The sequence below is a fragment of the Microtus pennsylvanicus genome, chromosome 13 (genome assembly GCF_037038515.1).
Source record: "Microtus pennsylvanicus isolate mMicPen1 chromosome 13, mMicPen1.hap1, whole genome shotgun sequence".
Classification (NCBI taxonomy): Eukaryota; Metazoa; Chordata; class Mammalia; order Rodentia; family Cricetidae; genus Microtus; species Microtus pennsylvanicus.
The window spans coordinates 20,220,971-20,509,328 of NC_134591.1; the positions used below are offsets into that span (position 1 = coordinate 20,220,971).

The 288,358-nt window shown below is 42.5% G+C and overlaps 1 protein-coding gene and 1 long non-coding RNA gene across 9 annotated transcripts; one reads left to right on the plus strand and one right to left on the minus strand.

The window, feature by feature from the left end:
• Positions 1-21,086: 21,086 nt before the first annotated feature.
• Nfib (nuclear factor I B) lies at positions 21,087-243,053 on the minus strand. Of its 7 annotated transcripts, none has more exons than XM_075946294.1 (12): positions 241,930-243,053; positions 235,553-236,084; positions 121,845-121,898; positions 97,824-97,892; positions 92,644-92,764; positions 89,522-89,640; positions 70,015-70,149; positions 66,265-66,449; positions 62,116-62,254; positions 58,994-59,076; positions 45,425-45,513; positions 21,087-27,591 (listed from the first exon to the last, which is right to left on the minus strand). In XM_075946294.1, exons 1-12 carry the CDS (start codon positions 241,957-241,959, stop codon positions 27,462-27,464), a joined length of 1,686 nt encoding a protein of 561 aa, XP_075802409.1. In that variant the 5' UTR covers positions 241,960-243,053; the 3' UTR covers positions 21,087-27,461. The 7 variants fall into 7 exon arrangements, with proteins under 7 accessions (XP_075802409.1, XP_075802407.1, XP_075802410.1 ...); XM_075946292.1 differs by having other exon boundaries at positions 62,089-62,254; XM_075946295.1 differs by lacking the exon at positions 241,930-243,053 and adding an exon at positions 236,449-236,559 and having other exon boundaries at positions 62,089-62,254.
• Positions 243,054-245,186: 2,133 nt separating this feature from the next.
• On the plus strand, positions 245,187-284,307 carry LOC142833968 (uncharacterized). Of its 2 annotated transcripts, XR_012907478.1 has the most exons (3): positions 245,187-245,440; positions 277,950-278,104; positions 283,315-284,307. It is a non-coding gene; the product is annotated as an uncharacterized LOC142833968 (long non-coding RNA). The 2 variants fall into 2 exon arrangements; XR_012907477.1 differs by lacking the exon at positions 277,950-278,104.
• The last annotated feature ends 4,051 nt before the right edge of the window (positions 284,308-288,358 follow it).

Below are 288,358 nucleotides of genomic sequence, written 5' to 3' on the forward strand. Positions count from 1 at the left end.
GCAGCAGGCGAGGGGTACAGACAGAGAGAGATGCCTCCAGTTTCATGTACCACCTTGCTTGGTTCTTGGCAGGGGCTCAGTGTGAGATTCTGGTCCAGGAGAATGGAAGGGTGGGTGGTATGACAGGGAGGGGATGGGCGAGGGCTGGCTGGTAGCAGCCTGGCAGTGTGCGTCAGGATTCATGCATTGCCTAGGTTGGCATCTGATATAAAAATAATTCATGGAGGGAAGGGAATGGGGGTGCAATACACAGGCCATATGTTTGAAACCCCTGCCCATAACGGCTGGCTGTGGTTACCAGCGTCTGGTGCCACTAACTAGATTAAATTATGGTACCCTACGGAGGCTCAGGAATCAGAAAGATCTCAACTTCCAGCGTTTGATAAAGCGTGGAACAATAGAAAGAACTTTTTACAGAAGGCTTCTTTTTTAATTTTATAAAAACAACTACATTTGGATCTGCACATTTTGCCAAAACCTGCTAAATTCTGGTCTAGGGTTTTAGTTGTTTGTTTTTTAAACAATCTTGGCTCCTGGAGCCACTTGTATTAAAATCCCACAGGGATCACCTTCTCCATGTTTTTCCACCTTTGAGTTCTAATAAGGAAGTTTATTTTTGAGTTGTCTAACCCAGTATCTTGATGAAATGCTTGGAAATAGGTCTGACGGACTTGCTATTGTGCCAAATCAAACTGGAACTTTCGGAGGTGATTCCGCTGCTGAGAATCTAATCGGGAAGCCCAATACCTGAGCAAGAGCTCATGGCTCTGCCTCTGATTTCATTTACATGGGATAAAAGGGAAATTATACCTAATACATTGTACTGCCCAATGATGCCCCCAGGCGTTGGCTAGTTTCTTCCTTCTGAGAGTATCAGAGAAGCAACAAGAGTACATAATGTAACAAGATATACTCAACAAATATAGGGTAACAAACAAACACGGGTGCCTGGGAAGGTCTACCTCCCACTACCAAATTTAGGAAGAAAAGAACATGTGGAAATGACTGAGTGTGTCTGCCTCAGATGGATAAAGGTAGGCTGCTTCCTGACGTCCTTAAGAAAGATGAGCCGAGCTCGGGAGACAGAGGCAGGCGGATCTCTGGGAGTTCGAGGCCAGCCTGGTCGACAAGAGCTAGTTCCAGGACAGGAACCAAAAGCTACGGAGAAACCCTTCTCGAAAATCCAAAAAAAAAAAAAAAGAAAGAAAGATGACTCAAAGCAAACCCCCAGCTTTCAAAAGGCAACACCTCGAGAGTAAGGTAGGCAGCTGACGTTCAATAAGAACATTCCAGGTTCAAGGCTGGGCACTGGGCGTGGTACTCCAAGCTCTGGGTTTCCATTCCAAGTTTCAAGCTATGACTACCATGCTTTCAAGCCATGAATAGTCACTTAGTGGGCTCTGCAGAGACCATGTCCTGGGAGATAAAAGGATATAACAAGATTGGATGTGCCTGATTTGAGAGGGTTGGGAGGAGGTCTCATTGAAGCATAAAGCCCATTTTATTTTAATTTTGAGCATTTTTATTTAAATGAGCAGTGTGGGTGTGTCTTAGCACAACTCGCCCTGGAGGCTAGAACCAATATCAAGGTCAGAGTATGGAGGGGTGTTGGTGAGGACTGGCCTCTAATAATGTCCTCAGGGAGCCCAGAGAGAAAACTGTGGCCTCTCTTTATAAGGGCACTAAATTACCTTTCTGGATCTAATCATTGTGATCTCGTCTAAGGTTTTCACTTCCCAAAGTCCCCACCTCCTAACAGGAACACACTGGAGCCCAGACTTCATCATCCCCATCTTGTAAAGACACGCTTCAGTCCATAGTGGCGCTGCCTAGACTGTTCGGCTGGGGTAGGGTTAGGGTTAAGGCAGAACTATGGGAAAGACATGTTAGATTGGACTCTTGGTGACTCCTAAAGGTTTCCCAACTGTGTCATGGCACAGGCCACAGAGAAGGACTCGAACATCTTACAAGTGAATTTGGTCAGTCTTTTGTCCTGCTCATTTTTGTGTGACATACTAACCAAGCTGGAAAAATTACAGAGTTTAGATGCAGGGTATAAAAAGCAAACTCGGATAGAGTTGAGAGGAAGGCAATTGGCGAAGTTGTGGAGCACTGCACTTCAGAGCCGGGGTGCTGCATCTATCTCCTTCAGAATATGTGTGTGTTTGTGTGTTTGTGTGTGTATGTGCATGTGTGTGTGTCTATGTGTGTGTGCATGCACGTGTGTGCGTGCATGTGTGTGTGTGCGTGCCTGTGCATGTGTGTGTGTGTATGCGTGCATGTGCATGTGTGTGTGTATGCGTGCCTGTGCATGTGTGTCTGTGTATGTATGCATGTGTGTGTGTGCATGCATGCGTGTGTGTGTGTGTGTGTGTGTGTGTGTGTGTGTGTATCTGTTTAGGCCAGAGTTTGGTGCTGGATGTTTTCTTTAACACTGCTCCACCTGAAACTCAGTGATTGGCCTGGTCAGTTGGCCAACGAACACCAGAGTCCACTTGTCTCTGTTGCCTAAACTCTGGGATTTCAGATGCTAAAGGCTGCCCCAGGCTTTTATGTGAATGCTACGGATCCAAATTCAGATCCTCAGTTTATCAAATGTCTCCTTAGCCCGACTCTTTGATTTGCCTTTCTTTAAAACAGAATGGTACCAAGCACCATGGTAGATATTTAACAAAGATTTGCCTGACTCTAATGGGACACAATCGGAAATTTAAATGGCCAGACAGCCCCAGCTGAGAGTATTAGGAATGCCTCTCTTAGTCATTTGGAGGACCCTGTGGATACCCTCCTACCTGACTAAGGCATTCTCTAAATTCTTCTGTAACTCCCTGGCCTCATCTTTAGGGGACAGGGCCAGACTGGGTGATCTCAGGTTGTGATACTATAGGAACCTCTGATGGCCAGAATGCATAACCCTTTCTATCTCAGTAGGCAACGGGGCAGCCAGCCTTGCTCGTCAGCTGTTGTTCTTCCTCAGGGACCTGCCACAGCATCCAGCAGATCTTGGTGCACAAGCCCCACATTGACATTCAGGCAAACTATGGAAGAAACTCCCTTATACAGAGGAAAATAATTTGGTCCTTTCTATGGTTATTTTCCTGTTACTGATAGATTTATAAGAATAATTTCAATTTTCCCTTCTTGGATGTCATGGGGCATCTTTTAACAAATACAAGCTGCAGCTCCTGAACCAGCCAGGCTGCTCGGAAAGTGCCTGCTCAGATGTGCTCGTTAGAGTCAGGGTTTGTGTGTGTGTCTGCACTCTCTGTCACGTGAGTTCAGGCATGCCAAGGAAGGCAGCTGGATGGATGCCCTGCAGAGGGCAACACAAAGGGCTCTGCCAAACTCTGCTCCTTCCATTCACCTAAACCCTGGCCTTGAAAAGTTGCTCTTTATGGGATGCAATGAGGTGTGAGTTCAAGCTCCATCCTCACGTGCGTCTTGTCATTTTCTGTGCCACGATTGCCAGTTGTGCCAGACGCCATCGACTGGACTGGTGGGGCTGACATGGTTCCCAGGGGAAAGCTGCCATCCAAAGGTCCTTACAAACTCATATGAGGCATGGGCTTCCTCTAGACAGTGTTTGCTTTTTGTTTGTTTGTTTTTGTTTTGTTTGTGTGTTTGTTTTGGTTGCGATGGAAACTGATGAACCCTGGTACTGGTGTGGTACCATCGCCAGCACAGTTTATCTCAGTTGCCGTTGATTAAGGGAGACATAAGGCGTTTCCCTTTCTTCTTACATGCTGAGACTCGTGACCCAAACTTACTGACTGCAAACTTACTCTGCGTGCTCCAAAAGAGGGGGGAGCCAAGAAGAGGGAAAGGGGCATTCTGTGATTTTTTTTTTCTGGTGCTCAAAGAATCAAATGCAGCCAATTTAACTTCATCAAATCACTGACAACCAGGGCTGATACAGAAGATGGAAAATATGCAAGGCCAGAGAGGAGCCAAAATCCTACAGTTTCTATCAGGATTAAAGCCAGATGTTTCACTGACTGTACACATTTGATAAAAAACCCACAACGATAACGGCTTCCTTCTCCCCGGCATCTGTGGAGGCTAGGTTCCATTCATCAGTGCATGGCCCACATAGCTGTCCTCCAGGCCAACGGAGTAACATTTAATTCAGTCCCGGGCTTCTCTCGGAAGCAACTGCGCTCCCTTTGTGTGTGAGCTCTATGTTGTTGTGGCTTGAACAGATCTGTTTACACTATACTTGCTATGGCAACATTTATCTGATATGGACAAAAGGCATTTTGATTCCTGAATTAATAACACTTGACTCAAGCCTATGACTCATGAAAAGGTATTCAAAGTGTTTAAATGAAAGCAATGTTTTCTCTGAAGCCAATTAATAAAGAAGCAGACCTTTGCTGCAGTCATCTAAATGTGCTCATGGAAGGATTGCCATGCTCTGGAAGCCAGGAGGCTTTCCCTGCTGTGAGTGACTGAGGACAGACAGAAAGGAATGTATGTCCTGTGGGCATGGGCTTCCAACCATCGTCCAGGTAGGTGACATGTTGTAAGTGAGACATGCAGAGGTGGCCCTCGTTCAGTCTGACAAGTCTGACCCCAGCTGTGAAGTGCGAGAGGGGTCCCTGAACACAGAAATAGATGTTTGAGCTCCTCCTCCTCCAGCCTTCAAGAGCTCAGGGCTGGCATTGGCCCAGGTCTACCTGTCCCTGAGCTGCTGCCTCACCAGGGCTGTGACTTGATTTGACTCTAAGATCTTTTCTGGAGAACAGATGGAGCCCCAGAGCCCCAGGTAAATGGTTTCCTCTCCTTCCCCCGACAGATCGCAAACAGAGTTTCCCTTTCTTTCTTCCATTGAAAAATTGCCAAAATCCACTCCATACTGTACAACTAACCTCCAAACAGGCATTGGAGAATGATGTTAATTTAAACTTCTGCCTTATTAAGTAACAAAACCCAGAAATAATGTGATCAAAGCCAAAAGACACAAACTTCTGCCATCTTTCTTGAGATAAAAGAAGTAGAACACCCATTAAATGAAGGAGACTCGGACACTTAATAAAAATGGCTAATTGGGTGTTGGAGTAACTTCGCATTTTGCCTTGAGAGCGGCAGGGCACTAAAGGCTAGCCTGCCTGCCCTTTCCTCTCGCTCCTTCCTGCTGTGGTTTAGGCCATCACATCATTGCTTTGTTTGTTCCCTTCTTCATGTGCCAGCAACCGTTATTCTCGGGGAGTGGAGAAAGAGATTGTTGGCCAGGTCCAGGCACTACAAGCCTATAGCAGTGATGGAGGACAGAACAAGAGTAAGTGAAGTTCTTAGACAAAATAGTTAGCAAAGAGTGAACATCACAAGGAGATGGGATGCTTCCTGACTGTCGTTCTCAGCACAGTCCTGAAATGCCTGTGATGTCTCCCTTGGAAGGGACTTCTTCTTTGAGGGTGCTATTATGGTCTTTTTTTTTTTATGTCTTAGTTCAGCATCTCTCTCTCTCTCTTTCTCTTTTTCCCTTTCTTTCCCTCTCTCTCACTCTCTCTCCTTTATTGTTCTTTATGACTTTGAATCTGCAAATGCTTTTTGGAAAACACCTTTTAAATACCAGTATACCAAAACAAAAAAGCCACAGTGTTCATCCACACAAAGCCCACAATCTAGTAAAAGCAAGGCAAATATGCACCTAACTACTCCCCTCAGGATAAAGCAATGACTTCCAAGCTGCGTGAACAAGTCATTTGAGCCATGACTTGAAAAAGCAGGTGCTGTGAACTCACCCCAGCTCTGTCAGCTGGGGTAGGAGGGTGAGTTCAAATGACGTTTAAGCATCTCCTCAAATTGGTTGCACTGAAGAACAAAAACTGGGGACTATTGGTAATGAGATGGGGACATTGGATTTCAACGGCAGGCCCAAGACTCCCAGAGCAGGACCAAGCTTTACCGGGTTTGGGATTTTGAGCTTTTCATATGGCACCCAGCCCCTGGTCTAGGTTCCTGTGTGATGGAGGGAATAATACATTCTCTAATGAGCTCTGGGCACTTTAAATGAAATAGAACGTGACAGAGCAACCCTTGGGTTGCTTTGTAGATAATTGATGCGCTGAAATAGTTGCCATCAGCCTCCCTCTCCAAAGACTGCAGTGATAAAACCTACTAAGCAATATGTGCTCCACTGACTTCCCTTCGGCCTCTTTTTCTTTGAGTGAGAAAATGTTTAAGGAAAAACTTGACTACGTTTTCCATTTCTTCAAAAAAAAATCTATATTTAATGATTGGATTCTGCTTTGTTTTCATTTGTTGTATATTGGTGTTTTGTTTTGTTGTTGGTTTTTAGACATTTGTATGATGAGAGAAAAACTCATTGCTAGAGGCTCACCATGCACACGCTGGCAAGCAGGACATCCTACACAAGAGCTAAATAAAAGTCCTGGGATCGAGCCCAACACTTTCAGCTTCCACCTCTGAAACTTTGTACCCAGAAAAGGCAAGTCCCTTGTCCAACATCACAGAAACAACTAGAGGCAGAGGTAAAGCAAAATTCTAGTGAAATGGGATTCTTAACTCTTCCCTCTGAAGGTCTAACCAGGTCATGTGCCCCAAGAATCATGAAGGCTATGGGAAATGAGTCAAAAGTGAAGTCAGCTTTTATCTCTTTTATACCAATTCCTAGTATAATTTTACATATAAAAATAAGTGGAAACCCTGAGGAGACAGCCCTCCACACTCATTGCACTTGGAACTCCTACCTTTTCCACCGTTCATAGTGACCATCGTTGGAAAACAACAACGCAACGATTTTTGTCTTTCTATTGGAGCCTAGACTTTGCCATTGTCGTTTTCATCCAATTACCCTCCTCCACCATGGCATGCTGTCAGTGAACAGCAGAAATAATTGAATATGGTGACATCACTTTGATTTGTGACTATGAGGCTATAGGGGACAGTGAAGCCAAAGAAAGGCCAACGCAAGCTTTTTCAGATGCAGTTATAGATCTGAGTCTAAGTATTGAATATTAATGATCAGAAATAGTTTAAACCTGCTTGCAATTAGGAAGCTAACTGTGTTTATAGACTGCATCTCATATGTATCTCTAGCTAACCTATGACTTTCTAAGTAGACTGGGAGTGCTGGGATCAAAGAGTGTGACCCCACACCCAGCATATTAACTACCATTTATACTTCCCCCATACAACTGCTGTAATGGTAACCACAACATGTAATTAGGATAAAAGACAGACGCCTCTGGGTTGCTACTTTTCCAGCTAGTGCCATTTTACGAATAGCAATTTTATCTAAGAATACAATGGTCCCATTTAGATATGCATTCATCTTTCTTGAAGATCAGAGATAGATGCTATGTGACAGTGTGATGATTAAAGGGCTATGAGCAGAAACTACAGAGAAAGACCCCTAAGACAAGAGTGGGCACACCTATTGTCCGAATGTTGATATGGTTACAGTGTATGTCATCTTGAGAGCATTGGGATAAGTTACCTTCTGTGGATGGCGAAGGACGAAACTTAAGCCTCAGAAGTTTTGATCTTAACATTAAGAATCTTCCATACCACCCTGGGAGCTTCTCTCCAAATGTACTTTCGAAAATGGACAAGCAACCTAATGCATCCTTGTGTTTGTTCTTGAGGTGACTGCTTGGTTTGTTTTTCAATAGCTGTTACCAGCAACCAAGCAAAATTCATAGCTTAGACTCTGGGCAAGGCAAAGGACTATAAATGAAGCTAAGCTTAAAAGCATTTCCTATGTAACAGGAAACATTATCTGCCAGAAATCTGCCCAAGAAAGCTCACTCAGGAGAGATTTCCTGACTTTTTAATGTTTTTCCAGCCCCGAACGTTTGGAAAGTGCACATGAACAGTAAAGCACACGGGCAGTTATCCAAAGAGAATCATTTCGATTTGCCCCACACTGTACGAGAAGCAGCGCTGAGTATGTGTTGTCACTGATTCTGTATTCCCAAGTCCACTCAATCAGAGAAAGTTCAAATTCAAACCATTTCCAAGAAGGAATTATCGTATATGAAAAGTCCATTGAAGGCTCCCAGCTAACTATGAGATCAGTTAGGGGCCCGCCGTACAATTGTCACATTAACTGACATCCATACCTGCCACCTCTTTGCTTAGCTTTTGTATCTGTTCCCTTAGGTAGTCTAGACTGAAAGGCATAAAACCACTTGGCCTCCATTGGGACTTGCCAAAGCCATGAGGAAACATAGGAAGTGTGTGCTGAACGCATGTGTCAGTTACAGAAAGCAGCAAACTTGAACACTGCATGGTTTTTGAAACTCTGAAGTTGGACGATGAACAGGGTGGGGAAAAACATTGAGAGCATTTCCCCGAGGGCTCTAAACCGTGGCATCAGGAAGCTGGGGCTAGGAAATCTGCTCAATGAGGTACTGGCAACTAGAGGAGATCAGGTGGATCACAGCAATCCCTAATCAGAGGCACAAGCAGAAAGGCCGGCAAGCCTACATGCTAACCTAAGTTCCAGAGGCATTTAGATAGCCTCAGTGCCTACCTCCACTAGGAAGAAACGTGTCCAGCCTGTACTGATGGTGATGGACAGGCAGATGATAACTTAGCTGGAAATATTTCTACGTTTCCCTTGTAGGCTGTACTCTTCACTAAGATACAGATGCACAATACGTTCTGGTGGTTAAACCAAGGAGAGCAAGTGTCATTCAAAGCTTCTCACGGACAGTGTCCAAACCCGAGGCGCTTCCTATCAAAGACATATCAGAACTCCTTTGCCCTTTGAGAGGAGGACTTCCCTCAAAACCTGCAGCCAGGGGCTTTTATTGGAGAGCCATAACTAAGAAAGGGACCCTGTGATGAGAAGTGAGCTCTAACCTCATAGGCAATGTGTAATTTGTTTGAGTTCATGGCAGTAGCTCACGGCACCCCTGTTTCTACTTTTATGAACCTATGAAGAATTTAAAGACAGCTTGGAAAACAGTGGGCCTGGGGAATCACAGAGGAGACAGAAGGGAAAGAAATGGTGTTCATACTGATAGTCAAGCTTTGACGATAACTCTGCCAAGCAGCTCCTGCACTTACCTAAATTATCAGTTTCACTGCTGAACAAAGTCGATACTTCAGTGTATAATCTCCCCAGAGCACAAGGCCACGTGCATCCTTCACAGCCACACACCTCTTCCTGCCACTACGAGGAAGGCCCTTGCTTTCTTCCACACATGGTGAAATATTGCATGTTCTTAAGAGTCAGTTTGAATCCTAGCTCCTACTAGAGGCTTCCCTCACGCCAGATGTCCTTCCATCCTCTCTGCATCGTCTGAATTTAGTTGCCCTAACAGGACTTTTGCGTCGTTGTTTTACTTAGTTCCTTGCTTTATGCTGTGGTGTTAAACTGTAGTGTTGTTTAATCATTTTCTTAAGTGTGCCCGAGACAAATCACCCATGAACACACACAAAAGAAATAAAATTTTAAAATTCTAATGAAAGATTTCTAAAATTCAGAAGGAAATTCTACATGTAGAAGAAATAAAAAAGAAAATACCAAACAAACTTGCATTCTATTTCATACTGGCTTTCCCTTCAATTTTCTCCTCTAAATATATAAATTTCTCTAAAGTTTTAGGTCTGTGGTTCATAAGAAATCTTCATTTCTTCATTTGCTATTTAAAGCATTAACATGACGTAAAGGCTATCAGATACTAATAAATTTAGTATGTCCAACTTGGGACGCTGTGAGAAGAAATTTCGAGTAAATTTTCAAGTTCCCAGTCCATTTTCACACCTCTCACCATCAGTGTGCAGTACACGGTTATGACGTGCTGCTGAGAACCCCTGGTGTGTGAATCCACGGATGGATGCAGCGTTGAAGGCAAGGTCTGTGTCTGGAAATGGGCACTGCACCCTGGAACTACCCAGTGAGGTCCTGGAGCACAGGAAACAACATATCCTATTGAGCTTCAGTTTAAGGTGTCCTAAGATTTACCTGTGGGGGTAAGGCTTCCTAGAGCCTTTCTTTTATAGGTTTACCACTTATGAATAGACAGTAAAATACCGACAGATGATGAGACGGTATCTCATCATCAGGTATCAGATACCTGATAAAATAAATACTCTAGCCACAGGAGAATGTGCGGATAGAAGTATCAGTGACTCATGCAGTAAAACTTAGTGAGTGATAGTGTAGGAATCAGTCTTTAATCTGCAGTGTTGAAACTATTTTCCTTATAAAATACCATCCTGTTTTTAAAAGAAAAAGAATGCCCTAAGACCATACAGCTAACATTTAATTGCCAATAGCATCTCTGACCCATGTCTCAAAGACGAGGGCCCTAGGCTCCTTATGAGTCAGCAGCATTGGCTCCCTGTGAATGATGCTCATGACTCTCTTGCTAAGGAGTTATTGAATCCCCTGGAGGCCCCATTCTCCAGACCTCACAAGTTTCTTTGTTGGCTTCATTTTGGAAATGACCTGGGATCCCCACAATGTGGCTTTGTGTGTGACACACGCTGGTCACAAGTACCCTTGCTCACATAAGATGTGGATCTAATTAAAACCCAACTAGATACTAATGTGAAAGTGGGCATGAAATATTCAAATATGACTTAGGCAAATTATCATTAATGAATTTCTGGATTATTTTCTCATGTTGTTCCAGAAAGAAACCCAAATAGTGATTCTTCCTTCTTTTTTTTCTTCCTAAACTGGAAAGCTAGGCATATAGTGCTTAAGTGATATACCATATATTGCTTGGGTAATATTCCAATATGCTATTAGACTCAATTTTATAATAAATAAATAAAAGGTTTTAGAGTGACACAGATTCCATTAAGCTCTCAAAACCATTGGAAATCCGTGTGGTGCTCCCTAAACTCAAGTTGAGGAGCAGGGAAAAGAAGGCCCACAGGCTCAGGCATCAAATGGCAGGATTCTCAACTCTTGACTGCAGGACAGCTTCTCCCAACCACTGCTATGCTCACCAGGCCACCCACACCCCCAGATGATTCTAGTGTGCAGCCCTGGCTGGGAATCACTGAGTAGAAAGAAAATGGCGGCCTGTGGAGAATGGGGCCTCCGGGGGATTCAATAACTCCTCAACAAGAGAGTCATGAGCATCATTCACAGGGAGCCAATGCTGCTGACTCATAAGGAGACAGTCACTGAGCCTCTGACATTCTTCACGGAAGACATGCCTTGGGTCCTGGTGACCAAGACCCCTTGATCCTGAGTAAAGACAGGGAGGTAGCTCACTACCTTTGCTCCTTTCTTCCTCACTCTTTCCTCAGAAGCAGCCAATTATTTTAGGCCTCCTTAACCACCGTGCCCATCTTGGAATTCTTGGGTGTGGCTAGTACAAGCCTATGAAAACACTCAGCAATTTGTATCACCTGGCTGGATGCTTTGCATATATCCTGTTCAGGGCCTGCATTATCTCTTCTCTGTAGAAGGAGACATTGAAATAATAAGTGAGTAGCTTGTCCAAAACATGTAAGTCTAAAAACTAATCTTTCTGATCTTTGACTATGTCCCTCTGTGCCATACTGCTAACCACTAATTCTTAAATCCTACAGGATTGTCTTCCCTTATCTTGAAATTAAGTCAAGTCAACATCTGGAGAAAATGCCCTGGGAGTGTGATGAGGATGGAGCAGTAGGGATAGTGACACATTGCTCATGCATTATTTTCGTGTGTACAGGTTCCTTGAGTTCCACTGACTGGGGACAAGGAACCAAGCATAGAGATGAGTGAACTGTGAGAAAACAAAGGTCCAGTGTGCCAATCCCTGAGGAAGCTCATAGCAGGGGAAGAGCTGAGCAGCTGTCCAAGGGGTCAGCTAAGGCCCAGGTAAATAGATAGGTTTAAACAGAGCTTGGATTTTCTCTCCTCCAGACCTGCTCTTGGCTGTGCTCTTTGTCAAACTCCTCTAACTCTCACAAGATCACGAAAGTCCAGACAGAAAAGGCAGTGAACTGACCTCTGGTTTCATTTCACGGCTTCCACTTCAAGAACCTGGAAGTTGGTGAGGACAATGGAAGGAAGAACAGGAAGGAGAGGGTATGTGCTGAAAACAAAGGTATAATAATTATAACAATAATAAACAGACGTGGAAGATAAACAGAAGCTGGATTTTGCTCTGTGCTGACCAGGATTTCACTCATTGTGCCCATAATCGGACCATAAGCTCGTGCCCCGTGGCAGCCTACCCCAGATACATTGCTCAAGTTAAGTCAAGAAGTGGTAAGCCTGCCTCTTTGTCTGGGCATGCTGCATTCCTGAGGTTGGGTTTAAGTCCTTCTTTGCTTTCTTCTTCTCTTAGCCAAACAAGTGGAAGCTGTTCTCCTTCCAAGATGATACCTCTCAGGAGACCAAATCTTCACATAGACTCTCAGGCCTTGCCTTGGGTACAATCAAATGCCAACTGCAGGGGGTAAATGGTCAGGTGACTTTCCCATAATATTCACTTAGCTCTGTGTCAGGTAAAAAGAGTTCTATGGAAGCCAGCACAAACAGGGCCAGTCACATGTTCCCAAGGGATGCTATTCAGGACCAGTATGATGTCTGTATTGATCCTCCACTTGGTAACTGTACACAGCCATGCTGGTGAGCCAAGCTCTGGGGATGGTTTTGGAATCAACTGGAGGTTGTGACAAGCCTGATGCCTCAGTATCAGACACCTGAAAGGGGGGCACAAACCTTCTTGTCCCCTGTTGGGTCAAGAGACAGAAATACAACCATAGGTAAAACAAAGAGATGAGCTGGAGAAGCAAAGGCCAGAATGTGCTGCTACCCAGGCAGGGGTTGGAGATTTTTAAGAAATAAATATGTATTTTTGTGCACTTTGAAATTTCACACAACAGATTCTTTGTGGACAGGAAGTGCAACTTTGGCTCATAGGCCTAGCCATAACTTCAGTAACAGAGAGGTTGAGAGGCAAGATGTGTGTCAGAAACACAATAGTGAGCACACTTTCTGGTCGGTTATGTCTCAGGAGCAGTAATCCAACAGAGAACAAAGTACCACCTCATTTTAGCCCTCACATCAAGAATTTAAAGGAGGTTCCATTGTCCCCACTTGCCATATGAAGCTTCTGCAGCCTAAAGGGTTTCAGGACTCCTGCACAAAGCCTGGCATTTTACTAGTCATTAGTCATTTTTTGCCTCCGTTTCTGTAGGGAGTTTCTGTCAGAATCTCTCAACCAGAAAGGGCATCAGAAGAAGTCACATCCTGTGACCAGAAAGGAGATTCACGGGTGAGTGGGGTGAACTCTCTGTCCCCTGGGCAGACAGTGGCACTGACACTAGCTGCTGCCAGTAAGCTTCTTTGAGAAAATAAAATTGGTCTTCTGTGCTCCGTTTGAAAATAAAGTGAGTTATCTTACTGTCTTCCACAAGATGGATCCATGAAGAAAAAACAAAAAACAAAAAACAAAAAAAGGAAAGAATTGAAAGCTTGTGTGGTACCTGGTTTCAGAAGGTTCATCAATATTTCCCATAGACCCTTTCCTATTTGATTTTGATTTGTGTGTGTGTGTGTGTGTGTGTGTGTGTGTGTGTATTTTCGTATCTCTGGCCACCGTCTGCACAATTTTGATGGAAAAGATTGTGCTTATCAAGGATATCTACCCCTGTGAAATCTGGCATTTAAAAAAATTCCTCATTGAGAGATCACAGGAATATTCTTTTTAAATCACACAATATATTTTACTAGCTTTATTTTGTCCAGTAAGCAAAACAAAACAAAAATATTAAGATGAACCAAGTAAGCTTCTAAGATTCTTTTTCATAGTTTGCAATTCTTCAGGTGTTATCTTCTTTAAAAAGAAATACATTTAATTTTCCACATTCAATACTCTAAAGAGTTCTCCGTTTGTGGGAGATGTAGAAAAGAGATGCATCTGCCTTAGCATAAGTGCTTCTGAACCAAGGTCCTGGCTGAATTCACAACCCAGTTTCAGAAGCACTGCAAATAGCTTTCTGACCTGCCCTAATGAAGTCTGTCAGCCTAAGGAGGCCATTTTGACGAGAATCCACCTGGCTATGCATCACCACTGACTTCCGAACCTGCCCTCAGCAATATGCGTTGGCTTTGGCATGCACAGGGCCAGGTACCACCACAATGAAGTCCATTGTTCCCTATCAGGCACCTGCACACAGGCTCAAACAATGAGCCCATACCAAGCACCCCGCCTTTCTCCTTGGGGCACTCACTGAGAATGGAAACTTGTTGAGGCCTGGAAGCCCACTTTCATCATAATGAGACTGCTTGGCCAATACTTAACCACCAACATCTCCACGTGAAGCTACTCCCAAATCTTGGGTACCTACAAAGCCACACCAGGCAGAGTTAGTGTTGGCTGTCTGATTCCTTTGCTGTGGAGTACTGCAAGATGCCAAAATTCTGCCCCAAGACCTCTGGATTCTTTAGTATTCCTAAGGGCATAAAATACTCCTGTACCATCCTCAGAACCATAAAATCACTGTAATGACACCTAATAACCTCCCTGGACCAGGTCTTAGTGGGTTGGCAAGGACAGAGCTATGCAGGTCATCTCTGCCAAGGTCTCAGCACTAGTAGGACAGCCCAACTGATTCCATCTCTGTTTTATTTAAATACTTCTTTTTATTTTTGAAAATATCGTAAATATCCCCTTCTCTTTGCTTCCTTCAAATCCTACTTGTTCTCTTTCAAATCCATGGCCTCTCTTTTTCATTGTTTATTATTACAGCATCCTTGTATATGTATGATATATATTTCCAAATATAACCTCCCAGTCTGTATTACATTATTTGTGTGTGTTTTCAGGGCTGTCCATTTGGAATCAGACAACTAATTGGTAAGCTTTGCCCTGGGAAAGACGAATTCTCCCACTATCAGTATTCCTTAGTTGTCTGTAGTTTTCTATGTAGGGCTGAGACCTCTTTTGCCTGTTCACTTTGGCGTGTCCTTTTATTGATGTATCCACTGGGGCTGGGCTCCACAACTCTGCATTTTGATTGGTTGTGGTTTTCTGTGATGGTCTCTAACTGTCTTAAAGAGGAGTTTCCTTGATGAGCGGTGAAGACTACACTTACCTGTGGGTATAAGGACAAATGTTTAGAACAGTAGTTCCCAACCTGTGGGTTACAACTCCTTTGGCGATCCAAAGACCCTTTCACAGGGATCACCTAAGACCATTGGAAACCCAGATATTCACATTACGATTAGTAACGGCAGCAAAATTACAGGTATGAAGTATCAATGAAAATAATTTTATGGCTGGGGATCACCATAATTTGAGGAGCTGTGCTATATTAAAAAGTTGCAGCATTAGGAAGGTTGAGAACCACTGATTTAGAATGTAGTTGTGGATTATGCTGGTTTAGTAAAGCAATAGTTATAAGTTTTCCAAGATTCAAGACTTCACTAGACCTAGATAATTTCCAGTACCAGGCATGGATTACTTCTTGTTGAGCAGGCCTTGAGTCCAGTTAGAGAGCTGTTGGTTGCCACCAAGGTATGCGTGCTACTGTACACCCTTAGGGCTATCATGCCATGCTGGTAATTCTGGTTAAGAAGTGTCACAGATGGGTAGGGCTGTTGGTTGCTTACCTCCTTCAGAAGCTTTCATGCTACCAGAAGAATCTTCTGAAGAATGTCTGAAGTGCATGGGGTCTTCAACAATAGGGACTTCCCTTCCACCTCTTAAGGAAAACTCAGGGCAATAGCAATAGTTGTAATGTTCTGGGACTCTCTTTTGTACAAGTTGACCAACAACTCAAAAGAGATTCTCATACCTGGTGTTGGAGTGTCTATGAAGTGGGTTTTGGCTCTTGGAAGGAGCATTCTCAGCCTAGATGACAATTCTATTTAAAATTCCATTTAAACTATATATGTAAGTACAAGACTTACAAGTTTTTTAGGTAATTAATAATTTAATTGCTTATGACTTTTCTGGACATCCTTACTGTTATTTTGCCTTCCTCTGTAGTTATTTCCCTCTCCAACCCTAATTAGAGCCTTCCCTTTATTTCCCCACTCTGTTTTCCACAGTTCATTGTTCAAGGCTGGGGTTGCTTCTGTATCTCATTTCATAGCAGTGATGAATCTTACAAAGCCTGCAGAAGATACTGTGTGTACTAGGGTTAGCTCCGGTCCTCCTTCAACTGTATATCCACTTCCATAGCTGCTAATAAGACCATCTCACTGGTATTTGAAACAGTTCCTACCACCAGCATTTTTTTTTTTTTTTGGTAACACCGTCTGCTTTTCGGTAATCTCACTGCCTTTAAAAAGATGTGTATCGGCCTGGAGGGATGGCTCAGCCGTTAAAGGCTAGGCTCACAACCAAAAAGATGTGTATTTGGGTGCTTGTATTATGTGCACCACATTTATGCCTGTTGCTTGAGGAGACCAGGAGATGGTAACGGACCCCTGACACTGGGGTTATAGACGATTGTGAGTCACCACGTGTGGGGGTGCTAAGGACCAATCTTGGGTCCTTGGTGAGGGCACATGTGCTCTTAACCGCTGAGATGTATCTTCATCTCCAACTTCAATAATCTTAAGAGAATGTGAGGTTGGTAGCTTGGTGGTGATGTCTCATATGTGCTGTGAATTTGGCTAACTTCTCCACACCAACTTCTTTTATGCTAGGTAGGGACTGTGCCTGAGGGAATGGTGTTGCAGAAGCAATGCCAGTAGAGAAAAGGCAAGGAAGCTACAGAGACCCACGTGATCTTCAACAGCATCAGGCCCATGCTCAAAGCTAGGACACAACTGAAGCAGAACAGAGTCAATTTCAGACAACTCCAGGAACGTGTGTAGGACCTTGCCAGACCCAGTAGGTTTCTGTTCTCACAAAGTCAGGGCCATTCCTGTATATTCTGGTACAAGATTTATGCCAAGCTTCAAAATAAATCTGTGATTTTTTTTATTGCCCAAAGACTTCTTAGGTAAGTTTTACGTAGCTGTATCTGGTGAGTTCCTAAAGTGTATTTTTTCTGACTCTGGAGAAACAACATCTAAAATGTAAAATTAAAAAGTTTATAATAAAATATTATCTTAATTCTTCTTTATGTTTGACTATTTACTACTTTTGAATATTTACAATTATTATCTTATTTTCTAAGCTAATATGATTCTTGCTTTCTCCAGGCTATTTAATACCAAAAGTGTGTAAGTTCATTAAAGGTCGTCAATCACATTCTAGTTTGTTTCTGTGGCTTCCCCCAAATAATGACAGTTAAGGAGTTCATTATTTCTCTTTCAGTCCTTGACTTCTTAACAAGTCGAGGCAAGTATCTTTGTTTACAAAGAAGATAGGATGTCCTTCTCTGTGTCTTCCCTCTATGATCTGACCAGGTAGCTGGTAGATGATAAAATAGTCCGTCATGGTTTCACGAACAAAAATTCACAGCTAATGGGATGGCTGAGCACACACCCATATAATAATCCAATTTCTGCCCTTTCTTAACACTTCAGGTTACATGAAATCCTTCCTGAATCAGGAACTGTAGGGCCCAGGTCTACCCTTGTTCCTGGGGTGCATCTTGAGGACAGTTTCTGGTCAGCTAACTAAAGCATTCTGTTTGTTCCTGTGCTCCCCCTGCCCCGCCTGGTGATTAGCTGTAGGGCATTGACTCCATCATTGGTATAGTAATTTCCCACCTGCCTGGGCGGAAATCCTTGTGCAGCAGCTAGGTATATAAAGATTTCCCCAAGGTTGAATAAATGGCATTCGGCTGATCTCCTTTCGAATGACCCAGGTCTCTTTGTGTGTTCTTTCAATCTCCAGGCCCTTGCCCGACTGGCATATGGTATAGTGGTGCACGAACTGTACCGAGGGTGTAACACCAAATCGGGTGTTACAAGGAACCACACTCCTTCTGGTATAGAATTATCAATTCTACTTGAAAATATATTTATATATTTACATATACCATGTGTACTGGGTGATTTGCTTGTATTATGTGTACCATGTGCATACCTTGTGGGTCAAAAAGGGTGTTTGATCTCTTGGGATGGAGATACATGCAATGGCCAGCATGCATTCTTGTAGGTTCTAAGAATCCAATACAAGTTCCTGGGGAGTGCAACAAATACTCTTAACTGCTGAACTATCACCCCAGCCCCAGTTCTTACTCTTGAGTCCAGCGGCGTCCTCTGCTTAGTAAGCCATTAGAGGAGGATTTGAAAATGTTGAATAATTTAAATCTTAAAAACACTAGGCTGTTGATGTTTGCTATTATTACAAAACACACCAGGAATTAGTTTAAATGATTATTGGGCTGATTTTATTTTTAATTTTAACTAGGTTCTTATCATAATAAGATTCAATTATTGTAATTTCTTTTATATCCTTCTCTGGACAAGTAACATAAAAAAGCACATTAGTTTTATACTAACAGAACTTGGCAAAAATGTAAGAATAATTGAGAGAAGCCCCCATGGTAGTTCAAGGTAGGTTTGACACAGGATTCTGGTCTCTTTCTGAGAAGAGTCCTTGTCTTCCGCACCTGTGGAGCGAAGGGGTGCTGGCACAGGTGGTGGGGCCCGATGGTACGCTTGGCTATTAATGATACATGCTCCACGCATTTTCCCAAAGGGCTACACTGTCGTGGTCGCTGTTTTCATGAAGCGTCGAGCCTCCTAAAAACTGTATTCATGAACCAGATATCGCTTTCAGCTGCTACCGTTTACAAGACTGTCCTTTCCAGGGCATTTTCAGCTCATGCTTCTTGTTTGTGGACTTTGCTTACCCAAGTATGCTCCCTGCCCTTGCCATGGGTGATTGTGATCATTTGCATTGCTGACCTTTACTATGAGAGAAAATGAGTGACAGAGAATTTGGACACAAATTGACCCACAGAAGAGCCATCTTTCTTTAAAAAGATATTAAGTAATTGCATCTAGGAAAAGGTAACTTTCTCATTTCCACTATCCTTTTAAGACATGATTCCGCCTCCTCTTAATTCTGATTCTATCAGAATCCAGCAGTACAGACTGCGTAAGAACATTTTGTATACGTGGAGGCATGGGCCGTTTTGGAACAAGAGGCAACGTAAGCCTGAGATGTGGCAATCCTAGGTGGAATGGGTAATTCGCGCAATCTAAGGGTAAGATAACATGACGGCCCTTGGGACCCGGTGAACTGGGCGAGAAAGGACAAAAGAGAAATGGGGAGTCCGCTTAAGGACATGGCCTAAAACCAGAGGCCATTTTACTTCTTTTAGCTGGTGTTGTATCACATAAGAAATTCTGTAGATAACTCTGTTCTATAAAGCTGGCAAGCCTGCAGCTCTGTCTCCACCAGTCTTTCCCAGCGAATTCCAGATGTCATAACTGTGTCTAGTCCCCACCTTGGAGGAAAGAGTGGAGTGTCCCATAGGAAAAGCACACACGGCACCTGCCAGCTTCTCAGAGGAAGGAGCTAGTCACTACACCCTAGCCTTAGGCTTCATCCCTCAGCTACATCTGTTCCTGACCTGGGACTTTTTCTTACATAAACTTTTATTCTTTGTGAGTTCTGTTTCCTTTCATGAATACCACTTAGAGAAGTAACACACTTAAGAAATCAATGCTCTTATCCCAGAGACAGCAAAATATTGGCATCACCTGAAGAGAACATAGAGAAGGTATGATAAGATCAGCTGCAGATATGGATTGGACTGAAGGCACGGTCTTGAAGGAGTCTGCTGGCCTGTCTGTCAGGAGGGACTTGCTGCCTGCCATACTATTAAAGCTAGCCATGAAAGAAAGTAATGACCCCCAACTAGAGGGAATCCAATCATTTTTCCAGTCACGATAAGACAAAAACTGCCAATTAAAGCAGTTTATGTCTTTTGTCATCACTCCAAAAATAAGATCAATTAACCCATGCATTCTTGACTAATGTGTGTATATAATATTGCATTATAACACCTACCAGGTACTATGCAAAGGACATGCAAAATAGCATTTATTGCTTCAGCCTCCTAAAAGTACAGGTGTTCTCATCCATAAGGAACTTGATGGATAAGGGAACTGAAGGAAAGAACAGTTATTAAACCGTACACTGCTCATCTGTTTTTTAGGATTTGAGATGAGACACATGAAGTCCAAAGAGTGTAGCCCAGCTGTTTTTGCCACCTTCTCTGTGACAGCAATCTCTTCTACCTCTAAATCTTGATTGGTGCCAAGAGAGACAAGCACTTTTACAGAGGCGAAATGTCTCTCTATAGGTAATTTGTTTAAAGTGTCAGTGGTGATATTCTCAAAATTTGCATTTTTTAAAAACAAAATCCAATTAGCCTTTTGTGCATAGTCCGTCCAAGACGCCACATTTCTGTCAGCAAAGTCAAGATTCCCACGGAACCCTACACATAGTGTGAACACACCATACAGAACTGGTCTGGATGCAGTAGGAAGCGATCAGGACCTCAGCTGCGTCTCAGCAAGTCTTCACTTAGGATGTTCAAATTCCAGGCATTTTCTCTCTCTTTTTAAAGAAGCTTTCATTACTTTTTATTTTATTTATGCACATCACTCAAAAAGATCACGGAACCGTTTAAGCCCATTCCTTTTCAATGAGCTATTATTGACCTCCAGCTGACTCCACTCTTGAAGACTGCATTCGGTGAAGATGGGTTTCAACTCAGTCCTCGGGTCCCACTCCGAAAAAGAGCATCAGCCCTACTGACGTTCTGCTCACTCTTTGAAACCTAAGATGTTGCCCCTTCTCAGATATTTGCAGAACAAAATTCTACAGTTTTCATATAACCGCTAAACCCACAGCCATAGGGAGGGGCTAGGGTTTCCCTTCCCTTTTCAGATCATGTGTGTCCTTGTGGTTTTATGTCCATGAGACCACAGTCTGGTCTCTGTGGTACTCACTTTCTTCAAATCACAGCTCGAAGGCTGTTCTCGGGCTGAAACTCTGTACCTGCGCTATTATTTTTATTGTCGTTGTGAAAAGATCTTGGGGGGGGGACTATACAGATAAATGGTTCAGTATTGAACTGAAATATTAACCCTCCCAGCTGCTGGGAAATTAAACCGGTGTCACCCAATGCCCGAATTTTAAGGTCAGTATCAATTTCCAAGATCCTACTCACCCAAGAGTGAGGCGGAAAGAGCATCAAGACATTGAGAAAAATAAAACACGAGGCCAGAGTCTGTAGCATAGCTCACTTTATTGTTTAAACAGTTTTTGCATAGGAAATATATCCGCTTCCAGTAATTGACTGCAGTATGAGCAGCTGCTAGCAGTATAGGCTGGATATAACAGTAACAATCACATTAAGTCAAGCTTGATTTACACCAGTTTAAAACTTGTGGCAATTGAGTTCATTTGCGACCCACAAAAAGTACACAAAGAACGTTATCCTCCAACTGGGCACAATAAAACCTTCACTAACATTCTGGCCCACTCCGAGGCCCATCCCAGAGGCCTGAACTCCAGAAATTAAGTAACTGTCATATAATACATCCCACTGCGAAAGGTTTGTTACATGGAGATTGTGCATGTGCCTTCCTTTTTTTTTTCAAAAATCTAATTAAAACACAAGGTTCTGTATTTATGGCCCGCGAGGACACAATGCCAAAAGTTTTAAAGTGGATCAACCCTGGTGTGTAGCTAGCAAGCAATAACTGACTACTGTCGCCTACAGTTGTACTAAATGTATCTAAAGAAACACACAGTCCTACGAAAGTTGTTCTCAGAGAAACATCGGTGGGGGGGCACCTCTTCCCAGGATACTCAAAGCTCTCTGTGATAGAAGCACAAATTAACAGCCTGATGAAGACACGCTCTAATGCAGCTCCGAGAAGCCTGTGCCTGGAAAACAGTTGCCCCTCACATTCCACAATGTTGTAGAGATTTTTTTTTTCCCAAGAAAATGTCATTTGAAACATATTTACAACTGAACTCAACAGAGACTGTGAAATTGAACAGGCACTGCTCACTTGTTTGAGTTTTTGGTAAACATTTTGCTGGTTTTTTTGTTTTTTGTTTTTTTTTTTGTTTTTTTGTTTCTTTCTCATTTTGCATCAACTTTTATCAGTCCATGCAACTTCAATGCCCTCGATGAAGAATGCATAATAAGCCATACTTCTTTTTTTTTCTTTAAAAAAAAAGACTTCCTTCTGCATAAAGAGATATATTTGCCACATCAGTCCCTGTAGCACAGTTTTCAAAACCATTCTGTCAAAAATACAGTAATACAAGACTGGCTTCAGTGTCACTAGCTTCTACTGCTTCTCATGTATTTAGGCCACCTTTTGTTACTGGTACTGTATCATGCAATAAACGTTATCAAAGGCTTAATCTAGGGTCCCCGTAGGCTAGTGCCACTGAAGCGCTTTTCACAATCTCAACGTACATTTGAATTGCAACACACAGATATTTCTAAAGAGTATTAACTACTGAACCCTTTTATCTTTAAAAAAAAAAAACTACTTACAACCATTGAAGAAAAATTGCAACAAAAAATGTAAAAATTGACCGTCTCCAACTTGTCCCCTTTACTATTAACAATGCGACCAACAGATCTGTGGCACCACACAGTACAAAGAGTTGTCATGGCAATGAGTTTGGCTGATGCAAAGGTCATTGTGCAGGGTCAAAGGGCAAAATCAGTGGTCCATGTTATTCCCCCAGTGCAGGGATCCACTCCACCCACACAATTTTAAGGAATTAGAAAAAAAACAGGGCAACTACCAGAAAGTGCAAAATATGAAGAAGGCGGCTTCCAGCTCCTTCAGCATGTAAAAACATTCAATTTTGAGTTTTTACTATTGAACTTGAAGAGCCTGCACATTTAAAAAAAAATTTTTTTTTTTAAATATATTAACTCCAATTCTTAAAAGTCCAGGAAGCACGCAGCTGGTTAATGTTAACCAAAGACCTTGGCAGGAGCATGTAAACTATACTGAGTGTCATGCGTGGGGCCTATCTGCCGGCAAGACTGTCGGCGTGTTGCATGGAGAGTGAATACTGTCTGCTGATTGGGTAACTTTCTGCAGCCTTCATTGTTTCACACAGTCACAGAATCTGCATCTAGGTAGAGAGCATGCCCTGCTTTGCGGCTGAGATGTTCCCGCGCAATCTCTTCCGTTGAGTCCTTATGAAGCTACAAGTGACAAATCCAAGATTCTGCTCCCTGAGGACACATTATGTGAGACATAGCACTAGGTTTTTTTTTTTTTGTTTTGTTTTGTTTTTTTTTTTTTGTTTCTGCCTATCCTGAATGCTCTGTGAAACTTAACCTTAAATACCATCATGGAATAATCACACAAAAAAAAGTTTGCTAAAGGCCTTATATACTAACGAAGGAGCGCGGTGCTTCCGACATTCTGAAATGCTCTGAAAACCAACTTTTCCAATACTAAATACAACAAAATAACCTTCATAAAATATAACTTTTCTCCATTTACACTTTTTTTTAAAAGGATTAGTGTCCTATGCTTTTCAAGCACAGGAATCTGTGAAACATCTCCTAACATGGACAGATTTTTTTTTAATACATAACTTAAGAGCCTGGAGAGTTTTAACTCAAGTCCAGTCTCTAAACAAGGAATATTCTTGCTTACTTTAAAAATGGAAACAACACACAGTTCCATTATAATTGTTAAAAAGTTAGCTTTACAAACATGGGAATTTTAATTTAAAAAAAAAATTCTTAACAAAACTATACAGTGTACAAATTACTGTCTACAAGGTAGGCGGTTCGTTACGAAGACCTCGCTCTTCTCGCCGCTCACAGCGTCACAGATTCAGTCACGTCCTTGTTAGTGGAGTTGCCCACCCGAACATTACCCGATAACTATATTGCTATAATTAAGGTTTTGCCATGTCTTTATGTACAGTCTCCTTCACTGCCTCTCAGGTTTTTTTTCCTTAGGCAAGCCTTGACTGCTCACGTCACTCTGGGGAAATACACTTCAGAGGCACTGTGAGTGGTGGGCTGCAAAGCGAAGGACAAAGGCTGGAGACATCACCCCCTACAGATGCCTTTGGGTGACCTTCACCATCCTGAAGCTCTGCAGTCTGGGTAAAGAAGGGGCGTGCAAGACCTGCAAAAATGGGGCCCTTCGTCAGAATATACTTCCTGGTTTTTTTCTAAAAAAAAAAAATAGGAGGCTAAAAGTGGACTTGAGATTATCTATAGTAGTGCTTTTTAATAAGTTTATCTCAAAAGGAAAAAGAAGAAAAATTATTTAGGAAAAGAAGGAACACTTGCTCTAGGCCTCTGTACCCAAGAGGCAGGCAGGGATGCCACAGTGTGCCATGTCGTTTAGCAAGAATTGTTCAATCACTGGCCACGGGAAGAGGAGTCTGCCTGGAAAGAATACTGTGTCCTGTAAGGTTGCGTTTTCCACCAAATAGGTCAGAAACACATAAAGAGCTTGGCTGGGAAGATTTGCTATCTGCAGAGCAAGTATCACAGAGGCAGTGGGGCTTCCTTGGCCCACTGTGCTATCCAGCATTTCGACATCAAACTGAATGGACTAGTCAGAGACAGTGCTCAGGCCTATGAGCACCGTTCTACAGTACTCGCTAGTAAATGATCTGCTATGCGTACAGTTGACAGTTTATTTTATTAGGCCTTGGCATGGGGGCTGGGGGCAGGAGAGCCTCATGACAATCTACTGTGTATGTCACTAATTCTGAAAGATCTTCTTGGAGTAATGAATACACTCAATAGGACCAGGTTGGGGAAGACAAAATACAATTGGCCTTCATTCATCTCCAGCCCTCAGGGGAAACTAACTCAAATATATATATATTTGAAGTACCATCCCTTAAAAAGAAGCCCCTCCCATTGTTATCAAACGGGTTTAATTCATCCACAGGAAAATTAGTTGCTTAAAAGTCTATATTTCTCTCTGCTCCAGTTTTCAGTTTACAAGGGCAGGTAAAAGAAAAGGATTTACTTATTTTTGTTCTTTAAAAACTGAACTTTGATTTTAATCTATCAGTCCAAATACATTCAATAAGAGTCACCCTCTCTCTAGCCAACCTTCCGGATGTCAGAGAACAAACTCCCAAGTGCACTGCCATCCACTCGAAGTCCTAAGTCACAGGAACATCAATCATCTCCTACCATTGATAAAATGACACAAGGCCGGGAAGGATGGGGGAGCCCTCCCTCCAGATGGGCGAGTGTGTTTGGTAGAAGAAATCTTATTCCCGTGTTAAACTCAGAAGTGTGAAACAGCCAACATCTGCTACGTGGGCACTTCAAGAAACGTCTCTGCCAAATATGAGACAGGCTCACTTTCCACTGTGGATTCGGAACTTTCAGGAAAACTATCCACCACAACTAAAACAAGACAGGGCAGTTCGAAGTCTGCCCCTAGGAGGCTTCACTGTGCTTGCTTTTTCTTCCCATTTTCTTAGCTTGAAAACCAGAAATGAGTTCAGCTTGCACCCCAGGTGGGAACGTGGGGGGGAGGGGGGAACCTGTGTAAGCTGAAGTTTGTCACAGTAGGCAGAACAGTCGCTTTGCAGCCCAGGCCCATCTCAGGGTGCCCTGCTTCACAGCCACACTGTAAAGTGTTAAAAATCCTCCCACCCACCCTCCGGAATATATATATATATATATGTATATTAAAAAAAATCCCCTGTCCATCTCTCAGTACACAAAAGGACCTCATCACACTGCAAAAATAGCAGTACCCACTTTGGTCAATTAAAACAAACAAACAAATAAACAAACAAACAAACAAAAAAAGCGTACATTATTTCTTCTCAAATCTGTGTACTTACCTATAATAACCAATACAGCTAAAAGCACTACCTACATAGGCAAAACTTGGTATTGCATAATTCGTATAAATTTGAAACCCCTCCCCCAAATATTAATTGGAAGATGAAAAACATGAAAGGTTAATAGAAAAAACACCAAAATACTGAAAATATTGCTGGTCGATTACAACTTTGAAGCGGCAACTATACACAGCCATGATATGCTTTTATAAACGTGAGATAAAGGTGTAACTGTCTAAAAAATCCATGATGTCACACATTGTTCTTCGTCTGGAGTACAAAATATTTCATCATAAAAATGGTAAAGATTTAAAACGATAATAAATGCAGCAAAACAAGTGTAGTGATGTCACTTTTGTGGTTTTTTTTGTCTTTTGTTTTTTTTTTTTTAAATTTCAAGGCAAGGCACGTAATGTGGACATTATATCTTCGTGCAAATTAGGATTACTGGAAAGAGTACTTTTAATTAAAATTTCAAGAGACATAGAGGCAACATGTGTCTGCCCATGCACACTATGGATCTGTCAATACGAGAGATGGGTTGAACAAGGCTAATGTCTGAAAGCACCATGCACGTTGCCAGCACCCCGATGGCACTTCTCTGAAGAGCGTGTTTCCCTCCCCTATGCCCTGGCGTTTGTTCCCAGCCTGGACGCTGGGAGCTTTACCCTGGTGACATGGATTTACCTGCCTCTTTGTCTCTACGATGCAGATTTTATAGAACCGTTTGTACACCCTATGGGTTCTTGATGCAACCAGTAATTTTAAATAAATAATTCGACCTCTGAGGAGGCTGCAGCTAAGCCAACCTAAGTGCTGTGTTTTCATTCATTTTTTTTTTCCATTCAAGCACATGATTTGTCTTGATTTAATGCCTTTTTTAAAAATGCCCTCAAAAACTGAGGGGAAAATAAATTCGCTCAAAATTATTTTAAATTCTTTTTAATCCCCTCAATTTAGAGTCCAAGGGCTGAAGGACTTATAATCACAATTCCCCTTTAGATATAAATTTATAAATTGCACTTGCCTCTGTTAAGTGTTTCTTTTGTGGGGAAAATATTATATTAATTTTTACTGTTGCATGCAGAGGTAACACTTTACCCACACAGAGGCATTTCTTCCATAGAGCCTTTGAGTTCAAACCGTTTTTTTTTCCTATTTTTCATTTTTTTTTAATCCTTTTTTAAGATTTCAAACTGGGTTACACACTGGAAAAGGCTGGGTTAAGGGCCAAAATTTAATAAATCTGTACGGATAACTAAAGGCTACAGAGATTTTATATATATATATATATATATAGTTTTTTTTTAACTTTTAGAAATCAGAGTGCTTATAAAATGGCTGGCTCATGGCTCTGTCCCCAGCACCTCTGATGCCGCCTCCTAGCCTTGGTGGGATAACCAGGAATAGTGACTCCATGCGTAAACAACAAGAATACTAACCAAGAAAACTAGCTTATCATGCAAATATTAAGGCATCTAGAAAGTCAGTTAAAATATATTGTCATAGAGACAGAACATCTATTTCCCAGCGGACTTCATGAACAAAGGCTACGTTGCGGGGGGGCTGCAGTTTAGCATCGTGGGATATCATCGACCCTTCGTGTCGTTAGAGTGTCAACCTTAAGGGAACTAGTGATTGTAAGTGCTGTCATGCTTCCTCATATCTTCTTCCTCAGCTTCGCTCCTTCCTCCCTTTCTTCCAGTCTTCTTCTTTTCCTTTGCTTTGAGTGTTTTTTCCCCTAATTTTCTTAGACTATTGTTGTGTTTCCTTCCCTTTTCAGTTGCTTGTCTCCGCTTGAAGGAAAGGTTCTCCAATTATGTTCAAACCATAATTTTGGACATTTGCCGGTAAGATGGGTGTCCTATTTGACACTTGGAAAGGAACCAAGCTAGCCCAGGTACCAGGACTGTTGAGAGGAGAAGGGTAGGAGGGAGGGAAGAAAAAAAAGAGAAACACAATGTTAAAATCGCCAGCCATATTAGAAGTATCAATTCTAAATGCATCAAATTACAACTATTGTATTTTAATTTTTTAAATTAAAATTGTAATAAAGCTTAAAATTTAAGAGCATGCATTAACTATGCTAAATTACACATTTTGTACATATATACATTACAGGCAATAACTTCTATTTTATACACATCATACAAATATATAATCTCTACGATCTCTTGCTTTCATGAAAAGACCTAAGACGCAGAAAAACATGAAATAGGATACATTCACAACTGCTGAACTCTATCTGATTAAGGATATTCTTTTTCATATATCCAACCCACTTCAATGTAATAAGTGGAGAATGATTTTTATTGTTCAAACGAAGAAAAAGAAAAGCAGAAATTCCTGGTGATACCAGACTATTGTAGTTTGCTAGACATATTAATTGTGTTTAACCTTTAATTCATAAGACACTCTGGGTAAGATGTTTTTATCTGCCTACTAGGTTACATAAATTTAAAAATAGAATGAAATACATATCCTTTTCTCTTATGAGAAAATAATACATTTTCAGACAGGTCCCACATATATTATGCAATTTAAAACACCTAATTAGCATACATAACTGAAAAGTTTCAGACAACCAAGCGATGTCTATCCTGAATGCACAGTTCGTTGCCTTCTATGCAGAAGCCCATGTGGAGGGTTCAGCACAGGGGGCTACTGGGTTCTCTGGCGTTTTTCTGCTCCCCTCTATAATTTCTTTTAGATAGAACCAAAGCTTTCTTTTCCATTCATTTTTCCTCACATTGGTTGGCAACAGAGGCCTGAGCATTCCCTGACGTCACCACCAGGAATGGCGGCACATTTGGGATAGCACATTTGAGGACCAAAAGAGAAGGGGAGTGGCCTGTGCCAGCCTTCCTGTCTCTTACCAGTCAGCTGTGCAACAGCCTATGCTGGCCTTGGGATTTACAAACAAGTTTGAAAAAAATTTCTCTAGTTGCTCCTGGCATAATTTCTCATAAAGGTTTCATATGGAGAAAAGGAATGCCAGACAGCATTCCCACAAAGCACCCGACCCCGGACATTCTGGGGTATACCTAACCTACTGCATTATTTGTATTGATACTCAACTTGGAGGTAGCGCCAGCCACACAGCAGCTGCCATTGCTGGACCAATGAAAGATCACACAGACAATTCTGCCCCCAGTTTAGCGATGTCTGGCATGGCCTACTCTTCACGTTTTAAATTTTCTTTAGTATCCTCTACTGTTAGAACCAATAGAGGAGATGGGGTTTACTACTGTAGTTAACGATCTAGACATGCCTATCCATTTGACTCACAAAGGCATAAAAAATGACAGTTAACAAAAATAAACCATTTAAAATTAAAAAGACAGATACATCACCTTTTTTTTTTTTTACTCTGAAGACACCTCAGTATAAAACATGCCTTATTTCTACCTGTCTAGGAATATATTGCCCCACAATGTGTCAAAAGAAAAGAAACCAGTGACCTTTTTCTCAAGGGCTTTAAGATTAAGTAACCAGGTCAACAGCAGCAAATCTTGACTTCTACGTTGCTCATCATTTAGTACGGTGCTTCGCATATGACAGGTGTGTTACAAAATTTGAGACAAATAAATCAATGGCCTGAACTCATACCCAACTAATTTTAAGAGATGCTGACCTTGATTACCTGTATTTATAAGCACACTGTCATCTGAATACCTCTGAATTTAAAACCAAGATGCTCCGTACCAAGTTTATGCAGAAAAAAAAATAACACACCAACCTACATATCTTCCTGAGATGATGAATTACCCCAACTCTAAAGACTACATATTTTTACTGAAATCTTTTCTGAGAGACCTGACTGTTTTTCACATATTTTCTCTCTTCCTACACACATCTTCAGAATTATTTCTGTAGTCTGTAGCATTGACTGGAACAATGTTACATAATGTGCCAAGAAACTTATTTGCACCTCAACTGTGCCTCACTGCACTCTGCACAGAGTTCTGTTACGGTACTTATTACATCACCGCAGAACCAGCTGCTCTCCGCAGTTATCTTACTGACGGAAAGGTGAACACCACGGGGGAAGAAATGGCCCAGTCTTATCTCTCTTTATAGAGTCTGTCCTTAAATGAGACTGTTTCTTAACAATAAGGCAAATGACAAAATAGTCATCTATAATTTTTAACCTAAAGTAAGCAGCGTGGGCCAAAAGCAAATGTCTAGCTCAACAGATAATCCTTGGCAATAAAATACAGCATCAACAACAAGGCACCTTGTGAAATCAACAAGAATCCCCGAATAGATGAGCTCCACAGAGTCATCTAGAGATTGTATGTTTTGGAGAGTGTCGTATGGACAATAAAATACAGCATCAACAACAAGGCACCCTGTGAAATCAACAAGAATCCCCGAATAGATGAGCTCCACAGAGTCATCTAGAGACTGTATGCTTTGGAGAGTGTCATATGGACATATACAACATCAACAACAAGGCACCTTGTGAAATCAACAAGAATCCCCGAATAGATGAGCTCCACAGAGTCATCTAGAGATTGTATGCTTTGGAGAGAGTGTTTTACGGACTGAAAAATAAGTGTGGCACCTATACCAAATACCTGGAGAAAAGATAAGAATCCAGAATAAATGGCTGTTCATCACAGACTGAGGATTCATGCTGTATAATGTGCAACAAATTTTATTTAAATGCTTAGCTAATCTTTTTTAATCTCCTGGCCAACATGACGGCCATACCAACACTGCAGAGTGTAGTATATTTGTTGATACTGCTTATGAATCTTTAGGGGAAAGTAAATCTCAAACAGGAACACTATGTAGACCCCCATATATTGGTTTTACAAGCCTCTTATCACCAATCCATAGATCCAGTTCAAAACCATAAGGACATTCTTTAGAGATCTAACAGCAGTCCCCGTAGGGGGAACAATCCTGATAAAAAAACTCAATGCCTATAGAATAAGGTTAAATGTTAAACCAAACTAGTTCATTTAATTAAAAAAAATCACCTAAATTTTCATAGTTCTTCACTGAGAATGCATAAGCACCATCACACTGTGGCTCCCATGTGGGCGCCAATATCCATACCCACACATTTACATAGGCAGATTGGGTACATATAAAATAAGTCTTAGTTTTCATTCCTGGGGGAGTTAAAATTATATGAATTACTTTATGTTCAATTAAAAAATCTATACGTTGACTATTAAGAGTTTCACTATATAGCTGAAAGGATTTCCAAAACATTCAAAGCCAACCATGTGTAGCTTCAAGCTTGCACTCCCTTCGTTATCAATAGGTTTTGCAATGGTAAATCACTTTTAGATAAACTAAAGATGAATCCGACTGAAACCTGATAACATATATTCAGAAAACATTTGCTGCCCATAACCTCTGGAAACAAAAGCAGTAAGAAAAGGATACAAGTATGAAGAATACGAGTCAAAGAGTTCAAAAGATTTCAGCAGCGTCATGAAACAAAACACAATTCATCTTGATGGCAGGCATGATGAGATAGATCATACACAAAAGACATGCCAGCGAAACTAAAATTTGAGAAACAAGTATCTCGGATATCTTGGAAAATATATTCATCTTACTGTGACCATCTGTGTAAACTGACTCTCACCAACAGGGAAAGCATAGGCCAATTCCTTTGACTTTGGAGATAGTCAGGGAGTTATGGTCCTGATTCATTTTACACTGGAGTCTCTTGTCTTTGTTGAAGAAACTCAACGAATCATTTAACGAACTATTTCAGGGTAATGGGGAAGACTTGGCAATTGAATTAGAAATGACCCGGAGTTCCGAATAACTCAATTTGTAGATTTAGCACAAAAGGAGACATTTCTAGATAGCCACACTGGTGAACAGAAGGTGCCATGTCTGAAGATTTAGTTCTTGAAATGGTCACTATTATCTCCTCTCATGAGTGAAGGAATGAAGACCAATCTCTCCCACATAGTCCTCAGACATAAACAATTCTGTCTGTATCCCATGGCCATTTCACTATGATAATTTGCCTTCCTATAAAGTGACATGTTGGTCCAACCTTGGCAAGAACTTTTAGAACAGAATTTTCTTAAGGCAAATTTATTTGCTTTAGGAGACAATGAATTTGCCATTCGGTACACAAACTATGTCATAACCTCATCAATGTTGACAAAGGGACTTGTGCACTGAGTGAGCAACAACCTCAAGTTGTCTAGGCCTGTCTTCTCAGGAAGCAAAAATAGCTCCCAGGTAACATTATAGTGAAAGCTAAGGGGAAATGTGGCTTGAAACTCTCAAAAAAACTTGAGAAAAGCAAGAGTTTGGTAGATGGTACCTTTAAAACTTATAGTTCTTAAATCTGGATAAACTATAGCTGTTCCACTAAAGGAGTAAACAGATTCTTTATCTCTCAATGAAAGAGAAAAAATTGCAGTGGATGCCAAAGCAACATCTCATGGTCATTAAAAAAAATTTCATCATGTGACTGTGCCTTAAAGGCCGAAGTGATTGGTTCTTTGGCTTTTAACACAGTAACCAACCAGAACTACAGGGTGTCAAATAAACATGCATCCAAAGTAAAAAGCTTCACCTGTTAGTCTTAGATCACTAAAATAGCAAGAGCTGTTTGAGGAATGCCTCGATCCATGTACTACTAATCGATACTCATTCCATTCTTAGGCATCCAAAGTGCGCTAGGTCATATCACGTCAGCGTTCTAATTATACTAATACTTTCCAGGGGGAGTCATAAGATTGGCCATTTAGGTTTACATACTACATTCACTTCAAAGATTGTAGATACTCTTTTAAAAAACTTGAGAACTTGAGAAATGCTAAGCAATAGAGCACAAAGATTAGGCAGATTTATACAAAGTCCAACAAATACCAGTGGCCATTTTGTTAATAGTGATAAAACACACAATGGTACAGGAAGCATGAAGAACATATAAAATGACAATTTAGAAAAATTTACCTCCAATTTCTTTTCACCAATGTCAGGTGTCACTTATTATTCTTTAAGCTAAACAATAATCTTATTAACAAATTACTAACATGCTGGTTTTAGTGTTTCTTCCAAAACAAACATCAAAGTACTTCCTCTACTAAAGTGAAAGCATGGCTGAAAACATTAGACTGTCTACATATACTATGTTGTCTAGATAGATACACCACACTGCGTAGATATACCATATTGTCTAGATACACCACACACATACATGTACACACATGTAGATACACCATACTGTCTAGATACACCACACTGTGTAGCTATACCTACTGTCTAGTTACACCATACTGTGTAGATATAACATACTGTCTAGATATACCACACACATGCATCTACACACATGTGTAGATACACCATACTGTGTAGATATACCACACTGTCTACATATACCATACTGTCTAGATACACCATACACATGCATCTACACACATGTATCTAAACACCATACTGTCTAGATACACCACACTATATAGATATACATACTGTCTAGATACACCACACTGTATAAATATACATACTGTCTAGATACACCACACTGTGTAGATATATCGTACTGTCTAGATACACCACACTGTATAAATATACATACTGTCTAGATACACCACACTGTCTAGATATATCGTACTGTCTAGATACACCACACTATATAGATACACATACTGACTAGATGCACCACACTGTGTAGATGGACCACACTGTCTAGATATATCGTACTGTTTAGATACACCACACTATATAGATATACATACTGTCTAGATACACCACACTGTGTAGATATACATACTGTCTAGATACACCACACTGTGTAGATATATCGTACTGTCTAGATACACCACACTATATAGATACACATACTGTCTAGATGCACCACACTGTGTAGAGATATCGTACTGTCTAGATACACCACACTATATAGATATACATACTGTCTAGATACACCACACTATATAGATATACATACTGTCTAGATACACCACACTATATAGATATACATATTGTCTAGATACACCACACTATATAGATATACATACTGTCTAGATACACCACACTATATAGATATACATACTGTCTAGATACACCACACTATATAGATATACATATTGTCTAGATACACCACACTGTGTAGATATACATACTGTCTAGATACACCACACTATATAGATATACATACTGTCTAGATACACCACACTATATAGATATACATACTGTCTAGATACACCACACTATATAGATATACATACTGTCTAGATACACCACACTATATAGATATACATACTGTCTAGATACACCACACTATATAGATATACATACTGTCTAGATACACCACACTATATAGATATACATATTGTCTAGATACACCACACTATATAGATATACATACTGTCTAGATACACCACACTATATAGATATACATATTGTCTAGATACACCACACTATATAGATATACATACTGTCTAGATACACCACACTATATAGATATACATACTGTCTAGATACACCACACTATATAGATATACATACTGTCTAGATACACCACACTATATAGATATACATACTGTCTAGATACACCACACTATATAGATATACATACTGTCTAGATACACCACACTATATAGATATACATACTGTCTAGATACACCACACTGTGTAGATATACATACTGTCTAGATACACCACACTGTGTAGATATACATACTGTCTAGATACACCACACTATATAGATATACATACTGTCTAGATACACCACACTATATAGATATACATACTGTCTAGATACACCACACTATATAGATATACATATTGTCTAGATACACCACACTGTGTAGATATACATACTGTCTAGATACACCACACTGTGTAGATATACATACTGTCTAGATACACCACACTATATAGATATACATACTGTCTAGATACACCACACTATATAGATATACATACTGTCTAGATACACCACACTGTGTAGATATACATACTGTCTAGATACACCACACTGTGTAGATATATCGTACTGTCTAGATACACCACACTATATAGATATACATACTGTCTAGATACACCACACTATATAGATATACATATTGTCTAGATACACCACACTATATAGATATACATATTGTCTAGATACACCACACTATATAGATATACATACTGTCTAGATACACCACACTATATAGATATACATACTGTCTAGATACACCACACTATATAGATATACATACTGTCTAGATACACCACACTATATAGATATACATACTGTCTAGATACACCACACTATATAGATATACATACTGTCTAGATACACCACACTATATAGATATACATACTGTCTAGATACACCACACTATATAGATATACATACTGTCTAGATACACCACACTGTGTAGATATACATACTGTCTAGATACACCACACTGTATAAATATACATACTGTCTAGATACACCACACTGTGTAGATATATCGTACTGTCTAGATACACCACACTGTATAAATATACATACTGTCTAGATACACCACACTGTCTAGATATATCGTACTGTCTAGATACACCACACTATATAGATACACATACTGACTAGATGCACCACACTGTGTAGATGGACCACACTGTCTAGATATATCGTACTGTTTAGATACACCACACTATATAGATATACATACTGTCTAGATACACCACACTGTGTAGATATACATACTGTCTAGATACACCACACTGTGTAGATATATCGTACTGTCTAGATACACCACACTATAGAGATACACATACTGTCTAGATGCACCACACTGTGTAGAGATATCGTACTGTCTAGATACACCACACTATATAGATATACATACTGTCTAGATACACCACACTATATAGATATACATACTGTCTAGATACACCACACTATATAGATATACATACTGTCTAGATACACCACACTATATAGATATACATACTGTCTAGATACACCACACTATATAGATATACATACTGTCTAGATACACCACACTATATAGATATACATACTGTCTAGATACACCACACTATATAGATATACATACTGTCTAGATACACCACACTATATAGATATACATATTGTCTAGATACACCACACTGTGTAGATATACATACTGTCTAGATACACCACACTATATAGATATACATACTGTCTAGATACACCACACTATATAGATATACATACTGTCTAGATACACCACACTATATAGATATACATATTGTCTAGATACACCACACTGTGTAGATATACATACTGTCTAGATACACCACACTATATAGATATACATACTGTCTAGATACACCACACTATATAGATATACATACTGTCTAGATACACCACACTATATAGATATACATACTGTCTAGATACACCACACTATATAGATATACATACTGTCTAGATACACCACACTATATAGATATACATACTGTCTAGATACACCACACTATATAGATATACATATTGTCTAGATACACCACACTATATAGATATACATACTGTCTAGATACACCACACTATATAGATATACATATTGTCTAGATACACCACACTATATAGATATACATACTGTCTAGATACACCACACTATATAGATATACATACTGTCTAGATACACCACACTATATAGATATACATACTGTCTAGATACACCACACTATATAGATATACATACTGTCTAGATACACCACACTATATAGATATACATACTGTCTAGATACACCACACTATATAGATATACATACTGTCTAGATACACCACACTGTGTAGATATACATACTGTCTAGATACACCACACTGTGTAGATATACATACTGTCTAGATACACCACACTATATAGATATACATACTGTCTAGATACACCACACTATATAGATATACATACTGTCTAGATACACCACACTATATAGATATACATATTGTCTAGATACACCACACTGTGTAGATATACATACTGTCTAGATACACCACACTGTGTAGATATACATACTGTCTAGATACACCACACTATATAGATATACATACTGTCTAGATACACCACACTATATAGATATACATACTGTCTAGATACACCACACTATATAGATATACATACTGTCTAGATACACCACACTATATAGATATACATACTGTCTAGATACACCACACTATATAGATATACATACTGTCTAGATACACCACACTATATAGATATACATACTGTCTAGATACACCACACTATATAGATATACATACTGTCTAGATACACCACACTGTGTAGATATACATACTGTCTAGATACACCACACTGTGTAGATATACATACTGTCTAGATACACCACACTATATAGATATACATACTGTCTAGATACACCACACTATATAGATATACATATTGTCTAGATACACCACACTGTGTAGATATACCATACTGTCTAGATATACCATGTTGCATCTCAACTAGCTACTTGCTTCCCTAAATCTCAAAGACTATGAATCTCACTGTCTTATGAAAAACAGTTCACTCACATTACTAGCAGGAATAAAGGAACAGGCTTCAAGCTGAATGTATTAATATCTTAGAAGGAAGAACGTGGCATCTAATCAATAGCACTTAGATGGCAGAGGTAATTTGCCAGACACTGGTCTACGTGACTGACCTACCTTAACGTTGTTGGTCCTAACAGCTAACAATCAGGCTTAATTTATGGATGGAGGAGACGGAAGCCTTAACTGTACCCAACTGTGCAGAGTCATAGGACTGCAGAAACGTGGATCCTAACCACAGTCCTGGAGGCCCAGAGTACCACATTCTCAGTTTACCTCAGCGCTCCATGGAAAACATGACCATATGTTGTCGCTATATTTCTACCGCATGTGAATCACAGAAGATACGCAATGGCTTACGGCCGAGGCACAGATGCACTAGAACACCTGAACAAGAATAATCATTCCTGAGCCCAACTTCCTCATGAGTGACTGGAACTTATTCATCCAACGCTAGTTGCTTCTCAGCCCCGTTTTAAACGAGGCCAGACGGAAAGGGAAATATACGATGTGCTCTATACAGGTCCCGGGTCTCTTTGATTTATTTTCCCCATGTTTCATGATCATTATCGCCATATGAACGATTTTATTTGCATGCACGATGATTTCTAATGATTATCACTATTTGCAATAGTCTGCATCAGAAAGCTCCCTGGCTAGCCCTTACCTGCTCAGCAAAGGCCCCCTGTGGGCTCTCTGGGAAACACCAACTATCACAAACTGCAGGTGGCTCCTGGAATGATTCTAATGGCAAGCAATAGCACTTCATGGTAATGAAAGAGAAATGTATTTATTTCTTAACTAAGTAGGTAAATAGCCGTCTTTATTGTTAATCCTTGGGGAGCCACACTCTTGAAAATCACATCAACCGGTAGGCTGTCAAACCTCGCTGGTTTGTATTCAATTGTTTCCATGACTTTGCTTGTGGGGTATGCCAGAGTGAGGGTTCACTCTAGCAAGCACAAGTGAGAGCATTTTCCACGTTAGAACGCGGCACAAGCCAGTGAAGGACTTAATCTAATGAGGAACGCAGGCAATAGTGACTTCACATGGGAGTACTGCAGCTGCAGAGGGAACAGGGTCATCATGACACTTAGCTCTTCTCTCATAAGAGCGACTAAAAAAAAAATCCGAAAAAGCCCTTCAACAAGGGAACCGATATACTTAAAAGTCAAAAAACCTTACTTGCTGATATTTAAATGTAAACAGGTTTTAAAAGAAAATTCTCCCCCTCAATCGGTCAAATTAGACAAATTTCAAAAAGCACCTTGATTCGATCTTGCTCATATTTTAGATCTAAACAAATGTGTGATCGAAAATTAGGAAGACGATTAATTTCAGATTTACTACAGGACACATACGCATACATATGTCAACTGATGAAGCTGTGGGAGGTTTTTGCCAATTAAAAATATATGGAATCGTAGGCTAACTGTGGTCATTTTCCTCCAGCCGCTAGACCCTGCGCAGGGAAGCCCACGTGTTGCTTTCCGGCCTTTCTCTAGTCTGTATTCCTCTCCACCCCCGGGCTCCTTTCAGTGCTATTGTTACAAGGGTTGCGGCTCCCCTCATTTGCATAAGTGATTCTTCGACTGCAGACACTTCCCTACAAAACTGGCCCTCCAGAATAGCGCCTTTCACAGCGCGGACCACCAAAGGCAGACTACATGAAAGAGAAGTGTGAGTTTTGTACAAAAGCCAGGAGCTTCTCTCACAAAGGATTTTTATTTAAAAGCAAGATCCAGTATTACTTATACGGTTTTGCCTCTAAAGGAGAGGACCTGCTTCTGCGAGTATAGGAAGAGCCGGATGAAACAGAGTTCAGAGTTGAACGTGGGATGCTCGCTCCTTCACCGTGCTCACATGTGCAGAGAACGGAAGCAAAGTGAAGCACGGAGAGAAACTCACTTTCCAGTTTCTGCCATGTGACCCGTGCATTGTTAGTCACTGTGTGGAAATGCAATGGGCTCTGCCTTTTCTACTAGAACTTTGCATTTCCCATAAAATAGATTTCGTTCCAGGCTCTGTTGTGTAAATATGACCCAAGTCACAACACACCTCGTCCTAGCTCTGAGACCACAGCAGTAAAGAAACGGTGTGTGGGCCCACGGAGCCGACTTCCTCAGCTGAGAACTTACGTGTTTACCCCGTGCTTTGCATAAACCATCTTCAAACAGGGTCAGCGTTAAGCACACTTCCTTTGGCTGCAAAGGGTTAATCAGTAAGGTTTGCATTTGAGAGTGTTCTGAATCCTGCTCCTCCCTCTCCGGCTCTGCTGCCAAAAACCATCTGACAGGAAACGGAAGATTAAGTTTGTCCTACCTAGGCGAACAAAGAGTGCTCTGAACAGGGCCACCGCTTTACTGCAGAGGGGGAACTTTTCTAATCCCGCTGGAATCTGCAGTGCAGCTCGGAAAACACCATGGCGAAGGTTGTTCTCTCTCCTTTAACATCTTGTCCCTGGATCATCTCGTTTTGGTCACACTGTCCATCCAGAAAGGTTAACCGAAACCTCCAGACATAATCATGTGGAAAATGGACATTATTGATTCCTATGGCCCATTGTTCCCCCATCCTAAGTCCCTGAAGTTCAAGTTCAATCTGGAATTACATCATGTCTGGTTTCTCCTGGTTACCAGACGGCTTGAGACGTGACCACAGCTACAGAAAAAACAAACAGCCTTCTTCACGCTTCGGCTCCCCTATCGATTCAAACGTAAACTTTTTTTCTTTCTCTCAAGTATGCTTCAAGTATGGAGCATGGTTAATTTAGAGATTAAGTTCCAAATTAGATTATCTAATGGCATCTTAATGGATTGCTGACCCATTTCCTGTGGGATGGCAGCATGCAAGTCTGGCTGGAATACAATTAATTTCTTAGGAAGTGTTCTCAAGAGTTTGTCTAGATAAAAAGGAAATGTCCAGTTCGACAAATCTTTCTTTATAAATGGACAAAACTAGGTGAAAACTACAGGTCCCGACACAGCTCTCAAAAGCCGCATCAGGGACATCATGTGTTTATAGAAAACCATGTCAGATCAGTCTTTTTTAAAAAAATGCTAACGACTTTAGCTTTGATTTCCTAACAGGTGCAAGCAATATTAATGAGCACGAAAAGTCTCTGCTTTCAAGAGACTGATAAATGCAAAGAAGAGTGACGGCTAGCTGTCCTGTTACCAGACACTGGTCATGCGTAACCTTTGTGATTCTTTGCCTGGAACCTCTAGGCTTCTCCTGTGCATCTCTCTGATCAGCGTTTCTATTAGAGTCCCAGAGTGGTGCTAGGGACCCAGGATGCTGCAAACAATTTTAACAGTCCGAACACACTCTAGAGCTGACAGCTGAAAGGGAGATTCAGAGATGGGAATCCAGCTCCCCCCCAGGAACCGCAGGAACAACCCAGCTGCCAGACTGCAGTTCTGTGTGGAGATAAAAAGCCCTGAGCAGGAATCGCTAACCTGGGGGATGTGCAAAAATTGCCCAAGAAGGATATTAAAATAAAAGTTAACTGAATTCTACATGAGGACAAAAGTGCACACATGCCTTTATCACATGCATGCTACATAGCTGTATATATAAACACACATGGGAATACATACAGTGTGCAACCTATTAAAATTGTTAAGTTTTGATCTTGTAGCCTTTTGATAGAGAGGATATATCTTATAAAGGAGACTGTATGGATAGTGGAGAGGAATTGGGAAACGGCTTTCACAGTAACTACTGAGAATGAAATACTCACTATTGCCCCTTCATTTTGCCCTCTTTCTCCTGACCAGCCAGACCCAAATAACCTTTACTGGCTGCTAAACTTCTCTTGGGAAATCAAGCAACTCTCTGGAATTGCAGTAATAAACGACAATTTCTTACAAAAACATGTGTAAAGTAATGACAGGCTGAAGTAGTCAACTCACAGAAAGGAACCGGGAACACTTCTGCCTCGGAAAATCGCTGATCAACATCTCTGGTGCCCTTCCATTATGGCATACCCAGAAACAAGAAAAAGCCTTCCAATTATTTCAGTAAAATCTTCATTTATTCATTATTTCAGGGGCTGAGCAAATGGTTTGTGTAAACATATCCTTCAGTAACACGCGCATGTTTATTTTAGCCATCTGAAGGCTTCTTCTATGTTTATATACGCCATCAGACACACACAACCACTCTCTTGTGGCTTCGCGTCTTCTCAAAGGGGTGAAGGGGGAGAAAGGAGAACGAAACAATAAATCCAGTTTCTCTCTGCAGAAAGCACCCATCCAATGTTTTAAAATAACTCATGTTTATATTACTCCTAGATTGCCCTTCAACTTTCTTTTTTGTTCAATTACGCTGCTCTTTCATATCGGGAAGAGCAAGCAAGAGTCTGGCTCGGGTCTTAAGAAAGCAAGGTAGTTAGCAAGTAACTGTTGTACGTGTTTAATACCCACACAACTCACTTGTGCAAAAAACAACAGAATGTAAACAACAGAACGTATGCATGGAGGAGGACAAAGAGCAAGCACAGAAGTACCCAGCTTGAGCCGTTCCTCTCCTAACATCCTCCTAGAAGGAGACTCTACCCTTGTTTGAAGAGGAAACAAGGCCTTCAGTATTTTATTATGCATCAACTCCAGCAACCAACCATTTACTTAGGCAGGAATTTCATTTTCTCTAGATGTGAGTAAGGACCTAGCTTATCAGTTTCCACACATGCGACACACGTGCACACGCACGCACACACACATGCACACACCCTTCACAAAATGCTAAGGTCAAAGCAAAGAAACCTCTTCAGGACTGGAACCTGGAAGATCTGTGAAACCCTGCCTCACGGCTTTGGCGCTTGATGGAGTTTCTGAGCTAGGGTGTGATGTGGCAAGTAGAACTCCTGCGTGAGTAGGATGAACACATCTGCCTCCCTGCCATTTCCAGACCCCCAGACAAGGTGTTTTTGACATGGAAGCATCTCTAGAGGGCAACTGGTTCAAGCAGGAAGGAAAGCTAGTGAGGACAAATCAGGTGGCAACATACACGATCCTAACAAAATAAAGCAAACCCAAAAACTTGCTTTGCTGTGCCCTTTTATATACAGGCTTCATGGATTGCCTTTGGGTATAAACTCATTTGTGCACGTGCGCTTGCACACACACGAATCAAAGCAAAAGGCTATCAACTTGAAAGTGGGGGAGTGTGGGAGAGTCTGGAGGGTGGGTAGGTGGGAGGGGTTAGAGGGTGGATACCTGGGAGGGGCTAGAAGGAGGGTTGCTGGGAGGGGCTTGAGGGTGGGTAGCTGGGAGGGGCTGGAAGGAGGGTTGCTGGGAGAGGCTGGAGGGTGGGTAGCTGGGAGGGGCTGGAGGGTGGGTAGCTGGGAGGGGCTGGAGAGAGAAAAGAAAGGGGGAAAAGTGATCTAGTTCTATTTCAGCTAAAAACATATTAAATAACAATAACCACAAAAAGAAAAACACCAAGCAATAGCCACGACAGGAGTGGTTTTTTGGTTTTTTGTCTACTACATTAAACCTCAGCCATTCGAGTCTGTGGCTGAACAAATCTATCTTTCCCTAATATTGTCAAGCTACTGAGCAGAAAAAGCTATGGCTTTCGCTGTCCTCGTCCCTCTTAAAGTGACAGTGACACAGGCAGGATCTGTCTTTTCAATATTCTATCTAAAAATAAAATCCATGAAGTTTTTAAAACATAGGCTACCTTGCCTCCAACTCAGGGGCTTGTCTGCCCAGCCTCCCCAGTGCTAGGGCTAAAGCCTTGCTCCACCATGTCCCACAGTTGTGCCCATTTTTGAAAATGGCAGCAAAGTCAAGAAAGCTACTGTCTCACCTGAGCATGCTTATTCTGAATTGTGATGCGCAGATTCAAAGAAGTGGGAGTGTGACTGTCCCAGCACATAGGGTGGCACTCTTACCCCGACTCAGCGAATCTGTGCAGAACGCATAGATACACCTCAAACACCAACGACGTACCCTCTTGAGTCATGGCAAGAAGAGCAGATGCAACCCTAGGCATACTTCAAAACTTGGCCATCACATAGCTATCCACCAATCCAAAGAAAGATTAGTATCCTCTGAGAAGGGGAAAAATGAAATCAACAAATTCAGGTGGTCTCCCCAGCCCAGATTCACTATGATGTGAAAGCTGCCTGTCCCGTCAGTTTGCTTGCTGTGAAAGCGAGCTTCAGGATGAACAATGCTGACAGTCACTGTGGTCATTCTTCCCATAGGTGTGTTACGTGTCCTTTTGGGACAAACCAAGTTCTTATTCCAGAACTATTCAAGCCTAGTACAAAATGCAAGCTGCCAAAAATTTACATCTTTTTGGTTTTAGTGTGCTTCAGAGATATTATCCTCTTCTAGAGTAAGTAAACGCCCATCAGTAGTCTACTGATTAAGAAGTCCTGACAGCCAGAGACACATTTAGAAACATAAGACTCTTTCATCTAATCGGCTACCCTTGTGAACGTAGGCCATTCCGCTGATAGGCAAAGCATGGAGTATAGGATTGTTACTTAATAAACTAATGCAAACATTGTGTTATCAAGTCTAATTAAATTAACTTTAAATAGCTTACTAATTCAGACTCTTAAGCCACTTTCATTCAATTTAATTAAGCACGATTAATCATTGAGACTAGTTAAATAAGCTACTTCCACCAAGTTGATCTTCCATTTGTAAGTATATATTATATAGTTTTTTTTCTACTAATATAAACTTCTTGGGGAAGAACATCCCAATAGATTTCTTTTTAGAGATGATTATTCCCACCAATATTTAAACATGGGAAAAGTCATATTGTGATCACTTAATTGTTAAATTAATTAAATGTCACGGAATTTTTAAAAACTGAATGCAAGGTTGGGGATGGCTGAGCAGTTATTGCTCTTGTTCAGGAGGAAGGTTCAATTCAAAGCACCCACCTGGTGGTGGCTCACAACCATCTTTGACTCCAGTTGCAGAAGGTCAGATGGCTTCTTCCGATCCCACGGGCACCATATATGCACAGGGTGCACACATACACATGCAGGCAATTCACTCACATATAAAATGAATTAATCTAATTTGTTTGTTTGTTTGTTTTTATTCTTCGAGACAAGGTTTCCTTGTGTAGTCCTGGCTGTCCTGAAACTAGCTATGTAGACCAGGCTGGGCTTGAACTCACAGAGATCCACCTGCTTCTTTCTTTCTATTGCTGGGATTAAAGACATGTGCCACCACTGCCTGACTGAACAAATCTATTTTTTTTTAACTCAGAAAACAAAATCTAGGTAGTTTTTATGTGAGGAAATGGAGATGTTTGACTCCTTGAGCCCACAGCAGGTCCCATCATCCACTATGAAATCAAACACCCTTCTCATAACTAACAACTCAACACCTGACTTCACACAGAAACTGCAAGGGAATGCTTACAATCAGTACAACGGTAAAAACTATGTTGGCTCTATTTTCAGGAAGCGCAAGGGATTTCATTACTCTCTTTTGTTCATCTTTATGTTTTAATATATATTACACCATAAATTATTTATTGGACACAAACTGCTTTGAAAAGATAACAGCTACTTTATAATATTTTTCCAAAACCAAAACATAAGATAATATCAAAACTATTTTCAAATAATTTTCTTAGCCAACCTAATAAAGTCAATTACATCAGTCTGCAAACAGAAATTAAAACTACTTAAACAAAATTTCTTCCTTAACTACAGATTCGAATAATCTTCCCACCCCAAAATGGGCTTGCTCTGTGAACAACAGTGGAACAGACTGGCTTGAAACCTTTCTTTCCGTCTTTCCCGCTGAGAGAGGAATAAACACTCAACAGCTTAGAGTCAGCAGAGAGGAAAGAGCTGAGATGAGAAAACGCATATAATGTAAAGAACCAATGTTTTATCCTCAGGTAGCAGAAAATCTTGCCTGAAGCTATGATTTCATTTCTAGGCCCTTATATCTAAATGTCATAGCACACTCCTGCCATTCCCACCAAAAAAATGTTATAAACTGTCCCAAACATTTGACAGTGTTGAGAAATCCCAATGATCAGTTAACATATGCCACAGTCCCAGGTTAATCTGATGATGCATCCAGACAGGAATTAAAGGGGGGGGTGGGATAGGGGAATAGGGATGGTACAGCCAAACAACTAGACTTTTAACATATTTTCTGTACAACTAGTTAAAAACAAACACTTTAGGTTATGTAAGTTTTAGGTGTAAGTGTAGGGTTGGAAATAATTAAAATGTTACCTTTGCCAAGTAATTCCCAATGTATCCTCACTGGTACTGGGGTATAAATGCCTGCCGTTTTGATTCATGGTCCAGTCACAAATCCTCAGCTGTCAATTGAAACCTAGCAGTCAGATATGGATCGAGCAGTACTACAGTTTTTAGTATTTAAATGAACACATGCAAACTAGTACTGAACATGGTATTACTCTTACTTTCCCAAGAGGCAACTTAAAGAAAACAAACAGACAAACAAAATTAAAAACAAAACAAAATGAAAAAAAAAACAAGAAGAAAAAAAATCATACTATATAAAGCAAAATTTCCAGACTTTTCCTTAGAAAAAAAAAGTTATTGCAATATGCTTCTCTATTAATTAAAGCATACAGAGAAACAAGTGCTTAGAACATAACAATTAGCCAGTATTAGAGTATAAATTGAGCTGAAATAAAAGAAAACGTTAATAATGTTCAATAGAGAGATTATTTTAGAAAGGAAATAAAAATGCGGTTCTTTTTTTCTATGCGACATACCAAATCATCTATGCAGAGTAGAATAATCAATATCTGTAAAGCATGCAGATTGCAAAACAGAAGACATGCAGTTTAGAGGAGAAAGGCCCCGCCCTGCATTGGCCCTAACAGGTAGAGAAGCTGGGAGGCTTCCAGTTTCTCATGTTCCGAATTACATTTTACCTAAAGTGGCACTGTTGAGGAAGAGTAAAAAATGAGCTTGAGGTCTATGTAAAATTCAGAGGCGTTGCCCTGTAAATGTTTTCCCGCATGTGAAGAAGGTGGAGAAGGCACTGAACAGGGCCTGAGACCAATTCTCCCTGGATCTGAGCAGCGGCTCTGCTCTCCTGAGCTCTTCCCAGGAACTCTAGCTGGCCCTGTTTGGTTAACAGCTGCCCTACAGTGCTGGCAGATTTATTGAAAAGATATATTGCTTATTTTTATGCTTAAGAAAGTAAACTTATCTGTCATGGCAGGGGCAGGGTTGGGGAATACTCTAGAAAATCGTGGTTTTTAAGCTTTAGAGAGCCGGGCGGTAAATTCACTGCGTCCTGCATTCAGAGGGAGCTGCCTTGCTGAACACACCTGGATTGCCTCTTCTGGGAGAGTTTCTAGATGGTGGCTACAGCCAAAAAGCCTTTACACTTAGGACAAATCGCTTTAACTCTGTCCCCAAAACATAGGGCTTTACAAAAAAAAAAAAAGGCTATTAACTCTCAGACTCCAGTTTCTTCACAGTCAAAAAGCTACCATGAGGTTTCAGAATAACAGCTTTTATCTGAAAATGTAATCTAAAATTTGGAAGGTGCATTTAAAGTTCTTGGATATTTAAAGTAGAACTCGTTTTTACAAAGAACTGGAAAACGTCCCCTCAGGTAGACAGAGAGAAAGATGCAGAGATGGCTGAACGGCTGGAGTCTGCTCAGTTTGATGTTATAAAGGACTCATAAATCAGAAAGTAAACAGAAACAAAGTAGGTATTCTGAAAACAGCCATAATATTCATACAAAGGAGAAAATATATACCTATTCACTTATAAACAGATGACATATTTCTGCTATTTCAAAGAAGAAAATATGTTTAGTCTATAGTGTATGAGAAACAACGTTGTAAGATCTCACTATGTAGCTCAGACTGTCCTTGGACACTTTGTCCTCAGTCTCCAGCAGGACTTGGGCTTTTTTCCTCCTTCCTTCCTTCCTTCCTTCCTTCCTTCCTTCCTTCCTTCCTTCCTTCCTTCCTTCCTTCCTTCCTACCTTCCTTCCTTCCACGTGTGTGTGTGTGTATGCGTGCATGTGTGTGCGTGCATGTGTGTGTGTGCGCGCGCGCGCGCCCGTGTGTGAGTTCTCTGAGGGGCCCTTCTAAACAGAAATTCAGTGTGCTAGGCTACACTGATAATCACCAGAAATAAGTGGGGCACATTTCAAAATTTGAGCCTTGAAAAAAAGAGCCTGACCATTTGTGGTCACTTCAGGAGCCACCCCCCCCCCCATCCACTTTCACCTGGGGATGACACTTTTGAGTCAGGTTAGCAGGGAGCGAGATGTACGTTCCACACACCACAGCCAGTTCTGCTAATGAGTAGCCCCAGGTTAATGCCTAGGGGACCCTCTGCTTTCTCTGAAAGCTGATAATCCTGCACAAAACTGTAAGACCCCAGGACCGCTCATGGGCTATCTCAGGCAAAGCTGAGACCCTACTATCTTCCTGGGAGTTTCTTGTGCAAATTTGGCCAGTTACATGCTGGTGACGTTTTTTCTTTAACCAACCCTAAAAATTTCAAGTGCACAATCTTTGGCTTCATCCTGCACACTTAAAATCAATGTAAGTTCTAACTTTTCTTTCGTACATATACTTTCAAAGAGGTTAAACCAAACTAACTATTTATTTCCACTTATCATTAATATATGTGCTTATGCGTACATGTACACACCTATGACTTTAAAAAATATTGTTCTCCAAAACAGAAAAAATGTTTAAATATATACAAAATCATCAAAAATTGCATTTAAGAATAATTTAATGTCAAAGAAGTTGGCAAGATACCAGTTGAATTAATATTGAATTATTGGATTAATTTTCAACAATTAACTAAAAATTATAAGATATGATTTTAACTTGTTTGCCTATATTATGGGCCAGCACTGCCTATACTTCCAAAGCATCTAAGGAGACAAGTATTTATGCCAGCTTGTCTATTATCACACACTTGAGCCATGTTACTTAAGCAAGAGCACTTCTCTGTCTATTATTTATTATTATTATTATTTTCTTAACTATAGTTGAACTAATAAACTACCCAATAAAGTAAAAATTTAAAAAGTGGGGCTGGAGAGATGGCTCAGAGGTTAAGAGTATTGGCTGCTCTTCCAGAGGTCTTGAGTTCAATTCCCAGCAACCACATGGTGGCTCACAACCATCTGTAAGGAGATCTGGTGCCCTGCTCTGGCGTGCGGGCATACATCGAGGCAGAATGTTGTATACAAAATAAATAAATAAATGAATAAATATTGAAAAAAAATTTGAAAAGTGTAAGTAAGGGAAACAAATAAATGACTAAAACAAAAATCAGCTATTATTCACCAAAGATTCCTGTGGCAGGAATGTCTAAGAAAATCAGCTCCTAAGCATCTTATTTAACCAAGACATTCTTGGACCAAGCAAATTCAGGGCAGATCCTTAATACTGGAAGACTCAAACTGAGTGTATTTAAGCTTCTGTAGAAGAACATGTGAAATGTTTTAGTATTATAATTCAAGATGCTAAACACAATTTCACTTTAAGTAATAAAGATTTTTAAATTTGAGGTACTGACAGTTTAGCCATTGCTCTGAGAAAGGGTGAGTGATAAAAAAAATTCAACTGTCGGTCAGGTGGTGGTGGCGCACGCCTTTAATCCCTGTACTGAGGAGGCAGAGGCAGGCGGATCTCTGTGAGTTCCAGACTAGCTTGGATTACAGAGCAAGTTCTAGGACAGGCTCTAAAGCTACACAGAGAAACCCTGTCTTGAAAAACAAAAAAATTCAAGTTATTTCTAGTCAAATTTTAAAGTTGGATTTTAACTGGTACACAAACATCTCTATTACATTTTCGTAAGTTCAAACCTTCTATAAGTGTGAGTTTTCCAAGTATCTTACTTTTCAAAATAAGAGGTGACCTCCTGTCCCATAACAGTCAAGCTTCAAAGACCATATGCAAATGAGTTTAGAAACCCAGCCACTTGGTGCAGTGTGCCCTTGTAGGGGAGGGGCCAGGCGACCTCATAAAGGGGAGCTGATTTCCAGCTTTCTTAGACTCTAAAAGTCAGACTTAATCATATGCATATCTGTACCAAATACATAGACACATGGAGATTTAGTAATTTATATGTACCTATCAAATGAAAGAAGACTGTTTATAAAACCAAGGTATTAAACACATTGTGCCCAATCCAAGAAGAAACAAGAAAGAAATCGGATCGACCCGCGAAGCAATGACTATAAGGGTCAAATAAAACACTTGTAAACTACGAACACAGTAGTAAAGGCGGGACCTGCACATGCTCTCAGACTGCAGTTTGGAGGGGAAGTTCCTGACGGCACAGTTCAAATGAGATTGTGTCAAAACAGCCGGGCAGGGAACTCTCTGGTTTCTTTCAAACGTCTGCTCAAGGAGGCTGGGGCAGAGCTCAGTTAGAGTACTTGCCCAGTGTCCAAAAGCCCTGAGATTGGTCCCCGGTCCTAATGCCACATAAAATCAAGAGTGCTGGTATGTGCTGGTACTTCTAGCACCTGGAAGGTGGAGGCAGGAGGATCAGAAGTTCTAGGTCATCTGCTATTACATAGGGAATGAGTCTAAAGCCCGGGGGGATTCCCAATTACTTATGTAATTAAAATGAATATGCAGAAAGACCAAAGTGAAAATACCTGAGATACTGCACATAAATTAGGCTGCTGCTGATAGGCATAAAGAATCAATGTGGCCTTAAAGTCAAGTTTGTACACTCAGATGAAGGCCCTTCATTGTCATACAGGGGACTTTAGCTATCAAACGTATAAAATTTGGGGAAGAAATAAAAGTAAGCAAAACACTCACTTTGCCAGATCCAGCAAACAGGCAGTGGACTGACTAACAGCCTGCCGTGATGACAACAGCGCTCAATTGAACCAATAACCCACTAGGGTTAACTGAATAACCAACACGAGCAAATTTACCTCTTCATTTTAGGTTTACAAGACCCTTAAGGGAGTATCTTGAATTGTATGTTTTATGTTCTCTTGAGTTTCCCCATTTCTCCTGATAGCTCAGGGACACAGTCTGGGGGAGGCGGACAATGGAGGCACATCAAAAGAATCCTCACACGAGGGTTCGTGCTTTCTATTTACTGCTCGGGTGGGTAAAATTTCTGCTATTAACTACTTGCTTATGGAGCAACTGAAATGAACTTTCACTAAGTTCCTTTCTAAGCAGTAGAACTTTCATGAACAGGGAAAATGATAAAAATCAAACTGTCAAGAAGATAAACCAAAGCCGTTCTGATACCTTAAAGTCACTCTGTCCCTTTCTGAAATCATGCTCCTTGATACTTAACTAAATAAAGTTAAATGGGTATGAACAGCCCCTAAAATTAATCAAAATCACTGACCAAAAGTCATACATTAAGAATTGGAAACTAAGGGTCATTTTCTTTCGATGACAACTATTTATGCCTATAGAATGTAAGGTGTCTAGAATTGCTGGTGACAATGTGACCCTTTCCCCTCTTAAGACTTGCCCAAAGTTAGAGACACCTGCTCCCATCACAAGGCAAAGGTCAAACTCCTCACTCCTAAATCTTGGTTCTCACCATTACTGCACCATGTCTGTCACTGTCCCCTCCACCATGTCTGTCACTGCCCCCTCCACCATGTCTGTCACTGCCCCCTCCACCTGCCCCCTCCACCATGCCTGTCACTGCCCCCTCCACCATGTCTGTCACTGCCCCCTCCACCATGTCTGTCACTGTCCCCTCCACCATGCCTGTCACTGCCCCCTCCACCATGTCTGTCACTGTCCCCTCCACCATGTCTGTCACTGTCCCCTCCACCATGTCTGTCACTGTCCCCTCCACCTGTCCCCTCCACCATGTCTGTCACTGCCCCCTCCACCTGCCCCCTCCACCATGCCTGTCACTGCCCCCTCCACCATGTCTGTCACTGTCCCCTCCACCATGCCTGTCATTGCCCCCTCCACCATGTCTGTCACTGTCCCCTCCACCATGCCTGTCATTGCCCCCTCCACCATGTCTGTCACTGTCCCCTCCACCATGCCTGTCATTGCCCCCTCCACCATGTCTGTCACTGTCCCCTCCACCATGTCTGTCACTGTCCCCTCCACCTGTCCCCTCCACCATGTCTGTCACTGTCCCCTCCACCATGTCTGTCACTGTCCCCTCCACCATGTCTGTCACTGTCCCCTCCACCTGTCCCCTCCACCATGTCTGTCACTGCCCCCTCCACCTGTCCCCTCCACCATGTCTGTCACTGTCCCCTCCACCTGTCCCCTCCACCATGTCTGTCACTGCCCCCTCCACCATGTCTGTCACTGCCCCCTCCACCATGTCTGTCACTGTCCCCTCCACCTGTCCCCTCCACCTGTCCCCTCCACCATGTCTGTCACTGTCCCCTCCACCATGTCTGTCACTGTCCCCTCCACCTGTCCCCTCCACCATGTCTGTCACTGTCCCCTCCACCATGTCTGTCACTGTCCCCTCCACCTGCCCCCTCCACCATGCCTGTCACTGTCCCCTCCACCTGCCCCCTCCACCATGCCTGTCACTGTCCCCTCCACCTGTCCCCTCCACCATGTCTGTCACTGTCCCCTCCACCTGTCCCCTCCACCATGTCTGTCACTGTCCCCTCCACCATGCCTGTCATTGCCCCCTCCACCATGTCTGTCACTGTCCCCTCCACCATGTCTGTCACTGTCCCCTCCACCATGTCTGTCACTGCCCCCTCCACCATGTCTGTCACTGCCCCCTCCACCATGTCTGTCACTGCCCCCTCCACCATGTCTGTCACTGTCCCCTCCACCATGTCTGTCACTGTCCCCTCCACCTGTCCCCTCCACCATGTCTGTCACTGCCCCCTCCACCATGTCTGTCACTGTCCCCTCCACCATGTCTGTCACTGTCCCCTCCACCATGTCTGTCACTGCCCCCTCCACCATGTCTGTCACTGTCCCCTCCACCATGTCTGTCACTGTCCCCTCCACCTGTCCCCTCCACCATGTCTGTCACTGCCCCCTCCACCATGTCTGTCACTGTCCCCTCCACCTGTCCCCTCCACCATGTCTGTCACTGCCCCCTCCACCATGTCTGTCACTGCCCCCTCCACCTGTCCCCTCCACCTGTCCCCTCCACCTGTCCCCTCCACCTGTCCCCTCCACCTGTCCCCTCCACCTGTCCCCTCCACCTGTCCCCTCCACCTGTCCCCTCCACCATGTCTGTCACTGTCCCCTCCACCATGTCTGTCACTGTCCCCTCCACCATGCCTGTCATTGCCCCCTCCACCATGTCTGTCACTGTCCCCTCCACCATGTCTGTCACTGTCCCCTCCACCTGTCCCCTCCACCATGCCTGTCATTGCCCCCTCCACCATGTCTGTCACTGTCCCCTCCACCATGTCTGTCACTGCCCCCTCCACCATGTCTGTCACTGCCCCCTCCACCATGCCTGTCATTGCCCCCTCCACCATGTCTGTCACTGTCCCCTCCACCATGTCTGTCACTGCCCCCTCCACCTGTCCCCTCCACCTGCCCCCTCCACCATGTCTGTCACTGCCCCCTCCACCTGTCCCCTCCACCATGTCTGTCACTGTCCCCTCCACCATGTCTGTCACTGTCCCCTCCACCATGCCTGTCATTGCCCCCTCCACCATGTCTGTCACTGTCCCCTCCACCATGTCTGTCACTGCCCCCTCCACCTGCCCCCTCCACCTGTCCCCTCCACCATGTCTGTCACTGCCCCCTCCACCATGTCTGTCACTGTCCCCTCCACCATGTCTGTCACTGTCCCCTCCACCATGCCTGTCATTGCCCCCTCCACCATGTCTGTCACTGCCCCCTCCACCATGTCTGTCACTGCCCCCTCCACCATGTCTGTCACTGCCCCCTCCACCATGTCTGTCACTGCCCCCTCCACCATGTCTGTCACTGTCCCCTCCACCATGTCTGTCACTGTCCCCTCCACCATGTCTGTCACTGCCCCCTCCACCATGTCTGTCACTGCCCCCTCCACCATGTCTGTCACTGCCCCCTCCACCATGTCTGTCACTGCCCCCTCCACCATGTCTGTCACTGTCCCCTCCACCATGCCTGTCACTGCCCCCTCCACCTGCCCCCTCCACCATGTCTGTCACTGTCCCCTCCACCATGTCTGTCACTGCCCCCTCCACCTGCCCCCTCCACCATGTCTGTCCCTGCCCCCTCCACCATGTCTGTCCCTGCCCCCTCCACCATGTCTGTCACTGTTCCTCCTCCACCTGTCCCCTCCACCATGTCTGTCACTGCCCCCTCCACCATGTCTGTCCCTGCCCCCTCCACCATGTCTGTCACTGTCCCCTCCACCTGCCCCCTCCACCATGTCTGTCCCTGCCCCCTCCACCATGTCTGTCACTGTCCCCTCCACCATGTCTGTCACTGTCCCCTCCACCATGTCTGTCACTGTCCCCTCCACCATGTCTGTCACTGCCCCCTCCACCTGCCCCCTCCACCATGTCTGTCACTGCCCCCTCCACCATGTCTGTCACTGTTCCTCCTCCACCTGTCCCCTCCACCATGTCTGTCCCTGCCCCCTCCACCATGTCTGTCACTGTTCCTCCTCCACCTGTCCCCTCCACCATGTCTGTCACTGTCCCCTCCACCATGTCTGTCCCTGCCCCCTCCACCATGTCTGTCACTGTCCCCTCCACCATGCCTGTCACTGTTCCTCCATCATGTCTGTCACTGCCCCCTCCACCATGTCTGTCACTGTCCCCTCCACCATGTCTGTCACTGCCCCCTCCACCATGTCTGTCACTGTCCCCTCCACCATGTCTGTCACTGCCCCCTCCACCATGTCTGTCACTGTCCCCTCCACCATGTCTGTCACTGCCCCCTCCACCATGTCTGTCACTGTCCCCTCCACCATGTCTGTCACTGCCCCCTCCACCATGTCTGTCACTGTTCCTCCATCATTACTGTCATTGTCTTTTGCCTATACTGAGTTCCACATGCAGCTCAAAAGTGTGTAAATATCATCTTAAGAATTTTTCCCTCTGAAAGCTCTTGTTTCAGGAAAGAAGACAATTTCCCCTTGTGTTTTTATTGATTGGAATTTAAGGGTGAATTAAATAATTTTATTTTGACATTAATTCGAGTACCCTAGCACCCTGTCTTTGATAACCAGGAAGAGCAAATAAAGGAATTAATAATAAAAGACAGACAGATGATGGAAAGATTTTTTGTTTCAATTTCAAAACTAGCCTCAAAGCTAAACATTGGCATAGCCATTAGTTTGACTAAAACTTCCTTTAAATGTGTTTCCTTTTCAGCAGGCATATGTGAAAAGTGACCTCTTACCATTTGCATATCTACCCAGAAGTCACGTGATAGGCTTTTGCGTCATGCTGTCAATTATGATAACAGTCACAATAAGAATGGCCTGAGTGTTGATAGCTTGCTTCCTGGCTCTACGGAGAAGCTTGCTGATAGTCTACTTGTGTCCTTTTTCAATTGCTTGCTTCTAATGATTGGCTTTTCAATAGTTTTTATGTTCCAAGTTTTGGCTTTGTCATTTGCCAGGACAAATATATATATATATATATGAGGATTTCACTTCATATCTTAGTTTAAAAAATCCTACAGAGGCAATTTCTTTAAGAGCTATTTTGTGTAACAGAAATCATTAATGTAATGAAAAGTATTTTCAAATTCTACCCAGAAAAGTGTTGAAAATATTTCAGCATAACCAGTCGATAATTGAACTTGAAATAACTGTGTTGTACAGTCACACAGGAGCTGTAACTGCGGAAGTTCAAGCGCCATTAAGTCCCACGCAGGGACAAGGCACTCAGCCAAGGGAGCTTGTCACAGAGAGCACCCGGTCAGGACATGGCTCTGAGACATCAAGTGAGAACAAACCTTACTTCTTACAAATAGGAGCTTACTTGACTTTCTGCCTCATTTAAGGAAAGCAAAGCAACTTCCTCTTCATCCTACCTACAATCTCCAGTCTGTATCCAGGGTCAGGGTGGAATTGAATGGCTGGTTGGAATGGTAGGTCTCTTATGGCTGGCTACACAGGAGGTTTCTTAGTTATAAACTAATTTTACAATACATTTTGTGATATTGATGTATATTACTAAAGGTTTCTGCTGTGAAAGCAATGTTTCACCAAACTGTAATTGATGATAAATAAGCTACATTATTTTTAATTACTTCCTATGAGAGCAAGTAAGTCCTCAAAATGGTAAACTTTTGAACCTTAGCATATAAAGAACTGGTGTTAATTTAACTGAGTTTTCTTTTAATACCCATTTACATTAACATTGTTAGACTGAATTATAAAACAGTTTCTACTCTTTCTTAGTAAAAGCTAACATTCTCCCAGATAGCTCTTTCTTTCAGGTTGATAAAGTTTGGGAGATGGGAGCTGCTTCAGTGTCAACAGAAAGGAAGATGGACAGGGCGCATGCAAGGTAGGAAGCAGGGAAAGGATTTCATTGCTCAGGACTTCTTCACAGGGAAGTCAGAGAAGATGTCCTCAGCATTCTGAAAGTAATCCAGATGAGGACAAAGCATTGGGCAGGAGAGAGCAGAGCCCCAGTTGCTAGAGCGGGATCCCAGAATTCTTCAAGCCACCGCACCATTTTCCAACAGAAGGATTAACAACAGAATGAAGAGCCTGTCGAAGTTGTGGTGTGAAGATTTCTCCTATGCCAATGAGTCCTCAGACAGACCAGTGCCAGGCTCTGAACTATGCCCAAAACTATGACAGGAGATATAAAGGCAGGTCCTGATCACTTCTTTGAACTGAGTATTATGCTTCACAGGGAGGACTAGCTTTATGACAAGTCAGCAACTACTCTATGTGAACATTTTTGAAATATTTGCCATAATTAAGTGACTTTAGTTTTTAAGCTTAAATGCAATTATCACATTTATGTTTAGGTGAAATTCCAACATCAGAACAAATACAACTACGAATATTTCCAGACGGTAGGAAACTGGCATTAGTCAGGAGTGATCGCTATAAAATAGGGGCTCGCAACGTGTGACCGCTAATAACTGTATGGAACAAGCCACTAAGCATCAAAGCATGCACTTCACTGTTCAAATCTGCCAGTCTGGATGTCCTTAATATTTTACATTTCCATATGGGAATGTTAGTGTGAGGAACAGCTGTGGTGAAAGTCTTTCTGTGATGTCATTTTGTAGGGAGGTTATTAGAAGACAGTCAAAAATATCCAATAATCTTAAATTTATTGTTAACTTTAATTTATGTAAGCTATATTAAAATTCTTTTCTAAGGGAAAATAGCATGCAACAATGCACATCAATATTTTTCATAAGCTGAAAGGATAAATCTTTCTAAAGCAGCCCACATGAACTGAAGAATGTACCTGGTGACAATATTTATTTTGAAGGGGTCATGTCTAGGAAAGGTTATGGGGAATGTTTAAAAAGCTCCTTCAGACTAAAGCCACTGCCTTTCCAATTCTGAAATTTCTCTTAGCTAATATAAAATGATTGATCACTTTTATTTCATGTACCCCTCGATTTTCCTCTGCATTCATCACTGAGTGCTTTAAACCAAATGCATTTAGGAGCTGCCCTTAGAAGAGCGGTCTCTTTTAAATCTTCGTAAAGTAATGAGAGAACACAGTAAATCAATCCCATTTCTGCTGGAGGAAGAATAACCTTTCCTGAAGTCATTTAAACTATTTTGCTCCCTCCATTCCTGTATAGTTGAATATGCAGCTTTGTCTCTGCTGCTCTTAATTTGAAAGGTAAAGATAATAGATTTTAACTGGTGCTTCAGTTAAGTGATATGCGCACATCATATGATATACATTTATGGTGTTTTCTTCATGCCTCAACATCATAGTTCATTATGAATTTGGCAAACTGAGTTTCTTTAAGTGAAAATCTTATTACGTAAGCGATAAATTGTCTATCTGCTCTGTATTTAAAATGTTTAACTGTGCAGTATATGGCTTTTTGCTTTCAAGGATTAATACATGCCATATATTCATAAAGAGCAACCATGTTTGAACTCAGAAAATATGTTCACATTGTAAATGATCTTTACTCAAAACTTAAAAAACAAACGTCAGACTTTACAAGAAAGTGTCATAAACATTCCGCAGAGTAAAAGATGCCCAGATTTCTGCCCACAGTTGAGGTCCACATTTTCATTGTGCTGAGCTTTCTTGATGCATCTTTAGATAATGTGAAGAGAGAGGTAAGTTTGGTATGAATGCACCTTTGTGATTACAGGAGACCCTGACAATAATCTTAATTGATACAAACTAAAGCTGCCCTGGGCTAGGACAAAGAGGACAATTGTTTCTCAATGGAAGGGATTGGTTATAATATTCCAAATGTGCTCGGGGTAAAGGTTGAATAACGGAGGCATGTTTTTTGAATTAAAAATTAACTGGAAATTAGAGAGGTGTCATAAAGAATAATGACAAAAATATTTCTGAAAAAATGTATAATTTTTTTTAAAAAACAAGTTTCCAAAACTTATAAATCCTGCATATGTTTTAAAAACATAAAGAGCACATACATTTGTTAAGTAGAACCATAGCAGTGGTAACACATTCATATTATAGTAATTTTCGAGGTGAAAAAAAAGCAACATTCCAGAGAATTATTCCACTAATTATTATTTGGTATTTCCCTAACTATACACAGATGTCTTCAGTCAGTTCTCTTGTATTCTGCGTTGTTATTTTAACCTTGCAAAATGTCAAGTATCTTGAATGAGCTATCATCTTTATGGTTTGCTCTGAACGCCGCATGTGGTGACCTTTACTGTACACAGACTATCACCTTGGCCTGCAACAGGGAAGGCCTGGGAAACAGAGAGGCCACTCTAGAACTGAGGATGCGGGCACAAGTAACTTCGCACGCTTAATGCATATATAAACCTCATCTAAACACAGAGACAACTTGGTGTTTATTCCCGGCTCTGTCTTCTGTACTGGGGCCTACTTTTGTTATGTAATGTTTTACATACTGTGCACTTCGAACTGCTCTGGAGCCAAACTGAAGAACAGCAAACATACGCCTCGTAAAATACACTTCAAGGCTGGAGTGCGTAGACGTATTCCTGTGACCCTATAACTAGAATCATGGGATTTCTCTGTTGGTACGGTTCATGCTTTCGACTGTGGCTAATTTGTTCATAAGCTACCATTAATCCTGGCTGTAGTTTTTCACAGTTTGTGTAAACACTTCATTTGCATTAAATTTACAGCATTAATGGGATGTGAAATTTAAAATCCTACTTGAAACATAAATGATGTAAGAAGGCAGAATCACCCCCCCCCCCAAAAAAAGAAAAGTGTTTCATTGCATCTGAAATCAGTGAAGCAATTGAAATGTATTAGGGTAGGAGTAATGTTTCGCCTGTGAGCTCAGCTACAATACGTACTCCTCCTGGACTAAAATATAAAGGAGGGGGGAAACATCTGGAGAAAACAAAACTGGTCCAAACAGATTACGTACTGACTCTAGCTGGCTTTTCCATGTCAGCGCCTGAAAGCCACACTGGCTAGGAAGTCCTCAGTATACAGGGAGACGGAACAATACTGTCTAGCTGGAACCCAGTGTCTGCGGGTGCTGTCACTACGGTGCTATGAAGACGGGAGAGGCGGTGAGCCAGTTTCAGAAACGTCAGACAGGTGAGAAGCGAAGGATAAATGAGGAAAAAAATTTGGAAAACAAAATGATCAATTTTTGGTCTCAGAAGCCCTGTGAGCCCCATCCTGAATCCAGATCTGAGAGGCAACACGGAGAAAAGCGCCGAAGCAAAGCGTGGCTACCCCATTCCACCTGGGTGAAACGTGCCCACCTGTTGCTGATGCAGGAAGGATGGGTCTCTTGGGTTTAGTCCCACATATCGATTGGCTTGAGGTGTGCCTGAGGCTGTGTAGGCTGATTAAGGAAGAACAAAAACAAAGATAAAAATCGTGAACTGTCAGAACGAACACCCTGTCCATGTATAAGAAACCCAGAGAAGTGGGGGGCACTACCAAGAAGGTGTTTCTCTTTCTCTTCTCTTTTGTCTGAGCGAATCGCAAACAACAGAAAAGAAATTGATTCAAAATCACTGATTCAAATCAACTATCCCCCCCTTAAAGAAAAAAAATCTATGCAGTGAACCACAAGCTACGCTAGGTGTGGGCATCCTTACTGTGTGCCACGGTGTGGTACTGTCTAGATGTCGAGGCTCGGCTACGCTGAAGTCTTTTATCGTAGACACCTTTGACCTGCGTCTAGGGGGATAATCAGTGATGGCTGCCTGGGATCCTAACAGTGACAGTGGATGAAGGGACAGCTGTTGATGACAGGGTTAAGCAGATGCGCTTGATGAGTATGAGATGAAAAAAAAAATGTTTGACTTAACTGTGTAACCGAAAAAAAAAAAACACCTAAAAAATCCACTAATACTTTTCTAAAAGAGGAGCCCGGTTGGATTACATCACATGGAATGACTTAGTTCCATCTTTTATCTAATATGGGGAATGTCCTCCAGCTTGGCAGAAACATTTTTGACCAAACAAATAAACAAAGAAACAAAAACAACAAACAAAACAAAAACCTTCGTTTTCTGTTAGTGTAAAAGCAACTATCTATTGCTTGTGATTGGCCATAGAGGAACTGATGGTACCTATGACATATTTGGTCACCAGGTAGAGTAGATGCAGGTGTCTGCTCTTTACTTTTTGTACAAGTGCTTTTCTGGTGGGGTGAACTTCCCGCAGAAAGATTCTCGTTTTTAAATCTACCTTTTGCAAGGAGCAAAAGAATTAAGCCTATGTCTCCATCTCCGGCTGAACAGAAAAGCTGAGTGTGTACCATATGTTTCACTACAAGGTCTGAAAGGATGAAACCCAGGATAATTAATTAGGAATTCAGACACCGAGTTTAAATAGGCTAGCTTTTATAAACCAATATATTAATTTTTCATGTACACTTTTTCAATGCTTCATTTGAACTTGGAGACTTTTAGGTCAAGTTTTTAAAACACTAAGGATGCTCACAGGTCATCCTGCTAAACAAGGCAAGGATGCCATTAGCAGCCAGGATTCCCCACTCCTCACCAGGCCTTGAGAACTCAATACACAGGCTGGGAAGTGAGAGAGGAGCCTTACTCTCACAGTGTGAACACCATGTCTGGGCTGTTTGTTTGTTTGTTTGTTTTCCAGTCATTAAAGAGAGGCCTCCTTGGTCTCTGTTAACTTTACTGATGTATAAAATCAACATCTAGTTTCATATTATCAGTCGTGTTATTCAGTATTTCTATGTAGAAGTAGGGAAAGGCCAATGAAGCCATGTTTATATAAGCTAGATATTCCTTTAGAATATTTTAGAAATTTTATTAGTCAAATCGTGTCTCTTTTTGAACAACCTCAGCCCGAGTATACAAGCAATTCATTATAAAAGAGACTAAAGGGACACCTGTGACAGGGCTCTGGTTATCTGCACTGGATCTTCCCCTGAATTTGATGTACGGATATCAGCATAAAAGTAGGCGCCAGAAGTTTCTGGAACTTTGGTTTTGAGCATTTATCCTGAAGGTGTTTTTTGACTGCCTTTGAAGAACATATTTTATGTGTTTTTATTTAAACTGTGTCTTAGCTCAAAGGGGCTGTGATGCTCACTGTAAAAGCATGCATATAGCGTCTCAGTGACTGTACTATGCACAGAAACCATCCAGAAGAGGAGTCTCACCCATTTTTGCCCTTAGGAAAGGCTCCTAGGGTTGGACTCTTTACCAGTGAGCGGATTACCAAGCATCACTGAACAGTCGTGTACATCCTAAGCCTCTCTGGACTTACTGCTTTGTCGGGCTCATGAAGTCTGATAAAGTAAGTGCTGAACAGTCACTGTGCACCTAAGGGATTGCCCATTTTTTTTCCTGGATAGTTTCTTTATATGTTTTTAGAAATTATTAAAAAAAAAGAATGTCTTTCCAATGGTTGAGAGAGAAGAGAGAGAGTGAGAGCCAATGATGTCTCTGATGGTGTAATTCCACGAGGGAATTTCCAGAGCACAAAGGTTTTCTTTGCTCTCTGCAAGAAAAACAATGAGAATCTGAGAAACACATCATGGTGATGGAACACGCCAGTGCCTCCCGGATGAAACCTCATCAGTTGCCCATCTGTGCACATCAGTGCCCTTTAAGAAGCTGGTAGTTTGGGTGAAGCCAACTGAAAATGAATTCCTCATCTAATTCTGAATGTTCTATGCTAACTTGGAGGAACCATTTGACTTACGGATGTGTGCTACAAAAGGATGCTACCATTTGCAATGCGGTGGCCATGCTAACACGCCCAGCATCTGATTGTCAGGTGCTAGCAAAAACAACTGAAAGATTTAAAGAAAAAGCTGTAGATAATGAACGTGTAGGGACCTTACACATACCTAACCCTATGCTTCACAGTGTCCTTGCCTGCTCAGTGCAATGTGTGACTGCTTCTCACAATGGCATAACCTACAATGAGGTAAACATGTAATTATCTTGCAGAGGAACTGATTCTATTCACTTGGGGGAGGGGTTTGATTTCTAGAAATGCTCCAATAAGTGATAATTATCTAATCTCTCTTCTGGTGATGGAAAACCTTTGTATACTGTGTTGTGTTATCAGTGTAACTTCAATGTCTACCTTGAACAAGCAGGCATGGGTGATCACTTTTGTTGTGGTCTGTTTGCTCAAAAAAAAAGAAAAGCATGCTTCTCCCTTATCAAATATGATGCCCTAACGGAAATTTGATAAGAGAGAGCATGTGACAGCTAGGCCACGTCCATGCCTGCTAGCTCCACTTAAATGAGAAATCTCCATCTGCTCAGGTAGCCGGAAAAGTCCCCGTGTTCTCCACCTTGGATCATAGATCCAATGGTGCCTTCGATGGACATTTCTCATTTCCTACGGAAATACTTACTGGTTGCTGTAGGTGAAGCTGCCTCACCTTCAGTGGATGTAGTGATGGGTTTAGTATCTGTCATGGTCAGGGTCACAGGCCGCACTGCACTGGGATGGGGAGAGGGTGCCAAGACAGGAGGGAAATGGCCAGGCACTTTCCCTACTACTTGACCACTGCTGTTAGGCTACAAAACAAAAACAGAATGCCGGGTGAAGCGATCCAAAAGGCAGTCGTCCTGTCCAACAGCTCCATGCGGTGCACGCATGTGGATTCTGCACAGGGTGGAGATTTGCCATGCAGTCCCTCTCAAGTCTGAGCTGAAGGCCAATCAATGGTTAGTAGTAAGAAGCAGCAGCAACGGTACTTGACCATTAGTGCACTTTGGACAGAGGATTTCCTCTTTACAATACCCCTAAAAGACCAGCTGGCCTGACCCTCTCATTAGTAGGCCAGAAAACCCACACTGAGTGAGACTGATGCCTAGCTCAAACTACAATGGAATTCCTTCCTGAATTCTCTACAATAAGAACCCAGCAATCCTATGCTCTGCAGCTCATGCTCAGTTTATCTCTCAGTACAATATTTTCCTTCTAAACAATGGTGTCACTGATAGAGCGATACAAAAAGTCAAGGATGGGAAACAAACTCAACTCTATATAGTTTCCTTCGTTTACAGTCAATAGTCCATTCTTCTGCATATAAAACTCTAGCTTTTGCTCGTACACAGGTATTGCAGACACACATACCAGGCAATTTAGACTCTAGGATATCCAGTTCACTTTCAAGAATTTGCTACCACAAGCAGATAGAATGAGTTGTAAAGCATCTAAGATTTCCGGTACACACAGATTTATAAACTGCAGAAGTCAGACATTATGCTTAGGAATAAAACATCCCCACAGGAAGGGACAAGGATGAACCAAAGAGGATGCAAGGACCAGCCAATGCATGCTGCTGTTTGTGAGATTTAATGAAGAAAACTCCCTGGCCAGTTTCAGGAAAGATACTATTACTTGAGTTTTGACCACTCAATAGAAAAAATAGTTACTGTGGAAGGAGCAAACCCCTAAAAGGTGCATTGTCTGAAGAAAGCCTGGACTACATTATCCCAGGTAGAGAAGTCTATTTTTGGTTATACTCATAGAACTATTACTCACTTCATGATCTTTCTAAGAATTTTCTGGAAAGTATTCTCCACAAATATATGGTCTTTATAATCCCAGCTTCCCCAAAGCAAAGAGATCAGTGAAACAATATGTATCTAAATCCATATATATAGATTATAACTGGATATTTCTTTAGGGAAAGATAGCTAACAGTACTTAAATATTTTGACTCAGAGGCATGAACTGAGCCTTTGGGTAGGTAACAGAGGGACTAGTTCCTCTATTCTTTTTTTTTAAATTGACTTTGAACATCCTGACTATTCATCATGAATAACTTTAATTATTTAACTATATATAAGGAAAATAAACTGGAATTTTCCTTGATGAAAGCCTATTGGAAAATTGTATCTTTAAACCAATTTGTTTCAAAATATTCCACTGAATAGCATGACTGTCTCCCTATAACTGGAGCAGTAGTAATGGGAGCAATCTCCAAACTGCTGTGGGGAGGAGAAGGCACCGTAGTTGCTTAAGAATCCAGATTAGCATGACGCTGGATGAAGCCCAGAAGCAGTAGTCAGTCCCCCCATCTTTAGCTCTGGAAGGCACAAAGCAACTGATCTACCCTGAAATGCAAATGAGCTTTGAGTTTGGAATTAAACATCAAAGCAGATACAACAGTTCCTAGAAAAAAAAATTTCTGCCATTCATTATAAAGACACATTTTTCTTTCTAGGTCAGTGGTAGTTTGTTCCTTAAAATAGACATTATCAGCTTCTGGCTATGGGAACATTATAAATGACTGCTTTGTATATGTCCTTGGAAGAAGGAAGTTCTCATTTTCGCGCTCATGGTACAGTCAATGGCAAAAGTGCTTCTGCATAATGTTCACCAAGACAGTTCATATCTACCTGGCGCAGGAGTCAGATGGCAGGAATCTCAAGTAAACACTGCCACAGAAGATAAGCTTTGCAGTGTACAGTCCGTCCACAGGAATTGAATGGCTACGAACGGACAGTATTCTCCCATTCAAAAGGAGGGAAGGGGACAAAAGAGAGCACCCAATTCCATGCAGACATTTCTAAAACCTGGGCCAAATGAAGGTTTCACTTCAAGTTTTCTACCAGTTAAATGAGTGCAGCTAGTTTCTCAAATCTCTACCTTTCCAGCTGCTGCGGGATAGAGAAAAGAAAGGATGAACGGCACTGGCAATAGACTACCTTGTTTACTATGTCTTCCCAGTACATACAATTCTGAAATTTTCTTTTTGCTTTTGGCTTTCAACTGAGATGGAAGAAGGATGCTCCTTTAGAAGCTGGACATTTACTTTGAAAACATGCAGGAAAAACTGTGACCAAAAGCGGCAGATTATCACCTAATATGCACTTTTAACATATAAAGAAATCGAAATATATGTAAAACAAGCACTGAATAATTAAAGAAATGCGTAACACTAAGGCCTGATTTTAATTTGCATAATTTCCCCCTTAACAGTGCCTAATTAAGACATCAGTTTAAAAAAAATCCAATGGAACTCTAAGATTTTCCACACTGAATTAACGTTAAGGACTTTTAATGGATGTCTTAATTAGACTTTGTTATTCATGGAAATTCTACACAAATTGAAATCAGACCTTGTGTGCACGGTTCCCAGATGAGTCTAGCAAAATACTCTATGGAACAGAGTTTTGAATTGATACTCAGAGAGCAAATTTCATTTCTGAACTGGTACCCTAAGATCTCGCTCCTTACTCAATTGTCTTTAGATTCATCATCATCACACCACATGGGCATTTTTTTCTGTAGCACAAATAGATGTTTAACTCTCAATTGTTAATATTTAGTTTCGTATATTAGTTAGTGAAACTAAAAGCAAAGGTAACTTTTTAAGCCACACAAGAGGTACAGTATATTATGTTGAAAACCAAACATCCAGAAGGGACCATCGTGTTTCATTTAACAATGTAACACAAAAGTGCTCACAAAAAAACTTTACAATTGATATGCATATACTTATGTACTCTGATTTTAGCACAACTTAACAGCGGTTTCATAAAACATCGTATAAATCCCCCAAAGTTGTTAGAAGTGGACAGGGGTTTTTGAGATAAAACAGCAAAGCCTGATACTAGTACCTTAAGATCAAAATTACCTTAGAGACCTGATTGCTGTAACTACTGATAAACTCATTCCTGGCACAAAGACTGTTTAGCTGGCTGTGCAAAATTCTCCTGTGAGAAACCCCTGTGTAGTGACCACTCACCCGGAGAAACCATGATCCAGAGTGAGGATGCACAAGAGTTGCTGCACTTATACAACGAATCCCTGAAGGGATGCTGAGAGATAGAGAGATAGAGAGATAGAGAGATAGAGAGATAGAGAGATAGATAGATAGATAGATAGATAGATAGATAGATAGATAGACGATAGTTAGATAGATGGTAGATAGATAGATGATAGATAGATAGATAGATAGATAGATAGATAGATAGACAGATAGGCAGATAGATAGACAGATAAATAGGCAGATGATAGATAAAAACAGACAGACAGAGACAGAAAGAGCTGGAAATGCCATTCATTATTAAATGTAAGTCATGTCTCTGCAAAGAGTCAGGAGTCATCAAAGGCGGCTGAAAATGTTTACATTACCAAAGCTGATTTTAATGCCGAGTAACTGGCCTATAAATACAGCTGTAAGTTCTTTTGTGGCTGTTTATTTTAGCGCATACCTTGCTCCTGCCTGCAATAAGCACTTTGTCCCTATGTCAAACCAGGTATTTCAGAGGTGTGAACTCCAGCTTAGCGTGTTTTTGGCATTGAACATTCTGCATAAACTTTCTTTCAATCCAAAAACATAAAATCCAAAACATCTTCACAAATTTATCCCTCTGGGGCAACACATTTCCTACCTGTCATTCAGCCACCTTTAAATAAGAAAAAAGTATTGAGTCACCAAGAGACTTTCTGGAGACAGACTGCAAGGCTCGATGTTCCAGGCATACTCTGACTAACCCTGGTGCCTGAGAACGAGGCCCATCCCACTCCCCTTGGGCACTATGTTTATTTTGTTTCCTCTTATTTTTACCTGGCTGGTTTGAGGACTGGATGGGTCATAAGAAGGGACATAGTTCTTCAGAGTATCCTGAGGATTCAGGTGGGGAGGGTATCTGATGGTGGGATGAGAAAAGTAGCTTGACGGGGCTGGAGGAAGGATAGCTTGCGTTGGAAACGGCAACGGCGAGGGTGGAGGTGGAGTTCGAGTTGAGATGACTGCAGAACACACAAGAGAAAAACACAGAGGTCGCTGGTCAGCAGTCTGCCTTCCGGCTTCATTCCCTTCCAGTGCTAGAAAACAGATCCGTTCATTCCCTTGCTCCCACAATTAAACCACGTTTCAGTGTGCTTTCCCAATGCTAGTACCACGAAGGACATATAGGCACAAAGCCACCCTACATAACCAACACATCTTTCTTTCCAGACCCAAGAACAATTAAAAGAAAAAGAAAATTCTCCTGTATGGTAAAACTAGACAAAGTATTTCTTTCAGCAAATTCCTTTCCATTCAAGATATAGTCTTTGATTACAAGTGTTTGTCTCCCTAAATTCAGACAAAGCTATCGCATTAATTAAAGACACACCAATTTTTCTACTATAACTCATAATAGAAATGCAACTCAATTTCAAATAAATCATCTCCTTATACAACCTAGCTGACAGTTGTTTAAAATGAAAGCTAACAGTTAACAGACCAGAATGTCAGGTCATGAATAATGGTCTGCTCACTGTGTAAATACTCTGGTGTATTAGCACATGGGCTGGACTCCTCCTCCTAATGAAGATGGTTCCTATCCAAACCAGAAGATCTTCATCCTATAGCTATTTTTAATCTGATTCCAGCTGTTACTATATTGAAGTTCAAAGGTATTGTTGAGGTACAATCTAAAAAAACCACAAAACTCTTAAATTGTTATATAGGTAAACATATGAATTTGCCCATGTATTTTACAATCGTATGTTCTACTGTCAGAAGGAAATACTATATGTGCTTTAGATCATAGTCAGTGGTGATTTCCACAATAGTATGATCATAATGTTTAGTTCTGAAAAATAAAACTTAAAGATGGAGAAAAATATTTTAGCCATTATCTCTATAAAGCTCCTGGAAATAATTATATAATTATTAATTAAGACAACAAATTTATAAAAGTAAAGCCTAAATCTCTATTGCTTTGAAATTTTGATCCAAGTCATAAGAAAATAAAAACAGTGTTCCATGGTTTGGGAAACAATGTGCGAGCTAAGTTCTCTTCGTGACTACAAGTGAAGATTGTCTAGAATGATCATCTTCAGCTTTATAATTATGACAAAAAGAAAGAGGGAGAAGGAGAGAGTTTTAAGACACATTGCTATTTTCCTCAAAGAAAACACCCAGGATATGAAAATTTAGGAGTGCATACTGCAGAACCACAAATTTAGATCAACAAGACTAGGAGACTGGTTTTCGGAACCTGCAGAGGCATGGCAACAGAATCCGTGGTTTAAACCTTTTCCCTTCTCCACATGTTGTGGGGAACAACTGTACATTTCTTACAACAGAAGTCCTGCACGAATTTCTTTAAGATGTACATTCACTTGAAGCATAACTTAAAGAAGTACAAATGTTTACTGAAAATCAGGCATTTTTTTAACTTAGTGTCAAAGGTTTGTTTTTGTGTTTTGTTTTGTTTTTGACCCTAAGGCCAGGACATCAACAACACTAGGTAAGTGCTTTCTACCAATGAACTACACCCAGAGTCATAAGTGATTAAATGATCTTAATCTGCTCATTTAACTATGGATTTTGTTCCCACATGCACATAAACCCCTGTGAGAAACACAGGTGCTCCATCTTGACCACTGGGCTTAAGAACTCATTGGTCTCAGCAGTTTAGAAAAAAAAAATCTTTTTTTTTAACAGAAGTGGAACAATTCAAGTTTGAATTCAAATCTATGGGTAGCTCAGGAACTGGAGTGGGATTGAAAAAAGCAGATTAGATTTTTTATTTCAAAATAAAAAGTTTACCTTGTAAACAAAAGTCATTTTAATCCCTTGAAAAGGACAGAAAAGCAAATTACACAACAGAAATGTTTTCCTTCATTTTGAGAGAAAACATAGATTTGCATATTTTTGCTTGCATTATTGAAAATTCTTCCTAATTGTCTTTCTCCCTCTAGTCTGACTCCTTCCAGCACTACCTTTATCGTTTTGTACCAAAGACTTTTTAAAAATACCCTTGCAATTTTGTGTCTTTCCTGCTGAAATACCTGCAATTGATTTCACATTGTCTCTATAATAGCATCCCAGCAATTTCACAGATTTGTGTGGGTCCTCCTGTGTGTCAGGCCCCTTTCCTGGATCACTGGCCTTACTAGAATTTGTGGGTCCTAGGCCACCTGTCATTTCCTTGCCACAGTGACCATACTATATTGGGACCTATTGTTGCCTCTTCCTGGAACATGCATCTTGCTGGCTTGTTGTTCCTTCTTGTGGATAGCCCACTCTTTAAATTTAGCAAAACATATCTCTTTCAGGCATCGACATCTCCACCAAGAACCTGGTCCTATTGAGATTATATACTTGGGCAGGGATTGGTCCACTAATCCCTACTATGTCATAAGTGCTTTAAGAGCAAAACCTTTGCCTTGACCAAGGTTCTTACCAAGGTGGGTACCTATTAAATATACTAAATGTATATGTGACTGGTATTTTGGGTATTTAAGTATTTGACAGAAAACCAAAATGTAAAGTTTATATAGCGGCTTCATGTTTCATTATCTATATGATATATAAAAGTACCATTTAATTATTTAAACCATTATAAGCATGAATTCTTAATCAGGTGTCATATGCAGAAGCCATGACCTAGAAATTAATCATGGCCAAATATGCAACATCTATGAAGTGGTTACTGATTTTTTTCCCATTTGGCTCAGAAGATCAAACAATTTATATGAAAATTCTTCTACCACTATAATTTTATATTCCTCTTAGTTTCATAATTTCACTAATTATAACTAAGATTATGCATTTTTAAAGAAAGCAACAATAAACCTCATGTTACAACTTATGAGTGAAGGTTTAAAAACTAGATACAGCAGGATAAGGGTCATCTAACTACAAATGAGAAGCAAAAAAATATTATAAATATAGTAATATGTAAAACTATCAAGCCACTAGCCTCTAGGAGGCTTAAAAGTAACAGATACCCAGCATACAGTACTGAGTACTAATTTATATAGTTCTTCAACTTTCAAAGTTATACTATTGTTTCACTAAAATATCAATATGAAATGTTGAATAATCCTTCTTAACTAAACTATCAGATATATCATGTGCCCCAGACAGAAATATTTGTGCATATAGAACATCTGGCATGTATAATCTTATTAATTTTATTCGTAAGTAAGTACTTATTTATGGGCAAAGTCTATATTCTCGGTTCCTATGAAAAGAACCCCTAAACTCATCAATATACTTAGAACTCCATCTTTCTCTAGCAGAATATACATAACTTGGGCCAATCTCAGGCTAAAGTTAGGGTAAATATATATCCCATTTTTAAAAGTTCTTGTGATTAAAACTTTAAATTTCCAAATTAAAATATTTATTAAATTATACAATATTAAATATCTTCTCATAAACTGATAAGAAAAAAACATTTTGTCCATTAGCAACCTTCCCTTTGGGTCCTCCTGTGTTTATATAGAGGATATAGTCACCCTAGCAACGGTGGTAAACTTCCCCTCCACCCTTAAGTGTTTGCTGTGTGGAGGAGAGGAACTTGAAACTCCTCACCACTGTGCGCGACTCCAGGTATTCCGGGATGGTGGTGCTGGGGGAAAGTGCTCAACCTTGGGGAAGAATCCTGTGGAGATGTAGAGCTAAACAGTGGCTTCTCGGGCTTCTTCATTGTCGTTGGAGAAGACATATCTGCAAAGGAAAAGGGACACATTCAAGCAGCCGGGCCTTCTTACGCAATGAGGCTGGTGTCAACATAACAGATCTCATTTCCCAATGCTCTAGGATTCTTTTCCTCTCACCCATTTAGAAAAATCTATACACAAGGTCAAAGGCCCAGCTGTGCTCGAGCTGTAAGATATCTTTCAGAAGCATTCCAGCTGAAGCTACCCAAAGCACCATTAAAGAAGCCCAGAAGATGGGAAAATCCACACGCTGGAGACTTGAAGGTCCTCTGTAACCCAGAGCTCACTGACTTCTTTCATTTCTGCGATTTAGGGCTGTTTTGACCTGATATCTAGACTGTGATAACAACGAGGGCATTTCTGGGTGCTAGTATGTGAGAAACAATCCCTGACTTAACATCTTATATGGAAAACTTATGCCATTGTACAGTCAATATATATATTCCCTAACCTGTTCATTCTACAAACAATTATCAGATTCCTCTATTTCCCATATAAATATGGATATTAAGTAACATAAAAAGCAATTCCTGACTTAGGGACATTCACTGTTAGCCAAGAAGAAAATGCCATGGAAAGAGTTGTCACCAGTGGGGAGGACGTGTGTGGGGTGAGAGCGGAGACACTGTGGCATTTGCTGCTATAGTCCCGGCCTCTGTGTACAGAGTACTGCTCTCCTGACTGTGCTGAGGAAGGCAGCCCCCATCTAGTTCCATGTTCAAAATGTGCACGGGGATAAAAGAGCTATAAGAAAGCATTTGAAAGTGGTGGGACAGGGTAAAATACTTAACTACTTCAAGCGATGTGTGAAGAAAGGAGACGCGCAGTTGGGAGAACACACATGAGCAAGGTCTAGATCTGAGGTACCTGTGTCTGAATGTTATAGAGGGGCACATGCGGCCATAGACAGTTTAGACAGAGCATGCCCTCCAGAAATTAAACAGAGGAGGACTATCTACAAGGGACTCACTATGGAGACCCACTTAAAAAGACCCCCAATTCATGATTAATACTCATTTCACAAGTCTGTTTTAGAGGACTCCTTGATTCCAGAAATGACACCAGTTTCTGGATTTACCCTCTGCTTCTATAAAGTGAAACACCTACTGAAGGAAAATAAAGAAGAAGAGAGGGTATTGTGGATATTACTTTTGTATTTCTAGGTGTCTTACTTCATTCACAATACCTGCCAATAAATGAACATGAGAAGAGGCATTGAAAGTATACGAGATAGACTGCACTGAAAAGCGTTTAGGGGAATTAAGGAATGGAAAATAAGAGATTGGGATGAACATGACAGAATGTTAGAGGAGGGAAGCTGAAAGGAATAAATAACAGTAATTTTCAAAACAACAGAAGAAATACTGTACGCCAACTCGTAAAAGAAGTATCCATGGCCGGGTGGTGGTGGCACACGCATTTAATCCCAGCGCTAGGGAGGCAGAGGCAGGCAGATCTCTGTGAGTTCAAGGCCAGCCTGGTCTACAAGAGCTAGTTCCAGGACAGGAACCAAAAGCTACGGAGAAACCCTGTCTCGAAAATCAAAAAAAAAAAAAAAAAGAAGAAGAAGAAGAAGAAGAAGAATCATCATCCATGGCTTTACCCATCCATGCCATACTTAACACTGCTAAAATACAGACAGCGGCGAGAGGCCGAGGTAAAGTGGGCAGACCAATGCAACAGGTAAGTGAACCAATTAGTGCAGGAGAATTAATGGCTGTTATGAAAGTCATTATCTTGGGTCACACAACGTGTCTGAACAGACTACCCAGCAGGCACCTCTGATTGGTGAGGAAGATGACACAGGATTTAACATCTCAGGTAATGCTCATTTTTACGAAGGCTTATAAATTTATATTAAAATCTCTAACAATAACATAACCTATGAAATTTGTATTTTATCATTAACAATTTTAAATGTGTGCACAGTAGACAAATAACAATAGATTTCTTCTACCCAGCAGCCAACTTCAGCCATTATCCACTCAGAATCTTCCACATACTTCCATGCCCTGTGCTACTTTGGAAGCGAATTTATTGTCATACAATTTCATCTCCAATTTTTCTGTATACATATTTAGAAGGACTCTACCATTTAAAATAAAACCACTAAAACTTTAGCATGACACTAAAAAAATAAGACCTGCATTTTTATTTTCAATGTTCTGATATTTAAAAAAGGCCTCCCAGTATTATTAATGTGAGAGACTAGTCGCCAGGTATTTTTTACCATTTGAAAAATTACCTGAGTTTTGGTAAAGGCATCTAATAAAATTGAGTATTTGTTTTGAGCAAACTGACACTTAAGGAATAGACGTGCTACTGTAGGCAGTAGACAGCAGAAGCCACACTTCTGACAAATGGGTAGCAGCTACTGCTCTATTAGAATCCAGTTTTTTATATAGTTTTCAAAAAGAGAAAAAGAAAAGAAAATTTTTCATGAAGCCACAACAATTAAAGCTACCACAAAGGGGTGAGGAGTAGAATTTAAATGCAAGGTTTAAAAAATTAGGAAAAGGAAAGTCATTTCAACTTAAGTTAACCTTCAAAATATCAACGACAATGCCAGGCTTCATCCAAGAACTATCTCGCATTAAAAGGAATGATTTTGTATTGGGTTTTCCCTACTAGAAGCTGAACTTAGACATACAAATTGTTAGAAGAGAAGGCGCCTCCACATCACTCCTTATGATAGATAATAATGTTTCCGTTTCAATGTGTTTTAAACGACTTAAAAAGATTGCCTTTTTAAGGTATATGAGCATTTTGCCTGTATGTATGAATGTCCCACATGTATTCCAGGGGACTTTGCAGGTCAGGAGAGAAACCAGATCCCAAAACTGGAGTTATGGATGGTAGCAAGCGCCATGGGAGTGCTGGGAACTAAGTCTGGGGCCTCTACAAGAGCAGAGAGTTCACCTAACAGCAGAATCATTGCTGCTGTCCCCATTTCAAATTTGCAATGACTGGTGATTTTAAAGAGACAGTTACTTATTATTGACTCTTACATTTCCTTCTGTCTCCATGCAAAGTGAAAAACAACCAAACAAACAACCTGAGGCATGTAACTCAGTCTTCCAGACCTTCTGAGAATGGGCGGTGAAGGACCACACACACGGCATGGAAAGAGTGGTTCCCAGTGCACTCAGAAGTAGAGAAGAGTTATTCTGTCTGAAGCACTTCCAAAAACCACCCTAAAAAAAAGAGCCCTAAAACTACCACAACCATCAGAATGCTCACAAAACACAGCCAAACTCACAGGAGTCTCTTTTCAGAAAGGAAGAAGTCAAATGTCATTTGTATAAAAGTTTAAGCTTATGAATGATTTTATCATTTTTGACTTATGTAATTTAAAGTTTTCTCTTAATCAGAATAATACCCTTCGCTTTTGGGAGTAGTTACCAGATGTCTACTTGGGGGTGTGGAGGTGCTCTTTCAGACATCTGTCTAATAAAGCAGTATTAGAATGTAGCTTTATTTCTTTCTCTTCCCATTAAGTGAAATGAATTCTGGATCCATTAATCAATAGGGAAATACTGCTATGTGTAGGGAAAGGGCACTGTGCTAAGCACTCAGAGACACAGAAGTGAATTCCTCTCAGAGGAAAGCACAGCTCTACAGACTAAGGAAAAACAGAAAGGCAATTATGTGGGGATCTCAGGGCTGAGTTTCTAGACATTGCATTTTAACCACGAATCAAACTTGTATTGTTTTGATTTTAATTTTATTTTGAAAGTCTGTAGTCTAATAGACTTCCAACATAAGAATGACATCATTTCTATTTTTAATGCATGTATATACTATACAGAAAGTGGTTGGGGACTGAAAATATGAAAGAGAAGGCTTTTGGTGGCCCACGTGTCAAGAAAAACAGATGCTGTGCTTTGTGCAACCCGCTGCTCCTCAAGAAGGAAGAATAATACATAAAAAGATTAAATTGAAAATTAGTTGAACAAAGCTGGGCAATGTATAAATATATAATAAGTTGAATGATAATACATCCATAATAAAGGGTAAGTTGAATAATACATAAGATAAGGCCACTGAAGAGAAAGAAAGCAGTAAGACAAGAAGTAGCTGGTACTTCTTCTAAAAGAGGGCAGGAACACCTCACAACTGGTAAGAAAGAGGAAAAAGCCAGGAAGTCCTTAGCGTTAGTACAAGATGTAAGTTCTATTTATATAGAAGTCATTTATAATTGAAATTACTTCACATTGGAAACTGTCCCAAAATTTGACTGTCTTTCTATCTTTTTCCAGTTTATATATTTTTTCATTTATTTAATTGATTTGTATAGAGACGGTCTTATTATATAGTCCAGAAGGGTCTCAAACTCAGAATCCTTCTGGCTCAGCCTCCCAAGAGCTGGGATTCCACACGTGCACAGTATGTTTGCCACCAGACCTTTGCACGTGTCCCTATCTGAATCAAGAATTTTAACAGTGTACTTGAGGGGTCCAAGGAATGTGTTTCCATCCTTCTGCCTCCTTGAGTGATGTTTTCTCCCTTATTCAATTAGGTTTCCCTGTTCTCTTCTTCTAACACCACACTTTGCCTGGCTGAACATACTTAGGCAGACCATGATTCCACCTGGGAAACTTTGGAGATCTACGGCCAGCAACATGGCTCAGCAGGCACAGGCACCTGTATCAAGCTTGGTGATCTGAGCCTGATCCCCAGAAATCACATGGCTGGTGAGAATTGGCCCCTGAGGTTTTCCTCTGCCGACCACATCACATGAAGGCCAAGGTTTGCACACGTACACACAAGCATGTGTATACACCCACAACACAATAAAAAAGTGAATAAATGTAAGAAATATTGAGGTCTATATGTCATTAGCAATCTTATGCTAAAACCTTATATTACTTGATGACTTAATCATTTTTCATCTGTTCATATATATATATATATATATATATATATATATATATATATATATATATATATATGAGATGTAGAGGATGGAAATAACTTAGAAATGAAATAAATATACAAAAAATATAGGATTCAAAGAAAGCAGGAAAGAATAAAGCAGGTCCATGCCTAGGTAGTGTATTTTCAAACCTCTTACATGTGAAATGAGCTGTGTGAGACGAGGTGTTCACTGGTAGCCCAGTGAGCACAATTAACCCACGATGGCTGGTCTCAAATGCACGTTCCATGAGCCGCAAAAAGAATATATTATTGTGTGAGAAAAAGAATCTATTTTCAATAAAAGGAAAAATAAGCCTCATAATGGAAAATGATTCAGCAGCAACAACAAAAGGGTAGTTGAATGGAAACCAAAGAGAGACGGCCAACCAACCACCGAGCACCCAATAAGTAGGAGGGGATTTGGCTGCACACCAAATTCAAGGTGCTCAGCAAGACCCACTGGCCCTGGGGCTGGTGAGGTTCACAATCCAGCGAAAGGGGCAGATGTAAGACACAAAAATTCATTAAATAATCATAACCATGGTAATACTAGATTGTACCAAGGATTCTTCTTCATGACAAAAGACTAGGGAGGCCAAGCCTTCAAAAAGGAAGGTTGGTGTTGAAGGCACTACTCCTTGCTGTCCATACCGGTACAGATTCATAATTGGACAATTAGCTAGGGCTTTAGAACTAATTATATAGTGAATTATAAAATAAAGTATCTCCCAAGAACAACAACAATAACAAAAGGTTAAGTAAGTTACTGATAAGAGTTCACGTGGACTTAAGCCTATCTTTAAACAAACATTTTTCAAACCAAGTTATAGTAACTTTTACTAGCTAGCCTGAGTTTTTGGCACTGGAGCAGGTATACATCCTAAGCCCTGATGTGTCATTCATTCCACAGCATCACTTTAAAGAGATAAAAAGCCTACACAAATAAGGAGTTAGACCAACTCATCTCCCAACAAGGTAATTTCGGCTACAAAAGGCAAGAGCCGCAGCGAAGTACAGCGTATGTACTCTGCTGGGCGGCAGCTTGCACAAATGGTGCTCCAGATGTATATCTGTTCAAGGCAGCCCAAGGCAACAATTTTGATCGATTCTAATGTGATAAAATGCTGCAGGGAAAGTGTGCAGAAATGTGTTTACGTCAGCCCTTAATTAAACTGTTGTTCACGTCCAAAGGACCTTAGCAAACACTGGTGAGACGTTGAGTTTTGGCAATCTCTTCATAAAAGCAAAGGCCCCCTTCCTCGGTCTATAGCAGCCTGTCATCTAAGTTGCTCCCGGGATAAATGTCACATGGCACTCCAATCACTTAGCCACCTGTTAGCAGAACTTTACCAAAGTCAACTAGTGATCTGGGGCAAGCTTGAACAGCCACCTTTAGCACCTGCCTGCCGGGGACACCTGCTCTCCTTCCACGTAGGCTGGCTTCTCCAGTGTGTCCAACTACACTAAGGATACCAACCCGATTTCTGTAGCCAACCTAGAAAACAAACCATTTTATTTGCTAAGAAATTTCCACTCTTTTCCTATAACACATTGGATCTGTAACTGTTTCAAATTAATTATGAAAAAGTCCACAAGACACCCTAAATTTCTGGGAGCTGCTATTTTTAGCCTACCGTGACACTAAATTATAACATAGTAATGCTTGTGCCAGTTCTATGGCTTAGGAAAACATATTTCTATGTAATTAACAAAGAAGTAATTGCATGGAAATATTTTTAAAGGTTGATTATTTTATATATTCCTCAGCTGTCTTCCTTCCTTACTTGGCAGACTCATAAGCAAGTCTAAATGAACTTTACGCACAAGCCCACACTGGCTATCGTCTCATTTGCTAGTACTGAATGCTAATGTATATTTTGTTTCTCTACTTAAAAAGCTATAGTCATGGTTTTAACTATCTTCTTAGTTTTTACATTATTAAGCTGTTGGACATTTTAAGGTATCTCCCTCTGACCCCGATACACACACACACACACACACACACACACACACACACACACACATTTTTTCCCCCCAGAAATCAAGGTACAATACAGAAAGAGCTGGGAAACTTCTGTGAACTTTGACCCTCTCGTATGATGCAGACCAGAGAAACACATCTTATATGTGGGAATATTTAACTCAAAGACAGTGCGCTGACTGGAGTTTGACAAGATTATATTACAGCCACATCTTACTAAGTTGTTAGTCCCTCTGAGTTCTCTACTTTCCTTTTTATTTTTGACTTTTGCAGGTTTTAGACTTTTATACATTAAAATCTTTCTATAGGTTTACACAAACTGGGGTGGGCACTCGTCAGAGACCAAACTCATTTCTCGATGAAGGCAAAGGTGGTCAACACATCCATTCTTCACTGAACTGCCAAGTCCCGTACAGCAGTACAAGTGAAGGACGATCTATACACTAAGAAGGAGAACGCCTGCTTCCCGTTAAAACACCGCGTGGAAGCCGAAAGACAATATAAAAGAGACGAACTATGTGCATAAAATAATAATGTTATTTAGAATAGATGAGATAATAAACCAGAGCCTTCCAAATCAAGTGTGTGGGGTGCTCTCTGGAGCTGGAGTCTGGTATTTTTACTTCAGGCCACAAATCCACAGGCAACTTTGAGACAAGGAAATGGCTTGGGCTCTGTGCCCAGAGGAAAGGTGAAGGCAGAGAGAATGGTTTGCCAACTAAATGCTGAGAGACCACAGTTTCTCCTCTTGTGATTTTGCCTTGGGGAAGATAAAGTTGAGGAGAGAACGGTTTACCTGTTATTTACAATGCTATAAATGTTTTGTAAAAATCTTGTAGTCAGCAAAGCTACGTTGAAATGGCCTGATTATTATTTCAGATTCCAGGCCAGAGCTCAGATGTGTTTACTTCAATTGGTTTCCCTGCGCAGACTGACAGATCTTTTCTGTCATAAGATTTAACTATTGATCAAACACTGTTGGCAGGAAGCTTGCCCTGGAGGGTGAAGAAAGGAGAGGGGAAGAAGAGAGAGAAGCAAATGTAGGAGGGAAGTAAGGGAGAGGGAAAGGGTCCAGGAAGGAGCACACTAAGGGCTACGTCTTCACTTAAAAGCTCTGCTAAATCTCATGGCTTTTCCAATGTCTCCTCCACTGCTTTCAGAGCAAAATGGAGGCAGCCAAGTTCACAGGAAGAAAAGTTGTGCTGTAACCCCTGACAGATTAGACGACATACAAATGACAATAAGAGAGGCGCTGGGGCGGAGTCAAGACTCTAGAGAAACTGGTTCCTAAATACATTTTATAGGGCATACTGCAAATTTTCTCACAGGGCTGTGTGCTGCATCTTCTGCCATGGAGGGGAAGATAAGCTAGTTATGCACTGTAGTATAAATAGAAGCTGATCAAGACCTTGCTCAACTCTCTGCCAATGTTTGCCAAGGGCTGAGAAATCGGCATAAAACTAAATCCAGTGTTTTACAGTAAAATGTGCACTTTACAATAATGTGTGTCTATTCTTTCTGAGCTTCTACTGGGTGACTTGCTAGGAGGCTACAGTTTGTTAACGTCCAAAGAGTGAAACAGAGAGAAATGAGCCCAGAAGAGTTAAGAGGATAGACACGCAGTGGTGTTCATTCTTATTCACTGAGACTGAGAACTCAAACATCACCTACAAATTTATCAGCAAGCAGGAACTCAAAAATTTCGTATCAACCAGGTTTAGTGGTGCACACTGCTAATTCTATCACTTCGGAGGCAGAGTTAGAAGGAAGAGGAGTTCAAATTTGTCCTAGAGACTCCGCCTCCCCACCAAAAAAAAAAAACAAAAAAAAGAAAGAAGAGCAACAAAAAAATTTTTTTTGGTATACCCAAAGAGCAGTATGGTCACAGATATCTTAAAGTGGAAATTGAATGACGGGATAAGCTGCCAATATACTACAAATGAAAAATAAAACAAAACGTATAAAATCATATCTCACATAGGCCCAACAGTGCAAAATGACAACTCAAACTGAAACATGTAGAAAATGCAGTTAAAACTGCCTAGAAATTTGACTCGCATAGGTCAGTCAAATATTAATAAGAGCCAATCCAGGTTTTACCTCTGTATAACAATTAGAGGCAACTATTTTTCTTATTTGAATTTTATAGTTTGCCTTCTCAAGTTTCCTATGAAAGACTATTATTTCTTTCACCAAAAGTATTAGAAATATTTTATATAAATATGCTATAAAAAAACTTCTAGAAAAATATTTTATCCAAATATTAGAGATATGTTTGAAGTTCCAAAGACTGTTACTAATTCCCAATACTGAGTTGACAACTATGGATCTTGTAGCATGTCACTACAAGCCTGCACGATACCACGGCTCCATAAAGTAGGTGTAGGATCTGTGTGTCCGACGTCACAATATGAAAAGGAAAAGTGTCTTTTACAGAGCTCCAAGATGGAGTGGTAAGTAGGACACCAGGAACGAAGTTAAAGACAAGCACCGTCTCTGACAACACCGTAAAGAGAACACGAGAACAGGATTCCAAGGACTTCACAGCTGTGGGGTGGATGTGGGTAACGACTTCCTACACACTCAAGTTCACAAAGTGCTCTGGATGCCATGACGAGACACACGGATCTCATCCCGCTGCAGTAGTCTGATGAGGATGCCACAGGGTTCGAAGACTCTGCCGTACACAGAAAGCATCCCTTTATCTACGCACAAGCATCCTTCTACCTCCCATCCAGAATTAGCCAGAAAAATGGCAGGCTGCATCGAGAGGGTAAGATGTCAACTGGAGTTTGATTTTTCAATCTTTTTTATTTTTAATGAAATCAGTTTTTCTTAAGAGGAAAAGCATGGTAACGTTTGTGCTAAAGAAAAGAATTCCTGCTTTAAGTATGAGCCATTCAATCCTAATCACACTTGAGTAGAGTGCTGACTGTATTTTTCAGCAACTTGAACCGTTTGTGATGGTCGAAGACTCTTGAATATTTTAACCCAAGCCCAGTGGCCTAGCATGTTACTACAAGCCTGCACGATACCTCAGCTCCATAAAGTAGGTGTTTAGGCTTACTTACACCTATATTTAATGCAATGCTAAAGCTGAAATTGCTTTGAAATTCAAAAAATACCTTCCTGTGACATCTTAAAAACAAGTTTCTGAATAATAAAGAACAGTGCTACAAGGACAAATATTGGATAAATTAAATTTCTTTTTTTAAAAACACTTCAAGCTGCTTTGTCCGTTGGCAATTTCATCTTAACAGGCATTAAAGGATCCTGAGTGATGTCAGCAAAGATAATTTGAAAGGGAAAAATGCCAAACAAGTACACAGGACACGGAGCACATTCTCTTCCCCTTTTAAGCAACAGCATAGGTAAATAAATGGCTGCGACTCAGCAATCTCTGGGGAGAAGCTATGGGGTCTTGTTAGTGTTAAGCATCCGAGAGCCATGGACTATAAAATAAAATCAATACTGTAACCTTAACTGTAAAAGTCAGAAAGATACTGGAAGTGTTCTAATTTAACAAGATTATAGATGACTTTTTGGAGGTGGACATTTGGGAAATAGCCACGCATTTAGAAACACTTAGGCTGCAAGACCCGCCAGGATGCTGTAGCTATGGACACTGTTGTCTTCCACAATGGTAAGATAGGGCAGTTTAAGGGATGTGCTACTTTAGTAGATTTACAGGAAACCCTCCAAGTCTTAGAAATGACCTGGACCTTACTTCAAATAAAATCTGAGAGAGTAAACTAATTGCTTGGAAACAATTATGATTTGATACAAGTAGAAAAAAATTATAAAAATTTGAAAGTCATTTGTTTGGTACTCACTGAAAATATGATCACTGCACATAAATTCTGTTTCTTATAGTGGAAAAGTAGTCAAAGCTAGCATAAATTCTAGTGTTTAATCTATACTTTTTCCTCCAATAAATGCAAATGAAGAAAAAATGTCTGTCAATGAAATTACTCGAATGATATATTTATTATCCTAATGGTTTTAGAAATCACGTGAAATTGATCAGTAACAAAACCTCTATTTAGTAATGGACCAATTACATTTTCAAGATAATGTCAATGAAACAGAATATTGTCACAGAGTAATGGCCTCCTATTGCTAGGTCCCCAGTCACTTAGAGAAAATAAATGTTGCCGTCTGGCTGAGTTATTTGTTTTCAAAGTAGGAGACACTGATCCCATAACAAGGTTCTGTATAATAACTCAATCTCTATCAATCATTGGTTGCAGCAGAATGGAACAGGACAGGACATGTATTTGTGAGATTTGGACATTCCTGAAGTATAAGGCAAAACATTCAGTGCCTCCAAGCACATAAACAATCCAATTATTATGTTATTCAATGGGAGCATTAAAAGTAAACACTTAAAAGCTAACTTAAGAAATGGAAGACCTGTGGATTTTTCAAAAAGACCTACATTCATGGGAAGTTTAAAAACTCAAAGACAGGTCAAGTGTCCTTTCTGTGAGATGCTTGGGGCCAGAAGTTTGGGATTTCAGAGTGTGGGATATTGGCACATACAGAATGGAGCACCTTGGAATGCAATGCAAGTCTAAACACGAATTCACTTATGCATGTACACCTTATACACATACCCTGAAGGCAGCTTTATACAATATTTTGAGTGTGGGTATGTGTTTAGACTGCAATCCAAAACATAAAGTCAGGTGTGGAATTTTCCACTATGACATCATGAAGTATTTCTAGAAGTGTTTCAGATTTTTGACTATGAGACTACCTAACCTGCCAAACTCTGACTAAAACTGACATAAAATCTGAAGCACTAGACACAAAGAAAACTTCGTATCTAAGCTTTTGTTTTGTTTTGTTATTTGTTTTTTACATATGGGAAATCTCCAACCATCACCACTACGGCTAATAATCAATGTGTAAAGCCATAGGGTGGGATTTTTATACAAACCTACAGAAGCCAGAGGACAGTTGAGAGGAGTTGGTTCTGCCCTTTTACTATATGGGACCTGGGAATTGAAAGCAGGCCTTCCAGCTTGGTGGCAAGTGGCTTCACCTGATGGCCCATCTTGCTGGAGCAGAGATGGGATTCTCAGAAGGGACTTGAAGCTGTTGTAAACTCGGCATCTGACAGGTATTAAGTCCTCAATAATTGACTGCCCCGGATGAAAACAAAATCTTGGCTTTCTCATTTATATACAGTTTAAACTCACACAATTTCTTTACTGATAGAAGGAAGGAAGAGGCTGTCTGGTAAAGGATACGTGGAGATTTGAAAGTGTAAGACACAGTGACAATGTTGGAATTTTTACTCCAAAACAGAACCTTCGATATTATGGGATCTTAACTTCAGAGCACACTTTAGATTATTACTCCGGAGCTGTGTTTGTTAAACTGAAATTGGCACCACATGTTTTAAAAAGCTCTAAGAAATTCTTAGAAGTACATATAACCGAATGGCATGATTCACTTAAAATATTTTTTAATTGCTGGAAGATAGAAAATGCAAGACTGGCAGAGTAGTAACAGTTTACATAGGGTAATGGTCCATGCAGATGAAGTTCATAGTTCTCTTTATGTATTTTTCACAGCAGGAAAACTTTCGAGACTTGTACCCAGTCACCTGCTTTTCACCAGCTATTCTCCACATTTATTCATGGAAACGGCTCAGACTTGTAACATGTGTAGCCAAAAATATTTAATCCTAGTATTAAAGTTGGTTAATATACATGTATTTTACACACATGATTTATATACATGTATTTACATATTTTACAGAACAAAATTATGTTTTGAGAATCTTACAGAACCCTGAAAATGTATCAATTTATTTCTGTTCTCTGCTTTTTGTTCTTTAATGCCTAACAGGATTTAAGATGAAGTTCTCCAGGAAAACCATTTGCCTGGGAGACTTGTGAGGGAAACTGGCCAGATTCCCTTCTCTCTGAAAAAGGCCTGGGAGCTGGAGGGAAAGCTGCCCAGTCTGTTTCTTCTGAATGATGTCTGGCGGTTCCAGCGCTCTGTGATATGTGGAGAAAAATCACGCTCTCGCTGTGCGGGCCATCAAGACTCTAGTAACTCTGGCTTTCCAAACTTCTCCAGAAGACATTTTTGGAGAACCATAAATCAACGTGTAAAGGGATTTAAAGCAGAAGGTTTGATTATGCCGCAGTACACTGCAAGCAACGCATCCCAGGCCTCGGGATCTTCAAGGTTCCTACTTTTCAATTTTAATCTGTTTCATGGAGTTATCTAACAGAAAGTTGTTGTTACTCAGAACTAATTACGTATTAGGTTTTTCTGCAGAATTGGTGTTTTTAAATCATTAAGTTTCTGCAGCACGAAACCTGGGCTCAACTTTTCCGTATTAACCAGTCCGGGCCCTTGCAAAGCGCACACGGCTTGCCCCACCCACCTTGCCGATCTCCATTCAAACACATGAAAAGGGCCCGGACAGATATCTGTTAATTAGCGGGCAACAAGAGGAATTCTAACGAGAGCCTTCAGGAATAATTTACTGTTCTCCTTGCTGGTTTGAAGATGGTCATGTGATTTTTTTTTCAACCTCAGCAGTGTAGCTGAAGGGACTAATCCACACATAGCGGGGTCTCTGAGATTAGTTTTCCCGATATCATGGTGGGGGTGAGGGGAGCGCTCAGCTCCAGACTTTGACTTATAATACTTTGTGTAAGAAGCTGAAAGAGGAAGATTTAAAACTGGGCTTATACGTTAAATGCAAACCAGTTCCCATACACGTTTATCCCACCAAAGGGTTTTTACCTCTGCTTTTACTTTCTCAAGTTAAGGGGAAGAAAAAAAAAGCAGTTGAAGATTTGCCATTTGATTCCTGTGATGCCAACTCTAAGAACAGAATTGGTGGTCAATGGGTCCCCAAAGGCAGCTGGAAAATTTCGCCTGCCAGGTCACTCCCTGCCTTCTCGAGGACTGCTTTTAACGTTAATGACTCTCAGAGAACAGCTACCCAGCCAAGCATGAAAAGCTGTGGCTTCCCTCAGCTCCCACAGCTCACAGGAACCTTGAGATTCCAGCCTTCATCAAACAGGAGTTTGGGCTCTGGCGCTCTCCCAGTTTGGGACTTAATGCTCCCTCTAGCTCCTCCCATCCGGGAGGAGGAAGGCCTCTGAATTCACACACAGAATAAGCACGCTAATCTAATCTAGTCAGCAGCTCCTCCTGGACAGTCTCATCACACAGCAGTATATTAAATATTCTACATATTCATTCACCAAAGAAGAAAGTTTAAATTGAGTTAAAACAGAACTTTGCACACTTAGTTGACCGCTCATATCTGGCGCATCTGTGAACATTCCTTGAACTCACGGTAAGCAGTACTGCTCTTGAATCTGCTTCTCTCGCACGCTGCCTCAGTCCACGGACCTACCCCTACTTACTTCCTGAGTCAGCTCAAGATTGAACACAGGCATCTTAGTCTCTACCTCCCTCTCTTCCTGCAGGCCCTTCCCCGGAGTTCATTTGTTGAAAGCAAACACTAGCTCCTTGGAGAACTTTGGAAAGTACAAACTGTAGGTTAGAGCACTGGCAACTTCACTGAGTAGAATTAACAAAGTTAATGGCTGGAACTTAGAGCTATACCCAAACTTCAGACAGACTTGCTGGAGAGGCTTATTTACGCATCAGAACTTCAGTGACATTGTGTTTATGTGTGTGGTGCTGGGAATGGACCCAGGGCCTGGCGCATGCTCAGCCAGCACTTACCTACCACTGAGCTACACTGTCTGCTGTTAAATATTCTTTTTAAAAAATTAGTAATTGTATTTTCTAGAACTTGTTGTAATCAGAATATGATGCCTGTATAGTTTTAAAAGTTCAGTTTGAATTTTTAACTAACTTTAATTATGTATCAGTATATAAATCGTCTCAATTTTTCTAAGATTCCACCATACTGATTTTGTGTAAAGAGTTATAGCTCATGGTATTTCAAAAGTAAGCTAGCATCAAAGCATGAAGGCAATCATTTGTAACCTGCTTTACCTATTTATTTTTGGTAAAACCTTTTTTCATAAATAATTATTTCTCTCCAGCAGGTCCAAGGCTAGCAAGTTTCTCAATCTTATTTGTCTGCCTAATTCCTATAAAAATTATTGTCATATGATAAAATTGATAAATATTAAATGTGTCAAATTATCTCAGTCTTAAATACATAGAAATTAATAAACTTTTACTACATGAGAAATCCTTTATGTTGATATTTTATCTAAGATTACAAGTTGCCTTACTGTTGATCAGACTGAGAAGCCATTAAATTTCCCATTCAGAAATTTTCAACAACGTGTAAGCTATCAATCAGTCTATTAAACTACTGGACATTAGAATACAACTAGGTTTAGTCTCATGAAATTAACCTGAAATAGAGAAAAAAAAACCATGACATGCATGAATTTTCATCTTGCATTGCAAGTTATAAAGCACTGTTCCAGTCCTTTCAAGAGAAGTCAGCAGGGAATCAAGTTTCTCAATATACTCAAGAAGATACAATTAAATATAGACAAGTTCTCCAGAGACCTTGTAGTGGATAAATGTTGGAATCAGACATATGTCCAAGCTGCATGTTTTATGAACTTAATCATTAAGATCTTAATGAAGAAAAAGTCAACCAAAAGAGATACTTAGGGCTGAGGCTGCAGCTCAGGGGTAGAGGGTTTGCACGGTAGCATTAGTGCTTGGGCTGTATCCTCAGCATGACCCCCCCAAAAAAGAAAGAAAATGAAGCAGTTAGACGTTTCATACATCGGGGTTTACAGGGGAGACTAAGGAAAGGGAATATTCTAGCCAGACCTCAGGAAAGGAACGCAGTCGCTGCTCTGGTTCCTCATGCCCGCTATTAGTTTCTTCTTCATTCGAATCATAAATGACAAATTTAACTCCTATCAACATGTTACACACTCCTCTCTCGAACATTTAAATACTATTTAGTTTAAATATAGTTTTGTCTACCTTTGCAAAGTTAAAAACTATAATTTCAAAATTGGAAAATATGTTTTGAAAAGAAAAAGCAATATACAACTATGTCTTTAATATGCAAAAATAAAAATGTTTTTACATAAAGTATTAAAAACTACATAGGTCTACATTAGCACATGAAAGCTAGATTTGGAATGAATGTTTTGTATAAATTCTTTTTTTTTTCTTTCGAGACAAGGTTTCTCTGTAGCTTTGTAGCCTGTTCTGGAACTAGCTCTTGTAGACCAGGTTGGCCTCGAACTCACACAGATCCACCTGCCTCTGCCTCCCAAGTGTTGGGATTAAAGGCATGTGCTACCCCCGCCCGGCAAATGTTTTGTATGAATTCTTTTAAAAATAAAAAAGAAATAATAACTTGGTCACATTGCATCCCTTATTTCTGCCTTGGAATAGAAAATATTATAACACAGTGTCCATAATCCTATTACTTTCTAGTCTTATATTTCAAAATTCAGCTTTGAAAGGGGGCCAAAAAGATGTTAATAGACAGCTAATAATCATAGATTAAGGCAGATACCCAGGGAATAATAATATTAGCATTTCTGTCTATTAAAAACAGCAGCCCGTGACGATCAACCAGTGAGTGCTGTTGAGTACCACAGTGTGTGAGAAGTGACTGGGAGATGCTAGCCTGATGCTGCCTGGCAAGCAATGCTCACTCAGCAGTGCCCTAGACAGTGCCTTCAGAGCAGACCAAGATGCCTAGAGACTATGAAGATGGCCAAGGACAATCGTGGGGCATTTGATTTTGAAAATGTAAGAAATGGATTTCCCTCTAAGAACAAAAGCACCACGCTGGGCTCAGCACGTTTGTGAAGGTTTGTGAAGATAGTCCTCTCCTTGGGTTTCTCACTGTGGTTGAAGCCTTCTTTCCACAATGGCTTATTGTGCACATTCAAAACCCCCAGTCCTCAAATTCCAAGTGGCAGGTGCTTTTAAGCACATGAGAAGGAACATTCCTCACTGCTCTTACTACAGTCTGCTCTTCCAGCCTCCTCTGATAGTGTTAGTCATCTTGACAATAGAAAATCATCAAGACAATGCAATGATTTTACAAAGAGGAAGAATGACAGTTTCCCTTCTACTTTTCAAAAATGTTTTACAATACGTCGTGAGATTAGCTCTGCTGAATAGCGGAAGGGAAATCAGTTCTCACGGAGTGACATTCTACAATAAAGAACACCTACACTTCGGCAACACTCTCATCCACAGGTGCTCAGTGCTGTCATTACTACCGTTCCGATCTGTCCCAGAATCGCTTCTGACAAAGAAAATACGGCTCTGTTTAGAGTAAAGTGGCAACGTCAGTCAAACAAGGACTGAAGCATGAAGGGCTGTGCTTTTTTTTTTTAATTTCCACTTCGGTAGCTCTGTTATTTCTTGCCTTTGCTAGTGAGTCTGGATGCCAACTGATCAGTGTCTCATTTACCTGATCAATGTTTACTATGGCCCTACTATGCAGCAGTGTTGCCTTTGGTGCTAATGCAAGTTGACTTCAGCTGGGCGGTGGTGGCGGCACATTATTAATCCCACCACCTGGGAGGCAGAGTTAGGTGGATCTCTTGAGTTTGAGGCTAGCCTGGTCTACAAGAGCTAGTTCGGGGACAATTAGGACTGTTACACAGAGAAATCTGTCTCGAAGGAAATCAAACAAACAAACAAAAAAAAACCCAAAAAACAAAAACCATGGTATAGATACATCTAAACAATATATAAATACAGAATTCTATATTATGAATACAATGAAAGAGTAATACTGGCTACCAATACACAAAAGCAGGAAAATGAATTTAGATTGACACTTCTCAGTGGATGATGAGCTATTAAGGATATTAAGAAATTTGCCAGAAGAAAGCTAGGAAAGACCACTTCAGAAGGCATGGCTTGTAAAAAAGTTCTTGGGCATCGCATTCCAAAATCCAAACGAAGCCATAGGCCCAGATGCCAGTAGGCATGAAAAGCAGTGTGTAAGCCTCTGGTCAAGTGTGGAACTGACGATTTTCTCCCGACAGCACAGGCAAGTTACCGATGGAGATGAAGCAGAAGGTGAAAACACTGCTTCCTGATAAACCGTGTCTACCGCCTGAAGACTGGATGCGCGGAGAGTTTCAAAACCCAAACTCTCTACTGATTTTCCAACCCTTCTGTAAAAAAGAACCTCTCACGCCTCCCACTTTCCCAAAAGTGGTATTAAGTTCACAGCACAAATAACCATTCTGACACGGCTTCCCCACTTCAGTGCCTGGTCCTGCACCTTTACAGTTAAATGCATAAGAGAAGGGCTGGGGAGATGCATTAGCATTTAAGAGTACTTGTAGCCACATAGCAGCTCAAACAATCTACAACTCCTGTTCCAGGGGATCTGATGCCCTCTCTGGTCTCCACAGACACCAGGTATCCATGGCACACACACATGCATACAAGTTAAGCACTCATACACATAACAAAGATAAATAAATCTTTTAACAGGAAATCTTTTAAAAGAAATCAGCATGTGAAAGGCAATCCAATTCTTAATCCAGTTCCCCAGGAAGGCTTCCTCCTTCTAGAAATCCTGTGTCACTCAAGATGAAATTCTGACGAGCAAGAAGGAAGCCCTGGCAAGGAAGTGACATTGGCTACAAATGCTACGTTCCAGGGTTAGCTGTCTGACTTCTCTGCAAGCCTACAGACACATGCCTGAGTCCTAGGCTGCACACCATTAGTGAAGAACACATCCCGTCTATATTTTTAAACACACAGAATTTGATATAAAAGAAACTTACAAATACTATAAAAACTTATTTGCACAGCACAAACAAACCAAAGTTGTAACTAGCTGATTTGTCTGTTCTCTCCCCTTTAATATCTCCTTATTGTGCACAAAGGCATAAATATGCGTTATGTAAAAAAAAAAAAACAACACAGGAAAACCTATATATTTCAAGAATAAAGATCAAGTCAGATCACTGAAAGCTAAATCAGATTTATATAAAGTTATTCTCCTCGACTGTCCTAGCCATGGGCCATAGGTCTCCGTAGGCAGCAACTACATTAACGTAGACACAGTCCCCACTCTCATCTGTTAGCTGCGCTGTACCTACTTCCAGAAGGAACGACAGCTTCCTTTAAGCGAGAATTCCCAGTATCTCACACTGCCGGCTGCCTGGTTTGCTCCTCCCTCCATGCTCACAGAGAGATCAATGGGAGCTCATTGAGTCTGAACTTGCTGCTCTGCTGAGATTCTACCATATAGTGTAGATGGGCCCAAGTGAGTTGCATACAGAGTCACGGCCTATGAAAGACCATTTCATCCAAAAATAAGATATAATAAAAAGGGATTTTTGTAACTTTGGTAACATTTGACCACTTTCATAAAATTATCTTAAAAATAATTTTAGTGAAATTATTTCAAGCATAGTCCATACTGACACTTCAGGAAATAGTGACTAAGTAAAATAGGCTATATTACATAGACTGATGCCCTCGAAGGCATCTTCTTACCCACCTTGGTCTCTTTCATGCCATGTTCGACTTCCAGCAGCTGGTGAATTTGGAGAGGGGTAAAAGTCTCCTGTAGGACTTGGCTCCATATTTTCATCTATGGATATAGTTTTGGGTCTTTTGCTGTTAAAATAGAATGATAATTGCATTAATAATATTCCTGAAAAGATGAGTAGCATTCACATGCACACACACACACACACACACACACACACACACACACACACACAAATGGCTTCCAGTGGGGCGGTGGTGACGCACGCCTTTAATCCCAACACCCGGGAGGCAGAGGCAGGTGGATCTCTGTGAGTTTGAGGTCAGCCTGGTCTATAGAACTAGCTCCAGGACAGGCTCCAAAGCTACTGAGAAACCCTGCCTCAAGAAAAAAAAAAAAACAAATAGAAAAAAAAAACTTCCATAAATCCTAGTTGAAGTGATAGTTTGAAAGAATGGTGAGCATTCAAGTCATCCACAGGAATAGTGAACATTTCAGTTCACTATATATATATACACAATACACACACACACACACACACTACCTATTCTTATATTTACCATCGATCCCTATTCCTACCTAATAAAAAATGTTTGGTATGATTACATTTTCAGGTTTCTTTCCGAGAAACTTCAGTTATTTCAAGTGAACTCTCAAAGTGTCTTTTCCGCTAACACTGAAACTCTTTCAAGGTGCACTGAGTCATCTTATGTTTCTGATATTAATACTGCTGACAGCATTAGCCACAGACAAGGCAATGCTTTACTGTTAACTGGGGAATGAGGCAACGGAAGTGGGCAGTGAAACAGGTCCAGAAATCCCTCATTTTGATCAAGTCATTTATTAGATCCAATAGCAGGTTCCTCAACCTTTCTAAATTCAGCTAATCGCCTGTAAGGTGGAAATAATAAAACCCAGTTTAAAAGGTTTGGCTGAGAAGATGAAATGAGTTAATAACCATAAAGCTCTCAGCTAAATGGCTTGCAGTTTGAAGATACTCATTAAGTATTAATTATTAGTGTTGACCTTGTAATTAATAGCATGAAGACCATTTCTAGAACTTTACTAGTTGTGAGTATTCCATGTTTTTCTACCTTTTTTTTTAGAGAAATTAGCCTACTAGTTCTTTATTCATGAGATCAACCTGAAAAATGATTATTGCCCAATCAAATGGTGTGTGTTTAGGAAATACTTTGAGTGGAAAAACACGACCTACTTATTACACAGAAAAGTGGGTACCTACAGCGAAGATTAAAAGCTGTTTTATGACATGAATGATCCTTTTGGGTCCTCTGCTTTGGTACGCTCCAACCAGTACCCCAGCAAACATCTCATTACTGACTCTGGAATGAAGACTCTGTCTTTTACTTAAAGAAGTCTCACTTAAACCTATGTTCTTAAGCAACAACCACAAAATATCACCTGAATTAATTTTATGCGCTATTAATAAATGTAATGTCACCAAGGTTTGTGACTGTAGATTATCTCAAAAAATTGCATGCAAACCTTAAGTCCCCAATTTTAATAAACAGGGGAACAAATCTGGAGAAATGCGGTGAATTTGCCCAGGACAAGTGAACAGAAGGGGCCGCACCAGGAGGAGGTCTCCCAGCCAGGGGGCTCCATGCCTAAACCCTGAAGCCTGAGCGCATCTCGTTTATTTGTAGTTAGAGCGTGGTTAATTGTGGCCTGACCATCCCCGGAGGACTGACATGATTGAACATGACAACTTCTCCCCATGCTAACGCTTAGCAGAAATGATACCATTGCTTTCGTCTCTACCCAAAACTATCCAAATGGAGAGCTTATGCATATTTTTTAAGTTCTCCCATTAAAGTAATTCCTTCCACTATGAGTCAGAAGCAGTCTAAAAAAAAAATGGAGGAAAATTTATTTCTACAAGGAGCAACATAGAAATGTCTTTAAGCTCTGCTTATATTGAAGGACAAAGGTCGGCCAGGATGAAAGACCTGTGCTGACAACATATGGATCCAAAGGAGGAAATTTAAAAATCATAATTCACATTCTAAATTTAGAAAAATTAAAGCACTTTAAAGAGATAATGTCAGTGATAATAAACCCAATTATCTTGATATACAATCTAATTATATAAAAATACAGTTGGGTCGTGAATGTTATAAAATCGACCTTACTTTATAAACACAAATATGGATATTCTCACAACTATCCAAAGACAATTAGCTTCCATTACTGAAAAGAATCTAGAAAAATATTTTCCCAGATTGTCTTTTATTCTTAAAAATTAGCATAATGCATGCTTGTTTTTGGAATCCGTGTACATTATGCTCGCCTGTGGCTGTATTGAATGCTCTGGAAATGAGACAGGTCTTCATACATGAAGGACACAGCTTAAAAGGAAACACCCCACATCTGTAATGGCTATCTTGAATGACGGTTACAAGGGTAAGAGAGGAAGAAAACACTGGCTAAGCCAGTCTCAGAGCAGCTGAGGCTTTCCCGGGTACCAGAAGAGCTAGCTGATTTAGTCAGAAAATCTCAATCAAATGCACGTTGCAGTTTCAAATCAGCTTTATCTTTATGGCTAGGGGAATGAGACTGTTTTCATCTTCCATTATCTCAAGTGCAGATGTGGCATCACAGTGAAGTTACCAGGATGCACTGGCTAAGGGCGAGGCCTCGCGGCAGCAGTATCATCTACATGTTATTTTTTTTCCATTTACTTATGTGTACGCCTGGTGTCCGTGGAAGTCAGCAAATGGTGTATTCCCTGGAACTGGAGTTTCCACAGGGCTGCGAGACACCATATGGGTTCTGGGAGTGGAACCCAGGTCCTCTGTAAGGGCAACCAGTGCTCTTGGCTGGTCTTTCTAACTCCCAGTATCACTTTTAAAGTTGCCAAGATTAGGATGCAGAATTATATTTCATATCAAAAGACAAACTCTCTTTAATATCTTTTCATGGTTCATCTCCAACCCCTCCCTCAGAGACTTTTAAGGTGCTCTGAACAGCAATTACATTCAATATGCATATTAAAACAATATGACTAACAAAACAAATGAACAAAGTCTGTGGATCGTCAGTAGGCAGGTGTCTCCCCTTTCCCGCCTGACTGTCTACATAAAGTGTGAGAGCACACGCAGCACCATTACCTGCTCGGTGGAGAAGACAGCGACCTCTGCAGGTTCACACCAGAATTCATGTCATGATAGTATGGCTGGCTGGGGATTTCTCCGATTGGGAAGTTGACTCCAGTTCCCTGGGTTATGGGTGCTGAGGAATAAATTTTTTTAAAAGAAATGTTGTAAGTGTTTATTCATGATTATCTCCGTTCAGATATAAAATCACTAATTTTTTTTTTCATGGCTCTGGGCAAGAGCTCTCCTTATCTGCAGATGCGCTATTCCTTGTATGCGGCAGGTAAAACCCAAAATCCTCTAGTCAAGTTTGGCTATTCTGCACATTCACACTAGATCCCTGGCTACCACTCCCCCTCCTCACACTACCCAATCTTCTTTATTTGCTCCCCCATATTAGAAATCACTACATCATCTGTCATTCCCCAGCTTATAGACATAGGCAGAGCAGAACAAATGATTCTTATCACCTAAAACCAAATGATATGCTTGGTACTGAACTAAATCATCATTACATATGCATATATACATATATATTTCATAAATAAAGATTCAAGATATCCTATATTAGTTCTAACAACAGCATTAGAATGAAATAAAAACCATGATGGTTACAAGTTCTGGTGGCATACACCTGTAATCCCAGCACTAGGGAGGCTAAGGCAGAAGAATAGAGAAGTCAAGGTGAAGCTGGACTATGAAGCAAGTCTGAGGCCAGTCTGATAATGCAGTGAGACCCTGTCTCAAACAAAACCATAATATGTATAATTTGATTTAAGCAAATCTAGAGTTAGGGCAGGAATGAATAAAACTTATGAATACGAAATAAAACTCTAAGTGTTTTGCAATCCACCTTTAGGAAGGTTTTATAAATGACTTCACCCACAGGCTGGAGTCTAAAAATAATAAGACTTTCCGTCCAAACCCTCTGCCACTTACACAAAATGTGCCTCAGTTTGCACACAATAAGATAGCAACTTAGCAAGAAGGTTATTTGGAGACAAAAGAAGTCGTGGTAGCCGGGCGCACGCCTTTAATCCCAGCACTTGGGAGGCAGAGACAGGTTCAGTAACATACAGGGCAGTACATAGAGCAAACAAAACACTCGGGCAAACATAAAAATACCCCAGCAGTGTAGATAGCAGGAAATCTGCCCCAGGGCGTAGCATAATGATCACAATCTGTAGGTTTTGCAGGAAGAAAGGAAGCAGTGACTTGAATGGTCAAAAACAAAAACAACTATGAAAAAGCCATCTGTAGTGGGCTTTGGAGAAGGAACAAGACAACAGAGGAAGATTTGCCCAAACTGCCACGGCTGTGAGTAGAGTCAAGAATAGAGACGACATACAAAGTGAAGAACCAGCTGAACCCTCAAGCCTTCAGTAGCTCCATTCAGTGTGCACTGGGGACTTGGCGATAGATTCCTCAAGCCCTTGAAATCCACTCGGACACACAATCCACTAGGCCACAGCCTCTCCTATCTGCCCGCAGCTGAATGTGGGCTTACAGAGGGTGGTTAATTTTCAAGACTGTCTCCTCACCCAGAGCTTTTCATAACATTAAAGTGCATGTCTATCCATTTGATTGGATTTTAATACCTGTCAGGCCAAGACTAACTTCAAATGTTCTTAGGAAAGTATGATTAAAAGGCGTGTGCTTCACCACAGAGAACTAACCACGGACTGTAGAGAGATCTCTCTACTGAAATACAGCAAATCTATACCCGCCAGAAGAGTCTCAGCTCCAGACTGCCACAGCCCCTGTCTTCTTCTGCTAAGTGGTTCATTGTTTCAGTTAAATTAGTCCATAGTCCATATATTTAAACCCTCTTTATACAGAAAATATTTTTATGCTGAGCGTAATTGTTATGTAAATTATTTAGACAGCTACAATACTGATGTTTGGCTGTGGCCCGAAATACACCAGAAGTTTAAAAAGGTGGAATTTGTTATGACCCAATAACCACATGCTTTAGAATTTATACATAGATCCTTGGTCTGTGTGGCCTGAGAAGCACATATGTGTTTGAAGTGGATAGTTGATTGTCGCTGAGAACATGAACAATCTGCCTGCCTCCGACAATAGAGACGTCTCAACTTCAGACTGTTCAGACTGGGATTACTCCCTCCTGGGGAGATGCGGGTGTGACCTGTGTCACTAGACTTGTGGTTGCTCTCCTGCCTGATCCAGTAATCCGTCAGAAGAGACAAGCTACCTGAAGTCTCCAGTGTGACTCTGTGTGGATCACTCTCCACTAAACACCTCAGAAACCTGGGTTATTTTACAATGTTTGGCTAAAATGACTAGACTTTTACATGCCTTGACTTTTCGAAACATTTTTGTGAAGGTATTAAGATTGTACAGTACTTGGGCAACTTTCTTCCTATTGCATATAGATAGCAGTGTGTATGGCCAGAAGCATGCTGGGGATAGTGTGCAGGAAATGGATCAGGCATGATGATGCATGTCTTTGACCCCAGCATTCAGGAGGCAGAGGCAGGTGGCTCTTTATAAACTCAAGGACAGCCTGGTCTACAGAGCAAGTCCAGGCTAGACAGGGATAGGTGGTGGGGCCCAGACTAAACACTCAAAAGCTTAGTGTGTGTTCTGAGAGTAAATGGGAGGTTACTGAAAAGAAAGTCGACTAATAGTAAATATGACCAAAACCTTCAAACAGCGCACAACTTCCTGAGCGACCACAAGAGCATCGGAGAAGAGCAAGTCTGCCAGGATCTCCCTGAAACTAAGTCTCTGGAAGAGCCCACCGCAGATGCAAACATGTCTCTTAGCACTTCTTCCAGACAGAGCTCCAAGAAAGCCTGTCTGCAAAAGCACACTGGAAGTGCTGATGCCCTCCGAGAAGCCAAGCACCGAAGAACCTTGGCTACTGAAGGTTCTTAGACGCCAGAAGCTGTCCTTAACCAACTGGAGGAAATATAATTCAACAGAGTCATCACTATCCTGAAACTGAATGGCTTCATTAGCTAAAGTCAACATGTACATCAGTAGGTCACATGACCGTAAATGCTAGAGGCTGGAACCAGGGGCAGGCCATGAATCAAGAAGCCAGAACCTGTGACACACGACAGACAGCTTGTGCAGAAAGCTTGACTTAACAAACCCCTATTTCATAAACAATGAGGTTCAACTGTGTAAACAAGGTTGGAGCACGAATATATTAAATCGCTTAGGAGAATAGGGCTTGCAAGCATCTCAGAGACATCTATTTACATATGGAGGAGAAAGTAAATGTTTGCTGAATAAATTAACTAAGGAATGAATATGGATAATTAATGTACTAATTACAAATCAGTAATGTTTGTTATGACACATAACTTAAAAACCTCTAAGAAGTGACAGTATGAATTAAGAATGAATGAAACATGTCCAAATTTACCTTGTTTCTGAAATGTTATGAGAAGGCACTTTTAATTTACATTTTATGTTTGAAATGTCAATTTTTCAAGATATCATTTTGGGCCCTTGAAGTTCCCAAAGTGGGTCTCCTTTGACAGTACTCGGCACGGTGGTATTTACAATGGGGTACTATGTGAATCTTCTCTGAAGGATGGCTCTACTGGCCTTCTCATGAGGAGGTACAAAATCCATGACGGAGCTTTTAAAACGGTGCAAGTCGAGAAAATAGTTTCCTATGCCTCGTAGCTTCATGACTCAGCCTCACCGAGGAACAACTTCAAATACCCTGTTCCTTGGGGGCAAAAGTTTCTTGAAAATCACATGTGGCCCCGGATGACAGACTAGACCATCAGGAGCCTCGTGCACAGCACGTACCCACACCAGTGCTGTGGGAATATACAGCCATACAGCCATCCCTGATGCTGCCCCCAACTTAATGAACCCATGACACCTTTATCCACTCTGAATTCTGGCAGGAGAGACAAGGTACATGAGGTCTTGAGTGTTCCTGTGTCACTCTCTGATAAACAAATTTTTTTTGTTTTGTTTATGTTCTGGAACGTTCAGAAATCTGGGAAACCATGGTTCCAAAGACAGTCATTTGGAAGCTTGGAGAGACAGTTCCCAGACAGGGCTCTGCAGCTCCTTGCTTAGTCTAACCCTTTAGGCTCACTATCTCTGTCTTCACAGTTGGCTATGCCCCTCAGTCAGAAGCTCTGGAGTTACACAAATGAAAAGACAGTGTTGGTGTTGTTTGTTTGAGTTTTGCTTGTCTTGAGACAAGGCCTTGCTATACAGCCCTGGCTGGCCTGGAATTAGCTATGTAGCCCAGTTGGCCTCAAACTTGTTGCAATCCTCCTGCCTCTGCCTCTGGAGTGCCAGGATTACAGATGTGTGCCCATGAGGACTGGCGATGAACACAGACAAGGACTGGAGTGCCACCTGACCATCGAAGTGACAGCAGTTCCAGACTACAACACCGTCTATCAAGACACGAAGTAGAAGCACGGCCCTCAAAGTGATGTGAACAATCCAACAAATCTGAGATGGGGTCGGGAAGAAAGCAGCCCCTACCTTGCACACCACAGTGCAGTAATAATGGCACCTTGGATGGATTTACTCACACCAGCAACAGAACAAGAGCTGGTTAATCAGAGCTTCCCCCTGGCTTAAGGGGCCCGCCAGGTGAGTTTATCCTAGGAAAACCCAATCCGGCCGGCCGAGCACAGTACCTCAGGTGAGGTGGCTGGGGTAGACAATTGGACATTGTTTGGGACAACAATGCTTTCTATCTATATCCGAGTACAATCTGCAAAGTTAATTTCTGCATCCCTTCACACAGGGCATGCGAACGTGTGTATCCTGCATGTCTCCAACCCCCACCACAGCATTATAACTGAAAAAGCACTTATCTACAGGAAACCGATGTGGGCTATCATAACAACACCGAGTACATTTAATTAATCACGCTTCCTTTGATATAAATGCCCATCTATGGTCACGGAGAGAACTGAACTGAATGAATACCAATATGATGACCAATAAGAACAGCCTAAACATTAGTGTTATACCACGGAAAGCTTTGCTGAATTGAATGAAAATATTTTACAAAATTAAAATGCTCACTTGTTTCATTAGAAAATTTAAGATTACTTTAAATCTTGAATTTTAAACTCAAATACTTCAATGTAGTTACTTTTTGCATTATATTTAAGATTTATAAGACACAAGATTTTAATCATTCTGTGTACTGTGCAGTAAGAAAACAGTTTACTTACTTCTGGATACTCTCACAAGCTCTGATACATTGAAGACTCCAGATTTTACAAAACTGTCCTCGAGGTATCCTGAAAACAAACATCAAAGGAAGACATCAGCAGAAGCAGGGAGCAAAAGCGCCAGTTAAATTCTAGAATTCATTCACTTTCAGACAAGAACAAATACCAGGGACGCCTATTCTAAAGACAAGTATGAGCAGAACCCGAATATAAACTGACTCTGCTTTTCAAAGGTAAGAAGTATAAAAAGGCATAAATAGCCTGTGGAATTCCCCATCAACTTTCCAAGTTTGGAACTGGTGGGATCATATTTGCCACGGCGGTCACATGGGGTTAGGAAGGTTGGGATGCACTCTGACTACATCTCATTCTGCAGGATGAGTGCACCTGGAAGGCCACAGTCTACCATCTCCAAAAAGGGGAGAGTAGAAAGAGAAACGAAAACTACAACCACAATTAGCACCTTGTTGGAAATGCTTCAAAGACCTCTCAAAACCACCATTCTCTCACAAATCCTTCTGGGGTCACAGAAAAGTGAGCCATTGCTACCAGAGTTGCCAGCCTTGTTCCGGTGTCTCTCAGTAGAAAAGCAAAACCTAGGACACAGTAAATCCATCTATGCACCAACCTCCATCTGTTTTCTTTGTCCATTTTTAGTGTCTTCCTTACTTTTCCTACTACTGGATCCTCTACCCATGTTTTCTTTCAAGAACTAGATGTCTGTTCATCAGATGGCAGTGAATTCAGGCCTTCGGGGTCCACATACAAGCGCAGGGCCCACAGTGGTCAAGGTCCCCAGTTCAGGACCCTGAGGAAACCCTAGCCTGTTTGGTTTCATCTCGCAGTGTTCAGAAGTTTTAAAATTCTTATTTCTATCAAGACTGCAATCATGGAAAACAAAAAAGTCTGAAATGCCCACAGAGGAAATGCCCCAGAGTCTCAGAATCTGTGATGAGATAGGACTTAAAACACAACTTCATAGCTGACCAAGGGTCAGATTCAGGCCCGAGAGATGATGCGGAACCATCAAGTCAGAGATGTGGGAGGCAAATGCCAGCCACAGTACGCTCGTTATGGGATGTTGGCTATGTAAGTGTATCTTATTTTGTTTCAGGGCCCTTGTCTGTAAATGAGAGATACAAAATTCATAGAGTTACTATCTACCTCACAGGGTTATTATCCATTCAAGGCAAGGTAAAACGTTAAACTCAGGGTAGGAGCATACAAAGTAGAGAAAACCAATAATCCCAGCACATGGGACGCAGAAACAGAACAGAAATGGATACCCTGTGAGCTGTGACATAGGGAGACCCTGCCCCACAACAATGCTCAACGCTAGCTGCATGTGACCACTACATTAACATCCAGCATAGCCAAACCCTGAGCTCCCGTGGAACTGTGCACAGCCTTGAATCATATAAGTTGCAAAACTTTTCTTAGAAAATTTAGCACCTAAGAGTGTCTAAAAGTAAAATTGCTGCACAGGCACCAGTGGTGTGAGAAGCCACGCGTGGGGGAGCATGGCTTCACGCTCAACGTGTTCACCCTTTAGAAAGAACAGAGAAGAAGTACAAGGTCTCATTTGATGATGAAGCCCAAATCTCAAATTTAGTCAGAACTCTGGAAATACATTCATACATACACGCATGTGTACACACACACACACACACACACACACACACACACACACACACACACATTTCTATGAGAATAATAAAATGTCTCTAGCTGATTCAATTCTATTGTAGGAAACTGTCTGAGCAATGAGTTCTTCACCAGGCTGAATTCGTTTCAGAGATTATTGAGAAGTGACTGTGCAACCAGTACTCTCAAAGGCGTTAAAAGTAATAAATGCAAAAAACCATGACAATTGATTCTATTTTCCTAGATGGAAACAAAGGTGCTTTAATGTTCTAGGATCCTGAAGGTTTCGCTGTTTTGTTGGCTTTAAAGAGCAGCTTATTAAACTTTATTTTATGGACAGCAAACGTATTTAATATGTCAAGCAGACACTCATCCGTTATTTAGCATCTCTGGAGCCCGTACACTGTTTTACTCTGCAGGTCCTGGCTGCAAGTCCCTCTCTCTGTCCATGCTGCCTTCAACACTCAAGGTCCCACTGAATGGCCACACGTTCTGAGAAACCGCCCCCCACCCCACCCCGTTTCCTCTGACTCTCTGACCAAGCTAACCCCTATCCTCTGTGCTCACATCACTCCTACTTAGTCCCTATTTTACATTTCACACATTCAGATTTTCCAAGATACTCATTTTCAAGTATTAAATTCTTCATTGGATTATCAGCCCCTTTATTTAGGGGAGTAACTAGGTATTGTTTTACTCGATATCTCCTTCAGCAACTGAATCATTGCCTAGAGAGAGAGGAACACAGTACACTATTTTAAAATTCAGCTTTTAAAACCAAGGTCATAAATTAACAGCTTAGTAAACTTATAACAAGATAGCTACAGCTGGCATAAAATCGATGGATAATTGCACTGGCTACATCACTCCCTTGAACATGTTTGGGTCCCAAAACATCTATAAATGTGGCCCAATACATTTACAGATGACATGTTACAATGTCATAAGTTTGGACTCTGGGTACAATATGAAAAGTAACAATTCGGATCAGATTATTAGTCCTGGTTCTGTTGTATTTTAATGTGTAATTTTGAGCATATAGTACAAATTAATAGCCAAAAGTTCAAATAGGAACATAAAAATGCTTGCAAAATAAATTTATGTGAGAAGGCTACTTAGCTGGCTCAGTAGGTAGTGTCACTTGTCCCCAAGCCTGGCAACCTGAGTCTCATCCCCAGGTCCGACACAGTGGAAGCAGAGAACTAAGTTGTCCTCTAACCTTGATGGGTACGTGTGTGTGCATGTATACACACACACACAAATAATTTAAAATTGATGAATGAATAAGAGAATACGAGTTTTACAGTATATTTACAAGAATTATATCACATGTAATACACAATGTCTCAAAATATAAGTATCATCTTAAGTTGATTCCATGAGTAGTTAAGGCTTCTTAGTCACATGGATTAGGACAGGTGGCATGGGGACACTCTGAGCCTAATCACAAGGGAGGGATGAACTACCTCAATTCTAATTTATACAGGAAAATGGGCATTCAAACACAAAATGATGATGATTCCGTAGTGATACGTGATAAGAAATTGAAATCTATAAGGAAAAATGAAAGATTTGTTTTTTACCAAAACTATGAAAAATAATGGAACTATATCAGAACCCAGTTGATAAAATGTAACCCACAGCACCCACTGGGCTCTGCTCACAGAGAGATCTCTATGGGTACGTTCATAGAGAGAAACAAGTGAAGGGAACATGTCCAAACAGCAATAATAATGCCTACTGACAATAATCCAAATGGCTGGTGGTGGGTGGGAAGCAGGTGATGGGTAGCTGAGTTTTGTAGTGGCACTTTTTGTGTCTTTGCACATAGCATAACCTTTGCAACGGACAGGAGTCACCTAAGACAGGCACAGAAAAGAATGAATGACCTAGCTCTTGGACCACTAATAGTACTTGCTCAAGTAGGCAGAGGACCAATACTTGGGCAAATAGTTGGGAAGGATCTTTCTCACAGTGGGTCCAGAATCTTGCAATAATACAGTCGGAAATTCAGCAAAACACCATGGAACTGCTGAGGCCATAAAGCCCATTGTAGCCTTCTGGTTATGCAGACTTACAGAGGCACACTTTCCCATGCTACACGGTCCACTGTAAATCTCAACAGCTAATGCAAAGGCTAAATATCTTGAAGTAATTTGGAGAGATTCAGAGTAAACTCATTTCATGTACCAAAGGAAATGTGCCCGTCTTTGAGGCAGAGCAGCTGCTTAATGGTTATAGAGCAATATTACACAGCAGCATAAGCCAGGAGACAAGGAAAACTCCACATTTGTGTAATGCTGTGTTTACATACATCTATGCTCTTTAAGAAGAAAAAATTGGGTGGGAAATAAAGAGCTCCACAAGCAGAAAAGTCTCAAAGGCAATATCAAATTATATTATTTTACTTCTTTTTTATTTTCCTCTAACAAAGCAACAGTAAATCACTACTCAGAAGTTAATACAGTGTTTAACCTCCTTTACAAACAATAACAGAAGGGACACAATGGCATATCTGTTAATATCTCAAATTATAATCAGCACCATTTAAATGTTAAGCAACATTTACATAGAAAATCCAAGGGAAGAATGATAACACTCATTTTTATGGTCTACTGTGTTCTATTCTTGAAATAAAAAAAAAGCCCCAGGGAAAGCAGTTATTAAATTCATGAGAGCTGGCTTCAAGTATCTGAAGGACTGTTAACGTAGATGGGAGATCAGACTTCTGAGTAAATCCAGGAGCTGTTTCTTGGCTCCATAAACAATCAGATCCTCCCATCCAATGAGAAAAGTCCTAAAAAGCAATGAGACTGCAGTGTCAATACTAACCAGCAGATGCCCAATGACTATACTAAAAACCTTTAAAACCACACTGTAGCAAGAGCCATGACTTAGTATTGCCAACATTTAAGGGATGAGGGACTTTCTCTCTCCAGAGATGGAAAGCTTCCTGCTATTTCTGAACACCACTACTGGACACGAGGATTCTCACTTTGGGTTAAAAACAAAAGCAAACAAACAAAAACTTTAAAAAAAGGCCCTCAGATTCCACTTTCTTCTGTGTTTATTCTCCTGTGTTACTTGCTTTGTACTGTTCTTTCAGAGAAGGAATGATGGCACAAGACACCTACCAGCTACACCTGCCAGCTACACCTAGTCAGCTATATCTACCAGCTACACCCACCTGCTACACCTAGCCTGCTACACCTACCAGCTACACCTAGCCAGTTACACCTACCAGCTACACCTAGCCTGCTACACCTACCAGCTACACCTAGCCTGCTACACCTACCTGCTACACCTAGCCAGTTACACCTACCAGCTACACCTAGCCTGCTACACCTACCAGCTACACCTAGCCTGCTACACCTACCTGCTACACCTAGCCAGTTACACCTACCAGCTACACCTAGCCTGCTACACCTACCAGCTACACCTAGCCAGTTACACCTACCAGCTACACCTAGCCTGCTACACCTACCAGCTACACCTAGCCTGCTACACCTACCTGCTACACCTAGCCAGTTACACCTACCAGCTACACCTAGCCTGCTACACCTACCAGCTACACCTAGCCAGTTACACCTACCAGCTACACCTAGTCAGCTATATCTACCAGCTACACCTAGCCAGCTACACCTAGCCAGCTACACCTAGTCAGCTACATCTACCAGCTACACCTAGTCAGCTACACCTACCAGCTACACCTAGCCAGCTACACCTAGTCAGCTACACCTACCAGCTACACCTAGCCAGCTACATCTACCAGCTACACCTAGCCTGCTACACCTAGCCAGCTACACCTAGCCAGCTACACTAGCCAGTTATACCTAGTCAGCTACACCTACCAGCTACACCTAGCCAGCTACACTAGCCAGTTATACCTAGTCAGCTACACCTACCAGCTACACCTAGCCAGCTACACTAGCCAGTTATACCTAGTCAGCTACACTTACCAGCTACACCTAGTCAGCTACATCTACCAGCTACACCTAGCCAGCTACACTAGCCAGTTATACCTAGTCAGCTACATCTACCAGCTACACCTACCAGCTACACCTAGCCAGCTACACTAGCCAGTTATACCTAGTCAGCTACATCTACCAGCTACACCTAGCCAGCTACACTTACCAGCTACGCCTAGTCAGCTACATCTACCAGCTACACCTAGCCTGCTACACCTAGCCAGCTACACCTAGCCAGCTACACTTACCAGCTACGCCTCACCTTTGATTCCAATAGTTTGCTTCTGTCACCAGAAAGAGATGACTAAACTCTCTATTTTGTGTGCCAAGGGGATATGGGAAATTATCCCACACTAGCTCTTAGTCAGTCTCACGACATCACAGACCACAACTAAGCCATTGCTACTTTTCTAGTAGGGACGTTATGTACACAGCTCCATTTCAGCCTCCCGGTGTGGATCAGATCCATGGTTGAAGCCAGAAAATGGATAATAAGCCTCTGCATGGAAACTAAGTCTCAGTCTATAGCCATGAAAAGATTCTAACATCTAGAATAGTCTCTGATAACAATGTTTAAGTGACCAATAGTGTCAGGAAACGCAGACAGAGCTGGATATGTATTTTTATATATTTTTAGCATTTCCTTCCAGTTCTTAAAACTTTTTCCTGCATGTCTAATACATATAATTATGTGGCTTTATAAAGTTAAAACAAATTTATTTAAACAAATCCATATGCTGATATTTTCCATTCGATGTCCCGTCTTGCCCTGTTTCAGAGGCATGGTTCCTATGACTGCACTGCATACTTGATATGACTATTTGGCTGTTCTCTTACTGTTTGGCATTTTAGGTTATTTCCCATTTTTAACAGACACTATAAACAGCCCTGTCATTAAGATCTTCATACACAAATCTCTGTCAGCAATTCTCATGATTTCCTTCGGCTGGAGTTCTCAGAAGCAGGATTACTAGGTCAAAGAACATGCTCGCTCCCAGAGCTCTTGGTCAAAACCGTCCAGCTGCTGGCTATGAAGGCTTCTCCCACTTAGATTCCCCAGGCTGAGCTGCATTGCTACCACTCCGCAGCTGGTCAGGCACAATAGGAATGGCTTGACTAACTGTGGCAGTTGATCGGGGCAAGACGTCACAGCAGGAATACTGTAATTTCCATTTACCTCATTAAAATAAAATTGGATTTTTCTCCAGATATATATATTATCATCTCTTTGTCAAGAACTTTGAAAAATAGAGCTTTTGAGGAAAAGGAACATAAACACTGAGAGAACGTAAAAGAGAGGTGTGCTAGCAGAAAAACTTAACACTGAACATTACTTCTAGGCTCTCACATTTAAGGGCAGTTTATGAATATTTTTCTCATTTGGAAAAAAATATTCTTTATTTTCCCAACTTTCAATTTTTTCACTGATGATAATGGCTTTTGGCTATTATGGAATCTTTGTAAGAGAGACATTTCTCCCTTATGCCATTCGCTGGAGCTTTATGGTACTGGCGTCAAGATCCATGTTCATCATGGAAGACAGTTCTTTCACTGACTGATAAACCAGTTCCCTCTGAGTTTTCTGCGCATGTTTGGAAAAGCACTGTAGCAGCTTCGTTCCTGGGGAACTCCCATGCCAGAGTGATGGGGACGCATCACAAAATGGAGCAGAAGACAGGACAAAAGCATAGCTTCATAGACTTTCTTAAAAGTTTCGGGGAAACTTGCTGATAAAATTGTCTAGCCTATCTCTGTTTCTCAGACAAGAGTGCATGGTTCATGAGTATTGACTTGCTTTCTATTTCTGAGATGATTTTTATGCTCAAACTATATATAATATAGTCTTATCTTTATCTTCTCAACTAATTTGAATTTCCCACAGCTAATGCTGGAAACGGTGATTATTAAATGGAACTATAAGTCACTAGAGAGATGCCTCATTGCATTTAAATTCAATCTCAGCTCAGAGCCAAGATTTATATCCTAGCAGTCTGATATTTAATTTTGGGGGGGGGGGGGTACTGGAGAATCAAACCAAGGGCTGTGTGCATTCAACAAAAGTCATGTCCCTACCCTGTTAATACTAATTTAGAATTGAGTTTATCCTTTATTATCAATTCCAAGTACCCAGTAGTGATTGAATCAGGGAGTCAGTCAGAAGTTAAATACACAATTTGAGACTCAGTACAGGAAAATCTTCACCGTTTGAAACAGGTGTTTGATAATCACTAATATGCAACCTGATTTGTGTGCATCCCACTGCATGTGTACCCTTTCTCTGGTCTATACATGTGGAAGAGATGTCTCCCTCTAAAGCCCTAGAACCTAGCTCAGCAGGTTCTTATATGAAATGCCACAGTAGGTTTCCCATACTCCACATTCCTCTTTTCTGAACAGAAAAAACTCAGGAGATGGCTCAGTGTGCACTTCCCATACAAGCCTGAACCCCAGAACCCATAGGAAGGAAGGAAGGGAGGGAGGGAGGGAGGGAGGGAGGGAGGGAGGGAGGGAGGGAGGGAAAGAGGGAGGGAGGGAGGGAGGGACCGATTCCCAAAAGTCGTTCTCTGACCTCCACGTCCATACTATGTATTACAGATACATATACACACAATAATAGCAATAAATATTTAAATTATAAAATGAACAGAAAAAAGAAGAGAAATATGACCGAGGTATTAAAAATAAAGAAATGGTATGTGAATACTTATAATATAAGTATTATATATAAGCAAAACAGAAGGCATAAAATATATTAATAAATATAAGTAATTCAAAAACTCCATATGAACACAATACTTGAAGAGTTACATAAAGCAACTACTAAAATACAGAAACTGGAGAAAAGTATAATCAGCAGAGGCATCAGAAACCATGAGAATTTTAGTACAGCTCTTCCATAAATTAGCATATCTATTAATCAGACTATATCATGCAAATATATGCAAATTTTCTGTATTGCAAGACCCATGGAGCTTTAAAACAAATTGATCGTGTCCTCAACTCCAGAGGTAACTTTAGCAATCCTTATTCTTTGGGTCATATTGTTTCATCTTTGAGAAATAAAAATGATAATGAAGAGATGGGTAAATGTTCTAAAATGCCTTGGAATTAGCAAATAAACAACAGACTACAGAGAAAACCAACAGAGAAACCGCAAACTATGGAGGAAGCGACAAAGAGAAAAAATGAACAGAAACAATTCTCTATCATCAAACCATCAAATCAGTCTAAGGAAAGAAACTGTAATGGAATTAAGTAGCATTTCTGTATGTTCTTATTGAACTCGTGGGAAAAGATACAAAGACAAGGGTGAAGACAATTCCACCCGTGCCCCAGAACCACGTTCAGAGTGAGCTCTGACTCTCAGCAGGACGGATCCTCCACCATCCACACGCTGGCCGTACTGACCATCAGGCTGCTAGTCATAAAGAGCAGATAATTTTAAAATAATGAAATTAAAAATAAAAGCTGAAATGTACAGACATGAATAAAAGAGAGAGAGGCAGGATGAGATGGCTCAGTGGAGAAGAGGACTTGTTTGTTCTACCCAATTTTATTCCCAGTGCCCACATGGTACCTCAAGGCTGTCCGTCACTCCAGTTCCTGGGAATCCAAGGCCTTCCTTGGGTAACAGCCATGCACGTGATATGTAGACATACATGATGGCAAAATACCCATACACATAAGATAAATTTTTTTAAGAAAAGAGAGAAATGATTAACAAATGATAGATAAATAAGAATTTCTTGAAAAGAACAGAAAACCTTTTTGCAAGCCTGGCTAAGAAACAGCAAGAAAACACCCAGATCAGGCAGGAGACAGAACCATGGAAGCCAAATGCAGTGGAAGAAGTGGCAGAGGACGGCGCATAAAACTGACCACAGCTTTGAAAACTCCAAAGAGCAATTACTTGGGAAAATAAAAGTAACCAAAATTGCAAAGATCTGGAAACCCTGAAATAGACCAATTATCCCAGGGCAGAGTTTCCCAAAATTTGCTCAACACTGTAATCACCTGGGGATCTTAAAACCAGTGAATGTTTGGATCCCAACCTCAATTATTCTGACTTAATTCCTTTGGGCTGAGACCCGGACAGGAGAGGGTGTTAAATTCCCCACAAGAAATCCAAATGTGTAGCAGTTCGGGAACTGCTATGTTAGCAATGAGCCAAACAGCAGCGGAAAGTAAAGCACGCGTGCATATGGGGGCTGACACCACTGCAGGATGCAGGCTCCACCCTGGCCTAGGAATTAGAATCTGCGGGCGACTCACATGAACTTCCGAACAGAACAGACAGGTGACTGAACAACCACCTTAAATAATAACAGGTCCAGAAGGGTGCACAGCTGGACGGAGCTTTCATGTCCTCTACACTATCCCAGGCCTCAGGAAATGCTGACCAATGCCCCGAAGAAAATTAAAGTCTCATGATTCTTTTAGGTTCCTAGATGTTTCACCCCTTTCAATAACCCTAAACAAATAACCAATAAGGAAGCTCCAGCCAACACAAGTGCAACCCCTTGAACTCTATGTAAAGCATCCTCAACTAGCTATAGTGGCACTATCCACAGGGCAAGGACAACACTGCCATTATGACTGAGTACAGTCCATTATCAGAAAGCTCATCCCCGTGGTAAGGGATAAACACTCCCGTGACCACAACAAGATCCTGACACTTCACTTCACAGCAGAAAGCTGGGTGACTGAATCTCCAATCTAAGCAAAAACAATGATCAAAGCAAACAATAAAGACTAGCAAAATCCACCAGCAAAGTACTCTAAAGAGAGACAGCAAGTCTGCCATTCCCTGTTTCTGAAACTTCCCCCTAGCCTCCTCCTATTTTAGTTCTTAAAATTGCAATCTGGAGATAAGCCAACTGTAAAAAGACAAAGACTATAAGACTTCACATATATGAGTTGCATGGAGGAGCTAGACTGAAAAACAAAACAGAGCAGTTGAGGGGGGCTGGGGAGGGACCAGTGGGGAGCTGTTTAAAGGACTGAGGTTAGATCTGCAAAAACAAAGTTCTTGAGAATGCTTACATTATGATGTGAAAACATTTTTCACTACTAAATTGGATACTTGAAAATAATTAGGATGGCATACTTTATGTTCTGTATATTTTTGCCATAACTTTAAATACATAACTTGGAATATATAACCACAATATGATTATGTTCGGAAGTAATCTTCACAATAGTATTTATGCTAGTAACACTGTTTACAACAATTACCGAATATGACTCTCCTTGCAATCAACCCCATGTCTAATCTTTATATTTGAATATATAGGAATTCACAATTTTTGAGTTGTCTCTGCTGCTTCCCTGATCTCACTCTCTTCTTCCAAAATTTTGAGTTATTGTTAGTTAGAATGGGTTTTCAGAGGGAAAAAAAATCACAAAGAAAATAAGAGATAACATTTTTTGATGCGACAATTAAAGAAGAATTCATATCTGTTGCCTCTGAATGCAAAACTTCAGGGGAAAAGTTTTCTCTCATAATTTTAAATATCTCCTAACATCTTCTAGCATTACATGTTAGAAAACAGAAATATGCAGATAACTTCTTATTCATCTATGATGATCAAAAGACTCTCTGCTTCAGCTTTGAAATATAAATATTTCCACTGAATATATTTAGTTGCTGTTCTCTTTCAATGACTGTGCACTGGTTATAGTTAGCTTTTTTGATCCACATATTTAGATCATTTTAGCTGATACCAATTTTCTTCATTTATCCTCAATCCTATTTTGCTCCTAAATGCTCTGATTTTTCTACAAAGGTGACAAATTCGCATGGGGCTTTCTCATCTTCTATCATCAATTACTTAAACTTTTCCCCCCTCTGCTTTTAAGAGCAAGTAACTTGAGTTTGCCCTCTGGGTCAAGGATTATTTCCACAGGCTGGGGTCTTACTTCTCTATTATAGATTATAATAGTGTGAAAACAACTTCTTTTACTATTTTTTTCCATCTTACATGGTTCCATGTTTATTCAAACTGTATTTTTGGTTCATTTATCATGCAAATCCTTCCTTCTGAATAAACGGTTTTTTTCTTTTCTCCTAGTTCCTCATATTCAAAGGGATACTTTTATAGATGGTACTAATACATCCTTTCTTTGGTTTTTTTTTCACCAGGGACTTATTAGTGTGGTTGCTTTCATTTAACCGTATCCAGACTTTGGGTTTGGACTTGGTGAAGTATGTGGCTTTCTGTTGGCTGCATAAGTGAAGTCTGTAATCTAGGCTGAACATTAGGCTGTAGAATGGTCAGAATCAGATATGAAGTTGAGTCTGCTCGCTCAGTGACTCCAAAGATTATTACTCAACTTTGTAAAATAGTAACAATAATGACAATGAAGTTGCAATTGAGTGTTCATTATACAACAGGCTTTGTGCCAAGGACTTCAGACTTTTCTGCGGCCCAAACAGCAGCTTTGCTCATCTGTTGCTGTAATTGTGGCCGCTGATGTTGTTGTTGATGATGATGATGATAAAGACTTTAAATACTTAAATTTCTTAGCTGCCCAAAAGCACTAAACTGAATGATTTAAGATGAAGATTAGGTAAGAAAATGTGCTAAGTTGGGAAATAATTATTGAGAGAGGTAGTAATATATTAGTAGCAGTAGTCATCAAAGTTGCCAAAAACAGCTCATGAGACTGTGTCATAAGGAGCTGCATTTGCTCTCTCCCTTCCCACCACCTAGCGAGTTTAAAGTCTGCCAGGTGACTACAGATAGGAACCTTTGGGATGGAGGACTACTGGAGGGCAGATGGGACTGAGTTTAAGAAGGACTCTGTCCTGGGAGATCATCTAGTTAGTCTGGAGCAGAGGTATTTGAATGACGCACTCAGGAAAGGGGACAAGAGAACTGGAGGTCTTTCATGTCTTCCATTTCCCAGCCATGCTGGTGTTCAGAATTCCATAGTTTTAAACAATAAAGAACAACCTCTGTCCCTGGCAGATGACAGGGACACAGGTCTCACAGACGCAGTACTGGGAGCTCTCTACTGAAGCCTGCGTGTCTCAGTTACACGATGATGAGATATGGGCTTCTGTGAGATCCTTTGCCCTCTGTTCAACACAGCTAGACACATTTCCAACAAGTTATGAGTCTGCATGGAAGTTGTCATAAGAAGTTGCAAAAAGCTGAATCAGAAGTTAAGCCTGAAATGTGGGCTTTCCATCCAATAATTAATGATATATATATATATTTGCTGGATACCTCAAGGATCTGTCTTTAAATTTTATCACTGTCACTCAAAACCGTATCTGGCTTTTCAGATGTTTTTAAGTATTTATTATTTATAGTTTGACAAACTGCTTCTAAAATGTATAAGAATATAAAAATGATTAAAAAATAACCTCGCAAAACATATTGTAAAAACTTACTTTAAAGTTAAAACAGTCAAGATACTTTGGTATCAGCAAATGAGAGACATGGAATGGCCCATAAGCAAACGTGCACTTATATAAATACAGATAGATGATAAGGGTGGTTGGACAATACAGTAGAAAGCAAAAGACCTTTGCAGCAAATGTGCATAATCAACTAGCTACCTATATGAAAAGCAGGTGAACATCAACCTGGAATTCCCATGCTATACAGTACACCCACATGTAATAAAACTCTGCTCAACAATAAAAAGGGATGTATGCTGCCACGTGAGTCAATACCAAAGTGACTGTGCTGGATGGCAGAAGCCCTGTGAGAACACCCACACAGGGGCTGAAGAGACGGCTCAGCTACTGCGAGCACTGGGGCAGAGACCTGGAGTCCATCCCTAGCACTCACACAGTGGCTCACAGTCACGTGCAACCCCAGTCACACTTCATCTCGTGCCACAAGGAGCCAGGTTTTCATGACGTGCTACTGTCTGCAAAACATGAAAATCACCCCAAGAGAATCAGAAACACTCAGAGGAACCTGGAGAGTTTCTGAAGACACTAAACTACAGAAGTCATTTGCTTGTTTGCTTAGCTCTCTCTCTCCAATGTTATCTCCCCAGGATAATCTTTCTTTTGTGATCACAGAAAACCTGGCGAGATTGTGGTACATTCTCTATGGGTTGGCAAATAAAAGCACAAAAGAGTGATCAACACTCAACAATTCATCTGCCTGGGAGTAAAGACTCTCTGAGCCTAGGTTCTGACACAGTGATTTATTAGTCCCACACTTCCCCATCCGCTCCCTCCTGCACAGTCCTGACTCGGGTGCAGTTCACCTGCAGAGCAAAGGATTGCCACAAACACTCCACAGAAATACCTGCGTTTCCTGACTGAGGTCAGGCACTAAGTATGGAGATCATATTATGTGTTCCAGAATAGACTGCTTAATGTATGTGGCCTGTGCCTCTGCTTCACAAGTCTTGAGCACTGCTAAGTACTGTCTCTGGCCAGGATTAGATACCTTAGGAAGGAGAGGCTCAATAATCATAAGGTATTGGGAATTCACTAAGAAAAACAGATTTGTCAGGAGAGTGCACTACTAAGCACTCTTACTGTGAAACTGAAGAGCGGAGAGTCTGAAGAAATTCTATCAAGGAGGTTGTGGGGGGGCAGACATGCTAGATACTAACCATGGTGCAAGAACATGAATGAGGGACCTGGAAATTCGGAAGAGCTGTTTCAACAATGGCCAAGGATTTAGTCTGAACCTAGACTACAACCTTGGCAGCAGAAGGAGGAAATGAAATAATGCATTTTACAAATTACAGAGGAACATGGGCCTGCAACATAACCATTAGAGGGTTAAGACCCAAGGCGAAACTATCAGCTACTGAGGTCGGGAAGTTATTAGAATGACTTAGATGAACTAATTAAAGTGAAAATAGTTGTTAATAAACATACATTACAATTTCAGCACCAATTATCTTCTTTTGAAAAGACTTTGCCTTCTTTCTTTGAATTGAAAGTAATGAATGCCTCCAGTGTCTAGAGCCTCTGCATTCAATCATCCATCCATCCATCCATCCATCCATCCATCCACCCATCCACCCATCCCTTGGCCTTCCTCGCTATATACTTAGTCTTGAACACTCATAGTTACTTTCCACTCTCCATGTGAAAAGTACTGTGTGTGAGTGAGTGTGTGTGTGTGAGTGTGAGTGTGTGTGTGTGTGTGAGTGTGAGTGTGTGAGTGTGTGAGTGTGTGTGTGAGTGTGTGTGTGAGTGTGTGTGTGAGTGAGTATGTGTGAGTGTGTGTGTGTGAGTGTGTGTGAGTGTGTGTGTGTGAGTGTGTGTGTGTATGAGTGTGTGTGTGTGTGTGTGTGGTGGCAGAGGGGTTCTTCTAGATATCACCCAGCACGGCTGAGACTAAAACAGCAGAATGCTGATCCCATTATTTATTTAGGAAAATACTGCTCTGGCTAGAGAGTAGTTCAATTCAGAAGATGACAACAGTTCAAAATCCATTGTATTACAAACAATCTGCAAAATAACCAGAGGAAGCAGCAATTTACAAAATATCATGACTTCAGGTGTGTGTGTGTGTGTGTGTGTGTGTGTGTGTGTGTGTGTGTGTGTGTGTGAATCTGCCTGCACATGTTCGTGCAGGTGCACACTCATGAGTCTGAGCACAGGCATAGAGGTCAGAGGTCAGCCTATGGTGCCTGCCTCTATTGCTCTACATCAAGCATCTGGAGACAGGTCTTTCATGGAACTTGGCTTGCTGGCCAGGGAGCTCTGAGGATGCCCCTGTCTCCACTCCTCCAGGACCAGGGTTATAGATCAAGCAAACACCACCACTCTCTGTTTTTACATAAGTGCTAGAGATCCAATCTTATGTCTTTGTGCTCACACCGTAGGCACTGAACCCAATGACCCACTTCCTCGGCCCTGCATTTGATTTTATTAATGATCAAAAGGTCAAGCCTAAAGGTCAGGTGGGTTTGCTGTCTTCTCACTCCTGAATACTACAGAAGACATGGAAATGCCCCCCTGGGGGGAAGTGTAACATGAAACAGTCAATGTACAGAGAGTATGGGAGAATAGCTTTAGTGGAACTAATAATCAAAAGCATTTCAACAAGAAAATAAGAGTCAAGCCCTATTTCTAGTTTATTAAATAAGCATGAGAAAGGACATGGGCTCTGGAAATTCGCTTATATAAAACACCCCCCCCCCAATTCTTAACAACTTTGAAAATCAAAACCTGCTAAATTATGCAAGGTTCATTGGCATTGTTAGATAAAAGGTAGCAAGAATCAAATTGCCACACACACAAGCCCTTGTTTTAAATTATTTCATTCGCAGGAAAAAAAGAAGACTCTGGTAGACCTGCCTGGTCTCTTAAAATGCACTTTTTAAGTCTACCAGAGAGCAAAAAATGAAGGCTTGAGTAGCGGTGGATACTGTGCGATACTGCCTTGGGCTCAAGCCGCATCATTACGGGGCCCCTCCCTCTTTCCATACCAGGGTGCCACAGTGCCCTGTGCAGGCCGTGAGCGCAGAAAACTGCACTCTACAGATGGCACTGAGTGCAGCCAGCCTAGGGAGCCAGCCCACTCTGGACTAGAGAACTGTCCTCACATTTCAGCTCTGAGGAGGAAAATGATTCGCATTATTAATCCAGAGCTGCGTCCTGCAAAAGCAGTGTTTGGGAATAAATGGATAGGGGAGGGAGACTTAAACTGGGAGGAGATTTTAGACAGGCAGTCTCTGTGAAAGGAATACAAAACACTTGGCAAAAGGAACAATCACTAAAATAGTGCCCAGAGGGGTAGGTCCAGGCAAAACCTAACCACAGAGTACTTAGGACTTTTGCGTGGGAATTCTGACTGTCTGTGGAGAACCAACACATTCAACAATGAGAGAAAATATGTTACAGCAACATCTCTTAAAATTGAACACACTATAATCTATTTCTGTTAAGCCTTCTGGGAAGTTTTTTGGAACTAGGTGTAGTGTAAGCTAAGTGCCTGCGTCGGTATGGTACAGTTTTTATTTGGAGTCATGTTACATGGTTACATAGTTTCAGACGCTACAAAACCTTAAAACAGTTAAAATTCAAACAAAAAACTTGAAGAACTAAGACTAGTCTTTGAACCAACCTGCCTTTGTAAAAAGACAATATTATTGTGCCCAAGTGACAAGCCTCTGACCCTCTGGAACCATGTGCCCCCAATTGAATGCTTTTATAAGTTGCCTTGGTCAGGGTGCAAGTAACTAAGACAGAACTCAAACTAGGGTGACAGACTTAAGAGCTCGGTGCTCCAAAGGAGAGCATATAGGTAAGAGAGGGGTCCCTAAGAAAGTCACAACCCAGAGTGACTGGGTGATTCTAATAAAGCTAAAATACTTACATGGAAAGCAAAGTAAATTTGATAGAAAAGAACATAAATTAATTTTGAAAGTGTTACATTTAAATTAGCCATGAACATCTGGGGAAGCAAGTCCAACATGTCATTGGAAACAAGGGCCTGAGGCATGAGAAGAGGAATCTGCTCTAATGGTATACTACCTTTGGCCAAATGAAAAATGAACACAGTCTAGAAACTCATAGGAGGTACTGAAAATCTGGAGGACCAAGACAAGGGAAAAAAGAAATCACTATAAGAACTTAGGGAAACACCAATTCCTGGACTTCTAACAGGTATTAGTTTCAAAAAAAAAGGGGCAAGTTTTAAACGGAATACACTCAAATCAACAATACTCCAGAATGTGGGCCACCGTGGTGGCTCACACCCGAAATCCTAGCACTTGGTGACTGATACAGGAAGACAGCTACCACTTGGAAGCAGTCTGGACTCCAGGGTTGAAACCTGTCTTACGGAAAACAAGACAGAGCATAGGGAAACTGGAACACGATGGAAAGGAGTCACTTGGGCCTGGCTCCTATAAAGTCATGCGTTCAAGAGACTCACTCCATGAGCCCACTTACAGAGCTGATGGCCTTTCAGTCCAGTTAGAAAAAAGAAGAGAAGAGCCTTTGGTAGGGAAAGCTTGTCTAAAGGATAAAAAAGAAGTTTCTGGTAAGAATCTATGGAGAAAAGAGAGATGAGAAAGGCTGGGAAGAATATAAACAGACAAATTTTAATGAGAATGGAAAATTGGTGGCTTCGGAAGGTAGGGACATTATGGGGAGACAACTGGGAAAAAAAACATTTGTACAGATCTATGCGAAGCTTAGGAGATAATGTCTCGGTAGGGGAAAGGTTGCCCAATCCCCTAACAGAGACTGACTTATTCTTCTGACAGTATTAAGAGCTACAGTTGGTATGACTGTCTTTATACACCAAGAGACACGCAACAGACTCACTATCTAAAAACTCTAGTCCTATTCCACTATGAAGCTGAAAACATCAGTTTCTTTTGCCTCCATTTTAAAACCTATCCTAGGCGACTCTCTTATTCCACTTCCCTTCTTTTGTCCTGTATCTTTTGTCTGCTTTCTAGATCCAAAAAAGTACAATACAAAAAAAAAAAAAAAATTCGACCCCCACATCAAACAGTTCTTTTTATGGGAAGGTTTCCCGACCAATCAAGCTGGAGAAAAAAATATATAATAAAAACAAAACAAAATTAAACTAAAAACTAAACTCATTTTTATGAAACACCTGCAAGTATCCATGTGTTCCACCTTTTCCTTGCAAACTGTGTGGAGACAGCCGAGTTTGTGAGAAGCTGGCTGACCTGCTCAGTCTCCTCGTGACCTCATGATGATTGCCAAAGACAGACCTCGATTCAGGAGGGAAATGTCACCCCCTTACCTGATGCTCCTCCCAGTTTTCACACACCCCGCACATCAGAATCAGTATTCCACAACTCTGAACTGAAACACTTCAGTTGAAGCCCTAAGAAAAATTTAATTCCTGGCATAAATAAAATATTGTATATTCGGGTAGTCAAAACTTGGAAGGGGTGCGGATTAAGTACAGTTCATATTTTACAATATCTAGCCTAGCGTCGTGTACAAAGTAGACGCTCAATAAGTAACTGCCAGGTGAAAATTTTACTTATGGTCTGCTCAGAAATGCCTTAATTTGTTAATGATACTCAGTGTGGTATGATGGATATTTCCAAACTCCCAAAGGGAAACACCTGCTTCTGCTCCTCATTTTGAGCTCAATCAAATCTAGAACTTCATTACCCAGAATGTACTATTCACTCCTGAACTTGCTAGCCAGTGGTGGTTGACATTATTTGTGCCTGATGAAGCTGGCCATCGAGGTGGGAGAAGAAACAAGGAAAGCTCCTTCTCTAGGGATCTCATGGGATAGCCCTAAATTACCTTTCTTTTAGCCAATTAGCTATTTCAAGCGATCAGGCCAGCTTCATAGTAAAGGCCTGGCTTGGTGCCAGCTGCTAGGCAGACCAACTTTGATGAGGAGGTTACACATAAGAATCTGGAATTCAGTTTGTAAAACTTAGAATGTGAGGGCTAGGCACCCTTCCTTCTGGCTTTTGCAGAACAATTTGCGAGGAAATGCTTCCCTCATCTGCTCCCCCTTTCGTCTCAATCCTGGCCCGACTTTGAGCATTTAAAGACGTCATTGAGCAATGTCTCCACACGAGTAAGATGAGAAAGGGGAATGTTTCTGAAGCTAATTTACCAAGAAAAAGAAACCCTTTGATTTTTGACTGACACACATCTAATTCTTAAATTACTTAGAAGCTTTACCAACTTGTCAGGTTTTAACTACTGTGAACTGTTCATTCTGGGACATTCCTATGGACGTAGTCTGCTGAGAAAGCTTTCTGATAGTTCGCTGTGTTCTCTATACCGCAGCTTACTCATCGGTATTATCAAGAAATATATCTTCAACCTATTAAAAAATATTGACTGACAAAAATAAGAGAAGATATAAAAAGGAGTGGGTATGGGCTTTTAAAGAGTAGGTTATAATTTTAAATACCAAAGGAAGTTTCCTTTTTCTTGGACTGTGAGAACCTGAAAACATTTGTCTGTTCATGAAAATAGAAAAGAAAAATACTGTTATGTATACTCTCGAATCTAAAATTTAAAAACATAAAGTGGAAGGTTAGGCAAACATGGGCCCCAGTGATGCCAGCAGGTACCAAATACCATTACAGATGCTGGGCCATCTTCTCAGTCAGTACTAACTGATTTTTATTAGTTTTGTGGCACCCCTGTGTTGGCTTCCATTGTGGGATCTACCAAATATGTTTGGGGAATGAGCAACTAGAAATTTGTATGACCTAAGCAACTTCTTAATGGAAGACAGACTGTCTTCCATTAATCTCTGTCTGTAGGTGACAGAGATTCTTCACACAATTTAATTATTTACTCAAGTCTGTCCTTACTACAGAGAAGGGACTCAAGGTGGCTGACTTAAGGTCACACAATACACAGCTCCAAGGTTCATATAATGCCAAACCACATGCAAATGTCAACACACACACACCTAAGTACACACTCCTGAAAAAAGAAAGTTGGAAATTAAACTGTATACCCATTCATTCTAAACAAGAAAATTCTGGCTAATGAAATTTGAAGTACTTCAAAAAATTACATCAGAAAATTTACAGGACTTTCTCTGGGATCCAACATTTCTTAACTGCTCTACCAGCCAAGAGAACTTCCCACAAAACTACAGCCTTCCTAAACTCTAAACTGGTGGGTCATCTTGGAGCTGACCAATTTCAACTTCCAGATTGCTGTTTTCTCTTGATAGCCTTCCATTCCAGCAGTAAGCAACTGATTCAGCTCAAGAAATCTAAAGGGGGGGGGGGCTGGAGAGATGGCTCAGTGGTTAAGAGCATTGCCTGCTCTTCCAAAGGTCCTGAGTTCAATTCCCAGCAACCACATGGTGGCTCACAACCATCTGTAATGGGGTTTGGTGCCCTCTTCTGGCCTGCAGGCATACATACAGATAAACTATTGTATACATAACAAATACATAAATATTAGAAAAAAAAAGAAATCTAAAGGGTCACAGCCCAAGGAATATAGATACGAAATAACAGCAAATCCAGGCTAAACCCAAGACTACTATCCAAGGATGCATTTCCTACAAGTAGTGGTGGTGTTTGGAAACACAATCGGATCTCAACCCAAGTCCCTCAGCCCGTTACTACTAACCCACCAGAGCCACTTATATGACTAGGAAAAGACATCTGAACTACTTAGAAAACTACTGAGGATAAATTTAGTGAGGATAAATACGCAATCTCAGACTCGGTCACAAGCATTAAGACAATGAAATGGCCGGGTGTTTTCAATGAGCGCCACTACACAGTGCTGTCAGGTACCTTGTGATTGCATAGCACCTTGGCTGTGAAAAAAAATCATGCAACTAATCATTACAGCTTAAAAAAAAAATCAGAACAAAACCTTAAGTTACAAGCAGGTGGAGGAACTTCCATAAAGTCTATTTGAAGGCTTTTATAAATTACCAGTACCAAGAAATTATTTCCTTTGTAAACGACAAATATTAAATATCTTTTCTCCCAAAATGTGTTTTTGTTTGCTTGTGCTGAAACATTAATCCCAAGTGAAAGCATGAGCTCCAAAATAAAGACCCATTTATCTGTCAAGGTCCACAGTCCAGTGTTTAAGAGCATCCAGGTAACAAGAGGGAGGCGGGAGAGTGGAGAGCAAAGTATGAGACGTGTGAAAATGAAATAATAAAATCAATTAGTTGCATATTAACTTTTTAAAAATTAAATAGCTAGAAATACTATATATCATTTAAAGAGATATTCACAATCAGTCAGACCCAGGAGGGGCGGGGCAGTGTGGAGACAGATGCACCGGTGTGCTGGGTGGGAGACCACCTTCGGGTCAACGGTCAGGAACAGACTCCCTGAGCTACCCTGCTCCTGAAGGCTGGGATTTTTGCCACCTCTTCCCAAGCAGTTGGGAAGCACACACTGTAGCACACAGGGCAATCCCCGTGCGTTCTACCTCTCTTGGCAAAATCCCTTAACACTGAAAGGTGTGCGGGCATGGAGGCCGCCTTTTGGAGTAGCTGAGCTTCTCATGGAAGCCAGCAGGAGCTTGCTTGTGACGCTAGTCTGGAATGTTCCCATAAACAAACTGTGGTTCCTAAGATACTCAGTCAGGATGAAGAAAGCATCCTAGAATAAGTCTCCTGAACTCCCAATACCTGGGTTGCTGAATCTGTTTATCCCAACTGACTGTAAGACAAGAACAGGTTTCTTATACTTAAAATTGAAAAGTATTATCTACTTCCAAAAGCCTGGCTTATTTCAAAATATTGTAGAATGTAATTTTGCTTTTATCAAAAATTTTTAACACTTTAAGAGAGGCTGTCTCAAAATAAAACAAAAATCCCTTAATAAGCTCTACAATAATGTCCAAAGCATGATGTTAAGTGATGGCTGTTCCTGAGTGGTCAATGAAAATGCAACTTTAATTGAAGCGAATTAACTCTAGCGTCTTAATTTTCTGACATATATCAAGAAAACACGTCCCCCAAAGAATCTTGAAAGTTGGGGAAACTGATGTGCCCTAGCTGATTTCTGTTTGCTTTCTTTATAAAAACAGAAAAAGTAAGAGATTCTACACGGTATGGACAAGTTTAACTAGCCTTCCAGGCAAATACTGAAAACCCAACCTGGCCATTGCATGAGCAGAAGAAGGTCATCTGCCCAGCTCTGCCCAGCTCTGCCCAGCTCTGCCAAGCTCTCCCAGCACCAGCAGACAGCATCCCCTGAGCCTCTGCACTTGCTCAGAAATGCGCTTCACAGGGGCTACTTCAGCCATTCCTCTAGAGCTGCCCTTCAGAGGCAAACAACAGCACACAGCACAGACAGCCTTTGGTTTAGTCTGGCTCTTAAGATTTACTGACCCTTTTCTCCTCAAGGTGTTTTCCTACCTTTTATTTATTTATTGGTAAAATGTATAGAGGCTTTTAAAAGCTTATTTTTAATTTAAATACTTTATGCTTTGCTCTCAGTTTGCTGCATTAGCGAATTCATCAAGGAAAATCAATTCAGCATAAATTTAAGATAAGAATTGTATTAGTACTCTTCATCATTGGTGTATATAATACATATTGAATTAATACCTTCCCCTTTGGAGTATATAATATGTATTGAATTGGGGTTTTCATCACAGATTATATAATATTTTGCCAAATAATAAATTTTTAGCAGACTATTCTACACAGAATAGCTTAATATGTATGTAGAAAAATATACATGTTTCCAAAACAAAATTAAATAATTTTTTTGTATTTTGATTGTCACATTCCTCTAATAATTTAGGAACAAATTAATCTATTTTTCTGATTTGTAATTTCTTAAAGTACAGCAACTTCTTATTAGCCAGGCACTAAAACTTTAGAGTAATTGGAAATAGGAGAAACTGAGCTGGGCAGTGGTGGTGCAGGCATTTAATCCCAGCACTCCAGAGGCAGAGGCAGGAGGATCTCTGTGAGTTCGAGGCCAACCTGGTCTACAAGAGCTAGTTCTAGGACAGGCTCCAAAGTTATAGAGAAACCCTGTCTTGAAAAAAAAAATAAATGGGGGGGGAGAGAGAGAAAGAAAGAGAGAGGAAAAGAAAAAGAAAAAGGAAAGGAAATAAAGAAACTAGGAGAAATCTCAGATTCTGATGTTTTGTACTATGGGGTCTGTTCCGGTGAAATGGCAGGTGAGCGTTTGGGAGAGACAGAGGGCAAGTGTAACTCTTTGGGGTTGATTGTGTTTTGCTTTTATTTTTGCTAAGAATATTTTTAGATCACCCGTTTTACAAAAATCACAGATACAATTAAAATTCTTATGATGATGAAAATTTTCAATTCTTTATTATATTAATTTCATACTCTTTTCTCATGAGAAGGAAAAATACTGCTCTAAATCAAAAGCAAAATGCCGTCTGTTCAAAATGGGAATAATAAAACCCCAAGGACAGCCAAAAGGCATGCGCCCATTCTCAGGTCTGGCTCAATCCATTTCCATCTAAAAGTAAAGAAGGCCAGACACAGCTTACACTGAAGACGGCAAAAACCAGTCCTGCCAAACGCCTTTATAGAAACGCAACCTCTCGACAGCGCCTTTCCTAAACCAGAGCGCTCTGCCTGTAAGAGGACAGAAATTGTTACCAGGTTTTGCTTTGTTTTGGTTTGGGATCTTGTTTTGCTTTTTGTTTGGTTGTTTGTTTTGTTTTGGCCACTAAAGAAACTATTAAAAAAAGTTTTAGCTTTTCAAATGCCTAAAAGACTACCACTAAACGTGTCAGAATCAGCTTTTCAAGATACCAGAAAAGTGAAACCCTCCGCCTGTGCTCAGGTGAACACTGCCGCCCCGATGGGAAGCAGTTCCCGGTACAGAGGCCGACATGCAATCACATCTTGTCCCAATCCCACTGCCTGCCAGAAGAAAACAGGCAGCTGACCAATTATGGGTGTTGATCTATACAGGGCCCCTTTGTTCTCCAACAATGTCAGGGTGCACACGTCCGGGGACACATATTTACCTGGAGGATTCTTGGCAGGATCATTGTGGCTTGGACTTCCTGATTGTCCAGAATCTGTAAAGAAATCACAGAATATGTTTTCTTTTTAATTTGTTTTGAAAGAATTTCACAATACTGAGAAGGACTTTTTTAAAAAAAAAAAAATTAAGGTACAACAATGAAGTGAAGTGTTTAAATAAAGCATACTTTCCCAAGCTTTTCCTAACAACATTTTATTCATCAAGCTAGATAGAAGCCTATACACATTTCTTCGTCAAAGGGAACAATTACTCATCTATAATGGGCTGGGGTGGAGAAAGGCTTTCCTGAAATGAGAGGTCTGGCTGCAAAGCCACTGAAACCATCTGAAGGTTAGGCAAATATCAAGGCCGGATAGTAGGAATCTGAAATAAAGCAGACACTGTCCCTTAAAAGACACAATCTAAATATAATTAAGAACACTGTTAAAAACCTGAAAAATCTGCTTTGCTTCAGAGAGTAAAAATACACAAAACAAGAGGCTTCTCTTCCAAGGCTTTCTCACGACCGTTCACGTCTCCTCTCCAGTAATCCCCCCAACCTACTGGATCCCAGCCCAGTTCTGTCTGCATCCCATAATAGCAATCGATTTGCAAACACCAGGAAAAGCATAAATTACTAGGTGGAAAACCGACATGGCTTTGTGGAGAGCAAATTGTTGGATCAATTTAATCTCCATCTGCGAGATACAGACAGATTCCTAGATAAGGAGGAAGTGGCCGCCACACTCATTCGGATCACGCAGTCCACGCCATTCCTCACCAACCCCACAGAATGGGCTCAGAGGACTGGCACCGTCCGCCAGGATGCCTGTCCCCACCAATCCACACTGCTGTATTTGGCTCGCTCCTCTGCCTCCCTGGACAATCCACATTTATCTGCGTCATCTGCCCTGGGTTCTTACACACTTACTGGTGGGAGTTGCTTTGAAATCTTTTCACTGGTTCCAGTGCTGGGGTTTTGTCTCCACAGCCCACTGCACCGGGAAGAAAGGGGCATATAGCCTGTCTACCTCTTTGTCTTCCCGGGGCTGTTCATGTAGTAAACATGCTAGGCGGGCAGGGTATGCCAGAGGGATGGATGGCTCAAATTCAGCAGCCTTCTCTGCTTGCCTACAAAAAGGCAATTTCGGGCACAATAGTGAATTTTACCGAAACATGGTATGGGCAATGTCACCACTGCCATAAACCCACGAATCTCTTCCTCAAAACCTTGCCCTTACCCTCAAGGCAGCAAAGGGACTGAATTAAGCATTAAATCGGGCTGCTTTTCTTTTTATCAAGGTTATTTGGTTCTGTCAGGTCAGTGATTAAAATACTGCAATTGTTCTTCAATTCTTGAGCATAGGGGCACGCTGTTAGTGTATTCCTGTAGGAAACCCGGTTGTTTATTTCTGCCCTTTGCCTCCTGCTAGCTGGGTCAGGGTTAACGGTGAAGAATGTAATCCCTCCATTTCCTTGACTTTTTTTCTTTACTCTAGAGTATATTTCACGAAATCCTAGCAAACTTATATTTGTGGTTCCCACGGTGTCCTTCACCTTGCTCCTGATTTCCCAAAATGGAGGGAAAGAAACTGGAAAATGACCTGACTGTATTAGAGAGTGTCCTCTGCAGCGAGAGGCCAGGACTCCTCTCCAGAACCCAGCTCTGGAGCTGAGGCAAGGCTGGCTGACCCATAACTTAACAGAAGGATCTTTTTCTTTGTTCCTTTAAAGAGAATGCAGTCCCCACCACTTTTGAAGCCTAGAGTGTAACAGCTGCAGTACAATGTTAAATGGCTTCATTCTGTTACAGCCTCCACTACCTCTGCTCTGGGTTCCACTTAGGTGGCCTTACCCTTACTTTTCAAGGACATCCAGCCTGTTGAGATTCCTATTTACCGGGTCAGGGTCATGGACCAGACCCTCCACAGTTTTTCTCTTTCCTCCCTGGAGCTACTACTTCGCACGTCCACAACTCTAGGATAAGCGCATCTAGAACCAGCAATTCAGAAGGCTGCAAGGATCATGAGCAGGTAAACGGCACAGCAGCCCCACTCCAGGAGCTGTGGGCTTTAAACCTGAGCCTTCGGTAAGGCTGCAGTGACTGCAAGATGGCCCCCATGTCCTCCCTCACCTCTGCTGCTACACCTGTGCCGCATCTCTCCTGAGAAGCAGCTAGCCATAGAGCAGCCCTTACTTTCACCGTGTCCCACAACCCACTGGGGCAGCCTTTCTTGCCCTGCTCCTTCGGTCTTATCTGTGTTAAAGGTTACACTCTCTTCTACTTTCCAACAACTGCAGACCAACGTCTTCAGAACAGAAACAAACAAAACAAAAGAACAACAACAAAAACTATTCACTAAAAACAAACATGCATTCACTAAGAACACTGTAGGAGTTTTGGAGAAAGCTAAATAACCTTGCCACAGGCTTGCTGTCTACAACGACCTGGTGTTTACTGGCCCCACCCCCCAGTAACAGGTTATCCTTCATACTGCAAAACCTCTACCTTCTCGTGAAGCAAAAGAGCAAATACTGTGCTCCCAAAACACGGACGAGGGCTGCCGAGAGGGCAGGTGACACATTGACTTCTCATGCTATGAATTCTAACACTGCAATCTACTCAGATGTCACCTTAGATCAGTCACTTAATTCCAAGTGCTGGAGAAGGAAATAACCAGGGAGCCATAGTTGGCAGAGAACCCAAGAATGAACTGTTATTGTGGCTGACTTCAGAGAAGGAATTTTTCAGACCACATCTAAAAGCCCCGCAAATCACCACCCAGGTCAAATTACTCAGACTCGAAGGTTTCATTAACCACTTCCATCACTCTGTTCAAATCTCTTCCCTGCGATGTGTGTGTAGGGAGGGCGGCAGTATACTGAATACTGGCTCTGTCCCCTCTAATGTGGTCTTGTTCAAAAATCGGTTAGCTTTTAGAATCTTGCACCTTTGTCATGAAAATGCAATAATACAATCTACCTTGGAATCTCTGCAAGGAGATCAAGCATTGAGTCCTGGATCAAGTACATCCTACACCATCAATTCACAAGAGATATTATTAACAACATAAACACATTAAAACGCTTACGATTTTTAATGGACTAACTCTCAGGAAGGAAGAGAGAAAAGGAAGAAGCTAAATTGTGTCCATAATGGTGCGAGTACCTAGGAATATCTATGCTGGGTCTGTGAACCCGACCCCAGAGTCTATTATGTCATAATGTCATGTCAATGCCTTAGTCCCAGGCCCCTGCAGCAGGAGGTGACGCAGCCCTGCCCTAAGCTCTCCAGAGATCCCATGCTCAAAATGGAGAGACAAGCAGCTGATGCAATCACCTTCCTGGTGATTTAAGGGGCGAGGCTGGCAGGAATAGGTTTAGGAGCCGCCCAGCACACTGTTTGGAGTCCAGGAAAGGCGAAAGTGGGCAGACCTAGGGGGTACCTGCCTTCTCCCCACCTTTTGTTCACCAGTTCTTCACTTGGATCTCTATTGTTCACATTTCTTCTTCTTTGGGTTTAACTCCACATAATTGAGTTGTATTACTTTTCAAAGGCAAAACTGGCTTTGTATTGCTTCCTTCTAAAGATCTCTAGGATTCTTCAAGATGGACCTCACACTGCAGCTGCAAGAACTCTTCCGCCTCAGCCTCCCTGGTGACTGGGGTGACTGGGGTCACAAGCGTGAACATCCCACCACACTCTCTACTCACAAGTATGGATTTAAACATCTAAGTCAGTCTTTGGGAAGAAGAAAACCGAGTGATGAAATCTCTAAATTGTGATTTTTTTTCCCATGGCCACTACTATCCCCTGGGTTAAGGACAGGCACTCCTGCATGGCCTCCACAGCCGTGACCCAGTGTCTTTACTCCTCTTCGGGAGGCAGCCCATCTAGTCCTGCTCTTCCCACCTGACTTCACCCTAGAACACTGCTCTTCAGGGCCTATGCAAATGACTGTCTGTGTGCTCCTGTTCAGACACCCTCATTTCTTACTGTGTGATGTTGGAATCACACACAGCCAAGTGACCCTGCAGCAGATTAAATGTTTCTGGGAACCTGACCTGACCTTCCCCAACTTCCCCTCACTGCCATTTTTCAGCACATCCCAAGTCACTTTTAGAATTCAGAAAAGTCGAGACAAAAGCATGTTTTTGATACCTATTGGAATACACTGTTACTCTCAGCTGAGTCTTCCTCACTGAGGAGTGTGCTAAAGAGAGGTGGTTCTGAGTCAAATTACCGTCCATCCTCCCCACTAAATAACAAAACTGCTTTTGAAAAAGATAATCTGGTCAAAGTTCAATAAAAGTTTGTATAGATGGTGATAGTAAAGAATATCCTGTGAAATGGTTGTCACCAAGCAGTACCTTGCTGACATGACTGACTGCTACACTCTGAGGTAAGTTAGTGGGAAGATCAGAACTGAGTTGCTAAGGATCATAATGATTAAATGGCAATCAGTAAGGATCCTGGCGCCTTCCTATCAGAAGCTCACAGGGTTTGGCACACAGTCACACTTTATATACTTTTATTCAGTTTATAATGATCTACAAATATTCATCCATTTATTCATTTATTTACTGTTGTGCACATGACCTCAAATTACATGATACACATGTGGAGGTCAGAGGATGTCTTTTCTAGAGTCAGGTTTTCTCCTTCCACTTCTTATACGAGTTCCAGAGATTGAACTCAGCTCACCAGGTATTTTTATCCAATGAGCCATCTTGCTGACCCTAAATACTAAACTTGTTTTTTTTTCTTTTTTATTTAAATACTATATATCATTTTTTTTTCCTTGAAGCTCAGAAGTGACCCAGAGTGCTAGGAATGCACAAATTAAAAGCTTGGAGATGGAGGAACGGGAAAAGGCAGATGGGGACCATCAGGTCACAGTTACAGAAGGAATGGCAGGGCTCCTGGAGGGATGGGGACAGACCACTTAAAAAGCAGAAGGAAGAGCTGTGCACGTTCCCACCATAAATAAATGCAAACCAGGAAAGGGGCATGTCAAAACTGATTCAAATGTTAACAAAATGCATACATGTGGAAACATAGTCATGATACACCCCCCCAAATATGCAAAACTTTTACATTTGTATATATTTGTTTCAACATTAATTTCAACTAAAACGGTAATACATCAAGAAGAAACCACCTCCATACCCTAGCCTACACCTCTGGTGGAAGCCTCCTTATTTCACCAGAGGCAAGGCCAACATCCTGAACCTCAGACTGGTGACTAGCCCAGTGATTATCAGAGGCTTCTTCGAGCAACTGGTGGAAGCAGTTGCAGAGAACCACTCAGCCAAGTGAAATGAGGGAGGAAGGGCTGTAGCCAGAGGGGTCAAGGACAACACAAGAAAACCACAGAATCAACTAACCTGGGCTCATAGCTGAGTCTGAATGAACAAGCGGGGAGCCTTCATGGGACTGATTAGGCCCTCTGCATATATGCGTTAGTTGTGTAGCTTGGTCCTCTTGTGGGACTCCTAACAGTGGGAACAGGGCCTATTTCTGATTCTTTTGTCGGGTTTTGAGACCCTGTTTCTCATACTGGGCTGCCTTGACCGGCTTTAGTACAAGAGGAGGTACTTATTCTTACTGCAACTTGATATGCATGTTTTGATAATATCCATGGGAGGCCTGCCCTTTTCTGAAGAGCAGAAAAGTTGAGCAGAGTGGATGGGTGGGGAGAGCAGAGGAGAGGTTAGGGGAGGAACTAGGAAGGGAAGGAGGGGAAACTGTAGTCAGGACATAAAAGAATTTTTTTTAAAAAAATGTGATTTTTCTTATGGCAGGGGACCACAGTCACATCATAAAAGTCATCAGATGGAGGTGACCCTTGAAATAGTATAAGAAAAGGCCTGATCTGCCAGTGTACATACAGGACGTATTTTATTCTGCTTGCAAATGATCTGCACAAAACTCAAAACTGATTATGCTAAAACCTTTGCAGTCCACATAGCCACAAAAGAACTCCAAAGGCTTTAATAAACACCAAGGCACCTTGACTTGACCTCTGCCAACATCTGGCTGTGTACTTTCGCTCACGTCCACCTACATTTGATGTGTGAGCCTTGGCCTATGAGGGCCCCCTTTGCTCATTCTGACATCTGCATGATCAGTCAATGTCTGGTCTATTCATTACCATATATCTCAATGTTTGGACAAACACCCCAAATGCTTCGTTAAATCCAATGCACAGAGAACAGCTGACGCACGAAGGACAGGGGGGCACAGCATGCCACGCCATGCAGACAGAGGATCACCCGAGCAAGAGGGAGGGGGAACAGAGGAGCCGTTCCCACAACTCAGGTCCAGGCTAAGGCAGGGCTTTCCCACTTCTCGGTCGGACATTTGGTGATAGGAGCAGAGAGGGGGCTCACATGAACGCTTTCAACGGCAACTAATTATTGGTCCACACCAACAAAGGGAAGATCAGTTTAGTCAGTGTAGTTGGGGTCAGGAAGCAAGAAGCGGGTGAAGGGATGCCCAGACCTGCAGCCTCTAAAGGCCTTCTATTCCAAGCAATCTCCTAGGACCTCATTTTATTCTCAGACTTAAAAGCATCAGAAAATGAACTGTCCTTGGGTGTGGTGTCATGTGTTTGTAAATCCCCTAAACTCAATGGAGATAAGACACACAACCTCTCTGCACCACGGAACAAGTTCAAGGCTATCCTGGGATGTAAAGCCAGACCCACGGATACACATACCACCAAACACTCATACACATAAAATACAAATAAATAAATATGTTTTAAAAATTAAAAAGAATTAGAAAGAAGAAGCCAGGGACTGAATTTGAGAACGACAACTTCAATTTATGGTCCTTTTGGCACAAAGAAGGGACTGAGTGGGGTAAATTATAGTCACTCTTCCGGCTCTAAAATTATATGATTCTATAACAATATAGCTTTTATATTGAGGGATATCAGAAGAGCAAATGAAACCCAAACTTTAACCTATCAACCTACAGATAGCCTCCTGCTAGAACTAAAATTAGTCATCGCTTGATAAAGGTCCCTTTGTCAGAGTCCTTTGCCTTAGGCAGGTGAAAAAGAGAGAACCCAGTTCATTGTCAACTAAAAAGTAGCAGGGACTTCTTAGGGGCTGAGAACAGTTCCCTTCTCCTTAGAGTACCCTACATTATCAATACACCAACATCGCACGCTTTCACAAACTAAACATACAGCATGACAAAAGGCGGCATTAGAGGAAAAACACTGAAGATGTGAAAAGAGAAGACACATCAAGAAAGGATTGTAAACACACTTACAGACAAGGCCGTAAGGAGCTAACACCATGCCTGCTTTTCAGGAAGAGTCCTCAGAAGACGCCCCAGCCCATCTTGCCCCACACCCCAGCTCTGAGATGACCCCAGAAGATGCACACCCAGGCTGACAGTAAGCTGGTTTCACATAACTGCATTTTCCACTACATAGCATGCGGCAGGAATCTTCCGCCCTTCAGGACGCTATTCAGTTTTAATGGGGGGGGGCTGTTTTGTTAATAGAGGTGGTATAATACTCTAGCTTTATGATATTTTCCCTCCTGTTAGATGTTTATTAAAATAATGCAAAGATACATGGACAAACTGGGTGCTTTCCCGCTTTTAAAAAGGTCACGAATACAGAGTTGGGGTGGAATCTTTCTCCTCCTCCCCTTTCAGGTCTTCCTTTAGGCTTCAGTCTCTACCTCCTTCCCCACAACGACCCCCACTCCAACCCCAGCTCTTCCCAAAGACACATTCTATTTGCCTTTCCATTAATTCTGTGATTCAACTTTCTTATACAGAGCTACTTTTTTGCTTACAAGGGAGATTAGGCTCAAAGCCTGACATCCCAAGGATTAGAAGGATTTGTTTGAGCCCTAGACTGAAATTTGTCCACATGGAATTAGCCAAAATCTCAGAGTGCCGAAACTTAAGGCAGAAACATGACAGGGACATTGGAGAACAAAACAGGCATGGTCACCACGGAGGCCAGACACACGGACAGGGCTGTTGCACAGCGTGGCTAGCACAAGACTCCAAGGTGAAGGCCAGGGCATTTGAACCCAACCCTACACTGTGATCAAGTCCAGTGTTGTCTGCTGGTGCAGAGAGAGACTTGAGTAAGCCAAGGATCGATCACCTGGGCTTCTGCCTTCCAGGCCTTAAATGTACAGAACGCAAAGACGCCATTCGGGTCACTGTCAAGATTGCTAACTTTCTACAGTGTGTTTTCAATTAAGTAAATAAAATGTGGGAATTAAATCAAGATTGCATAATATGTTTTTGATTTGTAATCTCATTTAAATTAATTAACTGACTCAATCCTTGTTTAGTTTTTAAACTGGCCTAGTTATGGAAAGAGTCCCCGGGAGCAAATCCAGTTTTCTATCTCTAAAAACAAGGCCGAGCAATCTGGCCTACTTAAGAACCGAATTGAACGCACCAGCGTAATGTAAACACAGAGGCAAGAGTGTGAGTGTGGAGAAGGAGGAGTCCTATGGTACGATGTTGACTGAAAAAATAGTTCTCACACTGGAGAGAAATAAACTAAAGCATTATTTATTCAAAACATTTCTTTCTCAATTTTATGAAGATTGCATGTTTGTTGGAAGCAAAACATTTCCAGCTGGATTTTAAGTTTCTGAAGAGAGCTGTACAATTTCTAATCTCCCATAAACACTGCCTGTATCTCACAATATTCCATGAACACGCCACCGTGTACTTCAAGGAACAAGTCCAGTGTAGCTGGCCACAGAAAACCAATCAAGTCCTTTCCAGAGACCTGGCCAGATCCAGGAGGATGAGATGGCTCTACTGGCTCCCAGCTGGGGGATAGCTTGGATTTCAGTGACAGCACATAATACATTCTGCCCCACTCAGTAGCCGAGACGCAGGCATTCTGGGAAAGGCATGTGGAGTGACCTGGAAATGAAAGGTGAAATGTCCCGAGACTCAAAATCATGGAGGAGAATTTAAAACTAAATGCTGAATTTCAGCAGAAAACAAATCAGTGTTTATGTCCTTGGTCTGAAATTCTGTTAAGAAGAAAGTATGGAAAAATAAATGCTACTTTCCCCGGAGTCCCCGTCAGCATTTGTTCCCTGCCTGCAGAGGCTCCCATGTCTGTTTTGGCATGCCCCCAGTTTTTCCTGCATTATTTTAAATCTTATACGTCACACTCTGCCTGCAATTGTCTCCCGTGCGCTACGCCATTTCATGTGTTTTCCCCAGACTTACTATCGTTTATCCAGGTTAAAATCAAACCAACACAGACTTTCCAATGTTTCACCTGTTATCCGTGTTCCCACAGCAGGACAAGCTCCTTCACACTGACCTTCCTCGGCCATTTATACTCTGACCCTAAGCCAACGACTGCAAGCCAGAATCGGCTTTCTCCTCGCCCACTAACTAGGCTAACTAACACCAAAACTGGATTAAAAGCCAGCGATGATCCATGTCCGTAATCCCAGTAACTGGGAGGCTGGTTTAAGAGTTGAGAGGTCAGTTTGGATTACTTAGGTCAACCTAAAAAACAATAGGAGACCTCACCTCAGGAACAACAAGACCACACCAGGAGGGAGAAGTGCCCTGCTGTCTTTAATCCCAGCACTAGGGAGGTGGTGGCAGGCAGATCTCCATAAATTCAAGGCCAATCTGGTCTACTGGAGCTAGTTCCAGGACAGGCTCCAAAGCGACAGAAACAAAAAGAGGAAACCAAAGGAAACAACACAGGTTAAGGAAGACATCAGGACTTAAGTCTGAACTGCTCCTAAAGGGTTTAGAAAGGTGGCGAAGGAGGGGTGGAAGACACTTCATAACACTGACAAAAAGAAAGGCTACAAAGTTCTTAAACATGTACATTTTTTAACTACTATCTATCAAACCATACCTGATAAGCCTTCCCAGCTTCCCTCTGGAGTCCTGTCAATCAGAGTAATGAAGGACTGGGTCAGTGTCCGTGTATCCCACTACATTTTAGACCCATGGGATCGAGACCCACCTGAGTTTTGTTTGCAGCTCAGCACAGCTGTTGGCACACAATAGATGCTCAATCATATCCGCTGAACGAATAGCTACAGTTCTCTGGGAAGCAAGACCTAAACATTTTTGAATACTAATTAGAGTCAAGTCAGTAATAACCATAAATTTAGGCTGTTTTGTTACCTACATATATTTTCCTTTTTAAGTGTCTGCAACTTCTCTACAAATACAATATAGCAGTTAGTTCAGTCAATGATTCCAAAGTCCTATTTGACCTTTCTCAGTGCTTATTATAGGCAAGTTCTCTAAAACATTTTTTACTTGGATAAAAATGTCTTCTTGTGGTAAGCCTTGTGGTAAGCCTTGTGATAATCAGAACGGGCTGACCCAGCCATCAATCCCAGTACAGAGGCAGAGGCAGGCAGATCTCTGAGCAGGAAGCCAGCCAGGATTATACAGGGAAACCCTGCCTCTCAAAACAAGGCTTTGCCAAGTCATTAAAATGTTTATGTTTAAAACATTATATGAGCTTATAGAAAAGATGATGGGCTTACATATCATATCATATATTAGGAATGTGTGATTAATTACCTCTCTTTGTTTATTATTAATCATAGAACTTGGAATCATTGATCAGATGAGATACACACACACACACCTGAAGGCGCCAACGCTGACTTGAACAATGGAGTACGGTAAGGAAGAACAGACTTCCACAAAAGGTAAAGGAGGTTCTGTCCATCCATCAACGCTTTCCGTTTCTGACACACCTTTATCATAACAGAGGAAATAACCAGCAATGTCACATGACCAGGAACCCGCTGATTGTGGCAGATAATGGCTTCAGTGTTCCAACAGTTCCTTGATAAGTGGTTCAAAGAACTTCTGTCCCTGTTTTCGGGGCAGAACCTAATTTACCAGGAAAACAAGTTGGGTAACGTGTCATTGGAACTAACGCTTTTGAAAAGTAAAAAACACAGGAGAGGAGAAAATAACCTCCTCTTGTAAATCAAGGCTGCGCAAGGTAAGCCACTAAATTATATTGATAAAATAATACGCAAAAAGCTAACCTAAGCTTTTCTTCATTTTTAAGGGGATATCAATATTATTCTAGTGAAAGGAATGTTTGAAAGACCTGTAAAACATTTACAATCTAAAGTTACAGTGTAAGCTTATAATCTACAACCTTCATAAAACATGAACATTTATTATGAGATAATATTTCAAATGATCATTTTAAGAAACGGTTTCAAATACAGATAATTCTGAGAATGTTAAGTTGCCTTTTTGTAAACCCACTGTGGAATCTACATATGGTTTCTTGGGAGATGAGAAAAAAATATGAGGAAAGGAAGGTCCACAGCCACAGCCCTTTTAAAGAAATAGACCAAAAGAATTTATATTAATGTGAGAAACTGTAGAAATGCCCAGAATCCCTCCATTTGATCTTTAATTGAGATTCAAATTGTTGCCTCATAATTCAGCTCTATATAAGCTAAATCCAAAAATATGAAAAGAAAACAAGTATCTGCAAAACTTCCATCCATACGTCATAACCCTAAAGATAGCAGACTTTTGTACATCAGTGACATCCTGATGTGACAGGTTTAACCCGGGTAACTTCCAGCTCCTTAGGGCAGACCCACCGTCCTTGGAACACAACCGTGGTCAGTGTTCTTATTTCTCTAAACCAATCGCTTATCATGCTGCCACTTCAAAACGGACACACTTCCAATCAAAAAGAAAAAAGTGCATAACCTGCAGAAAAATCCTAAAAGAACCCAGAAAACCACGTTGTTATTCGAGTTCTAGATAGCGTAGACTACAAGGGAAGAACACAGAGGGTCCTTGCAGATTCTTGGTCCCTCCTCCTAAAGATCTTTCTTTCAGCTCTGACAACAAAAAAATTGCAGCCCATCACAGGTTGATTCTTGTTTCAAAGAGATCTAGGTTCTGGTCCTAGTTAGAGCAAACCAAATTCTTTCTGAAAACAGTCTTAAAATTTACATATTAATCAACAAGATCACCCGTGAAGAATTCTTTCAGAGTGGAGAATTCTTTCAGAGGACCTTTCAGTCCTGTGTCAGGTAGAATAAAAACACGGAGATTCAATTCCAACAAAGCATATAGGTGTGCAAGCTTCCTGCTTTCCTCAGATTGTTTTTCTTCTAGAGCACGCCCCTCCCCCAGCACACCCCAAAGAGAATCGCCAAGGGAAGGCGACTGGTCTTCAGAAGCCTCCGTCCCTCCGATTCTGAGTACTGCCTTGCCCAGATCTCTTACTTGACTTTAGATGGGTCCACCAGCTGGGAGCAGTGGCAGGACCAAAGCAAATGGGAAACCTTCACGTTTCCGGTATGTTTCTCTGTGTGCCCCCATAAAAAGAGGTTTGCTTTCCTTTTGCTGATTCGGGCTACCACTGGGCAGGTTCCTTCCTCTGTGCACCTATTCCTCCACACGGAATGGAGCTTGATCGATTTTTATATAATGTATGCAGTTCTAATTCCATGACCTTATATTTCTCTCAGTCACTGAGACTTTCACCATAACTAAATTTTATTTTTAAAGCCTATCCGGGTTAGTTTTTTGTCAACTTGACAAAAGGTATAACCTTTGAAAAGTTAAAAAAAAAAAAAAAAAAAAAGTCCCAACCAGGCTGGCCAGTGGTCAAGTCTGTGGTGCATTTTTTTGATTCTTGGGGGATGTGGGTAAGCCCAGTCCATTGAGCATGGTATCACCCTTGGGCTGATTGGTCCTGGATGCTGTAAAGAAAGCAGGCTGACCGAGCAAGCCATGCTGAGAAAGCCAGTAGACAGCACCCCCTGCATTGTCTGTGTATCAGTTCCTGCCTCTAGGTTCCTACCTGCTTAGGTTCCTGCCCTGACTTCCGGCAGTGATGGACTGTGCTACCTTAGAGTGTATGGTGAAATAAACCCTTTTCTCCCCAAGTTGCTTTTGGTCATGGTGTTTCATCACAAGAGAGACCCTACTAAGACAATGTCTCCTTTGGTCACTATCAGCCAAGTCTGTGACAATCACCACTGAACAGCATGAAGAGATTTTATTCACTGAAAACTCATGTTTAGTAGGAGCTGGCAAGATGGCTCAACAATTAAGAGCATTTGTTGCTCTTCCACAAGTTCCTGTCTCAGTACCCACATCAGGTGGTTCACAAACACTGTACACAACTCCAACTCCAGGGAATCCAATATCCTCTTCTGAACTCTACCAGTACTCCCTTGTGCTCCTCCCCTCACCAGAACCACACATACAGGTATACATAAGCAAAAAGGAAAAGAAATCTTTTCTTTAAAAAAAATGTGCTTATTGGGCTGGAGAGATGACTCAGTGGTTAAGAGCACCAGCTGCTCTTTCAGAGGACCGGAGTTCAATTCCCAGCAACCATATGGTGGCTCACAACCATCTGTAATGAGATCTAGTGCCCTCTTCTGGCATATGGGCATACAGGCAGGCAGAATGTTGTATACGTAATAAAAAATAAATCTTTAAAAAATATGCTTATTAAATCATTTTTAACTTGATTCTGAGATTACTTTAATCAATCTGAGCACTGTATGACAAAATTTATAAATTTAACTAAAAAAATATGCATTGAAAAAAAGAAAATGAAAGTAGTCTACGTTTAGCTGGGTGGCTTCACCCCAATCCCTTGCATCCATATAACAGGGAGTTTGAAATGTTGGGCAAGAAAACTCCATTCAAAGCCCCCTCCCCTGGGAGTGGCCGCAGTCCAGACTCCACCTCCAAGAAAGCCTGCCAAATGGTGGCCCCTCTCCAGAAAAGGTCAAGACCACTCCCACAAACTATTTAAACTGCCCCCCCCCCCAAGAAAATGAACACGTGGTCTCCTCTTTCCCTCTCTGTGTTTTCCTGGGGACACCCGGGAGTGCTGGCAGCCATTAAACATGGGCATCTTTTAATTCGGTCTGATTTGGTCTGATTGGGATTATTTGTGTCAGTGGAGAGGTTGGTCATTTAAGAAAAAAACTACTTAACAGTTGAAATAGAAACAAAATGGCCATGAAGGATATTTAGCAACAACATCTACTTTTTCTGTTTCTCATTGTCCTGTTTACCAAGTGAGAAAGTTGTAGATTTGCAGAGAAACTAGAAAACAAACAAACAAAAAGAACCCGACCTCAACAATACAGACACAGATATATTGAAAAGCACAAAGAACCACAGGGATGGCCCCAGACTTTCTCCGGTAAAAAGGTCTGGACACGGACAGCCCAGCAATGTGAAGGGAAAAAGCGGGTCTAAAATTTAACCTTCTTTTAGATTACATACTTAGTAGCTGAAACCTACACCTTCATTGTAAGTTACAATTTTGAAAGAGAGCAGAAAGAAACAGTAAGTCACCCCAATTCTTCCTGTGGATTCTCTAAGCTGGTGCTGTGGAGGGCCTGAGTCAGAAGGTGTAGCCCACTTAAGCCAGACAAAAGAGGGGCAGTGAATTACTGGCATTATACTAAGGAGATAAGTGAAATTCTGAGAAATGCAATTGGCCCCAAAATGTGTGCATATGGACTGACTGGGCAAAGAGGCCCTAACCTCCAAATTCATACAACTTATCTGAGGATTTTGCTAGAGGCCAAAATTCTATATCTGTTTTACATACACCATAGCAGACAGAACAAAATGGGACTGAAATATGACAGGCAAAGGTTTGCTCGTTCTCAGTGAAAGAAAACCCAGTATTGCCAGTTTCAAAAGTGAGGGGAACTTGATTGGAGGAGGGGGAGGGAAATGGGAGGAGGGGGCAGGGAAGAGACAGAAATCTTTAATAAATAAATAAATGGGGAAAAAACAAATTATAAAAAAAAGAAGAAAAAAGTGGCAATACTGGGTTTTCTTTCACTGAGAAAGAATTTACAGTTATCTATGCCAAACCAAGAAAACCAGAATATATGAAGCTCTCAAATGACAACAAAACTTGAGGCTATAACAAAAGATAAAAGCATCTATGTCTTAAGAAAATGTTTTCCAAAATTTCCTTTGCAAAGGCAGGCTAACAAGATAGTAACAAAATTCCTTGTTAAAATGATCTGATTTTTAAAAACGGAATAACTGGCTGGCATAATCATTCACCTGGCATGCAATAGCACTTATTCCCCTGGCCCAGGGCAAAGGCAGCAGCACTGCTGAAGGATGGGTATTTCCCCTCTGCTATTTCACAAGATGCTTGCATGGACTGCACTTCTTACTTTCTGTTTACCTGGATTAGTGTTTGGCTGAACGTTCATTAAGGCTAAGACACAACAAGAGGTGCAGAGGTGATGAGATAGTCTCAAGGCCATTATTCCTCCCTGGAGACTTCCGGGAAGGTATCTAAGTGCAATTTGTTTAGGATAAAGTGAAAAAAAAAAATAGAAACTCACCCGAGAATTTTGAAAATACAAATAAATGATTCAAAAAACTCATGTGTATATTTTACCTAAGTTCACATTTTTCCCACTAGAAGTCAAAAACAAACACATGTGGATTCTGAGTTTCAAAATGTGGAAGAGGTTTCTTTTGCTGGGGACCAATATCAAACATAAGCCTCCATGAACTCTGGATACTTGAGCCAAGAACTCTACTCCAAATATGTTATCTTTAACCATAATAAAACAAACAAGAGCATTAAGATGCGGTACTTAATTGTGTCTGCTCCCCAGGGAAGGCAGCCACCAAGGCTGCTTGAAATCAAATTGGGAGATTAAAAGTAATTTTATTCCCAATTTTCCTTGTTCCACTAAAAAGGAAAAAATAACAATGTATCCGTCCCAAGTTCATTGTACTCATTAACGATAGATTCCTCAGTAAAACCACAAAGAAGGACAAACAAACAAACAAACAAACAACAAACAAGCAACCCTCCCAACCCTGACTATTTAGGTTGAGTATTTGGTTTGCAGTTTAAGCAAACCTTTGATATTTGATCTCTGACTTCCTAATCTGCTCAGAATGTGCTGTCAATCTCAGGGAGAGGTTTTCATATTTAGAATTACAAATGTAAAATTTCATTAATGGGGAAAACAACTGGTAGCTTGGGTCCAGTCAATGAAGAAGTGTGAAAGACCCATTCCATGGGTGGTGAACCAGCTAAGCAACAGAGCTCTTTCTTGGTTGATACCAAGGAGGTGATGAAGCTGGCAACAGGGCCTTCACAGCTCTCCAGGCACTTTTCACCTACACCATCTGCAATTCAAGAGGGCCCCTTGTGCTTGGCTCCACCCATTACAAAGAACGTGTCTGGAGAACTTGCAGAGGGAGGAGACCTCACCTCCATTCCTGCTTGCCCTGGTGATTTTTTGACTTCAGGGATGTCACCTACCCACTCTGACTTCCTCCTCTACTTCAAAGGGGCTATCACAGAACTTTTAAAATATGTACTTATTTCATCCCACTAGGGTATTAGAGCAATGAACTTGATAGGACCTTTCTTCCCAGTGCACTTTGATCTCTATAGGGAAAGCTGCTACAAAAATAAAGGCATTGTTGTTATTATTCCAATTGAGTTATTTGGAAAGGATCATCTTGATGGAGCCCTCAGATATAGAGCAGAAAATTCTACTAAGTCCTCTAGGGGACAATTGCCTCCTGGCAATTATACCCATAACCGCATTTCCTTATTACTGTTATAAAAGCCTATAGTTCAAGGAGAGGCAAAAAGGGAGTTTAAGAAAAATGACGCTGTCTTCACTGGAAGATGCTGAGCTTGCAAATTTGAGACCCAAGGCTTTAGGTGAACTCCGAAGAACATGTGTTCTAAATTAGTAGCGTTTGTTAGCCATGTCAGAAAGCCGGGCGTCCCTGAGGCTGCAAGTTTTCAGCAGAATGTAGAAGTCAAAAACGGAGGGGGGAGATTACAACAGTAACCTGGGCCCAGCTCTACAAGACGACAATACCATGACAAGAGTGGCCCTGAGCGGTGACTTTCTCTCATTCTTTCTGCAAAGCCTGCACAGTACAGAGAGCACACAAGAAAGTATGGCTTGCGTTTAGGAGAAAAACACACGTCCAATTTTTTTATGAAAATCAGAAAAACAATATCAAGACCATGCTGAACTTTCCCCGAGTCTTCAGGCCAAATGTGACACTCCCCTCTGTCAGTCAGGACTCCATGGTCCTCAAATGGAAGGTTTTCTAGGTGAGGAACACAATGTCTTTGCGTATAAAGGAAATAGAAGAGGTGCTGGGTAGCTCAGCGGTGGAGCCCTGGCCCAGCATGCAGTAAGTCCGGAGAACAACCTTCAGTACTTAAAAGAAATTAGAGACATAGAACTTCCAACGCAGAATGGGCACGACAATGCAGACACAGGCTCTGGCTGGTTCCATGTGCCACACAAAACACACACAGAAGAAGAAGCATAGAGTTTAAGAAGAAAAATTATTGAAAGGGGATTTCTTATTATTACTGTTCTAGAACGTTAATCTTCTAAAAAGTGTTATCCCCTGACAGTGATACAAGCTAATCATAGGGTGATCCAAAGAGATCAACTAAAAAGGACATGCCAGACCATTTGCTGTGCAGGGACAAGAAATGTTGTCTAAGTTTGTAACCAACGGCCTCTTCAGCCCACACATTTAGCGAGTATGAGGGTCACTTAAGAGGTTTATTAACAGCCCTGGTTCCTGAACCTCAGTCCCAATGGTTGTGACTTCCACAGCAATGTCAGGGCCAAGAAAGTGCGCTTCCATCCTTCGGGCTCCCAGTTACTCACCCGCTATCCTCAGGCCATGTACAGGTTGCTAATTCTTATTCACAGATGCCAAAGAGGAAAGCAGGCAAGTTCACAACTATCAAGTCCTTTAAAAAAAAATGTAAGCCTTTAGCCAAAACCTATCTCTACGCTTTTCTCTTCCTGCCATGCAATGCATCAGGCTTTGGCCAAAGATCACAAGTAAGCTGGGAATCCTCAAAAGCAGCTGCATTCAGATCCTCCCTGAACCCTTCTGAACTCTATCACACGCCACAGGGCTGTGACCAGAACTGGAGTAGAAGCACCCTCCCGGACTGGCTCAGGGATGCGTCAGGTTCAGATCCAAGAGATCTGAGGTGACCCTAGGTTCCACGCTCGGCATTCAGTTGTACAGTTTTCTCTCACTGGAGCACAGAAGGATTAAAAGAAAACACAAATATTGGCATAGGTGACTTGAGGTTACTTGACCTTTCTGAAGGAAGGAAGATTTTTGGCAACCATAACCTGGCAGCTGTCTGGAAGGCAAGGCCAGGACACAAAGAGGAAGACAGGAAGCGGGGAGCTGGCCATGTGTCCTTGGCAGGCAGCAAGGCAGCAGGGTGAACCACCTCATCCCTGCCAAACCAGAAACAGCGGGGAAAGCCCAGCTAATTGGCAAGTCGCAGCCGGCTACAGTGTCCATCCTCCACTGGCAATGACTGATGAAGTTAAATGGAATGCCAGACCCTAATCTACTTAAACAGGATCCTCCTCTACTCTCTCAGAAACTTAATTTGCTCCTATGTGTGTCTCCCTGGGAAGTGGTAAGGCGTATCTTAAGACAGCAAGGGCTGAAAAGAGTTTAAAGGAAAAATGTTCTGGAGTCTGGACATGCGTGCATGTGTGTGTGTGTGTGTGTGTGTGTGTGTGTGTGTGTGTGTGTGTGTGTGCGTGTGTACTTGATTTTAACTAGCAAACCTTCCACTTGCTCATTTCCACTCAAAGAGAACTGAAGTCGACATTGTATATTGAACAAGATCTCCAGTCCATCTGGAGGACTCGGGCATTTAAAAACAAATGACGAAAACCCTCTAAGACACCCAAGGAGGTGGCAGAGCCACACCCATTTGCAGTCAGCTACTGTTTTCACTCCGGCATTAGTTGGCTCAACCGGAAGGGATGATGCAGCAGCATCTCACAGCTTCTGATCTTTTTTTCGCTGTTCAAGTGGGGACTCACAGAAGGGAGGGGCAGAGGAAGCTGTGCAAATAAACTGAGCCTCGATTCTGCTGCCAACAGGGTGAATCTAGGGACCTGGGCACTGAAGCATAGTTCTCTCCCTGGGGTGCACTCAATGGTGGTGCACATTTCGTTTCATTTTTTTAAATAAAATTATTAACGTCTTCCCCAAAACTCACATTAAAATTTCAGCATGTCTACTGCTTCTTTAAACACAGTAGTAGCCAATACTAAAATTAAACTGAAAAGAAACTGTAAACACCTTCTTCAGAACTGGAGAAAGAAATACACTACAGAGGAACACACATCCACTGTTTTCTACCAGAAATTTCTTAAAGTCATAGAACTTCTGTCCTTTTAGAATTTCCTCCCTCAAAAGGAAAATGATAATGTAGAAAAAAATAAGCAAGGACCTAGTATACTTGAGTCTGTTGTGAAGTAAATGTTCTGAGAAGCAAAACAAAAGGGAAAGCTCAGTACCACCAGGTCTCCACCTAACAGGGATCGCAGTCAACATCCGGCCACCATCAGAGTCCACCACTGCCTGACGTCATTGCTGTCATCCCCATCATTGCTGTTATTCCCAGACTCAAGTTATCCAGAACCTTTCAAAGGCTCCTTCTTCTTGCCTTTGGGGACCCCTTCCTTTGTCTGTGCAAGCCTCCTTTTGTGGGAGTTCCTTCTGATGTTGATGGCTAGCTCTCTCTCTACTGTGGGTCCCCCCTCGGTACTGCTCTGTCCACTGGCCTACCTCCAGGTTCCCTCCTGCATCCCCAGGGAAAACTCCACCATCTCCACGTTGATAAGTCCTACTGACGTCTAGGATTCCCAACCCTTTGCTCTCACTTGAATGACAAAGTCCTCCTTGGTGTGGTTCCTGCAGACCTTCTGCCCACTCTCTGCATGTCAGTGATGAGAAAAGACTCCTGCTGGAAACCCCTCACCTCAAAGCCGCCCCCCCCCGCCCCCGCCCCCGCCCCCGCTCCCGCCCCCGCCCCCGTGTCAGCTTTCAGGTGTTGGCCCAGACCTTACCTTTTAAGGCCCCTCCCTCTTGTCTCGCTAATTGCAGGTCTCCATGCTCTTTACCCATGTGGCATTCATTACTGAAATGTCCCTACTCTGACGTCAGACAAACTCCAATTTCATCTTTAAAGTGCTTGATTTCTTTCGTCTGGTATACTCTTCCTGGCCCTCTCTACATCGACCTAATGAGACCACCCTGCAGGGCCCACAGCACTCCGCTCCTATCTCTAAGACAAGGCTTTAACGCGGCAACACAGCTGGCTGTTCGTGTCCTTTTTCCTTCCATAACCGTGACTGCTGTGTCCTAAGGTACCTCGCACGATCTGGGGCACCTATTTACACTGTAGAAAGAGTGTTATATTAAATATCCTATCCATGGAGAAATGGTAAGAAAATCATCTGTTCCCTCAAGGAAGAAAATGAGCTACCGTTTTATCCAAACAATCAACACCCAACAATAGGATTCTGGAGCTGGTGAAAAGCTCAGGGGCAGGCCATGGGGCTAGCATGCATGAGGCCCTTGTTCAGTCTCCAACAACAAACAGAAAGCATGGAGTACCTGTAGCATTTGCCCAGCTGTGTCTTTTTAGAGGGCTGAAAGTGAACAGTGTTCCTTCCATTTATCATTCTCTTCCAGAGTTATTAAAAGACACCTTGTACGGAACACTTCAACCTGTACTATATTGATGCTCATTCACTTGGTTCTGATTAATACTTACAAGTAAGGTCATCTGTGGTGGTGTACTCCAGGGGCAGAGCAGGCAGGCTCCTGTAGGTATGAGGCCAGCCTGGTCTACATAGTTAGTCAAACCAGTTACATGGTGAGACGCAATATATCTTGAAAGTCATCTCAAAAAAAAAAAAATCATGTGGTCATATCCTAGTCAAGAACCTGGAGAAAGACTAAATGAAGGACTCTAAAGAAATCCTAAGAGGAAACACCATAAAAACTGGTTTTCCATTAAGGAAAAAAACCACATAAAAAATTCGTAACTAGGGCTGAAAAAATGCTCAGTGGTTAAGAGCACTTCCTGCTCTTGCAGAGGACCCAGGTTTGGTTCCCAGCACCAACATGGAGACTTACAACCATCCATAAGCCCAGTACCAGGGGACCTATTGTAATCCTCTAACCGCTATAGGTACCAGGCATACCTGTGGTTCAGATACATGCATATATACAAAGATACATATGTACATACAGGCAAAACATTGGAAGACATAAAATTAATCTTTAAAAAACAGAAAAAAGAAAATCATAACCAGGACAAAGTTTCCAGTAGGAATAAAGGCATAAAGGAAATCATAAATTTAAAATCTGCTTTTAAGAAAATATATCCATATCTATGGCATATATATATATATATATATATATATATATATATATATGAATATGAGGACTGTATAAGCAAATCACTGCAAAGAGACCTCGTGGATCATGATGTCATATTCCTTAAGTGGGGGGACTTTTTACAATGTCAGTTAATTCCAAATTTAACTTTTAAAACCCCATGACCTCTACCATTTTTTTAGGTTAGCTAAAAAAGATCTATTGACTGGCTTTGTGAGCAGAACAGTTGAATGCTACTCTGGATAGAAAATTATTTCTTTCAGTCTATAAGAATAATTATCATGGCGATCACACAATTATTATAATTATATCTGTAAGAACTGTTATTGGGAATTTATCTCTGAAGCCGTCTCACGCATTGCAGGGGACATTTATCTTTTATAACAATCACCAACACAAATGCAGCCCCATAAGTGATTTTACCTCTTTCTATTAATATCCTCTTGCATGCTTTGAGAGCCAAAGGAGACGGCCCCCACAAGTCTCCCCCAAAGCAATTCTGAGTCAAGCCAGGACTGCCGCATTTTTGAGACAGAAAGTTATGCTTCCCCTTCATGGCAACCTAACACCCACAGTGTGCTTTCCTAAATGGATGGAGCCCCCCGAAAAGCCCCTCAAATCTGTGTTTCATAAACTGTACTCTAAGAGAAGTAGCAATAAAGTTTATTACAGAGCTAAAGTATCTGCATAAACCCGGTTAATTGAAAAGTGGGTGGAGAAGGCTGCCAAATTAAATGTTTACATTAGCACAGCTGTATTGTAAAAACATTCTGCCCCCTGTGCTTTGTAATTATAAGATATTTCTGGACTGTGTATCTCTACAAAGTTTATCTCCACTGCCAAGAGTGTCTTGGCACGGAGCGGCTGCAGCTCTTGGCAGCCAGGGCTTTGCGCGGGCAGATCTAAAATGGCTGCCAAGCGGCCTCCTGAAATGTCGCCGGCCTGCACTGGGCCAGGGCAAAGGCCACTGTGGCTGGGCAGGGCTGGAGGCTGTCACAGAGGCCAGAGGCCATTTCCCACACGGATAAGAGATGGTACCACAACTTACTGTTTTGTTTTGTTCCCTAAAGCTGCTTCAGAAACCACAGAGCATTATTTGAAGGCTACAAGTTAGACACACAAAGACAGGGGTCTGGTTCCAAATTCCATGGCAGTCACAGGTGAGCCCTCAACGCTTTCCGCTAATTAAAGAAGCTCATTTAAATCTGTGTGAAAAGGTAAAATTTAATCCTCCTGACCACACTTCAGTTTACTGTGGAAGAGCATGCATGGGCCAGTTGCCATTTGCGGTGGTGAAATGTGCTCACACTCGGAGCCCCAGCACAGTGAGCGTGTACAGAAAGAACATGCAAGATCAATCTGCTTCTCTCAGCCTTTTAAAGGCTATGGTTCTCGTATATCATCCAAATAACGTTATAAAGCAACCTTTTTATGCTTTTCTCTGGCAAACACCTCGATTTGAGGAATTAATTGTCCATAGCACAAAACCCACCTAATTGAGACAAGTGAAATAAAATCCATGGTTCTTACATCTCTGCAAGATGCAGAAGCTGAGGAAAGGGGCAGTGAGGAAGGGGGAAGGGAGGGTGAAGGGCAAGAAGGAAAGGAATGAGGAAGTGAAGGGAGGAGGAGGTGGAGGGGACTGCGTGAAACTAAGATACCTTGAATTCTTCACAGTAGGAATATTAAAAAAAAAAAAAACCCAAAGGGACAAAGGAACTAGTCCAGCAAGATGCATACTGTCTTTTCTTTGTCTTATTTCTCTCTCTCTCTCTCTCTCTCTCTCTCTCTCTCTCTCTCTCTCTCTCTCTCTCTCTCTCTCTCTCTCTCTCCTCTCTCCTCTCTCTCCTCTCTCTCTCTTAAAACTGAAACCCAGCTAAAATGTTGTGTCCCCCAAATGCCAAATGTTGTCCAATAAAGGCTACTGGGTTTTTCTTCTAAGGCCTTTAAGGCGGTCCACAAGTTTAAGCTCAGGCTGATAGACACATTAGGACCAATGCACTATCCTGTAATCACTATTGGTAGTGATCACTAAGCTTCAGTTGAATCCAGCATTCTTGCCTGTGCTCAGAGAATTCAGAGGTAAGACATGAACTCCAAAAACCTAACAGACAGGTGACACTCATTACATTTACTGTGCTTGCTCACATAAATGTCCGGTCGTTCAACCTTTAATTACATGCCCACACACTCAGCACAGCCACACTAATAATTTTTGCTTTTTTTAAAAATCCCCATTACAATGGAAGAAGGCCTAACATCTCTGTAATGCTTATTGAGTGTGTGCACACGTCTATACAGCTGTGCTCATCTGGGCATGCGTGTGTGGCAACCACTGTCTTTCTCCACTGCTCTCCAGCTCAATCTCTCACCAAACTAGGAGATTGCCTCTACAGTTATACTGGCTATCCTACAAGCCCCTAGGTCCTCCTTTTCTCTACCTCCCAGAGCTGGGATGACAGGTGCCAGCCATGGCCAGCTTTTATGTGGGTGCTAAGAATCCAAACCAAGGTCATAAAGCTTGAGCAATAAGCAAGTTTCCCACTGAGCCATCCTGAATCCGTTCCAAGGGTGGATTACGCATACTATCCGCTTGCTGTATTCATCTAAAAACACAGAAGCATGGCCACTTTCCCCGGACATTTCTTAAGATTTGTTTATTTTATGTATATGCATGTTTTGTTTATATGTATGTCTGTGGAGCACACGCTACCTGGTGCCCTATGGAAGTCAGAAGAGGCCTGATAGATCCCCTGGACTTGGAGTTACAGACAGGTATGAGCTGGCATGTTGGTGCTGGGACTCGAACCTTGGTGCTCTAAGCAGAGTAGCCTGTGTCCTTAATCACTGAGCCCTCTCTCCAGTCCTTCAGTGGGAATGTCTGCAGCAGGACAATTTCTCACCACTATTATGACTCTACATATAATTTTACATGAGTTGTCAGAACGGTACCTATCAGAGCCATGTAAGGATGGGTCACGGTGAACAGTGAGCCAGAGTCCGTATGTTCAAAAGACTTCTCTAGCTTCCCTGGGGACTGACTAACTCTCTGAAAACTCGAGCCGCTTTGATTTACTTTTCTGAAGTTTTATGGTCTGATTCTACTAACTTGTCATTTTCCTCCTTGAGAGTTTCCAGATTCCAAAACAATAATCTATACAAGGATCATTCAGCCAATGGTGATTGATCACCTTCTGCATGCGGGGCTCTGTTCTGGAAGAAAGACCTAGGCAAGCAAGACCCTGGTTTACAGAATGGCTTGAATTTGCTTGTGTAAAGCCCTGATGAATATTCCCCACATTCCGACCTGAAATACTCATTTCTCCTCCTTTGTGTCAGTGTGTTTGTTGAGAGGGAGTCAAGCTGGGAGTCGCCGACCAGTCCTTTACATAATCCACCACTGCATAGATTTCATTCTAGCAGGAATGAAAAAAGTGGGCTCTGATCACTGTCATTTTAAAACAAGAAATGTGGACCAACTGTGTCCAGCTAATACATAAAAAAGCAAGAAATTAAACCTGAGACAATCCTGACTCTAGAGTCCAATTTCAATGATTGTCTTTCCAAGTCTGAGTGGCACTATTAGATCAAAAAATAAATAAATAAGCTGTATGTAGAGGTGTCACCCCTCAAGCTCCAGGGGCTCTTGGTCAATTCTCCTCACTTTTGACATATAACTTTCCAATATTCCAGACAGAGACCTTCCTTGAGTGGAGGCTGCTGACTGTGGCAAGCTGATAATGTGGTTTTGTAATGTGCTCAAACAGAGACCAGAAAACCCGTTGCCCATGGCATGCCACAAATTGAAGCCTTGCTGGCACGCTGTAGTGACAGGCCAAGGGCCAGTGAGTACAAACAGCTCCACAGTGATACCATCCTCATCAGTCACCACCCTGATTACACCCACAAACCTCCCAATCTCCCACCACAGTCCTGAAACTTCCAGAGGATCAAGTGCTCCCCTGCTAAGCCCCCTCTCCCTCCCAGGAACACTCTGATGTCTTCCACTTCCATTTCTTACATGACTGTTAATATAGTCTTTGGTGCCTTACCAAGGCTACCAGGCTGATGGCTTTCCTCCAACTGTAGAGAACAGCCAGTCCCTACTGTACCCCCCCCAGAGACAGAACTCCACCACCATCTTCAACACTTCCTCATAGACAGACCAAGTTCTCAGACAAGCGGTTCCTTGCTGCGGTGGACGTCCTCAGTTATAAGGCAGAACACAGCACTGGGAAAAGCACGCAGCAACTGCCTCGGTTTGAAAAGATGGCACGCAACAGAACAATGATGGAAATAGAAGTGGGAAAAGTCTACTCCCAAGGAGTTCGATCGCCCCAAAGTCACGTGAATCACTTTATACCTCAGAACTGGGAGAAGGAAATAAGATCAGATTTGTAAAAGCCGGTATGGCTTAAGTTCTGGTTTACTATGTGTGGAGTCTAATATTCATTCTCTAGATATTTTTTCTTCCAGAAGGTCTGTCTATTTTTCTTTCTTTTCTTTCTTTCTTTCTTTTTTCTTCCTTCCTTCCTTCCTTCCATTCTTTCTCTTTCTCTTTCTCTTTCTTTCTTTCTTCCTTCCTTTCTTTTTTACACAAAGCCCTTCAAGAGTGTTGTTAATGGAAGAGCATAAAATTCCTTGAAAAGTTTTCCCTCACCTTTAGGAACTTGGGGTTATTTTCCATAGATCATTCAGCAATATTTAGAAGGTACAAAGGCCTCTTATCTGTGGGGCCTGGGTAGACAAACTGTATACTCCACAAAATGCTTCACCTGGTCTCAAGGAGCTAGATCATTAAGTTCATCTAGACTCACTGACTAAATTGATCTATTTTTAAAAGCTTACAGTGTGATGTGATTTTTATAGACTTATTCCTTCCTTGTAAGATTCTAGACTAAAGGAGAAAGGAGAGAAGATCACAGGTTGGAAGAAGAAGAAAAAGAAATTGTGAAAGAATGAAAAGGCCATGCTGTTTTATTCTTAGCAGAGCAGAAGAAGGAGGGGAATATTCGTCAGTGCTGACTATTGGACATACTCAACCACGACCTACAGCAAAACTATGCTACCTCTGTCACGTGACTCACCAGCACAAATAAACTCAGCTCTTACATATGTCAAATCATATAAATAAGAAAATACAGTAAATAGCCAGGTTTTTTAAAATGAAGATTTCTTTCAAAAATACACTTTTCCACCTACTTCTAGTTATCATTATTCATCTCAAACACTGAACTAATATTTAAGTGAAGTCTTTCGTGGCGCTACTGCTGACGTCATAGAAGCAAGACGACCACAACTGGTCAGCAGTATGGCGAGGAATGCCGACGAAGACTGCACGTTCACTAGAGAGCAACTGTGGGAGAATGCAGCTTTAATTGTGCATCCATATTTTTATTCATGAAGATGAATAACCAACCAAATCCCACACTATGGTGTCCTGGCCTCATAACACATTAATAAAGTTCCTTAAAGGTTTTGGCAGGGGGCCAGCACAGCCCCTTAACTCTTTGCAAGCTGTAAAAGGAAGGGGAGCCATTTCGGTCTGTTCTGTGGTTATGAATGAAACAGTGGGCGGCCTGCATGGAAACGTCACTTTGGATATGGTGGTAGTCATGGACGCCTTGCCGATCAGTTGTGGAGAGCTGGGGAGAAGTGAATGCCTCCCACCACAGCCAGGCTGCAAAGCTAACCACTGTGAGCAGGGGAAAGAGCAGAGGCCTCCAAGCTCAGATCTGTGGATCTTGCTAATAGGCTGTCACACTGCATCTGGGTAAACGTAGCCACTGTGAAACCCAAAATTATAGAATACATCTTATGCCACTAAGCTGGTCTCTGTTCATGCTTTTCATTTTTTTTTTTTTTGTCATAAAACCTTGCTGGTTGGGCATATACTTCATGAAGCCTGGACTGTAGAAATAGAAAAAAAAAAAAACAAAATTCTCCCTTTCCTGTGCTTTGTTTAACATGCTTGAGTTAAGTCATATAAATACCTACCACAATTGGTAGCCACATGTTTGTCTACCTCTGCCTAACAATGTGGATGGAAGTGCTACATTCTCCCCAAAGCTGTACAATACCATCTGTCCTCACTTCCACACCACCACAAACATTCTCCTTTGGGAAAGGCACACACTACCTCGCTTCCTTTCCAGAGCGAAAACCAGAAAACTCCAATGAAACTAAACTTATAGAGAGGCATTCAAGTCACCCAGTAAAGCCCTGAATACCTAGGGGCCATCTAAGCTATGGGGTCAGCGCAAATACATGGTGTATTTCAGACACCTTGATGGTTCAGATCTTTCATGTATATTAATAAATAATAAAAGTTGTTTGTTTGTTTTTAAAAAGTGTTACAAATAAAAATTGGAAAGTTTTAAAATATTTTAATGATATTTTTGTTTGCTTGTTTTTTGGGGTTTTTTTATTGATTTTATTGAACTATACATTTTTCTCTGCTCCCCTCCCTGCCTCTCCCCTCCCCTTCAACCCTTTCCCATAGTCCCCATGCTCCCAATTTACTCAGGAGATCTTGTCTTTTTCTACTACCCATATACATTAGATCCATGTATGTCTCTCTTAGGGTCCTCATTATTGTCTAGGTTCTCTGGGCTTGTGAGTTGTAGGCTAGTTTTCTTTGCTTTGTGTCTAAACGCCACTTATGAGTGAGTACATATGATATTTGTCTTTCTGGGTCTGGGTTACCTCACTTAATATGTTTTCTAGATCCATCCATTTGCCTACAAATGTTAGTATGTCATTATTTTTTCTGCTGTGTAGTACTCCATTAATAACTAAGATTAAAATTCTGAGTTAGAGACACTGAAAACCTAGACTGCTTCATTGTTTATGCCATTTTGGTTGTACAAAAATATCTAAAATGTATGCACACACACACATGCATGTGCATGTACACAACATATCCACACTCACATACTCTGTAATCTCCAGCCAAACACAAATAGCATCATTAGTTACCTCTGGGTGTTAAAGCCACAAATTCACTACAATGATCGACCAATTCATGTGAGGCCAAAAATGAACATTTCAAGGAGAAGAGAGAATAATAATAACAGAAAGCATAGTTCATTCTTTACTTTTGTTTAAAGTCTTATACTAGGAAAAAAACAGGAAGAATATTTTTAACCTTCACACGTAAGTGTTCTTGGCTGGGTCCTGAAGTGTCCTTCCTTCTTATTTCAGGTTTCGTTGAGTCCATCCAGAAGTGTTATTATTTTAGCTGTGTCTCTTGTATACTGTATGTTTTCTGTGAATTTGTTGCCTTTGACTAGGTAAAAATGTAGGAAATCTGGCAAGAGCTGAAATTCTCATCTATAGGAACCAATCATTTTGTTTCTATTTGGACTAAAAGCCAGAAATGGTATTCAATAATTGTCCTCTAATAATTTAGAATGTGTTAATTTTAACATCTATACATGTTATAACCATACGCATACATTTATTATGCACATATATTACTCTATACCAGTATTATAGCTGTATGTATATATATACTCTGCCATGTTAGAAACTGTAACTTGGAAACGGCATGGTATAAAATTGCTATTTGTTCTATTTAAAAACAAGATTACTGACAATGAGATGGTTTAGCAGATAAAGACATGGCTCAGTTCAGGAAAACCCATGTGGGAAAAGAGAGAACTGACCCCAACAAGGGGTCCTCTGACCTTCACACTTGCCCATGCACGGATTACAAGACTGGTCCTAGACCAACAAACCCAGCAACTTGGATAGAATAGTTTTTAGTGCTTAGAGGTAGTGTATGTGTGTTAATAGTAACATTAAACTGCAGTGTGCTTTTTAAACCTAAAAGTAGAATTTCATTAGAAAAAAACTGCATCCACAGAACAACCTGAACTCAGATATGGGTGAAATCTGAGGAGTCTCTTAAAATAAATACACGTTCTTGCCTATATCAACAGTTTGAATCAAACAGAAAGAGATAGGATATGACAGTTGTGTAGACTGGTTCTATACTACCTAAAAACCAAAGTAATACTATAATTTTAGTGACTTAAAAATGGCAGGCACAGCTATGAAAAGCAGTGAAAATGGGGGGAGGGGATTGTGACTACCCTATTGTCCACTTTAAAACAAAGGAAAAAGGCACTGTTCCCAATGCAAACCACGAGACAAAGGTCTACCTTTAGAACACAGAATACAGACTCAGGTAAATCAAGACCCAGAAGCTGGTGCTGAGAGTCACAACCGGAAGTTTATGGATTCCTAAGAGAGATGGGGCATGGAGGTCCTGGGCAGCTTCCCCACCATCCTGACAACTGCAGCTGACAGGTGCCGGTCAATCAGTTCGTTTCCCAACGAGACTAGGGAAGAACTCGTGGGCAGTTACTAAAGCTGAGGATGAGGAGGCACAGATAAGACACTAACTGGGAGGAAAAACTTCAGAAGGTGCTTTGGCATCAAGAAAGAACTAAAGCATTTAAGTGATCATTCCCCTACTCAAAATATCCACAGTGAAATGTGTCACTGGGTTTAATGGTAACTTCAGTTTAACTGGCAAGTAATGCATAGGGCTTTAGTGTTAATGCAAATAAAGCACCAACTGTTGAAGAGTAAGGACCACCACAAGAGGTTGGTAGGCATGCCTTAACAATGAATCACTCTAACACAAAACAAGTCCAAATTAACAATGTCTCTGAGACCTGGGCCTGCAGCTATGAGGACTATCCATAGCCTGCCTGAATGAGGAAACTAAAAGGCCAGTGTTAATAACCAATATACTTCTCTCTATGCAAAAAAAATCAAAACTACTGTAATTCGCTTCAACACTTGATGAGTTCTATAACCCACCGGTGACTTAGTATCGCTTAGAAACTGTTCATATTCTCTGTTCCTGGTCTGGAAAGGTGTATGCATGATCGTATACTCACTGAATTCTTACACTGCATCATCACTCAATGGATAAAACAAAAATGTAAACCCCAATGCACTACCTTATAAGAGGTTTACTACTAAAATGACTTGATAAGTTCAAAAGGCAACTAACAATAGTCAACCCAAAATACAAAATTAGGCACTTCAAACTTTTCAAAGAAATTCAATGCATTTCCAACTGAGCAGGAATGTGAATGATTTAGGTGAACCACATCAAATATTTTGTAACTCTTCTGAAAAAAATTGTTTAAAAAATTGGTACTTTATAACACTTACACTTACAAAAGCTTTTCCTATGAGTCCCCTTATCCCAGTAACCTTGGGAGGGAGGTATCATTGTCCCCATTTCATAGATAAGACATTGAGGCACAAAGAGGTGCAATGTTTCACCCAAGGTCATGGTCTGGTAGGCTCATGCCTAGAGAATAATTAGCTCAAGTTACATAAAGGCAACTTCCTTCTTCCCCATTCCAGCCCCAGAGACATAAACACAAAAGCACAGCAGGGAAATGAGACACAGCTGAAAATTCCACCAGCCACCTCCGTGCTGTTCACCTCAGCCCACTCGCACTTCTGTGATTGTTGCTGAAGGGACACAGAACACTTCGTCATGTCTTTTTAAAACATCACAACAGATCTCTCGCTACCTGGAAAGTCTCCATCAAAGAGAAACATAGTGAGAAGTCTGTCGTGTAAGCAGAGTCTCAAGAAATGACTTGCTTCCCAAGGCCGCCTTCCTTGGTTAAATACGGGATTCACAATAGTTCTGTGGCCCATCTATCCTGCACATCGGGGATTCTTCAGCTTTAACATGCCTAAGAATCACTTTCAGAACTTATTCTAACAGTTCCCGGCCCATCTGCAGGGGCTGAATAAGTCAGAACAGAACCCTTGTCTCTGCATGTCACAGGAGCTCACGGGACGCCAATGCTACCAGTCCAAAGACCATATTGGAGAGCACAAAGACATGGTGATGGGGAACACTTCAGAGAGAGTACATGTGACTGTAATACTTGCCAGGGGCAAGGCTTCTAAAGCTTAATAGGAGATCCCAAGTATTTAGTGTACAGCACATGGGCATCCGGGACTCTAACCAGATAACCAGATTCATCTCAGGATTCCACTTGGGATCGTCATGGGCAGGAAGCCTTCATTCAGCTGAATCTTACATCCCTCACCTCACCCCACCCCAACTGTGCTCTCTGGTCAGAAGGCATGGTTCCCTTTGTCCTGACATTTCTAGGAGTTGTAACTGTTTTTACTTACCTCCGTTCTCAGAAACCTGGAAGTGGTCAGTGAATGCATCTCCACCCCGCCCCCTCGACCCCGCCCATCCCCTTGCTCTTATTCTTTCACACTCAGCTTCCACCATCACCTCGTGTCTTCTCTCATGTCCTTTAACAGCCCAGTGCCAGGCAGAGTGCGCATCCGCTCCTCTTCTCCCTCTGTACCACGCCTCATGCTACCTCCTTCAAGGGGACCACGACCATCACCATCCCTCACTCATCACCAGTCCCTTTACACAGAAAAGAGGTGGAACACCCAACGAGAGCTCTTGCTGAGCTGCACACCCTCCTCCGTCAAGTCTCACTTTCCTGCTGTCTGGCCTGTGCCCTTCTCTGAAGGTTCTGTGCCCACTCGTAGCACTCTGGCTTCAGGACCAGGCCCTGCGCAATCGCACACAAACCCTACTCAGAAGGGGTCAAAGTGCAGTTTAATGAGCTGTCACGTCTGGAATGCCTCCACTTTTGAACTAGAGGCCCGGTGTGCTTTGTCGGCATGCTGAAGGCACGCTGTGGAGCTGGAAACCGTGTGAGTTCTCAGAAGGCTCTAGAGCTGCTCAGCCCTCTCACCTCTTCTACCTGCACTGGCCAGGCTCCCAGCACCCTCCTGCACCTGGTCCCCAAAACCCAGACTGAGCTTTCCTCTAAGAACTGGCCAACTTTCTTCTCTCAGATGGAAATATGTATGTATGTGTATATATGTAAACATGTATGTATTTCCCTTCCTCTCTATATTGGTATTTTCCTACCTGTACTTTCTTTTCTATGTTGACTACCAGGAAACTCTTGCTTATACAGTACTAATTCTCTAGCAATGAACATTTCTGAGTTTTCTACAACTATATAAATCTGTGGTCTGCTGGGTTCCAATATTCTAGTTCTCCTATTTCTTTGACCCCAATTCTCTTTTCCATTTGAAACTTACCCTTGTGATACCGACTATGAAAGTCCTACTCTATGTGGCTTATTCTACAGTGCAGCACACACAGGGATGACGAGAAAACTACAAATAATCACCCAATACAATCAACTGAAACAAACCCCACCCACATAAAACATGTACATATGTAGCCGTGTGTCTGCAAGTACGCTTCTTAAGATCATGTGGACACAAGGGCTCAGTCGAATGCTTTCCTAGCATGGGCAAGGACCTGGGTTCAGTTTCCAGCACAAGAATGGAGAAAGATAAAAATGGATTAAGTGTAAGAAGAAAAGGGACACACAAGAAGGAAGAATGGGAGGGACATTTATTTCCCACGTATAGCTGTATGCAGCAATTACGTTAGGTAAATGCATCCCTTTTCACTTCTGCAGGTATGGAGTTGGGTAGAGGAATCTTATGCCAAGATCATTAACAAGGCACTAAGCAGAGCAGGCAGAAAGAGAAATGGCTAGAGCAGGTTTCATTTACTTTCCAGACACCACCTTGCACCGCAGTGTACAGCAGACTGGGCAGTACATTTGTAACATCAGCAAAAGGGGAGTGGGATGAGAGCACGTAACAGGAATGAGGAGACTGAAAAAGATAATCTCCCTTGCCCATGTACTGCTTTCAATAAAACACAGAGAGCAGTAACCTCGGTCATCGCAGGCGTGAGCTGACTAGACGAACATCTGCGTGGACTAGCTGAAGGTCATTTTAAGAATGCATGACTGATTAAGGTTAACTAAATAAATAAGGAAGGGTGTGTCTACCAATGGTGAAATAGTCGCTAAACAAATGTGTGAAACATTTGATTGTCCCCTTCTGGCGGTACAGCTCACCGTAACAATGCACGAGAACCTGGGCCAGATCCTCAGCACAAGGTGGGGGAAAGAATCATAAGGGAAAATAAACTGGCTACTTAATTAATGTCCATTCTCAAGAAGCCAAAGATGTATCATTTATTAACAGTGAGGGTTTTTATTCTGGCCAGTGTATGAGAATGAGACTACATGCCGGTGTCGGTTATGATTTCTCGTGTGCTGCTCCATTTGTATTTTAAAAAGACAAGAATAATTCTCAGTATCGAAGCATAATTTTTTAACGTTTTTCTTCTTATTTTCTAATTCTGTGTACGTATGGTCCATGCACGTGAGGCCCAGAGGCCAAAGGCATCGCATTCCTTGGAGCTGCAGTTAAAGGTGGTTGTGAGCCGCGTGACACGGATGTGAGTGTTGGAAACCAAACTTGGGTCTCTGAAAATACAATACAAGCTTTTAACCATCGAGACATCACTCCAATCCTTTCCAAATGTGCGATTTTTTTCTCTGTAGTCCTAGAACTCTGTAGACCAAAAAAGTATAGTTTAAACTGGCCTTGAAGTAGAAAAGTTTAATTTAAAAAAGAATTCTCATCTGATTTGTCCATCCTCTTGTTTTATAACATAGATCAATGACCTGATACCTCAGAGTTTCTTCTCGAAGGCCTCTGTCCTGGATCTGCGGTGTTTCATGCAGTTCCCAACACAGTTAGCACACCGCACGTGGTAGCTGTTTAGCAACTATTGGTATCACCTTCCCTTAGTAATGGCAATAAAGCTGGTACATTTCAAATTGTAACAAATGCTGTAGAGTTCAAATTTAGTTAAAAGATGTTAGGCTTGGCACTGAGATTTCTGTCTTGTACAAGGCATCAAAACCTGCCTCAGACAATGATATGGTGGTCAACAACTTTTCTTTTTCCGCTTAACTAAGCTTAAATGAGTGGCAAAATGCCTAAACAACCTCAAATTAATAATCATTTGCAAAACATAAAAATCGACAAGCAAGGGATGCTTCTCAGATGGGGCAAATCCATGCGGACCTGCAGGCACATGTACACTCCTTGCTGAGCTGCTGAGCTGCTCCAGAGTCCTGGTGAGGATGGAGTGGACAGCAGAATCAATAGGAAAGTCTTCAGGGTTTGTATGCCTGTGTGCTAGTGAGTGTGGGGGAAGCACTGGAGACGGGATGAGCCCCATAAAAACTGAACCTCAAAAGGGGCGTGCTGTCCCCCATCACTACAGTTTAGGGCCCATTTGGACCTAAGCAGCAGCCTAAAAAACAGCAGAATTATGCTGCCTGCCTTCATATATAGTGTCAGAATATTTACTGAAATAAAATAGAATGTGTGTGAGTTCCATAACATTAGAATCCTTCAGTATCTTTAAGTGAAAGCCTTATTGTCTGCATTAAATTGGCTGTTTTGTTCAATCTCATATTGATACTCAAAGAAATATTAGTATTAATCACAGAGCATTCAGGCAACAAATTTCTCTTAGGTTTTATATTTTATATATGACTATATTTAAATCACACTGTTTCCTACTTAAAGCACACAGAATCTAAATTAGATTACTGTGAAAATTATTTCTGGCGTGGACATGAACAATCAAAATATAAGATTCATAAATTATTTAATAATGCTGCAAACTCTAAGTTTATATTATTCTAAAAGAGTCATCAAATTTTGATCTGAAAGGTCACTTGCTGATTATCTGATTTAAGACAGGATTTCACTGTATCAATATTTATTATGTACTCATTTATCCTGTTTCATTCTCTGAAAGATTGGAGGACACTTACTAAAACATACACATCACTGAGATAAAGAGAAACATGAGTTCATCTGAGTGAAGAGAAAAGTTAAGGTAAGCAAGTATGTATGAGTATTAAGCCTTTATATCCTGGTACATTATCAGAGAGCTGTTCTAATGCTGTAGGCTCCCTTTCTTCCATGTTTGCTGAGAGTTTGTACCTCACCAAGATCTAAGGATATTTCAGAAAGAGGCAAGGATGTCTCTACCCAGCAAGGCAGTAAGAATAATGAGGTGTGAACATCTGGGCAGGCCTGGAAAGGGCAGACATATTCCCAAAGGAAAAGGGCATTTTTCCAAGAAATGGGGCAGACCTCATCACAGTACACTGCAGGCCAGATACGAAATAGAAATGATAACATTTTATAAAAGTTGGATTGCTTTATGTCTAGGATCCTTTCAAGAATGTGACTTTGAATAACCTCAAAGCCAGTCTGTCTTCAGAGCTCTGCCCAAACTCTTCCAGCAGCAGCTGATGAAACCCAGATGCCACCAACCACATTGTGTCCAAACCAACATGGCTTAACTGCAGCATGTGAAGCCTTTCCAGACATCAGTGTGGGACTCGAGCTCCCGGGAAGACAATGAGGAGCTCTTAGGCCATGCTTAGCTGAGGTCCTAGCCACCTGGTATCCTGATGACCATGGATGCATGAGGCCAATCTACATATAGTTCTCTTCACTGCTGATATGTGGTCCTGATATTTGGTCTACTGGTGGCTTTGCCGAGACACCAAAGAGGTTACTACTACTGCCCAGGTTTAGGCTGTCTCAGGCATCAGGAATGTGCTGTCTCTTTTCCCCAAGAACTCAATATGACAACGAGCCACCTTGCCTCTAACCACTGCCACCGTCAGGTAGTGGGATTTCGGTCCTGGAGGCACTGTGCAATGTCTTTGGGAAGAAGCACAACTTGCCCTCTGGGGACATAAGCCACGCCTCTCAGTTTCTCCAAGCAGCTTCAATTCAACACCACTGACCTCACTGTCCCACCCCAAAGACACTTCTCAAGTGCTCTTCATGAAGAAATGGCTACCATAGACATTTCTCGAGTTGGAAGAGACTTTGATGGCATTAGCCCCTTTCTTGTCCCAAATCTTAAATCCTATAAAGTGTGACACAATTTTTGACTGTTTCCTTCTTCCTTGCCTAAAGGTTTGTGTTGTTTTGATTCTGTATACTTAAGACTACCAACATTTCCAACAAAACCAACAAACCTAAGATCTAGCTAAGTAACAATATCTTGATAATAAATGGGACTTATTATGCAGGCATGTAGCTAAAACCAGCATTGTTCTACAGTCTTCAGAAGAGTATTATTAGCCATTCATCTTGTGATAACACATTTAAAATTTGGACTTGAAAAGATTCTCCCAAATAAGATATAATTTAGGATAAGAAGTCAGTGGTGCAAGCCTAAAGATCAAGTTTACTACTTCAGTTTATAGACTCCTCTACGCAAAATTACAAACAACTTAACACTTGGCGCCATAGCACTGACTCAGGCCAGGATCTTGCTCATCCGGTTATTTCTACTTTATATGTACTTTACAAAGGAGGTATCTTCCCTAGAGGTTATTTTATTTATTTTACTAACAAGGAAGTAAAGCTAGAGGAGAAACTAACTGCCAACCAACCAGAGAAGAAGTCAGGGGAAAACTTTGAGTATATGTGACACTATAGTTTATAAATTCAAGAAATAAAGGGATAGGAATATAGCCTAGTAGTGGCAGTGTGTGTGCTTGCCTGGCATACACAAGGCCTTACTTAATGGGAAGGAGAGAAAGGGATGGAGAGATAGATGGAGAGAGAGAGAGAGAGAGAGAGAGAGAGAGAGAGGGAGGGAGGGAGGGAGGGAGGGAGGGAGGGAGGGAAGGAAGGAAGGAAGGAAGGAAGGAAGGAAGGAAGGAAGGAAGGAAGGAAGGAAGGAAGGAGTTAGAAAGCAGGAATTCAGAATATGCAATTTAGCAAGTTCTTCTTTACACGGTGCAAGGAAAGCTGTGGCTCATAATATAAAGCTGTCACAAGTCCTCCCAAAAGCTCGATCCATTTCATCAAAACCCACATCATGACTCTGAAGGCAGTAGAAGCCTTTCCTGTGAGAGGAAGAACTGTACCAAAGACTCTTCTCCATTCTCAAGCTAAGGAGAGCATCTAAACCAGCAGGCCTGTGTCCCCTGCAAGTATCAGTCTGGTCCCTCTATGCTCTCTGTATTGAACAGTCAAGGCATTGTTTCTGAGCTATATCTGGAGAACACATTGCCTCCTTTGCAGGTGAAATCAAGGCAAAGTCAGGGAATGTGATCCCGAATTCTCCTCAGCAAGAATCACTGTGGTAGTGTGAATGTAGTAGTCCCTTTACGCTCACAGGGAGTGGCACTATTAGGAGGTATTGCCTTGTTGGAGTAGGTATGGCCTTGCTGGAGGAAGTGTGGCACCGTATAGGCAAGCTTTGAGGTCTCATATATGCCCAAGCCACACCCAAGATCTCAGTTCACTTCCTGTTGCCTGTGAATCAAGATGTAAGACTCTCGGCTGCTTCTCCAGCACCATGTCTGCCTGCCTGCTGCCTTGCCCAGCCATGATGATAATGGACTAAACCTCTGAACTGTTAGCCACCCCAACTAAATAGTTTCCTTTATAAGAATTGCTGTCGTCACAGTATCTCTTCACAGAAATAGAGGCCCTAAGACAATCACTAAAACACTCCAAAGTTTATCTTACTATTAATTCTGAATAATGAATGGCGATGCAGATCTGCTAAGAAGTAAGTCACAAAGAGAGCAGTGGTTTTTGTTTTTTAATGAGTTCATACACCAGAAATAAGACAAAACATCTCTACGGTGCTGTCTTAAAATCCTTGGTGGCTCCCTGGCTTAGAGAGATGCTTTGATTGTCATCTATACCACTATTTCACCAGATAAAAGTTATAGATAGCATCTTTCAAATATCACTAAGCAAGGTCTCTACTACTTCCATAAGGAATCAGAGCTCAAGGGAAACTAAGAGTTTTGCATGGGAACCAAGCTTTTTCCGTTATCTCTCAGAATGATGATGGCTTCATAATCTAGCTAACAGTGGACCCCCGCCAGCAGCTCCATATCATACCCTGTACCTCGAACCCTCTACCTCCCCGACAGTACCACTTCCAGTGCCGCCTCCTCTTCTCTCTGTCCTCCCCCAGCTCTTTACTATTCCCTAAAATGTTCTCATCACTCTTCCAATGAACCTCCTTCCTGAACTCCTCGTCTGTAAAGATGAGCACATGCAAGCGAGTTTCTACTACTTAAGGGTTCCACTCTTCACGTGGTGAAACAGTTCACGCACCATAATCCCATCCCCCTGCCTAGTGAACCAGCTATTACTCTGTCTGCCTGCCCATCTCCTCCTTACCTTCAAGACTGTGAGCTCCTCTAGGACCTCAACCTGAAGAGAGTTGCTAAACGGTGGATTTCCAGATCAAACCAAAAGTTGACCCAGCAGGAGTTCCTGCCCTTCGGATCCCAGCTTCTGCTGGATAGTTCTCATTTCATCTAAAGCCCAATCCTCCTTTACCATGGGGGACTGTCCTGTATCTCAACATGAGAAGATTCTCACGGTTTGAAAACATGAGCTTCCTAAATCCCAGATTTGGAATCTTTGCCTTGCTACAGTTACTAATGTGCAGTACTGATCACATGGAAGGTGCTAACACATTCTCACACCCAGAGTCCACAACAGTTCTAGAAAGTGGGTGGGATTACATCAGACTACCAATATTCATCTAGTTTGATATATAAGCCTGTTACTATGTGTTTATATGGACATAATATAGCCTCATTTTGCAGTTGAGGTTAACAAGACAAAATGCCTTGCCCAAAGTCATCTACCTCGAATATATGAGCCTCCAAAGGCTATACTGCTTCCCAAACATCTCTGCCTCCCCAGCTCTGCAGAGCTGCTCTGGACTTGGGTTTCACTCTTTCCATCACTTCTATTAACAGCCTCGTAGGGCTTAGGAACAGCCTCCTTCCAAGGCATTTCCTGGTAAATCCTAAGACGAGCTGATCCCTGCCGCTAGAATTCATGAGCTAATTGAACAGGCTGCCCTCTGGTACACCTCTAATGTCCCCCAATCACTCGATACCAAGCACTTTTCTCTTCTAAGTGCACCCTTAGTGAAGACACTCAGCGAGTCTGTCACTTTCCCTCTGTGAGCTTCTAATTTCCCACTTATGAAATGAGCAGATTAGAAAGGTCCAGCGAACCTCCGATTTCTTTTTAGTAGAAATGATATCAATGAAGCAACGAACTTGCTTTTAAAAATGAAGTTGAAGCGCAGATAGATAAAGGCTCCACTGTTTATGAGAAGAAGGCAGAAGAGTCTACCTACTTAGATGCCTAATAATCACCTCTCCCTCCAGAACCCACAGAGAAATCACCCCGAACTTTGCAGGACATAACTGCTCTCACATGCTTCTGTGGGTCCCTGCAGCACACTGATTCTCTCTGGTATTTGGATGGTGCAAATATTTGGTTCTTTATCATCTTTGTACAGACCCTATCTCTCCAAAATACTTTCTATGTTCCACTCTCTAAGACACTGCTTGGAGCCTGAAATTCCCTTGTTCAGACACCCACAGAACCCCCACTACTTACTATGTAAGGCAGATCTCTGAGGTGATCACTTAAACTTCCCACTCTGATCTACAATACACGATCCCCAGATGATGAACACCATAGATTTTACTGATTGAATTAGACGGCATGCTTGAGGATAAAAGCGACCTAATACTAGTGGGTCTGACCTAATCAAATGAGCTCCTTAAGTGGAGACTCTTCTGCTGCTTGTCTAAGAAGACAGGTCAGAAAGCTTCAAAGGAAGAGAAGGGCCCTCGCTGGCTAAAGGATGGGAAGGAATTCAGGCAGCCTGTAAGTACTGAGCACAGTCACCAACAGGTAGCAAAGAAACCATATACCCACAAGGGGTAAATATACGCAGTCAACATTACCAAGAAGCTTTCAAACAATCTACTCCCACCCTTACCTGAGCCTCCGGAAGACACCTCACCCCAGGTCAAAAGCTGATTTTAATCTCGGAATACATAGGGCAGAAAACACAGTTACATGGCACAGGCTAGCTTGTGAACAGGGCTACTTTAAACCAGTAAATTTGTTGGCATTTGATGATACAGCCTGAAGCATTTAGACCTACAGAATGATATCACTGCATCGTCAGACATTCCTGTCCCCAAAGGTCCTTTCCCCCATTCCAGTCTCAACCCTTCTAATGCTTCCTCCAGCAACTCAAGTGCCATACGAACTGGTGCCCTGTGCTGTGGCCTGGGACAGCCTCCACCAGACCTGCCTTCCCCGTACGTGGAGTTGAGAAACTTTTTCTGTGGACCAGCTCAAATCCCACTTTCCCCTCCCTGTCTTTATAAGTCACAGTGTCCCAATCATCCTTCCTGCTGTGTCTTCACAATGCCACCTACAACTCTAAGCATTAAATTACAAGTCTAAGAGACGCTCAGAGAGCAAAGACAACACGAGGAAAGTCTTACTCCACCCTGAGGAAAGCCAGGCTGCATTCTGAAGCAGAATGAGTGGAGACCACCTTCTGCCCGTGTTCACCAAGTGGGTCCTAAGACTCCAGTTCTGACGAGCAGTACTAATTAACTCCTCTGCTGTACCACTTAGCTGAGCCGCACCTGTTTGCTACGACTTCAGCAAGTATACTTCTCATCCATATTTCCCGTAAACAGAACTTTACCTGAACACAGCTTAAAATTATGAATCCCGATTTTAATATTTTTATAGTTTATACATACGTGACAACCACTAATTAATGAATGACCATGTGACTTCCTTTATTTCATAACTTCTTTCTTTATTGTATAATTCAATAGTTCCGTTTCATCAAAAGGTAAAATTCTGACACATCACGTTCAAAGAATGGAGGAAAAAAGGAGAAGGAAGAGATCTTCATCAGTCCTAGCTCTGTTCCTTTAACTCTACCAAATCTGCATCTCCCAGGAAATGCAGGTGAGCCTGTCTGGTAGACACAATGCTAAGAATGCACCAGGAACCTTTGAAGTCCTTTGTGACCCTGCATCTTCTCGGCCTCATCAAGGCACTCTGAGTGCCAGAGACAGGTGACCTATTTTGTCACCCTGGCAAAGAGGTCTATACTTACCACCTCTCACCTACAAATCATCTAAAACAATATTGAAAGAATTAACTAAGAGAAATAGAAAAAAAAATCTTCCTCAATATATTCCTTCTAATCTCATTCGTTATTATATTTCCTGGAACAAGTAATCGCTCTTAAAAGTATTTCTACACAGAAAGCTTTCCACAAAGAGGCATCAATAAAGCAGAAAATAACTGGTGGACTACTCAGGAAAACAGACTGTCCTCTGTTGAAGATCCCTGCTCATGGCCACCACTCTCAATTTTTGGTCCTTATTTCATAGCTGCCCGGAAAAGCTTTATTTCCCTAATAATAGATCACTGTGATTTACAACAGATAGCTAAAAAACAAAGAGGGCATCTGAATTGAAATTGCCAAAAAGAAAGGATATACATGATCACAGTTTACTACTCGGTCTTGTCTGTCTCTTCCACAATTTTGACTTTACCATTGTCAGGTTCTTCTTACTAGAAGTAAAACGGACAGACAACATTTTGGAGAATGCTAAGTGCTTGTTCAATTGTATAAAGTTTGTTTGGAAAGCATTTTTATCTTTTTTATACGAACACTTTCAATCTTAATTTTTATAGGAACTTACAAACTTATCTCTTAGCAAATTTCAGTATTACTACCTATGGCTCTTCAGCTACTCAGACATTATCAGGGCCATTTGTCTTACAGAATTATAATTCTACAGTAGTCGTGCATGTGTGTGCACGTACACGTGTGTGCATGTGCGTGTGCATGTGCGTGAGTGTGTGTGTGTGTGTATGTTAGCTGAGATTAAACCCAGGGACTCACACATTTGGCAAGTATTCTACCACTAACCCACATCTCCAGTCCATTGAGTATCTATCTAGCTCTTCCTAAGTACCCCAACCCCTCATAACAAAATTCTATCCCATTATCTAAACGTTTAACATTTTTAAATTACATATATAAATGAGAATTGGAAACATTTGTTTAAAGGTGAAAAACAACTTTGTTTTAGAATACATTTGATTTGTGTATCTGGAGCTCTTTTATCTAAAAAAAAAAATGCCCTTAAGTAGACAGATAAATAATTAATGAAGTAAACAAGCCATTTGTAAGGGTCCAGTGATTGACAATAGGATCACCTTACACCCACTGCGTGCTCTCCCCAAAAGAACCGCGCACCTTATGAGATGTTTGAAAGCAACAGTTGAACATGGGAAGAAACAAAGTGAAGGATGGTAGCTGGTGCATCTATGGGTTCGTGGGTTTAGATTTATAAGGAAATCTCATTTTATGGAAACGACATGAAAAGGCCTTCACTGCCTGTAAGAGTACAGACTGAAATGAAAATAACAGAAGGTTACCAAGGGTGCTGGGTTGGCCTGTGACTTAAAAGCAGACCTAGCTCTGCCAGAGATTCATTTTGGGCTTTGCTAGAATTCTACATACAAAGAACAAACAAACAAAAGAAAACAAACTTTCAGAAATGCCAAGCAGAGTCTTTAGGGGGTGTAGGTCAATATGCTTTACTATTGATGGTTTGTTTTGTTTGTTTGTCGATTGCCTGGTTGATTGGTTGGTTTTTGAGACAGGGTCTTCCTATGCTGCCCTGGCTGGTCTGAAGCTCTTCGATAGTCAAGACTGACTTGGAACTCACAGAGGTAAACTTACCTCTGACTTCTGAGTGACAGGATTAAAGCTGTGCAACCCCATGGACAGGATTACTTTTTTCTTTTACACTAACCATATACAATATTTGGTCATTCTCCTGAAATACAGGTTTTTCCAGTGGAATGGCTTAAAGTTCAATAAAATCATTAAAATATGATTTAGAAAACTAGTAAAAAAGATTACATTACTTGAGACTTAAATTGGCTATCATTGTTTATTATACTATTAATAAAATAATTAATTGAAGAATCACATTCTATACATTTTAAGGAGCCTATTCCTTTTCTACAATCATTTAATGATAATTTGACTTTGTAAAACAAGTTTAAAATATTAATTCATTAAGAAATGAAACATATTTCTTTTTTGAAACATATTTCTTTTAATAAGCTAATAAAGGATATTTGCAGAACAATTTTGGCTCATATCTATTAAACAGAGTCACTGTCAAGAAAATCAATGAACATATAAGCCTATCAGTCCTTACAACTCATGTTAGATGACCTTCATTTCTAGGAGCAAATATTTAGAATGAATCAGGTAATTGCTAATCACATTTTTAGATGAATACTAGATGAATATATCCAAAAATTAGAAATGAATAGTTGAGTTATTCAAATAATTCTAACTTTATCAGAAGTTAAAAATTATAACTAATTTTTTTGTTCAGATTTAAAATAGTTTTGTCACAGAATCAAGTCAGGGTTAGGAGGGTGAAATCTTTCCCAAATGTGCAAGGAATTCTTACCACTTTAAAAACTATGTACTAGGAAGAAAAACAGAGCTGACATGGATGGAATTTTATAAACTGAGCATTTTCCCAGAACCTAAATATATGACTAATGAATGAAAATTAACAATAGTATTGCAATCAATATTTTAATATCTATTTATGCAATAAATGTTTTAATATCTATTTCCTCCAGTGGCATGTAATTGTTGATAATGAGCACCATTTGTAGATGTTAAATATAAGCAAGCATTTTACAAGAAGTTTCACAAAAGTTGGGTTTAATTCTTAATACCAATCATAGAGGTGGGGACTATTAGAGATGAGGAATGAGGCTGACCACGTAAGAACTTCCCCCACTTAGTGCTGAGACTGAGCTGCATGAGCCTGAACAGAAGAACTGACCCACTCAAAGTCTTGAGTTTGAACAACATTTGGACATTACTATGGCATGAATTTAAACTGACTATATACTTTTTTTTTTTTTTACAAATCTTTAACATAATACTTAGGGGGTGCAAGACAGCAGCTAGCAACTGAACTTAGAGTTGTGCATATGCTAAGCACATGTGCAATCTCCAGCTCCCTCCCCATCCTTAACGTAATACTTCTTGAATATGGAAATCTTCACTTTCACTCAGTGAAATTAATTACTCTACATTTCACCAGATGAATCACCCAACTTTATTCCCCCATCTTACTTATTACATAGAGTAATAATAAGAGACATGAATCTAAAGACACTGTGTGGAAGTAGACTTTAAAAGTAATTATATAAGAAGAGAAACACCTACATCAAAGTCTTCAAATGACCAAAATGAACTTTATGATTCTTCTTTTCCACATCTTAAACACTCAATGTCCTACTTGAACCCACATGCAGAAGCCACACTTAGTTTTTGTGGCCAAACTGTAAGCATTTCATTCTTCCTTTAATTTATTTCAGATATATTAATTACATATTAATTCAAATTGCTTGCAAATTATAGTATATTTATTTTGGAAACTATTCTCAAGGAAAAGTTTGCTTCCCAGCCAAGCTTTACCCCTATATAATAAAAGAATCTAACAGTTAGGTTCTTTCAGTCCACCTTGCCTCTCTGTGCTGATATTTTCATTCAATTGGAGTTCATTAAGAATGGAATTTCTCTTCCATGTGAGCCCAAATGCAACCCAATATAATGTATGTTCTCAGTACACAAAATAAAATGAGGATGGTACATTTTATATTATTAGAAATTTTTATTTTTTTTCTTTTAAATTTTTCTTTCAGTGACTTTATTACAATTATTATATACTTAAAAAATTCCTTGGAGAGTTTTATGGGGAAGGCAAAACTGAGAAAGACATTTAAAGTGAGTATTTAAAAAGAGGTACCCTTTAGTATCACAGGAGAATAAATAAAATTAATTTTTTGATATTTCTGTATTCTCATACAAACAATCCCCAACTCACTAATCAACAGAACAATATCTGAGCAAGACCAAGTTACTCCACATTCCAGCATGGATGGAGACAAGCTCACAAGACCCAGCGTCTCTGGGCAAGGGAGAGGGACTTCTAGTAGGGTTGCTCCAGTGAGTGGCCCATACCATTGACATAAAGGCAGCACTAATTGGATTCAATGGGTAAAGAAGAGGAGGAGGTAGTGGTAGGGGTGGTAAAGCTGGTTGGGAGGGAGATGGTCTGCAAGTGGGCTGGGGAGAATGGGAGATGAAGACAGAATACATCATACACATGTATGGAATTCTCAAAGAATACATTTTAAGTTACATGTTTTTAATAAAAGTCTCTGGCATATGAAAGATTCTTTTCTAAGATTGGACAAGAAGAAAGGGAGTAGCTGGCTTTCCTAGCACAAACTCTCTGTCCTGAGCTGCATTCCTCTCTAAATCCTGTGTTCCAACTCGAGGGACCAAGCCCTAAACTCCCATCAGTCCTGGGATTACACCCCACTCCTGCAGCCACTAATGTCCGCTGGGTGCTGGAAGGGAGCCAACTATATGAATTCAATCAATCAATTTTAGTAATTGACTCCTTTTCAAAGGAAAGGTTGATGGGCCTGAATAAATTTCTAACTTGTGCTATTTTAAGACAATATAAGAAAGGAATGTAAGAGAATTCAGACAGAATACAAATAGAAGAAATCTGTGGATATAGAGCATGGCCCTCCTTCATTCCCATCCGCAACCACATGCCAACTGGATTCTGAGACGAGACATGACAGACAGACTGTGGCCATGTCTTCACTGCATTTGGGGTGCATCAGGGAGAAGAGACTTGGTCGATCCTTGCTGGGTCTTTCCAACAGGCATTGATAAACAGTTGCTCAGCGGAGTGAGTGAATGCCATGGGAAGTCATGGAGTATGACAGACATGTAGGATAAGGTGCCAAGGGAAACAGGGCATCCAGAAAGTCTTTGCTAGGGGCGCTCCTGGATTGGAAGAACAGCAATGCTGTCTGTCTGGAAGATCCCCTGAATTTCAGGGGCCTGAAATAATTTCTGTCACATTGTAGGCTTTTAATAAAAATATGCAACAAAAAAAACCCAGAAAGTTACTTTAAACTGAAAGCTGAAGGATGAAGAAAATTAACGGGAGGAAGGTCTTCAGGTATAAAAAGTGGGGTTCTTGAACAAATAAAAAAAAAACAGAAGCTATAGTCCTAAGTCAGAAACTCAAAGGAGGGAGGAAGAAACAGGTCAGCCGAGATAGCACAGGTTAGATCAAATAGCCTGGGATATGAGGCTTGTAATGTTCTGAGATGTTTCCCAGAGACCGACAAGCTCCTGCACGCAGCAGCCCCACTTGTATTGGGCTTCCTGCAACCATCGTCCTAACATGGCTGAAGCAGGAGAAGCTGCTGGGTGACACTTGGAGAGTAAAAACGGTGGCTGTGGGCAAGAGGGATGAGTACCTTCAGCTTCCAGACAGGACCCGTGAGGGCTACACCAAAGCAAAGCTCTGTAACTAAGCAGAAGCACACCACGAGTATTTGAGTACTGAGCCTGTGACTTTCCCACAAAAGAAAACTCACTCTGAGACACTGGAGGTTCAGACTGTTACTGACTAGAATGCGGCGTCAATGAGAGCCCCCAAATAAAAACAATTTGCGGTTTAATTGACATATACAACCCTGTGTGTGTGCATGTGTGTCTGTGTATGTGTGTTTGTCTGTGTGTGTGTGAGAGACAGAGAGAGAGAGAGAGAGAGAGAGAGAGAGAGAGAGAGAGAGAGAGAGAGAGAGAGAGAGAGAGAGGAGAGAGAGTCTCATCTGAAGGTCAACATTGAAAGAGTAGAGGACTATACACTCCACTGTTCAAGGGCGACAGAAGAAAACGAGGCTGACCCTGTGAATCAAACACTGAGCAGTCCGGGTACCTGATCTTTTATCACAAGCTATTTTGATTGCTGGGAGAAGAAAAGCACTGGGTAGAGATTATTTGCTCGGGGTCTTTTATGGAAAGAACAGATTACCTCCCTAACACTTGGTTCTTTTTAAAGGTGCATTTTCTACCTTGCCGGTATGATTTATATTAATGAGAGGTTTAAGACAGGTCTGAGCTGAAGAATGACTGCCGATGGTGAAGTGCAGTAATTATACACCGTATGACAGGACACAGGAGCGGCTCATACAAGGGAACTGCACAACATGCCAAGCTAATCCTCCCTGCACAAAAAGAGGGACTACTTTGCAGGCTGGCTGATTTTAAGCTCCAGTTAACAAAAACCCTTTTTGTTGAAGTCTAAAACAAGAATGGGTTAACAAAAGCAAAGACGGGGAATCTCGGTTTTCCTTTCTTCACGAAATATAGTATTACAGGACTTACAGGTTGTGAAAGGCCACGGCGTGGTTGAAAGACTTGAGAGAGAAACAAGGTCTTCGCCAACAACAACAGACCTGAAACGTCTCATGGCAAAGCCGGCCTCTAATCAGGACAGAGAGCTAGGGTTTGAATCTAGCCATTTACTGTTATCTGTTCGTTTTTTAAGGAGCTAAAGGTACAGAGCAGGAAGAAGGATCAAGGGCAAGGTGAGGATGGAGTGGGCTCAAGGATGATAGGAAGAAGAAGCCGAAGCCAATGTGGGCAAGCCAATCGCGTTTGCACTGCTTCTGCCTGGCTGCATTTTCTCATCCAAAAGCCACTTCTGGACTATAATGAGACTTCATAAAACATCTGCCTTGGGATTATGACTCCGTCACACTGGGAGTTTTCACTTCACACCGAACAGCCTGGGCTGAACTCTGGGCCCGCCTGTCTTTCCCCTCCAGAATACACAGAACCCTTCGTCACCAGCAAAGATGACCAGCAGACCAGCATGCTACCTATGCTGGAAAGAACAGCAAGTAAGCAAACATCACATAAAAGCCGCTGGACTTCCAGCACACCACAGAATTCGCCGAGATAAGGAAGATTGGCAGGTGTGAGGAATGAAGTCTGAAGGTCACTTCAAAGTTTTGTAACGAGACAGGTGTAGCTTGGTGGCAGAATTTGTCCTGAGCATGTGCGAGGCCCTCCGTTCAAACTCCAACACCAAAATGAATTAAAAAGAAAACAAATATGTAGCAGGCTGGAGAAACGGCTCAGCAATTCGCACGTACGAACTGCTCTTCCAGAGCACCCAAGTTCAAGTGCGGCCACCTACATCTGGGCCTGGAACGGCAGCTCGTCTCTGCAGACACCTGGACTCACGTACGCAAACCCACACTGACACATGCATATAATTAAAAATAATAAAGATTTAGAGAGCTAAGGATCAAGCTTCAGGAACCAATTGTTTTCTAAGAAGGATACTACCGTGGAAGCTGTCAAAGGAGGAACAAAGGAAGCGGGTCCTTGCATTTCTGGGGCCCTTTAAGTGACAGAGACTCCAATACTGTGACAAGATCCTATAGTGAGCTGAACTATTTATCCCATTTTACTTAAACATTATTTCAATTTGTTTGCTTCTGGGCTCTCTCCTGCAACTACTGTGGCCTCTGACCTTAGACATCAGGGGTGCCCCAAGCCTCTCTACAGGACTTCCTGAAGCTGAGTCCAGGGCTGCCAGCTCTCCTTCAGCTAAGCGGGCGACTCAGTGGGACAGGCTAGGAGGGACCTCTGCCTAGGCCGCCTTTCTTTGCTTAGCATGCCATGTCCACTGCGGACTCCATACAGCGGAGGCATCACTTGGTAAGAAAGCCAGGACAAGAGAAGCTCAGGTTGAAGCATGCCCTAAGACCCGTGCATCTTACTGCCCAGCAGCAAAGTTTACTGAATTGAACTTTAGAAGCAAAGGCAGAAATCATGCACGAAATATATGAAATCCAGACAAAAGCAACTTAATCTATTTCCAAATGAAAAAAAATAAAACAAAACAAACAGGAAAAAAAACCCACTATTTTGATCCTCTCTGAGGTAACTGGAAGCTAACATTTTCAAATAAGAATTTCTCAGAAGTAAACCTAAAATATTTTCAGGAGGAAAAATCTAGCATTTATTATTAAAAGTTTTGACAAAGTCTGAGGATCAATATGTAGCTGCTGTTGTTGTGTGGGGGTGGGGTAGGAGAAATGCATGTATGTGCGTGGTATATACACCCACGCACATACATGCAAAGGCCACAGGAAGCCACAGGTCCTCCACCACTCTCTGCCTTGTTTCTGGAAACAGCATCTCTCTGCCCAAGAAGTTCCCTAGTTCAGGGAGGCCAGCTGACCAGCAAGTCCCTGTGGCCCACCAGTTGCTGCCTCCCTGCCCTGGAGTTAGAGGCACATGTGGCAATGACTGACTTCTTACATGAGTAGCTTAGGCGTTGAATGGCTTCTCTTACTTTGACAGGAAGCTCTCTTGCCCACTGAGCCGTCCCCACAGCCCTGGGTTTTCCATATTGCATCTCTACTGTAGATTGCACATTACTGAGAGGCGAGCATAAGAAGCAACAGAATCAATCAGCAGTGTGAGTTTACCAGCTGCAGCTTACTCCTAATCCATCAATTCTATATGAACTCATGGCCGCAGCCACGTGGACCGCCATCACGCTTCTTCGCTGTGATATCATCTTACATACAGCATCTAGGGGTGGACATTTCCAAAGTGAGAGTTGGTGCTCTAAGACTGCGCTAGCTGCCAAGGTAAGAACACTTAGGGAACCTCTGGTGACTTGGAAAGTCCATGAGGGAGGCCTCGAGTCCTTTGACTCATGAGCTGTCATACTTAGGAAAAATTATCCTGGGGTAAAAATGGCAAGGAACTAGGCTGCAGACTGAACGGTAGAGATTAGCATCTCTGCCTGAGACTCAGACCACAAACTCATATGCGATGGGGCTCTGTGTAGCAAAGGCCCAACAGAGAGAGACATCCTCCTGGTGCAGCAGCCCAAGGAAAACTGGGGAAAAGAGACCCACAGTTAATTTGCTTAAATTTCTTAAAAATGCATTTACTCATCTGAAATTATTATTTTTAATTTAAGTAAATTTAACTAAAATAACACTTCTTAAATATATCAATGCATAAGATATTAACTGAAATATTTGTATTTAATGTACATTAAATATTTCTAAATACATTTGAAGATGGTAGCTATTAGGATAAGAATGGGAATAAGATAAAAATCAATGGAGCAGAGCCAGGTGTGGTAGCGCACGCCTGAGTTTGGGGCTAGCTTGGTCTACAGAGAGAATTCCGGGACAGCTAGGACCACAAGGAGAAACCCTATCTCAAAAAATTAAAAATTATAAATAATAAACCACTGTATGAAACAATGGGAGGGAGTAGAAAATATGAATGGTGAACACGGATGCTTTAATTTAATCTTTAATTTCAACAATTTAATTTCTAGAATTAATGCCTTAGTTCCATGCCGGTCCTCTTCCTTTTTTTTTTTTTTTTACCATAATCCCTGTTTTTTTTACCTTTGTGGCTTTTCCCAAATGCCACTGACTGCTTGTGACTACGTCTACTCGAAGTACAAGTTCAGGAGGTTGGGGAATAGAGCAGCCTCCATTGCCCTTCCCACTCCCTACCTATCTAAGCTCCTTGCTGAGCTCCAAGACCAGGCTGGAATCTTAGTTTCTTCTTCAGCTGAAAGGACACATAGACTGGTCTCCCTCTGTGTGTTCCCTAATATCGGGGAGTCTAGATGTGCTTACTAATGGCTGTAACTGTCAGAGGAAAGTCACCCACAAACCAGCAGGTTTCTGACACTGGCTAGTTAGTTCATAGTGAGTGTCGAAAGAAAATTAACACTAGTTTTTAGGAAAATATCATTAACTTTCTACACTTTATTCCCTGATGTTTACAGCCTGGGGATCCAGCTCATGGGGAACTGTGCACTGAGTTCAGGATTTCCCTTGCTACACTGCCCTGCTCCTGACAGCAACGGGGCCCTATCCAATGTGAGACCTTGGTGCTGAAGGCCCAGGGCTCCTTTCAGTGAATGAGTTGACTAGATTGCAAAGACAACAACCAAGTTCACCCAGCTTCTGTCCAACCATTCTGACACGGCTATTTCATCCTAAAAGATCACGTTTGGCTTTCACATGCTCTCATGTTGCCTTTATATGGAACGTTCCCTAATTATATGCCATTTATCTAATTAAGACAAAATTTGTTCAGATCATTAATTTCTTATGTTGGTTTTTTAAAAAAAAATATATCATATATCAGTACTTCTGCTGATGGAAGGATTCCAAATTTAGTGTGTAGCTGATCCCCAGTTGGGTGCTAAGGCCAACTTTTGTTGTGCTGATGCCTGACAGGAAAGGCCAAGGGCTTTACTGCAGAGGGGAAGTGTGGGGTGGAAACCAGAGGACAGCCTCTCCTTGGTGCACACAGCCACTCAGTCTCCAGGGACTCTGAAATATTCACAGACATTTTTGCTATTGCTGTTGTCTTGTTCTAGAGTTTTTGTTTGTGTGTTTTGGTTTGGGATTTTTTTTTCCTTTCTAAAATACCTTTTATTAAATTTGTTCTTTAACAATGTCATATAAGTATATAAGTTATCCTGATTACTCTCAATGCCCACTCTCTCTTGGCTCCATCCACCACAGTCAACTCCCCTACCTGTGTCCTGCCACCCACCCTCCAATACTCCCCCAAAGGTCTCTCCCACATTCGTGTTCTCTGTTTGATTTTGTGACCTGTTGGGACCATGGTTCCTAGTCACTGGATCCTGGTGGGTTTACCAGTGGGTGCACTGGGGTTTAAATGACATTACAGACAAAAGCTAAGTGTATTTTATTTAAATTCACAATAAAGAAGAACTGATTAATACCTTACTATTTCCTAAAAGGGAATTTTTCAAAGAAGATGGGAATCTGAACTGAAATCCCAAAAGTTTACTACTCATAAAACACATTTATAACATTATAATGATAGCCCAATAATCACTATGCCTCTATCCTGTATCCCTATAACAAAGTTATACAGAAACTCATACATGTACATTATATGTGATATTTTTATATAAACCTGTCTACTAGCAGCCTAACTAAAGTGGCAGTCTTATGAATTGACGGTTTTCTGTACTGTTGATTATGGATTTTGTTTTCTGCTGTATTCGTCAGAACTGACCATACCACAAAAGCTTCCTCTTAAAACCTCTCTCTGCAATCCAGAGAAATCAACTCTTAATGTCATCCTGAAAACTGTGTGAGGGATCTCTAGTTTAGGACAGAAACTAGAATTGACTGTTTGAATTAAATAGGCTATGTTTATGGCTACCATAAGACACACTATAACCAAACTATTCTAGTGCAGCGGGAATGTGAGTGAGGCTGATCTGAAATGAGCCATTTTCATTTAGGTTTAGGGCAACATTGGTAGAATGATATGGTCACTTAAAATCCCACTCATCCATGTTGACCAGCTGAAAGAGGAAGTCCCTGGCCTCCCGTAATGAACCAAACAGTCCTCACTGCGCAACTAGAATTAAATTCCTGAGGATTTTTGGATCCTAGTTAATGAACGAGGACACAGTTTTTGTGTGGTGTCATTGTTTCACTACTTCCCATGTTTATTTGGACAGATTCAGAGCACTGGGTAGGAAATGTATTGGTTGGCAACTTCAGTTTTGGAAGAGAAAGTAAACACATGCTGATTAGCAAACAGTAAGCTCTACTGTGTTTAATTTTGGCTTCTCTTAAAAAAAAAAATATCCAGTATTTGGTGTGTGTTCCAAGTAGGAGCATTTGTCCTCGAGTTCTCTCCTAGCCCCTTCCTGGAGGACTTCCAGAATCTCTCTCTCCTCTCTTTCTGTCCCTCTCTCCTTTCTTTCTCCCTGTCTCCTGCATCCCTCTACACACTTGGCAAACACCACCATTAGTTAAGAAAGTATTTCTGCCTATGCTATCCTCCTGGCACAGACATGCCAGACAGCCAACAGTAGGTCCACCAGATCATACACCACACTGTGAAGCTATGAGCCACCCGGACAGAAGCAATTCTTTCCAGACCTAATAAATTCAAGATAATAAAAAAAAAGTCACATTTCTTAAATTCCTAGAGGGATGGTTAACTGAAAACTCTTGTGTCGAAGAATCAACAGTGGTAAACACGACAACACACACAGCTTCCAGTTCTGGTCAAAGCCATTTCTTTCCCTCATCTCATTTTCCTACTATGCCCTCCCCCAACCCCTGCCAAGTTATATTTCAAGTGTTGGCCATGCTTAACCTTCTGTTGGTCCACCCTTGCAGAACCATCGCAAACATTATCACCCAAAATGAGGCCAGGGACAGAGCACACATGGAAAACCAGGGCCCCAGGGAAATGCACCATCTACTAGACACATCATCTTTTCATTATTCCCGTACTGCTTCTCATGAAATAAAGTTAGTGCTTGGTCTTTCCACTATACAGAGTTACTACTCACAACAAGACCACAGAATGTTTCTGGAGTGTGCAAAACATTGTTCCCACATACAAGATGGGAAAACTAAGTCACCTAGAAGCTCAGCAATGCCTGGGATGACCCAGTGGAAGAAGCCAGCCCTGTCTGTTGATGGTCCACAGTGGAAGAGGCCACCCCTGTCTGTTGATGGTCCACAGTGGAAGAGGCCAGCCCTGTCTGTTGATGGTCCACAGTGTTTCCTCTTCATTTATTACAGATCTCCTGCTTTCCTCAAAGTGTTGGGCACAGACAGACATGAATTGGGCAAGGGCACAATAGGCTCAAAGTTCTAACCTACATGAGGCTATAGTCTATTAAGCATAATGAACAGTAAATTTAAGAAAAAAACAAATTAATATAAAACATGTCAGGCAGTGCCAGAGCAAGCAGTTTAGCATCGAAGAAGAAAGGAAGCCGAGAAAGGGATGACAGACAGACAGAAGGTCTCTCCAGGCACAGGTCCCTTGAACACACAGTGGAATAAAACAAGGGAACAATTTAACTCTTCAAATAAGAGAAATTTCACAACACAAATACCAGAGGGTGCTGGATGGTGGTGACATGATCAGTTTCAAGGGAACGTAGAGAGTGGGCAAACTATGTCCTGGAAGAGTTAGGATGAGACCAAGTCAAATGGTACCTAGAAACTATGGTTATCTATTAAAGCTGAAACACAGAGGAGATTGTTCGAGGAAGATAGTTTGTGTGTTTATGTCTGCCCTTAACAAGCATCCAAAACCTCTGCATCAGAAGCAGAGCAAGCTTTGCTCTACCTCCACTACCTCTTAGAAGCTCCATGTGCGCTCACACAAGACGGGGAATGTGGACTGGATCTGTATTCTCTATGGAGCGCTTCCACGCTGGCTGGTGCAGCCCTTACAAAGGGGTTGTTAGACAGTATCCAGGACTGAAGGGCCACCCAAAGCATTTCCTTCTGCAGAGCCCTGCAGCCTAGGCCCACATCCGCCTGCTCCAATCCATTTGCCTCCAAACAAAGGTAGGAAATGGCTGCATCCTAGTTTCTCATTGTGAACTCATGAGTCAGTGCTTTGGAACTTGGTGTCTCTGGGAGTGAGTGTCTGTTCACCACGTCTCCTGCCACAGGGGGAAAAAGGCATAGATAAACAGTGATACAACTTCACCCGACAGAAATGTCAACCCATGAGCTTCTCAAAAATAAATGAAACACAGTTTCTGCTTTCTTTTCTCCCCTTTTCTCTATTGGTTCCCAGTACTAAGCCTTCCCTTAGTTTCCCAAACAACCTAAGGTCAGTTCATGGTGAAAGTACACCACGGGATAACTATTGAGAAGTTATTAACTTATATCACACAGCTTATAATAAGAAAGGGTATTACAGCTGATCGTTCAGGTGTACAAGACTGTACCCTAACAGGGATCATAAGAAATCTCCCTGAAAAGCAAAATGGTTCTCCATCATTATCTTCTAAGTCTATAAAGAACACTGATTTATCTGTGAAATCTCTACTTACAGAATGGACAGAAAAGTCTTCCTGTAAAAAGTTCCCATATCCACCGAGTACAGAGAGCAAGAGGAGAAAATGGTGTGTGGGTGTGGGTGTGTGCATGTACATGGGTCTGAGTGCACACACAAGAAGACTGCCATTCTAAATCAACAATCTAGAAACTTATCAACTATTACTACCAGAAAAAGACATGACTCCTGAGTGGGCAGAGCATCTCCCAACCCCCATTTCTCCTGGAAGTTACAGAGACAATTGTTTTTCTATGTGATCTAACATCATAAGCCCATGATTAGCTACGATAGAACAGGAAGGGACAAGACATATCTGACAAGAATGGCATAGACTCTAACCTAACTTTAGATGCATAGTGCTAGGTGTGAGCTCTACGTTTGCAATCCCAGCCCCACGGAGGATCAGACAGGGGGATCAGGAGTTTGAAGTCAGCTTGAGCTACACAGTAAGAACAAGGCCTCAACCCAAAAATAATATATAAGCCTCTTCAGCCAAGCATTAGCTACACCATTTTTATAATGGCATCCATGTGATCTATACATCATGACCAAATATCAGCATAATTGTGAAAAGAGAAGCTTGCTTAGAAGTTCTCCTATCTAGGAAAGTATAAACTCTTCCTAACATTGGAGAGATCTGGTGTTTGCTACTCAGGCCGCCAGGATTGTGAAAACAATGAAGAAATCCCCTGAAGAGAGACAGAGTGAGAGCCTATGTGCTACAGCAAGCATTGCATCTCCAGTGCAGAAATAAACCGAGAGACTGGCAAGAGCGGGGAAGACGGTCTTTAAAAAGGACTGGGGAAAACTGCAATTACAAAACAGGAATGCCATTTTCACTCCTACTAGCTTTTGCCTTTCCATCACAACCCAGACTTAAAGTTCATTACTGTCCATCCACACTGCCAACTTCTCAAATAATATACTGGTCAAGTTATAAAGTCTCAATACACACATAAATCCTGTACATAAATGTGCTTATGTAGTCTTGGAAATATTTTTAATTTTCCTTCAGCAAAACTGGGGCGAAGGTCTGGAGATTTTCCTGGAGAGTGAACCCCGCTAAGGACAGCATCCCACTGCAGGCTTTGCTGTACATGTGTGTGCGCCAAGCCTCTACCTCGTTCTCTATTCAGACATGTATAATGCTTCCATTTTGAAGCATATGGCTGGGGAGCCAAAAGAATTTAAATTGCCTTCAAAATGTGCATCGCATTATAAACGGTGTGAAAAGGGATCTTAGTATTCAGCTCTCCGCTTGGAACATAAAGCAGAGAAGCAACGCAAGGCGGCTTCAAACTTTGTCCAAAAACTCAACAGCTTCACTTGTTTATAGAGGGACAAAAGTCTGCAACACAGTTTATAAAACAAGAACGATATACTGTATGCAAAAGTAAAGTTAAAAGCGAAGTATAGTAACAGCCCTGCCTCGTCACAAACACTTGGCAGCCTGTCTAAAGCACTATGGTCAAAAACATGATACCGTCTGCGCTGTATTGCTGCCAGAGCACTCCCGAAGTCCAAGTCTCTTCAGCCATCATCACCACCTCATTTGGCAATCTCTCCCAAGCCTCAGTTCATCCACTCAAACTTACTCCTCAGAAACACAGAAAGCAGACGGGCCTCTCTTGCCCCATAGTCTGCGAGTATCACCGTGGAGTGGCTTTGGCCAGGCCAGAATAAGCTGCAGTTCTGGGGTGAGAAAGCCAGGACCAACTCCACTTTATCCTCAGTTTCTCTGTGCATCAAGAAAGCAGGGCCACCTTCCAACAGGATACTCAACGCTCGCAGCAAATCCAAAGGCTTTGTTTCAATGATTAGAGAAAGAAACACATGTGGACGGTGCACTCAGAGACCAAACATGCTTTCGGCACATGAGAGTCAGATTATTAGGTAATTTCCTGCTCTTTCTCTGTCTCAGAGCTGAGCTTTTGAGCAGCAATCACTGTATCTCTAGATACATGTGTGTACAGTACCAGGCTGGTGCTAACACGAGACAAATCAAGAATACACATTAAGTCTTGGGTATAGGTAGAAAACAGGATATATAGAGATCAGCATTTCTGTGTCCACGTGGCACTTCTAACCATCACATGGCGGTGTGTAACACAAGACCATGAGCGCGGTGAAGGACAGAGGAGTGATGGGAAAGGACCAGCTGCGTGGATTGTTAATCTTCACTGGGAAAACTGGCTCCCAGTTCGTCTGCAATCACTTGTCTTCTAAGTAGCATATTACATAATTCAAAAACACAGACCTTCTCATCGTAAGTTTACAGCTTGCCATATTTCCCAGAAAGTAAACAATAATTAACAACAAATTTCATAGTTCCCCCCTCTTCTCTTCAAGAAACCTTATACTTTTAAATGCAGCTACAGAAGCTTCTCCTGGATCAGGGCCCACGAACATATGCTTCCAAGGGGATAACATGCACAGGTTAGTCTGGTGTGTACCAGATGTAAGAAAAACCAAATTCAAAAACAAAAATATCAGTAGTCAACAAAGACATACATTTTTAATTTAACCCCATTCCTCCTCTCCTTATAGATGCAGAATCTAAAAGAAAAAAATCACAACTTGTATATATGTGTGTGTGTACATTAGTATAGAAAGTAGAATATATATTGTATACATATGTATATTTTCTATATGTATATGTATGTATAGTCTACAGTCATACTACCTTGAATGTATTATATCTCTGATCTCGGAAGTTAACTAGGATCAGGCCTGGTTAGTACTTGGGTAGGAGACTAGAAAATTAAGATGGTCATTTTCAAACTGACTTCTTTCTACTCTGGTATTTAATCAAAAGAATTTTTAGGAAAAGGTTGGAAAGTTCCAAATGTAGAACTTAACAGGAAATCCAGACAGAAAAAAAAATGCTAGAGGGTTCATGTCAGAGTCAGGCCTTGAATATGGTCGGACTCTGTGAAGATTACAAAACTCAAATGCTCGGCAACTCTAACTGGTGAGTGAGTCACAGGAGAACTTGGGAGCAAAAGGAGCACATTATCTGTGCACAGCCATAACTGCTGTGTCCTCTTGGGTATGGGGACACGCATGAGGGTATCAAAACACACTAGAAATACCCACAAGTTGCAGGAGCCTGAGGGAGTCCAGAGCTGGGGCCGCATTCCTCACTTCACGCCCCTACGAGAACTCGGACAGACTTACAAGAGTTATTAAGTGAAGTCCAGGAAGGGGCAGAAGAATGGGGCTTTGGACCACCCGTACTTAACCTTTTTGGGGACCTCGTGACCTTTCTCCTCGCTGTATACATCAGAGATGTCACTGGAGTGAAAGCCAAGTTTTAATTTAGAATTTAATAAAAATTGATTAAGCATCACAGGGCACAAACAAAGCTGCTCCATAAATCTCTCAGGCCTTTTTGTGCAAGGAGAAAAGCAAGTACTGTCTGCTGAAGCAGATGACAGATGCTGGCTTAAAGATAAGTATTATTTATACTTCTCTACCAGATTTCTTCTTATGCATATCTTATCATGCATGGGTATATGATCAACAAAGAAATTATTTTATATCAGCCAAGCATGTTCACATGTGCACTGGCTCCATGGGATGGCTTTGAAGAGTTCAAGCCCAGGGTTCAATTGAAGCAAGATGGAGAGAGAGGAAAGTTTCGAAAGAAAAATAAACATTGCAAGGGTTGTTACTTTCACACAGAGGCTAATGAATATATATGCACTGGAGGTAACTTTGTTCTGAACATATGCCTATGCATTTTAAATAAATGATGCATGTTTGAAAGATAGGAGCGTTCACCAAATCTAAACACATCAAGATATAGCTATACTAAAACGAAGTTATTTGTATAGTGTGTTGGTTAGGAGACAGTACCTTGAAAGGAATCCAATGGTTATGTAAAGGCAGAGCTGATTTATCCATGTCTGCGGATATTTTAGTCAGACTATAATGTAAAAACTTAGACCTCATTCTTTTCCTCCTTACAGACACAGACCCTGTGAAAATCAATGACTTCATAGGAACAGCCATTAAAAATACTTTTATTTATATTTTCGCTTCTAGCATATAAATTGAAAAAAACATTCAGTAATTTAAGGATGCAGAACTTATCTTTTAAAACAATAGTATTTGCATTACAAGGTTACTAAAAGTAGAGACTCTAATTCCAAAATAAACATAAAGCAGTGATGGAAACCATCAGGTGGGAAGGATGACCTATTGCCTGCCCCCCAGACCCTAGAATCTTGCATATGGATATATTTGGGGAGGAGCTTGGGATTTGTGTTTGTTTAGCATTTCTGTTGTTGTTATTGTTTTCACATGCAGAAAGATAAACAGGAGAAATTAGTCTGTATGTCCAGCCAGAAAATCACCTATGGTTAGATTTACCAAATCAGGTTTGAGAACAATAGCAAACAATGCCCATCCCTTTTGTTACAGGATCTTGTCTCGGCTTCACCTCAGCACTTCTCTATGTAAAAGGTCTTTGTGGAAAGCCCTACACTCATCTAAGAGAGTGCAGAAGGCAGAGAAGTTTATCTACGGAAGGACCAGACAAGTCTGGGGTGGGAGTAAGACAGAGAGGGTGAACACGGGCAGTAGGCGCTCCTGGCTTCTCCCCCTGCAGAGAACTAGGTGAAGCCACACCACTGCTGCCAGTGCATGCCAGTGCTTTGAAATGACACTGCTGGCAAAACTAAACTGTCTGGTGCTGTGGAAATTACTGGACAGTGGTCTCCAGAGAATTAACAGCACTGAGGGAGAGTGCACAAGTCAGTACTTTCATGCTGGAGCCCTAGCCTACCCTACGCAGTATTTTTTTCTTTCCTGAATTATATATGAAAGTACATATATACTAGTGCAGCAATTATGGGCAAATATTTTCAGGAATTGCTTTTGGGTCTATCTCCTAAGCACACAATGCTTGCATGGAAGGAAGCACTAACTTAAATAATTGCTTAAGTATTCAGAATCGTGTTTAAATTAATTCCAGTGTATAAAAATTAAGCTTGTACAATGGAAGTATAAGAAGTCTGTAAAGAAAATGCTAGCGACAATATTTAATTTCAAATGGCCTTACATTAGAAAACCAAATTAAAATATATACTAGGCTAACCAGATAGATTACAGCCACCAATATATTGTTTTAATCAGTTGGCTTAAATGAGAGAAACTCAAAGAAATGTAACTCACCCTCATATTCTTTCACCTGTGTGAAAGTAAAATAATTATATTGCTGGTGACCTGAAAATCCCCAGTCTCCATAGATTAATAAACCACAAAATGACCCCTGGTCAGTATTCTTGCAGCACACGCATGGGACATTCACAAAGTATGTCCATTCCCAATGCATGTTGGCTGTTTGGTCTTGGACGCATTACTTCTCTGAGTTTAAATTTGCAGACTGCTTAAACAAGACTAACATTTTAAAGTTTGGAACAAATGAGACATGTTGAAAAAACACTCAGCAAAATGCTGAACAGGGCAGCACAGACCAAGAAGACGGTACATGTAACTACCGTTCTAACTGCGGATATTTGCTGTTCAAAAGGTCTTGTATGGGGCTGGAGTGACGGCTGGGTGGCTAAGAGCACAACAGCGCTCTTGTAAAGGACCCAAGTTCAATTCACAGCACCTGACGCTCACAACTGCAGGTGAGAGCAGCTCTGGGAGATCTGACATGGTCTTCTGACAACCACAGGTGCCTGCACTCGTGTGCCTACACACACACACACATACTCACTCACTCACTCATGATAAAGGCTGCTGTCTCAGAAGAGCCTGGTGCATCCCTAACTGCTCTGCATACTCTTCATTCCAGCCCAACTTATCTGAGGCCTCGAAATATTCTCCTCTGATTCCAGTTCTTCAGCCACTTCCTTAAAAGTAGGCATTCCCACAAGGTCGTGACTGTGATAGTCCCAGACTCCCAAATTTTGATCAAACTTGGTCTTCAAAGGCTTGGGGTTCCACAAAGCTAAATTCAGATGTGTATTTTTATTTGCCTGCTAGTGAGCACCAAAATGTCCCTAGCCAATCAAGTTAGACATCATAGCTCCCAATTCAGTGGCTTTCCCTCACTCTCTGAGAAATTAACAATTCCCCAGATGAGTATATTGGAAGCCTCAGAATCATCCCTGAATCCTCATCTCTACACCCGGGTTACATCCTCTTATTTTTATTTTGACCAAAGTGTCCTCTGTGTGTGTTTCTCCTCCCTCCTCACGTCCACGGGAGCCTTAATTCAATGTGTTATCTTCAACAAATAGCAGCCAAGGACCATACATAGACTGTGCAAGCAAAACAGCAATGAAACAAATCAGAAAAAACAGACTCCCTTCTCACAAGGTCCTTCAGGTTGAGCGGTGGGAGAGACATGTAAACACATCACTACCCTGTGATGTGATACAAGCAATAGGAGTTACCCATAAATCACAGAGCAGCTCAGAGGAGGGAGTGGCCATTCCCTCTGCACAAGCCAGAAATGATTGCACTGTGGATGTAACTTCAGAGCAGTGCTGATGGATAAGAAGTCTGGGGGAAAGAAAGGGAGGGCAATGCATCCAAAGTAAAGTGGCACGAGCTGGACCTCCAATCGCAAACTCCCTAATCAGGACATGTATTCTTAAAGTTTGCTTGTTCAAAACCTAAACTCAGTTGTGACACTTTGCCTTCCCTGAAGGCCTCCAGTGGCTTTCCACAGGCTCTAGAATCAAATCCAACCACCTGGCATTGACAAAGCACTTGGATTTTGAACTCTGGCTCCATAGCTTGGAGTCCACTCCTACTGCTCCTCACATCCCTACTGCGGCTTCACAGGCTCCCACACCTCCATGTGAGATGGTGTTCCAGCCATCAGGATGCCCCTCTGCCCCTCGTCTGGGAAATCACTGACTCTATGACATCAATGTTCAACTTCACTCTACTGAAATTCTCCCTAACAGACCTGGATGGCTTCCTGTTTGAGCTTTCGGGCAGGTCCTCTGTCTGCACATGGATTATACAATGAATGCCCTTTTCTGCCATGTCATTCGCAGCACATATATGTGGCTTTCCAAAATCATGTCTACTTCTAATACATGTTGGCTGTTTGGTCTTAGTCACATTACTTAACTTCTCTGAGTGTCATGGAGAAGGGGTGGCCCACGCCTTTAATCCCAGCACTTGGGAGGCAGAGGCAGGCAAATCACAGATCAAAGCCAACCTGAACTACGGGATAAGTTTCAGGATAGCCATGGCTACATAGAGAGACCATGCCTCAAAAAAAAAAAAAAATCTCAAACAAACAAAAAACCTTCTCTGAGATTGAATTTTCAGTGCTTAGGCAAAGCTAACAGGTTTAACATTTGAAACAAATGAGACATGCTAGAAAAACACTCAGCAATATGCCTACACTGTGGATCCCTTGTAGGATAGATGAGAAGGGTAGGTTTCTCTCCCTCTGCATAAACACAGAGTAGAAAGCTGGCCTTCAGCAGTCCAGGGAAAATGTTGTCATAAGAACCCAGAGAGGCTGACACCCTGCTCCTGAACTCCCTTTAACTCACACAGCCGATGGTACTTCCTTAGGGCAGCCCAGTAAACTAGGACTTACAACTTTTCAAAGAGTTTTAGTAATATAGGGTTAACTGGTAAAGCTAATCAGTAAAAATCTCCCCAATTCCTAACGGAACGGCCACCATTTTCCAGCCAGATAAACCCATGCGCCATCCAGTAAGTTTGGACAAATTGGAGACACGTGTGTTGTGTAGCAAGCTCTCCAAGATAAAACTTCCATCTTTGAGATTAGCACACTAAGACCCAGGGTGCTCTACAGGGAAATGAAGCACTCCATTCTCCATCATTACGACACAGGAACTAGACAACTCAACAGCTTCAGGAAGTCCTGAAACAGAGCAAATTCACCAGGCCCCTCCCCCTCTACACATACATAAGCCTTAAGGACTGTTGAGAGATGCTCTCAGACAGAGAATTTTGCCTAAGAAGAGAAGCAAACCAACCAAATGGCCTGGAAGGAGCAGAGTTCAGCCTAGCTGTCTAGCAGAGGCTCAGACCACCTGTGCTGCCTGAAAGACATACTCTCCAACCTAACAAGCTACCTGGCTTCAGAGTTTGTGAGACACCACCCCAGGTGGTATGGGCTTTGATGATGATGCTTGCTGTCTTTGAGTCACTTCTGCTCCTGTAAGTAACCCCTCACCCATACTTCTGTAAGTAGCCCCAATAAAACTCAGTGGATCACCAAAATGGAACCTGGGTACTGTCCACTTTCGTCTGTTGTTGGTTCTCTAGCTGAGACGAGCAGCCACTTGCTGTCTTCCCGGGAACAATGTCACACAACAATTTACTCCTAGAACATGGTTTTGAAGTCCTGGCTTTCCATACACTTTTAGGGACAAAAGCCAAAACCACTCCCCTCAGGAAAGCATGCCAGGCATCTAGGCCTGAGCAACACATCTCTGCCATGCCTTGGACCCAGAGGGCCAACTGCCATGGCACAGGTGCCAGCTGCAAGAGAAGGTGGCCAAATCAAGTAATAGTGGCTGCCCCCATTCCTGAGTGACTGCACAGAAGAGGTTCCATTCTCAGAGACCAGCTTCCTCCTCCATAAAAGGAGGACCTAGATGCTGACCTCATAGGGTTTTGTGACGTCCCGTGTTTGCCATCTTGTCAAGACTCGGTAATCAGCAGGTCTCTGTATGCCTGAATGTCATCTCATTAACAACTTCACTCCTAAATTAAAAGTAGAATCGTGATAAACTATAATCTTTTAATCCATAGAGAATTTGTTTAGTTGGTTTATCTGCCTGGGTGTTGTTTGAATAATATCCACTACTTTCTTGTAGCACTAAAGCAGTAATTTCCCTCTGGAGAGCTGTTCTTCTTAACTCACCCCATACACCTAGTTTGGGTGTCTGGGTTTATCTTCTACTCTAAGACTAGGAGGAGACCAGCTGCTGCCAATGAGAAGAACACACCATTTAGGGATTGGCTCAGAAAATTAGACTAGAGCTACCGGGAGAGCAAACCTTTAACTCTCCAGGTTTCTCAGCTAATAGATTATAACCGCAGGTAAGAACAGTGGGTCCACCTACAGGGGAGGAAACAAGAGGACTAGCACAAACTGAAAACAGATGGACATCAGAAGACAGCGGAGATGGCATTGTCCTCACGATGCCCAGGGCCGAGGGTAAAGTGGACTTGAAGTCACAACATCAGCAGGTAACTTCCCTTCTCAGTCCTCTCTGCTTCACTTCAGACTCTGACATCTGGGATTAACAAATAACCCAATGCTAGCAATAAAAATAAATAAAAGCTGACACCTTTCAATAGCTAAAACAGCCCCTAAAATAGAAGGAAATTAGAAAAGTTAGAATTAGTCAAAGGCAGCTTGTTTTCAGGAAACTTCAGTGGATTGTAATAAACTTCAAAAATGCTAGACTATTGAAGAAACCATGCAGGGCTCTATGTTAGTGCCCAACTATGTGGGCACCGTTTGCCTTTACCGTGTTCTGATAATTGACTCTGGGATCTACAGGCATGGCTCAAACTAGGTCTGCAGCGGCATGAACTTGACTGAAGGTTAGTTTCTTGCCTATCCAGAAATCACAACACTGAGCATGCTAAGAGACACCTTCTGTTACATATGTCAATGCAAATGTTTTGTTTATACAACTTCTAGTCACAAATAAATCTTGAGGATAGACACTGCAACCCTTGCTTTTATTGATAAGGTAATTAAGACCCAAATAACTTATCCAAGTTAAAATGGTAAATTGGAGGCTGGAGATGAAACCTCGAGTCCAGCTTCTTAGTAAGTGAGAAACAGCACCTCCCCCAAATGTTGACAAGACCCACTCACTCTATATTGCTACGGATCATTTCCTATCATAAAACTTTGCCACAGTTGTATGTCTGTATATTGTATATAAGAAGTGAGTATTTCTGTGATCCTTTCAGCCATGTTTTTCATAATCATTTATAGAACTTCCCTCAGTGGATAATCATAACCATCACTACCTATGGACAAACTCTGTGAGTTCAAATACAAGGGGTGACAAGAAGAAAAGAAAGAAAGGGAAGGAAAAAGAACTGAGCAATAAAGGCTGGGAAGAGCAGAGAGGAAAGGAAGAAGGAAGGAGGGAGGGAGGGAAGGAGGAAGGGAGGGAGGGAGGGAGGGAGGGAGGGAGGGAGGGAGGGAGGGAGGAGACAAAGAGAGAAAGGGGCAACAGAAAGCGACCATTTCCCCTTCCTTAAGCTCTGTCTCAGGATAAGTGAAGTTCTAGCAATAGATAACAGGGACAAGTGGAGGAATTCCAGAACCATGCAAGGGTAAGGAACTCCAAAGACGGGTACCTATCTCTACTGACTCATCTCCCAAAACCACATTCAACAGGCACATACTAAAAAGTTTCACTTATTTGTGGTAAACACTACTGAAAGTCTGGTTCTCTTTCATCTTCTCTTGGGATGTCTTGGTAGAACAAGTCAAATGAAAAACTCACTAGCTTTCTCTTTAACCGGGCGACTCAAAGGTTGTCACATTAGATACTCAGTTCTGCCATAAAGGTGGGTCTGTCTGAGCCTATGGCTGTCAAGTGTGCACAGGGAGGGACAGAAGAGAAATGGGAAAGAAGGAAAAACAATTATAAAATATCTATAACATCTTATCTATCTGGTGGACAATTGTGTGGCAGACCTCTTGAGCAGTAGAAGAATTTCCCTCATTTCTCAAATATGGCTTTGGAAGAGGAAAGATCAAAGGAGATGAAAAATTAAAGCTTGGGTTGACTAGGGTGATGATGTCCTGAGCCTTAGCTTTCACTGACAGAACTTCGCTATGTACCTAGTGAAGCAACAGGAGTCTCACTGGATAGGGACTCCTGGAGCACCCTCCTGCTGGAGTCTCACTGGATAGGGACTCCTGGAGCACCTTCCTGCTGGAGTCTCACTGGATAGGGACTGCAGGAGCACCCCCCTACTGGAGTCTCACTGGGTAGGGACTCCGGGAGCACCCTCCTGCTGGAGTCTCACTGGATAGGGACTCCGGGAGCACCCTCCTGCTGGAGTCTCACTGGATAGGGACTCGGGGAACACCACCACAGGAAAGAGGCTGGTGTAAGAGCTTCTGCTGAAAACAAAGTATGTCTTAGGAAAACTCCCTACAAAAGGCAAGAGTGAACATGCCTTGCTGGCTGGAGGACAACCTGCAAAACGTGCACCTCTGGGAACTGGACTTTATTTGAAGCACCTAGGGAAAAGAATAAAGGTTACTAAGAAAGCACCTTTTCAGGTAAAAAGCTGATATTCCACCGAGAATTCTGGATGACCAAAAGAATTTGCTTCTCTGGACTTATGGTAACTGATCACACACACACTTCTTTGTTGAGATATAATACTCACCACAGGATCTGGAGGAAAGAATAAGAATGGATTTGTAAAATCATGAATAAATATTAAATGCCCAGTTGTCCAAAATTCTTGTAGGTGACATCTATTTCCTAGGTATGCCTAAGGTGTACCACCTGACATTTTATATGATTAAAGATCATGCATTTTTTTTTTAAAGACAACACTAGGAACTTCAAGGAAAACCAGTCAACTGGCATTCCTTTGAAATATGCCTATAAACGGCTCTAGAGTGTTTTTCCTTGCCGTTGGGTGTATGTTGTGCAAGAGAGGAATTCCTGCTGCAGCAACTGGGTGAGGAATTAGGATCTTCCCTCCGAGTTTCATCTAATTACATGCCAGCGCAAAGCGAAGAAGATGATGTATATATAGTGGCTAAAGAGTTAATCATTAGCAACTCTGCTAAAAAACCCTAATGGCAGACTGCCCATCATTTTTTTAGACAGAGCCTGTCAGAAAAACTGGGGCAGCTTGTCCAGCTCAGCAGTCAACTGATTACTAGTGAACTCAATGGGGCTCCCAGCCAACCCCTGAGATTGCTGCCAGCCCCTTGGGTATTCAAAGGCTGAGTTCCAATGTGCTTTACTTTGCCAGGATCACATGATGTCACTGCTATTTTCTCCTGACCAGAATAACCAGTTCCGCAGGTTGCTGGGAGTGCTATCAGTGAGCCGCAGCCTTCACTCTAGAGGTCATGGACACACTAGGGTGCCCTCTTTCCAGGACCCGAGGGTCCAGAATCTCCAGGGGAAGAGTAGCTAACCCCAGTTCATTCTGAGACCCAGGCACCCAGCACACGAAGTCTGCCCAGAAGACCAGGAACTACACTAGTTCACTGGACAGGGTATAGGTAGAGAGCAAAACACACAGCTCCAACTTTAGTCAATACCCAGCTGGGTAAGAAAACAAATAGAACAGAGCTGGGCTTTCATTTCTGTTGCCTTACAGGAGAATTGATAGTTAGCCACACGGATTCTGTGGGATTTGGTCATCTTCATCAATATACGTCCACATTATTTGATTGTTAGCAAGATATCAATTGATTTTTACATTTATCAGTGTATTTTTCGGTTACTACACAACTTACAAGGGTACATACACTCAGTTTTTAAAACTGTGGTAATCGGTATCTCTTAGTGAGGAAAACTATTTCACTCCCCAGTGCACAATGCAGGAATTTTAAAAACAAGACCTACTTGTAATCTTTCTTCTCCTAGGAGAAACATAAACACTAGAGTCTGCAAGTTGCTCGCATAGTTGGAGCGCATCATGGTCCCATCCTGAGCCCAATGATCTAAAAGACCTCAGCATTGCTCTCAAGAATTTCCAGCTTTCTTTTTTAAGTTTTAGTTACATTTTATTTATTATGTGTGGTGTTGGGAGGTACACATGGGGGTCAGGAGACAATCTGAGGGATTCCGTTCCTTCCTTCTACCACATAGGCCCTGCCTTTCCCTTCTTGCTAAAGAAGATTGCACTTGTGACTGACTGTTGCCCACATTAAATTCAGGTAAACTTGTAGAAGAAGAAGTCAACCTGTCACAAAATTTGCAAAAAAAGGACTGGAGAGGCAGGGAGGGATGGGGAGGGGAGGGGGTAGGAAGGAGGAAGAAAAGAAAACCAACCAAAGCACAAAGTAGAAAGGAAAGGAAGGTGAGTCCTAGCAGAGCACATGGAAAGAAAGCTGTATTTTTTAATCAATGCTTCATAATTTTCATTCATTACATTTATGAAAAAGTTTAAACAGATTCACAGAAACTACAAAGCCAGTGTCATCACTGTTATTCAGTCTAATCAGGTACTATAGTTTGCTCTTCCTCATGGGGAGAACTCATCTTTGACTATTCAACTTATCTTTTGTCCTGGCCTTTTATTTCCTTCTCAGATGCACTGTATCTTACCTCTAGGATAACACCTGTGATGTTCTACCAAATGTCTAAAAGAAAGAAGCTATGGATGAAAGTCCTTTGGTGCAAAGGGACTAAGACACTGTCACTAACTAGATAATAGCTGGATAATTTGACAGTTCTCATAGTGATTGTTTCAAGGAATGCTGGAAATGTGCAAAGAGAAAATGGTGAGGCTCATTTCTGAATTGGGTAAGAAGCCTAACCACAGAGCAGAAGGGGAAAAGCAGAGAAATGTTGATCGTTGACAGTGGGGAAATAGTGGATCAACCAGGCTGACGGATAATCTCTTTTAAGAACTGGTCAGGTGCGGGCAGGGGTGGAGCACATCTTTACCCCAGCACTCGGGAGGCAGAGGCAGGTGGATCTCTGTGAGTTTAAGACCAGCTGGGTCTACAGAGAAAGTTCCAGAACAGCCAAGACTACACAGGAAATCATGCCTCAGAAAGAAAGAACTGACCAGAGACTGGGAACTGCGCTCAGTGTCCTCACAGAATATAAATTTCTCCCAGCAGCACGCAAGGGCTCTCTACAAGGTAACATCAGTCAATTTCCCCAAATGCTTCCGGCTGAGTGTTCACCTCCACACGTGTTCTTCCTCCAGCCGTGCTGAGTGGCATGGACCTCCTTGCCCATTGATTTTAGCTATTGCTGTTTCCCTTGCTAAACATGTCTCCCACAAATGATACAACCTATCTATTAAGATCAGTTTAAGACACCACTTCACCCCTAAACCAGATGTGAGCCCCTCCAGTGCCCTGTGCTCTACCTCAAAACTTCATGTTTGCCCTTTTCTTAAATGCCAGCCTGATATGGCTTTGCCTTACTTGCTGAGCTTACCCATCATTCCTCTGGTGGTGGGGGGTGCACTCCATGACCACTTGCTGATTTGACATGAACTGATGGGGCCCTCCCGTGCATTGCTCTTCTTTGCCCCAAGCTCTCAAAAGCCCCTCCACCCATTCAAAACCTTGTCTGAACTATTAGCGCTTGCACTAATACATAGAATCCTGAGGAAAACAATTTTATTGCTTAGCAATATCTCACAAAAGCAAAACAATTTACCTCTTCATTTAAACAAAGTTTTTTTAAATACCATATGCTTAGGATTCTGTGTGTATATATGTAAAAATACACGTTAGCAAACAAGAGGAGAGGGGCAAGCAATAACGAGGATCTGTTTTTACTCGTCAGTGTACTCTAGACAAAAGATATTTAAGTGATGGGTCTCAAAGCATTAGTTTATAAACAAAAGTACTAACAATGCCTCTAAATTTTAAGCTGAACTTAACTTAGCTGAAACTGAGGAGCCAGAACCTGGGCACTTTTTGTTAAGAAGCAGCAGGCAACACTGTGACTCTGCTGAGCATTTTGTGTCCTGCACGTTAACGGTATTTCTTCAATAAAGACCAATCTCAATAGACACCAATTCTCCATTGTCATATACGCTGGTGACATTGAGCTCCTAACATGGCCTTGTTTTACAGTCCTCATTAACAAGAAGTGTGATTAGTGACTCGTATTAACTAAGAATAAAAGAAAGTCCCCCGCATACTGATGGCTAGGTATGGACTGCTAAGCATCAGATGTGACGTCACGAATAGTAACAATTGCACATGGCTCAGTTCACACAAAGTGCTTCTTAAGTGGTGACAGGTTAGCTCTCTTAGCAGCCTATAAAACAGATAAGGAAAACCAAGGTTAACTCTATCCCCAGGACAGTTGGGATGGGGAAAGTTTTAGGCTTTCACGCTTGTTATAGATTTCTTGTGACCAGTCTAGCTCATTGGGCAATCCTGCTATCTGCTGGAACATCCAGCTAATCCTAGGGACTTCATACATGGACAACGGTCAAAAGGCATTCACGGTGACTTTCTGAAACAGTTATCTCTGCCACAACTTCTTTTCTCCTACCTGTGTTAATGTGCTACAAAAACTACTTACTTTCTGGAATCCAAGTGCCTAGTTTATGTCCACCACATATGACTTCTGTGACCAGGAAGTCCCTTCACTTCTTCCTCATGTAAGCTGATGCTAACAACAGCACCTGCCTACATAGGCTGCTGTAAAGGTAAAAAAATCAAACATTTTGTGCAAAAACATTTTACCAAACAATTCACTCTCAACTCCTTTCCCCAGAGGTCATGCCCTTTGACAATATTCACATATAAAACCAACAAAAGCAGTCACTGCAGCCCAGCACAGCTGGATTTGAAGGCAAAGTATTTCTTAATAGTGTTTCTTCTTTAAAAAAAAAAAAAAGAGAATCTAAAATTTTAGCCTTGATTCTATCCCCAAAATGTAGTGTCAAGGGAGAAGAAGTGTGGTCAAGAAAAACAATGAGTCATTTGTCATGCAGTCTGAACATTTAGAAGTTCACTGTTGCCTAAGACATATTCACTAGGTAAGCTTTCCTCCCGTAGAAAAGGCAAATCTCTTACCTCAGTCCACACAACCGTCTTTACCGTTGTGCATAACGATGAAAATATACATGGAAAAGTGACAGAAGACAAATCGGGGTGAGAAGAACTGATGCGCAGAGAGAAGAAACACTGAAATACCTTACTCATACTCTGCCTCGGACATGGCAATGTTTCAGAAACACTAGCCTGTATACAGATTTAACAGACACTTAATCAGCATAAGCTCATAAACGTGGGCCTAGCAGGGCGAGCAAGTGGATGAGAAGGAAGCCAGGAGAGCTCCCCTCCAACAAGGCACCCCTCAGAGGCAGTCTGTAGACAAGCCAGCCACCTCTTAAATCCTGTCTTTCAGGAACTGAGTTTCCGTGGCTTCGGATGATTGGCTTGGTCATCCCTGCAATTCTGATGTGACTACTCTCCATCTTCTCTGGAGCTGGACACGGTTGACAGTCAAGGTGCCTTGATGAAGAAGGAGATTCTAAAGGAAGGGCCCCTGTGACCAGCAGTTATCCACTTACATATCAACCAGTATCGACTAATGATCTGGAACCATCAGCTCTAAAGCCAGATCTCTTCATGTGACATGTCAGGCCAGTGAGGATGTCATGAAAACATTGTAAAATTAAAGTAAACACATATATTATATCACACACACACACACACACACCAATTTGAAATTGAGATCTACACCTAATACACAAAGTCCACTGCTCTTGTCACTAATTCTTCAGTCACAACCCTTCTTTCTTCATTGGTGGCCTGAATAGTAGACCAGTATCTCCCTCGTCCACATCCTAAGACCTGCGAGCGATATAAGGGGCGTACACAAGAAAAAGGGGTATCCATCCCAGTATGCAGATTTTCGAGAAACGTTCACTCAGAACCATGCATGGCTGTAGAGCATCTCTTAGGCACATGAACTCTGACACTACCCCAGCCTCAGAAGGCATTTGTTCTGTCACCACTCGCTGTCACATATAAAGCCTGAAGCAATGACATTCTTCCACGTTTTATTGCATCTCACATCACTCCTTGTATTTTTAAAAATAATAAATGGGGAAGCTAGGAAGATGCCTCAGTCAACAAAGCATTTTCTCACGCAGGAGGACTCTGATACCCAGCCCCAAGTACGGCTGGGTGAGTTGGGTACAAGGACCACAGCTCTAGTTGAGAAGCCAGTCAGTCTCCTACATTGGTGAACTCCAGGGAAAGGCCCTGACTCAAAAAATGAGGCAAAGAGCCGGGCAGTGGTGGCGCACACCTTTAATCCCAGCACTCGGGAGGCAGAGGCAGGCGGATCTCTAGGAGTTCGAGGCCAGCCTGGTCTACAAGAGCAAGTTCCGGGACAGGCTCCAAAGCTACAGAGAAACCCTATCTCGAAAAACCAAAAAAAAAAAAAAAAAGAGGCAAAGAGTCATGGAGCAGGACCCTCAAGCTTGACCTCCAGCCTCCACACACAGAGACGCAAATATACAAACATGTGAAGCATGCATTCTCATTCTCTCTCTCTCTCTCTCTCTCTCTCTCTCTCTCTCTCTCTCTCTCTCTCATCCTAGAGATACTGGTGCTTGGAAAGGGTATACACTCTAAAGGGCTACTTGCAAACTGAGAAAGGCACAATGCGGCCCTGGCAATCCACTATGGATGTTCAGGGTCTGCTATACATCAAACGGCCTGAGTGCCTAGGCATGGTGAAAGTCAAGTGCACTTGACTGTGACTGGGTGGTCTGTAGGATAGAAATGTTTCCTTATAAACAAGGACCCAATAGGCTCAGAAAAGATGGCCCAGGGACACTGTGATCTGTATCAAAGTTGGAGGGACCTCTCAAGAAAGGCATTGGGGAGTATCAGATATTCTGGCTGGCTGGGGTTGTGTTTAAAAGGAGATTTCTAATACAGCCCGCAGATGGGTTTCATTAGTATTGGTGTGGCTTCTGCAGAAGAGGCTCTGGTGGCACGTGGGAGGGGAAGAGTTCCTAGGTAACAGATGCAGGGGAGAACTGCTGGCTCCTGAGAGAACCGACAAGATGCTGGAGTGGAAGAATGGGTAGGTAGAAGTCAAATGGCACTGAGATAAGGGGGTCCCTTGGACTTCGGAGACAGAGATTCAGCTTCTTTTCAATCAGTAAGGATGAGAGGGTCTCAAGAGAAGTCCCTCTGGTTCCCCTACTCTCCCTGGGACACAGCTCAGCAGCCATGACAGCACATTGAGGCTGCACGTAAGGAAATGAACACTTAGGATACTATCCCCAGGAACAGTAAGAAATATGCCCAAAGCCTTCCAAACAAAATTGCTTATTTTTTAAAATCATGTAAATGTCATTTTAATTCATGTCTTTATTTAGTTTATGAAACTCTTGGAAAATCCTTTGTCTGTTTCTAAAGATTTATTTTTTTTATTTGGCTCCTCTAAGGATCCTCTAACTTTTCCTAAAAATCTCTCTAAGCTTCGCAGTGTTTTATATAACAAAAAAATTGTCCTTTATCGTGTTGATTTCCCATAGAAGGCAGCCACATAGAAAGCCACTTACAGTCAGCTCTCTACTGTCGGCCCTTTGCGGTTGAAGAACGAAGAAAACATGATGGCATGTTTGTCCAGCATGCCCCATGCCAAGACCACAGCCATCACACACTTAGGACAACAAAATGTAAAACCTTTCTAGATGGCTCAGATTCTGCCAAGTGAACAAGCGGCTCCGTCAACTGCAGTGCCTGCAGAACGGGACAGCATGCAGCCTGCTACTGACAGACCTGCTTTCTAGCTATGTGACAATCTCTGCGACTCGGAGGCCCACAGATGGTGGCACAAGGTGGCACAAGATGCTAGCACAAGGTGGCTAGCATCACTGGTGCCTGCCTTAGCGCTAGAGATAGTTTTGCCCTTTTTATTGCAAACACCTGGTGCAGAAGAATGATCGGAGCAAGAAATCAATCTGGGCACCCAAAACTAGCATAGGAGCACTTAGAGAAGGAAAAAGAAGATTCAGGGGTTGGGAAAGAGAAACAAGGAACTCAATGCAATCTCACACTTGGGCTTCAAAGTATTTGAATCACATTCCAGACATGATAAGGCACTGGAGAGTCTACCATGTTGACTGTTTTCTCATTGATCAATGCAGCTCACTAAACAGACTGCACCTGCCTTCTCCATGGGGCCTCCCCTGACCAACCTCCCCATCTGACCACCTAAACAAGGGCCACATACTTGATGGGATACTTCAATCCTGGCTTTGATGAAGAAGGTCAGCTTGGCACACAGGTGATTTCCTCGTAGATTAAGAACATTTACTTTCTTCCTGCTGGATCCCTCCCAGAGATAGCATCAAACCTCTACCTACGCAATTAGTTTTCACAGGTGGCTGTTTTGCCTCCAGTAAAAAACTACTTTCTTTCTCCTTGTGCAAGTTAAAGCAGAGCAAATGCACACAAAAACATCTCAGATATGAAACAAACACTTTCAGAAAGGCAGCCTGGCTGAAATGATCCACATTTCTGAACGAACTCCTCACACCAAGGTTCCAGTTGGAAGGAATATCTAGAGGAAGAAACCAGCCAGGATGTGGTGAGGGTAATAGGAAGGTAGGAAAGAGGACTGGAGGCGTGAAGAGGAGCATGGTTTATTCTGGGCCCTGAGCTCTGGGGTCTGTAGGGTCCTGTCTTCCTTAGGAACTTCTGTTATCATCGCAAGTCTGAATTTAACCACCTGGGAGAAGAGAAAAAAGTGACCCGTGTCACATGTCTCCACAGTATCGAGTGGGTTGGAGGCTGTTCCACTGTCGTGATCCTGTAGCACTGTAAGAGTTCCAGCACAAAACTAGAAGCTTTGAAATGGTAACGGTTCATGTTCTAGTTAAGAAGGACAGAGAGACAGAGACAGAGAGACGAGAGAGAGAGAGAGAGAGAGAGAGAGAGAGAGAGAGAGAGAGAGAGAGAGAGAGAGAGAATCATTTTCAAGGTATCCATTTCCAAAGTGGAGGGAGAAAAAAAAAAGAATTCACCATCAACATAAATCCCTTGAACTGAACATCTGTTTAAACTGTTTCTAGGTCAGGGGTCTGAAACTGTGAAACACTAGGGGTGCAGACATGATTTCTTTCCCAAGGTCTCCAAGTCTTGCGGCATTCACATATCCTGCCATATTGTTTAAACATCTGGCTCACTTCCCCCAGAAAGGAAAGGGCTGGTAGTGAAGGCTGCTGTAGCTTTTTGTCGTAACCTATAACATGATTTCGTTATTTGTACAGCCTCTAAAACAAACTACGTTGAACAAGGTGTTGTTTTTGATGTATAACTTAAGTATGGTTGTCTCCTTGCTGCCTAAATGGTAGGAGAGATTTTGTCTCAAAAAGGTTTGAATCCGCCTGTTCATAAAGAAATGGCTGAAGAAGCATGGAGAAGAAAATCTCCTAGCATTTTTCACTTCCAGCATTCTCTTTCATTTGTCTAACAAAATAAAATTCACTTTTGTTTTTCAAAGCAGTTTCTCTCCATATGTTTGTCGATGGAAGAGATTGTGTTTAAAAAAAAATACTCTAACATAAATTGGTTCAAAAGTATGAGGGTAAACCAGGGAATTTAGAGTGTGGCTCTCGAAAGGCCTCCAACCCACCAGCAGCACAGAACCAAGCTCTCGGGACTGCACCGGACCTGATAGGCAGAACACTGGTTTACCACCAAGACTCCTCGCACCTACTGCTGGAGACATCGTTGGAGTCACTGTAGGTGCTTCACTACAGACAACTGTTAGCGTGCAAAGCCAAGCGCACGACTGGAGAGTTCATGAACAAGAGGAAAACTGAGCCCCAGAGAGAGGAAGCACAAGGGAGGAGGATCCTCTGCAAGTGTGCGGTGTGTTCTATGAGTTTGTGCTGGGGGCCGGCGGTGACCTAACAATTCTCCTCAGGCTGCTGCTGGTCAGTGTGTGCATCTTAGAACAGGCAGGAAATTTTAAAAGCAGCCTTAAAAACTCAGCACTCAGTGAGAAAAACCTCATTTCACTGACAGAGTGTAGAAACCGTCCATGGTTGTCAAATATAATAAAGGGATTAGAGTTTTGTTTTGATTTATTCTGATGTACAAAGGAAGAAAGGAGACAAACTTCAAAGGTTTTGCCTCTAGCCCAGACTTCCGGCCTTAGGGGAACCAATTTCCACAGAACATTATAGAAATATAGAAATGACCACTTAAGATTAACCAAAAGACAAAAGCAAGTCCATATTCTTACTAACACCAGTTTCAAAAAAAAAAAATCAGATTTTGTTTTTCCCTCTTCTCTGCTCCTAGGATAGGTGGCCCTGCCACTTACCCCTGCCCTGTTTGCCAGCCTAACCAGCGGCTGTTCTTAGGTCTAGGGAGGGCAGTGTCTCCATTTAGGTCACTTGTGGTTTTAACTCAAAAGTACACATCAATAAATAGTGTTCTAGGTAGAAATAAACCAAAGGAAGATAAGGCAGAACAATGCACACCAGAGGAACATGTGCTGTCTGTGGAAGAGAGCACTTCGAGGGTAAGAGGAATGCATTTCTGTGGTTTCCTTAGCAAAGTGGAAGTAATCTGAGGGTCACCTAGGAGACACTTGCAACAGCCCGTCCAGGTCTCTGCTGGGCTCTGTCTTCTCCCATATTAATTTCGTCTCTCTCTCGGATCGGTTCTTATTTTCAACAAATCGTAATTCTAGGATGGAGAATGTAAAAACAATCTCAACCCTTCTGAAAGATACGAATTCTTAAATTCCAACTAGAGAACTTTCAAGGTTGTTAAGAAAGATGAAAGGACATGCAAACTCCCTCCTGCGCTGGCTGGCCAGGGCCAAACCACACCTACCGCAGCCCAAACAGAGGAGCGTTCATGGACTTTAAAACAAGCCAGGTCCACGACTTACATCCCTGCCACACTCCTATGCCTGGAATCCTTCCACTGCCCAAACAACAGCCTGAGCACATCCAGTTATGATCAATAATGTTTCAAGAGTGACAAACAGACGAGCGGGCATGACCGGAGTCCCTGCGAGGCTGTGGAGAGAATAAACTCAACGAGCCACCTGGTTCGAGGGTATTGATCTAGCTGAGGTGCACCTGGATTGTAGAATGACCCTTACACCAGGATTCAGAGCAAAGGAGGATGCAGCCCACCATAGACCATACATCATATCTGCAGCTACGAATACTGACCTTTCTATCTGCAAGTCACAAATGGCTTTGAGCTACGAAAATCTATATGATGCAATAAACATTTGTGTTTTCCTCACAGTGACATGTTGAAGCCCAGCCCTGGTGCAGGTAGAACAAAGCCTTTGTATTCAGAAGCAGGGCCTTTCTGGAAGTGAACTGGGTCACAGGAGTGGGACACAATATCACAGCACTGGCTTTCTCCTAGGAGATACCAAAGAGCTTGCTTGCCACATCTACCTCCTCTCTCCTTGGAGACACATGAGGAGCACACCACCTATAAACCAAGGAAGGGGGCCTTAAAAGAACATCTACCTTGCCATTCCTTGACCTTGGACTTCTGTTCTCTCAAACTGTGAGAAAATGCTTTTCTGTCCTTAAAGTCACCAACCCCAAGCTGAAGACCATGAACTTCAGCAGGTTAAACACCACTTATCTAAGGATAGCCATCCATCTTGCCTTTACATCTCTGGCACAGCATTCCCTTGCTTATAGCTTAGATCCTAGTTTATGTACTCACGTAATAAACATGATCTGAGCACCAGCTCAGTCCTGAGCACTGGTCTAGATATGACTGATATGCCAGCGCGTCTGCGCCACGGCACAAAGAGGAGGCTCATTTAGAAACAGGCATTCTTACTATTCTGTGAGATGTTGGTGATGGAGAACACGAAGTTCTGCGAGAGCCTGAAGGAGGAACAAGCAGCTTAGCCAGAGTGGGAGAAATAGCTTACTGAAGCACGCATGCCTACGCTGGACCCTGAAGGATGAATCAGAACCAGTCAGTTAAAGGGTAAGGTGTGGGACAGACATGCTGGGCAGACAGGTGTGGGTTAGTCTCCCACGGTCACTAACCGTACACTGTGTTGAGGGCCCAGCCTCTTCCCTGACAGGCCCACCTCCAAGTCTTCTGCAACATTCAGCCCCGGCATTCGTAACCACAATGTCTCCTGTGGTGTTTTTGAAGTGATTATTTTGCAACTACGCTAGGATGGTCTAGGATCTCCCCAAAACCCCAAACCCAGCGTGATCCGTCCCTCACATCTGCTCTTTCCCTTCTCTTCTTGTGTATATGAGCAGCCCCGGTGTCCATCCAGTGCTGTGCGTACTGTCACTTCCCTTCTGACCTGCTGTCCCCTCCCCACCAACTTCCGCTTCTTAATATCTCCAGAATCTGTGTGTTCCTATGACTTCTGCTCAGTTAGACCCTGAGCATCAAATTGGAGAGCTGATTGGTTGACTGATTCTTACAAATAACAACTTGCTGTGCCATCAAAGACTGCAATTTTTACTGATATAAAAGAAATAAAAAGCCAAATCAATAAAGGCAGAGGGACAGAGAATACTATCGCGGAAGAGCTAGGAAAGCAAATAACTGAACATAGATTCTCAGATCTGAGCTCCCTAGCACACAGGCAACAGAAGAAACCCAGGCTGACTACACAGTTCTCATTATGGGAATCAATTGGAGAATACTAGCATGCCAACTTATCAGAAATGGCCAATCTGCTTCCTGGAAGCTCTGTTTCAGAGAAATTGATTGCAGAGAGTTGAATAAGGGATACCGAAATAACACAACAGGAAGAGGCACATTTTGTGCAATAAGCAAGGCCTTCTAGCATGAGTCTTCTAAAGTAACATGTCTCTTAAATACACCTGCTACAGTGAAGCCTGGCCCACAGGTATGGAGACTCAGCAAGGGCGGTCTGCACGGTGGAACGGGAAGTGCTTCTCCTACATAGCTTTCTGGTGTGTAAGAAAAGGGGAGCTTTCCTTGCATGGCCCTCTGTAAGTGCAAATGCCTTCAAGGGACCTTCAGTGAAAGCAATACTGCCAAAGCATTATGATACTTTAAGCATTAAGGTTACTTCTTGCATTTCCGTAACTCACTTGCTTCGAGATGCTTCGCAGAGGACTCTGGCTCACCGAAACCCTCCAACTTCATCTCCAGTTCAATCTGCACCACTGCTCACCCACAGCAGCTAATACATCTCCAACTTCCCGATTATGAACCTCCTGCTCTGTTTCATTTTCCCGCCACTGTGGATAGCTCAGTGCCCCTAAAGCCGACAGGGTATCTGTCTGTCTGTCTTGTACAGTCCTGATTACAAAGCCCTTAGAAACATCACTAGCATGAAGTCGGGACTCAATTAAAATGCCTTTACCAAACAAATGAATACATATATATCCTCTATTTTAGGCCCCATTTCTTTGTCTATATCCCCACACAAAAGGAGAGGACGGAGCTATGGAAGGGGCCTGATTTGTAACCTACTGACTCCAATTTCTCCTTTTCTGATCTATCCAGCATTTTGCTCTCAGCTTTGTCTGCTAGAGAAGGCAAAAAGCTGCCTTCTAGAAACTTCTCAGTGAGGGTGGAAGCCCTGGGCAATCATAATCTTGCAGCATAGCTTGGACAACTTTCCCCAACTTCCTCCAAGAAAACAAATCTATTCAGGGTTTCCATTAGCATTGGGAACCCAAGGCCCAGTGTGGGACCCTCTTTCTAGTGACCTAGCTCCATGCCGTCTTTAGCTCTTCTGATAGCAGAGCCTGGCTTCTTTGTCACATGCTCACTCCTTAAGTCAAGAACCTTTGTTAGATTCCTGTGCCCTGCTGAATTGCCTCCTCCACACTCCAGATTGGAGAGAGCTTTTTATCCACTTGTGTGACTCCATCTGCCATCTGTCGTATCTGAGTCGATGGCTCGTTTTATACACCTGTGTTTATTACTAGATTTGATTATGAACTATTTGATAACAGGAACGCTTTATGATTCTTTATACTTCTCCAACCTTTAGGGCAGTCCTAGAAGTGCAGAAGGTACAAAGCAAATGTGCAATTAAAAAGCTGAAAATTATAAGTAATAAAGATGCGTTAATCTTGCTTATGTGGATCTCAAATTTGTCCAGTGGAAGACCAAGGTAGAGGGTTGGGGAGATGGCTCAAAAGTGAAGAGCATGGCTGCTACTCCAAAGGACCCAGGTTCAATTCCCAGCACCCACACAGCCACTGGAGAAACTGTCTGTTATTCCAGTTCTAAGAGATCCGACACCTCACACAGACTCTCCTGTAGGCAAAATAGTAACACAAAAATAAAAATAAACAAGCTTTTTAAGAAGAAGGAGAAGGGGAAGGGGAAGGGGAAGGAGGAGAAGGAGAAGGAGAAGGAGAAGGAGAAGAAGAAGAAGAAGAAGAAGAAGAAGAAGAAGAAGAAGAAGAAGAAGAAGAAGAAGATGATGATGATTGAGGTAGAGTGAAATTACTAGCTATAGAGAATATTAATCTCAACCTTGATATATTAGCAATTGTTGCCTATAGTTCTTATTTTAAAAAAAATTGTGTCCAATGTTTTCCAACAATGACTCATGTGGCAAGATGTTTCATTATTAAAAGTATTTATATGTGCTGCTATTGACTGAAATTTCAGATCTGACATCACGTATACTGTAGCTCATTCCATGGATATTTCAAAAAAATATTTAATTAGCGTTTGCCAATATCAAAATCAGGAACTTTCCAAAGCCTGCATTTAGTATGAAACATTTTAAATACTACAGTACATCAAAGTCTCCTGTCTTGAGGCATCTTCTACCTCTAAGTCCAAAGATCTGAGCTATCTCCATGGCATCTCCTCATTACTCTTAGAACTGTTTCCCAGCAAGATTCAGTTGCCAAATTAGAGCATCCCTTCCTAAAAGTACTACCAATAATAATGAGGGCATTCACCAGACACATCTGTCAGGCTATGGAGCAACCAAAGCACGGGCTGAGGGAATGGCACTGAGACATGTGTTCTTCGAATCTGCGCACACGATACCGGTGTGGTGCTCAGAACATGACGTGTCTACAGCCTAACTTTACAATTAAAAAGAAAAGCTTTCGTGCCAGCTCTTCAACATAATCCACACAGCATCCGTTTCATGATCAGTGTCTTCATGTTATGCCTGTAAGTACAAACTTGGTGTGAAAAAGAAAATATGAAGGCATAGAATCAGGGCCAGTGAGCTGTCTCAGTGGGTAAAGGTACCTCACCGCCATTCCTGAAGAACTGAGTCTAATCCCTGGGATGGTAAAGAGAGAAAATAAATTTTGTCTTTCAACTTCCACATATACACCATGGTGTATTATTCCTCACCTCCTTCCTCCAAAAAACCTAAAGCACATAAATATAAGTTTTAAAAATACAGTGACTCAGATCCTCTCTGTAACTCCAGGATATTGACCTTCCACTGATGGTAGCAAAATCCTAGTCACGCTAAAACCAAGTACTGACAAATTAGTCTACTATGCCAGAATCTGCAAGTTTTCCTTTAATCTTCTAATTACAAAAAGACAAAACCAAACAAAAAACAACCTAGAGAATGGAAAGGAAGCTGAAGTGAACAGAATACAGTAAAGTGACAAGCTACACATATTCAGAGGGCGTTTTACGCTACATATTTTCGAGGGCAAGCTCGTTATTTATACAGGTGCTACCTGACCTCTATCCAGTGAGTTGTTCATTTTAACCCATCAGTAAGCACACCGTAGACAACAACCAAAGTCAGATGACCTCACACCACTGTCTCAAGACACTGACTGCATCTCCATCATTAACTACAGGATACTGACGCCAGTAGACCCTCCTGTTGTCAGAACACTAAACCTGTCTGGATAAGAGAAAACAAGACTTCCCCGAATGGGGAGAACAGAAACCCTGGGCCTCGCTGCAGCTCCTGCTGTAGCCACCACGCTGTTTGTCATTTCCAATGTACCTGTGCTCTTGGTATAAACTTTCCAGGAAGCTTTTATGCTCCTTATGACATAATCAGTTGCTTATTGCCAAGGGAAGGACGTTTCCCCCCAGAAAGACAATCTGCACACACTAATTTGAAAGACAGGGTAGGCATGCAAGTGTTTTAATAGCCCATTATCAAAAATTATCCCTTGGCTATAAAATCCCCAGACCATTGGCTTGAGATCAGCTCAAAGAAAAATGAGATTACAGAATTTAATCTAGTGAAGGGGAGTGAGAGATGAGTTTTAAAAAGCTTTAGAACACACACACACACACACACACACACACACGGTAAAGATCCAAAACAAGATCAGCTTAGATAAAACCTTCCACACATTTACCTCATATAAATCTGACAGACTTCAGGATTTATTTTAATTTTGGAAAGTAAGTGGTTACTTTGCAACGTTTTAATAAGAAATGGGGAATGAGCAAAGAGAAATTATATGGAGAGGTGACAGGAAACAGAAGAGCATTTTGTCTTAAGTTTGCACAACCTAATTTAGAGCAATAAAGGAGAAACCTATGTGTTCTGGTAAATGTCACATCCATTACATACGTGGATAGGTATGAAGCAGAGTCTCCGTAGGCCCTTCAGAAATTGCACACAGCCGCCCTAATGCAAACCAGAAGTCTCAGACTGCTAGATGCACACTCAGACTCACTCCCATGTGGACATTTGCAGAGGGTCCTCTCGCCCACCCCACCCTCATTTGTGGTATTTCAAAAGGTCATAACCATGGAGGTGACCTATGAGACGACACAAAGACACCTCCCACCCCAGCAGAATCTGCCCCAACCTGGCAAGGACAGCATCGGAGTCCTGGAGAACCCCCCCTTCCTCCCTGCAACCTCTACTCCCTTGTTTCTCCTCCCCCTTTGCTCCCCCCACTCCCCTCCCCATGAGCATCTGCCTGGTCCAATCTCGCCTGGGCCAGCTCCAATAACAACATCTGCTTGGCAGCTTTTCAAGCCCACGGATAGTTATCTAACTGAGGCTTTTGTGCTGTACTGTTTATTCTGTGTGAAGAAATGCCTCCTTAGTTGAAAGAGTACTTTAGAAAAACTGTGCAGCTATTAGGAAGTGAAGCACAGGGCTAATAACCCCCACCTGCTCATCAAATTAATTACGACATCTGAGTCATTATAACTCGGAAAGAAAACACGACTGCAGATTTGTCACATGTAGGAATAACCATGTAGTAGGAGGACCAGAGGGGAAAAAATCAGAGCAAAAGATTCAGCTGGACAAGACACCTCTCAGACAATTCCACCTCTCAGAGACTAAAATACGAATCTTGTCAATGAAAAGGGATGCAAGCCTAGTAAGACGGCCACACTATTGTTACACCATGAAGCAAAATGAGATAAAGACCGGGAACAGGGAACCTCAGGGGTACGTACACTTTAAAACTCAGCAAAAAAAAATTGTTAAACCAAAATGTTCTCCAGAGCCAAGCTACAGAGCTAAATGTTCATAATGGATGTGACCCTATGTCATTCTCTACTGTCATCCGGTGTAAAAGATGTTTCCCTTTAGGTACAAAATGACATTTTCGTGTCGCTAATACAATTAGTAAGAAAATATACTAAATATAAAAGTAAAAACTTGTCTTGACGTTGTTGCATTTCTTAGACGTGTGTAAATAAAAGCAGAGTTGCTGAAAAGCAAATTATCAATCAGTGGCCATAAAAAAAATAGCATTTGAAAATCTGCTTCCCAAGACAGTTCCTGATTGATACCTTTTAGAGAATGAACCTACAATGGTGTCTAGTGTCTCATTCTCCCCCGCGTGTTGAGGAAACATAACCATACCACGTATTTCTAAACAGATCACCTCCAAGTGTTGGATCTGCTTAATGCCACGATTTAGAAACAAAATGTCATGTTAATGAGTTGGTTTAAACCAGACATGAAGTAATAGGAAGATGCCCACTGGAGGACACTTCTTCTGGCTATTGAGTGACGGGATATCTGCATGGATCACAATGAGTAGCTTTATTTTTAAAGCATTCCTGTTAAAAGTGTCTGCAATCTACTCCGAAGGCCTCAGCCCCCTTTTCTAACGTTTTTACAACTGAAATAACTCTTTTGGTTCCTTTGCTGACCTTGGGCGGAGAATTTGAGACAACAAGAATCCTTCTGGAAAAGCAGGTGGTCACTTTGCTAATAGCATTAACCTTTGCCTTTTCCACTTTACCTCCAAAACACCACAGGCTGGAGCAGCAACCGGCATTTCAAAAAAAACAAAAAAAAAACAAAACAAAAAAAAAACGTTTAAATCTGTTTCAGAAAAAGCAAAGCCTAACTTCATGCTCAACAACATACACCATTCTGACCCCTTTGAGCTTCTACGATAAAACGAAAGTGAGTCTCAGGAAACGAAACAATTAGTTCTTCCTCTCAGTAAAACACCCTCGGTATTAGAGTCCAGTTCTGAGAGTTGATTTATGTAAATACGTTACTTAACCTCAACTTAAGATATAAATCCAGAATAAACATAACGATGGCAATCCTGACACTCCTCTTTGCCAACTTGGAAGATTTAGTCAGCCTGGACTGAAGTGAATTAAGGTTGGAGTGAGAGTGGCGGTTCTAAATCAAGATAGCAGTGGTACCAGCCCTGGCCGGGTTGACATGAGTCAGGAGCCAGCAGGGCTGGGGAGCCCCAGCTGTCTGCGAAAGCATGTTCCACTCTAAAGAGCAGCGTAAGTCAAGGCACTCTCCTCAGATATGCACCTTGTCATCCCCCCCATCCCTTATCAACACTCCTTCTGGAGGAACCGCTCAGATGAGGGCCACAGAACGGCCTGAATTCTGTAAGACAGAAAGACCAGGTCCAAAGTGGCCTGCAGTCTTGAGGAGTTAAGGACTGAAAAGATTTCCTGTCTGAAAATAACTTTCGAGTTGGTTTTTAACAACGGGTTTGCACAATTATTAAATTTCTTTACTATGATAGGTGTTGCTAGGAAACACAATTCAAGTATCCGGCAACAGACTGCTGTGTTTCCTCAGACACGTGAACACACAGAACAGGGCTATGCTGGTCAAGTACAATGATCCAGAAAGGCAAAGAAATAATTTGGGGCAAGTAGCCCTGAGTGGTGTTGCCATTACTCTCAGGCTGCCTGCCAGAAAGGGCAGCAGAGACCCCAGGGTTCCCAGGTCTTTTCGGGTACGCCCAATCTCAGCATTCATCTCCACCGCTTCCTGCCCAGTGCTATGTGGTCTTGAAAACACAAACTTCATGTTTCCTGACGCTGGGCTGGTAAGGAAAAGGCCCCTCCCTAGGGGCACAGCTACAGGATTCTGGTGCCCCTGATGCTCAGTGCTCACTACATTAAGGCAGAATGGTGCACCCCAGGATTAAGCTCAGGGAAGCAGCCTTTGTTTTCACCTCTGAGGCCCAGTGAGCAACATTATCTACAACATATTTTAGGGAGTGTCTTGTGTGGGAGGGAGGTCACAATTCTGCAAGGCTAACCTGATATGTCTAACTGTCCATGTCTCTAGGAAGGAAGGAAGAGTTGACAAATGCAGATATTCTTTCTCAAAAATTAAATATTTTTACTGATAGTTCCTCCTAAGCAATTTTACTTTCTACTCCTTTTCTCTCTGACATCACTTTCCCTCTCTCTCTCTCTCTCTCTCTCTCTCTCTCTCTCTCTCTCAAACACATACACAGGCATCCGTTAATATTAGGACAATCTTCTGTAATGTTTTATAAAAATTCTCAGGGGCTTAAGAGGGCAACGACCAGGCTCCCCTCCTCTCAGAGGGGTACCTTCTCAAAGCCCAACCCCCACTTTTCAGCCCTAGGTTAAGTAGATTTGCCTCTGTGCTGAGCTGGACAGCCTTTGTGTCTCTGTGGGCTGCTTCTCAGGAGGGAAGTTCCTTCCAGAGGGAAGTCAGGAGCATTCTCCACTCTTCCTGTTAGATTATTAGCTGCTGTTACTTGTTCTTCTGAGCTTTTAGGTTTCAACCTAAAAAGCAACATACCACCATTCCGGGAATCACCTTTCCCTAGAGAAATGTACACCATGAGGCACAGACATTCACAGGTTAAAGAGGGAGCATTGCCTGTTTGTAAAGGCAGGCACAACTCCAGTCTGAGAGCACAGAGAAGGGTAATAAACAGCCTTGCAAACACAGCTCAAGGAGGGAGCCATGCCTGTTTCCTAGCTCAGGCCACTGACTTTATGAGAAAGCCAAATGAATGTAGCAAACTTTCTGAAATATCATTTACATAAAAGATAAAGGATCGTTTTCTGTATCACTGTCTCATGAAGAAATCTACTCTTCCTAGGGTGAATTTGACAGGACCTTTAAGAAAACCCATGGGTAAAATGTCATCCAAGGCTTAAATCTGCAGGTGTCCCACACCTGACTCAATGGCCGCAGTTCCCATTGGTGGTTCCCTGTTGGTGACCGTTCTAAGGGAATAATTTCCTGTGGCCTTGGCTTCCAGCAGGACCCCTCAGTTCACAAGGTGCCAACTGTGAGCTTTCATCTATGTCACCAACTTCACCGGGCACTCAAGAGCTCATCAGTTCTCAGTCTAGCGAATGTCAACTTCTCCATCGGCCAGACTGTACCCACTCTATTAAGAGAACACACCAAATTCCTAAGGGCTCTGGAGTCCTCGAAAGGGAAATAGCAATGGGGTGTCATTGGAGTTGCAGCAAACAAGGAAGAACCAGTACGTGGTCCTTGGCTAGGGAAGTCAGCCAGGACAGGAAGGCTCATTAGCGCCTCTGACTCATCCCATTCACAAGCATGACCTTGAAAGATAATGTCTGTGTGCGCAAGAGAAAACCCTGCTCTACCTCGTAGCTGTAGTCCTCAGACTTCATGTCCCAGGTACCAGTACTGACCTAAGAGACAGGGCAATGCTGTCTCCAGGCAGACCAAGGACTCCTCAGCAGGGGAGGCAAAAATGCCACATCCCCAAGCAACTCAGAAGTACTGTTAGAATCACGTAAACCAGGCAATCGCTTACTTCTCCCCTACACTTACCTGTCTCTACTTTTCTTTTACTTTCATGCAAATTCAGTAAACTTCATTTCTCTAATTCTCATATGCTAATAGCCTAAAAATAGTTGATGTTCAAAATCCTGCCAGGACACAGAAACACACACACACAACGCCTGGGGAAAAAAAAAGAACTAAAATATTTTACTCATCACCAAAAAAGAAGAGTCTGTTAGGCAAGTGTGGACAGTTCATCCAGTGCTGTGCTATGGACAATACTAACAGTGCAAGCTCAAGAACCACAGCTCTTTCTTAAACTGAGCAATAGTAGTCTAGAGCCACACTTAGGATCTGATTATGACACGGCAGGAAGACAGTTGTGCATTTTCTTTGAATTTGAGAATGTCCTGAAGTGGGAGAAAAGGCCACAAACAAAAGATGCTATTCTTTTATTGTGTGTATATTGTTTTGCCTGCTTGTATGTCTGCGTACCATGTGTATGCCTGATATCCTCAGAGGACCAAAAGACGAAGCCAGGTCCCCTGGAACTGGAGTTACAGGTGGTTGTGAGCTACCATGTGGATGCTGGGAACTAAACTCAGTCCTCTGGGAAAGCAGCCAGTGCTGGCAACCACCACATAACCTCTCCAGGCCCAAAAGATGCTATTCCTAACCTTCGGCTCTAGACTTTACGGACTGAGGCATTTAATCATTGACTCCCAGGCCCCTCTGTCAGCTGTAAAATAGGAAACAAATACTAAATAACAAAAAAGGACTTGGTTTTTGTTCAGATTTGAGTCAGGGTCTCACCAAGCATCCCAGGTTAGCTTCAAACTTATAATAATCCTCCTGCCTCAGTCTCCTCCTATGCTGAGACTACAGGCATGCCCCACTATCTCCCATCTTCAACCTACAAAGGAAAAAGCTTACAAGCAAGCAAAGGAAAAGGGTTTTGTGAAAAGTTTAGAAGGAAATAATTTCTCAATTTAAGTATTTTTTTGCAGTGTTAGGAAATTTTGCTATTTAAGAAAAGTGTGTGTATGTGTGTTGTGTGTATGTAAAAACAAAACAAAGCAAAAAAACCACTGTCACTCAGCTTTCTTTTGCTTTTTACAATTTAGAATTTTGTAGTTAAGTCCTCCAAACCTCAAGACATATGTAATACACATAGTTTGCTACCAGAATTTACTTTAAGCATCTCTGCACTATACAGAACACACAGCATGCACACCACATGCACACACGGCACACACACACACACACACACACACACAAATTCTTGAATCATTAAGTCACTTGGAAGAATCTCCAGAAGTGTGCTGAGGCATGTTTTTGGTGTTTTGCCAAATTCTGTGCTTCTGTTTGTGGCTTTCCAGTATGGATTAGACAGACGCACAAGCACGGACAGTTTGGCAAGTAGCGACAACGGTCTAGTCTGAATTTAGTAATTTCAGCCTTCCATTAGTTATCTCGGGTGAAAGAAAGAATTAACGACAACTTGTTTGAGCTCTATCTTTATATCCCTTTGTCATCCGTTCTTGTTCACTTGCCATAGATTAGAAACCAAAGGAATTTCAGATGTTCTTTGCAGATAGATCTACAGCGCAGCTTTCAACAGAGAGTTCAGGTGTCAAGGACGCTTCAACTAGACGCTGAACCTTTGCGCCCTGCTGCGCTAGAGCCGGTACTCTGCTTCTCTGGCCTCCTCTGTGCTTGAACATCCAGTGTGCCCTCCTCCTTCTGGCAAAGCAACAATGGTGGAAATTATCTCGAGAGGTAAAAAGTCACTTGAGATTTTTGTTTTTAAATTAGCACACACAAAAGCAGACTTTTCTGTGGCAAACCGCTCTCAAAGAAATTTCTGTCTCCAGCGACTACAGGGGAAGCCATACTCTGGCCTTGCTGCACACTATCAGAAAGTCAGCTCGTCATGGTCATGAGCTTTGATGCTAGATTGAAAAGCAACCCTGGTGAGTTAATCAAACACCCTACTACAATCAGAATCGATACATTGATCACTATAGCCAGTCCCTTCTCGGTCACCCAGAGAAAGCCAAGAATTCAACTGACTTGTACTGTTTGACAGCTCCTTCTGTGCTTGGTTGAGAATAATCCTGGTACCCAACAGAAAGGTTCACAGGAACCAGGAGCTAGAAAGGACTAAATGTTGACAGTGGTCCACTGTTAACTAAGTCTCGTGTGTGAAGCTGCAGATGAATTCGCACAGATGTCCCATGTGTCACAGCACTGTTAACAAGATGTGCATGGACAATCAAAGTCGAATTTCAAATCCCCAAAACTGGGCAGTCCCATGGTCTGAAGTTAAGGACCAATCAACAAGTGTCACTCTGCAAAAGGAAGGCTGGAGTTTGTTCTCAGGTCAACTGGAGGGCCCAGGAGAAAGAGACGAGCCCTGCTTGGTGGGATCTAGAGCACTGGGTTTGAAGGTTAATGGACAAAACACGGAAAAAGAAAAGTTGAGGCCTAGATCAAAAACTCATAAGGAAGATTATTAACACGTAGTTTTACTGGCTGTCAAGTGGGGCATCTCGAACTCTGATCCCACTGAGATTCGCTAAAGAATAGAGAGCTGACAGTGAGAGGCAGTGCGCCCCTCACCACCTGCACATTTGACTAATCATCAAAATGCCCTTTTAACAGACGCAGAATGATTGCTGCGGAGCAGGTGAAAGACCCATTCCAAACTTACTCAACTTGATCCAAGATGACACGTCAGGACGACCCACGCTGGAAATGACAGGTAGAAGCTATTGTCCGGGGAGAGGAACGAATCTGAGCCGAGAGAGAACAGCCTGTCTCGTATAAAAGGTGCTGAGCTAGTTACCACAGTTGGGGCTGGTCTCACCAAGCCAGCTCAGGAGCTGCTCTGACCTCACAGCCTAACAAAATACATGCTGTAAGCATGACCACTTACTAGTGTGTGACCTCAGGCATCATCCTTCTATACTTTGGGGTCCTTGCGTGTTACAAAGGTGACAATGAATCTGGCTTTCACAGAAATGATAAAAGTACAGTTAAATATGTGCACACAAATGCCTACACACTTAGACACAAACACACACACATACCCAAGCAAACACACACACTCAAAGGTTTACTACCTCTATATTCACCACCTCCTTTAAATCTTTATTCTAATGCTCAAGCTCCCCTAATCCCATACTTGAATATTCTTTTTGTTAAAAATCAAATGAAGCAATATTGCCCATAAGGTTAGATTCTGTCTTCAATATTGAATTTATGACATGACTTAAAAGAATGAAGCAAATCATTGACTAGTGTCTTCCTGGACCAATCAGCATACAAAGAATTCTAACCCTTTACTGAACAATACTGGAGAAGAGGGTCCAGGCAGCAACCCAAGTGGGTTTTAGGGAACCCAGGATGTACTTATCTTGTAGACAATGAACATTCTTCTTAACAGAAAGCAAAAGAAGATGTGGACAAAGGCCCAGGAAGGTTCCAGTGAGCTTCTTCAGAAAAGGACAAGGATTCTTCACGTTTTATATCACTGTGATCGTCAATAATAAAGTTTTCTTACATTTTCCCCCTAATATCAGTAAGCTGTAGTAATACTTCATTAAAAAAAAAGCAGGGTGACCCACTAATTGTGCTACATTCTGTGCCACGATAAGTAAGGTAGATAAAAATAGGAAATCATATATTATTTTTTTTCCTTTAAAAAAATCTCATTTTTGCTCTCTTGAATAATCATGAAAAAGGCAACAACAGCATCACACACACACAAAAATCTGTATTGTGGTTGCTAACTTGAACCATGCCAATGAACATTCAAAAGATTAATCAAAGGCTTGACAGTTGTTAACAGTTCAACATGGTTCCCATAATTATCCAATTAAACATATAATGCAAATAGGAGAAGTCTTATGGGTTCCATAGAGCATGACTATCAGGCTGCTTTGAGGACTATTAACTGTAATGGACTGTCTGCTGAGTCAGAAGAAAAAGTGAAAGGCTAGCCAGACGCTCATGGAGGAAAGCGGGAAGAATGGAGCGCAGAGACACGGAACTCAACCACTCTTTATGTGGTCACATAAACACAACAGACAGTGGTAAAATCCAGAAAACAAAATTTAAGTAACAATTATTGTAAAACCAAAAGAATTCAGAGCAATGACTTTACCCTGTAATTCCTACTGGCGGCACTACAACCACTGTGTACTTCAACCACACTTTTCTAGCTCACTGCTAAGTTAGAAACACGAATGTAATTATAGTCGTTGGCTTCTGACTCTGTCTATAAACCATGCAGAGATAAACTGCTATTAGTGAACATACCAACTCCATATAATTGTGTTTTGACATTATAGGTAGAAACAGTGAGACGGAGAACTAACCACAGCAATTATAAACAGCATGCTGGAGGGCACGTCAGGTCACTTATGACCCTGACTAAACTGGAAGCCCGAAGCTCTACTTCCACAAGTTCAGATGCACACGCATGCGCGTGCACCTGTCTTCTGCAGGAAAATGAGGTCACAGAAGGAAAGAACTACTAAATCACGAACTTTCAGACACCTAAAGAATGCAAAATATACACCAGATGGGGCAAATATCTGTTCTTTAAAAAAAATCAATGTTTTTAAATATATATATATATATATATATGTATGTCTTTAAGGAAAACTTTGTGGTAACTCTTCACTCTTAAATATTTGATTTTGTAGAAGGGTTTACACAGAGGAAAAGAAAAATGAGAAAATTTATTCAGTACAAAAACTGTCACTGTTTGGAGTTAGGTTGTGCCATTTAAAGTTCAACAATTAAATTTTAGATGTTTAAACCATCTCCTTACACTGATAACATTTTTTAATAATTACTCAATTATATACCTTAATAATAATTATACACAGACGTATTGCATCCACTTGTTTCTGTAACAGTCTTCTGTCCTCTACCAAACTGGGAGCAAAGGCAATCAAAAAGTCAATAAATATCATTTAAGGGGCAAAGTATAGCGCCATGTTCATGATTTTTCTCTCTGAAGTACTACAGGTTTTATGCACTATACATGTGACAATCACAAACTACATATGTGGTAACATACACAAAACCTAGAAACAATGTAACTCTTGTGTGATTATTCACAGAACATATAAGCATGACCTTAAAATGTACACTGCCACTAAGACAAGCTCATGTGTGTGTAGGGTCCTGAAAAACACACATGGAGGTAGCCGTGTATTTTTTTTTTAAAGGCAGGGTCTCACATATCCCAGGCTGGCCTAGGATTTGCTGTGTAGCAGAGAAAGAATTTGGACCACTGATACTCCTACCTCCATCTCCCAGGTGTGGGATTACAGGCATGAGCAAATAGTCCTGCTTATGCCTGTACTGGGGAGGGACCCCAGTGTCCTGTGCAAAGCCTTCTACTGTGATACATCCCCAACCACTTGATTTTCTCTCTTGACAAGGAAGGCAGAAGTATTTGACCCTTTAAATTAATAAAAAACAACAACAACAAAAAAAAAAACAGCTTCCTGAGGGCACATGGGCTTGCCCCAAACCTCCTCTGTCCAGATGGACAGGTGAGCCACTTCCATGTGGTGACTGATGTCTGGGTTCAAAGCCCTTGCTCACTCCTGAGTAAACCTGATCCAGACAGAATGTGTGTCTGAATGAACTGTTGTCTACCGAGATGATAATGTCCAGAGTGATGGCTTCCTCTCGAATGTGTTAGGAAGGTTAGATGAGTAACACCGTGGACGCGCCCTGGCACAGTGGGTGCCCGAGGCGTGAGAGGTTATAGCTGCTAATACAGTTCCTGTCTCCTCACAGCTACCCTGACAAGGTAACTCCTACATGGCCAAAAGGTTAAGGTAATAACTACAGAAACATCAAGCCCCACATCAGAGTTGGCCTCACTGACATAGCTGGGTATCAGCATCATTTCTGAATGAGGGCTCTCAGGGAATGAATTGCATTGGCTGCCTTTAAGTGTGCTTTGCTCTGTTTTGTTTTGTGTTTGACAAAATGCTCCTATATCTACATGGTTGTATCACTCACTGGAAACAGATTTAAGGAATTTAAGTTAAATTGAAAAGGAAAAAAATTTCTGCAAATTCCAGCTAGGACCCAATACAACAAGGTACCAGAGTCTACACCTACTTCATTTGGGAGATCAAAGTCCCCCTGGTTTAGCTGCCACATTCCAGCCTGGACAGAACAGCTTCTGTGTAACTAGCTCAAGAATGAGGCATCCCTACTGCAAGCTCCCAGCGAAGGGCTTCAGTGGCTTTTGGGACAATGGACTCCTCTTTAGGTCAAGGGCAGCACTAACAATGTTCAGTGCTATATGAACTCAAGCTGATTCAGCCGGAGCCTTCAGTGTTCTCACAAACATCTCTGAAGAGAAACTGAATAGGAAAACAGGAAACCTAGATTCACGTTTGCAAATGCACAAAACTAATACATGAAAACACCGGAGAGAGCTCTGCTGCTCACTGCTAACCAACGGCAAGAACTGCCGTTCCAGATAACAAACACATACAGCAGGCGAGGAACAGGAAAAAGTGTTTACTGTGGGCAGAGAATGAACATCATCTCTTCAAGTGGATCAGTCACCCTGAGATTTGTTGACGGTCATTTAACTGCTTCACAGATACACAATTACAAAATGCTACTTACATCCCTTGATGATACAGAAAAACAAAACAAAACAAAAAACACTTAAAAAATGTTTTGTTGGGAGAGGTTGAAGAACCAACCCATCAATATCATCATCATCATCATCACCCATTTGGTGGTGGGTCTCAAACCCAGGGCCTTGTACATGTTAAGCATTTGCTTTACGCCTGAAGGGCACACCTAGTGAAGAACATCTTCCAAATAAAAAAGCGCCAGTGGAGTGAGCTGGACTGTGGCAGGCCTGGATTCAAACCCCGACTCTGTCACTAGCTGTGTGAGCAGACACGTGCTCAGTGGCTAACCTCAACTTTTGCCTGCCCCGACAGTAATACTTGGGGCCTTTCAGGAACTGTAAAGATTGCAGTGATTAATTCAAAGGGTACATAAATGTTTTCAACACACTGTAGCTGTTTTTTGATTGCTGATCTTTCTACCTTAATAATAAAACTCAGAAGGCAGTGCCGCCCTTCGAGGTAGGGTCATTCCTGGACTCTTCTATCGCATTAGCTTCCTCATTATAGTCTTCCATCTTATCGAAGAAGAAAACAATCACTTAAACAAGAAGATAAAACATTAAGGAGTAAAATCTTAGGGTATACACAAAATTCATGAAATCTTGTCTAAATCTTCTGTAAACCAAATACCCAGAACCTATACTAACTATAAAAAAAACCAAAAAACTATTGATTCTATTTAGAAAAGGAATCCAACAAAGAAAGTTTGTAGAAAATGTACCTCTCTCCTTCAGGAAAGCCTTGTGGAAAAAGAGCTGTACATACATGGTATGTACGGATGGCGATAGACTAGAGAAAAAGAACCCAACTTCTGTTCCACGTGACAGCCGCAGAGCAAGTATTCTAAACTGTGAGCCAAGTCGCGAAGAGCCCCAGGAGTGGCCAGTGAGGGCCTTGTTTTAAAGCAGACATTGGGCACCCATGCTTCAGCCTTGGCATCACTATGTACCGCTCTTGACTTGCTTGATCTGTTCTTTAAGGATGCTTTATTTTTCCCAATGTACCCTTTGTGTTTTGTACAACGAACACATCCAATTCCAGGATCTCACCCTAGAGGCACAATAGAGTAGAGGGAGTCCACAAATGACAAAGGGAAAAGACGAGCTGGAGAATCTTAGCACTGTGAATCAGAATTAACAAGTCCAAATTTAATCATTTACGGTCAAGTGTAAAACAAGGGAGCATGTCAGTCTTTTCCAAAATACGTGAAGTTAAATGAGCGTGTGGGTGTTTTAATACACAGAGCGTGTTGCTTAATGTACAAACACTTGTATGTGTGCCTGTACCTTATGTGGTCAGAGGAATCTTCACGGCCTAGATGGATGCTTAAGAAAGAACTCTGGAGACAAACTACGTGGGTTCGACTCCAGCCTTATCATTTACGAAAAGACAGAAAAGCATCTACCTTATGTAGCTTGTGAGGATTAAATGAAGCCTGATTTGGTGGCGCATTCCTATAATTCCAATAGTTGGGAGGTTGAGGCAGAAGTTGGGAGGTTGAGGCAGAAGAATCACTACAAATTCGAGGCCAGCCTGGTCTATAAAAAACAGAATTGCAATTAGTGAGTGAGACAGACGAGTCACTAAACAATGTTAAGTATGTGGTGTAAGTCCACTAAATGTCTGCTGGACAGCTGTACCCAACATAGAGTGGCCACATGCCGAAAGCCGCCTCAGCCTGGACAACCCTGCCTTCCTTCTATTTAATGTCAGCTCGGCGCGCTGGCCTGAAAGTCATTAACTCCTCCACACTCCCAAAGCAACCTTCAAGGTTAGTATTACCTTCACTTTGCATATAGGAAATGGAGCCCCTGGGACTTTAGAGCCCTTGCGGGGACTCATATCATATTGCTAAAAACTGTAAGAATTGGATTTTCAGTCCATACTCGGGACTCTCAACTTCTTGACACCTGGTCCTATGGCTTCTTCGGTCAAGTTCCAACTCAGTGGATTCCTGGCCACTTTCTCCTGTGTGACCCACCACAAGGCTGATGCTACAGAGCTGGAGAAATGACGGGATGTCTCCAATGCCACCTTCATTGTTGCTATCTGTTCAGTTAAATGCGGTTGTCATTGGGAGCACAGCATGCGCTCCACCGCCAGCTCCATGGTACTTCCTGGTCTCATTTCTGCATCGGGGTGCTAATACTACCCAGAGCCTACCACACACCCATGGTGTACACAGTACAGAAAGCATCCTGACCAGCAATTCCAGTTCCAGCTGAGCAGAGCTTCCTGCTGCCATGCACCAGAAGCAAGCATGTTACTACTGCAGGTGCCCTACAAAGACAGGTCAAATTGTTATTTTTTGGTTTTCCAAAACAGGGTCTCACTATGCAGCTATGGTTGTCCTGGAACTCACTATGTTGACAGGGTTGGCCTCAAACTCCTTTACCGCCCTCTGTCTCCCAAGTGCTGGTTTTGAAAGCATGTGCCATCGGGCCCCCACTCTGTTCTATTTTTAGGCTTTACCTTTTGCACTATAAAGAAGGTCTAATGTAGCTATCGTTACAGGACTGCCATGATTCTCTTCATCATTTTTCCGCAGCTACCCATGAAGAAAAACTGTATTCTGGAGTAGACATCATTTGCGAAGAGAAAGCTGTATCAGGAAAACTCAACAGAAAAAGGAGCTGCTGTTTTGCTTGTGGTACGCCACTGTACCAGGCCACATGATATGATAAGTATAAAGCTGTATCATAGCGTACTTTTGTCTATCAACAAAACACAGCTCATTAGACAAAAACTCTGGGGAGCCAGACTTGACTTTGAGAAGATAATAATGACCAAAACTGGATTCGGCTAACTTTAGTGTAATTTTAAAAAACAATTTTGTAGACTAATCTGCCTACCATATTTTTAGTTGCTTATAGAGTTATTTTGTGTCAATGATGAAATATATTTAAATGAATTATCGATGCATAAGATACTGACATTTTCCACTCAAGATTATAAACAATTAAAATATTTCAATGAATAAAAAACATTTTTGAACAATATATAAAAAACATACACTAAAATCTAAGAGGCAACGTGTTTAAAAATAATTTCAAAATCAGAATTTAATAATACTATCCAATAATAAAAGGTGAAATTAATTAATCAAAAACACTTATTCCTGAACATTGTAGAATCTGAGCTAAAACATCATATTAAATTCTTTAACCAACTTTTAACAAGATCCAATTTGTCACACACATATGGATCTCAATGCAAAGCAAAGCACTGTCAAGTATAAGTCACGCAGGTGGACTCCTCTCAGTATTTCCTTTGGTTTTGTTTTGTTTTGTCACAGAGCCCCTGAGAAAACGCTGCTGAAGACTCACCTCCTCCCTGACCTTTCCATTACAGTCCCACTGGGTCTCCTCCCGGCAAGCTCAGCACCTCTAACTATATTTAGTAGTGGGTGAGACAGTTAGGTAGTGTATCCCTGCTTCACCGCCATTAACTTTCTGCTGCTAATCAACACTATGAGTGACCATGATCTTTTCTAATTGTAAATCACTTGAGCAAAGTCATAATCCTTAAAATACCAAAACAACAGCCAGGATCCTATACTTATTCTTTGAATGCACTCATAGCCAATTTGTACATTTACGCCAAATCTTTTCTATTTTTCTTGAATGATGCATTTTAATAATTTTATAAATGCCTCTATCATTAACTCAAAATGTACAAAATTATATTTAATACCAGAATATATGTACTTATGTGCACATACACATAATACACTTTAAAAAAGCTAACCATCCTTAAATGACTAACACGGTAAGAAAGACTAGAAAGCTGCTGTTGAAGCAAAGATCCCAGTACCAAAATATTTCAGGCAATTAAAAATATATAATCAGTGAAATAATTTTTAGTGATGCTTTTCAAAAAGACAAAATAGTCAAAACTCTTCTTCAGAGAATCTTACAAAAAATATTGAAATATTTCTTCTCAGCCTGTTTGGGAAACTATGATAAAATACTAAAAAGATTAAAAGGAAAATTCAAGCATATCATACATAGATACATAAGTATCATATATGCATGTATCATTATTTAAGCCCATGAAAACACTAAACATTTGGGATTTTAAAGTCTATTTTCCTACATAAATATCACTGTGCCAAATACTTGCTTTTAGTCAACAGTTATGAGTATGTTCACCTTTGTTCCCAATTAATTTTAGGTCAGTGATCTTCTTCCAACTGAAATTAAAGGTCTTACGAATAATGGCTAGTAGTAGTGTGTACTGGATTCTAATAGGAAATTTACTGGCGCCCTGCACATCTTCATGCTCCAGGGAAGGCTATGCCTTTAAGCTACCCACAAACCCTGGCGTGAGGACAGTGACCTGCCATGGTTCTCAACTGTTTGTTGAGGGGATGGAGTCTGCAAAGTCCCATAGCAACCATTTTATCTGAATTCTCACCACAATCACAATATTTTACAAACTGCAAACTTCAGGTTTTTCTTCCCACTTTATTGACTGTCCTCAAATTAATATTCTGCCCCCACAAGAGGGACACTTGGTCTTCCAGAATCCTCAGAGAAAAGCAAGGAGCACTTTCTCACAGCGTAAGTCCTGAAGACCTACTACATGTCGATACTGTGAAAGTGGGCTAAAATCAGAGCATATCTGTAAAGGTTTTAGGTTGGGGGAGGAGTATTTTGTTTTCAAGACAATCTCACTATACAGCCCTGGCTGTCCTGGAACTCACAGACATCCACCTGCCTCTGCTTCCTGACTGCTGGACTTGAAGGTACAGCCACCACACCCAGCGTTGGTACATATTTTAACAAGCACCTGCAACAGGAGAGGCGTGGCAGTAGGCACTTCACAGGTACTTCCTCGCTTGACACTCAGAACTGCCAAGTAACAGTGGAGACCACTCCAGAGCTCAGGAAACCAAATAACCACACGGTGAACATTACAAAACCATCATTCAGGCCACAGCAGGATCTAGAATATGCTCCGTGACATATATGGTTTCATTTTGCACATCCTTAAAATTTAATACACACACACACACACACACACAATGGGGTAACATTTTGAAACTAGACAGATGTAAAGAAAACAAGTTCCAATAAAGAACAATTTACCCAGCTTGATGGCTTTCCCTTGTACCTCTTCAGCAACCACAATCCGGCTCCCCTGTTATTCTATATGCAGTTAAAATGTACATGCATTTGCTCATTAAATAAATGCCATCTACTTCCTGAGACACTCCCATATCATCTCCATGGCGCGGCCTTTCATGTGCTTCTACAGTATCCAATTTTATTCGTGTGTTTTTCCATCTACAGTTGTGTCTGAGAAACCTACCTTAAAACTTCACAAACCACCAAACTAGAAATGAGCTTTTTAAGACACCTTCTCACACTGCCTGCCCCTTCTTCGATTCAGCATTCTTCATTGTGCTCTGCGGGGCAGGACACACGTGAAACACAAACTACAGCTCAGCCTTTCCTGTTAGGGAAGGATCCTCTTAAAACATCCTTTGAAGGGACTTTGAGGAATCTCTCAAACAAAACTTAATGTTTTGTTTTCTAAAAGTTGAACTTAGACAGAATCCTTAGAAACTTCTCTTAAATAAGAGCAATTACATACTGTTTGTTTTAAACTTTTAAAAAAAAATTAGAACTGAGATAAAAGATGTACATGACCCAGAGGGAAATGGAGATCGCAATTCTCAAACAAATCTGAAAATTGCAGGGTCCAGAGGCGGCCTGAAAACCAGTTGAAGACAGCTCTCCTTTTTCTTAAAATATGTGACTTTCAAGTTATTTTTTTTCTCCTTAAACTAGTTTCAAACATTTATTGAAACACTTCGAACCATTTCTTGCTGAGAGTTTAACAATTCATTTTTAGTGGATCTTTCTGTTTCCTGACTACCACCACATCGATGGTGTCAGTTAGCTGTCTGTAGCTTTAAGGGGATGTTTTCCAACCACTGGGAAGGGAAGTTTCTGGTGAAAAACATGGCTGCAGACTGACTTCCGTACAGCACTTCCTATCAAAGAGACGGAAAGAAAACACCAGACCCTTGAGTCAATTTATTTCAAGAAAGTGAAAATAATATCACGAGAGGTTTTCTGATTTTGCCTATGTTTCTTTTAAAAAGCTGTTGCTGGTGTTTTCTTAAACTAACACTTTTTATTAGATATGCTTATTCTTCCTCTGCAGCAGCAAGACCGACATAAACAACCAAAGAGGCTTGGGTCTCTTAGGCCCAAACTGTAATCTCTTGAGATTACCCTGGCTCTAAAATTCTCCAAGTAGAGGCTGCTTTCTTTAAAAGTAAGCCTTTTTTTGGTTTTTATAGTCTAGATTGACCTAAACCATCTGATTGTTGGACTTTGAACTGAACCACATGGAAGTGTTACAAAACACTCAATACTAAATAAAACCTATTAGAACCTCAGTTCAGCAAGAGTACAGAATCTTCTTAAGTGCAGGTTAGCATGAAGGAGACTACCCTGCCCCTTGGCCAAGCCTACCAGAAGCCAAATTCCTAAAATGCCAGAGCTAAGAGGTCTTGGAAAAGTCCTCTAGAAACTGAGTTACTAAGAGACAAAGTCTCCCAGGTACTTGACAGAAGTAGAGGCAAGAACTGTTTTCTCTTTCACTTCAGCAAGCTGCTTCAATAAGTGTGTGGCCCAGAGTGAACAAGAGAGGTGGGGGAGAAAGGGAGAGAGAGAGAGAGAGAGAGAGAGAGAGAGAGAGAGAGAGAGAGAGAGAGAGAAGGGAGAGAGGGAGGGAGGAGAGAGAGAGAGAGAAAGGGAGAGAGGGAGGGAGGAGAGAGAGACAGAAAGAAAGAAAGAAAGAAAGAAAGGAAGGAAGGAAGGAAGGAAGGAAGGAAGGAAGGAAGGAAGGAAGGAAGGAAAGTAATTCCATTGTTCCTCTTTCAGGTCACTAAATAATTTAGTACCTAATTTTTCCTTTCTATAATCCAAAGACCTCATGTTCAGAAAGCTACAGTTTAGAGTACATTAAGTGAAATCACATCCATATGCAAATATGTTTTCTCCCATATGCATCTTAAGAAAATAACAAATAGAAAAATAATTTATCCTCAGCCCCTAGAAAACAAAAACTGAAATGAAAAGAAAGAATGGAGGAAATCTAAATTGTATATTTTCATTCCTTCTAAAAGGATTAAATAACAGAATTCTGAGTGGTTTGTTTGTACTTCCCATGCAGTATGTAGATTAACCATGAAATTCTGTTTGGGACACTTTGACATCTGTTTTCAGTGCGTTACAATGAAATCTGGGGACTTGGTACATACATTTGCTGTAATAAACCTGTCACTAATCAGTGTTTTCCAAAATACTGCCCATAACTATTACTATCCAGTAGTCTCGTTTGCATGATCTGATACTGTTGTTACATCGTGTTTTTCCCTGACAATGTGGCAGCTAGTCCCAGGCACGTGGTCTAAAATGGCTGCACAACACTCAGTAATTTCAGTCTTTCCACAGACTGCACAGACGATGCAATCTGTCCTAGAACGGACTAGTACTTCATCCTTCCCGAGATGCCTTAAACTAGAACACCGAGAACGAATTCACAGCCCAAGTGTGAAACACTCAGTAACAATAAAGACGCCCACACTGAGGGGAAAACTCTGCCTCGTGAGGCTTATACCACAGGAGACATAAACATAATTCTAACTCAGGAGTCCTTTCAACAAAATCGTGATGATGCTCTTTAAACAATGAATGAAAGATGAGTCTCTGACTAGGACAGTCCATTCCCATGAACTTCAAAAGCAGACAGAACCAGACTTTAGGACTGAGTCTGCTTCGTGCCCTCTAGAAGTGATTACCAGCGACAGCGACCACGTCCACAAGTTTACAATGTTACAGCCGGACAGTAGACTGCATGGAGGGTTCTTTTCACGTTGCGTGTGTCTTACACATCATATACAAAATATGCATCTCAGGAAAAAATACAATTCGAAGAATACAAACATGGCATTCACCAAAGAAGAAAACTTGCTAAAAATATTTTTCTACCTACTCTTATTCTAAATGAAGTCCAGATTTGAGCAGTATTTAGAACTGTATTCATATTGCTCAAATCTAATACGATTTCATTTTATCCTCCCATGAACTCATATTAAATCTGAAATATGTTTCTCTATGCACATGTTTCATATTATACAAATGTTGGATACAAAAAGCAGATTAATTGTGAGCCCTAATGTTGTGTTTGTTAGTACTGAGAAGTCATTCCAACTGTTCCAAACGGGATTAATGCAGTATAACGAGTCTATTTAATTATTGGAAGACCAGTGATCCTCATATTACTATAAGCTGCTTTCCCCTTACGTGGACACTATAAATGGAACTGAAATTGCACATGATAACTACAGGTCATAGCCTGAAACATGATGCTTGATGTAGCAGGAATAAAGAGACATTGCAGCATCTCTGGGAGGCTACAAAACACAGTCAGTGTTTAAGATCCATGTGGATGTTCTCATTGGAGCATCACATTAACTTACAGCTTAAGTGTAAGCCAAGCTTTCCAGTGCATTGGAAAGACACAGTAACAAATGTTACAAATGTTACCAGCAGCAATCCAATTTGAATGGTGGAAACGTGAGGATACACTGTGTTCTAGGAACTCACTTTTATAGAGTTTTGTGGATCCTGTGAACAGAACAGCAACTACGGAATGCCAGTGCCTTCTCAAAAAGAAAAGGCACAGCACGGATTATTAGAATTTACGGACCAGAATCTAAACAAGCTGATCAATGTTCCGATCAATGTTCCATGCACACCCTAGTTAGCCTTTAACTACTAGATAAACGTGGAACAGCTTCTCATCCTGACCCCTGACTCGATCCTGTAGATCTATGAGAAACACTATCAGAAAGCCCTTCATCTAGGAATATGTTTCTTCTACACACAGCATCAGCGTGCGTATGATTTAAGATATTTCACTTCTAATCTCTATACTTTCCTAATCTCTACCAAGTGAGGGAGAGGAACAGTCCACTGGCCATGGAGAACAGGGCTAGCCAGTTGCCCAGGAATCTGGCACACAAATTTAGCTCCAGGCCCATGGGAAGCCAACCAACCAGAGCCGCTGAAGTCAAACACTGATCCCAAATTACCTCATGGTGGGGAGAAGCCAATGTTTTAACCATTTCTCCTTTGGCGTCCAGTCGTTCTTGGTAAAAGTGAAATCACTCTAAGCAATAAATACTAAACTTCTTCTCTCTAGAGATCATTTAACTGATTTTTGGGAAGCCACAAAAAGGAGGAATAGGAAAGGCTGACTTAAAAGAGTCAGATGGCAGTGAAATAAAAACAATTCATGTAACCAATTAAGCAATCTGGGGCTGTGACCCAAGCAAGGGTCATATGACCTTTCTGACTAAGAGTCTCAAAACCAGCAGCTTGCTCCCTTTAAACAGCCATCCAGCCCTGTCACATTATCCTCACTTCTGTCCAACTCGATCTGAAACATAAAGGAAGCTCTTCCAAATGTTGGTGACTTCATTTCGCTACACAGGAAACTGCCGTGTTCCTCTGCAAGGCAGCAGATCCATTAACAGGGCACCCAAACTTTAGCTAACACAAGTCAAGCTTTTTTATTCAGAAAGCCACAGATAAAACTGTTACTACTTTCTTTGAAATATTCCTAGATAGATCCAGAAAACTCTAGAAAAGCTGAAAACTACTGGAAGGATACAGTCACTCTAATTTAATTAGGTTTCAAAACAATACAGGACTAGCTAACTGCATATGCCTACCTTTAAAGTTCCCACTAACAAGGGGCCATCCCCAAGAGTAGGAGTGGGATATTGCTTTCTTTCCTCTTTAGGATGTATCACTGGAGAAAGATACTCACTCATTGTTGAATACTTGTTTAAATATTCATACATTCCTTCCCTCAATGCTTAGATAGTTTCTCTGGAAGTTTCTAGACTATGGTACAATCTAGACTACGCAATATCCCTTCATATATAGGGATAACAGTTATTACTAAATAAATGCTTTACTTACATGACTTCACAAATCCTTAAAGAATCACTGTAACTCCTATTTTATGAAAGAGAACATCAAAGCATATGAAATGTACAGGACTTATCCAAAGCCACAAAGCTGATGAAGGGTAAGAGCAGAGCCCAGGGTCTCCAGCATGCGCTTTGTATTAGAGACTGGCTGTATATACCGCTTAATTTGTCACCTTGACAGTGTCACCTGGGAAGGAGGAACTTCAGTTAGATACCTCCTCTGTCACACTGGTCTGTGGCATGTCTGTGGAGCATTTTCTTGATTACTAACTGATATTAGAGACCTCAGCCCACTGTGGGCAGCACCACCCCTAAGCATGCGGGACTGGGCTCTGTAAGAAAGCTAACTGAGTGGAAGCCAGAGAGGAAGCAGGTCAGTGAGTCACATTCCTCCACGATCTCATCTTTGTTACTGACTCAGGTTCCTGCCTTGATGACCTTCAGTGACCTGAAGCCCTACCTGGAAGCAGCGTTTCCTCCCAAAGTTGTTTTGGGTCATAGTGTTTAATTACAGCAACAGAAAACAAACTAGAAGTTTGTATGTCACGAAAAGTCCTTCTTAAACCCTAACTCTGAAGATGGCGGTACTAAGAAACACATTTGGTACCAAATTAAGTCAGAAGGGTGGACCCTTCCAAAAATCAGATTAGTGGCTTGAAACGGGATCCCCGGGAGTTTCTGGCAAAATGTTGAAGGAGGTGATTAGCAACCCATATGGTGACCCTCGCTGAACTCTGACCCTAGACTAACAGTCTACAGAATGCTAAGGAAGATGCACTCTGGAGTCTGTAAACCAGTCAGTCCGCTACTTTGCTACAACATCTAAACTAAGAAACATCTTTTGCAAAACCAAAGAAGGGGATCTGCGGAACTGCAAAAGAAATCCAAAATTCAAAGAACGCCAGATTTTCAATGGTAGATTATTTACCTCTCAGTCATAAATCATCCTTCTCAATCCCTGCCAGAGCTAAACTCTATTATCTTTCCCACAAACTTCTCACTTCCCCAAAACACACAGTATTTCCCCAGCACCCACTAATCAGTTCTAGGCCAGAAACTGAACCTCTGCCATTCACCAGCCAAGATGGCTTTAACAATCTTTAAAGAACGGAGGAATATGTCTGGAAGAAGGTCACAGATGTTTTTACAATCCTTCACCCCTCAGTTCCACCGCCATATGACCCACTAGCCCAGTAACCCCATCCAAACTCCACTCCAGGTTAGCATTACCTGTGGGATGCCAATCAAGGGACAGAAAGGCAAGTGGGCCTCACTCCTCTCTAACCGGTTTCGGTAGGGAGAGGAAAGCTGGGGCTGCTAATCCTGTGAAGTCTGTTGATGTTTCCCACCTGCCCTTGCACTCTGAACCCTAAGATGCCTTATTCATAGGGTTAAAGTTTAAAGGCATTCAATTCCTTGATGCCCTGAACATCCCTACAGGAAGGCAGTTTAATACAACCACTAAAAGAAAGAATGTTTTTAAGAAAATTTCTCACCTGCTATTTGCAGGGGGGAAATAGAAACAACTGTCAAGAGAACCCAGAATTCTAGTGCTTTTCCCAGGGTTCCATTAGCACGCTGTCTCTCATCTGTTGGTGTACCCACACACGCGTAAACAGTATGCAGCATAAGAAAAAAAAAGCACACTCTAACTTAAACTTCCTTCTTTCCTCTAATAATTTAAAAATAAAATGTAACAGTTTGCATTTTAAACATTTAATCTGGCAAACACAGGAAAAATCACGAAGTATAGTGTCATATTTGGCAATGAAAAGATTGGTAGGATAAAAATACCTCTGTTTTAACATTTCAGGAGACATTTCCAATACTTTTAAAATTAAATTATTTCATTGCTGTGAACAAGAACCAAGGTAAAATTCTCCATTTTTGAACATGGGGTTTTCATGAGGAACAGAAAAACAACGTTATATTCATTAAGATAAATAGTTAATATAGTGGCAAAAGTCCCTACAGAAGTAAAGTCTTCACATTTACTACTATGGGTCACTATTATGGCATGAAATTTAACTATTTACCTCAATAAGAATAGGTTTCTCCAAAAATCATTACGTATTTTAGAAGATATAGTAGGTTTAAAATGCTCATTTTTGTCTTCCATGCCCAGGCCTGAGCCTTCCCAGTGCTGGACAGTGATCACAGTACCAAGTCAATTGTTTTAAGATTGGTGCCTGAGTCACCAAACAGATAACTAAACTTGTCACTTTAACCTACATAATTACAATTAAATGCTTTTTAGTGTAATGGCTAAAATGTTGGAAAATAATTCTTAAGGAAACCATAAATATAAAGGGCTAAGAAAGCAAACCTCAGAGCAATGGGGAAAGGAAATCGTGACATGTCATCACAAAACACAGAAGTTGAAAATCCACAAAGAACTGATACAAATCCCTCCAAATTCCTGAACAATCTCCTACCTCCTATAGCCGGCAAGGCTGCAAATTTGTCCCCATCACTGTCAGCAAACAAAAGAAAGTCAGTGCCACAGCGAGACCACGTTAAACAGAAGATGTGGCTAGTGCAAAGGGGCCAAAGGGACGGACGCCTTGAGTCCACTGGTGTGTAAAGTATGGGCTGGGACCTTTTTGTCAGCTATTACCATAAAAGAATAAGAGGAAACAGTGACCTTACTGCACAATAGAAAGGTCAAACAGCTTGCAGCCATTTCATGACCCAGACAAGTCAAGGTCAAGGGATTCAGGTAGCAACTTAGCCAGGGCATAAGTTACAGCCCAAATGAATTGTTTTAACACATCAGCTTTGGTCAATTAAACCTAACAAGGCAAGTTGCATCCCGTAGCAGGGTTCCTGACACCAAGGCCAGAAGCTGAGACCGACCTCATAAAACAAGGCTTTTAACATAGCATAGCAAATTTAAGCTAATCCATCCAGAAACTGCAGATGTCAGAATAATAAAATACAAGTTGTCTCCTAAGTGAGAACATTTTTCACACTTTCGTACAAATGCAAGCCGAGTCCCCTACTTATGTGAATTACCGAATACACCCTATTTCAAATCCCCCTGCTAACATCTATGTGCATGATCATTTTTTGTGCCTGCTTTAAAGCCACTGCTGCTCACCTATCACATTTGCCTGCATCTTTTCCAATGTAAGTGTACAAGATCAAGCTTTAAGAAAAGAAATTTTTATTTACCTTCAGTAATAGAGTATATGTGTGTCACGTAATAGCACTTGGTACCCGCTAAATACTTTTTTAGTTTTACAGAGGACATATTTTAATATATGTACTATTAAATGTGTCCATGTATTTTAAAAATCGGAGCAGACTATTTATTCTGTTTCCTACTTTGAGAAATAGTTGAAGCTAACTATAACTTTAAAACTTAGCAGTTAAGAACTTGTCTCAAAGGCAGTTCCTATTTCGCTTTGTACTTGTTTGAACAAATTCTGTGTTCTGATTGTGCTGTATCAGTAACTTGATGCATGCTCTGAAGTGCCTTAAAACAGGATTCTGAAAATACACAACCTCCAGGCAACTTTTCAGCTCATAAAATTACTTCATCCATCACTCCATATTTCCAATTATATAGTCTTTATTCAGAGTTCTTTAATTTGACTGTGATTCATCAACAGTGTCCTGTTTAAACTATCATCGTAAACAGAGGGAATATGTGTCTAAGTGTTTTATTATAAACAATCTATTGGTGCACAGGAATGGCTGGGTTTTTTTTTTCTCTTGGAATGCTGCTTTGCTTAAATTATCAGAATTTTATTTTTTAATGTGTGGCCCTCAATTCAGCCTCAAGGTCTTTCTACCTCACTGGTTAATTGGGAGCCATTTATCCCAATTTTCTGAATAATGCAACAACCAAAAAGCCCAACCATTCAAATGTTATTACTCTCACATCTGTAACTTTCAGTTAATACAAGCTAATCCTAAAGACTCAGTCCTTGCTATACACACTTAGTTTTCACAAGTTCCCTACAATTTCATGATTTATTCTCCATGCCAAATCCTAACAACTAAATTCTGTTAAATTAACCACATCACGTAATTAGAGTTCAAGGACCTAAGAAGTCACTCTAAAATGAGACAATGTGCCACAGAAAAGTGAGCCCAGCCAAAAGGAAGCGCCTCTCCTCACGGTGCTTGTCACTGAGACATGCTGCTGTACCAACTCGAGTTTTGGGCCACAGAACTAACCACGGGGCCTTGAGATTTCTACAGTGATTCCTCTTGGGAAGGATGAAAGGCTGGAACTCCTGCTCTGAGAGCCCTGTTGCCTGCTCCGCCACAGCACGTGTGCTGACAGACTCCCGCAGGGCCATGAGTTCCACTCCCACCGCCACCGTGCTACAAAATGCTACTCCTTCATAAACTGCAGGAAACTTTATCAGGTGCTACTTGACCAGCAAAAGACTGGCCTTGCCCTGGGCCACCATTTTCAGCTTTAGTGTGAGCTGTGAGCCATTTCCACCCTTCATAAGCCTCCTCCACACAAAGCAGTTAACTGCTCCTTTGGAGATAAACTTAGTTATCCCGTAGGCCATTGTGATGACAGAAATGAAAACCAACTCAATGCATGCTCTGCATGTTCCAATGGTTTTCGGAACTGCCGAGGACTCAGGCTCAACATGGCCATGAATGTCTTCCTCTTCTGGTTCTGGATTCTAACTGTTCAGCAGAGGCAGCAAGGGGAATGTTGTAACCAAATAACAGGCTTTTCGTGCTAACTTAGCAGACTCAGGGCCCATGAGGAGAAAGACCCTGCTAAGTTGAGTATCTCGGATGGTTTATTCAAACAGGAGTACCCGATTCAAAAAAAAGTCAATGAGGATTAAAACTTTCATTTTCTTTTGGCGGTTTTCATTCAAATTCCAATTGAGAGGGGAACAACCATGTGTATTTTTAAATCCTACCAATCTTTCATCAATCTATACTTCTGATTTGGGGGCTTATGCACCTTGGCCATCTACATACTTGTCATTTCAAAATGCATACTGCTGTCTACATGGTAGCAAGGGCGGGGTAGGAAAGGAAGCCCAGGACTAGATCCTCCACAGGAGGCCTTACCAACCTTGGCTACCTTCAGAAAATAATCCACGCCAGGGTGTTCTGAATATCTGAAAGTCATGATTACAACGAATGACACCCCCATCGCTGTCTCTCCCTTTGAAAAGTGAGCCCGTGTTAACAGCAATGCAGAAGCCTGCCTCGCCATATCAGGACACAGATGCCCCCTTTCCAGCTGGCAGCTAGGGCCTCAGAGTTTAACTCTTGAGTTGTCTGGCAAAGCTATCTTTGTGGCAGGGACACCAAGGCAGATAGGGTGGACTTCTGGCCCCTTAGACCCCGTTTTGTCCCTTATCGGTGGGAAAATTGCTAAGTATCTAATCTTACAATATATGTTCTAACAAAGGTCTCATTAAGTCTAGGGGCAAGACACAGCAATAAGAGCCCTTCTTTATCTGGTGAATTGTGTGAGGAAGAATGCAAACAAATGTGGACCAGAGTTCAGAAGTTCAGTCAAGGACAGGGTACCAGGATGGGAAAAATTGAACAGCCATTTCCTACATCAAGCATGTATCCACACACACTTCATGCTCTCTGAGGTCACCATGAAAGCCCACCAAATCACCCCCACAGAGCGGCGTCATTTCAGCAAGCTAAGAAAGCTTGTTTGCCCTCACAATGGGAAATACCTGCAAATGAAGTGAAAATTATTAAAATGTTAAAAAGTGCTGTCAACTTGCAAACAATGATCTATTTAAGCTTTTCATAAAGAAATAATTGCTACCCAGAAGGACTCTGAGCTGCAGGAGCTGAAGGAAGAAAATCGCCCTGCAAGTGTGTCCTCGCTAATGCCATGTGACAAGCAGGAAGGGCTCCGTTTCAAAGACAATAATGATTACAACTTCCCCTCCAAACAAGTCACGTCTTTCGCAACTTCCAGATACACTTCAATTATGATATCGTTTAACAATCGAGCCGCAAAAGTTGCCATCCAACAATGGACCACAATTAATGTTAAGGGTTCAACAAGGCTAAAAGGAAGTTACTTGTTCGGGATAGAAGCAAGACTGCTGGGCTCTGCCACACTCCAAAAACACGTCTAACAAGAGTGGAAAGTAGGGTCCGAAACTCGCTTGGGCTGGCTCACTTTAAACTCCCATCTGTTAAATTCCTAACAGCAGACACTATCTCTTGAGATCTTTAAGCTCTGTGTTGTGACCTGTCTTCTCTGTAAACCCTTCTGTGCCTCACAGAAAGCCCGGCCCTTGCTTCTTCCTCACACCCCCTTCTACACCCCCCACCAGCATCCCTGAATCTCCTGACTCCAAACAGGACAGAGTCTGGCAACTCAGGGCCTCCCATAGGCCACACTTCCTTCTGTGTAGCCCTTTGGGTAGAACTGCTAATCCTTCTTATTAATTAATGAGATAATGACCGTTAACTGGGAAGCAATATTAACGCTATCGAGGAAACCCGGATCAAAATTATTTTAGCCTTTCTTTTGGTTATCGTCTGCTTCCCGACTCGCTCACCCTGAATGTGGAACTGTGCACTAAGAATTTGACAACATCTTGGTGCAAAATTGAGGTCAAGAATGACTGATTTTGACATGTAGCACCCTCGTTAAGGTTTCTGATTTTCACGTGTTCACTGTATACATTGCTAACTAGAGAAGGAAGGACCTCTTAACAAACTACTAGAAACAGAAGTGTAGAGATCGAGAGAACTAGGAACTGAATGAGAAATCAATAGGGATGTAAATGAAAGCAACAGTCAGTCCTAACGGGTGCGCTTATCCATCCCTACACTGAGCATGTTCCCACCCACTTGTCGTCGCGTACCCTGTACTTTAAGGCTGTGTGTCCTGAGAAGGTGCACCACACAAGGCTTGCTGCTCTGTACTCTGTTTTGCTTTGCTTTGTTTTGATGACTGCAATAACAAAGACAATATGGGGAATAGGTACCACCTGCCCAAGAATCATTGGACATCTTTAATATCTTCGGGAATATGGAGCCCATTTTAGAACAATTTTTCCTTAATCTGTTACAATCTTTTTTTAAGCCTAAAAAAAAAAATAAAAAGGGAAGGGTTTTCTATTAGCTAAGCTTTGCTGCGGCAGACGAGCAGGCAGCTTTCATTCAGGGATTGTCAAAAACTTTCCAGTGTGCCCACTGCAATGCGGGTGCCAACCAACGAATCAAAGGCATTCAGCAGCTAGACAAAGAGGGTCTGATGCCAACCTCGGTGCCACTGGCAACCATTATTGGCATCAAACACAGTGTCTGCCTTTTTTTCCCCCTCGCCTGGCACTTCACAAACAAAATGGCGGTTCTTGTAGCAACGGAACAGCCGAAGCGCAGCCCTCTGAATCAATAGCATCAGATGATTTTTATGAACTTAAATATAGTAACTCCCAAATCATATACCAAATTTGAGCTAAAATGGGGCATATAGTTTTATAAATAACTCTATTTAATATGACCCTCTGCTAATATAAAGAAAGAATAAATGGACTGAATTGCGGTCCATCAGGCTATATGCACCGAAGAAGCTGAGTAACAAAGACACTGAGCTTTGAACAAAATACTGCCCTGTGATGCAAAAGCCTAATAAACTACGTATCAAAAATGATACAAGTTCTCCTCCCAAACTATATCAGATGCAGATGTAGCACTATAGTTTGTGTCAAAGCTCCAGTAACTCTTTCCACATTTCAGAAAAGATGAGGTTGCTAGGGATGGAGTAGGGGGAAAGTGTGGGTTGAACCAAATGAGGCAGGGAGAAAAGAAAAGCATTGGGAAGTTGGTCAACAAAGGAAGTTTATTATCCATCCATCTTTATTTCATCTTCCATTAGAGAAGAAGTATGTGATCTGAAAATAGCCAAGAGGACTACTGACATTTCTAGATCTGGAAATTGTCAATATATTGTAACATCACTCCACACTGCAATGCGGATGCCAACTAACAAATCACAGGCACCCAGAGCTAAACAAAGAGGGTCTGGTGCCAATCCTGGTGCCAGTGGCAACCATCTTTGGCATTCTCTCTATTCTTCCTCGTGTTTTCCCCAGTCCTTTATAAGGAGAGGAAAGGGGGGGGGGGGGTAATTGTGTTGCTCATTCTGTTATAAACAGATTTCTCTTTTAATTTTTCTTTCATGCTTTTCTTTATATTTTATCTAATTTTTAAAATGACATAAGTATGTTCTATGTACTTAGAGGAGAAATAAAAAGTTAGGCTGTGAGATGAAGCACTCCGGGTGTCCACAACCTTATATTTTAAAACCCACTTTCTTGATCAACTACAATGCAAAATGACAATCAACCCATAGTTCACAAATAAAAAGACATAAATTTTGAAAAAGAAAAGACACAAAAGCACCCTAATGTGACTTTTTAAGAGGGGCCACCAAGTGTTAAGAGGAGAGGATGCAAGGGCAGGTGGCAGAGAGGACAGATGATAAGACACACAGGGATAATTCCCAAAGGTTTTTAGATTGGGGAAGTTATCAAACAACAAAACCAACATTGTGCCTGAAAATACAGTCTCTAACACTTGGCTCAAAACTTCACGGTTATCATGACCACTAGTAAAATATATATATGCAATATATAAATATATATATATATAAATATATATATGGTTTTCTGTCTATTTTTTTTTCTTTTTTCAATCTATCTTCCCAAATCTAAAAGACAATATCTACTGTCAGCTCAACAAAACTAAGAAATTTGGCTGTCTGCCCCATTGTAAATCTGCACGTAAGTCCTCTCGACTAACCATCAAGAGTTAAATCAGGAACATGGTACCGATCTTCCCTCCCGACTAGAGAGCTCCATGACCCACTCTGCAAAACTTTTCCTTCTAACCAGTGACTTCCCAACAGTCACAACACAGTCCATCTAACACATACATACAGCCCACCTAAAAAATGTCACCTCTTAGACAGCTGTCCATCAACTTGGTGTGCGTTAATAAGTTCTTATTTTAAGACATCAAGGATGAAAAATATGTTGTCCCACCCACCATTACTTGAATGTGAGTTCTCAGTACAGGGAAAAAGCAAATGTGGTGGTTTGTTTGTTAGGAAATACATTTCCAAACGACGTTGTCCAACACTGTGGCTTAAAATCAAAGTAAAAAAATCCTGAAACGACACTCAAGTATAGCGCTAGAGGTAAGTCAAGGGGAAAGAAAAACAAAGGGCGCACAGTGAGTCCTAGAGGTCTGTCTGAGTCGTGACTAATTTTCTTATTCCACTTTTCTGGATGACAATAAAGTACAGAGCAATTTATTAAAGCCCGCATTTATATAATGAGCATCGGATAACTGTCTGCCACCTGGCTATCTGCAGGCCACCTTCCCTCCCACCAGGCCAAGTTCGGAAATGACCCACCATCTGTGGCAGCCCAAACTTGAGGCCACTTTCGGGATGGTGTTTTCTTAAAGGGACTTTTCCTATGTGGGCTGTGTCCTGACATACTGATGGGGGGGGTGGGGGGCAAAGTCAAAAGTCTCACCTACTTAAGAAAAATAGAAACAGCAAAGAAATTGATCTCGTTAACTCCAAACCCTTGGCAGGAACACTGCCTCTTTTGCGCTGTGCAGGCAACATTTGCAGGCTCTTCACCGAGGACTTTAAACACAGTCCGGTATGCGGGCTCTGCATTCTTTTGAGATTTATTCTGAACCAGTGTAACCAGTCTCCTTTCTGGTTTGCTCTGTAAAGAAAGCTGTGACTTCTTCCTTGGGAAGCACTATGAATTTGCATTCAAGTAAACTAATAATAGAAAGTGTTCCCAAGTCACTCTGGGAAAGTATTATAAATTATTTAAATAAGAACTGTGCTGCATTAGATCTACGGTGAACACTGCACAATCAAAAGGAGCTGTTGATAGAAATATTAAAATGACAGACATCTAGGCCTCTGTCAGATATATATTTTCATAGCGACCAGCTTAGACACTCTGTAACAGTAAACGCTAATTTGATTTTTGGTACAATCACCACGAGATGTCTGAACAAAGTTCATCTACCTCGTTAGGTAAGAGACTAGTACAAAGATTACTAAACACTGCTTCGACTACCATCAGTAAAGTTGAATTTTCAGAAGCAGGGAGGAGATGCAGCCTGGTCCAGAGAGTGGAGTGCAATAAATTGTATTTCTTAGACTACTCTGTGTCTGTTTCTCCAAATGTAGAAGCCTATCCAGGTAGGAAAGCTCCGTGTCCATTTTCATGGCTCTGACATGACCATGGACTCGGAGGGCAACTGGTCACACCAAGGTACCTGGAGAGGGCAGAGGACACCTGGAGGCCTCCAGGACCAGTCTAGCCCGAGCTAGAGATCCCATATCTGGAGGTGGATGGGTAGTGTTTGCCGTGTTAGAAGAAAGAACAATGTGCTCCTACCTTGCTCCTGCACGTAGTATGCCAAAAACAAGTCAAGTTCCTTAACTGATACTGTGATATGGTGTGGCTGGACACAAAGTGCTGGGTTTGTGCAGTGTGGGGACTTCATGAGCCGCTCGCCATCGGTACTCTCCAAAGGGATGCCTTTGAACAGGATCACCATGACTAGATCCAGACGCCAGACTTTGTCTGCCTGTCGCAGGCAGTCGATCCTCCTAATCTTACCCTTCTGGTCTGGATTGGATAAGACACAACACGGGTGCTTCTTGCCAGTCACGGTAAGCACAAAGTCCTCCCGGTACTCCTGGCGGATATCTTTGCGCAGTTTGGCCAGGAGCCTGGATGCCCACTTCTGTTTGATTTCAGGCTTTTCACTGAGCAGCTCATCTTTGACTGCTCTTTCTTCATCCTTTGACATTCGTTTCTCGTGCTTTTTAAAGTACTTGCGTTTTCGAGCCTGCAGGTTGAACCAAGTATAGGCGATTGCACGGACGTGTGGAAGAAGTGCCTCAATAAATGGGTGGAATTCATCCTGCAGAAGAAGGGAAAGAAGGGGTGCACAGTTTAATTTCCAATGCTAAAAAAAAAAACAAACAAAACAAAAGATGCCATCCACTCCCAATTCAGCACAAAAAGTTGTTTAAAAAAATAACATTACTTTCTAATTTAAAATGAACAAGACATCAGGACAAGGAGAAAATGTCCCCTTTCAACCAAAATTCACAAACTGGTTCTCCCCTCTACAGAGAAAATATGGTTGTATTTTGTATTTTCGCTGTGGTCCCATCCCCGTCATTCCCACCTCAAAGTCATACACCTACACCCTTTAAAATAAGGTGCTTGGCACCAAATTTAATATTTAAATATTTGATTGACCCACTGGCACTAAGCAATACCATTTCACAAGGAACACAGTGGGGCTTTTTTGTTGTTGTTTTTTGTTTTTTTGAAATCGGAGCAGAGCTTCTCAGAAGGCAGGAGCGATGCCACAGCTCATTTCTCTTCCCTGTGCCACAGAAACACAAAGCATGTAGATGCTCACTGTGATGCCACACAGTTCCCGCTTTTGGAGCATGCTCTCAGCAAGAGGCTGCTGGTGGCACAAAGAGCATGCGCCATTAAACTTGATCCATTTTCTTATCAAACGTCCAACATTCCTACACTGAAGCAGCACCATTCCAAGAGTGGTAACTAGAGAAACCGGTAGACAGGGAGGGGAAGTGGGCGAAGGACACAGCTCGTCTATCAGTGTCCTGGACGCAAGGTTTCCATACTTTGAACAGCGCATTCTCTCCCTGCACCACCAACATTAGCTTCCAGCACATGCACACACACGCACGCACACACACACACACACACACGCACACGCACACACACACACACACACACTTTCATTTTTAAATAATTCTTAAAGTTGAAAATGAAATGCCATGATGTTCCTGCCACAGTCGTCCTACAGACCCCGGAGCCCCCCAGAGTCAGTTAATCTGTTAACCGATCACAGGAGTATGGCAATTATTCAAACCCCTTAAAAATCAATCTGAGGTGAACAATGAAAAATGGCAACTTGGCACCAACTTTCTGTTCTTTGTTTCTCTGCATGCTGTGGCATGGGGACACCAGGAGCACCCCCTGGCCATTTACTGCTTTTGTGGAATCTCTACCATGCATGTGTCGCACAGACGGGACATGGGACACACGGGCATGTGCCTGGGAGCCCACAAGGACTTCAGTCGTGCAGTTCCCAACTGTCCTGTGAACTAAACGGTGTACCTTCCAGGCCTGAATTTTTTTCTGCCTGTTTTCTCTGAACATCTGAAAGGGAGAAGGCTATCAGGTCAGGCATGGCAGGTCATCCCTACCTACAAATATGTCTGGTTACTTCCAAGTGGAGTCAGTGTTTCACTACTTCCTGGCTTAGGTAAAGCTGGCCATAGAAGCTCAGACCCATTGCTGTTCAGAGAAAAAGAACAGCATCCCACGCATGAACAATATATAAATGCCATACGCCAAGCACTGACGCAAAGGAGAACCCCACTACGATCACTTTTCTGGTCATTTGGACTGTTGTGTCATCCTAACCACAAAAGAAGTTTCTCTCATAGGTTACATCCCAAGCTGGAGTGCACCCATTCATGTGCGTTACTCTGAAGCACATCAAGAGTCCAGTAGAATGACTAATTTCACACGCTAAAGGTGATCGAGGTAAACTAGCGACACACCAACAAAGAAGCCGCCCCCGAATTCCGTGTCTCCCTGCAAGTCTCTTTAAGATGGAATTCAAAGTTTGGGTGCAGAAGACTGCGACCTATTACTAGTTTGCATCCAGACCCAGAACAGGTACACGACTCCCCTAATCGATAGCCCGGTTATCACGTGCTCTGACATATTGCCGACTAAGAATGCATCCAAATTTTATAATGCAGAATGCAGCTGATTACATCGCAGCATGAGGCAGAGCCAAATGCCATGGAGGAAATTAAACCGATCAGTACTTTCCAGCAGAGATTTGAACAATTCGGTTACTATGTGCGCACATTAAAGGGGGCCATGGAAAGAGTTAAACCACAATCTGTTCTTTGTGTGGGAAGGCAGCTCTGCTCACAGCAACCACAGCCCATGATAAGACCTCCCTATCTCCATACACTGTCTGATGCCATGCTTTTAGCTCCCACTGTAACTGTAAAAACTTTGTTTATCCCCTCCCCTCAAAATACATGCAAAAGGAACGCCTGTCTGCTCAAGGAAATGTGGACATCAATGTGCTTTATGAACTCACTTCCTAGGATCTGACTTTTACTGTGATTTACTGATATAATTTTAAAAGTGCATCTACACTTCTGTAAATGAAAGCCTTGAGGATGCAGGGAATATGGGCAAGAGTGCTTTGTCCCGCTCTTTTTAGCCTGACCACGCTTTCTAAGATGCACAGTATTTAATGGCTATTAAGCAACCCAGGAACACTGAAGTACTCAGATACTTAAATACTATGTTCAGTGACATTTCATTTTCTTAGAAGGACATCAACATAACTTTCGATCAAATAATTTTGAGATTTAATACTCGACAATAAACGTCATCTGTTATATAACAAATTTTCATTTTAGATAATTGCATTACACCACCAAGATGCTAATTTGAAGTTAAATTTGGAAACTCTTAGCCAGTTGACAAAAAAACAAAATAAAACAAAAAAACTGTTGTCTTGAGTTTGCTGTCACTGACAGCAAATATTATTTTAAAACATAATTTTCTTTATTGAGAAACAGAAGTGGTACGCTTTCTCAGTCCACCAATTTGCCTGAATATCTGTTGGCGCATCCATATTTGCAGATTCAACTTTAAGTAGAACACTTACTTGATAACAAGACATATTGTCCCAAAATGATAATAAGTGGGACAAGCAATATGCCACATAGACTTTTGCATTTCATGTCTAAATGTCATCTCCCAAGTGTGACTGCTTCCTAAGGCTGTATTGTAATATATTCTTAATAATTTTAAATGACAAGAATGTGGAACGTAGCTGTTCTCATGTAGAAAAAATAAACAGGATTAAGGCATTTAAATGTCCTCATAGATTGTCACAATTACACTAAGAAACTATCAAAAATTATTTTTAAATCAAAGCATAGAAGTGATTTAACATTTAAAGTCTCTATACTCAGATAAAGCTCACTCTCAGAATTTTCCTTCAAATATACTGACGTTCAGTGAGATACTTTTCCTTATAAAACTTTCTCGAGTAGAACTAAATTGACAAAATAGACAAGTTAAATTTTCAAATATAAATATAAAAGTCTAATTTAACTAGATTTATTTATTCTTCTGCACAGAAACAATGATTTCATGAAAGGATTGGGAAATTGGTCCAACATAGCCATGGTAGAGTAAATACAGCGTGCTCTTGGAGCCTCATCACCACGTAACAATAAACCCTGAAAAGAAAATGCTGGAAGAACTTGAATGACAATGGAAAAAAATCATCATGCCAATTCAATATTATATTAAAGGCTTATATGCAGATAACCAAAATATTAAAACAGATAGATGCTTCTTAATTTTGCTTTTACTCATACTGGCCGACAAATGCTGACATAGTGATACTATACCAAACCAGGTAGCTAAATAAAGTTTAATGGTAAGGTCTTTTAGATTAAGTTTTTTTTTTAAGAACCTAAATGTGTCAATTAACAATTGGGATACTTCTTAAAGTTTCTAACAAATTAACAATGTAGTTTATTTTGTATCTGCATGCCTCAAAACAGGTGTGAGCAGCTATGAGGCTCCTGTAACATAAAACTAAACTACTCATCTGATACAAAAGTAACACTTCCGAGCGGGCACTCTCACTTCTGCCATACCTAAAATTACCTACAAAGTCATAAAGTGATTAATAGTTGGGAACTCTAAAACAGTAACTCCTTCTCTGGCATAGGCCTTTAGTCCCCAAAAGCAGTAGTAATGCATCAACCCAGATTTATACTGCTAAAATAAGACGGAATATATAGTCATCATCCTGAATTAATGTTGAGAAGTATGTGTCCTTGAATAGCAATGCGATAGTTGGATGATTGCGCAGTCTATGTTCCAAACATTTCATGTGTCAATATTCTGAAATAGTCGTTTTAACACAGATGAATGAAGATGGAGCTGGTGACTTTTTCATGCTTATTTAGGGGAGATTAAAAATATAATGCAATTGGTAGCAGTTTCCCAAAAGCAAGAGTTTGGGAATACAAATACAGAGACACAATTACCCAGTCCTTCCCAGGTGAGAACCAGTCAGGCCTCACTTTGTGAAGGAAGCGCTTACTTTAATCCGCTTCCTTTGATCACGATGTAGAAATAATAGGAATGGTTATGGTTTATCAGAAAGAAGGGGAAAAAGCCTGCCGATGAATAAATAAAAGTAACTTTTAAAACTACAGGCAATATTTTATACCTGAGGCAATTTCATCATATTCATGGGCTACGATCATTCACAGCTGTTAAAATACAAATAACTCGACGACCCATTTTTCCAGTTTTGTTAAATTAAAGTGCACGTTTACGTGCTTAAAATAGCCATATCTAAGTTAATCATACTCAGATGCCAAACAAAATATAAACAATAAAAAATGTGTCAGCCAAAAAGCTACAGGGCTGTGTCCAATCACTGAATGCCTTATCGTTGTTTTCATCTTCATTCACAGTTTGTGAATGCCGCAGTCCTTTTGAATCACAATGGCTTCTAATTGTCATACAATTGAAATCTTAATTATTTGTTCGTTATAAAAATGCATCATCATATTATTAGATTTTTTTAAAAAACTAACACAACCAAAACTTGACAACATTTCTATTTCATGTCTATGATAATGTCAATGAAAATTTTCGATTACCAATCTAGATTCATACTCTTGAAAGTTTCACCAAGCTGTCCCATAAGTTTAAGGGTTTAATTAACTGCTGGAAATAACAGTTCTGGACTAGGCTGTTTAGTTCATCAGTTGATGAGTTCGTGGGGCATCCATGAAAGGATGAAAGCGCGCCCAGGTAAGTCGCTCGATCTAACCACTTTTTCACTTGACCATCTGATTGGTAGGGATAGAAACTGGTTTTGTTTTTTAAGTATATCGCCAGTGCTTTACCTCCTAACATTGTTCCTTAGATTTTAGGGCAATTTTCGAAGTTAAAACAAAAAAAAAATGACCTCACTTTCCTGATATTACTTTATGCCTTTCTAGTTATGCCCAAATATCATTAAATGAACAAGCCTCACTATAAAATAAGCATGCCTTAAAAGTCCTAAACATTCACTACAATCAACTAAACTCTTGTCAACTTAAAAAATCGCCTCTGAAGTGCGGTCTCTGAAACCCTCAAGTGCGGGTAACTGCAGACCAGTACTTTAGGTCCCCAAATAAGCAAAGAAATGGGTCGCCGGGACCACCACTTCGAACTGGCAGAGTCACCAGCTAACTGTGGGCAGCAGAGTCCAGAGGCGCTCAGTCAGGCTCTCAGTACTTTGCCCAAGATCCCAAGCCGCTCCCAAGCCGGAGTCGCTCCACGCACGCAGCCCAAAGAGTAGGGGTGCCGCCGCTGCCACCAGCTCCGGGGGCACGCACAGGGGCTTAGAGCCGCGGGTCTCCGCCCTGCCCACTCCGGCAGCCTCGCCTGCCCAGTGCCGGCTCTCCCCGCCTAGGCGCGGGGCTGGGCGCGCGCCGCAGCCCTTGTCCCACGCTGCCCGCACAGCCCACCGCAACTCCTTGCCACTTCACTAGGGAGACCAGGGTTAGGCAAAGCCGTTGAGGTCTGCAGCACAAAAGCAAGAAGACACAACAAAGGCGTCTGGGGCCAGAGAGAAAGCTCAAGAAAACGATCAAGACAAGTACCTGAGTGAGACAGATGGGAGAATACATCATGACTTCGCCTTAAAACGCACTTTCCCGGAGATGCCCAAGAAAATCTTCGAGAAGCAAGGATTTCATCTATTCATTTTACAGTCATCTGAGCCCAGCGATGCGATCAATCAGGACAGTGCTCTGCGCTGGATCACCGCAACTTCGCAACAAACCCAGTCCTCCTTAAATAGCCAAAGATTCAAGTTCACTCGGCGAGCTAGATTTCCCGGGGTGAAATCCAATCTACAGTTTTAACCCTCTTGCGGTCCGCGCGCGCCGGCCGAGCTCCCCAAGGCCGCCGCCGGTGCAGGCTGCTGGTCGCCTGGTTTGGGGGAATTTGTTTTCTGCTTTGCAGTTGTTGTTGTTGTTGTTGTTGTTGGGGGTTTGGGGTGCTCGAGGATTCGGTATGGGTATGGGGTGGTGGTGGGTGATGAAATGCTTTAAAAAAAAAAAAAGGCGGGGAAGGGGGCGCAGGAGGCCGAGCAGTGGGGAAAGCTCGGAGAACGTGTCACCGCGCTGGGAAAGTTCAAGGTTACCGCCTCGAACACTGCAGCAGGATCCGGGAGTGGCGATCGCAGGCGAAACTTTGCCGCGAGCCGACCATGTGTGTGCGCGAGGGGGAGCGCCAGCGAGTGCGCGCGGGTGGCGGGGCGCGCGCCGGAGAGGGCCGGGTGGGGGTGGGGAGGGGGGAGCAGGGAGAGGCCGGGGTGAGGGAGGGGGCGCGAGCGCGAAGCTCCCGGGCGGAAAAGACTTTGCTGCGCTCGGGCCCCGCTGCACAGCCGCCCGCCCGCCGCGCCCCGCGTCTGACCCGCCGAGCGTGGACGCCGCTGCTGGTGCCGCTGCCCACAGCCCACGGAAGGGATCGGAAGGACCTCCTGAAATTTTCCCAAACGATCGATCCCGCTCAGCTGCAAACTCCTCTTTTCTGTTCTGGGCGCTTTTTCCCCCTCCCTCTCTCGCTCTCTTTCCTTGAAAAACTTGCAAGTTGAAAGATTCACTGTTCCACCCTCTGGACCCCGCTCGAGCTCTCTCCAAATCAGACTTAAGGATTGTTTTATTATTTAATTACACAATCACCGCTTTACTCCTCCTCCTGCAAACGCGCGTTCCTTTTGCACCAGCCTCTCCACACCCCCCGCCCCCCACCTTCCTCCTCCTCCCGCGCGCCTCCCCCAGTCCTCGCGTCTCTCCCCCTCATTTGTTAAAGGTATCAGACCGGTGCCACAGTACTGGGACTTTTTTTTTTTTTTCAAAAATAGCTCTGCCACCCTTCGTGCACCTCCGAAAACCCGCCCAGAGAGAGGTCTTTCAGTGCTCGCTGCAGACGCTCAAGCCACGAGAACATCCTAATGAGAGAAGCCCTGAGCCGATCTGGGCCCGAGAAAGAAACGAATGGAAAATTCCCTCACACCCAGGCCGCCCCGAGCTGGGGATAGGGCGCCGACTCTAGCACCCCAGGCGGCTACAGGGAGAGGGCGGGGGCGGGGGCCGGAATGAACTTGGCCTCTTGGAGTTGGGGCGCACCGGCACGGAGACTGGGGGCGCGGCGGGCAGCCCTGCCAGGAGCCCGCGCTAGCGGGCGGGGAGGGGCAGCGGGGTCCCGGGCCCCCCCTGGCCTCGCCACCGCCGCCCGCCCTCCCCCGGCGCTCGGTGCACGTGGCCGCGCTCGGAGCGGGAAGGCCGCGCTGCAGCCACGGCTCGCCCCTCCTCTGCGCGCCCGGCCCCTCTCCTCCTCCTCCTCCTCCTCCTCCTCCTCCTCCTCCTCCTCCTCCTCCTCCTGGCGCGCTGGCCGCGTCCCAATCCCCACCCCCAGGGCCCGGGGCGCCGGCGGAAAGCGGCTCCCTTCCCGCGGGGGTGCGGGCAGGGCGGGGCCGCGGCGCGCCTGGGGCTGCGGGGCGGGAGCGCGCCGGGTGCGTGTGCGGCTGCGGCCCTCCGAGGCGGCTCCCGCCGGCGCCCCGCCCCCCCGCCGAGTGAATGAACTTGATTCCCGGGACCCAGGAGGCGGCCCAGCCCGCACCCCCATTCGCGCGGGCACTCTCTCCCACACACACCGCCCCCCAAATTCCGGGTTTCCGCTAGGGGTGGGTGGGGAAGTGGAGGAATCAAAGGCTGCCCAGACAATGGAGAAAGAAAAGTGAGCGCCCTGGGCTCCGCGGCGACCTAGCTTGGGGCCGCCGAGCGTTTCCAGGCCCCCCGCCGCCTCCCGCTCCCACCCCGTGCCCTGTACTTTCCCCCCTCAACTTTCTCCGGTCCTCGAGCTCCTGACCACCGTGCCCTCCCCCAGAGGACCTGAAAGAACCAGTGACTTCTTCCTTCCCCAAGTGGAAGTTACCCACATCAAGCATTTCACAACGACACATCAAGAAAAGTAGGCAGGTTCAAGTCAACCATGAAATGGTCACTTTTTAACCCCGTCCTGTCCTCATTAGGGAAATGCTCAAACACAGTCCGTTTTCAAAAAGCGCTCTTAATGAGGCGAGCTTGCCAAGTCTACCAGCTGCAGCCCCTGTAAACCAAGAGCCCGGTGAAGAAAGGCGCAGGGGGTGGGGAGGCCAGGAGGCGGGGAGGGCCGCGGGTCTGGGAGGACAGGTAAAGTCGGGGAAACTGTGAGAACACGGGCGAGTTAACCCTTTAGGGCACGCGCCGCCCGCGGGGAGCGAGCGGCCTCCCTGCCCCCGCTAGGCAAATCCTCTAGTTAGCGTTCTGACAACGTTAATTTCCTTTGTACCGGTCATTTCTTCTTCTTGAAAAGCTGGGATAAAGTTGACAGTTTTTATAGATGAAAGGAGGTGACAATCGGGGTTAATCCAAATAAATACTTCTCTCTCATAAATTTTAGGCAGCCTCATCTTAACTTTTAAAGGAAAGAAAGAGGGAAGGGGGGAAAAACGATCACTCCCAAAGCATCAGTTTGAACTGAGCTGCATCTCTTTCTCGCCCTCACCAGATTCTGCGGGAGGGGGCGGGGACGCTCCACTGATAATACCAGCTTTAACTACTGGAGTTTCCCTTTGAACAAATATTCAATTTAACTGGAGTTAATTTACCATAAAAGACATTCCCCTTGGCACGAATGCACTCATGTCCTTGAACACACCTCTTTGAATGCCTGGACTCTTAGAGAAGCCATTATTTCGGGGTCTCTTTAAAAATCCAGTGCCCATCTCTCCGCTTCCCTCCCTTCCTCCCTCCCTCCCTCCTCACTACACCACCCCCAGCGAAATCCTGGCACCCAGAAAGCACTCTTTTCAGCCAGAGCCCAGAACCAGCCGTTGTCCCCTGGCAAAAGAGGCCCAGTGCTGGGCCCTGGGCAAGTGTCTCCAGACCTCCCTCCTTTCTTTATTAGTCTTCTTTCCCAACAGAACCTATTTCCTTTTGCCACTAAAACTAGGTTGCATCCAAAAGTTTCTCACAAGCTTTAAAAAAAGAAAGATGAAAAATTATACAGAAGAATTCACAAAAGCTGCAGAGCACCAGGGCAGAGAAGCAGCGTCAGACACAGGTAAGAACCCAGAGAGCCCAAGGTTCCAGGCCTCCCAGGCCCACCCCTAAGAGGCTGAGCACTTCCAGGTGTCCCATATCTATGTCTGTACAATGCTGATGGCTTGGGGTACATGCTGGTATCCACAGGGGATGCTTTGTAGTTTGGGGTTTGGATTTGTTTCCAAGGTAAGGATAAAGAAGTAATAACAGTGACTTGAGGAAAGCAAAGGGTGAAGAATGAACAATAGATAATCCCGGGAAAGAAGGGCTTGGGATGCTGGCTGGGGAAGGCTTTGACCTTCAGACCTTGGGTTCAGAGTCAGGAGAGCTGACATCTCCTGGCCCCCAAGCTCTGCTGCCTGCCCAATGCTCAGATCACTGTAGGCTTCCCAGGGAGACCCCTAGGAGAATGCTCTTGGGAAATCTGGGCTCCTGGGTCCTCTGCTTTCTCTGGCTGCTCTCAGCACTTGTCAGCTCCCTTTGCTTTGAGAAACACTCCTCATCAAATCCCTGGAGGAGGGAAAGGATGGATTGTAAGGTCTGTGTGTTTCAAAAAAGCAGCTTTCAAGTTGCTCTGAAAAGTTTCTGAATTTGTCAAAATGGGCCAAACACGCAGGCTTTGGCCCTTGCCCCTTCTAAACCTTCTGTTGTCCCTTTCTTGCACTGGGGGCTATGACAGGCCACCTACACTAATCTCAGGACAGGGAGAGCTGTTGGTCCTGATGATCTCCTTCTTGACCATTGTCTGCTACCACATTAGGGGAAGGTGTCTTTCCTGACAGAAAAGTTTATTTTTCTAAAACAAAAAGTCAGGACTTCTAGTGTCTGGGTTCTCAAAATCCACTTGTATATTACAAAATAAACATTGCCACCTAGTTTGAGTCTTTCTCTGACCTCCAGAGAAGGGCCTGATATCTCAAGCATCTCCTGATACTGGTTTTGTTTTGTTTCTTTAATCTTTCTTCTTTTTTTTTAAAAAAAAAAAAGGTACAGAGACAGATTGCAAAGCCTGAGCTATTTCATGTAAGGTTCCTCTGAGCTTAACAAAACTGTCAGACTTAGTGCACAACACTACTTTTATTTTTTCAGTCCTTGCATGTGATTTGAGGGGAGGTTCAACAATCCCATACATCTAGCTACATGGCCGCTATCAATGTTGAAAAACTAAATACAAAAGAGGCATGTAACCTTCTGACCTCAGGAAGCAAGCTTGCAGAACTGCAGGTGTCCACCGTGTCCTACCCAGGGACCTTTCTTTCCTCCAAAATTAGCCTGGAAAACATAGATTTATATCCACCAGCAACACCACCAATTCCCCTTCCCCACCCAGTGCATATAGAAACAGCCAGCAAGGGCTAAGTTTGCATGCCCGTGATGGGAACTGCAGAATCATGCCCAGCTCTCTGAGCCCTTGAACTACTACTATCAAATCAGGGGAGCAGTTTTTCCCCACTGGAGAATTCACAACTGGCGAGTTTCCCCACCTACTGCCAGTCCTAGGCTTTTCAACTGAAATGAATAAATACCCTTGGACTTTTCTTCCCTCCTCGGGGAGCTGTTTGCTCTCCCCAGAGGACAAAACTAAACGAGAAAAAATGACGCTGTTAATAATGCCGCTGCTGAAATGCCTGTGCTTAACTATGAAAAAGAAATCCCACTAAGCACGTCTGCCCCTGGAGCCCAGTTCCAGGCTGCAGCTCTCAATGTGAACAAGGACCAGTCCAAAGGCCTACAGCAAGGTTCACTGGTTACTGCTTCTCTACAGAGAAGCCAGTTTAACAGGAGATCCCCCAACTTGGAAAACATTTGCTCCCGGGCTACAGAGTCAGCAGCTGGCCTGCAACTTTCATCTGATTTATTTTGAACTTTCAAAATTTCTGTCCCAGTGGCCTGGCTTTGTGCACAGCGGTTAGAGCGCCACAAACACAGTGGTGTCTTATTTTGCCTTGACCTTTTCCAAAATACATTATCTTTACATCATTTTATCTGGGTGGTTAGATTCGCAGCTCATCTACATATGCCGCCACTGGTGAAGATGGCAACTCAGAAAGGTCTGTCTAAAGCACCCAAGCAGTCTTGACACGGAGTTAGAGGTGGCCGGAGGCTGTCTTAAACGTCTGGGGCCCTTTCTCTGGCTCTTCTCTGAAAAGTTGCTGCTCAATTTCAAAATCAAAATAATGCTCCATTAGAGGGCTTTTTTTTTCCCATTTAAGTTTGAAATGAAAATGTAAGAAGCAAAAAAAAAAACAACTGGGCCTAAACAAAATATATATTCAGAAAAATTATCTCTGGATGTATCTGAGCCATTCAAAGAACACAACAAGCTAGTAAATCTCAAAGCCACGAATATTGTCAAATTATATGATGCCACAGGAGTCTGAAAACAAAGTTACAGATGTGCGTGACATCACATCCACTCGAAACTACGCTGCTGCTCAGTCTGCCCATAGTAAAACTAAAGGGATGCCTATGCTGTCCGAAGAATAAAAGGAATTTATTCTGGACATCAAACAATGAATCTGTCACCATTTATTGTATGAAACACTCAGCTAATCAATTTCCTGTTAAAATAGCTTTCAACAATACTCGGCTTTAAAATTCATCAGGGCCAGTAAAAACCTTTGCCCAGTGCACAAGAATGCAGCCCTGACCACGGACGATAATTACCATTCTAATACTTTTATTGCCCAAGCGCTTTTTCCTGTGCTCTCCATCACTAGGAATCTGCAGTATATTGTATCAGTGAGTTGGAGTGTTTGACCTTTGACCAGATATGATTTAATAGGGACTTTTCAGCGCTGGAGCTCTCTCCATCCCTCATACCATTAAATAAAAACATTAAACCTCAAATGTAAAACTGGAAACCACAACGTTTTGCATTTCACAGCCCTTTGCCGTTTTAACTCAAGCTGCTCCTAGGTCAGCTTCTTAGCCTCACAACACACTTCCCAGTCAGTAAATGCACTGGGAAGTCACTTGCTCTGATTTTGATTAAATCTCCAGCCCCTCCTCGCATGCACCCATGCACCCTGCTTATTTACACGTGCATTCTTTCTAACCGCAGAAGCATGCGTCTATGACTTTCCGGACTTCTTCCACTTTAGGGCTGATTTAAATGTCTGTTCAAATATGGGTTCAAAAGTTAACGCCCCCCCCCCAACTCCCGTTGGAAGTTAGGGTTACAAAGGAGGGTGCTATAAGACCCGTTCAAAGAAAGTCAGTTAATCTTGTGTATTTTGGCGCCTTTTCCCTGCCAGCTACTGTACTTGAGGGAGTAAGGAAAACCTGGAGATCTTGTCTGTCCTGTCTCAAGTTCAATGGCAGTTCTTCCAACCAGGAGGGGAAGATGGCCATGTTCACAGCCCTAATAATAATTCAGATCACGCCACCGCGGCATCTTGTGTCAAAGTCGAAACCGGCTTCCCCGCCCCCTTCAACCTGAAAGCTGCCAAGTCCTCACACATTCCGCATTCAACCACAACTTAATGGATGGGATACCGCGCATTAAAATGTGTCCCAGACTCACTGTCGGAGAGGACAAGGGAGAAAGAAGGCAGACCCGCAGACAGGCACACACGGATTTAGGCAGAGAGGGATCTAGGCTAGGGTAGAAAACGGTGGGCTGGGAAAAAGACGCATTTAACGGAGCAGGAAGAAATCCATCATAATCTCCCCCCCTTTTTTTAAGAGTTGGGGTGCTGGAGGGAAAAGGAACTGTTAAATTCCTTGCCGAAATGGGGTGTGGAAGACTGAACTAAACTTTTTATAACGACGCCAATTGTAAAAACTCAACCCAGCAATGGGAGCTAAGTAAAGCTTTCTGCATTTGAAAACGCAAATAAGAATATGGAACAAAGTGGTTTCTTATGCTAAAGAATGTTTTAAAAAGAAAAAAGGAAAAAGTATTATTTGTTATTGTTTTCCAGTATCGTAGAGAGACAGGGAGAACGTAGACCCAAAATAGGATAGAAAAAAATTCCGGATTCCGCACTGTTTGGATTTACTGTAATTCACTGATTCCCGCCATAAGTGTGTTAAAGTTACCAATGCTTAGAAACTACTTACTTGCATTAATTCTGAAAATTCAGCACCGTCGTTCAATCTTTAAAGCAAAATAGGACACTTAGAAAAGGAATAACAAGTAGCTTTACACGTAGAGACAGGAAATAAATTGTGTGCGTGGGGCTGGACGTTTGCAAAGAACGAACACGAAACGCAAACAAGACTGGTCATTTGGAAGTCACATACCATCGCTCTGAACTAAACAAAACAGATCTTGAGTCTGTCCAGAACCCTGGGCCACTGACTTCACGTTTCTCAGTTTGAAAATTGTGGTTGTTTTGTGTCTTTTTTGTGTTTAGCGGGTTTTTTTTCGTACCGGGGGGGGGGGTGTTTTTGTTTGTTTTAAAGCAATCTCGGCATAGTCTGATTTTTTTTTAATGTTTTCTGCACCGCCACACACTTCCTAGCAGGTCGAGGTGAAGTCTGAAACAGGCTGCCCTCAGCGTAGAAACCCAGCTCACGTTGCTCGCCCCGGTGGAAGACTTTCCACTAACTCCCACTCGTGTGCGTGAGTGTGTGTGTGTGTGTATGTGTGTGTCTCTGTGTGTGTGTGTCTGTGTGTTAGTATGTGTGCGCGCGCGCGTGCGTGCGTGCGTACGTGCGTGCTACAGGGCGCACGGTCTCGCGCGGGCCTCGCCGCTCTGGGATTGGCCTGGCCGCACCGCCCGGGCCTCCCGCCCCGCAGGCCCGCCCCGCCCCGTTCCGCCCCGCCGGCCGGGGCGCGGGAAGCCGCTCTTCGCTTCCGCCTGGCGGCGGGAAGGCGCGGGGAGGAGGAGCCGCGGGTGGGCGGGCCCTTGCCGTGGGGGGCGTGGCGCCGCTGGGTGGCGGGGCAGTGGGTGCAGCTCTGCCCGGAGCTACTGGCTGCGGTTCCTTGCGGGATCCCCTCCACGTGGCCGGCGCTGCTACCCGGGCCTCGCTGGCCTCAGTGCAGACGGAGTCCGAGAGGCCCCTTTCTCTGCGGTCTTAGCTTTCAAGCGCTCGGAGTTGGGTACGCGTCGCTTAGACGGTGCGAGAAATTGGCGGAGACAGGCCATAGTAAGTGGGAGAGAAGGCAGAGAAGTCCAAAGGCGCCTAGTCTCCAAAGGGGATTGGCTAGTGCGTTAACGCTCACAAATAAACCTGTTTTAATGAGTAGTTTTCAAAGTTAAATACATGGGGCGAGGGGATGCCTGGGTTTAAAATAATCCAATTATTTTCATCTTAAGTACACTTTTGTACTTGCGTGGTCAACACTTAAGGATCAAGCAAAGTCGTTATAAAATTGTGCTTGAAAATGTAAGGTTTTAAAGATAAAAATATAACATTAGCCATACTGCACTTAGTTACTAACCCACATGTGTTTGGAGATTTTATTACAGGGATCCTAATTATATAATTGCTCAACAGGCAACAATAGCTTCAAATAGCCTCTAAAAACCCTGTTCAATTATATGATTACCAGGGAGACCAAAATCACCCCCAATAAATTGTTCTTATCTCAACTAAACGTGAACATGTCGGTATTTCAATCCCAATTATGTTTACCCTCAAAAGTTCTGACGACCTTAAACAATACTGTTAAGGTTACCAGTCCCTACAATGTACACTGTAAATAAAGAAGATATTTGGCCTGATTACAAAAACGTCCCCTTCCAATATACCCAGAAGCATATATATGGATGGTGTTTGGCTGTTCATGCATGATATGCATACCGGTTTTCAGTGCTAAGATTATTAATCCAAAATAAAAGATGAGTTGCCCAATTAAATTTTAGAAAATGCACCATTTTGTAGAAAGGGCTGTTAGCTGCAAGTTTAACAGTTCCCAATGCCCCCTCCCCAAACACCAGCAAGACAATGTATATGTCTCCATAGCGACACAGATTTTAGGAAGGGGATGAACCACTAGCAAAGAGGGCAGCACACACATGCATCATCACCAACACATTTCACTCTAACTTCTGAGGGAAATGTTTCCTTTCAAGGTCTGCCTTGCTCCATGTTAACCAGTGTGGCCATAATTCACTGAACACAGGCAGCCAATTCAAGGGAGTTACAAACAAATTGCTTGGCATTCTAGGATTTACTGGTGGTAGTTTTGTGGTCAGATGTATCTGTGAAGCATTCCAGACCAAACATACAATGTGAAAAAAAATCCCATGAGCTAAATGAAGAAGTACATAGAGCAGGGGAGCCTGACTCGGGCGGTGTCAGCCACGAGTGTCACAGGACGCATCTCCTGTTACTGTTGGAAATCCACAGCAAACTCCCAACCTTCTCAACATCTATCTCATGCAAAGAAGAAATGACATTGTAGAAAGAATCCAGTTTTGTTTAGGAAATGTCTTAAGCAAAAAGAGAAAGGAAAAAAAACTGATGGGGAAGAAAGAATGTTCCCCACTCTTATTATGACATGGAAAGATACAGAACTCTCGTCATCTGTCAAGAGATTTCTCTTCTTAAGCGTATTCTTTAGCGATAAAATGTACCCGTGCATGTCACCTTTAGGCTTTCGTAGATTATCTTTTTTCTGTCGGCATGTCATTCCTTTCTTTCAACATGTGACGGCTATAGGAATACTTGGTCCTGTGCCGATCACTCTTCTGCCTGTCAGATATGCGCATGGCATCATTAGATGATGCTCCACATTTGCAAAATAAGGAGATACGTTTTCAAGTGTGTCTCCAGAAATCTCTTCCCGATTTGTGTTCACCTCAATGTATTGTCAGCCCTTCAATTGGCAAGTGATTATCATCTTTTGATTTACATTGCTGATTTTTTTTCTGGGTTTTATATCTGGAGACATGAATAAATACACACGTGCGAATTAGGAATGTTTTACTGTAGGTGTCTCTTTTTAAATGATGTTGGTGCAAAACCTTTCCAAGAATACAATTAAGATTTAATACCTTCTTATTTTCAGTTTCTTAAAAGAAATTATAACTAATTACTAATTTTAAAAATAATCACTGTCTAATGGCCAATGCTGTTTGATCATTTTGGACCTAAGTACCAACTCACTAAAACGGCAAACAGTTCATTCCATAGTCCTTGGAGCTTCTAGCTTTTGATTTTTCTGGTTCTTCTGAAAGCCAATTAACTGGTAATGCAGTTTCTGTATATTTTCTTCAAACTAAGAAGTTTTTTTAATATGCTAGCAACATCTGTGTGTTTATCCCTGAGAATAATTGCTAATTATTTCCCAAAGCCATGTATTATTACAATGCTTTATGTCATAATTGAAGTAATTCCTTTGCCCCATCTAAACCAGTAATTTTCAGTCATTGCTCCTAAGGTGTTTGTCTTCTCTATTTCCCAAAAATATAGGAAGCATATTCTTATTACTTTATATTAGTGAAGGGAATATACTAATTTATTAGATTACATTATGTCTTTTGTTTCACCAGAAACTATTTGAGTTTAATGCATATAATAAAGTTAGTGGAATATTTAATACTCAGTGGAAAATCAATCATACATAATTTTACAAATAACTAATTTATATTTGGAATTTATATGAAATCTTAGGAATACACACTGCATTCTCATTGCTGTCCATCAATAGTTTTAATTATTTCTTTGTTATTTAGAAGTATTTAGATAGACTGAAACTTAGCCATTCACAAAGTGCCAGATTTGAGCATTTTGTCTGAGTTAAAAGACAGGAGCTGTCTGCCCAGGTCTTTTCAAGAAGAGAATACATATCTTAAGTCGTAGCCTGTGAGAGGAAAAACCAAACATAAGTCTCAGCTCCTGGTAACGTTTTATTTTTCTTTATTTCTAGCAACCTTTAACCATAACCCCTTATGCCTCTTCTGTAGACAGTGGTTGTAAAAACAGTGTCTTTCGCACAAGAAGTCGTTACTCATTCCGAACTGCATCTGCAGAGAACTTCAAGAGATTTCTGTAGAGGCTCTTTCAGTGAAGTTGAAACTCCACACTGCCCAGAACACACAGAGTCGTTTCGTAGCCACGGAGAGTGTGGGTACAAAAATAAATATCGACACGCTGTGTTCTTTCTTCCACTGGCTGCACGCTGCACCTGTGCATACATAGATCTGATGACATCTGCTCACATAGTGAATCCCAAGTGGTTTGTGGTGTCATCAAACACCTGAGATGGTGCTGTAGCTCACAGCCTTGCTTACCAACCCCAGGCCTTGGCCTCGTTAAATTTCACAGGCTAAACAGAGACCAACTAGAACTCATCCTGCACTTTTCAAGAGCGGGTTAAGGTGGTTAAAAAAAAAAGCCTATAAATTATGACTCAATATGTAAAAAATCTACTTTCAGATTCAACAGTGGTAAATCAGCATCTTCTGGCTTCAAAAAAAAATGTACGCCAATTGTTAAGAATTCTCTATTTAAAGTATCAATCGTTTCTTAGCCTACTTATGTTTTTAAGATTTCCTTCAAAAAAAAAGAAGCATGTGCAATTAAATCTTCATATCTTTCTTATACTTTCATGTAGCTAGAATTTTAACTATCAAAATGCCTATAAAAATAGAGAATAGATTTGAATTGGTTTTACTGAAATAATGATCAAATTGAGCAAAGAAAAAAAAACAAAAGCTTTCTCGAAAAATTTTTTCAGAATATTTTATGCCATATGTAGGGTTTTTGAGACAACTAAATTACTGAGGTATTTGGGGGCTTTTTTTTCCATTTTTAAAAAATCAGAGTTGTCTGGCAATCCAAATACTACTAAGACAACAGGCTACATTAGACATTCTCTTATCCATTAGCCTCAGCCTGCAAAAGGTCTGTCCTGTTTTGTCTTGTTTTGTTTTGTTTTGTCACAGTGGGCCACTTAAAGTAGAGTGTAATCAGTTATCCCCAGTGTCACAGCTTCCTAGTATCATTTCTAGGGCATGTTGGTGTCGTTTCAAACTGCCCATTGCTGAATAAGATCAATAATCACACTTTGTGTCTTTTATTCAGTAGCTCAGAAAGCATAAGTGCAGACTGGGAGTAGGCATAGAAGAATGGAGTCCTTCTGCAGGCACGCCCCACGCTAGTGTGGGCCCAGCCCTTGCTAACCACTGCTGGAAGAGGAGGAGCAGACTTTGGAGGGCCTTCTGCATTTATGATACAAAGGGCACTGTGTGAATATCCTCTCCCAAATTTGTTTAGAAAAGAGTCAAGTTCACATGGGGTCTTCTAAAAACCTCCACATAGACCCGTGAAAGAATAACCCATGGTTTTCTGCTCACTTTACAGGCAGTTGCTGTGGGTTTGTAGAATGAAAACATTCTTAATAGAAACCAAAGACAATTTTAATTAGGGACAATAAGTCAGCTGCTCTTCCCTCACCCACCCCTTCCCTGGCCACTGAAACAAAACCAAATCCTCTTCTAAAATATTCAGAAGCCAAACCAATAACATTAAGACTTTTTTGATACCACTAGACTACATGTTGGGGAATTTTTTTTTTCCAGACAAAAAGAAAAAGAAGGAGCAGAGAGAGGAGCAGTGTGAAGTGGGAAACTTAACTTCAGCACTCAGCCTAACCAAGTGGTGAGTGCCTCTCCCAACCAAGGGTTCAATGATGATCAGGGAGAAATACAAGCTTCAAAAACACCTAGTTACTCCTTGACTATTTCTCCTTCAGTCTTTCTAGTCCCACCTTGCATTGCCCTTCATATTTCATTTACCATTGTGTTAAAAAAAATAGTATTATAAAAACAAGAATAAAGACACTTTGTACAAGCAATTAACAATATGACAATGGCATCTAATTATAATCCTATAACATAAAAACTGTTTCATTTGGGCATATTTCCAACAGATACTCTTATGTGCAGTATTTATCTATTTACAAACCTAAGGTGGACAAAATTTTATAACTTTTCCATTCAACCTTCTGTTTGCATTGCTGAGAATCCTGTATGCTTACAAAAGAACAACACGCAGAAGCTAGAATGTAATTTTTGAGACTTCTAGATAAGAGTAAGAAACAACACTGGCAACCCCCCAGGGGATTGTTATTGTTCGACTCTGATTGCTAAAGTTTAAAATAAAGCCTGGAGATTTTACATAAAAATATAAACACACTGATGCCCTTGAAAGGGGACTGGTGAACATTGGTCTGTCTGGGCCAGTACTGCCCAGAACCAAGAGGTTGCAGCAGAGTGTCCACTGGCTCTGTGATGGGCCTTGGTCTCATTAGTCCCCATGGCTCCTGGTTCAATCCCAGTGTCCCACTTTTCTCCTCCAGATGACAATCTGAGAGCTACCTGACTGACTTACGATTCCTAAGCTGGTTAGTAACAGTGCCAGCATCACAGACAAGAGCTCCTGACCCTGAACAACTTATTGTGTTGTTAGTAAGTAATTCAGAGAATGTGGGTACATAGGTCCCAAGTACCAATGTAAACAACCTCACCAGAATGACCGTGACCACAAGCTCCTTCACAGACAAAATGTCTGAAGATGTTACCACTTCCCCAGCTCCTGTTCATAATTAATGAGAAATGTTCATGAGCTTATGACCCCATGAACCATGAGCTTGCCCACAGTGGGGCCTTTTTTTTTCTCTTATTAAAAACTGAAGATCAAAAGGTGAGCGAGGCTAGTCACTTAATGGGGATGGCACTACATCTTCTCTAAGTGGTGCAGGAAACACCTAATAGAAAAATTAACCATCCTGTCAACCTAATGGAAAAATTAAATACTTTGTAACAATCGTGTCATAGGGATGTCTTATAGATAATCCCCATCTCAGAAAATATAAAAAGCCTATCCCTCAAATGATGGATGTTCTGAGCTCAAAACTAGGCCATATGGTACAGCCAAGAACTTTTTTTAAATGGACTTAAGTATGAAGAATTATACACAGAGTTGTTTGTTTGTTTGTTTGTTTTAATTAGCCAGCAATAGTTTAGTAAATGGATAACAATCAGCTTTGGTGACAATCACTGCCACCATGTAACTACCATTAAAACACCCCCTCCAGTCCACATTTGCTTGTGGAGTTATTCTTCACAAGGGGGACCCGCTTTCCGGGTATTGGTCCTCACTGTCCTCCAGTGGACCTAAGGATACACATCCAACTTCAGGAGCCAACTATAAATAATTGAGAAGCTCATACATTATGTATGCCCTGGGGCTAGGCTATGGTTACCTTCTTGGAGGGTGCAGGGCAGTTCCATGTCCCACCAAGCTTCAGTCTTCTTGGCAGAATGGTCACAATGGCCTTTGCTGTTGCGGTCTGGACACTGTACCAGAACCCAGAGATCAGGCCCTCTGCACTCTTTCCCTAAGGTCTGATCAGGCAGCCTTATTGGGGAGCATTTTAGGTAACATCTTCGAACTGCTCTTTGCCTGCAGTGTGGTCCCTTTCGGCTAACAGAGGCACCTTCATTAAGCTAGGTCTCCCTAGGGCAATGGTTTCCCCAATCTTGGGTGGAAAGAAGTGTTGTGGCAGGGGATAGACGTTATCATTTTCTCAGGTGTAGCCCCACCTCTGTTCTGCGCTGGGTACGGTACATTGATTATCTCAGTCCTGTCAGGAGTGAGGAGCCTGAGGCTTGGGTAAGTTAGCTAGCCCACCAAAGGTCACCTCTATCAGCCAGGTCTGATGAAATGAAACAACCCCCATGACAGGGGCTGCCTGCAAGATGATTACCACTGGAGGCCGGTGGCCCAGATCAGAGGTGCCTTCGGAAGCTGTGCACATGCCTCAGAGAGAATTTATCAGTCTTCTTTTGAAATTATCTTTAGGACCCCAGGCACATTCTTTAAAATATTATCAATGGGGTAGATCTTCCCTGAGTGTGGATTTGAGTTTGGGATATAGACTTGATTCATTCATTACCCCGTGGTGCTTAAGGAACCTATCCAGCTGGGTAAACCAGTTTGACTCTAAAACAAACATGATACAATGTAACAAGATTATTATTCCAGTTCGCAATATGCTCTGAACGGAGAGAATAAGGCTTTCAAATTAGACTCAGCATCCTGGCATTTAGAGGTTCAGATCCTGACTTAGCCACCAAAGCTCTGTGACTCTGGGCACGGTATGTCATAGTTCTTAGCCATGTTATCAGACCCTCAAACAGAACATAACAAAAGAACATTTTGCTCAGTGTGGCAGTTTTGGTAATTAAGTCTTTTCATTTGTCAAAATTCTTAAGATATTTTCAGAAGAAAAACTTATATTTTGTTATTGCAGTAAATATTCCCTGAACCCATCTGCCCTCATCCTTCCACTGTGGGAGAGATGATAAGCAAGAATTGGTGAGCTCCTTGGCGATGACCATACTGTAGACTGCAAGATGGGGGTCCGGGGGCTCACTGGGTCCAGCAAGGAGCTTCCATCAGCAATAATAGTAAGAGGGGTCTTGCTAGTGCCGGTGCACACAGGCCTGGGTTCGAAGGAGGCTGTATTGTAGTCAGAAGCAGTCCCTGCAGGCAGACTTTGCTTCACATCGCTAGCAGGTCATCTTTGGGAAGGTGAGAAATTTAACAGCATCGTGAGTGAGTACTCTTCGTAAAACCCATGTCAGGCTTTGTGTCCAGGGACAAAATAACGTACTGCAAGCAAGAACAGTATCCAAACTCTGAGGTTAGTAGTGACATAAAACGGTGGGGCCACACGCAAGATCTGTGACTGTACTGCCCCAGTGCTGTTGATCAACTGGAGAGGAGGTTCCTAGGGTACAAAGGACTGTCTCCTGAATCTGGGAGACAGTCTATGGACAGAATCAAACAAGCAGAAAACCTGGCACTCTTGCCTAGGGTGAAGAGGTCTGGGGTTGGAAGGTCATGGAGGTTGGGGGTAAGAGAATAAAGATGTAGTCAACAGAGATACCGAGTATGTGTGCCCTTGTTCCCTTGTTCTGGGAGCATTGACCTCCCAGGTTGTTTAGTTGGGTCAGGGACATGACCTTAGAGTTTTGGAAACCTGGCAGAAAGGCATTTAGAAAAAGAAGGGAAATAGGGCTGGCTACGCAGCCAGTCACAAGACGGAGTGAGCAAGTCAAAGGTCACAATGAGGAAAGGGGAGAAGCAGGCTGGAGGGAGGGTTTGAGCAGTGATTCAGACATGCCTACCTTTCCAGCCCACATTGCTGTCTTTCTAAGACAGCCTGTGTCCCCTGTCACCTTGTAACTCACTAAACACTGTTGGGGGAGATTCTTGTGGCTTGTGTTAATTTCATTGGTTAAATAAAGAGACTGCCTTGGCCCTTTAATAGGACATAAAATTAGGTAGGCGGAGTAAACAGAACAGAATGCTGGGAAAAAGAAGCTGAGTCAAGGAGTCGCCATGATTCTCCTACCGGACACAGACGCAGGTTAAGATCTTCCCTGGTAAGACACCTCGTGGTGTTACAGGGATATTAGAAATGGATTAGATCGATATGTAAGAGGTAGCCAATAAGAGGCTGGAACTAATGGGCCAGGCAGTGTTTAAAAGAATACAGTTTCCGTGTAATTATTTCGGGGCATAAGCTAGCCATGTGGGCGGCGGGTTCCCAGGGACGTAGCCCGCCGCTCCTATTACAACAAAGCACCCTATGCATTTAATCCTCCTGGAAACCCAGTTCACAGGCCCAGTGTTGTCTCCACTGTGCATGAGAAAACTGGGATAGTCCTTAGCCCACAGCCTGTGTTGGTGGCAAGAGTTGAACCCAGGCAGTATAGTCCTAGATTCTTGGCTCTTATTACAGTGCAAACTTTGCTCACCACCACACAGCCTGCCCCATCTACCCACCCACCATCCCTCAGAGCAACCATGTCAGGCTTTGAAATCTCGCCTTCCCTTAGGACCCACAAGTCCCTGCCTGGGAAGTAGAGTTACGAGCTGCCTTGGTATAACTTGACCAAACCAATAGCTAGCACACACACAACACACACATGCACACACACACACATACACACACACACGTGCACACACAGGGTAAGCCAAGGCATTCTCGGACCCCTAAGGATAAGACATAGATGACTGCCCTGTCTCCCATTTTGTTCTTCAATATCAAGATGCCAGGGCTGGGATCCAGTACTTGCCTTGTAAGCCTGAGGACCAGGGCTTGATCCCCAGACTGGCATTCACATTTTAAAAGCTGGGTACTATTGCTGGTTCTTGTCAATCAAGTTCTGGGGAGGTGGAGCTCAGCCTCTCTAGCCAGCTTGGTGAGTTTCAGGACAATAAGAAATAATCCCCCACTCAAAAGAGGGGGGCAGATAAATGGGTGCTGAGGAATGACTTCCAGGTTTGCTCTCGGGGGCCCATACATGCACATATGCACACGTGAGCATGTGCACTAAACACACACATGCACACACACACACACACACACACACACACACGGGCGGGGGGACACTATGCCTATAGCAGGGCTGCAATCCCATCAATTCAGGAGGCTGAGACGGAGAATTCCAAACTCAAGGCCTGCCTGTATTGCAGAACGAGTTCACTCAGCATGAACAATATAGGTCATATTTCAAAATAAAGGTTTAAGGTGGGCTGAGGATATAATTCAGGCTAGAGTACTTGCCTAGCATGTACGCAGCCCTAGGTTCAATTGACAACATCATAATAAACAAACAAATGAACCGAATAGGTGGATAAACACTAAATAGTCCTGCAATGTGCAAGAGAACATTACATAGCAAGGAAGAGCCTTCTGTGCAGATGCACACAGCGTGGATTATGAGAGTGTGTGTTAGCGCGCACAGTGTGTCTTGTGAGAGTGTTGCTCAGAGGATTCTACGTTACCACTACCCATGCTAAGAAGGAGTACGTGGCACACTTCTGTGATCCCGGCACTGAGGAGCCTGGATTAGAAGCACTGAGTTAGAAGCCAGCCTGGGCTGTATAAGCAGACCCCTTCAGATCCAGAAGCCACTCCCTGCTCTCTGACAACAGCTACGCTCAACTTTCTCCCCAAAGATAACTACTCTCCTCCTTTCTAATAATGCAAACTTATATTGCCTGCCTTCAAACTTACATCTAAGGGGAAGCACGCAACGGCTCCCTTTTATGTCTGAATTATTGCATTCAGTATTTTCTGTGCGACTCCCTCCTGCTGCTGCTGATAACAGAACCCCCCCAACACTGAATGTGAAATTCTATTGTATGTGTATACACAATTTGTTCTACACTTGACAGCCCCTGGATCACTTCCAATTTGGAGAAATATCAATAACAATGATGTGAACCTTGTCCCGCATGTTTTCTAGTGTGTGAGCATGTGTTCTCTGAGGGCACAAACCTGTGTACAGAATTTCGGGAGCCGGCCTATAAGCTTTCCTAGACAATGCTGAAGAGCTTTGCAAACTGCCTGGGCTCGCTTTCCCTCCCAGCAGCAGCAGCCTCTATGTCCCATTTGTTTCAAATCCTCACCAAGACTTTTCTTGAAGCCAATGGACAGCAAGATGGCAGTGTGTTGTGAATTCTCATTTTTCCAATGGCTCAAAGAGGTCAAGGCCGTATTTTTTTTCTGTTTCTTGGCTTTTGGAATTTCTCTTTATCAATATCGACTCAAATATTTCACCCTGCTTAGTTGGTTCTTCTGTCCTTTTCTTATTGACTTGTAGCTGTTCTTTGTATATTATAGATAAGAGTCCTTTGTTAGTTGACTCTCCTTTAGGTTTGTTTCTCTCCCCTCTTGGAGATATGGAATTTCAGTCTTTGAATGTAACCTTTTGTGGTTTCTTAGAAAAAGTGTATTGAAATGGGTAAGGGTCGCGCACTAAGCTGCATGTATTTAAATGGTACAGTTGATAAGTTTTCACCCAAGCAGACACTGCGCCTTTGTCATTCCACCCCCGTGAGCATCTGTCCCTGCAATGACCATTGGTTTGGTTTTTTTTTTTTAATCGAAATAGTTGTCTTTAGGCAAATGAATCACACAGCATATACTCCTGAGATTTTTGTTTGTTTATTTGTTGTTTGTTCTTCTTGTTCTTGTGCCTTTTATTGAATGCAGTAGTTTTGATACTCATTGGCATTATTGTGTGCATCAGTAATTCTTTTTATTCTGTGTGTTTTGCACTGTGTAATAAAAAGTATTATCTGGTGAATGGTCACCAGATTGTATCCCCTTTTTGAATATCATAAAAAGGCAATTCAGGTCCCCATGTGGACACATGCTCTCTTGGGAATAACTGGGCACAGAGCTGGTCTCTTTTTTGCCTGAAATGACATGGTTTTTTTTTAACAGTTAGTGACTGTGCTGTTTGTTACAATTTTACTGACAGTGGGTGTGAGTTTCTCTACCTGCTCACCAACACATACTAGGCTAGAATCCCCACCCCCCAACACACACACACACACACACACACACACAATCCTGGCCCACTCTTTTTTGGATAGCTTTTCCAGTAAGTATGCAGTGTGTCCTCTTATCCTCTCGGCATTTATTTCCCTGAAGGCCAACGGTGTGGGCAGGGTGTCCTGCGCATATTTGTGTCTCTGTAGCATCCCAGAAGAGGCATCTGGCTGTGATTTTCTTGTGTTCTTATTGTTGAGTTTCAGAGTTTTCTATATTGTGCCTGCAAAGCCTTTGCCACATGACTGATTTGCAATATTTTCTGAGTCTATGATTTTTGTTTTCAGTCTTCTAAGATTGCCTTTTGTAGAGCAGATTTCTAAAAATTTTGATGAAGTCAAAATTATGGATTGTGCTTTTGGTTTCTATCTAAGGCAATTTGCCTAATGGAACAACACAAAGAATTTCTCCCATAAATTTTCTTTTAGGATTTTTATAATTTGATCGTTTACATTGAAATCTAGATTTCATTTCGAGTGAAAGTCCGCATTTAGTGCAAGATATGGATTGAAATTTATAATTTTTCATATGGCTACCCAGTTTTTCCAGCACCATTCACTGAAAAGATTTTTTCCACTCAACGTTTTTATATACTTTATATTCAATTGCCAGTATACACATGGGCTTGTTGTGTTTTTTTTCTGAACCATTGACCTTTTTGTTCACATTAGTGCAAATCACAGTCTTGGATATTAGGTAGCATTGACAGAACTCTCAAGAATTAGGTAATATTAGTTCTCCAAATTTACTCTTTTTAAAGTTTTTTTTTTACTTTTCTACATATATTTCTCTGTCTCTATCTCTGTCTCTCTCTGTCTCTCTCTCTCTCTCTCGTGTGTGTGTGTGTGTGTGTGTGTGTGTGTGTGTGTGTGTGTGTGTGTGCGTGCGAACAAATCAATGGACAATTTTTGGGAGTTGGTTCTCCCTGTCTACTTACGTGGCTTCCAGGCACAGAACTCAGTCAGCCTGGTGGTAAGAGCTTTTACCTGCTGAGCCAGTCTTGCCCTAAATTCACTCTGTATAATTCTATCTTTCAGCGAACTCTTCTGATGGGTTTTGTTGTTGTTTGTTTTTCACAATTTTTCTCCAAGAAATCTGGAATCCACTTGGCCAGACCCTCTCCAACTTGGATCCAGAAAGAGTACTTGTGTGTTTTAGTTCCTTTGGCCCTGAGGACTGCACAGACTTTGTTAGTCAATGCTTTTAAATACCTGATGCCCAAAGGGAATGTGAGTATGAACGGTATTAGTCAAATAGTTAGTCATCAGCTATGGCTGTAAACTGACAGCTGCGGAGAACCTGACCTTTGGGGGAATAGAAGTTAGACTGCACTTTTGGGGTCCGAGAAACACTGGAGGGAAGGAAAGAGCTGCCTATTCGTAACAGCAATGCAAGTCACTAGCGTTGTACCTGGGATGTGGCAGGTATCACCGTTCTCTACTAAACCAAGCTTCTAATTTCACTTCCAGGGCAAAGATCAACAAATCTTGACTGTGAAGAGCCAGTACTTTAGCAGAGCCACCTTCACAGGCATGTGCAGTGTCCTTGTGTAGACTCCTCTTTGGGCCTATGTTGCTTGGATGTAGAAAGTCTTGTTTAGATGGTCCCATGTTGCTTACCTGAGTGGGTAGGGTTGGACATTCTGTCTGGTGAATGCGTCTAAAGGTTTCATGTCGGTTGACTCTTCCGCTCTCATTATATTCAAACTCTGAAGAGATTTTAGCTTTTGCTATTTTGGGTTTTTTGTTTTGTTTTGTTTTTTGTATGTGTGGGTTTTTTTTGGGGGGGGGGTTGTTTGTTTGCTTGTTTTTGTTTTTGATTTAAGTAAGAGTTAGTAAAGTTAAGTAAGTTGTTAAAGTATACACAGTGTAAGCTCTGCAGGCCATGGTTTCTGAGGCAAGTCCACACTTCTGCCAACACTCTACAAAGGGAGCCAGGGACAGTGTGTCTATGTCTCAATGCAGTTTTCTTTCTGGACATGGAAAATTGAATTTTATATAGTGTGAGTATATGATGTAATAATATTATTAACCTTTTGTTTTTGTTTTGTTCCCAAACATTTAACACTAAATAAAATTTAAAAAGCTTTTTAGCTCTCAAGCCAACTAGCCAGTAGGTTCTCTTAAGACTGTAGTTGAAAGCTTTCTTTCTTTACCCGGGGACACCATAAGCCACAGGTAACATGTGCAAGAAGTTTATAGCAGAATTGTTCATAAATGTTCCATAGGCAAAAAACCCAAATTCCCTCAATGGTACAATGGATAAATATGGTAGAGTTTACTTACACACAACATATGGCTGGAAGAAGCGAGCCATGAGAGAAAACAGGCAGCATGATTTTATTCATCTAGAGTTCAGAAAATGATAGAAATATGAAAACTACAAAAAAAAAAAAAGGAAAGGCAGGAAGTGACCATAAGAGGATCCCTTGCTTGTGCAGGCCTCTACAAGAAGGAGGTGACAGGGAGAGCCTTTCTATCCTGGCCATTAATGACTTTGGAGCTTTCTCTGAGTTGAGCCTTTGAATTATACATTTTATGTTCATGCTCAGAAGTGCTCATCCCTTTTACATTTCAATCTCCAGTTTCTAACCCTGTGTCGGCATGTGGAGCCTCCTGGGAGTAGGGAGACCCATGGCAAGGCCCATGTGTCTGACGTCCCAGGACTCCCCTGATGCGACCGTGGAGACCTTTGTCATCCGTCTGGCCCTGGGCTTTGCATTTCTATATTCAACTGTTTTTTTTCCTTTTCATTTTACTTTTGTCTCAGACACTAGTACTCTCTGCCAAATTCCCTCGAGGTCAAATCCACATTATTTTAGCTTCCATTGTGCTGAAGTCTTTCTTGTTTGGAAAGCCTATTTGGAAAGTCTGTTTTTCCTAATTTCAAAATGTAATTATAAATAATTCAATCACATTGGGCTGGGTGAAGGATGTCTATGTTGGCCACTTTCCCTTTGTCCTCTGCTCTCCAGGGTCCTTTTTCTCCTTTACACTTTTACCTCTGGCTCTCCATGTGTGGTTGTGTGTTGCCATTATTCTAGGTTGGAGGAACTGACATAAAAGGAAACAGATTTGTGATTCAAAGGGACACGAGTGGAGGGAAGAAACAACTGACCTTTGGCCCGCCAACCTACAGCCTTCCTGTGTGTTCACAGCCAGTGACCTAACCTCTCTGGCTCTTCTGATTTCGTTCAGAGATGTGGGAGGAACTGCTAGGAAGAGTCACTGAGAATTAGACACGCAAAGACAATATGTGACCCATGCAAGCCCCGCACCCATATTGCTCTGTAGGCTCAACCCCTGTGGGAAACACAAGCAGATATGAATCTCCCTTTCTCTTTTCTTCCTTCCTCTCCATCCCCCTCCTCTCTCCCTCGCTTCTTTCCTCTTTCTCTTTCTTTCATCCCTTCCGGGTCTTTGCAACAAGTTTTTCTTTATCCTTATGACACAGTTTTCTTTCTATCCTCACGATCACATCAATTCTTCAAGCAATTGCCTAAAGAAAGAAAAAGATAGCCAGCAGGTTGGAGATAGGAAAAGTCATTGGTGAGAGGATTCTGTCCACGAGACGAGGACCTTCTCGTTTCCTCATGTACATGGGTCTGTTTACATCTAAAACCCCAAGATTACAAGTCTATGTCATAAACTACAGAGATCCAAGCTTTGTGGAGCCTTCGGAGCTAAGACTGAGACCATAGACCATTTTGAATCCCGCCTAGCCTGTAAACACTATAAACACCGGGCTTCTGTGTCTTTTGCTTGTTTGGGGGCTTGTTAAGTCAAGTTCTTCCACAGCTCCAGAGGCTGGTCTCAGACTCACCATGCAGCAAGGCTGCCCTTGAGCTTCCGGCTCTCCTGCCTCCATCTCCCCATCTGAAGATTTCAGACTTGTGCTACCGCAGCCAGCTCCAAATGTTGGACGCAGTCACTGCTATTGTCCTTGTGGTTATTGCTGTTTTTTCAGGACTGTGCCAGCACGTGCAACAGAAGTTCTAAGACTATTAACTGCCTCATTTGCCAAATTCACACCAAGTTACAAATGGTAGAGATGGTTGTTTCTTCTGGCGTTTCCCGGTGTCCCCTGTCATTTCCCCCCTAAACATTTCTCTCCGCTTTTTTTCCAGAATAAACATCATTATAATTGCTTTTTGTTCACATCTCTGGTATCCCCATGGCTCTTGCCACTCTCCCTGGTAGATGCAACACCTCTGAATTTACTACCATCTGCAAATATCATTAGCTATTGTTTATTCCCTCTCCCACACTATTAATGAAGATGTTAATTAAGACCAGAACGAACACTGACCCCAGCAGCAACCCACTAGACACTTCTCCAACTGGATAAGCTTCTGTTAGTCATTACCCACGGCTCGGAGACATTACCACCCCTCCATTCTCTTCATCTGCTCATTTGCACGAGACTGGGGGAGAGAATTAAGGGAGCCCAGAATTATTTAAAAATCACCACTCTGGTACTTAGGGTCTGGGAGAGGGATTCCGTGGAGCCTCCAAAGAGTGGCTGTCAGGAATATGCATGACTTAAGTGAGCCAGCCTCTGAAAAGATTTGGGGACTGCCTAGCTAAGCTTCAGGGTTCCTGAGGGTTTAGCAAATCAAGGTTAGGTGGGAGCGCAACAGGAAAGATTACAGGGCTCTCTCAGCGGCCATTTCTTTTTACACGTGGGGGGGGGTGATATGGGGAGGGCTGACGCTCAAGAGGTCATTTGTCCAAGGTCACAACCTGGGTTAGGGATGACCCACGCGCATCATAGGCGATAGAGGTTGTGTTCTCACATCTCCAGGTTAGTACTCACCCCTAAGTCTCATCTGTGAACGACACAAAATCTACCAGTTTCTGCTCTGTCTCCAGAGAACCATGTCCCATGGTCGGAGTGAATTCATCATGTTCTTCATAAAGGAGAGAGCACTATACATTCTAATATACCGGTCTCCTGACCTATAATTCAGTGTGTCTAACCCCCACAAAGTATTAGAGCCACTCAGGTGCCAAAAAAAATATACTGATGCCCACACCATATTCCTAGAAATTCTGATCTAATCGAATTGAGGGGAAGCCCAGGCATTGTTTTTGTTTTGTTTCTAAGATTTATTTTTTCATTTTATTTGTATTAGTGTCTTGCCTGCATACATATGCGTGTGTATATGTGCGTGTGTGCGCTTGTGCGAACACCATGTGTAAGCAGTAGTCTGAGAGATCAGAGGAGGATGTCAGGTTCCCTGGACCCAGAGTTACAGATAGTTGTGAATCACCATGTGGGTGCTGGGAACTGAACTCAGGTCTTTTGCAAGTGTTCTTAATGAGCATCTCTCTCTCTCTCTCTCTCTCTCTCTCTCTCTCTCTCTCTCTCTCTCCCTCTCAGACTGTTTTTTTTAAGCTCCCCAGTGATTCTTTTGCAGTCAGGGTTGACAGACAGCACAGTGGGGAAGTGATCAACAGACTCTTCAGGAGAGAGGTTTCCATTGTGTAGGAAAGGTCAGCCTCTCTAACAGGGGCTCTCCTGGGCAGGAACTGCTCCTCGTCTCTGGGGGTGGCTTTCCTCTCTAGCATGTTTTGCAAGCTTGCCTCTAACTCTGTAAGCAGTAGTGTCAGCTTTAAAATAGTGCTTTCTCTCAGGTTAGCTGGAAGAGAGTTCTAGACTACTAGAAGCAAAGTCAAGCAAAGAACAGAAGGCTTACCAGTGTTGGTGGGTGCAGGGGGGCTTACTAATTTAACCCATTGAAGTAAGGAATGCCTTGCTTCCACCGTGGCAGTGAAACCGTAGAGTGGAGGTCAATGAGGAAATAAGAAAACATAATCTTAGGCTTCTTCTTAGACAGCAGCCCCAAAAGAATACAACGCAAGGTTTCAGAAGGCTTCAGATGCCCTTAGCATCCTGAAGTCGTACTGTGTGGTGTTTTTCATTTCAGCAGAACATCTCTAAGTGGCCACCAGCATTCAGATCTGTCAGAACTGGGGAGCTGAAGGCACAGGCTTGGTTGCGCAGGTTGTGCGCCGCTTATCGACGCTGGGTGCATGGCAGCTGACTTCTGCACGGGGGAGTTGTTCCAGCAGGAACGGACAAGCGTATTTGTAGTTTACAGAAAGGTGGCACATGGACCTCAGAATACCCAAACAGGGAGAAACACAAGCAAGTTCCCACAACCACACCCTAAGTAGTGGAGACTTTAAGGACAGAGAAGCGAGAGCGCTGGATAACGAGGGATTATCCACCTTGCCAGCATCTCTGCCATCTTGTGGCTCTCGGTGGCTGCTGAGACTGAGATAAAACAGGAAACCCACACAGGAAGCCAGGAAGTGTGGACATGGAGGATCAGCAGAGCACACAATAAGACCATGGAAAAAGGAAATTGGAGGTGGGAACTTTTTCAGCGTGCTCCTTCTCCCAGCCTTAAATTCAGAGGCTCCACTGTAGCTCCCCAGCTTGAGGAGCAGGCCTTGCCACACTCAGCCAGGAGGCCTCTTCCAGTGAATGCTTCCAGATGCACCGATGTGTGGCCCAGAACAGCTCCAGAAACATTGCTGGCTAGAGAGTGACTTCCCGGGAGGGGGAGGAATCCGTCATTTTGACACAAGGTCAAAATACCAAGAAAACAGTATTCCCAACTGGGACCGTTCTGGGCCAGCACAAGGGTTCATTAGAACACACCCCTTTCTGTTGCTCTCTCCTTAGGGTTTCTGGCCAAAGGGCTCTGTTTAGCACGCTGCCACTGCCTAAAGCAGGCCTCTAGAGATGTGTAGAAGCATGCACAAATAGGTTAGGCGCTGCATAAGGGTCTCCTTCTTAACTCTGGAAAGGAAAGAAGAGAAGGGAGACTAGACAGTATAGCCTAATGACCCCAGCGGAGAACAAACGACTTCAGGTGACACTGGGGCAAAGAAAGAGTAGACTGTTGCATGGCCTACAGGGTTCAAACAATGAGTCAGACAGCAACGAAGGTTCCCTTAGGACGTGAAAATCGCGGCAATTTGGTAGACTTCCCCTTTAATTATAGAGCTCTGGGAGGAAGCCAGTAAAGGGAGAGAAGAGAAAGAAAGAAGTGGAGAGAACGAGGAAAGGAAGACTCATTCATGAGCTGAGGCCTATGCAAGGTCTGGGCCTGGCTTTTTCTGCTGGTCTCTAGAAAACCACCCTGAGGGAGGGACAGCAGCCTTCCTACGGTTGCCTGACCAAGAAGTGGCCTCCGACTGCTTTCAGATTCCTCCCTTCTCTTTTGACAAGTGGCCACCCCCAAAGACATACATACATTCACATAAATATATTTCCACACACGTCTCTAATTTTTTTAAGCAGTTGTTTTAGGTGCCAGCCTTACACAGGCTGTATGAGGGCTCTCTCACGGAGAAGAGCTAGAGCCCCAGCCCCGTGTACGTTCTTGATAACATCAATGTTTCTTCCTACTGTCCTCATCACCAGGCAACCAAACAGCAAGAGTAAATTGCTGCTTCTGTTTCTAATACTCATCTAAGGCTCGATGGTTTTTCTCCCTTCAGGACTGCCCCATGTATGTTTTTGTCTGGGTATTACTGAAGAGAAGATGAAGGAGGGGGAGGGGTGAGGCCAGGAAACTAATTTGTCCTGGTTTTGTGGTCTGCGCACAGACGCATGTGTGCCACGGGGTGGGGATGAACATCTTCTCCCTGGCTTGTGGGAGCTCCTTTCTGCTTCCAACAGTCCAATCCCCGTTCCACTTGCTCTTTTCTAGTCCTTGGCGAAGTATTCTTTCACAGTCACTATTCTAAACTACTCTCTAAAAGAAATGGAAGACCTTGCCACCATCGCCAGGGAACCCCTACCTCTCATAAGGGGTGTGGGTGGGGGACAGGCCTGTGGCTAAGTCAACAGCAACTCTCCCCATGGGTATGGGTGCCTGGGTTCACCCCTACCGCCCATTGTAAAGGGATTCGGGCCTGGGCCAGGCCTTCCTGAGCAGACAGAGATGCCTCAGGAGGGATACTGGCACAAAAGGGGTGATTTGAAAGGAAGCAAGGCTATTGGCTGGGAGCTAGCCTTGCCACCGCCTCTGCTGACTGCGCTTTCCTGGTGTCCACTCCTTCCTTTCCCCATTTCTCACTCTCCAAAGCGTTCTATTCACGCCCCAAAGAAAAGCAATCCCCAGGCAAAGTTGTTTACAGTATTTTATGAAAGTTTGAAGGGGAGGGGGAATGGAGAAAGAAAAGGGCTGGATTTGGGGTCAAAGGGGAGGGGGCCTGCTGCAGAGCAGAAGTGAAGAGAGAGAGAGAGTGAGAGAAAGAGAAGGCAGGCATGCATGAGAGTCCCAAGCGGTGCCAAGCAGCGAAGAAAGGGCTGCTTGCGCATGGGGAGGGAGTATGCCAGGGCCTCACAGAAAAGGAGAAAGAGCTGAACAGGAGGCATGGCTGAAATTGAAGTGCAAATGGACTTTGGGCACTCCTGGCAAAGGCTGCCACAAAGGGAACACAAAGGGGTGCCAGGGGAAGGCACAGGTTCTGAGGAGCTGGGCAGTTAAAAGAGAGCTGCTGAGATGCTCTAAGAAATAGACAGATAATAAATAAATGCGGGGTGTTAATGTTCCGGAGGGGGGGCACAAAGGTCTTTGAGACAGTGAAATACAAAACAGGACACACACACACAAACACACACACACACACACACACAGCAGATCCCAAGAGAGACACAGAGAGTCACACAGAGAAAGACAGAAAGGGCTTCGGGAGGGGGGTGGAGGGCTGGGAGGGGGTGAGAGAGAAGGTCTCTAGCCAAATGGGGAGACTTGGCAGGTGGACAGGAGCAGCCGGCCAGGCCATAACTGCACTTGCTGTGTCTAGTCTATTGTTGTCTCAGTGGGGGCAGGGGGAGTTGTTTGTTTGTTTTGTTGTTTGGCCTCTTTGTCTCTTTTGTTCCAAGCAGTTAGTTTGCTTCTTTCCCAGACACTGGGCTGATAGAAAGCCTTTATGGATTTTTCTTAAAGGGACAGAATCAGCAAGTGCACACACTATTACCCATTTCTCAGTCCCAACTGGTTTCTACCCAAATAAATGTTTTAGTTTCCTTCCTTCCTTCCTTCCTTCCTTCCTTCCTTCCTTCCTTCCTTCCTTCCTTCCTTTCTTCCTTTCTTTCTTTCTTTTCTGTTCCTATTTTCAATGGAAAGTCAGTGTTTATGCTGTTTTGGTCCCGATGAACAGGAATAAACTAGTCAGTTTCTTAGTACCCATTATTAGGGTTCCCCCTCCATGATTGCCAAGACTTAACGGGGAAGGGAGAGAAGACAAAAGCAGGCGAGCCCTGCACACAGTAGAACATGAAAATGAGAAACGCAGACAGCACTTGCTCCCTTTTCCTCTGAACCCAGGCCTGAGGATTAGACAAACGTGAAGCCCGCATTGAGCAGAATAGGGGCTTCCAAAGGAGAGGTTGGTGGGCTCCTCCTCAGCCCAGCTCCCTCTTCCCAGGTTCCCACATGCTAAGCAGACCTCTGAAGGTCCTGAAGTCTGCCCTGAGTGCCTCTCCGGCTGGGCTGCACTAACCACCAACACACAGGCAGAGGTGACCCTGCTAAAAGGCAAAGGTGCTAAACTTAAGGCGGGGGAGGAGCTACCTTCAATTGAGATGTAGAAGAGGCAGACGTCCCTCACGTCTGACTTTCCCCTAGGAAGAACTCCAGTCTCCTGTCCTGTCTGGCAATAATTCAAAAAGGTTCAGGTGTAAAGGAGATAGCTTCCAAAAAAGATTAAAAAAAAAAAAAAAGCTCGCCGTCTCTGCCCCTCCCCATTCCTCTTCTCTCCTTCTTCCACTCCACTCTGGTTCTTCCTGGAGGAGCCCAGTCAGCAGTTTCCTGAGAGCTATTTTAACATCGAAGGCAGATGTTACTCACCTACCTTAGCCTCTCCCTGAGAAATCTAAAGTTCCGGAGACTCGAAATAAAGGCGGCAAAGTGTCCGAAGCTCTAGCCCGCTACACAGCGGTGGAGATGGGAAAGGGATTGGACTCGCGCTCCTTTGTGAGGGAGATTGTTTTATATTCGTAGCAGACACAAACCAGAGTGTAGCTTCTGCCCTAGAAGTGCTGACTTCCACCACGGTGCGTTGGTGCAGACAACCGAGGATGGCTTAGCCAGGTTTGGGTGTTCCCTTCCATCTGGTCTCTGAAGTGTTAAGGACTAGAAAGTCAGTTCCGTGGAATCTTCAAAGTTGAGGCTAGCACAGGTACCTAGATTTTTCCCTTCCCATGCCTTCCCGAGGAAAGGCTCATATCAAAGTCAGAGCAGGAGTCTCCTGTTTTGCTTTGCGAGTTCGGAAATCTATTTTTCTTCCAGGTAACCCACAAGGAAGCTAGCTTCCTCTAACAAGGATTTTTGCTACAACACTGGCCAGTCCATCAGGGCCTGGCTTGGGCTTGGTGGTGGAGGTTTCCGGGGCTTGCAGAGGGGGTGTGAGTTTGGTTCCTGGAAGTCTGAAGTTTGAGTCAGGTTTGTGTGAAGTGCGTAGCAGGGAACCCAGCAGGAGGCCCTGAGCTCCTGGCTCAGGTGCTGGAAGGAAATAGTGGAGAGGCCCCTTGCAAATGGAGGAGGGGGTGGGGAGGGGAAAGAAAGATCCCCTGATACTCCTGCAGGTGCGTGTAGTTACAAATTCAGTATCACCGGGTTGCCACCTAACCCTGAACAAAAAGACAAAGCTAATTCGGACCCGCCAGACATTGGTTCGTCCCGGTTTTGCCGTTAGGGTGCGACTCTGGCCAGGTGTCCGAGTCTCTGGCTAGGGATAGGAGTTCACTTGCCACGTGGGAGAAATCACTAAGTGGAGGTCATGATGAAGTTCCATTTCTAGCCTCAAGTGGTGGTATTTAGAAAAGTTCAGCCCCAGGGTTTCATTCTGTTCCTCTACTTTCTCTGGAACTTGCCTATGGGCTTCGTGACTTGGAAGGCTAGTAAATTTGGACAACCCCCCCCCCCCCCAAAATCTCAGACTTCTAGACAAAATAACAGATTAAGCCACAAATCAAGCTAGTTGAAGTCCTGTCTGAGTTAGAAGTCTCCTGTTTAGGTTTAGCGCTCTAAGTTGGGCAACCCCAGGGGAGTGAACTTGGTTACCTCCAGTTCTCCCTGTGTGTCAAGAGCTCAGGGCAGTAATAATAGGACAGCGTGTCCTCTACAGTGCTACGTACTCCTGTATCCTAAGTAGCCGACCATATCTGCCTCATGCACAGCTATGGGGGGTGGGAGCTGAGCGAGATGGAGGGGCACCGCGGGACTACACAACTAGACAGTGGGGGAAATAGGGAGCCCCTGGGTCTCCATGGAAAGTCGACAGGCCCTGCTCAAAGGGTCCATCCTCCAAGCTCCTAACTGGAAAACCGGAAAGCAAAGCTCCAGGCTCGGGCAGGGTGGAACCTTAAACAAAATTAAAACAAGGCAAAATGCATTTGAAACCCAAACTGCAAGTCCGAGACTCCCCGCTGAAAGCAAGATGGGGGAGGAGAGGGCAGAAAGGCAGAGGTCCTCACAGAGGCGGGGAGAAAGGCGGAAAGAACTCCGTGGCTAGCACAGTTGGTGTCCTTGGGGACTTCTGCTGTCTTGCCAGCCGGCAAGGTTTGGACTGGGGAAAGGTGAAGGTGACTGGTGGGTGGAGAGAATCGAGGAAGAGGGAATGGGTGGCTACTTTTCTCTCCTTGCCAGAGCCAGCTGAGACGAGCTTTAAGATGTCAAAGCACCAGCAAACTTATCTTTGAAAAAGTTTAGGTAGCTCGGCTAGTGGCAGAGCCTCGGAACTAACCAGTTGCTCCTTGGTGGGATGGGCAGCAGGAAGGGAGGGTCTTTGGGAGACTGGAGAAGGATCCAGGTCCTGCTGTTAAAAATTAAGGACTCCAGGGTCGCTCCTGAGAGAGTTAGGGGGCTGAGCCGGTTCCTTAGGAGACAGATAGGACAAGGCCAGGGGTTCCAGGCTTAGAGGGCACCGGAAGGCACTGCCAGGCAAAGGCTCAGAAAAGGAGCTGGGAAAGCTTGTCTGCCAAGTCAGTGTTGCCGAGGGGCCGAGTCCCCCATCTCCCCCGCCCTGAGAAAGGGATTCGAGTCAGGCTTTGGGTCAGGGCTAGCGGTCCCAGGACGTTGCGTTGGGTCATTGCGCACCACGTGCACCTATGGCTCCAGGCAAAGGATTCCGGCTAGCACTCTCTTGAGGGAAGAGGGCAGTGCTGGCCCCAGATTGAGCAACCCTGCGGGTAGGGAGGAGTGGGCCACCAACTTCTTCCTGGCTTCAGGAAGGAATCACAGCTTGAGAGGTTCCACACTCGGCCTGGCTTGTACCTTTCCTTTACCACACACCACCAAAATGCAGAATTCAATACTTAGGCTCCAAGCACAGCGCATCCCTCCTTGCCCAGGACTAGGGCATTTAGGAGGGATCTTCCTATCTCTCTAAAGCAGAAAGGGTTCTTTGGTGTAACACTTGCGGGGTGTGTGTGTGAGGGGGGGGGGCGGTAAATAACCAAATCGCCTGTGGGCTTACAGCTGGAAGCCAGTTATTTAGGCTCACTGAGCCTCCGTTCTAACGGATCAGTTCTAGCAGTTTGAGGGATACGTTGAAGAGTGAAGAAAAAAACATGGTTATCTCAAGTGACTCGCATATAACCGATTTTGTTACACAAATAAAAGTCTGTGTCTCGGGCCCAGTTGCGATCCTGCCCACGCGGCCCAGCCTTTGATATTTAAACCAGGCCGGGCGAAACTTCAGGTTGAGGCACACTACAGCTTGGGTATCCTATCCTCCTTTCCCTAAGCAGTCGAGGGAAAGAGGTTGCACTGTTGGGGGTGGGGGGAAGCCAGAGAAGGACAGGAGACTGAAGGGGAGCAAGCGGTAGTGGCAGCCGAGCCTGACGACGTCTGGGGAGCTGCACCCACTCTTCGGCCTCGTTCCGCAAAAACTTAAAAACAGCCTCAAGCAGCTGCGCGCTGCCGAACGTCGGCACGATTCTCTAAGTTCGGAAACCACGAAACAGTGTGGTGGATTCGCACGACCAGAGCGTGTCGTGTTCTGAAAAACAAAGAGCCGGGGGCAACTTGCTCGGCTTCTGCACCCAAGTGCACTGCAAACAGCGCATTTCTCCCTATGCGGAAATTCACTCTACTCCTAGCAGGGGCAGGCGGTGGAAGCCATCACTTCGCCAGAGCTGCTCGGAGCTCCCACTTTTGCTGGAAGGACCTCGCTACTCCAGCGCATTCTTAACCTAGCCGCAGAAGACCGCTCAGCTAAACAGGGCACTGTGAGACTGTGGGGAGAATTTTTAGAAGCTGCGAGACAGGAAAGGCTCATTTATTCCACAAATTCGTCGAGAAGACCGACCGTTGGGGCTGAAGTTTCATTTGGAAAGCGCATGGCGCAGTCCGGCTCTGGTGTTTGTTCCCCAGGCTTCGGCAGCCAAACGGGTGTGACACTGCGAGAGGCGTGGGAACGCAGGATCTCCATCAAGTGTCTCTGATGTGGGTTCCTGGTTTTTGACAGCGAACTCCACTGAGTTTGGGGAGCATCGATATTTGGAAGAGCCCTATCTTGGAAGATCAGAGGAAACGAAGCAACTTTCAGTGCGCGGTTGGGAACTGCCGCGTTTAGTTTAGTAAGGCCATGTGTCCCTATCCCTCACAGCTATTCTACGGCTCCAAACAGAATAGGAACAGATACTAGAAAACCGGGGGAAAGGAAGCAGGTAAGCCTCAAGTTGCTGAGGATACTCCTTTTAACAGTGAAGACCGTGGAGCTAAGCGCAACGGCGAGAAATTATTAGACATCATCGCACAGGAATGGTGGAGGAGGCTGTGACTGGAACTAAAAGATGTCTCAGATCTCTTTGCGCACCGCACCGCACCGCACCGCAGGTTCCCTCCCGCAGTTAATCATCCTGGCAATATTTGCTTGATCAGCCTTCACGTCTGCAAATTTCCGGTTCTTCCTGACATTTCTCTTCCCTGATTACCTCCTTTCTTCTGCTCTTGGTCACCCTGAGGTTTGGGCTGCCCTGGACTCCTCCGCTTTTGCGAAGACTCCTACAAACTTGCCGGTGCACGTCTGGGTGGGCTCTCCGTAGGCGGGTCTCGGGATTGGCCGGAGACCCTCTCCAGCCGAGAAAGCCCCGCAACATTTTTGGCGTTCAGTTCCAGAGCCCCTGCTTTATTTCAGTTCAGTCTGGGGAGGGGGGAACGGACCCAAGGATAATACACAATGCTGCTTACTAGAGATACAAACTGGGCGCCGAAAAGAACCACGTAGAAAAGCAAGCATTTTTAACAAGTGGCCAGACTTTCGGGGATACCTTTGAAAGTGACTTGTAAAGCACAACCGTTGGCGTTTCTATAAAAAAAATTCAGAATTACGCGGACAGACGTTTTCAGAATGTGCTGTTTGGAGCGGCATTTTATTTGTTGGCTTTTGCCTCTGGAGATCAGCCTGAGCTGTTGCTACCTGCTCACCCCTTGGTGCAAACTGCCTCTGCATCTCAAGCCCCCTTTTACAAAGGAGGGTCTTCCAGGTGTCAGTATACTGTGCTACCATTATTCTAGTTGCAAGCACTGCCGACAGTACAGACTTTAGAGGGAGTTGCAATTTTACCAGGCGCTGCACATAATTTAAAGACACGAACTCTCTCCTTCCTTTACACACACACACACACACACACACACACACACACAGAGAGAGAGAGAGAGAGAGAGAGAGAGAGAGAGAGAGAGAGAGAGAGGGAGGGAGGGAGGGAGGGAGGGAGGGAGGGAGAGAGAGAGAGAGAGAGAGAGAGAGAGAGAGAGAGAGAGAGAGAGAGAGAAAGCTTTTGGGTGCTGACTGCCAGTGGAGACTAAGGATCTCTGCTGGGTGCTGGTGAAACTGATTTCTCCTCTACCCAATGGCCTTGGGAAAGGGCTTCCCATCTGCTCTGAACGTCCCCTCACAATGTCAGAAAATCTGCCTACAAATATTGGCATCGAGCTGCCGTGACAGGAGGTGCTGCTTTAAATAGGAGAGAGACTGCAGGGAGAAAAGAAAGTCACAACCTTCCTAAGGACCAGACTACCTGCCTCTAGTTCCCCCAGCCCAAAGGCAGACAAAGGGGGCGGGTAGAAAAGCCACTCTTCTGAGTGGAGGGAAGAATGTACTGAGGGTTTCTGCGACCTCCGTTCAATTTTAGAACCTGTATATACGCAAATGGGTCCCTGAGGACCAGTTGTTAAGCAGGGTGGGCATCCGACCCCTAACCTCCTAAGCCCCACCTATCTCCCAGCTCTTGTTCAGATAAAGGCAAAGGAGAAATCTGATAGACGTTTAGGTCAGCTCTTGTGGGCAGTACGTTCCTTCTGTTTTTGTCCAAAGCTGGGGTGGGGGTGGGGGTCTGATTAGGGAAGGTCTGAATTCAGCCCTGGACCTGAAGACAGGATTCATCCTAGGGAATGGAGGTGTGGCTGTCACTTGGCCATGAATGTCCCAACCTTCAGTTATGTCCCTTCTGCCCCACCAAGGGCATTCCTCGTCCCTGGAGACGATTGTGGTGACAACTGTGCCAGAGAGACAGCTGAAGTCCTTTCCCGCCTCCCCCCCACCCCCCCACCCCCCCCAGTGCTGCCGAGCCAGCGTACACAACACTCACAAGGCATTTGTTTCCTGACTTTCTGGACTTGCCTTGGAGCTTGCTCAGCTGTCTCTGACTGACCCTCTCAACACAGCCCATGGCAGTTTCTCTCAGGAAGCATCCCGTCTGCTAAGACCCAAGCTCGCCTCCTCCTGGAGAGTGGGACTAAATTGGAGACAGGATCTCAGGCATCTTTGGGTTGTCTCGACTTTCCCACAGGTTTTCAAATCACCTGGTCTCTGACTTGTCATTGTGAAGAAACCGAGGTGCAAAGGAAGGGTTTGACCTAAGGACGTGGAGAGCCGGGAGCAGGGTCCACAGAAGCTTCTGGATGTCTTGAGTGTGGAGTCCCTTTGCTCAGTTTGGAGGGGGTACAATAGCTGGCAGTGAAGTACTGTTCAGTGAGTACCAACCTTGAGGCAGGGCACATGCCATCCAGACACACTGCGTAAGTCAGCCTCCCAGAAACCCCCAACAAAATGTGAAAGATATGAAAGGAAGGCAGGCATAAGTCAAAATTCCTCAGATAACATAAAAGAACATCAACAGAAAGCAAAAGCCTCCAACTCTACTCTGTCCCCCCAAATAACATGTATAGCTTTCATTTCAGTGGCTGGCTGCGTAGCTGACAGATGTTATCATCACTGAATGAGCGAGGAAAGGAGGGCTCTCAGGCCAACACAACATGGCTACCTGTCTCCAGGCTCGGCCCTTCCCATTGCTCTATGAAACAGTGATGCTGTGGACAGCAAAAAGGTCTATGAGGTGAGAGTGAACACCAACTCTCCTTTTTCCTGTTGCTTCCTTCTGCCCTATTCAGCAGCCAAAACTTGCAACATGTTTCAGAAGCTGAGACCATATTAATAATTACTCATAGTAATTGTATTCTTCCTAGGCCTTGGTGTAATTACAAACTGTCCTCCTCTAAGCCTAAGACCCTAGGACTGCTTCCAGCCTGTGGTAGGCCAGCACTGGGGCGTGCCTATTCAGCCCATTCAGCTGCAGATTTCCCCGACTGTCCCTGAGAGTTGTTGGGAGACTCCAATGAGAGGCAGGCAAGAGGCTGCGCTGCTTTTCAAAGATGTTTTTAGGAACCTGCCTACCTGCATGCAGTTAGAACAATAGAGAAATAGGGCTTTTTCTTTTTTCTCTTCCTTCCTTCCTTCCTTCCTTCCTTCCTTCCTTCCTTCCTTCCTTTCTTTCTTTTGTGGAACTAGCTATGTAGACCAGCCCCAGCCCGGTCTCAAATTCACAGAGATCTGTCTGCCTCTGCCTCCTGAGTGCTGGGGTTAAAGGTGACAGCCACCACACCCAGTGAATCTGGGGACATTGCAAAAGGCTGTGCTTTTGGTGCTTGATGGCGAGAAAGGGAAAGGACATGCCCTGTGGGAATGGGAGCACTGGGTCTCTGACATGAGAAGGCTTCAGCACGTGTGTCAGATGTCTTTCTGCTGACGACAAGTTGGTTAGGACATAGAGATGCAGGCTTACTGTACAGAGTGACTGGCTAATGGCAGCAGAGGTGCAGCCCGATAGATGTCTAAGTCCATCCCTTTGGTAAGCATCCCCTACCAAAGGCTATTTATTCATAAACGGGTCGGGAAACACACCCCATAAGAGGGTAGCAGCTTTCCAGAAACAATGATTTGTTACATTTGTATGTGTGAGAGTGAGAGGAGGCAAAGATGGATCTATGTCAGTCCCCATATGACACTCTGTTTTGTTTTGATTTAAAATAAAACAAAAACAAACCTTTGCTTTGCGACTTTCTTTAATTTGGGGGTCTGATGAGAAGATATCATAAGAATGATAGGCCACTCACTGGTGGGTCTCTTAGACTTAGCAGAGGAGCCACCATGGGAAAGGGCTGTCGGCCTTTCCTGCTAAATCCTGCAGCCTGCACACTTCTGAGACTGTAGGGAGAATCTGAGGACCTTTGGGAGGATGGAGAGGAGATGGCTGTGGAAGTCAGGGGGAAAACATCAACTTTCTTGAGGGCCCGGGCAGGCTTCAGAGCCTGCATTCAATATGTCAGGACAAAGGATACTGCGCCCCCTGGTGTTAGCCTCAAATCAGCTTTCAGAGACCAGCAGCCCTGAATGGCCTAAACCAACCACAGAAAGGTTTCTTCTGTTTGCTAAGGCCTTTCTTTCTTAATTCTGGAGTGTAAGTAGAGATTCTGCTGTAGAGAGAGTAGGGTGGGTGCGTGTGTGTGCTAGCTTGTTTTATTTGGTTTTCTTTGCTTACAATTTAAGCTAACAGGACAAACCCTGCTTAAAAGCAATCCCTTTAGGTGGGTAGTACACTGGTCTGAAAGCAACAGCCATAGTGGGTAATGTTCTGGTGTGGGGTGAGGGAGGCATCTGAAATTTCAGAACCCCTTGTTCCTCGTCTCGAAAGCAAATGGTTTCGAGTAAGCTGTTCTAAGGCTCCTTTAGGTTCAGGTACCGAATACACAACCCACAGAACCATGTTTTCTCAGAGCTTTGCAAATGTGATTTGTTAACGTCTGTGCAGGTGCAGGCGTGTTTCAGCATCCAAAGGTTCCTGATTCTGAGCAAAGCATTTTAAAAGCGCAAACCGTATCTCTTCTCATCCCAGAAGCCCCTCACCCTCCAGTCTCATGGAAAGCTCAGCTAGAAAGCTGCCGAACAAGCACCTCCCCCCCCCCCCCCCCCAGTCACTGCTATTTCTTTTAAAAATAAAGTACTAAATGTTGTGCTGGAAATTCTGCTCAGTGTCGAGTGTGGTAGGTGTGAATGCGTGCTTTAATTGTTCCAGGCACCAGACCAAAACGTCCCCAGAATTAGCAGAGTTTTCAGCTATAATCTGGCTAACATTTTTCTGCAAATAGGTAAGAAGACCAGACTGAATTTCCATTGAAATTTACAGCCATTCCTCATCTAGTCAGGTGATCAGCCCTGAGGAAGAATTATGGCGCCACTGAGTGTTTTCCACTCCTCAAACCTGTATGTCCTGTCTCCAGCGTGAACAGTCGGTTATGCCTCACGGCAGCTACTTCCTGCAGCACTGCTTCAACTGTGATCTCCATGTAATGGGCACCGTTTATTAATATCACTGTTTATTAGGCATCTCATGATTGCCCCCGCGAAGATTACTTGAGCAGCAACCTTAGTTCTGTAGCTAAATTTGCAGCTCTTGTCCCCTATGAGAGAGTGTCACCGGTCCATATACTGTCTGGAAGATCTGATCTCTCTCAGTGAGAAGTGAGCCAGGAGGAAGAACAGCCCCACACCCGAAGGAGATGGCCTGTGACAACCCTGCCTTAGGAAGGGGAAGACTCTGGGTGAAGAGGGTTTACCAGATGGCTAGTTCAGTGACTCAGAGTACTGTGTTCCCACTTAGAGGAAACAACCATGTTATAGGTTAAACTGCAGGCTTCCAAAATTCATGTTATAGCTCAGATCCCCAGGACCTCAGAATGGAGCTGATTTTGGAGACAGATTCATTTATTGATTGGTTTATCTGTTTATTTATTTTGCATACACACTTATGAAGGTCAGAGGACAGCTTCCAGGGGTTGGTTTTCCACATTTTGGGTTCTGGGGAATAGATTCAGATCATCAATCTTGGCAGCAAGCATCTTTACCCGCTGAGCCATCTCATCAGCCCCAGGAGAGAGGTTCTTTAGAGACATGATTATGTTTCAGTAAAAATCAGCCTTAATCTAAGGTGACTGATGGGGTCCTGATAAAAATATGTTGACGCAGACGTGGACAGAGAAAGACCACAGGAAAATACACGGACAAGGGGACCAGGCACGAGCCAAGAAATATCCTCGGAAGAAATCAACCCTGCTGATACGTTGGTCACAAATTTGAGACTCCAACTGTGAGGTGATAGATTTTCTTTGTTTAAGCCTCTGGGTTTTCTAGTGTTTGATTTTGGCAGCTCCAGCAAACTAACGCAAGCTACTCCTTGCCACCAGCCAATCATGTGCAGCCATTTGGAGATGCAGATCCTGTGTCAACAGATTTTCCAGTGTGAGCATCTTTTATTTTTAAATTTTGGCAGGAGGGCTGGCCTTTCCAGGTGTGTAACATGAACAATCATACAAGATCTGTTACTTAGATATGGCCCATGCTTGTCTTGATGTTCTGCTGTCTCCATCTTCAAATTTTTAATTTCCAGCAGGGAGCTGGCCTTTTTATCTTTGACCAGGCCTCCAGACATCATGGAGTTAGTGTTGTGGACAAATAATATGACTTTTAACTAATGTGTATGTTAAAATTATGGGTGCCCCCACCATATTCCCCTGAAAACGCCATGCTGGGCACTAGAGGAACCCTCGGATATTGCATTGAATCTTTTTGTTGCTAAATGGATTAAAATTTCCAATCCTTGATGATCACTGGGGAAGTTTATAGAACCTAAAAGTTTACCAGGAGTAGAATGAAAGTCACAAACATCTCCAGGTTTGGCTCTCAGAAATGAACCATAGGGCCCTGGCCAGTGTTTTTTTTTTTCTTAGAGTTAAGCCCCAAGAACTTCACACCACGAGTGTCTTTTTTTAAAAAAAAACTAAAATATTTTTTATCTCTGTGTGTAGGGTGGGCATATGTATGCTTTGTGTGCACACACATCTGTGTACAGGGCAGAATTTCTCTTCATCTTATGTTTTGAGACAGTGTCTGGCACTAAACAGAGAGCTCATCCATGGTTGACACTGGCTGCCCAAAGAACTCTGGAGATCTTCCTGTCTCCACTCTTGCCCCCAGCCCTGAGATTACAGACACGTGAGCAAGAAGACCCTGATATGGGTACTGGGGATTTAAAATCAGGTTCTCAAGCTTGGGTTATGGTAGGTACTGTACCAATTGAGCTATTTCCCCAGACTCTCGGTAAAGACTTTGGGTGTTAGGAGAGGAACATGATTTAAAAGGGCTACGTGTTAAGTGTGACAGTCAAAGGTTAAAGATAGCCTTAATTGTCAACTTGACATAACCCATAATCACATGGTGAAAGCTTCAATACTTGTCTACACTGAGATGGACTGAATACATGTCTGTAGGGGATTGTCTTAATTAAGCTTACGGGTGCATTGGACCCAGCCCAGGGTGGGCCACCCATTGCCTCAGCGGAGGTTCTGAACTGCGCTAAGTGGAGAAACCCAGCCAAGCAGAAGCAAGCTAGTGAACAAATCCACACTCTTTTCCTCCACTCTCGACTGGATGTCGGGGGACCAGGTATCTCGGGTTCCTGCTTGGCTTCCACAGTGAGTGACAGTGACCTTGAACTGCAGGCTGCAAAAAGCCCTTCCCTCATGTTACTTTTTGTCAGGGTGTTTTTATCACAGCCTCAGAAATGAAACTAAGACAAAAACTCTTCTCCCTCTATGCTGACCTGTTCCGAGAATCCTCACGCAGTTCCCCGCTGGGATGCATTTGGAGGTCTGAGCTGGAGGATAAAGTAAAACTAAGGCTGCCCATGCCCAGGATACACAGCCTGAGCCACGTGCTATAGACGAGCAGTGGCTTTCCATTTCTTAGAGTGTGGTCGAGTAGGGGGTCATCAGTGAGCCGAGTCATGGGGCTGTTGAGGAGGCCCTGCTTTTCTGGTCTGCACTGATTTATAAAGCACACTGACAATAATACACTGGAATGTTTGGTCTGGAAGTCTGCTTTGCTAGTTCTATTTGTGCCCAGCACTAACTGCAGAGTGTAAGTTTTAAAGGGAGTATTTTTTTGTGCAAGTTTTATGCATATTCCCTCCAGGGAGTAAGTGAAAGTCTGTTTGAGACACACTGCATTTCTTGGAAGAAGCTTGCTATAAATTAATACAGAGCCCTCTTTTTCATTGCAGGTCCCCAGGACACATGGGACGAGGCTTCCATGTTACACCAGGGACAGAGTGAGGCTTTCATTGGCCTGTGTCAAAGAAGCTGCTTCCGCGCCTCTCCCCTGTAAAATTCCCCAAAGTCTCTAACTCTGCTTTATTTTCATTCTTTCCTACAGCTTGCATGCACAGCGCCCTTGGAAGAAGATTGTGATGGGCTAAAAGCCGTGAGAATGTTGCAGGCAAGGCCTGGACTTGGTGCAGCGAAGGAAATTCCATCACACCTGCTCCCGAGTCTAGGAATGCCGAGTTAGCCAGCTCCCACTTCGCCCCAAGAGTCAGCCTCTCCTCCCCCATTACCAAGAGACAGAAGAATTTAAGAAAAGGGATGGATCCCATATTTAAGAGGCTTGAAATTGTATACCTGACATTTCTGAGTTAAGTTATAAAATACAGCCCCCTTCATCACAGGAAAAATTAAAAAATGTAGTTAAAACTTATTTAAAAACTATTGCACTAAGAGGAATGGAAAATTCTGTTGACATAAGATGTGTATGAAACGATTCTTATCATCAGTGGGGCTGGGATATAGCTCAGTCATGGAGTGTTTGCATAGCAATGTGAATGGTCCAAGGTTCAGTCCCAAGAACTGGGAAAGAAAAGGGGGAGGGGAGGAGGTTTATTCACAACCGCATTTCCAATATAGGCAGAAAGTAGAAAGAATCCAAACGCCTCAATGAATGGATGAGTGTAAGATGTTATACCTATACAATGGGATACTAGCCAGCAGAAGGGTATGAAATAATAAAGATGACGGCACGGATGACTTTTTAAATTTCTTCTTAAGTAACAGAAGACAATCACAAGGAAAGCACCCACTCCATATTTCTGGAGTATATAGTCATACCTACATAGAGAAAATAGAACAGTGGTTGGCTGGGAATACCTACGTGGAAAAAGCAGAACAGTGGTTGGCTGGGACTTGGAGAGAGGGCCTGGACTTTAGGAGACAGCAGGGTGGTGCAGATGAAAATGTTCTTGAATTAATCGAAGTGCTGGTTGGACCACTTGATAACTGCATTTAAAAACCACTGAATTTTATTTGTAAATGGGGGAATTGCATGATACATTGATTATATCTCAATAAAGTCTTTAATAGTTTTTAAACAATACCTTAAGACCTGGACTGTCTTTCTTCCTTTGAATCTAACTGCCTTCTGATAAATGTATCCAAAATTAAAAGCAGATCCTACAAGCCGAAATGAGAAGGCATAAAAATCACTGGGTTTCCTGGAGAGATTCTGACTTGAGCATTATTGAATACCCACAATGCTCATATCTACTTTTGAACTTAATAAAATGATGAGATTTTCATTGATATAAAGTCATTAAAATATATTTAAATGGGGGCTGGAGAAAAAAATGGCCTATTGTAGTTAAGAGTATGTACTGCTCTTGCAATCAGCCATCTTAGTTAGAGTTTCTATTGCTGTGATGAAACACCATTAGCAAAAGCAAGCTGGGAAGGAAATGACTTGTTTGGCTTTTCTTCCACATCACAGTCCATCACTGAAGGAAATCAGAACAGATCTCAAGCAGGGCAGGAACCTGGAGGTAGGAGCTGATGCAGAAGTCATGGAGGAATGTTGCCTACTGGCTTGCTCCTCATGGCTTGTTCAACCTGCTTTCTTATAGAACCTGGGACCACCAGCCCAGGGATGGACCCACACACAATGGGCTAGACCCCCCCCAACCAATCACTAATTAAGAAAATCCCTACAGCCTGGTCTTATGGAGGCATTTTCTCAATTGAAGTTTCCTCCTTCAGATAAGTCACTAGTTTGTGGCAAGTCGAAATCAAACTAACCAGTGCAACTGATCTCTTGTCAGCTTGACACACAAACACATCACCATTGAGACATAACTGTTCCTTTCTTCTTCCCCAAGAGCACACATCAATGTCAACATTATAATATGAACAGTCCAAACCCCAAGTCCCACAGTCTTTAAAAATTCAATCTCTTTCATATAGCCAGTCTCTTTAAAAAATCCAGTCTTTGAAAATTCAGTCTCTCAACTGTGGGCTCCTGTAAAAATCCAAAGTAAATAGTTTCTCACTTCAAGCGGGAAGAACCAAGGCGCAGTCAAAATTTGAGCAAAGCAAAACTAAACTCCCACAGTCTAAATAACTTAGTGGCCAGCGTCTGGGATTCACTCACAGTCTTCTGGGCTCCTCCAAGGGGCTTGGGTCACTTCTCTGGCTCTGCCTTCTGCGGCGCACACAACTTGTGGTCCAAGCTCCCGCTGGCTTTACCGCTGCTGTTCCTGGTGGTTATCAGACAGTACTGACAGTCTGTGCTGCAACGGGGCTGCTTTCATCAACAGTCTCTTTTGGGCTCTCTCAATGGTGCCAAACCAATTTTCCTAAAAGACCCCTTCAGTTCTGGGATTCAACTGCCACCAAGGCTGCACCTTCACCAATGGCCTCTCCTGGTCTCTCACAGTTCCAAGCTGCAGCTGCCCTCTATGACCCCTTCATGCCTTCAAACCCAGTGTCACCTGGGTGACGCTTCCATTCCCAAGTTCAGCTGCCAGCATAAGGTACAACCATGGCCGCTTCTGGAGCAACTTCTGTGTGCAGACCCTGAGTAAATAAACACTTCCCACAAGATCTCACCTCGGTGATGCTGGTCTCTTAATCACCACTAATTTCTTAGCTGTGTTGGTCAGTTTCTATTGTCCCAGTTAAACAAAGGTTTTACTTCCTTGGTTCTAGTATTTTGTTAATCACAGCCAATTAATTCTTCAGCCCCAGCTAATCAAAACCACAAACTCTTAACTCAAAAGTGCCCAGTAGAGTCTTTGCTTTCCCCTCAAACTTCACAATCCAGGCCTTCACCATCTGTATTGCTCTGAGGATTCTTTTCTTCCCACTGAGCTCTCAATACGATGGCTTTTCTAGCCCAAAGTTCCAAAGTCTGTCCACAATCTTCCCCCAATACAACGTGGTCAGGTCTGTCACAGCAATACCTCACTATTCTGGTACCAATTTGTCTTAGGGTTTCTGCTGCTGTGATGAAACATCATGACCAAAAGCAAGTTGGGAGGAGAGGGTTTATTGGGCTTACACTTCCACATTATGGTGCATCATTGAAGGAAGCCAGGACAGAAACTCAAGCAGGGCAGGTACCTGGAGGCAGGAGCTGATGCAGAGGCCATGGAGAAGTGCTACTCACTGGTTTGCTCCTCATGGCTTGCTCAACCTGCTTTCTTATAGAACCTAAGACAATCAGCCCAGGCGTGACTACACCCACAATGGGCTAGGTTCTCCCCCATCAATCACAAAATTAAAAAATGTCCTGCAACCTTATCTTATGGAGTCATTTCCTTCATTAATGTTCCCTCCTTTCAGATAAATCTAGCTTGTGTCAAGTTGTCATAAACTAGCCAGGATAGTCATTCTTAGCACCCATATTAGATGGCTCATAACCACCTATAACTCCAGCTCTGGAGGATCCATGCCCCTGTCCTTCACGGGCACCCTCACTTACATATGTGCACACACTCAGACGTACACATACGCACATAATTAAATACTATATATATATATATATATATATATATATATATATATATATATATATATGACATGCATATGTTTAAATGATTCTCAAAGTGATTTTCTTGGGTTTTCCTGTCACCTTCTTTAGGCACTAACACCCCAACCTTACCTAAAAGAATAACAACCCCATTTTCAGCTCACATGCTGTGGCTATTGTTGATCAACTGCCCACCCCCAGGCTTGATGACTCAGGCTTCATCACTTGGTATATCCTGTTGAAAGGGATGCTGACGGATGCCGCCTCACATTGACCCATATGAATCAGTTGGGAAACAGAGAACTCTTGAGCTATTTGTTACACTAAATTGCCATAGCAATTCAAAGCATATAAAACTAAACAAAAGGTGCAATTCTCACGCCGTCTTCCTTCCTTATCATTTTGTTACATCTTATCAACACCCGAAATCTTGAGGTTGGCTCTACAGGTGGAAACACTGCACAGTGGCATGCTGCTGGTATCTGAATCCCACGGTCAGCGGCTTTCCCTCAGTAGCCTGGAGCTCATTACTGGGGCAGTACGGACAGAATAGACCAGTGCTGGTGAGTAGGGCTCCCCTTTTCTGATGATTTGCCAGCTCTATGGGGTGGCCCCCTAAAGATAATTCTACATCCCATTTCTCAGAACATATGATCACAGCCTCATTTGAAAAACGGCCTTTGTATCTGTCATTCCATTAAGCATTTTGATGGGATAGCCTGTATTATAAGACAAGAAGGCAGGGTGACGCATCCACGTAGAGGAAGTGAGGGAGGAGTGTGATCACAGAGACCGAAGTAAGAATGAAGTTGTTCCCAAAACCACCATAAGTTGGTAAAGACAGAAGCCGAATCTTCCCTCTCATATCCAGAGGCAGCACAGATAGACAAACTGTGATTCCAGACCCCCACCATCCAGAAACATGAAAAAACAATTTCTGTTGTTCTAAGTTGCTCAGATTTGAGCAGATCCACGAGATGCCACTGCAGTCTTGTCCTGCAGCTTGAGGAGGAGCACAGGGCACAGCCCAGCCCAATGGGAAGTCAGCTTCCCCTGGGGAGCAAGCACTCCCTCTGTGGGGGTTTGCTAGGAACCTAACACCACAGGGCGCAAGACAAATCGGCACAGAAATGGGAAGTCGAGGCTCAGAGGGAAGCCTCCGCCAGTGTTGGCAAGAACATGTATGAAACGACTGAGCTAACTTCTTTTTAAATCAGTTTCCTAAACAACAATACATTACTTTTGGGGAGAATATTTAAGATGTTTATTTACACAGAATACTGGAAATGTTTAAATTGCTATCTTTTTATTGATGTGACAAACAGTATTAATTTTTTATTATAGAGTCCATGACTATTGGACAGTCCTAAATTTGTATAATTTAATTATTTTTGCCTAAGGAGAAGTTACTTCAAATTCATTTAAATGCCCAGAAGTCTTTATGAGCTAACCTTTAAATGTCTTTACAAATCATACAAAACTACTTGGGTACTAAAGTGCAACTTAGAGGCAGAGTGTGTGCATCATGGTTTGAAAGAAAATGGCCCCCAAAGAGAGTGGCACTCTTAGGAGGTGTGGCTTTGTTGGAGTGGGCGTGGCCTTGGAAGTGTGTCACTGTGGGGGC

Bases quoted from the DNA above. Each gene is read 5' to 3' on its own strand.
- Nfib (XM_075946292.1), bottom strand. From the start codon at position 241,959: ATGATGTATTCTCCCATCTGTCTCACTCAG. The intron at 236,085-241,929 runs GTACTTGTCTTG...CTTCTTCTGCAG, and splicing joins CTCCCATCTGTCTCACTCAG to GATGAATTCCACCCATTTAT. The intron at 62,255-66,264 runs GTAAAAATAAGA...TTTGTTTTGTAG, and splicing joins CCAGTCCTCAAACCAGCCAG to CCTAACAGCAGTGGTCAAGT.